At 47.2% G+C, this 244,482-nt stretch overlaps 1 protein-coding gene across 1 annotated transcript; it reads left to right on the forward strand.

Annotated features, from left to right (window-relative positions):
• The first annotated feature begins 974 nt into the window (after window positions 1-974).
• GABRG3 (gamma-aminobutyric acid type A receptor subunit gamma3) lies at window positions 975-153,752 on the forward strand. Its single transcript, XM_037053811.1, has 7 exons — window positions 975-1,201; window positions 3,489-3,571; window positions 114,556-114,693; window positions 138,372-138,524; window positions 141,834-142,030; window positions 142,485-142,544; window positions 152,216-153,752. Exons 1-7 carry the CDS (start codon window positions 1,047-1,049, stop codon window positions 152,495-152,497), a joined length of 1,068 nt encoding a protein of 355 aa, XP_036909706.1. The 5' UTR covers window positions 975-1,046; the 3' UTR covers window positions 152,498-153,752.
• The last annotated feature ends 90,730 nt before the right edge of the window (window positions 153,753-244,482 follow it).

The following is a 244,482-nucleotide window of genomic DNA, read 5'->3' on the forward strand; positions in this document are numbered from 1 at the left end:
CCCTGGGCTGGTGGGTGCATTCTGCTGGGACCCACCTGCTTCCTGGGAAGGACCTTGGGGTGCGGCCACTCCCACCCCAATATCCAATCATCACAGCAAAGTCATGCCGCGCTGTGAGCACGGAACGTGTCAGCACTGCGTCTCACACGCGCTCTGCACCTCCTGTTGGAATTAGCATTTGCCTTGGGAGTCTGTGGTTCTCTGTGGCTGCCTTTGTCTTCTGTTCTTTTTTTAAAATCCTCACTGAAGATCTTTTATTACTGACTCGAGAGAGAGAAAGAAGCAGACAGACATTTATTTGTCAGTTGCTTCCCATCTGCACCTGACTTGGGACCCAACCCACAACCTGGGTATGTGCCCTGACCAGGAATCGAACCCACAGCTGTTTGGTGTTCGGGATGACGCTCCGGCCGACTGAGCCACCTGGTCAGGGCCTTCTTGCTCTTTCTGACTTGGGTTGTGCTGTTTGAGAAGACTCCTGAGTGAAAATAATAGCCGTTGATCTATGAGCCAGTTATGGATTGCTTGTTCTATGCCCCACTGAGGGGTTGTGAGAATCATTTCCTTTCTGCTTTATAACCCAGTGGGGAGGTGGACACTGCTCTGGTACCCATTTCACAGAGGAGAGAATGGGGCTTCCGTAGGTAGCTCTGCCAGTCAGAGCTTGGCCTGGGGAATGAGCGCAGGTCTGCGTTCTTGCTCTGAATTATGTTCCACCGCCTGATGGCCCCTGGTGACACCACGTGTTTACTGCAATGTAGGAGTCCCAGAGCATGTTCACCAGTGTAATCACACTGGTTATTGCGTGTTGCATGTGGGCTGTGTTGAGTCAGGCACTGCACTAAGTACTCAGGGAAAGGAATGGGGGTGGGGTGGGGTCGGGGGTGAGAGGCACATAGGGAGGCGCGCCAACACGCAAAGGAAACTCGCAGAAAGTCCCCCGCTCCAGCCCCCGGGCCTCTCCTGTCGCTCTGTTGCAGGAATACCAGATTGATATCTTCTTCGCTCAGACCTGGACGGACAGCCGCCTCCGGTTCAACAGCACGATGAAAATCCTCACTCTGAACAGCAACATGGTGGGGCTGATCTGGATCCCGGACACCATCTTCCGCAACTCCAAGACCGCGGAGGCACACTGGATCACCACCCCGAACCAGCTCCTGCGGATCTGGAACGACGGGAAAATCCTCTACACGCTGAGGTAGGGCGCTGGGGGAGGGCAGTCCGAGGGTCTGACTTGGGCCCCTCCCTTAGGGCACTGGCGGGATGGGGCTCTATTTTCTCCGCCAAGTTCTGCCTCGTCCCCTGGTCGCGGTGCCGCAGCAGCGTGGCGCCTGGAAATGCGCCTCGATGGCACGTGGGTGAAAACAAAGGCGCGCGCACCGGCTGCGACGAATCCAACCCGTGTCTTCATCAGATTCCCTCTCTACTGCAAGTGGGCCGTGGAAATTACCTTTAATCTATTTAACCCGCGGGTCCACTTAGCTAGGAAAATAAAGATGTCTTGGCGTACTAATTAACAAATGTAATTATAGGAAATTAACAAACCCAGGAGCACAAGGGGGAAAACAGCACGCAATGCAGCCCTAATGGCAGCGGCGGCTGCGCATCACACGCGCTCCTGGAGGCACCGCTGTCCCCTCAGAAATCTGGTTAGTGGAGAGAAACTGGGTTTCCGAGGAGGGAGCTGACCTGCCCAAATCGCTAGGCGGGGTTAGTGTTCCCGGGGTTCGACCGTAGGTCTGCGTCTCTCAAAGCCTCCCCGTGCGGTGGTTTGAGCCTGCCATGCACACTGCAACGTGCCACGGCCACGCCCGCCCCCAAGCCAACCTTCCTGCCCACCCGCCCAGCGAGAGGATCCCGGCAGGACCTTCAGGGCGCTGCCTGCCCCGGGTCTGAGGCCTCCTCCGGCTCCAACAGACTCCCTGTCAGGCCTTCGCTGCAAGAGGGCTCCTGTCTGCGCCCCCTGTGCTGCCTCTTCTCTCCCTTCTGCCTCTGACGCCCCCCTCAGGTTGCTCACCTTGCCCTTTCCTGAGGGCTTAGCTCCCTCCCTCGTTCCCAGGACTGTAAAAGCCACACCCACGACGGAGATTCCCACGTGCCTGATTCCAACCCGCCACTTCTGGACTCCAGAATCTTGGGGACCCCAGCCTGTGCGATACAGTATTTTGCCATGTGTAATGTGCTCCAGTGTATAATGTGACCCATGTCTCAGTGCTAAACCCATGTATAATGCGCACCCTTGTTTTTCTCTCAAAAATGTGGGCAAAAAAGTGCGCATTATACAGGGCAAAGTAGCTCCTCCTGAAGGTCTAAAGGGCATTTCAAGTTCAGCATGCCTCAGGAGAGGTTGACTTCCCTTAATTCTTCTGACCCACGTCCCAGCATCCTCCTGGCTCCTGAGCACCACCAGCGCCCCCCACGGCCCCACAGCACCCTCTCCCTCTCCGCACCTCCCAGTATCCTGAGCCTTTACTGGCAGGTGATAGGTGGCCCTGCCGAGATAGCTGTCAGGCACAACAGTAAAGTGTCCACAGCCCAAATCGAGACACAGAGTAGCATCCAAATAAGCAGAGTAGAGAATCGCAATACTTCAGGGAAGTGCCCTAATAACCTTGCCTGGCTGGGGTCCACAACAGGAGCATTGCTGCGAGGAGCTCTGGGGTTCGTAATAGCGGTTTCCTGATCCATCTTAAAGGAGCATGACTCAGATCTGGAATGGAGGTCTCAGCAAACCAGCACGAGATGTGGCCAGTCCTGGGATCCTTTACAGAACCTCTGAGTCCCGGGCTCTGTGTTCAGGGAGCATGCGGGACAGCGGCCACCTCCCAGGCCGATGGGCAGTTACACATCCCAGCCCCACTCCACACACACACGTGGATTAGTTTTGCATCCTACCTGTTTAGACATATGTACCAGTTTCAAAGAATGGAGGACTGAATCCAGCCAAACCGATCAAAAACCAGGACTTAGAACCATCCTTCCTGCCCTGGCTGGTGTGGCTCAGTGGATTGAGTGCGGGCCTGCGAACCAGACGATCGAGGATCTCGGTTCGCTTCCCAGTCAGGGCACATGCCTGGGTTGCAGGCCAGTTCCCGGCAGGGGACACACAAGAGGCAACCATACATTGATATTTCTCTCCCTCTCTCCTTCCCTTCCCCATCTAAAGATAAATAAATAAAATCTTAAAAAAAAAAAAAGAACCAGACTTGGCTTGGGTTTCCAGACACAGGGTGGAATTTTATGAAAGTGAGAAGCGGTGCCACATTCCACAACGCAGAGCGAGCTGCCAGATGACATCGCTGAACGGCAGTGGTACCGCCCCGAGCGAGCTGTGCTGTCGTCCCACCCCACCCCCCCACACCAGTTCCCCCCCAACACCCGGCCAGGCAGCTGTGGCCCACCCCCCCGCCGGGCAGCTGTGGTAATGTGACTTTGCTGGGTTCTGGCGGGCTGTGACCTTGAGAGTGACCTTGGCTCCCCCGCAGGCTCACCATTAACGCAGAGTGCCAGCTGCAGCTGCACAACTTCCCCATGGACGAGCACTCCTGCCCGCTGATCTTCTCCAGCTGTGAGTACCTCCGCGCGGGATGCGGGTGAAGGGGTGTCTCCCCCTGGCTGCGGGTCGGCCGCTGGTTGCGGGATTCCTCACAGCCTCCCTCCGTGGACAGAGACGGGGTGGTTTTGGCCACCTGGGTGTTTGCACTCTGCACTTTATCCATGGGACCCCTGCTCCAAAAAAGGTGCTTTGGTAGAGCGGTGAGTGACGTAACCATTGATTTTAATATTAAAGGCTTCAGAAATTGCCAAACAGGTGACATACCAAATACCTTTCTGCATGTGAGCTGTCTTGTGTATTATTTGGGAGCATAAAAAATTTATTTGTGGTAATTTGGGGTTTCACGTTATTTCAAGGAAGATAATCTGTCTTCTAAATTGAAAGATTAAAAATTTATTTAAATATATTTATATTTATCTCATTTCACTGTTGTAGGACATAATTTTCAGTATTTCGTGTTTCAATATTTTACTTATGATTGATATGATAGCTAACAAGTAATTGTTTAATAATTCTTAAAGACAATATCTAACGCACACAAGGATATTTACAAAAGGAAACATCATATGTATTTGCTTATTTATAAAATAAGTTGTTTAAGTAGAGGTCAATATGGAAATACATCTGTAGCATTCATGACGGTTCATTTTAAATGTATTGATCACAGCCACGTAAGCATGACTCGTCAGAACTCACTGAATTTCATTGGTTTTTGGTATCATTGCTGATGGATCATGACCGACAAATGGGATGGCACCTGCCAGTCTGTGGCTTCCCCTCACTGGACATTATAGTGAGAAGACAAAAATAAAATAAGGGAGGAACAGATTTTACAGTTCATTTTAGGTTCAGAAATAAAGACAAGCCAGAAAGCAAAATTTCACTGATCTCCAAATCGAGTGAAAATGTTTTTAGGTGTTAGATTAGCTGAATCCATCTCCAAAAGCCATTACATATCCAGTCTCTGAAGTAGATGGCCAGCGTCCGGGACTGTCTGGTGAACTAGCCTGTAGAGAGTTTGGGCCTGATGTCATTTGATGACTTTAAAAGTTATGGGACCACTCAAATTGTCTACTTTCTTGTGAATCAGTTTGGTATATACGTGTATAATTTTTCCTAGTGATGTATTCACTTAACTCTTAATCAGTCCTCTCAGTGAACCCATTTGCCTATATTGGTCTTTCCAACGATCAGATAGGTGCTGAACTCATCTGCTGAGTTTATAATTTCATTGATTCCTTCTCATGATATTCTATCTTGTTGTTTTTAATTCTGATTTCCACACAATTTTGACAGCCTCTGATAGCTTTACCATTCTTTCAATGCCATCTTCTGTTCATTTATATTTCCTGAGCATTCTGATACAGTTGTGGGAGCAATTTGCAGAGTTTGTTGTTTCATTTTACTGCGTCTCGTAGTAATTTGTAATTTGCGCTGTTTCCTGGACTCTTTTCCGTGGGATTTCTCTGAGGCTTATATTTAATGCAGATTCACCCAGAGAGGGTCTGCTCTGCCTCCCCTTGGTGTCTCTGTCCCTTTAAATCACAGTTCAGCCTGGGTTTCTGGGCCAAGCAGGTGGTGTGAATTGTAGCCACAGGTCTTTGTCATCTCAGGCTGTGGTTTTAAATTCTTAGGAGGCGTAGTTCTTGCTTTTCTGTTCTTCCTACAGCCAAAGCTAAACAGGGACTATCCTTTTAAAATACATATATTTTTATTTATTTTATTCTTAGAGAGATGAAAGGAGGGAGAAAGAACAGGAGGCAAACATCAGTGTGGGGTTGTCTCTCATGCTCCCCCTACTGGGGACCTGGCCCACAACCCAGGCATGTGCCCTGACCAGTAATTGAACTGGCAACCCCTTGGTTCACAGGCCAGCACTCAATTCACTGAGCCACACAAGCCAGGGCTAAACAGGGACTATCCTTACAGTGAGAGAATCTCCTGAGTGCCCTCCCTTTCCTGTCGATGCAGCTCAGGTGTTTGTTGGCAAATGAATCAAAAAACAAAATGTGTATATGCATGAGATGGAATACTATTCACACTCACAAAGGAAGGAGACTGAAGCACACGCTACAACATGGATGAACCTTGAAGACATTATACTAATAAACCAATCACTAAAAGACACATACTGCATGATTCTATTTACTTGAGGTACCTAGAGTAGTCAGAATAGTAAATACGGAAAGTAGGGCCAGGGTCTGGTGGGACAGAGAAGGGGAGTTACTGTGTAATGGGGATAGAATTATACTTTCGAAAGATGAAAACTGTCCTAGAGATGGATGGTGGTGACGGGTGCCCCACAAGATTAGTGTGTTAATGTTACTGAACTATACACTTAAAACTGGTTAAGATGGTACTTAAGATGGTATTGGTTAAGATGTTATGTGTATTTTACCACAATGGAAAAATTAGAAAAAAAGTATAGTAACTGAAATAAAACATTCACTAGAGGGGATCGGCAGATCGGCGCGTGAATAACAGTGAATCAGCACACTTAAATACAGGTCCATTTTTATTATCTGGTCCAAAGAAGAGAAAGGTAAAGGATGGAGAAAGACCAACAGAACCTCAGAGAGTGGTGGGCCATCCCTACCCAACATGTGCATCGGGGGAGCCCCAGAAGGCGGGGCAGAAAGAGTATTTGAAGATAGAGTGATGTAAACTCCCCAAATTTGATGAAACACATGAATCTGCATGTCCAAGAATTCAGTGGACCTCAGCAGGATAGACTCGAAGAGATCGACATGGACATATTATGAACTATCACAAGACAAAGAGAAAATGGCAGGAAAGAGGCAAACATGAAGGGCACGTAAGTTGTCCTTAGAGAGGTTTGTAGTTAGCTCCTCATCAGAAACCCTGGAGGCTGGAAGTCTGAAAGAAACAGACTGTCTCGGAGAATTCTATTCACAGCAAGTCTGCCCCTTGGAGTGTAAGGAGAAAGACATCTATAGATAAACTGGGACAGAAAACGTATGGCTAGCAGAGATGCCTATCTTACAAAAAATGCTAAAAAAGCCCTTCATGGTAAAATAAAAGTATATTGGGGGGTGGAAATGGAGCTATATAAGAGCAAAGATGGGTGTTTTTTTACATTCTTTTGAAATCAACTTACTATTACTCCATACTAGAAGATGTTAATTATAATGCTCAGTATAAGAAAATAGCAATCAGGTATAGCAAAAGAAATGATAGAGTGCTTAACATTTTACACTATAAAATGTCTGTTTAATGCCAAAAAGGGGGGATAAAGAATAGAGGAACAAAAAAGACATGAGACATATAGAAAACAAATAGTAAAATGACAGACATAAACTCTATCTAATCAGTGAATACATTGAGTGTGAAAACATTAGACACTCCAATTGAAAGTCAGTGATTGGGCCCTGGCTGGTGTGGCTCAGTGGATTGAGCTCCCGCCTGCAAACCGAAGGGTTGCCAGTTCAGTTCCCAGTCAGGGCATTCTGATACAGTTGTGGGAGCAATTGCCCCGTGCCTGGGTTGCAGGCCAGGTCCCCAGTAGAGGGTGTGCAAGAGGCAACCACACAGTAATGCTTCTCACTCCCTCTTTCTCCCTCCCTTCTCCTTTCCCTGAGTAAATAAATAAGATCTTTAAAACAATTGGGAAAAAAAGGATGAAGTTAAACCACTATCTCATACTATATACAAAATTAACTCAAAGTAGATGAATGACATACACGTAAGGGTGAAACCATAAAACGTTTTTTAATATTTTATTTATTTATCTTTAGAGGGGAAGGGAAGAAGAGAAGGAGAGAAATATCAGTGTATGGTTGCCTCTGGTGAGTCCCCCGCTGGGAACTGGCCCGCAACCCAGGCATGTGCCCTGACTGGGAATCGAACCGAAATCATGTGGCTCACAGGCCCGCACTCAATCCACTGAGCTGCACCAGCCAGGGCCCATAAAACATTTTGAAGATGCTATGTGTATATCTTTGGGACCTCAAATTAGTCAATAGTTTCTCTTTTTTTTTTAAGATTTAATTCCTTTATTTTTGTAGAGAGAGGGAAAGGGAAAGAGAAAGACAGGGAAACATCAGTGTGTGAGAGACACATCAATCAGTTGCCTCTCAGATGCACCCAACAGGGACCTGGCCCGCAACCCAGGCATGTGCCCTGGGCCAGGAATCAAACCAGTGACCTTTTGGATCACAGGCCGGCACTCAATCCACTGAACCACACCAGCCAGGGCCAGTGAATAGTTCCTTAGATATGACACTAAAAGTGAAAGTAACAACATTTTTAGAAATAGTTAAATGAGACATTGCATCATAAAAATGCAAAATTTGGTACTTCAAAGGTCATCAAGAGAGTGAGAGAACACTCCCAGAATGGGAGGAAATATATGTAAATCATATTTCTTCCCAGCGTCTAGTATCCAGAATGTATAAATAATTCTTAGAAATCAACAACAAAGAGACAAACAGCCCAATTAAAAAACAGACAAAAATATTTCTCCAAAGACGATACACAAGTGTCTAGGAAGCACATGAAAAATCCTCCACGTAATTAGACATTAGGGACATTCAGATAGAAGCCACAATTAGACGCACAAATGTCACACTCAGTAGGTTGGCTGTAATTAAAAAAAAAAAACAGGCAAGAAGAGGGGGCTGGCAAAGAGGTAGAGAAATTGCAACCCTCGTCCATGGCTGGCGGGGATGTAAAATGGTGCAGCTGGTGCGGCAAATCACGTGGCAGCTCCTCCACCAGTTAAACAGAAAGTTAATATGTCGCCCAGCAATTCCATTCCGAGACACACGCCGAAGACAACTGAACACATCTGTCCACACAAAATCTCAAACACAATTGTTCATAGCGGCCGTGTTTACACAGCCAAACTTTGAAACAACCCAAATGTCCATGAGCTGATAGATAAACAAATTGTGGTGTAGTTAGGCAGCCAAATATCATTTTGCCTTAAATAAATGGAATCGCCCAACCTCCCGTGCAGAAGAATTCCAAATAATTTATGTCGATAGTCTTCCTTCGAGGAGACAAAGCACAGCTGCCCGTCCTTACATCAAGGGGCAGCGGACTGACCTCCTGCCAAAGACCCTAGAGCGAAAGTGGGGAAAAGAGCTTCGCTAGTGGAGAAACCCAAGAAACAGCACTGCAGCCAGGGATCAAGGTCAATGTCAGCAGGAGGACAGCATGTGGAGAGGGCGCGACCTTGACGTGGTGGAATGAGACTCATCCTTCACCTCAGCGGTCATCCTCCTAAACCCCGCTAATCCCTTCCAATCATGAAAAAAGCATCGTGCAAACTCGTGTTGATGTGTGTCATCCAGAATCTGCCTGAACACCTCAGAACTGTCCCTGTCAGCAGGACACAAAATGCGGCTGTCACAGCCAATGGGACATCCTGGATGGCACCACGGAGTGGACAAAGAGCATTCTGAGAAAACTGACAAAACCTGGAAACAATATGGACAGTAATTAATCACATACGAACATTGGTTATTAGTGGCACCTAATGTACCTACCCTATTAATGTAAAATATTAATAATAGAGGAACCTGGGTGTGGTGGACTGGGAACTCCCTGCAGTATCTTTGCAACTTTTTATGCACGTTTAAATCTATTCTAACTTGAAAATTTTATTTTTTTCTTTTTATTGAGTTTACTGTGTGATGCTGGTTAACAAAATCATACAGATTTCAGGTGCACAATTCCACAACACATCATCTGTACACTGTAGTGTGTGTGCACCACCCCAGGTCTAGTCTCCTTCCATCCCCATCTAACTCCTGTGTTCTGTTTTCTTTTTTTTTAAATTCTATTTTTATTTCTTTTTAGGGAGAGGGGAAGGGAGGGAGAAAGAGAGAGAGGGAAACATCAATGTGTGGTTGCCTCTCACGTGCCCCCTACTGGGGACCAGGCCCACAACCCAGGCATGCGCCCTGACTGGGAATCGAACTGGAGACCCTTGGGTTCACAGGCCCATGCTCAAGTCAACTGGGCCACACCAACCAGGGCCCCATGTTCTGTTTTTAAAAACAAGTAGGAGGAGTCATATTGAGCTGGCATTTTAGGCCCAATTCAGATACAAGCTGGACAAAGGTGCTGATAAAGACATCTAAGCCTTAAATGAAACAATTACTTGAAAAAATGCCTGAGTAAGAAGCCTGTGGCCTCTCCCTTTACTTTAGGGAAATTGCCCTTTGAATTTTTACATGGAAGCTTCTGGAGACCTGGGCCGGGAGGTCAGTGTAGTGACCTGAGCCACAGGTCATCTGTGCCTTGGTTCCTACTTATGTATCAGGGCCACCTGGTGCCTCCAGACACACTGAGCCACTTCCACAGGCTAATTGCATCTCCCAGCTACCCAGCCTGGAGTCCAGGCTTTGAAATCGCATCTCATCTACCTCACCTATTCTATAGTTAGGACACAGCCTTGCCATCCCGGGGTGAGGGGAAGCAGCCCTACAGATGGATCTTCTGACTTCTGGGAAATGCTTCCTCCGCCCGACCTAGCCAGCTGCTGCCGATGCTATCTGCCAAATGTGTCCATACGCCTTGTCACTGCCAGCGGTTCTCACCTGTTGGTTTTGAGGTTACTGCTCTCACCGTAAGTCCGTTATCCACATGCATCCTGGCATGGGCTTACTAAAAGCTACATCTGCCCATGTCAGTCCTGTGCTTATAACCATTCAGACGTCTTGGTTTTTCCTCCTGGGAACTGGCACCAGCTGGAATGCTCTGCTGGAGCCCACCAGACCCTGCCTCCGTTCCCAACTTCATCTGCGCCCCCTCTTCTTTCGCTTTAGTTCTTCCTTCAAAACACAGCTCTGTAGAATGCTGTGCCCTTCACGTTCTCATGTTATCACTCACGAACTAAAGACATCTTTAGTAGCTCCTGTACAGAGCAATTCAAGCATGCACTTATTTATGGATTTCACTTTTGTAATCTTAATTGAATGTTTCCAACTAAAAATAATTTGTGCTGCACAAGCAGAAGAGCACAGACAAAAGGCATAAAACACAGGAGTGTGACTAGAAGGCAGGACCCTAAAGATGGCTCTAATCATCACATATATGCCAAGATGGACCCTTAGCCTTTCAGCTAGCTCTGTACCTTCCTGTCCTGTCCACAGGGCAGAGGTGGCAAACACAGATGACAAGAGCCACATGCAGAATTTCAATGGCTGACTCTTGCTACCATAGGAACATTTGTTTCCTTGTAAGTGTATTGCAAGAAACATGACCACAGGCTTGATGGCAGTGAACAGCAGACAACATTTAATTTCAGGCTGCAGGATACAATAGGGCATAGTGGAGACTGCGGCAAACTGCATGCAGGTTCTGTGAAGTAGCTGCTCTTCGGGGCTAGCCACAGCCTGTGGACAGGACACAGGAAAGGAGTTGACAGACGCTTTTGTCCTTCAAGGAGGAAATGAGAATTTCTACATGAGAGTTTCCAGTATTTTTTAACAGTTGGCAACAAATGTACATGACATGCATAATTAAAACATTCTGAAGTTTAGTACTGGCTGATTAAAGTATGTCAATGAGCTGAATTTGACCCACAAGTGCAATCTGTATACTCATCTTCCTCTGTTTTACTCTTCTTTCAAGCTGCACAAATGTTTCCCTGAGGGTCGTTTTAGTCTCTATTTCCAAGCCTTCATTTTCTGGTTGACACTTCTTGTCCCTTCCTCACCATCCCTCTGAGGTCAGCACTGTCCCTTAGAAACATCAGACAAACCATCAAGGTGTAACTTTCCATTTTCTAGCAGTCACACGTTCAAAAGTTAAAAAGAAATGTGAAGTTTACTTTAACACTATATTGTAAAACAGTCTATAAAAAGAGTACCATGTTAGCCGTGATCAATGTGAATGCCGTTAATGAGATACTTTCATGACAGTTTCATCCCGTCTCCAACATCCAGTGAGCGTTTTCTGTGCTAACAGCGCACTTGAGTTGGGAGTGGCCACGTTTCCAGTGCCCAGGATCCACCCCCCAACCACCCCCCCTGCCCCCCGCTATTGGGCAGCGCCCAGTAATCTTCACACCAGATGCTCACCTCCTTTAAAACTGCGTGTTTGCTGAATATGAGGGATGTCCTTGCTTTCTATTTCCCCAAACTTCACTCCCTCTTTACATCCATCATGGTTTTGGGTACCTGCTCTGCATACTTGATTCTCTCAGTTCTAAACTGGAAATCCAACCATGAACTTGGTCTTGCTTCGCTTAAAAATTCATGCCATTTGTCACACTCGTCCCTGCTCTCCAACTGTGCCTCCTGGTCCATTCCGTTGGGGTTTGTGTCCCCCAGACAGGAGGGCCAGCTGAGCAGCTCGGAGCAGGACCAAGCCTCTATGCGGCTGGTCTCCCCCAGCAGCGGATGGCACTGGAACCAGCCAACCATGCGTGCGGGGGCAGAGTGTTTCTTTCTGGACCCTGTGCTGCTGTGACCTGGGGAGAAAAACCCAGCACTTCGGCCCCTGAAATGCTTCAGAGCCTGCGCGAGCTCTGAAAGCAGTGGAGACAGATGGCTTGCTTCCACCTGTCGCCCACCCACTCCCCCCCCTCCGGGAGCTGGGGGGCAGCCCTCTGCAGGGAGGGGCCGCCAAGCAGGTGGGGTGTCCTTGGCCCCAGGGGAGCCGGCCTGCTCTCTGGACGCCCGTTTGCTCTGTCGCTAGGCAGCAGGTGCTGCGAAGCGCCAGCCGTGGCCCTGCGTTCTCTGAGGCACAGGCTCAGGTGTGAGGCTCTGGAGGGAAACTGCTGTACTCTTTTCTTTTTTAATTCTAAGAATATGTTTATTGACTTGAGAGAGAGAGAAATGTTGATCAGTTGCCTCCTCTACACACCTGACCGGGGAGTGAACCTGTGACCTTCTGGTGCACAGGACAATGCTCCAACCAACCGAGCCGCCCGGCCAGGGCCAAGTCTGTATTCTTGGCTATTACTGTAACTGTTGTTTGTGTTGTTATTGGAAGAGGACACTGGAGCAAAAGGAGATTCTCGGGCTACAAATCTCAGATGTATTTTGCTGCCGCATGGCTCTCTGCCCCAGTAAAGCCTTTAGGGCAAAAAAGCACAAAGATGAACAGACAGAAACACATGGTGCTCTTTCTCAGTGGCACATGGGCCAGCTGTCCGAGTCCTGGAGCAATGGCCAGGGAAATGCCCTGCCACTGCTGTGACAGGGCACTTCAGAGAGGGCTGCCGTCAGAGAGGGCTGAGCGTGGTAGCTGCTGTTCGGAGCTGGAAAAGGCGACGCTCCCTCCGTTCAACCTCCTCTCCATCCAGTACACCCTGAATAAATAACGCATTAATTTCATCCACACATTCTAAAGTCACCCCTCCAAGAAATGTAGACTTGGGAAAGCTCTGTAATTTCTGCTCAAGTGTTCTGTGATCCTAAAACTGTTACAAGGCCCTGGCTGGTGTAGCTCAGGGGATTGAGTGCGGGCCTGTGAAGCAAAGGGTCGCCAGTTCGATTCCCAGTCAGGGCACATGCCTGGGTTGTGGGCCAGGTCCCCAGTGGGGGACACATGGGAAGCAACCACACATTGATGTTTCTCTTCCACTCTCTCTTTCCCTTCTCCTCTCTCTATAAATAAATAAATAAATAAATAAATAAATAAATAAATAACTGTTACAAGAAGGAATGAAAGGAAGAAAGAAAGAGAGAGAGAGAGAAAGAAAGAAATCTATTAAAAAACAACCTAATGCTGTCCTGGCTGGGGTTGCTCAGTTGGTTGGAGCATAATTCCAGACACCGAAATGTCGAAGGTTCAAGCCCCAGTGAGGGTGCATATGGGAGTCAACCAGTCAATCTCTCTCTCTCTCTCTCTCTCTATATATATATAGAGAGAGAGAGAGAGAGGTGTATATATATATACACCTTCCTATCTCTAAAAGCAATGAGGAAAATGTCCTAGGATTAAAAAAACAACCACCACCTAAGGCTGAGGGAGAGAATCCAAGGAAGAAATGACCAGAAACAGAACATCTTCCCAGGACTTGCCCTGGGACTTGGCTGGAGTGAGGGGCCTGCCATGTGTAGCCGTTCTGACTGGCTTTCCCCCCTGGTCACGAGCTCTGGAGGTTCCTCCAGGTCTTTTCACTCCTGTCTGAGCGCTGAATCGCAAGCCGCTGTCTGGCTGGAACGCCGTTGATCCACTCACCGGAGGCCACTCCTGGTGGTTTCCCAGTCTGGGAAAATTCTGAACAAACCTGCTATAAATATCCTCGTGCCGGTTGCTGTGCGAATGTCAGTTCTTGACGACTTCGGGTGAATACCAAGGGCTTGACTGCTGGATGGGGCCACTGGAGTAGGTTTAGTTTTGTGAGAAGATGCCAGACCGTCTTCTATCGAGGCGGTACCAGCAGGGCAACAGCTGATTCTCCCGGGATCCTTGCCCCTGTTTCTCTAATGTTGGGACCCGTCATCAAGCCTCCTCCCTCCTACAAGCCCTCTCTTGCTTTTCCCCAAATTTGTCTTTGGTTTTCTGCAGCCCAAGTGGCATCTGTCTAGGGGATGGGGTCTTTGTTTGTTTTCTAATCCTGCCTGTTATCCTGGGCCTCCTGTGTCAGAGGTTCAGCGTTTCTCGATCTTGGAAGGTCCTTAGCATCATTTCCCAGCTTCACCCATTACTTCCCCTTCCTCTCTTTCTCGTCCTTTTGGTACTGCAGTCCTGACCGTTGTGCATCTTTTGTAATTGCCCTGCTCTTCGTGGACACTACTGTCCTTCACTATGATTTCTTTCCTTCTTTTTCCTTTGCTGTAGGAGTTTCTCCTGACCCATCTGCAAGCACATTGATTGCTTCCTTGGCTGCACAGGGTTACAGAGACGTCCTTCATTCTTGTCGCAGCATTTTTGGTTCACAGCATTTCTTTCCCATCCTTTCTGAGGGTTTCCAGCTTTCTGCTTGCATAACTCAGCTGTTCCTGCCTGTTGCCTACTTTTCCCACTAGAATCCTTCACTGATTAATTGCAGGTATTTTAAACTTTTTGTCTGATACCTCCGACATCTGTGCGAGTGTTCCCAGGGGTGGTTTTGTCTCTCCAAACTGCCTTTTGCTTGTTCATTGCCTTTGGTTTGCCTTATCCTTTCTGTTGGAAGACAGGCGAGTTGAGTTGGTGAGTAGGTGTCGGTAAATAGGCCTTCAGTGAGGAACTTACATTATTACTCTGGGCAGGAGCTGGTCTGCGCATCATGTCTGCTGTAGCCCTGGGTGCCGAAGGCTGAAACTCTCACCTGCGACCTTGTGTTTGCATCCTGTCTTGATTTGGTTTCCTGAGGGCACCACCTCAGAGAGTCCGCACCTTCCAGCTCCTCGACTCTGCTCCATAATGGAGCCCGTTGCTTTGTGGGAGGAGCTTACTGCAACCTTATAGTGAAGTCTCCCGGGGATAAGTAGGCCTGCATTGCTGGCTGAGACCAGCACAGGTGTTTCTCCAGTGGTGTTCCTCTTCCCCGCCAACCACTCCTGCCCTCTGGGCTACAATGTTCCTAATCTATCGAATTTCCTTAAAGCCCTGGTCCCTGACCACTGGATCCCACCCCTCAGACGAGATAGCCTGGCAGAGCCTGGAGTGGGCGCAAAGCTGCTTCCATTAAACAGGCTGTGCTATGGCCTCTTCCACTCTCGAGGAGGCCTTTCTTCCACCAGATGCTCTGGGTATGTTTTTTAATAGCTAATCTTTTTCCAAAAATCATTTTCATTCAATTTATTGGGGTGGCATTGGTTAATAAAATTATATAGGTTTCCAGCGTACAATTCCGTGATACATCATCTGGATATTGCATTGCGAGCCCAAATACTACTTAGCCATAAAAGAGATGAAATACTGCCATTTGCGGCAACATGGATGGATCTTGAGGGTATTATGCTTAGCAAAATAAGTCAGGCAGGAAAAAGGTAAGAACCATATAATTTCACTCACATGTGGGATATAAAACTGAGAGCAATGAGTGAACAAAACAAACACACACCAGAAAAACATCTGAGTGTGTTTTACAATGAAACATACCTTCTCTTGCCAGAGAAAAGAAGGGATCTTTTTTACACCCTAACTTTGAAAACCTTATAGGGTTTCTGGAAGGAACGCTCAAGAACATGTGGGGAGGCCTCTGAGGTTGTTGGCCCCGCCCCCCAACTTCTCAGTCTCGCGAGAGTTCACAGTCCGCCTCCAGCAAAAGCCAACATGATTATTTAAACGTTCTGACCAGTTTGTGCCTTCAGCAACTTCCTCGCTGGGTCAGCAGAGCTCTACCTTGACTCTCGGTGCTCACCTGTCTCCCCAGGTTCAGGTGGTGACTGCCCCACAGCCCGAGTGCTCCGTCTGTCCGAGAAAAGCCACTGACTTCTGACTGGCCCAGTTTTCTCATTGTACAGGTGGATGTGACAACTTATGACCCCTCTTTTCCTGTTAGAGCTGGACCCGGAAGTCCTTCCTGGGCTGTGTGAGTTCCAGTTAGTGGTAAAGAGTCTGGCTTTTCAAGAACAGATGTTTCTGAAACTTGGAGCGAAATTCTGTCATACGTTCATTGTTGGAACGAGTAAGGATCTCAGGGCTGGTGCAATGCAATATTCGAGGTGCTTGGTCCTTGCTCTCAAGAGACATCGAGTGAGTCACACACCTAAAAAAAGCAATAGCTAGCGTTTAGTGAACACTTGCCATGTGTGAGATGCTGTTTTGGGAGATTCAGGCATGAATTAGTTAATTTGCCTCTTAAAACAACCCAGTGTGGTGCACACTATTGTTGCCCATGGAAATCAGGCTCTTCCACAGGATTTCGAGGAAAGCCTTCCAAGGACCCACACACGGGAGTGGGTGGTGTGGCGAGATGGTTTGTTTGGCTGGAAATCTGCCCTGGGGTTTCCAATGTTCCATCTCCCTCCATCTCCCTGTGGCCAGAGTGCAACCGTGTCCTCAGCAAGGCCAAGGCAAAGGCCAGTGTCCAGAGTTCCTGCTCATGTTGAAGTTCAGTCCTTTGGAGCCCACAGAGTCTGCCCAGGGCCCTAGTGGCTGCTAGACCCACATGGCCGTGTGCTCCTGAGCGAAAGAGAATGCGCGAACACAGCGTTGTGGGGTGGGCAAGTGAGAGAGAGAGAGAGGGAGCACAAGCCTCTTTGTTCCCCTGGAACTATGTTGGCATGGGTTTGGGATGGAGCAGGTGCTTTTTGCAAAAGAACCAATTACTTCTCAAGTCTGCATGGGCTTTTTGATGGGCTTACCTCCTCGTTAGCCTGAGAAGCTTCTGTGGCCACTCACCTCTCCCTGGGCCCCCTAAAATTCGGCACCAGAGGGGAAAGGGGTGTGAATCCCCTCAGCGGAGCAAAGCTGTGGTCTGCTGGGGTGTGAAGCTGCAGCTTCCTGGCAGAGGAAGCAGGCTCCTGCTCCCCAGTGTGTTCAACTCAACGTCTAATTCCCTTTGCTCGCTTTCCTTTATTAATAACTAGTTAGTGACCGATGGTAATACTGTTATTCTCTTTATTATTTGGATACAGACTCAGAGGCCCGAGGTGCTTACACAACCTGCCCAAGGTCACATGGGTCAGGATTCCAAACAAGCATCACAGGTTCACTGCTGCACTTCGCCTCCCTCCAGCCATCACGTGCAGATATTGCGCCAACACAGATGCATGACAATGCAGACAGTCAGTCACCGGGGAAATAAGTCTCCTCTGACATTCCTTGGGGGGGGGGATTGCTCCTGCCCCAGGAAACCAGGGAAGGCTTGGCCTTTGAGTTGTTAAAGTGAGGATTTAACAGGCAGCTGGTAGGTGGGGTTCTGGGAAGAGGGAGAGTGGTGGGTGGCGTGCGTGTGCACGAGGAAGAATGGAACGTCCGCCTGGGGGGTGGCAGCTGTTTTCTGGTGGCAACACAGCAAGAGACTCTGAATTAAGAAATGACAGGATCATCGATGTGTTTGAGAAGGGTCGATGCGGAACAATGCAGGGAGCGCTGGCAGGAAAGGGAGCAGGGCCCGAAGACCAGTGAGATGGCTGTTGACAGATGTCGTGGTAGAGGGGGGGGGGAAGAGCGAGAATGCACCAGAAAGATGAGGATTAGGGAGGGAGCCACGGGAGCGGAGTTGAGGGAGATGACGGAGTCAGAATACTCCCAGCAGAGTCTGTGGGACTGCAGGACGATGAAATCAGTTGCTGAAGACCCAGTAATATTGGCAAAATAACACTGGAGTTAAGACCGGGGCTGTTAGGGGAGAACCCCTCCTGTTCAGATCTGCAGGGGATTATTCAACTCAAATATAGGGGACACTGAAAATGACAAAGGGCATATTGCCAGCTGCCATCCCGACTAGCACATGACAAACACCCTTGAGCCTGAGGAGTACGCTCGCTGAACAGCGTCTGTCTTGTCTGTCTGTCTGTCTCTCCCCCGAGCCCCACCTGAGGGTGTGGTCTTATCACTGGGCCAGAACAACGGAAATTGCTGGCTTCCAGAGCTCTGTGAATTTCCCACAGTTCGGCGTTTATCAGACGGCCAGACACCGGGGAGACCTTTAGAACCTGTGATTAGGGGACCGGTTCTGACAGATTCTCTCTCTCTCCCAGAAACATGTTTACGGGGCTCCCCACGGAGCAGACCTTGTTGATTTTTCTGTTCACACATCACTGTATTCTTCACTGCCCTATTTTTTATTCCGTGACATTAACAGCAGCAACAAAATGCTTTCCATCAGTACTAATCTTTCTTTTTTTAGTGATAGGTTGTTTTATCCATCAGTACTTGTTTTTGGCAACTTAAACAACAGTCAAAAGTCAGTGTGTTGGAGATGCAGTTCCCCCCTTTTCAGCAAACTCTGTCAAGAAAAGTCACCAGTCTTGTCATACGTGTCTTCTTTCCTTGTCACTGTCCTGGCCCTCATTGCCCTCAGGGTTCCTCCCCCATGCACATCGGAGACTTTGAAAGGTTCCCAGCATGACTGTGTCTCACAGACTCGAGTTCCATTTGCAAGGAGCAGAGGCTCAGAGAGGTTGCCTGAGCTCCCCACAGACACAGAGCTGTCCGAAGGCTCATCTGGGCTGGGAAACTGGGTCTGCGACTTAGAGTCCAGTGCCCTTTCCACTACTCAATGTCGGGAAAACTGTAGGAGAAAACGCCCCAAATCAACTCAACCCCTGTGGTTGTCTTTCTTGAAAACGGACAAGCCGTCAATAAATGACAATAGAGACGAGGACAGGCCAGGCAGGATGCTGTTGTGAGGGGTCTGCAGTGAAGCCGCAGGTGGGCGCATCAGGTGAATCTATGAGACTGCTGACCAGGTGAACTACAAGCCCCTGTGGTCCCGGGTGCTTGGGAGCCCCGAGGGATACGGGGACTTCAGTGTGTCAACTGCCCCAGGGCCTGAGCGGGAGGACAGATGTGGGTGTGGGTGGGAGAGGCTCCAGAAGCCCTTCCGGTTGAGGGAGAGGACCCTGCAGATGCCGGGGTTTGGCCTGCGGCCAGGGCTGAGTGAGGAGACACGGGCTGGCTGCGGGGCGCCAGGACGGCACAGAAGCTCATTCCTTTGCAGCCGCACATGCAAGTCAGGGATCCTTGCTTGTGCGTTTTTATTTTTTCCATCTCAGACCCTTTAAGACTGCCTGGCACGTAGGGACGATGGCAGGCCCTCCAGCCGTTTAATCTTCATCTCGCTGTCACGCTCTGCCGCACAGATGAAGACAGACAGCGGGAGACTCACGCGAGGCCCTCAGACACTGCGACGGCGCGCGGGGGCGCTTTGCCCATTTCTCTTTTCCATCTGACTGAAAACTAGGAAAAATGACTGGGGAAATCCCACAAGGCATAAATCTAAGGCAAACCAAGCAGGCTGAGTGTCCTCAAATTAGGACCAAAAATGCTGGGGTATTGATTCTAAGGGCCAGAATGCCCAGGGCTGGGAGCACAGCCTGGGTGGGGAGCTAACTGGCTGTGTGACGTTATTTCCCACAGACCTGGCTGGCAGGTGGTCACAGCGTCGTCATGTCACACTGTGTCCGGGGAAAGCAGCTACCGGGGTCACGTGCTGAAGGCCTGGCCCACTGTCAGGGTCGGGGCTGGTCCTTGCCCACTAGCATTGAGCTTCTGAGCCAAAGGCAAGTGGTGTCCCAGCATCTTTGCCGTGTCCCACACTGGACATGGAGACAGAGCCCTGTGGTTGAAACCCCAGGGCCCCGAGGAAGAGCCGGGGGTAGTGATGCTGCCAGTGGGCGGGGTCTTGCGGGGTGTGAAGGAAGAGAATGTCCTGAGACCTGCACAGGAGAATGGGGCTCTGGGGCGTGGCTTACTGACAATGTAAACTTCAGGGGCTCCCCCTCCTGACTTCCCCATGTCCCGTCTCCATCCATCTCACTGTGGGAAAGGTCCCCTCTTGTCCTCAGGACGGCCAGGATGAAGGCCACCCCCAAGAATGTCTGCTCCATGGTTAAGTCCAGTTCAGCACCTGGTGAGCTTAGTGTGTGTTTCTGGCTGCAGTCCGAGGCTGTGCCGCGGTGTTCAGCCTCCTTTGTCGAGGTGATGGAGGGCGCAGATGCATGCACCTTGCACGTGGCCATCAGGAGGCAGAGAGAGCCTCTTTGTTCCCCTGGGGTTATAGCCAGGAGCTTGGGTTTGGGACAGACCAGGGGCTTCGTCATAATCAGCTTCATAGACTGTCTCAGGCTTTGGGTGGGTTTATACCCCGTAGCTAGACGGACAGGCCTCTACAGTCCAGCACCACCTCCTGTGTCCCCAAGGAGCTGATCAGGAGGGGGAGGGAGGAGTGTGAATCCCCTGGGAGGAGCGATGCTGTGGTCCCCTGAGGTGTGAGGCTGCAGCTTCCTGGGAAGCAAACAGGCTCCTGCTCCCCCGTGTATGAAGCTCAGTGTCTAGTCTCCTTTCACTGCCTGGCCAGTGTCTAACTGAACGTGGTCAGTACCAGGGACACCTAACTCTCAGGACTGTAGGGTTAGAATAAAGCAAACCACACACGCATTGTGCCCAGGAAGGGCCAACACATGCTCATGGAGTAGCTCATTCGTGTCCTTATCATTTTACTGAATTTTACTATTGCTGACAAAGAGCCATTGACTTTTCTGGTGGTTGGACATCCATTAGGGATGACGAGTGTAGCATCTGTGAACTGCCCCAAACGCAGCCCTTTCTGTTCTTCTCCCTGCACAATGAATGGAGACTCCATCTTCCCAGGCCTCGGTGCCGTCCTGGAGGCCCCCCTGTCCCTGACACCCCACCTGTGCGTACAGCCACTCCCCACCTCACTCGGAAGCCAGGCCCAGTCCTTATGCTTCTCTTGAGATTCCTGTGCTCCCACACCTGCGTCCCGTACAAGTCAGGCACGCCTGCCTCGGAACCAGGCTCTGGCTCCTCTCAGAGAATCGACTTGCCATAGACATGCACAGTCTGTCCCATCTGCTCCAGGTCTCAGCGGGAAGCTCACCTACTGAAGGGGGCCTCCCGAGGCTCCCCTGTGCCCTGCGGCACCATCGTGCCACCGCCCTTGTCTCATTTTCCTGTTGCCTGCTGCTCCCGCCCAGTCAGCCTGGGAGCTGGGGCTTGCTGGGCTCTGTCCAGCAACTCTGGCCCTCGGGCCGGGGCTGGCACTAAGGACTCCCAGTGCTTTGGGTGGGATCAGACTGCAGTCCTAAGGCTTTAGCTCAAATCCTGGCTTGCGCTGATAAGCTGGGTGACCTTGGGCAGTTTCTGCATCTTTCTAAGCCTAAATCTCAGTCTGAGAAGTCGAGGTAATAATAGGAGGATAAAGTCAGATAACTCGTGTAGAATGGTGCATGTAGCTCTAGGCCCCAGGGAGACCAGCAGCCAGTGTGAGTTGTCACGTGTGCATTTGTCCACCTGGGAATGAGGTGAAGGGGTGGGTCTCTGTGGAGGGTCGTGGCCACTGTCGCCTTGAATCTCCTCTGATTTACAAAAGTACGTCCTTCTATAGTATTTTGACTTTGATGAGCGTACCTTGGGCCACATCTCAGATGGGAGCAGAAACACGTCGCCCTCAGAGTACGAATCATCATAAGTCACCAGGAACCTACACAGAGCCTGGCGCATCCACTGGGAACCCAACCCAGGTCTCCCATGGGGCAGCTGAGGACCTACCACTGAACCACACAGGTTCTTGTGACCCTCCAGCCTGGACATCCAGAAAGAACACCACAAACCGATACAGAGAGGGCTCCCTCGTGCACAGGGGAGCCAGTCCCACAGGAAAGCACTCATGGGCTCCTCCCTGAAAAGTGACCGCTAGGTGTGTAGAGGCGGGCTCTGGGCGCTTGCTCAGTGTGACTAGTGTTTCTTCCTGCTTCTCGTGTCTCATTGGCAAGTTACATCTCTGCCCACGCGTGTGTTTTAGCACTTTAATGAGGTATTGCCCAGAAAGATGAGTCTTTCCTGTTAGCACTCAGGCGTGAGAGGGAGAAAACTTAAGCCCCCAGTAGACCTGTGAGCAGCAGCCTCCTTCAGCCTGGGTTGCTGACCAGCTGTGTGGACAGACAGCACGTGCTTCCGCCTGGGTGGTTGATTGGTGGTATGAACCGCATGCCATTCAGCCTGGGTCCCTGATTGGCTGTGTGGACAGGGTGTCCCTCAGCCTGGTCACTGATTGGCTGAGGGAGAAGGGATGATACCAGGGACAATTAATGGGCTCTTGACTTATGCCAAGTAGGCCCAGGGGCAGCCGGCCAGTCTCAGACCAACCAGCTGTAATGTAGGTCAGAGGTTTCCAGGACCCTGTCCTTGGGCTCCAGGAACTTGCCAGAGTGGCAGAACTCGGAGAAGCTCCACTCGCTAGTCACAGGGCCATTATACACGTGTGCTCAGGAACAGCCGGGTGGACGAGAGGCACTGGCAAGGCGGGGAAGTGGGCGGCACTTCTGTGCTCTGTCCATCAGCCCCAGGCCCCACACCTGTGCCTGCTCCCCAGTCTGCAAGCTCCCCACACCCATCTTTTCAGTTAATCTAATCAGTTACTGATTAGATCATTGGTCTTTGGTGATTGATTGAACACAACTTTCAGCCACCCTCCCCTCTCTGGAGGTCAGGGGAATGGAACTGAAAGTGCCAACCTTCAGCAGACCAGTTTGGTTCCCTTGGCAACCAGCCCCCATCTCACAGCATTGCAAAGTGTTCATTAACATAACAAAAGACCCTGCTCTCTGCCCTGGTCACACACGGGTTTTAAGAGCTCTGAGCCAGAAAGGGGACAAAGACCAAATATATATTTTCCATTACATATCACAACCTTTGAGAAGGGAAGAGCATGGCTGGTGATTACGGGAGGGAAGCAAGACTAAACTGCGCCGTGGCAGGAAGCGGGCAGGGGAGACGTCTGTCTGTGCTCGTTGCTGTCGTGAGCTTTGTTCTCCGCTGTATCTCAGTGCCTCACATTGGGCCACGGATCAGAGCGGCTCTGACCCTGCCTGGGGTCTGTTGCCCACCTGTGAACGGACAGACCACGGAGAAGGGAGACCAAGAGTGTGCACGTTTGTGCGCAGCTCAATAAAAGGACAAATCTGCCAACTACAGATGAAGAGGGGATCTGAGTAGAGATTTCTCCAAAGAAGGTGCGCGGGGAGCCGGTCGGCAGGTGAAAACACACTCAGCGCATGTGTCACGAAGGAAAGGCAAAGCCACATTGCAGTGTGGCTGCAACACAAAAGATGTCCCCAGTGTTGGTGGCCCTTGAGCACTGCTGGTGGGAAGGTAAAGTGGTGCATTTTCTCTAGGAAACAGCCTGGCAGCCCCTCAAATGGTTAAACATGGAGTTACCATGTGACCTATTATTTTTACTCCTGGGCATGTACCCAAGAGCAATGAATTTGCACATGAATATTCATAGCAGCATTATCCATAAGAGGCAAAATGAGGGCAAAACTCAAATAACTACCAACTGATGAGTAGATTAAAAAAAAGTGATATATCCATAAAATGGAATATTATTGAGCAATAGAAAGAAATGAGGTGCTGGGTTGAACTACCATATGGATGAAAGTTGAAAACTTCCATTGCGCTAAGTGAAAGAAACCAGACACAAAAGGACAAATGTTTGCATAATTCCACTCACATGAAATACCTATGAGAAGCAAATTCATAGAGAGAGAAAGAATACTAGTGGATTCCAGGGGCTGGGAGTAGGAAGGAGTGATAGCTAAAACTAATCACTAGGGTTTCTTGCAGAAGTAACAAAAATGTATGAATGTACTTAATACCACTGACTTGTCCACCTTTATTTTTTTAAAGATTTTATTTATTTATTTTTTGAGGGGAAGAGAGAGAGAGAAAGAGAGGGAGAGAAATATCAGTGTGTGGTTGCTTCTCATGTACCCCCCACCAAGGACCTGGACCACAACCCGGGCATATGCCCAGATTGGGAATCGAACCAGTGGCCCCTCGGTTTGCAGGCCAGAACTCAGTCCACTGAGCCACACCATCCAGTGCTGATTTGTCCCCTTTTAAATGATAAACTTGCCCTGGCTGGTGTAGCACAGTGGATTGAGTGCGGGCCTGTGAAGCAAAAGATCACGGTTCAATTCCCAGTCAAGGTGTCACCGAACAGAGATCCAAGGGTGGGGCAATATTTGGCCCACCCAGGGATGCCAAAAACTGCTACAGAACAACAGGGTCCCCTCCCAAGGAGGGTATACTAATACCTACTGAGCTCGTCTGTCCACCGCCAAAGGAAAGACATCTCTCAATGCCAGAGATTTGTGAAAAGGAAAGGAAAGGTTTATTTAAAGCTGTACAGACTTAAAGTAGTGACCCGATGTCCCCATAAAAATATCAAAGTACTTTAGGATGACCACAAATGCCCACAGCACTTCCTTCTCCCCCCTGCCCTAATTTGGAATTTGGGGTACCGTGTATCAGGAAAAGAAGCACAGGTCTGTGTTTCACCATCAGCTGTGTCGCCATCCAGGCAGGATCTCCAGTTAATCCAAAGTCATGTGGCACCTTCTCACGGTCCACTGGCAAGAGTTCTTTGTACCAAGTTCCAGGCAAAGTCTCTCCTGCTTCCCAGGCCACGTGGCCAAAGGGAGCACCCTAAAGCCGCATGGGCTTCTACGAGAGCTGCAGGGGTCCGCACTCTGACCAAAAGCATGTGGCTTTCTTCTTCACCTGGCTGCAGAGGTCCCCATTCTGGCTAAGCGCGTGGTTCTCTTTCACCTGGGCAAGTGGGGGTCCTAACTCTGCTCAAAACCATAGGACTCTCTCTCCTACATGACTGCAAGGGTCCTCACTCTGCCCCAAACTGCAGAGTTTCCCTGCAATGGCTGCCATGTCTGAGTTTAAATCCCAGAGCCAGTCCTCCCTTGCAGCCCCATTTCCGACTCCTCCCACAATCGGTTACACCTGCCAGGACTCCCATACCCTCCCAGCTCTGCTGGGCTGCCATAGTGAGTCTGGGCAGGTGTGGCCCCATGGTGTGGAGCCAATCAACTCCAAGCTCTCACGCAGGCGCTGTAACTCATGGGACCAGCCCCCAGTTACATCCTGGGTAGAAGTCACTCCCTTCTCCCTGGCTCAAAGCTTGGCCACAGCTATTTAACATATTTATGAAACCAGTTGAAGGTTATAGATATGTTAAATGACCACCCCAGAGGTTAGCTGTGAAACTGTTGCTATGCAAAACAGCTCTCAATGGCCCTGCTCCATTTGTCCCTTGGGGGGGGGCACATCTTAATATTTTCTGGACACCCTGAGCTCTGGACTCCATCCCAAATCCTTTTCTGGGCCCCCCCTCTTGGCTGTGCCCAGTTACAAGGGCACATACCTGGGTTGCAGGCCAGGTCCCAGCAAGAGAGGCAACCCCACATTAATGTTTCTCTCCCTCTCTCCTTCTCTTCCCCTCTAAAGATAAATAAATAAAATCTTTTTTTTAAAAAGGGGTAAACTTTATGGCATGTGAATTATGGATTGATAAAGTTGCTATTCTTAAAAAGGTAATTTAGTGTTACAAAAGATATATTACAGTTATATAATACACTATATTTCACGTTTGATTTCTGTGACAATTCATTTGAAAACAAGTTCTTAGCTGGGGAGTGGGGGAGTCTTGTGGGGGAGGGGGGGTCCCAGTGCGCAGCCAAAGCTCACCTCCCAGCAACTCACTCTCCCGACCAGAGCCTCAGAAATAAATTCCATCTCCACTGGGCTTCATCACTCAGTTATTCATAATGCTGTCTGGCGGAAACAGTGTTTTTTCATGGGATAGCAAGGAAAGCATTGCACAGTCCCACGCGCGGCAGAGTGTGCTGCGGCAATACTTGTCTGAGTGGCAACGAAAGACTGCTCTTAGCTTTCCAAGTCTCCCGTCTCCCTCTGTCCCACTAGGAGGAAATCCAGTTTTCCCTTCATCAAGGAAGGCCAAAACAAACGCCAGAGTTTGTTTCCTATTAAAGCCGGTTCCTTTAGAGCCCACCCCATCAGTCATGGGCCCCATGGGGCACCGAACCCACACGGCTGGGCTGCCGCGGGGGAAAACTGCCCACGAAGTGGCTGTTCCCTCATATTATAGTGCCTCGGGCCGGGCGAGGACCAAGTGCTTTTCAAAATGGCCAATCAACATCCCAAGCTTTTGCTGGGCCCGCCTTCTAACCAATCCATTTCTCCCCCAGGCTAGACTGACAGGCCTCTATGGTCGCCATCTTGGCTTCTATTGCGCATGTCCAGAAGTTGTGTTCCAGCAACCGGTTTCTGCTCCCTATGTGCCCAGCCGAGGGATTTCCCTCCTCTTCCCTCCGATAACCGATCATCAAAACAGGGCCACCTGCTCCCTGGGGAGGCTTTCTTCCTGCTCGGAGGGTTTTGTCTCCTATGCGGCGGGGTCTTGGATTTGTGAATGAGTCTGTAAATGCTACAGCTTCCTAGTATCTGATTCTAAGTTCCCAGTGTATTAGGCTTGATATTTGATTCCACTCCGTAGTTTATCATGGTTAATATCGGATTCCCTTTGCTCCCTTCCTTCATTAATATCTAGCTACCTACGCTAACAATGCCTTTGAAAGATGTTCATGGAAGACCTACTATGTGGCAGGAAACGTGAAAGGAGCTAGCAGGCCCCTCAGTTCTTGTCGGTTTGCAAAGGGAAACCACCTTGACAACACCTGCCACAATACACGCGAGAAACCCGGGTGAAGGGTCTGTTCATTCACTGCAGAATCCTGATTCTTAGCCTTTATCTTCCAAATTATGCATTGTCATGGAAAAACCTCTGCCTCATCATCTCTCAGATAAGTGAAGACTTGAACACCCTGAGTATTCAATAGTCTGAAATAGGTTAAATAAATCCCAGTGTGTCCACACCATCTGAACAGGGAGCTGAGTGAGAGTCTGTAGTCAGTGACACAGAAGGGCTTTCCTAATACGATATTGACTGGTAAGTGCAGTTCAGTCGAGTAAATTTGAAGATTTAATTGGCTTTACTGCGTGTTCATGAATCATTTAGGCAGCAGCCCTTCTAGTAAATAGAGGGAAGCTGAATAATGTGGAAGGCTTTTATAGACAGAAACTGGGCAGAACAAGAAAATTATTAGCAAAAGAAAGAAAAGGACTGTTTCCGGCAAGGGCACCTTCCCTACAGGGTAGCTGGGGGTCTTATCTGTCAGCTTCCTTTGTGGGGGCTGAAGGTGGAGGGGGCCCAAGTGACAGATTATCACATGGGAAAGGACCAGAGGATTTCACACTGACCCACTAAGGGCTGCGTGGCCGGGAAGGTTGAAACTACAACTGGTCAGGTGTTCAGTCTAGTGTAGTCTCCTGGGCTTTGGCACAAGCAACTCCATCTTGGATCTGTGGTTTTCTCTTTAATGGACCACAGCAGGAGGCATATAACCCCATGAACTGATTTAATAGATGCAGATAGGGAAGAAAGCAAGTAGAGGACAGTGTTCACTGCAGAATCTAGGTGCATGCATCTGTGTTCATTATACAATCCTTTCATTTCTTTGTTTGAAAATTTCATAATAAAATGTTATAAAAATAAGTGATCATGAAGGCTGGGATGTTTATACTTCTAAAAGATTCCACAGTGATTCTCACCAATGTGAAATCGCTCCTACTGAGTAACCTAAATCTCTTAAAGTCCACCAAATCTCTAATGGAACCTACATTAGCAACCACAAAGTTCAAGTACAGGAATTGGCATAGCATAACATAGAGAACAATCGGTCCACAAACATGCAAATACAGCCAAGTTCCTGTCAGTTTTATGCAAAACTCCTAAGGGTTACTGAAGACCCCCCAAAACTTTTATCAATCTGGGTTACTCTGTCAATACTCCTGGTATTAGCAATGAACACTGAGGCATTTGAATATATGCATTTATTAATTCCTTTAAAAAATACAAAGAGCCCCTATAAGTAACACATTTATATAAAAATAATTATTATCCAAACCAAAGAATGTAGCAAGAATAATGGCATTTACCTTTTTGCAAATCTTCTATAGCATCCAGCTTAATGAAAGTGAGGTGATTTTCATATGTGCTTCTGCATTCAGTCTTTTGCGATTTGTAACTTTGATTGAAGAAAACCCAGTTGAAGACAGATTCATTGGAATATGAATGAGAATTTTATTAGAGCTTTCACATAATTCTGAGTATTATTCTTTGAGATGATAAAACTCCAGGAGCAGTAATTTCTTAGAATTAAGTTGCAAGGTGGAGGACTTCCGCCAAGATGGAGGCATAGGTGGAAACACTGTGCCTTCTCCCACAACCAAGTTTGAATACAACAAAGGTCTGGAGAACTAGGACACACCCAAAGACCAGAAAATGGAATTATACAGAAGTCCGACAACTTCGAACTATTCTACAGGGACGGTAAGAGAGGCGGAGCCAGCAGCGGAGCTGGGTCAGGCAGGACAGATCCCCGACCTAGGCGCGCAGGCAGCCCGAAACCAGTCAGGGTGCGGGGCAGACTGACTGCGGTCGCACACTTCCGCACAGTGAGAAGGACCTCGCAGGCCCCAGGGGGCGAACCCAGTGGTGGAGGGCTGACGGCTGTGGCACACTCGCGTGCAGTGGAACGAAACGCGTGGGCCTGGTGACGGTGGTGGCTGCGGCGCTGGTGGGGGACGCGGCGGCAGGCGGCAGACAGGAAGCCATTGTCCCTCTTTGACCCCGCCCCCACATACAACGTCACAAGCCAGCGACTTAGTTGCCCTGCTCTAGTGAACACTTTAGGGCTCCGATCCTGCTACGGAACAGGCACGAACAGCCCAAAAGATGGTGCAAGAAGAACTCAAAGTCCCAGAGCCAATAACTCTAAGCGACCGAGAAATTGCCAGCCTCTCAGAAGCACAATTCAAGACACTATTTATCAGGATGCTCACAGAACTGGTAGATTATAGTCACAAATTAGAGGAACATAGTCACAAATTAGAGGAACATATGAAGGCTAAACTAATTGAAATGAAGGGAGATGCACAGGAAACCAATAGTGATGGAAAGGAAACTGGGACTCAAATCAATGGAATGGACCAGAAGGAAGAACAAAACATCCCACCAGAAAGGAATGAAGAAATGAGAATTCAAAAAAATGAGGAGAGGCTTAGGAACCTCCAGGACATCTTTAAACGTTCCAACATCCGGATTATAGGGGTACCAGAAGGGGGAAAGAAACAGCCACGAGTGGAAAACTTATTTGAACAAATAATAAAGGAGAACTTCCCCAGTCTGGCAAAGGAAATAGACTTCCAGGAAATCCAGGAAGCTCAGAGAGTGCCAAAGAAGTTGGACCCAAGAAGGAACACACCAAGGCACATCATAATTACATTAGCCAAGACTAAAATGAAGGAGAGAATCCTAGAAGCAGCAAGGGATAAGGGGACAGTCACCTACAAAGGAGTACCCATCAGACTGTCAGCGGATTTCTCAAAAGAGACCTTACAGGCAAGAAGGGGCTGGAAAGAAGTATTCCAAGTCATGAAATCCAAAGACCTACAGCCAAGATTGCTTTATCCAGCAAAACTTTCATTTATAATGGAAGGACAGATAAAGTGCTTCTCAGATAAAGTCAAGTTCAAGGAGTTCATCATCACTAAGCCCTTATTATATGAAATGCTAAAGGGACTTATCTAAGAAAAAGAAGATGAAAAATATGAACAGTGAAAGGACAGCAAACACACAGTTATTAACAACCACACCTAAAACAAAAGCAAACCAAGAGGACAGCTGGATCAGGAGTGGAACCATAGAAATGAAGAACACATGGAGGGTTAGAAACAGTGGGGTGGGAGGAGGAGAAGGGGGGAGAAGACACAGAAAATAGCATAGATGGTAGGTAGAAAATGGATAGGGGGGAGGGCGAGAATAGTGGGGGAAATATAGAATCTAAAGAACTTGAGACGTGGTTATAAACTAAGGGGGGGAGAATGGTGGGGGAGGGAGTGTGCGGGTAGAGGGGAATGAAGGAGGGAATAGAACAACTGTAATGGTATAATCAATAAAATATATTCAAAAAAGTTGCAAGGTGGAATCTGATACTATGTTGGTGAACTGTTTATGCTCTGGTACCTTTTGATCCACTGGTCTGTCTCTCATTTTGAACATGGCTTTTCCCTGGAAAATATTGGTCCGCAGAGTAATGTTGATCATCCAAATGTTTCACAATGTCAGTAAGATCGTGACTGTTAATATTTCTGCCAATCTCAGCATTTAAGAATTGGAAAACGACCAAGCTCCTGATGGTGATACAAGTTTTCCAAAATTTTAATTGCTCCTTGAAAGATCAAATTGTAGTATCATCAAGTACTGTCGATTATTTGCTAGAACAGATTTCATTCATTTTCAAGAAAATGCCTCCCAAACACTCAAATCTCAAAATAACCATAATTTGTCTTCTAGTTATTCTTACAGCTCAAAATGCTGTTTCATGAGGAATGTTCTGCCCCTCAGTGCCCTGGATTTGAGGTCGATTGTAGATAAAAATTTTAGATTCACTCTGAATGCTTCCCGGGAGCTGCCCCGCTGGAGGGGCATTCCTTCCAGCTCCGGGAAACGTTAATGTTACTCAGTGCAAATCAAGGGGTCAGGAGAAATGGGAAAGGAAGTGTAAATGGAAGGTCTGGGGGTGCCCCAAATCATGGGGGTACAAAATGTCTCTGCCTGGAGGTCCTGTGCCCTGGGCTCTTCCCTCTACAGTCCCCCCACGGTCCACTGAGGTCCAAACGGGAAAACAGTATGTGTGATAAACGACACACTGGATGATCATTTAAACAAAGTATTGCATTGTTTTTAAGTATTTCCAGCCTCAAACACCTGTCAGATGTAGTGGTGTGCAGTCCCCGGCGGCACCCAGAGACTCAGGAGGGAGGCTCTGGTGCAGCAGGTGTGCTCAATCTGGCAGCTCCCGAGGTCAGGTTAAGTTATAAGGGCTGCTTCCCCCGCCCCCAGCAACAGGGCTGGGGCCGGGGTACGGGTCAGAGGCCCTGGCGACCCCTGCCCTGTACTTGGGAAGGGCGGCCCCGTCTTAGCAACAGAGGCCGCAGCGACACCTTCTGGTAGCTAGGGTGAACTGCAGGCTCCTGGCGGTCCCTGAAGTTTGGAGGTGAAGTGGCAGAAGGTATCGCGGGCAGAAAGAGGTCCCAGGGCTCCGCACCCCTTTCCTCCCTTCAAGGACACCCCGGGGCCTCCTGGCCGCGGACGGACCCCACTTACAAAGGTGCCCCCTACTCTCTACAGCTAAGTCGGCCTGAGATGGAGTTGGCACGCGGGCCCCTATCTATCTGCCTGTTTCTCCTTCATCTGCCCCGCAGTCAGAGCTGCTTCGTTTAAAATGTTGCGCAAGAAAAATGTTATGCCTCCCTCTCTGCCCTATCGTATTTATTAATTTGTTGGCGTGTGGCATGTTCCACTTTAACCAGGTTTTACTCTTTTCCACAGGGGCCTGTAATTAAAACTTAATTTAATAAAAAAGGCATTATTTATTTAGTTCTTCATATTTATTTACAAATAATCAAATTAAGTACTAAACAAAAGTCGGGATAAACAATCCAATTATATATCAGCTCCAGGGCTTTTTAATATTATAAACTCTCCTCTGAAGCCAGACAACGAACATCTGCGACCTATTCCCATGGTTAAAAACATAATAAAATATAAAGAGGGACGGTCTCTTCATGGCTGGACTTCCTCTGTATAAGCGTTCCCATCCAAATTTTGTGTAACCCTTTCGGTGGAGTCGCTATAAGCCAACGGCACGTGGCGTTCTCCAGGTGTAAAATCTCCATCTCCGCACACGTTCACCTTTAGCGGCCACCCGGACCCGGCCTCCCTGTGGACAGAGCCGAAGCGAAGTCCGCAGCAAGTGGGGGGCGGGGGGGGGATGCTGCCTGGCGGCCTGGACATCTTTCTGGAACCTTCCAGCGCTCTAATTTAGTTCCAATATAAACATTTTCATGTGTTGTGCTCCTGTTTTTCTGAGGGTCTGCCTACTCCGTCCCTCAGTTTACGAGGTTGTTTTTGAGTGTCGACCACGCAGGGGACCCTGTGCAAGGCAGGGCCTGGGGACAGCGGGGACCTGCCTCCCTTCCGCAGGCGCGTGTCTGCACCATGACCTGCGGGGTCACGCCACGCGGGAGGAGCGAACGCGCGGGGGCTCAGCGCCCACTTCTAACCGAATGCAGCCTGGAGTGGAGCGGGATGGGCGAGTTTCCCGGTGACTGTGGGGTGAGAACGACGGCCAGATGCGCCTCCCCGGTACCCCGGCTCTGTCCGGGAAGGAAGTTCAATTCCAAGAGTGAACAGGAGGGAGGACTAGGGACCCGTGTCCAGTGGGGCAGGGCCCTGCTGCATCCCGAATGCCTCCCGGGTCCTGTGTCCCGAGGTTAAACTGCTCCGAACCCAGAGCGCTGTGAGTCAATCGGGAAGCGTTTGTTTGCTTCGGCGAGAATGCACCAAAATGAGATGTTGTTAACCCGAAACGCCAGTGGGCAGTCACTCCTAATAGACAAGCAGTGGCCCTCTGAGTCCCAGAGCCTCGCCCCTGTCAGCACATGACCTGGTCGGGGTGAGGGGTGGGGGGCTCTCCTGCCAGTTGAGAGCCCAGAGATTTCCCCACCAGTGGTCAGGAGACGCCAGCCTTCCGATGGGTGAGGGGCCCAGACAGTGCAGATAAGAGGGGCAGCTCTTCCTTCGAGTCTGTTCCTGCGTAAATGCCACTCCTTTGTGGTGCTCCGGGAACTCACCCTCAGCTGGAGACGTGCGGACAGGTGGTGTGTCAGTTAAGTCGGACTACAGTGGTTCCCATTCAATCTGTCATGTCAGCACTTCCGAACGGATTTGTTACCCCACGACTTTTGCAATATCGGGACTTACTTAGCTGACGTTCAGTAGCTCCTTTGAGAATACTCCAATAACTCCCATTCTACTTAGTTCTGAGAAAAGACTGTATCAAAAATGCAGTCTACATGTGCACATTCTCTCTCTCTCTCTCTCTGTCTCTGATGTCGTCTTCCTGGCTCTGGATTCCTCGTATTGAATGATGGTGACCACACATGTCACTCATGCAAGGTGACCTGCCATTTGGTCACGTGTCCCTAGTGTCAGACTGGATGCTCTTCCAGCCCATGAAATGTCCCTCCAGGAGGTTTAATTGGGTCCACTAAATGCACACACGCACAATATTTAAAAGCACAAAAGGAAAAGTGGCAAAAAGACACCTTCTACCCTCATCTTTCCATTTTGCTCTTTATTGGGAACACCTGAAGACTGGTTTCACTTCAGTGGCAGAATTAGGTTAAAATGTAAAATCTACACAGGAGTTTCCACCAAGACATACTTTTTGCACACAGCCCGAGCCCAGCGGAATTCATTTTCAAGGCTCAGTCTTGGAATAAAAGATGGTGTTGAAGTCTGAGTCAGTGTGTAAAGCTGTTCCTTGGAAGAAGTTAGGAATGGCAATAAAAAATGTTGTGACCTGCCCTGGCTGGTATGGCTCAGTGGATTGAGCACCAGAGGGTCACCTCTTGGATTCTCAGTCTATGCACATGCCTGGGTTGTAGGCCAGGTCCCCAGTAGGGGGCGCATGAGAGGCAATTGATATTTCTCTCTTCTCCCTCCCTCCTCCTCTCTAACATTAAAAAATAAATAAGTAAAATCTTTTTAAAAATGTTGTGGCCTTGTCGTTCTGCCGAAGTAGAGATTTCAAAGGACAGACTTTTGGCTTAGGAAGTTGTCAAAACTGGTTAATGCCTATTTCCATCGTTAACATTTCTTGTAGTTTTTACTTTTCAGTATACATTAACAGTCCCTTGAGGTAACATTTAGATCCAGCATTTCAAAGCATGAAAAACAGACGGGTGGTGAAAATGTTTCCCTTTTTGTGCTTTCCCCATATCACAGGAAGTGGAAATTGTACCCGGGGGACGTTGCTCTGCGAGCACTGACATTCAGTCGGAGATCTTTCTTTAATGCCAACATTACGTTCTGCTGTAAGGTATTGTCCCTGCCTCCCCCGGCTAGGGCCTGCCTGTCCATCTGGGGCTGGAGAGCCAGACACCGGTGCTGGAAATGAGCATCTTCTCCAAGACACAGCACAGCAGAAGCTGTTCAAGTGTCCATTTCAGTTCTTTGGGATTTCCAGGGACTGGAAAGTACCTAAGACTTAAACAAGTACTTTTACTGACAAGCAACACCTACGAAAATTATAGGACATGCTACAGCGCTGCAGGTTATAGAAACATTTGCGACAACTGCAGCTTTAAGAGCTTATACAGTGGGACCTCATTCACCAACAATTAGCTTTTGTAATTGTTCCTGCCACCACCAAAGGCTGCCTGCCTCCTCTTCTTCCTTCCCACTGACTCCGCATTTTGGTCGGCAAGAAGGAATCGCCCCTCCTTCCTGCCAGACGAAATCAGCAGGAGCGCCCTGAATTTCTCCTGGTATATACTTTGATAAGATGTCCACCTGGTAAGGGGTGGAAAGGTTTGGTGGAAAGGTCCCTCCCCCAGGAAGTCCCGCCCAGGGGATTCCAGGTCCAGCTGGGCGTCAGACGTCACCCCAATCTTAAAACTAGATTATAGAGCAAATAAAAGGACCTTCTCAGGATCCAAAATAGAGGCAAAACAGACGGGGGTAGAGCTGAGGGACACAGGGGAGTTAGACTGTTTGCTGGAAATAGGGCAAGAGAGGTCCGCAAGTAGGGCCATGTTTTCTAGGGTGCACCTCACAGGAGAGAGGGAGGAGGGGTTAGGAGGAGGGCGGGGTTGGAAGGAGGGAAATTCACCACCGGGAGTGGCTGCCGCTGGAAGCCCCAGAAGCCTCAGAGGGCTCCAGAGCTAAATCAAGAAGGTTGAGTCTCCGTGTCTCTCTTCACACTCACACGTGGGCACACACNTCAGGATCCAAAATAGAGGCAAAACAGACGGGGGTAGAGCTGAGGGACACAGGGGAGTTAGACTGTTTGCTGGAAATAGGGCAAGAGAGGTCCGCAAGTAGGGCCATGTTTTCTAGGGTGCGCCTCACAGGAGAGAGGGAGGAGGGGTTAGGAGGAGGGTGGGGTTTGGAGGAAGGCAGAGTTGGGTGGGGTTAGAAGGGGCGGGGTTAGGAGGAAGGCAGGGCTGGGGTGGGAGGGGTTAGGAGGAGGGCGGGGTTGGGAGGAGGGAAATTCACCACCGGGCGTGGCTGCCTCTGGAAGCCCCAGAAGCCTCAGAGGGCTCCAGAGCTAAATCAAGAAGGTTGAGTCTCCGTGTCTCTCTTCACACTCACACGTGGGCACACACACACACACACACACACATTTCCTGATCTCTTTGTTTTTGTTTTTGCTTACCTATTTGAGAGCAAGTTGCAGACATGCTGCCTTTTTACCCCTGACTACTTTAGCATGCATTTCCTAACAGCCAGGGCATCTTTTTACATAATTGGAGTATAGTTAGAGTTATCAGGGAATTGCATTGATATGTTACCAGTATCTAATCTGCAAATCTGATGTAAATTTCACCAGATGCCCTAATAATATTTATGCATAAACACATACACACACACATGCACACACAGATGTTAGCCCTCCCTCTCCCCAGCCCACGACCGTTGTGGGCTAGTACAACCCGCTGTGTTTTCCGGTTCTGTCTTTTTCATTTCCTAGTGTCTGGATGGTCCTCCAGTCTGCATGGGGCCGGGGCACTTCTGAGGTGGGTGGAGCCATGGTTTTATAGAGCGTCCTCCGTCAGGGCCTGTGCAGTGCATCGTGATCCGAGTGGGCTGATGCATTTGGGGCAGGAGCACCGCAGAGAAGACCTTGGCAGCGCCTCCCACCAGGGACACGTGATGTTCCTTGTCCCTGACTGGTCACGTTACCTTCAGTCAGTTGTTAAGGCAGGGTTGCCAATTTCCTCGCTGTGAAATTTATCTTTTTCTCCGTGATTAACTCTTCCTGTGAGGATGCAGTGACTCCTCTCCTTAAAATGAAGACTCAGGGGCTCCGAAGCCCTGTGGTGCGTCCAAGTCATATATTCTCTTGGGGCTGCAGACCTCGGCCCCAAACTTGAAGCTCTTTCCACTCCTCTGTGAAAGAATGGGGCAGAAATGAGTGTCTCTGGTGCACAAACACAGACCCTCCAGTTGGGAAGTTCTGGTCCGTAAGGATGGCCTTTCCGACGTGGGCACTGGCTGTCTTCCTGGTCCACGGCGGTCATCACTTCGTGGGTGGAGGCCGAGCAGAGTGTGTGCCCTCGGAGCCCTCACCCTGGCCACGCGTGTGTGAGCCCTGTCTGTTCCAGGGTGGGAGCAGACTGCGTCCGCCTGCAGGATGTTTGCAGCAGAGATGTTCAGTTCTCGAAAAACAAAGCCATTCTTCAAAGCGGGCCTTGAATGGGGTTTACCAGCAATGTATTGAAAACAGTAGGTGGAAGTGACACTAAATTTTTGGGAAGCCACTCAGCATCTGAGGTCCTCCGTTTCCACCTCTGTTAAGGAAAGTACAGTTGGCCCTTGAACCACGTGGGAGTTGGAGGGGCTGAACCCCCAGTGCAATTGGAAGTCTGTCTACAGCCCTGGCTGGTGTGGCTCAGTGGATTGAGTGTGGGCCTGTGGACCAAGGGTTACCAGTTCGATTCCCAATCAGGGCGCATGCCTGGGTTGCAGGCCAGGTCCCAGTAGGGGGCGCATGAGAAGCATCCATACATCGATGTTTCTCTCCCTCTCTTTCTCCCTCCCTTCCTCTCTAAAAATAAATACATAAAAAATATTTTTAAAAGTCTGCATGTAACTTTTTACTCCCCCCAAAACTGAACCTCTAATAGTCTACCCATGCCCCACACACAGCCTTGCAGATCACATAAACAGTATTAACATATATTTCGTATGTTATGTGTATTGCACACTGTATTCTTACAGTAAGTTAAGTTAGAGAAAAGAACATTTATTAAGAGAATTATAAAGACGAGAAAATGTTTATAGCACTGTAGTATTTGCTGAATAAAGATCCATGTATAAGTGGACCCATGCAGTTCAAGGGCCCACCGTGTACTGCCAGTGTGATCTTGAACTATCTTTCAGTGTGGGCCACCCTGAGGCCTTAGGCTTTCGGCAGAAACAGAGGGAGTCTAAGGAGAACGACTCAGCGCACAGGGTGCTGGGAGAGAACTGCCCACCAGAGGCGGCCGGCTGCTCGCCCTGCTCAGCTGCCGCCTGGGGGAAATGCTCACAGTGGCCCCTCGCTTTGTTTTCCTTGTCGACCTCGGGGAGCGGGGCACGCTTGCCAGTCCCTTACCTCTTTGGTTGGCGTCCACGTCACTTGGCAAAGTTTCTGTCGCTCCACTGGAGACTTGGGCGGCAGAGTCAGAGGGCCCCCCATTGTGCCCGGTCTGCAGACTGGAGGCCATGGGACGTGGGCCTGATGTGTCAGAGGACGCGCAGAAGACGAGCAGCGCATGCCTCCGGCCTCGATAGCGGCCTGTTTAAAGCCATCACAAGGTGTTTCCCTCCTCAGTGACGTTTCAGAGACGCGAGCGCGCGTGCCCTTGAATTCCACGGACTCCGAAGCGGGAAGTCTGGCATGACGCTCTGCTGCTGTGGCTATTCGGCACACGCCTGGGTTTCCCGCGCTGGGTTCCTCCGCAGTCTGAGCTCGGATAGTGGGGAAAAAAACACGCAAGCACAGGTGTGCTTGCCGCAGAGTTCTGACGTGACTCAGGTACCCTTATTCATCTGTGGATGACGCGGTCACCCCACAGTCACCAGCTTCTGTGGCCAGTGCACCAAGTCCCATCGTCAGAAACCTCTAATGGAATTGGAAACAGAGTCCTCCCTGGCTGGGTGGCTCAGTCGGGTGGAACATCTTCCCAACACCAATAGGTTGCAGGTTCGAGCCCAGTATGAGAGGCAACCCATGGCTGTTTCTCTCTCACATCAATGTTTCTCTCTCTCCCTTTCTCTCTCTAAAATCAATAAACATATCCTTGGGTGGGCGCGAAGTAAAAAGAGAGAGAGAGAGGGAGAAAAACAGTATTTGGGGAGAAAAGATATATTATTTAGACCAAATGCTTTGNACCCTTATTCATCTGTGGATGACGCGGTCACCCCACAGTCACCAGCTTCTGTGGCCAGTGCACCAAGTCCCATCGTCAGAAACCTCTAATGGAATTGGAAACAGAGTCCTCCCTGGCTGGGTGGCTCAGTCGGGTGGAACATCTTCCCGTAACACCAATAGGTTGCGGGTTCGAGCCCAGTATGAGAGGCAACCCATGGCTGTTTCTCTCTCACATCAATATTTCTCTCTCTCCCCTTCTCTCTCTAAAATCAATAAGCATATCCTTGGGTGGGCGCGAAGTAAAAAGAGAGAGAGAGAGGGAGAAAAACAATATTTGGGGAGGAAAGGTATATTATTTAGACCAAATGCTTTGAATGTGTTTGCCCAAGGGCTAGATGATTAACTACTGATAGAATATGTCTGTGTTTTCCCTGCTTCCCTCAAACAAAGAGCATTTCTGGAGTGTTTTTACATATATGTCTGCAGTTCCCTGGAGACTCATCTCTTCTCACCCAGGGAAGAGGATGGAATTGAATTCCCTCAGGCGCCTCCTGATAGGGACTGGCAGAGGGAGGTAATTGAGAAAGAGGAATGCAACCCTTTGGGGTGATAGCTGCTTAATAACAAACCACCAACGAGCGCCACTTACAGTTCCTGTTGAAGGCTGTTCCAAGCCTGTTATCACCTTCTGAAGCCCAGGCCACCTGTCAGGGCGACTTCTGTGGGTGTCTGCTGTCCTTTGTTATTTATCTGACAAGCCTGTGCACGTGTGAGACAAAGAAAAAGAACCAGAGAGAAATGATCTGTTTTTCCAAACTTAGTTCCATGAAGCTTTTTATAATGAACCTGTCATTTCACAATTATTAATATTTTGCAGTAAAAATATTTTATTTTTTAAGATTTCATTTATTTATTTTTAGACAGAGGGGAAGGGAGGGAGAGAAGCAGTGTGTTTGCCTCTCTCATGCTCCCTGCTGGGAACCTGATCTGCAACCCAGGCATGTGCCCTGACTGGGAATTGAACCGGCGATCCCTTGGTTGGCAAGCCAGCCCTCAATCCACCAAACCACACCAGCCAGGGCTATTTTGCAGTAAATTTAGGAAAAGCAAGTAATGTTAAATATATAAAAGTACAATCTTGAGCTCTTAAAAGATCCCAACAAAAATGTGACGGGGGAAATGAAGTCTCATAATGTTAAGCAATTCCGATTGGGTAACAGCAAAAGCATATTCTGGATTTCTCTCTTTTTTTTTAAATAAGAGAAAGTTTATTTAGAAAGTCACAGATACAGAAGCAAGCTATGGAAGAAATGGGCTCAGGAAACACAAAGGAAGAGTTCTTAGAGCTTGGGGGTGGGAAAGAGGGAGGAGAGGATCTGCGTTTTGGGGGTGCTGAGCCCTGGGAAAGAAGGGGTTGGGGAAAGGCAGGCATGCTCCCCCGAGAGAGCAGCAACTGGGTCTTTTTTTTTTTTTAACAGCAAAAATAGTCTTAGTAAACAGATCGGCAACGTGAGCCTTAATGGGTTTGAAGTACTTGCTGTTCAGTCTTAATTGTTTTAATTGACTTTGTTATATTTTATTAAGTTAATATCAGCCTAAAACATCCCACGAAATTATATTCGAATATTAACTCAGCTCCAAACTTCTTTTGTGTGCATTTTACAGAACACACACCATTGTGATTAGGCTTGATTTTTAGTTTAAGAGAAAGCAATTAGCTAAAACAATAACTGAATATCAGATAGGGGCTGATTTCCTGATGTTTTTCCCCCCTCTTGGTTTTATTATTAACATTCAGTTTTATTATTAACACTTTCATTATTAACTATTATTATTAGCAACAACTTCATTTTATTAAAAAGAATGAGTTCCTTCCAGCATGAATCTGCTTCTTAGAGGCAAGGACCACTGTTAAAGGCACAGAGTCACCATCATAGCTCCCATTCACGCCCATTCACACAGTCCAGCTCCAAGCCATCCCTCTGGGCTTCAGTGCTCAGCATGCTGGGCTCGCACTCCAACCTCTGTCCGGGTCCCCAAACTTGTCCCCACTATGGAAACAGGTCTGTGAATAAAGTACCCACAGACCCATGTGCCAAGAGTAAAATCCTGCCAGTCAGAGGAGAATGCACCAATTGGATGTCATGGGCCCCCACCCAAAAAGAGTTAAGGCACAAAATAGAAAACCTTGGAGTGATTAATAACCTCAGAGACACTTGAGGGGCTGTTACACCCCTAAAGCAATGGTGCATACTGTCTGTACAAAGAGAAGGAGTCAGATTTCTGGGGCATTAAATAAATGAAAGGTAAACTGGAGAATTAAGATTTGTAGAACAGTCATTATTCAACACCGTGATCTGGTCAAGAATTATTATGGACTATGGAGAAAAAAGAAACAAGCCAGAGTTAGCTGCAGAAGATAAGAACTGAAATCGCCAAGAGAGGGAGAGAGAGAGAATAGAGTTTCATAGGGAAAGAATAATTCCAAGACAAAAAAAAAAAGCTAGAGGAAATCAGCATTGAACATGACCTTTATAAATGTGCGCAGAATGCCTTTAGGGCTTTCCACTTGCTGCGCCCCCTCCCCCACCGTCCCATTCCACCCCCAAAACATACACAACAGTGACATTTATAAAATCCAAGAATAAAAGAGACTCGGCACATTTCACAGAAAAATAAGCAAGCGAGGATTGTGCAAGCGAGGATTGTTAGTGGTGACACAGATGTTAGGTGATCAAATACTGAGATGACCACTCCCTCCCGGCCCCCCAGGCTCCTGCTGGGAAGCCCGCTGACAGGCTTATTGCACAGTCCTCGCTTGTGATGAGTTACTTTTGCTGCTTTCAAGATTCTTTCTTTCTATCGGGCTTTGATGGTGGGTGGGTCTCTGCGTGGTTCCGCGTGGAGTGCCTTGACTGACGTATATCTGTATACCCACATCTCTCCTCCACATCTCTCCTCCAATTTGGAAAGTGTTCAGGTTCAGGCATTATTTCTTTTGAAAGCAAAGCTTGGACCTTTTCTCTCTGTCCCCCCTCCTTCTGCAACTCCCATGATGCCTCGTGGTTGGCTTCCTAGAGACCCATGGACCTTTTCTCTCTGTCCCCCCTCCTTCTGCAACTCCCATGATGCCTCGTGGTTGGCTTCCTAGAGACCCACAGGTACCTTGACTCTGCCCACTTTTCTTTTTTTTTTTAAAGATTTTATTTATTTATTATTTTTAGAAGGGAAGGAGAGAGGGAGAGAAACATCAATGTATGGTTGCCTTTTGTGCGAAACATCAATGTATGGTTGCCTTTTGTGCGTCCCCTGCTGGTAGTTAGCCTGCAAGGAACCGGCCTGCAACCCAGGCATGTGCCCTGACTGGGAATCGAACCACGATCGTCTGGTTCACAGGCCCGCGCTCCACTGAGCTACGCCAGCCAGGGCTCTTTTCTTTTCTTTTTCTTTCCTCCTTAGATTCAATAATTTCAAGTGGCACATCTTTGTATTCACCATTTCTTATTTCTGTTTGTCAGAGTCTGCTCTGAACCCCTATAGGTGGATTTTTCCTTCCAGTTATGTTTTTCAGCTTCAGAAGATCCTGACAGATATATATATATATAATTTCCATGATTTTCTTTACTTCTTTATGTATTATTATTATTATTATTATTATTATTATTATTATTTAGTTCTCAGAGCATATTTAAAACAGTTGTTTTACCTGGTTGGTGTGGCTCAGTGGACTAAGCACTGACCTGCAAACCAAAGGGTCACCAGTTCGATCCCCAGTCAGGACACATGCCTGGGTTGCAGGCCAGGTACCCAGTAGGGGACGCTCAAGAAGCAACCACACATTGATGTTTCTCTTTTTACCTCCCTTCCCCTCTCTCTAAAAATAAATAAATAAAACCTTTTTTAAAAACAGCAACTTTAAAAGAGTAGTGTTAAAGTCTTTAGTAAGTCTGGTGTGTGGGTTTCTGTCAGGTACTGTTTTGGGAGATTTATTTTGTTGCTGTAAATGCACCAGGGGCCGTGTTTCTCTCTTTCTTCATGTGTCCTGTGATGTTTTGTTGAAAGTTGGGCATTGGAATGAGAGCCACACCCCCCATCTTTGCAGACCTGTGTGAAAGATCTTTACTAGTAAGCAGACTTCCGAGCCTTGATATCAGTCCAGGGTAAAGGCACAAATTCATCTCAGAATTTTTAGGGGGATGTACTGCACAAGGACCTGTGCAGGGGGGCAGATGGGGTGGGGGGTATCCTTCTTCCAGTTTTCTCCAGCTGCTTTTAAATGCCTTAATTTAAAAAAAAAATTCATCTCAGTGTCTTCTAGAGAATTCGGATGTTCTCTTGGTTTCCTCTACACCTGTAATCTCTTGCCCATGCGCATCCACAAAGCCACGATCTCCCTGTGGTTTTCACACACCCCTCCGCCTGCCCCCACCTTCCTTGGCCCTCGGCATGAGATCCCCGCTGTGTTGCCATTTCTGTCTGAGCCCAAAGTTGGGGGAGACAGGCACCAGTCCCCTCGATAGCCCACAGACTGGTCAGAACAGGACAATTTCCACTGTGCCGTTTCTGGCCCCAGGGCAAGGCAGGAACCGGCTCCCTCTGGCTTTGCCACGTGCTACGGTGTGGACTGATTCCCAGTGCCGACAAGGTGGTTTTTTTGTTTTTTTTTTTCCGGCAACTGGTTTCATCCTTTTCTTAAGCCATACGTGGCTCTGACGCTGTCGGCAACGCAATGCAATAAGTTACGATTTTGTTTTTGTGACTTTGCATTTGACTTTATGACTTAGAATGGAAAGAAACCTGACGTAGAATCTCTCTCTTAAACAAAGCAGCCCCACAAATTAATAGCAGAAACATTGAAAGCCCCCAATGCAATAAGAACTTGAGCACATAATACACACAGAACACTGAGACAGAAAAAAAAATACAAGTAGATATTTAACATGAAGTAAGTTCCCAATCAGTAAAATAAAATATATAAATGCAAACAAACGATCCTGAGGTGCCATCCTCAATGATGAGATTTGCAATAGAGGAGTGCGTGTTCGGTGCGCTGCATTTGAATCTGCAGTTTCACTTCTCGGGGTGGGGATGGGGAGCGGGTGGAGAATAGTCCCCGTAGCACAGAGGACAGTTCAGATGCTCGTGTAAGTTAAAAGCTTGTTCAGCTAAGTTTCCTGCCACTGCGAGTTTCCTAGCCCATCCCAGTCTAACCCTGATTAGTAAAATATACACGGATATGCCCTGACCCGTGTGGCTCAGTGGGTGGGTGTCGCCCCGCCCAGCGAAAGGTCACAGGTTCTATTCCCAGTCAGGGCACATGTGAGGCAACCAATGAGAGGCACGTATGGGAGGCAACCAATCGATGTTTCCCTCTCACATCAATGCTTTGCCATCTTTTTTTCTCCCTCTCTTCCCCTCTCTCTAAAAAATAAATAAATCTTTAAAAAAATACCTATAGGTAACAGCAGCCCCCTCCACCACCACCCCCCCCACACACACACACATACAAAGCCAGTTGCGGCTAGTCAGAGCAAGCTATTCAAGTGATTCCTCAAACTAAAGTATCTAATTTATTTTGGTAAAATGCTTAACAAACAACTAAATATTTGGTTTCTATTTTTTGAGCAGAAAAAGAACTCTTAGGGTATAACCTCCTGGATGGTTAAATTTAAGAGCATTGTAAAACTCGGAAGCAGACACAGCCCTCAGGGAATAAAAACAGTCATGAAGTTAAGGAAATAGGCAAATCATTATTATGTTATGGCAAAGAGTGTAATCTATCTGGCCTCTTACGCTAACACTTTGTGTGGCAGAAATGTATTAAAGAATGTATAAAAACATAAACGTCAACATTAAAAACTATAAATACACATGATGCTCCAAGCGCTACTTTTTTATTGCTTTAACTACAAAAATCACACACCCACTGTGGTAAAATGAAGTAAGAAAAAAATATGGGATGAGAAATTCTTTAAGGAACCCTGGCTGGTGTGGTTCAGTGGATTGAGAGCTGGCCTGAGAACCAGAAGGTCGCCAGTTTGATTCCCAGGCAGTGCACATTCCCTGGGTTGCAAGCCAGGTCCTCAGTAGGGGGCGCACAAGAGGCAACCACACATTGATGTTTCTCTCTCTCTCTTTCTCCCTCCCTTTCCCTTTAAAAATAAATACATAAAATCTTTTTTAAAAAAGAAATTCTTCAATGAATAATACTTCACATACAATAATGCCCCAAAGAAGCAAAATCTTCCTTTTTTGATATGTGAACCCCTTGGAAACTGGGAAAACAAACTCTTCTTGTTTCTTGTTAACATTCGTTGCTCTGTAGAAATTAGATTTGTCTTCACCAGAAATAGATTATAAACTGTGAACAGCTTGCAATCATACAATATTTATAGATGTATACATTTATTGTACCCAATATATAAGAATGAACAAATCAATAAATAAAGTTTGGTGCTTTTTCTCCCTTGAAACACGAGTCTTCAAACCATTGACATGATTTTACTTGCTTTTATGTGATAAATGTGAACTTGCTCTACTAACGCTCAGCCACGTGGCATGTCCCAGGTGTCCAAGAAACCCATGGCACCAGAAATACAGTGCAGCTAGCCCTGGCTGGTGTGGCTCAGTGGATTGAGCACCAGCTTGCAAACCAAAGGGTCCCAGTTCGATTCCCAGTCAGGGCACATTCCTGGGTTGTGGGCCAGGTCCTCAGTAGAGGGCACATGAGAGGTAACCACACACTGATGTTACTCTCCTTCTCTCTCTCCCTTCCCCCTGTCTATAAATCCTTCCCTTATGTCTATAAATAAATATAATCTTCAAAATGTTTCCAGCACTGGCACTTTATCCTGGTGACCCTGGGGCACGTGTTGTCTACACCGGGTCCCTGCTCATCTTTGCTGGTGTCCCACAGTGCATCAGTCCAGATGGACAGGTTCACTCCATCTTCTGCCTCTAACCAAGCCAAGGAGAGCTAGAGGCATCCTTTGTCAGCCCTTTCAGGTGGGCAACTTGAGGAGGTTCTCACCTTCCAGCTGTAAGGTTGGGATCAGAAATCCCTCAGGTGGCAAAAGGCACGGATCCCAGGTTGAGTACCAAACATTTACCCGACTTCCCAGCAGCCTTTGAAACAGAGTAAAATGGCCCCTGTGTTCATGGCCAAAGGAATGATTTCCAAATCTTTTTCTCAAACTTTCTGATACAACCTCAGCCCCTTCAAACCACGCTTGCTAACTGCACACACCCAAAATGACTCAAGTCAACCATCGCTCTGCTACCCTGTTTCCAGGGGCCATTTCTTGCATTTCTAAGACCGATTTCAGGTCACATCCTGCGTGCCTTTCTGTGCTCCCCTGACCTCTAAGTGATATTTTTAAATTTGCAGTATTGAGGTTCACTCCTTGTGCTATAAAGTTCTATGCATTCTCATAAACATATATTGTCACATCTCCAACATACAATTTCACATAGAATAGTGTCCCCATCCTCGAAAATCACACGTGTCACTTATCACACCCCCTTGCCCATCACACAGCAATCACCGGTCTCTTTCTGTCTCTCCAGTCTGGTCTTCTTCTAGAATGTCATGTATGTGGAATCCCACAGTATGTAAGCTTTCTTATTTTATTTATTTTTTTAAAGATTTTACTTATTTATTTTTAGACAGAGGGGAAGGGAGGGAGAAAGAGAGGGAGAGAAGCATCAGTGTGTGGTTGTGTCTTGAGCACCCCCTACTGGAGTCCTGGTGCCCTGACTGGGAATCGAACCGGCAACCCTTTGGTTTGCAGGCAGGCACTCAACCCACTGAGCCACACCAACTAGGGCAGTATGTAACCTTTTTTAGATCAACTTCTTTGAGTCCTTTGAATTTGAAAACAGTAATTTGCATTTAAAATTCATCCATGTCTTTGTGAAGCTCGGTATCTCATTCTTCCTTATCACCCAGAATATTCTACTGCATGGATATACCATCATTTATGGAATTGACCTGTTGAAGGGTGTCTTGGTTGCCTCCAGTTTGGGGCATTGATGAGTAATCTGCTATAAGCATTTGCGTGCTGACTGCCTAACTGATTTATCAATTACTACCAGAGAGATGTGGAAGTCTCCAAACACAGTTGATCATTCTATTCTTTCTTTCAGCTCTATCACTCCTGGTTTCATATATTTTGATATTCCCCTTTGAGGCACACAGGTTTAGAACTATTATGTCTTCTCACATAATTCTTCTCTTTATTATTAGCTAGAGCTGCCTTGAAATTAATAAAGGTGTTCCAGCTTTTTTTTGTTCCTCTGAACATGGTATAGCTTTACCCCTTGGCTAAAAGCCTGTATGAGCATTTATATGAAAGTAAGTTTCTTGTTCTCTGGCCATCTGCATTTTATATCTGATGCACCAAGACCATTCAGTATTTCAGTGACTATTGATATAGTTGGACTGATACCTAACGAGGTATAACTGATCTCTTTTCAATGCATTTATTTCTTTGGTCCTTTCTTAGCTCCGTTTCTACCTCCTCTGGTTTGAATTCAGAAGTTGGGATGATGAATTCTGTCTGCTCTGATGATGATCCTGTCTGCTCTCTCTGTGTATCCTCATGCTTTAAAACTTTGTGATAGCCCAAGAATTTTCGATGTACATTTTTCATGAAGTGAATAAACCTTCATAGCTGATGCAGTGCTTCAGGGGAGCCCTGCGCTCTGTCCCTTTAAGACAGCTGCCAAACCTCTCATTCTCCATATGTTAGAATCCATCAGCGAGCAGATGCTGTTCTGACTTTAAACCAACTTTTCTTCTAGATTGTTAAGAATTGGAAAAATGAAAGAGTCTATGTCACTGCCACTTATTTCTACTCTGTCGCTCTTATCCGTGTTGTACGCCTTGGCGTGACACTTGATCTGGCTGGGCGCTGGGCCGAGGCTGTGTGGGGGCTATGGGTGAAGACTCTTCGCTTTGTTGAGGGGGCGCATCTCCCTCTGCACCCACTGCCCCCCACGGCAACCCTGGGCTTCCCTGACTTCTGCTCCTAGCAGGTGGGGTGGGTTTTTTGGGGTTTTTTTTGGTTTTTTTGCAGCAGTTTCAGCGAATTCTCCCGGAGTCATGTTTGGGAGGAGGTAAAATGGGAAGAGGGCCTCTCTATCACCGGACTAGATCTCAGCATTTCTCTGGGCTGTATCAAGAAGGTGACCCTCACTCCTGTCCCTGCCTGGCCACAGGGCTCCCCCTTGGTTATGAAGCGACAGGGAACAACAACCACAAGTCCATTAAACATTAATTTCATTGACTGTGTCAGTATTAAAATTTTTTAAGATTTTATTTATTTATTTTTAGAGAGGGGGAAGGGCAGGAAAAAGAGAGAGAAAGAAACATCCACATGTGGCTGCCTCTCGCGCGCCCCCTACTGGGGACCTGGCCCACAACCCAGGCATGTGCCCTGACTGGGAATTGAACTGGCGACCTTTCAGTTTGCAGGCCAGCACCCAACCCACTGAGCCACACCAGCCTTCTCATTAATTTTGAATGAAATTACACATGCAAGGGTCTGCATTGCAGGGAGAACGCCTCCCAAATCATAAATGATTAACAGGAGCAGGCACCAAGCATGCCGAAAAGCGGCTCACAATGCCTTGCTTCATCACACACCCACGGAAACAGCAGTGGTAAATATTAAGCTGTAAAAAAGAAACATGCTTTAACTAAGACACATTAATCCATTAGTTTGGTAAATTTTGTGCCAGCCTCTGAAGTCACACAATTAACCCATATTAATAAAAGTTTGGCATAAAGCATTTTAAAGACGCATCAAATATGAAAGTACATTTGAATTGGGCTATACAAAGCTACGGCCAAAATAAACATATGAAAGTGATTTCATGTGATCACGCGACCCAAACTGGGATCAGATTCAGCTTTCTGCTGGGCTCTAACCCAAACATTACCAGGGTAAAATTTGCCAGAGTCCCACCAGCAGTGGCCTAAAACTCCAAGGACTTAGGGTGCTTCACATGCCTCTAGGGGAGCCTGTATCTATCTGTAGTCAATACGCCCCGATAACCCTAAGCAACCGCTGCTAGCGCAGCCCACCTACCGCCATCTTCAGAGAACCTGTAAAAGATGCGAGACAAAGCACGGATGTAAGTGCGAAAGTGATAGGTCAAGGTGCAGCTTATGAAATGCGTAGAAAGGGCAACATTCCCTACTTTGAGTATTAAATCTTTATATGAATGTCTTTTTTATTCTTTTTCATCTTTTTTTTGTTATTCTATTACAGTTGTCCCAATTTTTCCCCTTTGCCCTCCTCTGCCCAGCGGGAGAGACTAGACAAAAGTGGTTTCTTTTTCAAAAGATATTTTAATTTACTTTAGAGAGAGGGGAAGGGAAGGAGAAAGAGGAGAGAAACATCAATGTGTGAGAGACACATCCATCCGATCAGCTGCTTCTGGTACTTGCTCTGACGGGATTGAACCCGACACCCAAGCATGTGCCCTGACCCGAATCAAACCGACTACCCTCCTGTTCATGGGGTGATGCCCAACCCACTGAGTGTTGGGGACTGACTGGTCGGTGTGGTTTCAGAGACTGTAACCCGGTGAGAGCAAGCTCTGAAAGAGGCTCGTAAGTCTCCCGGGAAAACCAGGTCATAACACAGGTGGCAGGCATGGCTCGGTTCTAACACCGAGGGTCCTGTGGGAATCAGGCGTGAAATGTGCATTTTTGTCCTCTGAAGCCGGCTCTGCTCAGAGATAAGACCTATTAGTATAACCCTGATGATCGAGTGAAACTCTCTACCTCGCAATGCATGCCTTTACAGCCATCTGGCACCTGCGTGTCTCGCAGACCCCAACCTGAAAAGTTTTCTGCGTTTCTTTAGTTGTTATCTATAGATAGTATTCGTGTTTTACGACTACAGCCTGTTGGACACTGATCGATAAGCTATGCCCATGTGCTGTGTCCCCCAGCACTTCCCAACCCTGATAAAAGCTGTGTAGGAGAGGGCTCAGGGCATTCTCCACTAGAGGGAATCACCACCCCTTTCCTGCCGGAGCAACAAGATCGCGGCTGGGATGACTCTTTATTTCCATCTATGGCACCCCCCAGGGTTCCTTGCAGGCCGAGGTCCCCCTCAACTGAGCCACAACTGGCCAGGGTTGTACAAGAGTCTGCATGACATGAAAACTAAAGGACGGTTTGGAGTAAATTAAGACTAGGGGCATAATTCAATTAGGCCATGAAGCAGGCACACATTGCCAACTCAAGTATCAAAACTTAGATGTGACTTATTTACTCTGGTTGGTGTGGCTCAGTGGACTGAGCACTGGTCTGTGAACCACAGGGTTGCTGGTTCGATTCCCAGTCAGGGCACATGCCTGGGTTGCGGGCCAGGTCCCCCAGTAGCAGGTGCATGAGAGGCAACCACACATTGATGTTCCTCTCCCTCTTTTTCTCCCTCCCTTACCCTCTCTAAAAATAAATGAAATATTTTTAAAAACTTAAATATGACTTATTTATAACTATTAAAAACAGGAGATAAGTTATAACAAGGTAAATATACTGGGAATGTCCCTGGACAGATCTTAAGTATAAGAGACACCATAGTTGGCCTAAAGGCAACCGGCAATTAAGAAACCATTAAATTACCTCATTGGGTGGCTCAGTTGGTTGCAGCGTTGTCCTGTGTACCAGAAGGTTGCAGGTTCGATCCGTAGTCAGGACATCTACAGGAGGCAATTGATTGACATCACTCACTCTCTCCCATCAATGTCTCTCTCTCTCTGCTATTAACAAAAACAAATAATACTATTAATATGAGTAACCAGAATTATTTCTCCTTACATAAACTTTTATTACAACAAGTAATCACTGATAGTTAACAATAAAATAAATTTAACTTAATATTTAACCAATTAGCAAATTGTTAACACAACATAAGTGTGTGCTTAAGGAAAGGTTTTTAAAAGTAAAAGGAACTTGGCAAACACAAACCCTGCCTCTGGATCAGAAATGTCATTGCTAGCGTTTCTAGTATGAGAGCCACTGCCTGCCATGTGACCCCTGTTTCAGGATACCCGTGTCCCAACCATGAAAAGGATGATGGTTTCCTGTCTTTTACTTTTCATCAATGAACTTGACCTTCTTGTGAAAAGGCAGAAATGACAAAATAAGAGAAGACCCTATGGAGCTATCGTTAATCATCCTGAAAATAATAAAAATTCGCCTAATTAAAGAACCACAAGTCTTTAAGTGCATTAACAAGTTTGGTTAGGGGGAATTCGGAACACCAAATAACCTCAGAGTGATTAAAATTTAGACCAACTCGTTGAATTACATTATCACTGACTGACCCAAAGCGACAATCAGCAGACCTGGTCTCCTTGGGGAGACGGTGCGGTTTCCTGGAGTTAGTGTCCACAACCGGGGTGCCACCTTGATGCTGGATCAGGACATCCCAGTGCTCTACCCTTATTAATGGTCCATTTGTTCAAAGATGCAAATCCTACATGATCTAACGTCAGGCCAGAGTAATCCAGGTCGCTTTCTCTCTAGTTTACCTTCCTCCCAGTAGGAAAGAACAAGAGAAATAAGACTTACTTTACAAAAGCACCTCCAACCTAGTCGATGATATACTCTTAATCTAATTTTCTTATATAATAACCCTGCCAAGAATAAGGTTTGCCCAGGTGACAGAGCCTGGTAATTGTTTAAAACTTAAGTCTTTACTGCCGGAGGTTCAACTTCTCTTCTTTTTTTTTTTTTTTTAGATTTTATTTATTTATTTTTAGAGAGAGGGGAAGGCAGGGAGAAAGAGAAGGAGAGAAACATCACTGTGTGGTTGCCTCTCATGCACCTGCTACTGGGGGCCTGGCCTGCAACACAGGCATGTGCCCTGGCTGGGAATCAAACCAGTGACGCTCTGGTTTGCAAGCCCACACTCAATCCACTGAGCTACACCAGCCAGGGTTCTTTTTCTGACTTTTTTTAAAGTTGTGTTTTTGTGTTTTCTTTCTGGAGATTACAGTTAGCATCTTAAACAATCTAGTTCAAATTAATAGTGGCTTAATTTTAAGTTTGTAGAAATTTGGCTCTAAAAGTTTCTGTAATACATAAAGCTTCTATTTCCCTCATTATTATTACTGTCATACAGATTATGACTTCTACATCATAAGCTCATGAATACAGTTTAAAAACTCTTCACTTATGGAGTTGTATTTCAGGTCATATGGAGGTGGAAAGCTTTGTGATAATCAACATCTTTTCACTTCATTTCACTTCATCTTTTCTTTCCATTTCTAAAGGCATTTCAGAATTTTTTGTAGGACAGATGTGCTACTCACTGGCCCTCTCAGTTTTTAAGCCTAGGAAAGTCTGAATTTCTCCTCAATTTGTGAAGGATAGTTGTGCTGCAAATAGAATTCTTGGTTGACAACCTTTCCCATGGCCTTCTCAGATATGTTATCCCACTGCCCTGTGACCACCATTAATTCTCAAGTGATATCATCTGTCTGTCTTACTGATGGTCCCTTAAACACTAGGAGACCTTTTTCTCTTATTGCTCTCAAAATTATTCTTTTTTATTTTCTTTTGTCAGTTGACTATGATATGTCTAGATATGAAAGTCACCGAGTTTATTCTACTCAGCATTTATTGAGTTTCTCAGATATGTAGATTAATGTCTTACATGCTATTTGGGGACTTCAAGGAAATCATTTTTTTCAAAATAGGTTTTGTCCCTTTCTCTCCTTTGCTTCTGGGGTCCCCTCGTCCATATGTTGATGCATTTGGTAACATCACACAGTCTCTGAGACTGTTCCTTTTTCTTCCTTCTCTTTCTTTTTCAGTTCCTCAGACTGGATCATCTCATTGACCTGTCATAAAGTTTCACAGTTCTTTCTTCTGCCGGCTCACATCTTCTGTTGAGCCCCCTTTTTGTATTTTTTTTAAGATTTTATTTATTTACCTTTAGAGGGGAAGGGAAGGAGAGAAATATCAATGTATGGTTGCCTCTCGTGAGTCCCCTGCTGGGAACTGGCCTGCAACCCAGGCATGTGCTCTGACTGGGAATCGAACCGCAATCATGTGGTTCGCAGGCCCGCACTCACTCCACTGAGCTACACCAGCCAGGGCTCCTTTTCTGTATTTTTTATTGCACTTATTATACTTTTCAATCTCAGAATGTAATTTTTATCTCTTTATTTTTATTCTGTATCTGGTGGAACTCAAGGTCTTGTAGATGTTGATAAGCTAATTCTAAAACTTGGGTGGAAAATAAAAGGAACCATAGTGTCTAAATCATTTTGGTCAAGAAGAACAATGCTTGAAGACCTACATTACCTGGTTTCATATGACTGCAAATGTCCAGCAACTGACAGTGTCAAGGTCAGCAGTATGGACACATAGCTCTATGGGACAGAAGTGAGAGTCTAGGAACCAATCCCACTACCATCGGTAACTGAACTGTGATGGAAGTGCAAGAGGAAAGAGAATCTTTTGAACAAATAGTGCTGGAAAAAATAGACATCCATAAGTGAAGGAAGGGAGGGAGGGAGGGAAGGGTAAAGAAAGACAGAGAAAGGTAGGGAGAAAGGAAGGGAGGGAGGAAGGAAGAAAAAGAAAGAAACTAAACCCACATTTAACACCTTACCCCAAATGTAACTAAAATGAATCTTTGACTTAAATGTAAAATTTCTAGAAGAAATATGGGAGACATTTCACCTTACCTAGAAGTAGCCAAATGTCTTTCTTAGATACCACATCAAAAATATAACCTATTAAAATCACAAATAGAACATATTAAATTTAAAATATTTTGTTCTACAGTTAGATACCACTGAGAGAACAAAAAGCAAAGCTACAAACTGAGTGAAAATATTTGAAAATCACATTTGAACAAAGAGCTGATGTCCAGAGTATGTATAGAAAACTGAAAAGTCAACAATAAGAAAAGAAACAACCCAATAAAAAGAGATCAAAGGTCTAAACAAACACTTCACCAAAAAGGTATATAATGTCAAATATGCATATGAAAAGATTTTCAGGATCATTAATTATTAGAAAATTTAAAATTAAAGCTACATTGAGACTGTTATATGCAAATTGCGAGTGAAAGGAATCCACAGAAACTGAGAGCAACTTGATGGTATATTTATTGGCCAAGTTTTAACCTGCGCAGGGGCGAACTTCCCAAATGAGACCGCAGTCCCGCGGCTACGCAGAGCCGCCAAAATGGAAGTCGCGCCTGGCTTACAGACTGTTGGGTTTTTATAAGAGCAGGCAAGCAAGCTGGGGATACAGAAGCAGATGTAGCGGTTAGCTATTGGCTCGATTGAACAAAGGCAGAGGTTTTGATTGGTGGGGGCTCTTGTTGGCGGGCAAACCTGAGTGGTGAGCAACTGTCATTAACGCCTTAAGATTAAGCAGGCTCTTTATCTCCATTCCCCAGTTCCTCTAACCTTCCTTGGCGCCTTAGGTTATTAGGGCAGTCTGGCAGCTCCTTCCTTGGCGCCTTAGGTTATTAGGGCAGTCTGGCAGCTCTTACAGAGACATGGATACATACATGGTAGAATGTCATCTTTAAAAATAGCATAGCGGCTGTAGCTGGTGTAGCTCTGTTGGTTGGAGCATCAACCCATAAAGAGAAAGGTCATTGGTTCGATTCCCTGTCTGGGTACATCCCTGGGTTGTGGGTTTGGTCCCTGGTTGGGGCACATAGAGAGGCAACTGATCAATGTTTCTCTCTTGCATTGATGTTTCTCTGTCTCTCCCTCCTTGCCCTTCTTTCTAAAATAAGCACGTCCTCTGGTGAGGATTTTTAAAAATTTAAAAATAAAAATAAATTTAAAATGGTGCAGCAAGTGCTAGTGGGGATGTGGAGAAAGCAGAACCCTTATCTATTTCCTTTGGAAAGCAAAATGGAAAAATATTCACACCCACACATACATGAAAATGTATGACTGCTACACTTACGATTGCCCAAATTTGAAGATAATCAGATTTCCTTCAAGCAGTTCACTGCTAAGCGAGCTGTTACACAGCCACATAATGAGATGCTACTCGGAATATTTTTTTAAAAAAGGATAAACTATTGATTCATGCATTGAGATAGATACATCTTAAAGTAAAGAAGTCAGACTAAAAAAAGGCTTCTTATCGTATGTCACTTATCACTCTGAGAATGGCAAAATTAGAAGAGGAATGGAGAGATTCGGTGGCTGTCAGGGTCAGGCATGAAGGAAGATACTGTCCACGCAGAGGTGGTCCCGGGGAAGTTTGAAAAGGGTGGAATTGTGGTGGGCACAAGCCTACGCACTTGTAAAATTCAATAGAACCGCTTTCTAAGAAGAGTGAAATTTGACTTGTACCGACACTTTCAAAAATCAGCGGGATATGGGAGGAAAGATGGAATTCATGCCCTGACAGATGAATCTGGCTGCATTACAAGTTCAAGACTTCTGAGAGGGGTGGAGGAGGGAGAGCTGGCTAGACACTAGCGTTGGACGTGATCCTGAGAGGCTACAGAGGAGAACAGCTGCCCTCTTCATTTTGACTAGCGCTTCCTCAGCCCCTAAAATTCCAACCCTGGGATGCAAGGAAGCGATGGCTTTATTTGTTGTGGCTTTCATCAGTCATTATTTTCTGGCTTTCACAAGTTCTTATTTTATGCCCGAAGGCCCCGATGGCCGGCCTTTCCTCTCCGGTACAAACCTATGCGCAGATAGGAGAGTGAATGAAACGGCTAAAAGAACGGCGTTGTCTCTGGCTGGCTGAGATCTGTTCCTGAGTACCTACCAGGGCAGGAAGCGAGTTTGGCAGTGGTGGGGTTTGCCCCGGACGTTTCTGAGTCCATTCCTATACTGAGAAGACCTTGCAAACAAGGTTGAGGGGCTTAAGGAAAAGCAGATAAGTAAAGGGGTGGTAGTTTCATCCCCTGAAACAGGACAGAAAAGGCTGTTTCCACCGGCCTCACACCTGAGTGGATTGTACTCCCTCAGGGCTTCTCTCCCCACCCCTCGTCCTCCCTCCCCACCCCCACCCACCCAGGCTTCCTGCGGTTAGTCGTTAACCTTCATCCAAGTGCCTTATTTAATTACACAGCCTTGGCTTCTTTAATCCTTCCGCTTCCCTAGATGTGCCTAGTAACCTTTGTTTGAATCATAATGTATTTTCGATTAACATATCAAAAGACAGGAGGCGAAGCTTTGATGCTTGTCCAAACCTTGGGCTTGGAAGTCTTTTTCTAAAGAGCCTCACTCCCCTGCTTGACCTCAGCACCCTGAGTGGAGGAAGGAGAGGATTTTATTTTACATTTATCTTGAGCTTCATCTGTACTTGCTATTTGAATGGTTGATTCTGAGTGTTTGGTGTGTTTTGTTAAAATGTCTCCAATTTCCTGTCTGAAGACAATTAAAATCATTTCCTCTGAGCACTGACGGCAGACCCCGATCTTCAGTCGGAGACAAAAAGGTCAGCGCTGAGTCAGAAGTGAAATATCTCTATTTAAGTCACAGGTTTTCTGGGAACTCGGGCCAACAAGAGAAGCATTTGAGTTTGTGTCTGGACCGCGTGTAAGCAGAGCTACATATTAGCATATAATAGTCTATGTAAATAACTGTTCCATAATTTCAAAGTTACAAATAAAATGTAAATCTTTTACCGCTTTGTTATCATAGATATTTTTGAAGCAAATATCTGTTTCTTAATTGTTTTCCCTTTTCTGACTAAAGCTAGATATGGAAGGGTATTTTTTTATTTTTGAATATCGACAGTTTTAATACTTATCTCTCCTTTTAACAAATGGTAGTTATTAGGACACTAAAATAAATAGTCATAATTACATTTTAAAAATACTTAGGTCTTTCTTCCCTAAACTATGTTATGGAAATAAACTTGTTTATTTGGGATTTTTCCAGTTTAAGAATTTTAACAACATTCCTCACATTTGTATTCATTTTGCCATCATTTTGCAAAACATTCTGCAATTCCTCAGGAATTTTTCAAATATTTTCTCTATTTTAAAATGCTGTCTTGCCCTGGCTGGTGAGGCTCAGTGGATTGAGTGCCAGCCTGTGAACCAAAGGGTAGCCGGTTCAATTCCCAGTTAGGGCACATGCCTGCATTGTGGGCCAGGTCTCCAGTAGGGGGCGCTCAAGAAGCAATCACACAGTAGTTACATGTGATGTTTCCCTCTCTCCTTCCCTTCCCCTCTGTCTAAAAATAAATAAATAAAGTCTTTTAAAAAAATAAAAATAAACAAAATGCTATCTTAAAGTAACTAAAATGCTGCCTTCTACACCCATTGCTAAGTAGTATTTGATGCTTTTGCAGAATAGCGGTTCATTAGTTCCTTTCACTTTTTCCTATTCATTCATACATTTGTTCACTTTACCATTTGTTTAAATGGTAATTAAGAAAGCATTTGGAGCCCTTGTTGGTGTAGCTCAGTGGATTGAGCACCCGCCTGCAAACCAGAGGATTACGGTTCGATTCCCAGTCAGGGCACATGCCTGGGTTGCAGGCCAGGTCCCAGCAGTTCCCAGCAGGGGACGCACAAGAGGCAACCATACATTGATATTTCTCTCCCTCTCTCCTTCCCTTCCCCTGTAAAGATAAAATTTTTTAAAAAAAGATGTTCCTCTAGCACATACATGTTTCTCTCCCTCTCTATCTCCTTCCCTTCCCTTCTCTCTAAAAATAAATAAATAAAATCTTTTTAAAAAAGAAAGCACTTGATTTGCTTAGAATTAAACCATGTAGAGCAAACAAATTCAAAATTTTACATGAATACATAACTTTATTTTCTACAGATTTTATTTATTTATTTTCAGATAGAGGGGTAGGGAGGAAGGGAAACATCAATGGGTGGTTGCCTCTTCTGCGCCCACTACTGGGGACCTGGCTCACAACCCAAGCATGTGCCCTGACTGGGAACTGAACAGGCAACCCTCCGTTCACAGTCCTGTGCTCGATCCACTGAGCCACACCAGTCAGGACTGGATGTATAACTTTATAACTCCATTATTTCTCATCATTACATAAGATGTTCAGATATTGTGCTCTTCCAAAATAGTTACACGTGGAGTGTTTCACATTCCAGATGAGCTTAGCAGACTCAGAAGACACCAGTCGGCTTGCCGACTGGTGTCTTCTGAGGGAAGGAGAAGGGAAGGAGATAAATGTTGTTAAAGAAAACTGTAAACGTCGTTAGTATCGCTGCCCTTTTGCTTCAGTCCGTGGATGGCTCAAAGTGCGCTCAGCGCAGAGAGCCTGCCTCATGATCGGCGAGCACAAAAGCGGGTCTTGGGCGACCTCACTCAACCCCAGGACCCACAACTGGACAGGAGGCGGTCCCTTCGTCTTTCGCGTCAGAGGCTCATCCCTGGAGAAAGCATNGATCCACTGAGCCACACCAGTCAGGACTGGATGTATAACTTTATAACTCCATTATTTCTCATCATTACATAAGATGTTCAGATATTGTGCTCTTCCAAAATAGTTACACGTGGAGTGTTTCACATTCCAGATGAGCTTAGCAGACTCAGAAGACACCAGTCGGCTTGCCGACTGGTGTCTTCTGAGGGAAGGAGAAGGGAAGGAGATAAATGTTGTTAAAGAAAACTGTAAACGTCGTTAGTATCGCTGCCCTTTTGCTTCAGTCGGTGGATGGCTCAAAGTGCGCTCAGCGCAGAGAGCCTGCCTCGTGATCGGCGAGCACAAAAGCGGGTCTTGGGCGACCTCACTCAACCCCAGGACCAACAACTGGACAGGAGGCGGTCCCTTCGTCTTTCGCGTCAGAGGCTCATCCCTGGAGAAAGCATCTTGTCCACCGGAAGTCAAACGCGTCTCCTCCAGATTTCTAGACCCGCCCAGAGGCAGACCCTGGTGTGGTTTTGTTACTGTGATGCAATCTGGAAGCCCGCACCCACCAGATTAACACAGCCCTTTTTTCCTTAAATGAGTTAGTTCGGTCCTGATGCACCCAACCGATTAACTGTTGTTATGCTTCCGGTTGGAAGTTTGCCGAGAAAATCAAGTCCCCGATGCATCTGGCTATATTCCTTTATTTATTTTTTTATTGAATTTTTGGGTGACATCGATTAATAAATTATACAGGTTTCAGGGGGTACAGTTCTGTAACACATCACCTGTATATTGTACCGTGTGCTCCCCACCCCATATACAGTGTCCTTATAGATCAACTCAAATGCTGTGGTTCCTTCTCAGAAGGTCCACCCCGCCCCGGCCACGGGACATGCCCATCAGGGGGTTGTTGAAAAAGTCCCATGAAGGGAACTGATGAGTGAAGGAGGCGTCAGTCGCAGCCAAACTGTTAGTTGGGGGGGGGGGGGAAGATTACAAATAAACAATATGGAGACTGGTCAGCCCTTTGAAAATTTAGAAACTGTGTCCACCTGGCCATGGGAGCCGCATCAATGACCTGCGCCCAAGGGCAGGCGCCATCCGCTCCCTGCGACGCGCTTGTTTGAGAGACACCTGCACATAGAAACCCTCCAAAGCAGACAGTTTTCCTGGGATTCACGTGTTCCCTCTCCCACAAGGAATCCATGGACAGAACTCAGGGGGAACTTTGCGCTTGAATGGAAAAGAAGTTTGTCTTGATTTCCTCTAACACCTGATTGAAATGGAATGCCTTTCAGTTTGGAAGGTGGGCACAAGCAATAGCAGCTCAGGAGGAGGGAGGAGGCTCGGACGTGCCCACCTGGCCTCGCGCCGACGGTGCGCGCCTCAAAGTGGCCTCTGCTCCGTAGGCATCAGCCCTGCCGCGGTGTCAGGCTCACGGCTAGGAAAGCAGCGAGGTTAGTGTTCATTGGTAAATTCGTCAATTATACCAATAGGGTTGGTTTTCCTCATATATGCGTTGTCTACGTGCATCCCTTTTAAACCCGGGGGGTGGGGGTGGGGGGCTGCCCTGGCTGGCGTAGCTCAGTGGATTGGGCGAAGGCCTGCAAACCACACAATCTGGTTCGATTCCCAGTCAGGGCACATGCCTGGGTTGCAGGCCAGTTCCCAGCAGTGGACTCATGAGAGGCAACCATACATTGATATTCCTCTCCTTCTCTTCCCCTCTAAAGATAAATAAATAAAATCTTTTAAAAAAGGGGTCCTTTGGCAACCTATTGAGATTGGCCCCTAAACCATTTCATGGACATTGAGTTTCTTGTGGTTTGCTCCAAAGCAACATGTGGAAGTATGAAGTCTCCATATCTAGGCTCTGATTCCATTCAACTTCTTTCTTTCCATTTATAGCTGTGGGTTTGCTTGAATATCTCCCCATCCCTCAGCAAAGGACCTTCTGATCTTCTCATCCCTTTGCTCTTTGTAAGTCCTGCCAGGCCCATACCCTGCCCTCCTTCCTTGTTCTGCTGGCCACTGGCCTGCTGTCTGCTGGGCCGGCAGATGAGCCACATTCTCCAAGGGGCCGTGCGATGCCACATTCCGTAAAGCTGAAGCTGAGGAAGTATGCAGTATAAAACTCACAAATATTCATCCATTACTGTGTGCTCTTCAGTGACCAACACACAAACGAGGGATAATTGAATTGGTTTTTAGCTGAGGAAGACAGTCCTGTCTTTTGCACAGATTGTATTCCTTCCCTTGAAAAAATTCCCAGCACATCCTCGCCTGCCTTAATCAAACGACTGGCCATAAGCCCAAACCCTGAAAAGGGAGAATTGCAACTGTCAGGGATTTTAAAAAATAGCTAGTAATCCCATTATTACACTGGCTATTTTATTTTAAGATAGTGGTGCAGATAAAGGGCAATACTTTAGGAAGGAAAAAAAAACTTCTTCCTAAAGCACTGGCAGGATTTCAGGCATTAATTGAAGTGCTTACTATTGAAATAATTATACAAAAACGAATTTTCCTTCCAATCTATTAGCAAGACCATCTAACCAAAGAAAAGGCATACAGATGGTGGGATTTCTAAATGTGATAATGATGGACTACAGACTTCAGATAAATTTCTCTCCCGACAAACCCCCCAAAAATTGCTTGACATTTTAGGGAGCTAACAAGACATTGGTGATTAAGGGGCCAAGCTCAGGGGAAGGGAAGTGGCCATTTGGGACTGGTCTGCTGTGTCTGTCACCTGTTTCTGAAGAAGTATCTGAGGGAGTTAGCATCGAAGGAGATGACATCCAAGTCCTATGAATCTAATGACAAAATGAGCCTAAGCCCACTTGGGGGCCTTCCTGGTGAAGGCCTGCCCTCTACTTTGGGTATCAATCCCAAAGAAACACACTCTAGAACTAAGGATGGGCTACAAATAATCTGTCCCTGCCAGAACCGGAAGCCCAGTAGCAAATCCAATCAATCCTGAAATCTTATTCAGTGGATACAAGATTGGCTGTGTCCCTAGCAATTTCCAGAATCAAATGTAAATCCCTTCCAAAGTACTCCTACCAGGTCTCAAATTATATTGAAAAGAACTTTGTATTCAAGGCCTGAAGTAAATAGAAGATGAACAGACATAGAAGGAGAAAATATAATAAATGACAAATGGGAGGAAAGCAGAAAATAGACTCAACGGCGGGGGTTAGAGACTGTAATCCAGACCGCCACAGAGCCCTCCCGATGGTGTTTGAAGCATTGGAATATCAAATATATAAATCCATCAGTGAACTGGAAACAAAAAAAATGAAATTCTGAAAGAAAAGAAAATGCTTCATAACTGAACTTTAAGAACTCTGAGGAGATCACCGTAAACTAGAAGATAGGGCAGAATGAATCTTCCAAAGAAAACATTGAAAAGCTGAAGGATGGCAAGGAAGTGTGTGAGTGACAACGAAGGAGCCAAACATGTGCATAATTGGCGCCCTGACGAAAGAGGAAGAAAATGAGACAGAGGTAATATTTGAAGTGATAAGAGCTAAGAAAATTGTAAAGCTGATGAGAGACCTCAAATCAAAAATGTAAACACCCGTATAAACTCCAGTCAGGATGAATAAGAAAGTGATTTTAAAAGTACTTAAAACACATTCAGGTAATCAGCTGAAAATCAGACCAAAGAGAAAGAAGTTTTCAGAACACCTGGGGCAAAAACACTCATTTTCTTCAAAAGGGCAATCATTAGATTGAAAGCTAGAGCTAACTTCTCAAATGAGAAGATGGGATTTAAAGGACAATGAACTCCTAAAAACACTCTTTTAAAAAATAACCGACATGCCCTGAGCAGGTAGCTCAGTTGGTTAGATTGTCATCCCAATATACCAAGGCTGTGGATTCGATTTCCAGTCAGGGCACGTACCTAGGTTGAAGGTTCGATCCTGGTCCAGGCATGCACGGGAGGCAACCAATCCATCTCTCTCTCTCTCCCCCAGCCCCAACTCCCTCACCCTCCTCTCTCTCCAAAATCAATAAAAATTTTAAAAAATAATAAGATTAAAAAATAACCAACATTAGGGTCTTATGCGTCAGGGACCCCCTTAATTTGGAGTGTCTTCCTCAAAAACTTGAACTTCCTCCCTAGTGCTTGGAATGGCCAGGGCTACCAGGTGGACCCAGCTGGGTGCCTCCAGCACAGACCAGATCCTGCATGGATCTCAGCTGCTAGAAATGTTGACCTTGAAGTTGTTTCATTTTTCCCTTTATCAACAGACAGGGGTGACTGTTGGGGCTGACCATTTGTTTGGCAAGCAAAGCCTGGGCCGCACACATCTGGCCCTTGTCCCTGTTTCTCTCTTTTGGGGTGCCTTCTGACCCCCTGTTGTACACATGAGAACCAAATACCCCACGAAGCTCTGCAGCTTGTGTCTGTGGGGACGTCCCGGTGTCTAGTTCAAGGGCTGGTGCTGGGAGGGCAGCCTGGTCAAGCGGCAGCTCCTGTGCACCGACGGGACTCGGGCCACAAGAGTGGTGCTGATGTGCTGATGTCCGCTGACTCTTGCCAAGGTCGGACTCAGTAAGAGTTCAGAGATCTGTGGGAGATAGCCACGCACTTGAGCCCCCTCTGGGTTCTAATCACAGAGCTGCAGCTAGTCCATGACAGCCAAGGGTCACCGGGACCACAGCACACTTCCTGCACTCTGCACCATGTGACAGTCGTCACCCAGGGACCACCCTGCCACACCTGTCCTTTCTGAGGGCTCCGAGACCAGTGCTCAGGAAAGGCAACCAGCTCTCCCCATCAGCATCCTGCCTCGACTCTGATGGACGAGCTGTCACTGTACTGTGGGCTCTGTGTCACCCATGTGGGCTGGGGGACCCTCATCCTTTGTGTAAATGGCTCTGCTCTTCTGGCTCGGCCCTCCCACCCTCCCCGCAGACAGTCTTCTCAGGGGTCAGGAGCGTGGTCCTCACCAGAACAGTTCACATTGTAGGAATGTAGTTATTCTGACCCTAGAAGTTCAAGAGAAGACATGGTGGGAGCATGTGTTGTTTTGTGCGTGTGATATGAAATTCCAAATAGGAGGTTAAATACCCGCTGAAACTGAATTAGCATCTTTCCTGCATGCTCAGGTTGAGACTTGGCATTTGTGATCATCAGAAATGAAATGAAATGAAATAAATAAATTTAATTTAAAAATAAAATTAAAAATTAAAATTAAATAATAAAATAAAATAAAAGCCTCCGGGAGAGTCATCAGCAAGTAGTGGGTCCAGGCAGTGCAATGGATGGAGCAGACTTGAGAGTAGTGACCTAACGCCAGCAAACCAGCAGCACCTGGGACCTGCAAGAGGCCAGGAGACAGGGACTCTCTCCACAAACAGGCTCTGGAGAGCCCGGCACCATAAGTCATCACGGCGTTCCCATAATTTTCTCCGGGTGGGAAACATGAAATTAGTTAGGAAAGGCAGATTTGACCATGAATAATTCGCCCAAACAGGAAAACTGGTGCCAAAACCCTTCAAAGAGCCTTGGAATGCATGATTGAAAAAAAGGGGAAAAACGTATAAGTCTGCCGTTGGGAAATTGCATGCTGGGAAATACTGATGCTGTCTCTTAGTTTTGCCACTGCGCCACGGTGACCCAAGGTTAGCAACAGGGGGAAAGGCCGAGAGGTGGATGAGAACTCCGTTCTGTCTTTGAAACTTCTCCATAAGCCTGAAATTATTCCAAAGTAAATGCTTATTTTAAAAAATTACGGCCTGGTAGATGTGGATGGAATTTGTAACCCCGTGGTTTTATAACTATGGCAATCATCCAAAATGACCTGGAAGACTACTGAATGCTGATTTCAGGGCCCAGTTTTAGGTATTCTTAGAGGTCAGGACCAGGGCCTTGGAGTAGGTATTTTAACAAGAGCACCAACTGAGTTTGATATTAGTGAATATAGATGAGATAGGTAAGAATGTTTAGGTAAGAATATATAGGTACGAATATAGATGAGAATGTCCCTGCTGAAAAATTCAATAGCTGTTCTGATACCTCACTGTGGTTTTAATTTGCATCTCTCTGATGATGAGTGACATTGAGCATCTTTTCACATGGCTATTGGCCACCTGTATGTCCTCTTTGGAGAAGTGTCTACTCATGTCCTCCACCCATTCTTTTAATTGGATTATTTGGGGGTTATTTTGGTGTTGAGTTTTATAAGTTCCTTATAAATTTTAAAAATTAACCCTATCATTGGTGAATATATTCTCCCATTCAGTGGGTTGTCTTGCCATTTTCTTGCTGGCTTCCTTTGCTGTGCAAAACCTTTTTAGCCTGATGTAGTACCATTAGTTTATTTTTTCTTTTGTTTCCCTTGCCCAAGGCAATATATCAGAAAAATATTGCTACAAGAAATGTCCAAGATTTTATTGCCTCTGTTTTCTTCTAGGATTTTTTACGGTTTCGAGTGTAACGTTTAAATCTTTAGTCCATTTTGAGTTTATTCTTGTGTGTGGTGTAAGAGGGAGAAAAAGGTGAGGGGATTAAGCAAGGGAAAAAAAATCCTCATAGGCACAGGCAACAGTTTGGTGATGACCAGAGGGAAGGGCGGTGGGGGAGGTAGGAGGGGGTAAAGGGGGGACAAATGGTAATGAAAGGAGACTTGATTTGGGGTGGCGAACAGACAGTTCAGATGACGTGTTGTAGAATTGTACACCTGAAACCTGTATGATTCTGCTAACCAATGGCACCCCAATGAATTCAATAAAAAGTCACCCAGACGTGTTTGAGAGTTTCTGTTTCGCTGGTTTATGTATCTACAACCTGCCCGTATCCAACCATGTCAATAGCTGTCATTATAAACCAAATATCAACATTGGGTAGAGCGCTTCCTGTGACTTCATGGTTTTTTCCCAGAATTGTTTTAGTTATTGAAGTCCCTTTGACTAGAATAAGCTTGCCTCTATCTACTATAGGGTGTTGCTGGGATTTTGATAGGAACTAGGAAGAATTGACATCTCTACCATATGGAGTCTTCCAATCCAGTAATACGCCATCCCATTTATTTAGATCTTCTGTGAGCCCTTTACTTAGAGCTTCGTAAATGTCAGTATGCAGATTCTGCACCTGCCTTGTTAGACTAATATATATGTATTTCGTTTTCTTGGAGTAATGACAGGCAGCATTGTTTTACATTTTGGCTTCCCTGTGTTCACTATAATAGGTAGAAGTAAGAATGATTTGCTGGTGTTGACTATGTGCTTGGGGAACTCACTCACCAGTTCTAGTAGGGTTTTTTATTTTTTTATTTTTGGTTCTTTGAGATTTTTATGTGTAGAAAATGAAACAGTTTTATTTCTTCCTTTTCAATATGCATGACTTTGATTCCTCTCCTCTCCTTTAAAGATTTTACTTATCTTTAGACAGAGGAAGGGAGAGAGAGAGGGAGAGAAACATTCATATGTGGTTGCCTCTCGTGCGCCCCCTACTGGGGACCTGGCCTGCAACTGAGGCATATGCCTTGGCGGAGAATCGAACCAGTGACCCTCTACCTCTCAGTCTGGTGTTCAATCCACTGAGCCACACCAGCCAGGACCCTCCCCTCTTTTCTTTCCTGGCTGTGCCGTTTAGAACTTGCAGTGCTGTGTTAGTAAGAGTGCTGAGCATGGATGTCTTCACCTCATTCTTCATATTAAGGAAAGAACATTCAGTCTTTCACCATAAAGTATGACGTCAGATGCAGGGTTCCATAGATGCCCAAGTTGAGGATATTTTCCTCTCTTCCTAATTTGTTAGGAATTTGTACCACAAATGGATGTTAAATTTTGTTTAAACTTTTTTTTTGCATTAATTGATATGATCACAGGAGCTTTCTTCTTTAACCTGTTGGCGTGGTAGAGTGCAGTAATTGATTTTCAAATGTGAGACTATTACTAGCTAAAACCCACATCATAGTGCTTTGTACTCATTTTTATAAATTGGCTCATTTTTAAAATTGTGGCAAAATTCACATAACAAAATATATCATCCTTGACAATTTGAAGGTAGACTTCGGAGATAAAGTACGTGCACATTGTCGAGCAACCAATTTCCACAACTCTTTTCATCTTGAGAAACTAAAACTTTACACCCGTTAAACAACCATCCCCCTATTTCTCATCCATGAGTAGCCATTCTCCGCTCCATCTCTATGAATCTGACTACTTTGGAGGCCTCACGTAAGTAGTGTCAGCTGGTACTTATCTTTTTGTTACTGGCTTATTTCACTTAGCATAGTCTTCAACATCTGCACATGAATGTAGCATGTGCCGGAATACCCTTCCTTTTTCATGACAGAGTAATATTTAATTCATGTATAGACCACATTTCATTTACTGTCCATCTGTCAATGGGCACTTGGACTGTATCCACCTTTTGTGAATGGTGCTGCTATGAGTCTGAGGATACAAGTATTTCTTCAAGACCCCACTTTCAATTATTTCAGGTCTATACCCAGAAGTAGAATTGCTAAGTTACATGCTACTTCAATTTTTAATTTTTTGAGAGCTTTCTATACTGTTTTCCGTAACAGCCTCACCATTGTACATTGCCACCAGCAGCGCACAGTGTTTTCATTCCTTCATGTCCTTGCTATTATTTCTAGATCCCTTTTACCCCTCGGTTCGTAAGCATGTTGGTTGTATTCTTACACTATTTTTTCTGGTTTTGGTGTCTACACGATGTTGGCCTCATAAAATCATCTGGGAACAGCTTCATCTTCATGTATCTCCTGAAAGATATCGTGTACACTTTGTATTAATATCTGGTAAAATCCTATGAAACTAGGGCATGGAGTTTACATTTTCAGGAGCTTTTGGGATTATGAATTTAAGTTCTGTAATACTTACAGTACTATTCAGATTGCCTGTTTTTTTTATTTTATTTATTTATTTTTTAGAGAGAGGGGAAGGAAGGTAGAAAAAGAAAGAAACATCAGTGTGGAAGAGATACGTCAACTAGCTGCATCTCGCATGCTCCCAGTTGGAGAACCTGGCCTATGACCTAGGCATGTGCCCTGACTGGGAATTGAACCTGTAACCTTTTGGTGTGCAGACTGGCACTCAATCCACTGAGCCACACCAGCCAAGGCAGATGGCCTATTTTGTATTGTCAGACTTCTGACAGTTTCTCTCTCTGTGGGTCTGAGTTACTGTCTAGTATTCTTTTATTTCAACCTTTATTATTTCCTAGGGCAGATTTGCTAGTGACTTGCTCTCAGTTTTAGCTTCTCTAGAAACATCTCTTAATTTCTCTTCTTCTTTTTTTTCAAGGATATTTTTGCTGGATATAGAATTCTTGGTTGGCTGTCTTTTTCCTTCAGTATTATGAATATTATCTCATGGCATCCTAGCCATCACAACATCTCATAAGGAGTCAGCTGTTAGTCATATGTCAGAGCTGTTGTTGCACATGATGGAATTCCTTCCTTCCTCCCTCCCTCCCTCCCTCCCTCTCTCTCTTTCTCTCTTTCTTTCTTTCTTTCTCTCTTTCTTTCTTTCTTCCTTTCTCTCTCTCTCTTTCTCTCTCTCTCTTTCTCTCTTTCTCTCTTTCTCCCTCTCTCTCTCTCTCCCTCTCTCTCTCTCTCTCTCTCTTTCTTTCTTTGTTTCTCTTCCAAGATTCTTTTTTGGTCCTAGCTTCACCATTTTAACAATAACGTGCATAGTAGTGAATTTCTTTGAATTTATCTCACATGACATTCATTTATCTTAATTCAACTTTATTGAGCTTCTTTGATGTGTCAATTAAGACTTTTCATCAGATTAGGGAAGTTTTGACCACTATTTCTTCGCATAACCTTACTGCCCCTTTAAAAAATCTCTTCTACTTATGGGGCTCTGATTATGCATATATTAGCATGCTTAATGGTATTTCACAGTGTCTGAGCCTGTTAACTTTTTTTCTTTTTTTTTTTCCTTGCTCTTCTTCGGATTGGATAATCCCAAAAGACCAGTCATCAGGTTCACTGGTTCTTTCTTCTGCTAGCTTGAATCTTTTCTGATGTCCATGTAGAGTTACCTTCATGACACTTTGTACTTTTCAGATCCAGAATTTCTATTTGGTTCACTCTTTCTCTCTCTCTCTTTTTTTGGAGAAAAAATTTATCTTTACTGATGCTCTCTATTTAGTGAGGCATCTTCATCATACTTTAATTGTTTAGACATGATTTTCTTCAGCATTGAATATTTGTAACAGCAGGTTGAATCTTTTTCTGGTAACATCATTGTCTGGGGTTCATCAAAGATAGTTTTTACTGACTTTTATTTCCCTGCGTAATAGGACCTTGCTTTCCTATTTCTTCACATTTTTCATATTGCTATAATTTCATGTGGCAACTCTGGAGAACAAACACCCTCTTCAGAGCTTCTTGCTGCTTCTGCTACTGTTTGCTTGTTTAATGAATTTCCTAGAGCAATTCTTCTAACATTCTGGGCAGGTCTGCTGGCATTGCATCCACTGATTTTTTTTGTTTCTCTGCAAATCTTTATTTCTCCACTCCTGCAATTGTAGCTAAATGCTTTTTTAAATTTTTGAGGTAATTATAAATCCATATGCAATTATCAGGGAAAAAACACAAAGAGTGCCCTGTCCCCTTTACCCATTTCCCTCTGGTGGCATCTCACAAGAGAACTCTCTGATACCAAACACGGATGGGGACCTTGACCCAGGGAAGACACAGAACAGTTCCATCCTCCGGAGACCCTTCATGCTGCCTTTTACAACAGTTTTTACTGCCCTCCTGTCCTTAACCCCTGGCAACTTCTAATTTGTTCTCTGTTTCTATAATTCTGTCATTTCAGAGCTATCTAAATGGTATCATACAGTGTGCACCCTTTTTAGACTGGCTTTTTTTTTCAGTTGCCATAGTTGTCTGAGACTCATCCAGGTTGTTGATGCTGCAGTCTGAGTCAATAAGCATGTCTATGCTGTAGTATCCGTTCACGTAACAGAAATCAGTGGACTGGGATCATGAGCCTGAGGAGGGTGGGAAAATGAGGAAGGAAAGTCAGGCATTATTGAACCTCTCATGCACTTGGATGTGGAAGCGAAAGGAGTGTGGGTTTAGGCCGTGGGTCCAGCACAATAATGCACTGAGACCCCGCAGCCTTGTGTGTTGTGTGTCTGTCCATGTGGGCTTCCATCTCCCCTCAAGCACCAGCTCAGGTCAGGACTAGGACACAGTGTTTATTTATTTATTTATTTATTTTTAGGGAAGGGAGGAAGAGAGGGAGAGAAACATCAATGTGTGGTTGCCTCTCATGTGTCCCTTGCTGGGGACCTGGCCTGCAACCCAGGCATGTGCCCTGACTAGGAATTAAACTGGTGATCCTTTGGTTCCCAGGCCAGCACTCAATCCACTGAGCTACACCAGCCAGGGCTATTTCTTTAAAGGAAACAGCAAATAAGACTTCTCTTTTAAAAGTAATAATTAAAGTCTCCTTTTTTCCAGTATTTATTACTCTAAATTCAATCTTGCATGTCCAGTTACAAATGACATATTTGCATTTTGGAAAAAAAAATCTCACAGTAGAATAATCATTCTTTGTTCTCTGCTTATTGCAAGTCACTGTGAAAATGAATATAATTAATTGCAAAGTTATTTTTAATGTTTTATTTAAATTTCTTTTGTATTATTCCTTTCACGTCAAAGCAGCTAAACAGGGTGAAAAGATGCATAAATCCCTTGGGAGCAAACAGCAAATGAGGCAAGAAATAGATTGTAAATCATAATTCATCCATTTTAGCAATATTTAGCAGATACTAACACTCACAGGAAATTTGTGTTTACAATGATTCATGTTTAAAGTATTGTCAGTGAAGTAATTACAAGTCGGCCCTATAATTTTATGTTAATCCATCACACCTCAAAGTTGTTTTTAATTAAGACAAAAATATATAGGGGAAAGCCTTTCTGTAACTTATTAAGGTCAGTTGGGGGACAGCCCACATTACTGCAATTTAGAGATATTATAGAGGGATATAAAATCACTATCAGAGCCCTGACTAGTGTGGCTCAGTGGACTGAGCACTGACATGTGAACCAAGGGGTCTCTGGTTCAATTCCCAGTCAGGGCACAAGCCTGGGTTGCCAGCCAGGTTCCCAGTAGGGGGTGCTCCAGACACAACCACACATTGATGCTTCTCTCCCTCTCTTTCTCCTACCCTTCTCCTCTGTCTAAAAATAAATAAATAAAATGTAAAAAATTACTATGAGAAATGGATAGTTATGAGAAAATTATACTTTTCCACAAAGCAATTAACGTGTGTGTGAACATGAGAAATGAGCTCTCACCTATGCTTAATGGGACACAATGAAATCCTTATCTTCCCATTGTGGTTAGGGTAAGCCTCATATTTCAGCAGAGGATTTAAGTGCATATTTAACTTTTGCATTTAACTGGGTCCTTATCTTTAGAAATGCATCCAGAACTGCGTCTAAGTTGTGGTGTAAGATGAGGACGGCAGAGGGGCCGAGGGTGCACGTCTCAGCTGCTGAAGCCCGCTGACAGAATGGAATTATTTCCTCATCTAGTGCTATAATTTTGCATTCGTGCCTAAATAAAGATGTCCTGTTTTCATCTTTCCCACAACTATTTTTTGCCAGGGGAAAGAATGAGATGCCGTTTTTTTCTCCCACATTCCTATTTTTCTTCTGAATATTTTCAGTTAATTAGTGTTTCTGTTCAGAAGGACCAGTTTGAATAAAGCCTCCACCGGGCATGTTGTAGGGATCTGAATAATTCTAAGAAATTGAATTTACATGGGTAAAATAGGCCAGGTGGATTCCCTTAGAAATATTATTGCTCAGCATCTTTCTTATTAATAATTGTAATGGAATGGGGGTTATTTCAGTGCTTAGTGGAATTAAGTAACTCAAAGACTGTGCAGTCTATACTGAGCTAAAGGGTCTTTTTTAATCATCGCCCAAGGATATGATTCTTGATTTAGAGAGAGATGGAAGGAGAGAGAGAGAGAGAGAGAGAAACATCCCTGGGAGAGAGAAACATCAGTCAGGTGCTTCCCATACAGGCCTCGACCAGGAATCGAACCTGCAACCTTTTGTTGTATGGGGGACAATCCTCCAACCCAGTGACTAACCCAGCCAAATTTTTATGCTCAAGCAGCTTAAAGTTTATGGAATAAGTATGTGGTGCTAAGACTTCTGACCTACAGAACCGTGAGCTAATAAATGGGTGTTGGTCCAAGCCACTAAGTTGTAGTAACTTGTTATTTGGCGATTAGAATCAACCACAAAGATCTTAGATAATTTGTATTATCATTCTATTTTTTAATCAATAGAATTAATCATAGTATTTTCATGCATTGGTTTTGAGGATTAAATAAAATAAAATATTTTAAAAGTAAACCAGTCCCGTATTTAATGCCTGACAGCTGCTACCTCATTGCATTGTTTTGAAGATTCGATGGAGTGATGCCTAAAAAGTCCTCAAAATAGTATCTGGGATTTTGTAACCTCATAACAATGTTATAAATGTATTATTGTTAGAGGTTAAAAAAGAATTTGACATGGACTCTTTTTTAACCTTTTAGCATTCTCTATATAGACATACCACTGAAATACTATAGGCTCAGTTCCAGAAGGCTGCAATAAAGTGTCTAGAGCATCATACAATTAAGAGAATCATACAATATTCTTTTGGTTTCAGTGCATGGAAAAGTTATTTACATTATGCTATAGTCTATGAAGTCTATAATAAGCTTATGCCTTAAAAACAACATACATATAATTAAAATACTTTACTGCTAAAAAAAGTATGTGTAATATTTTCAAAAAGTAAATGACCTACATGTCCCATTTCTACCTCTTCTCTTGTGTGGGATAAATTTATGTCACCATTCTGGTCCCTGAGTTTTCCTAAGTCCACGACTTCCCTCCGTTCCTGGGCCTCCTTCCATCCCCTAATCTTCTCTCCCACCTTGGTGCTCTCCACCACTCTTCACACTAGTGAGAAATGGGTTTCTGAGCAGCCTGGAAGCTTCCATCCCTTTCCAGGTCTGGAGAAGGCCAAGGCTCCATTCTGGTGATTCTCTGAGGGACAGGATCTTTATTTCTTTATTTTTTCTTTATTTTTTCAATTCTTTTTTTAAAGCATTTTATTTATTCATTTTTAGACCGAGAAGGAGGGAGGGAGAAAGACAGGGAGAGAAACATCAATGTTTGGTTGCTTCTCCTGCGCCCCCTACTGGGGACCTGGCCCCCAACCCAGACATGTGTCCTGACTGGGAACTGAACCAGTGACCCTTTGGTTCGCAAGCTGGCACTCCATCCACCGAGCCACACCAGCCAGGGCCTGCCATTTCTTTAAACAAAACAAACAATTCAAAGGAAATCTAAGGAAGAGAGAAGAGTCATCACTAAGGAAGTAGAGGACATGCTCACTTCCTCCAGGGAGTGAATACCTGGAATCTGCTGACTCGCTCTCTGTGAGGTCGCTTGCCCCAAGGCTGTGGCCCAGCTGTCACATCCCACATCAAAGACTGAGCAGCTGCTGTCACTGGGCCTCAGACATCGTCAGGCTCAGATTCCTTGGCTCTCAAATCATTGTCCTGCCTTGTGGTTTCGAATGCTCCGGCACCCTGCCCATCTGAACTCTGCTCATCTTGCTCTTTGGAAATAGGTACCCAAGTCTTAAAAAGATCAGCGATTCCCTGCCAAGAATTTACCCAAATAGCAAGAGGTAGGTAGAGTCGAGCTGCTCACCGCAGAGAAGTATTGGAAATGACTTCAGTGGGCTGTAAAAGGTGGTTGCTTAAGCCAATAATGGCTCAGCTATTTAATTCTCTGCAGCAGCAGCTGTCACCGGGAGGTGACACGGCTTTCCCAGAGAGCTCTTGGAAATATTTGCAGACTCAAATCTCAGGGGTAGACCCTCGGATGCTGCTAAACATCCTGAAATTGAGGTCTCTGGACCCGTCAGAAAACTCCTAGTTGGTATTCTCTTCCTTGAGGAGACACCTGCCACCGTATATATATTTTTCTTTTTTTATCCTCACCGGAGAACATTTTTTTTCATTTTTTAATTTAGGGAGAAAGGAAAGCAGAGGAGGAGGGAAAGCGAGAAACATCCATGTGAGAGAGGAACATTGATCAGTCACCTCCTGTAGCTTCCTGGACCGAGGATCAAACCCACAACCTGTCGCCTACCTGATGACGCTCCAACCCACTGAGCCACACCCGCCAGGGCCTTGTATTTTCAGTGATCAGCAGCTGATTGGTGGCTCTCACATCCACTCCTGCTGCTGTTCGGCCCTGAAGGGGCAAAGCTTGGCTTCATGGACAGTTCTGAGGGCGGGTTTCCTGTCTCCAAACGTCTTTCGCCACACGAGGCCCAGCCCTTTCCACCCCACAGGCTCGGGAACCCACAGGCTTTCTCCCCTCCCTTCCCCGGGCATCTGCTGACGGTCTGTCTACATCAGAAACATCAGTCTCATTCCCGGGCCCGGCCTTCCTTCCTCATTCAGAGCCGGTGCCATATCTCTGGGGCGACCACCACCATCTCCGATGTCCCTCACTGACAAGAGTGTCACCCTTGTGTTTTCTTCTTCCTCTTCCCCATGTCCTATGACCAGGAGGAGGCTCCTCTGCTGTGGGGCCCACCCGTGCTTGTCCCTACAGCCATGTGGCTGGTGGGTGCGGGTGGAGGCCCGTGTCCCCATTTCCCAGGTGTCCACTCCTGGGCGGGCTCCTCAACTCCCACTCCCGCAGCCTCAGCTTCAGCCTTGGGCCCAGGTGACCCCGTTTCCTGGGAGGCTTTGCGGGGATGAGGCGATATGGTGAGTGAGAAGGGTGCTCCCAGCTGGGGGCTCAGTTTGGCTTTGCTGCGGTGTGAGAGCCAACCCTCTGAGCCACACCCATCAGAGCTGACGTTTTTTCTTTAGAAAAAATCTGGAAGATAATCTGTTTTCCAGTCAATTTAAATACTGGGGTGTCACCATTCTGGAAGTATAGCCGAGGCTGTCCCAACTCTCAAGGGCTGTTTGCTGGCCTTGGACATTTCCATTTCCAGAGAAGAAAGAATAGGACAATATTTCAGGGCCACACTTCTACGCACGGCGGACACTTCCCTTTAGCGCCTTTTTCTGGTAAAATATTCCTCTTCTCAAGTCTTCCCTCGGCTTTCTCCTTCCAGTTAGATTACACAGATGAAGTGAAAAGATGGGACTTTTAAAACTAAAAAGAAAGCCCAAACTGGTGTGGCTCAGAGGATTAAGCTCTGGCCTGCAAACCAAAGGGTCGCTGGTTCGATTTCCAGGTAGGGAACATGCCTGGGTTGCAGGTCAGGTCCCCAGTAAGGGATGTGTGAGAAACAACCACACATTAATGATTCTCTCCCTCTCTTTCTCCCTCCTTTACCCTCTCTCTAAAAATAAATAAATACAATCCTTAAAATAAAAGATAAATCTCACTGAAAAAGGAAGACAAGAAAAAGAAGAAAATATGCTATTAAAAGCAGTGTCAAATTGCCCTGGCTGGATTTACCAGTGGGTAGGAGTGTCACCCCATACACCAAAAGGTTGCAGGTTCGATCCTTGGTCAGGGTATAATATGCATGGGAGCCAACCAATCGGTGTTTCTCTTGCACATGGATGTCTCTCTCTTTCTCTCAAATCAATAAACATACTCTTGGGTGAAGATTTTTTTGAAAAGTAGTGTCAACTAAATACATAAAAGGAGAAACAATTACATGCAGTGAGTGAGTTGCTGAGGGTCTAATTTCTGATGTTCTATCACCTTGCACTCTTGGTTCTTTCATACAAATTAAGGGGCCTCTTTTTGTTCCACCTTAACTGTTTTAAAACGTGCTTATTATGGAACAGCAAAGGAAAGCCTGCAGCTCGGCCCTCTCCTGAGCCCCTCACGAAGGGCACGCCTGAGTAGGATGGCTGCCTTCCCATGGGGCTGGCTCTCCCAGGACAACTCAGGGGTAGATGACCATCGACACCAAGCAAACTGCCTCTATTCCAGGGCTTCGTGCCAAAGAAGATGCACACATCGGATCAGCTTGGGGGGCTGGGAGGAACCCCCAAAGAGGAAACAAGGAGTCGTTACTGTTTCCGACCACCTGTCAGTCCCCATCCCATTCTGTGCCCCTCATTCGAAACATTCCAGAAGAGAGAGCTTATGTAAAGCGTGATCCCATACCATCGTTAACTGAAAAATGAAAGGTTTTTCAAAGTGAGGGGCAACAGCATTTATTTGAGATCAAAGAATACCTATTCAGGAAGGTCTGATTCAGGCAGAAGCCCAAATAGTGTCCTGATTAGGTGATGGACATATTTGGGGAATGGGAACAAGGATATTCATAGCAAGAAGGCATTTCTGTGGTGCAGAAAACATAACATAGTGACCCAATTTTAAACAATGCTTTCAATTTTAAGTCCCATCGGGCTCATAGTCATACTACCTGCTTTCTTATTACCTCTGCAAACAGCTCTTTGGGACAGAAGGTTGCCAAAGAGAGAGGAAGGGAGAGAGAGAGAGAAACATCGATTGATTGCCTCCTGTACGAGCCCTGACCAGGAATCGCAGCTGCAACCTCTTGATGCACAGGACGACACTCCATCCAGCTAAGCCACCCGACCAGGGCATAGGGTCCAGGACTTCTATGGAGGATAGGCCTTATGGCCCACCATGGTGGCCACAACTCCAGACGCCAACAGTGCAATGGGGGTGCATCATGATTCACGGGGTTTGAACAAGGCAGTTCTCCCACGCTGCTATGTCAGAGTTCACAGTTGCGGGTATGCAGAAACCAGCGGCCATTACCATACAGAATCCTCGCGGCACCACATTTCCAGGTCTTGGCAAAGGACCGGCCTTGGCTTCAGGCCTCCTTGGGGACACACAGAGAGAGGCGGCAGGAACTGCTGTGTTAATCCTCTCCTTATACTTCTGCTCCCACCCTGGGGTGATGGACCAGTTCATACACCAGTTAACAGTGGGCTCCCACATGCAGGAAAAAGCGCTGAGCTTAGGAACCCCACGTCTCATTAGCTGAGATGTGAGCAGACGCTTTTCACAGCTGCACAGCAGGGTTGACGGGGGCTCATGGGTGGAGCCTGGTGTTAAGTGGGTTAGTGCAGGCGAGGTGCCCAGCATAAACGGTCCGGGATGCACCCCCAGTGAATGCTAGAGGTGCCCATGCATCTGCCTGCAGTGAGGCCTGACTGTGGCCCAGGAGAGTGCTGACCTTGGCCCCAGCTCCTGGGGGTAATCTCTAACCCCTTGGAATATTCTGTGTGATAAGAACTGGGGGCTCTGGGCCACCCCAGGTAGTCTGTGTTAGCCGTGTGACTTATGGGGCACATCTGACTCACACCGTGTCATCTGTGCTAACAATGTGACTTACAACTGAGGGCCTTGGGCCATGCGGTATCAGCTTGACCTCTGAAGGGGCCTGACACTAAGGCCTGTCACATGCACACACAATGGTGTCCCCATGACAAAGCCCTAATAAAAACTTGGGACATCCAGGCTCAGGCAGTGGTGGGGGCAGGGGTCCTCGGGTTGGCAATACTCCATCCACCTCACCACTGAGAGAGGGAAGGGCTTTGTGGACAACACAGCTGGCGTGGGGAGGACTCCTGGACCCTGCCATTTACACGGCAGCCCTGGGCCGACTTCAGCCTGTCTGGGCCTCTTTGGTCGTGGACCCACAGTGGGGGTGGGGTGGGGGAAGGCTTGGCTGGGTTCCAGGAGCCCCAGCACATTATGAACCTGTGGATGGTCACAGGGACCCCTTGCTGTCAGTAAATAAGGTTTTGGGCACTCCCATACCTTGCCATTTCAGAAAACCTAAAAATCTATTTCTTATTGTCTGAGCAACTTTAATTGTGTTCCTCAGTCAGCACGAAGGCAGAGTTTTGAAAGGGTCTTATCTCACTGTGACCCCTGGGAGAATGTAATTATGGTTTTATGATTGGTCTGAAAATTGGAGCCTGGAATGGGCTATTTTTAGTATATTAGATATCATGTGGTTCTCAATTTTCTTTTTTTCCCCCAATGTTTGAAACTTGGATTTGCTAAACAAATAAGGAAATAGTTTCATTGTTCCTATGAGCTTAACAGAAGGTAATAGATCTGCAATGAGTAAACCCTCCGGCCACAGCAATAGTGGGGGCTATCACAGAAGCATCATCCTTTACCATAGGCTGGGTTTGCAGCCATTTGAATACTGGGTTCAAATACTCAGATAAACCCAAAGAGGTCTCTACCACAGTAAAACGTTTCTGCAAAGAACTAGGGGCGTCTGAGCTATGGTCACGATGGCAACCCATCACCCATGGCATCCTGGCCGGAGAGAGGGTGTAGATGATCACTAAAAATGAAGTTGAAGTTTCGGGGAAAAGCCAAGCCAAGCCATTTTCTCTGGCCCTGCAGATGGGCTGAGGGTGACTGGCTTGCTTTGTCCGTCCAAGTAAGTGGGCATGCGCAGTGTTATGGGCATGCGCAGTGTTCCGCACTGGAAAGAAGCAGCCTTGCAGGAGCCTGGTTTTGACCAGACTCGCGCTGGGAGAGCCCTGATGGGAAATCCAGCTGCAGCCTCTTAACTCTCATCCTGAAGTCCCAACCGTGTGGGACCTCCACTGGGGTCTTCAAAAGACAGTGAGGGAAGCCTTGCCAGGGAACCCCACTTGCTGGTCCTCTGGCTGGGTGGCCTGAGCCCCTGGAGTGTCTGGTCCCATGGATTTCCCAGGCCCCGGATGGGGCCCCACCTATCACACCGGCCTCAGAAGCATCCCATCCTCTGAGTAACTCAAATGACAGCCCCATCTGATGTCTGGGCTCCGCCAGCCAAGGGAATAAATTTCTGTTCTATCATCTCTCTTCTGGGAAATGATCCAAATATGCGATACTAAATATGTTCCTCTATAGAAGATTGATGATAGTGTTCAGCGATATCATTTTATAACTGTGCTTGCATAGTGATGTAGTTTTGGTCCCTTTATATTTAATGTGGCCTAATTTTATTATTTTTAAAGGTTTTATTTATTTATTTATTTTTAGAGAGGAGAAGGGAGAGAAACATCAGTTTGTGGTTGCCCCTTGCACACCCCCTACCGGCGCCTGGCCTGCAACCGAGGCATGTGACCTAGACCAGGAATTGAACCTGCAACCCTTTGGTTCACAGGCCAGCGCTCAATCCACTGAGCCACACCAGCCAGGGCTTATATGGTCTAATTTTAAATACTTCATCTTAACTCATCCCCATTTAACCAATCTATATATACACAGTGGTACCTGATTGTTATATAAATGTTTTGAGGCATGTAGCTCCCAATCTATTTCTCAGATAAGGAAGCTCAAGTTTAGCGAGATTAACAGTAAGCAGGGCAGCGTGGTGGCCAAGAGGTTGTTGTCAGAGAGTGGGCAGGAGGTCCTGCCTTCCCATTTAGGCCCGGCGTGTCACTCCTCTGAGCCTGTGTCCTCGTCTGCAAAGTGGGGGTGATTATAGCACCCTCTCCTTAGGGCTGTGGTGGTGTCTAAATAAGTGCAGCATATGTCAGCTTCATGCAGGCCTGGCATGAAGGACGTATGGTGTTATTTTCATTGCTGTTTTTATGTTCTAGGCAAGAGGTAAACAGCTGGCCCCGGATCTAGATACTAACAAATATAATTTACAGGGTTCAGGTTCAAAATCCTAGTTCTGTGTCCGATTCTCACTTCACTGTTGAAAAAACAACAGTAACAGCATCAAAATGTCCTTGCATGAACAAGTTGGGAAGGGACTGTGGGGTTGATTAAATTTAATTTTTGTCTTGAATCAATGGGTAAGAAATTGGAGTCTACACCCTTTGTTTTAGATTTCCTCCCTTCTTAATCTTTTTTAAAAATATTTTTTATTTACTTTTAGAGGAGGGAACAGAGGGAGAAAGAGAGGGAGAAAAACATCACTGTGTGATTGCCTCTGGAGCACCCCCTACTGGGGACCTGGTGCAACTGGGGACCAAACTGTTCCGTTGGCAGGCTGGTGCCCAATCCACTGAGCCACACCAGCCAGGCCTTTCTTAATCTTTATATACAAATATATGCCTGAATTTTTCATCAGTAAAATATTTCATCAGTAAATTTTCATAAGTAGAGATATGTCCATCCCATTTCCTGGAGTGGCTTGTTACATCCAACCTCTTAAAAATTGGGATTTAGCATGGGGAAGAGGGGCTTCCATCTGCTAACGACTACCATGGAACACGGCATGCAATCCTGTGTATCTCCCACTGAGCATGAAAGAGCAGATGAGATGTGTAATTATGGATACCGCTGTGTAATCCATGTCAGAGATTCCTGGCCCAGGCTATTGCCTGTCTGGATAATTTGACACAATCTAACTGCAGCTTCACCCCCATCTGTTCTCACAGAAATGATTAAGGAGACAAAGAAAAGGGAAGGAACTTTAACATGAAACTGTGCACGATCTTTTGCCAACCTGTTGACTCTGTTTTTTTCTTGTGGGATTTATGTAACTTTTGTGTGTATTTTTCAAAAGTAAAATATTCAAGAATAAGAATCCTTGCTGTTCATTTTTCTGTGGGTTGGCCCTACCTCGGCAGCCTACTGTTTCCTGATTGGCCCACCAGCCATGAATGACACAATCAGAGGCCAATTTAACAGGAGGAAGTCTCGCTTCATCACGTTCCTACTTACTATATAGTTCTCATTAACCACAAGGAGCGATGGCTTGTGATATTAGGTGTTGTGACTGAATAAGCAAATTAGCAAGCAAAGAATCTGAAACGGAAGAAAAATAGAGTCCATTTAAATTGTGTGAGGGTTCGCAAATGAATTTTCTAAAACTAAAATAGCTACATGCAGATGCTTTCTCTGTACCTCTCAATGTTTACAGCAATTCAGGGAGGAAAGGCACGTGTGAAGCTGTCAAGCTGAGCTTTTTGCAAAGTTCAGAAAACATTTTCATGGGAGGAAGAAAAATGATATAATTTTGCTCTCACACTTAGATAAGTTTCAACTAGATTTTGCAGTTTTCAATGACAGCTCACTAAGTCTTATGATGCATTTACTTTGGTTATTTAGAAATTGAATTCTAGAAGTAAGAATTATCTGAGCACATTAACATTTAAAACAAAACTGAACAAGGTTTGGAGATAAATCACTCATATAAACATATTGTGGAGGATTGGAAGAACTATAAACCCCTCCACCCACCCCGTCTAACCTTTCCATGTTGGAAATCATGGGCAGCCAACCTGTAGCCCACGGGCTGCATGTAGCCCAGGATGGCTGTGGATGTGGCCCAACACACACAAAATTGTAAATTTACTTAAAACCTTTTCTTGCTCATCAGCTTTCATTACTGTTTGTGGATTTAATGTGGGGCCCAAGACAACCCTTCTTCCTCCTGTGCGGCCCAGAGACGCCAAAAGGTTGGACGCCCCTGGTAGATGAAGATGATGTATCCGTGTTTGACTTTGAGTCGCTGACTTGGTGGTGAATCCTAGTTAGCAGGCCTTGAACCTGAATCCAAGTCTCCTATAACCTAGTGTTCAGATGGCTAATTTTTTTTATTTTAATTGTTGTTCAAGTACAGTTTTCTGCTTTTACTCCCATCCCAGCCCACCCACCCAGCCCTCCCACCTCCCTCCCATTTCCACCCCATAATTTTTAAATACCTTTAATGAGATATAATTCACACACCATAATTTTATTTCTTTTAAAGTATACAATTCAATAATGTTTTAGTATATTCATAGAATTGTGCAACTGTCACTACTCTGTCATTTTATAATATTTCATCACCCCCAAACTAAACCCTGTACACATCAGCGGTCACTTCCCATTTTCTCTTTTCTCAGCTCCCAGCAACTACCTTCTGTACTTGAATTTGCCTGTTCTGGATGTTTCATATAAATGGATGGTATAACACATGGCTTTTTAAAAAAAAGATTTTAATTGTTTATTTTAGAGAAAGGGAAAGGGAAGGAGAGAGAGAGAGAGAAACATCAATGTGTGTTTGCCTCTTACGTGCACCACCCACCGGGGACCTGGCCCACAACCCAGGCCTGTGCCCTGACTGGGAATCAAACCAGTGACCCTTTGGTTCACAGGCCAGTGCCTAATCCACTGAACCACACCAGCCAGGGCTCAAAATATATTCTTAATTTCTTTGTGATTTCTTCTGTGACTTTGTCATTACTTAAGAGAAATTTGCAAGTATTTGTGCATTTCCCAAATTTTTATCTCTTCAGTTCTCACTTTATTCCATTGTGGTTGAGAATGTAACTTTGGATGGTTTTAATAATTTTCAATTATTGAGGTTTGTTTTGTTGCTCATCCTGGAAAATATTCCATTCCTACTTGAGGAGAAGGCATATTCTGTTATTGTTCTATAAATGGCTATAAGTTTAATTAATATCTCAAAATAACGTAGATCAGATCAAAATTGACTTAATTTCCAAGGTTTTAGTGCACAAAACCTTTATTCCATTATAGCTTCTTTCCCTCACCCCACCTTGGGGCTACTAATTAGATCCAATTTACTTTATATATATATATATCATTAACCTATTAACACATTTATGTAATCATTGACTCATGTAGTTGTCTATTAAATTAGACAGAACAAAAGTGTTGCAAACAAATTACATTTATATTGTCCTTATGTTTAGAAATGTAGTTACTTTTTTGGGTGTTCTTAATTTCTCACATGCATCTGAATTATTGTCTACTGTCCTTTCATGTGCTGGGCTGCCTGAGTGGACCCGGGACATGGGCCCTGTGTCTTCTGTGTGGCCAAGCGGTCCACGCTCTGACCCTGGGTAGGGACGAGGGGCGGCCTCGCCACATTCTCAGCTCTTTCTTCAGAACACACTTTCCTGGCAGAAAGTATCCTAAATGTAGTGTCTTTGGCAATCTGGATAGGCTGAGAATCCCAATTCTTTTATGCTTAACAGTTTCCCTCCTCAGTTTTCTTTCTTTCTCATCACATTTTACTATCGGCAGCAAGAAGAAACCAGGTTGTACTTTCAACAGTTTGTTTGGAAATCTCTTCAACTAGATATGCAACTTATTGTTTCCAAGTTCGCATCGCACGTGATGGTAGGCCAAGGGCTGCTCAGCTTTCCGTCACGATATAACAGGGACCCCCTTTCCTCAGTTTCCAATAATGTACTCCTCACTTCCTTCCCAGCCCTCCACACCAGTGACTTTAATGTCTGCATTTCTATCCGTAGTGTGTGTATGATGTCTTACGTATTCCCAAAGTGACAAAGGTTTTCTCTGTGACAACCTCACTTCCTGAGTCCTTGCTAGCACCACCATCAATATCCACATTTGCTCTAACAATATTTTTTCCCTTTCTCTTCTTTTTTTAAAAATATTTTATTTATTTATCTTTAGAGGGGAAGGGAAAGAGAGAGGGAGAGAAATATCAATGTATGGTAGCCTCTGCCGAGGACACACAATGTATCGTGTGTCCCCTGCCAGGAACTGGCCTGCAACCCAGGCATGTGCCCTGACTGGGAATCAAACCACGATCCTCTGGTTCGCAGGCCCATGCTCAATACACTGAGCTACACCAGCCAGGGCCCTTTCTCTTCTTTTTAAGACCCTACCAAGGATGTGTTTATTGGTTTGAGAGAGAGAAAGAGAGAAACATGGATGTGAGAGAGACTTTAGTCACTTGCCTCCCATATATACCTTGCTGGGGAATCGAACCTGCAACCTTGTGGTTCATGAGACGATGCCCCAACCAGCTAAGCCACCCATCCAGGGCTGTGCTAACACTCTTTTTGAGGCAAGCTAGGCCTTTTTTTTTTTTTTTTTGATGGTTCTCATCAGGATTCTAGTGTCTGCCCACAGCCCAGAGCTGGAACCACACTTCCAAGTACCAAAATCTTACTTTCCTCTTGCTGCTCTAATAACTTACTACAAACTCAGTGGCTTCAAACAACACAGATTCGTTACCTGCAGTTCTGGTGGTCCGAAGTCTAAACTCTATGTCACAGAGCAAGAACCAAGGCGTGAGCAGATGTGTGTTCCTGCCGCTGGCTCTGGGTGACTCCATTCCTTGCCTTTCTTATCTTCTCTTGCTTCTTTTTTTTGTTAAGTTTTTATGTATTTATTTTTAGAGGGGAAGGGAGGGAGACAGAGAGGGAGAGAAACAGCAGTGTGTGGTTGCCTCTTGCACGCCCCCTGCTGGGGACCTGGCCAACAACCCAGGCAGGTGCCTTGACTGGGAATCGAACCAGCAACCCTTTGGTTCACAGGCCCGCACTTGATCCACTGAGCCACACCAGCCAGGGAATCCTCAGCTTCTTGAGGTTTCTCACACTCTCCAACCTCTGCTTCCCTCATCACATCTTGCTCTGACGCTGGCTCTCTAGCTCACTTCTTGCACAAATCGTTGTTTGCTTTGGGCTCACTGACTGAACAAGGCGAGATATTCTTCCCACGTCAGTAACCTTAACCACTCCTGTAAAGCCCGTTTGCCATGTAAAATCACATATTCCCAGATCCTGGGATTAGGATATGGGCATCTTTGAGCACCATTATCCAGTCTAAAGCCATCACCAGACAGGTTACACAGTAAAATTCTGTGGGTAACAGACTCATCAAGGGAATTCCCAACACGTTCTGACCCTTCCCGTGGCTTCTGCGCTGCCGCTTTTGAGAAGCCTGGGAGGGGTTCAAAGCCACCCCAGGTGTGGGAGACAGAAGCGAGTGAGTTCCAGCGCTACTGAGCTCTCTGTTCTGGCTGAGCTCCCAGCTTTGTCGGAATCAGCGTTTGGTCTGAATCAGCTCCCCTCTGGTCATTGTAAGACTTCAGTCAACTTCCAGAGTTCTGAAAAGGTTGATTTTTTAGTTGAATTAACTGGGGTGATGCTGGTTCACACAACCACATGGGTTTCAAATGTATGACTCAGTCCAACATTGGTTGATTGTGATATTTCCATAGTTTCATCAGTGTTCTGCTGGCATTTATGGAGGAGGGTCTTTGCAGAATCCTTAGTGTTTCCTCTCTGCTGGCTATTTTTTTAAGACTTTATTTATTTATCTTAGAGAGAAGGGAAGGGAGAGAGAAAGAGAGAGAAAGAAACATCAATACGTGGTTGCCCCTCATTCACCCCCACTGGGGACCTGGCCCACAACCCAAGCATGTGCCCTGACTGGGAATCGAACCCACGACCCTTTGCCTTCTGGCCATTTTAAAATCTAATTAATTAGTTTATCCAAATAATCTCATTAGTTATTTAGCCACTGCAAGCCAACATCAGCTGTGCAGCCCCCGTGTTGCTGCGGCTGCGCTGTGTCCTGTGTTCAGAAACAGCTGGATGGCAGCACCTCGCTCCGCCACCACTGAACCGGTCCCCGCAATGCAGGTGAGCGGCAATCCCCAGTGCCCGCCCCCCGCCCCGCTTAGGTACAGAGATGCTGGTTCAGAACTTCCTGGGAACAATGCTCATAAATCAGGGACAAAATTCTGAGACGTCCCCAAAAATGTAAATCGTGGGATGACCTTGTGTCCTTTGTACAAACTGTAAAAAGCTAAGATGAATCATTTTCCAGCAAAGATTTATTTCCCTCTGACTGTTCAGTCCTTATGGGACTTTCCACGTACCTTTCTGTTCCTGGCACTTTATTTATTGGTCTCCCACGGGGGTGGGGCTGTGCAAAGCCTTCCGTCCGACCCAGGAAACATATTTGCATAGCAGATTGCAGCCCATTGATGTGGGGCTGACTAAAGCGTTTTAATAAACACGAAGATTGCTGGTGTGACATTATAGTTCACTGGCATCGTAAGCAGCCCAGAATAATGCGTGGCATATTATGATGTTAAGAGCAGATTCATTTAGAGTGGTTTTATATTTGTGTTTGTAGCTATGAAAAAAAGGAGCCCAAGGAGCACTTATGGATAATCATTTGTCAAATAAAATGATAAGAAGTAACTTCTCCCTTGAATAACAGTCAAATTCAAGCACAGAGCGAAATACTTAAATTTTACAGGGTGATTTGTGCTACAGTAGAAGACAGACAGAAAGATAAGTGGATGAATGAATCGATCTCTCTACTGATCAGTAGGTAAGATAGATGATAGATAAATGGATTGACTGATGGATCAATAGAAAATGTAGATGACAGCTGGTTGTATAGCTAGATAAATGGATGGATGGATGGATGGATGGATGAACAGACAGACAGACAGATGGAATGATAACACAGTATATATAGAGATAGTATTTATGACCTGGGTTCCACATTATCATCCTTTTTTACCTTCCTAACATGTAGTTAACAGTGATGGGTTTTTGAAAATCTATATTTCACATGTAATAATTCAGAGAAATAATGACATACACACTGGCAAATGAAGAATGGAGAAATTATCTTATTCATGTTGAACACCTCTTAGAATGAAAACAAATGATAGACCTTACTACAGCTTCGCCCAACCAAACTGTATGTGTGTAGAAATAACAACAGTCCCCTCATATGTCATCTGAGCCAGTGTCGCTCGTCATTGAGGATGGTGGGCACCAGCCCCGGCCAGTCAGACAGGCTCCAGAGGCAACCAGAAGGCCCAGTCTCTCCCCCGGGGCCCCAGTCTGGAAGGCCTCCCAGGCCCAGGTGAAGGGCGTCCTCCAGCCCCTGCCTCCTGGGACCCCACTTCGAGGAACATCTGGAGCCCAACCCAGGGTTGGCTGAGTGTCCATTTGTGCTTTTCTGAGTTTTCTTCCTGCCCTCGTCTCTTGCCTCCCAGGTCACTCAGCCCCTGAAATCTTTGCTATTCCTCCAAATGCCAAGTTCTGTTCTGGGCTGGGTTTGTATGCTCTTCCAGCTCTGCTCAGACACTGTTCTCCTGCTTGGTCAAGGTCTGGGCCCTCGGGCTGTCAGGCTCTGCTGGGAAATTGTCACGTCTTCCGGACCCTCCCAACCATCCTGCTTAATACAGGGTTGGGCAGCAGGAGCCCCTGCCTGAGTGTGGTGGGCAGGGCAGTAACACGGGTGTGACAGTGTATAGTTTTTACTTGAACATTTCCCCTAAAATGCCCTATGGTGTGCTGGAGTGTGATGCTGTTGTGTTACAGAATGGCATGCTTATGATTGTGTAATACAAGATTTTGTAGCAGAAAAGTGGCGTTGTCTGTGCCAGGCCCTCTAGCTCGCTGTCTGGCCACCACCCCACCCCCAGAGCCGCTTTCCCCTTCACTGCCCCTTCTCCTCACTGGCAGAGTGGGGGACACCTCCCCCGTGAAGGGCAGATGGCCAGTGATGTGGGCTTTGGGGGCCCTACTACTCAACTCGCCAATATGCAAATGTGTGTGCTGCTGTGTTTCAATAAAACTTTATTTACACAAATAGATGAGGGCCAGACACTGCTCACAGGCATAAGGTGCCGCTCTGCTCCAGAGGTGGTGCTTTGGGACACCAGACAAAATGCTGTTTGTTTATTATCTCTCCCTCACCACCGGAACATGGGTGCTCAGTAAATACATGGACTCTATGAGGGGTGAGAAAAGAGTAGACTTCAAACATCCATGATCAGCATGAGTCTCTTCCCGCCTTATCTCTGTCACATAATTTAGGTTTGTGGTCTTAGAACCACCACCCACACCTACTAACGTGAAATCTCTAAACCTGGACACAGAGTCCAAAATAGTCAGAATCAGTCTGTGAACCGATTGCCCGTTAGTCATCCTTCAAGCCACTTGGCAAAGATGCCACAGTCCTGTGATGGTCCTGTTGGGTCCTATGACACCCCACCTGTCTCAGGTGTGAACTGGGGAGAGCAGGGCCCTGCTTGCCCGCCAGCTACCCTGTGACCTTGGGCTCTGGGGTCCTAGCCGTTCCCAGGCCAGGAACAGCTACGGGGCAGGGTCGGGGGTGGGGGGTGGAAGAGAAGTAATCCCGTTCAAAATGGGCACTTGGATGAGTACTCAGGACAATAGCCAACCTCAGAATGTGTGGGTTACAGAAGGGATGAAAAAATACTTGACCTTGGGTTTCAGCTTGAACACTGGGTACGTGGGATGGCCGTCCGCCGCATGAGGAATGGGCCTGGAAGAAATCGGTCGCATTTTGGATGTGGAGAGATAGGACTGTGGTTCTCGTTAAACATCCAAGTGGAGATTCTGAGTTATTGGCTTGGCAGGAGAACCAGGAGGGCAGAGGGAGCCTGGGAGAGAGAGATAAAGGCGTCCATTGTCCACATGTCCGTAGCATTTAAAATCATAGGACGGAATGCAATACCCGAGAGAGGAGAAGGGCAAATCCAATGGTGCAGGGCAGAAAGCTGGGCTCCTGGGCATACATTGGCCGAGAAAAGGATATGGGGAGCCTCTGGGGCGCAGGAGAGAGAAATCGGGGGTCTGCCACAGTCTCACTTCGTGTCCGCAGTGACATTTACTGGTTTGCGTGTTCTACTTGCTTGGCTTTGATAAAGCTGCCACCAAGCACCCTTAACGTCGGGCGAGAGCCAGGCTGTTGGCAAACCGCAGCTGCCTGGGGAGGTTGCAAAGAAACCCAGCCCCGCCAGGGGACTCTGCCAGCCTCATGCAGGTCCTTCAGGTGTCAGCTCTAGCGCCTGATTGTGTCCCTGCTGAACAAAGGGAGTACAATTAAATTGTATCTTACAGTGGATTGGGGGGAGACGCAGACATTTTCTTCATTGTCTGGGAAATAGTTTAGTTGGAGTTCTTCTTGACTTCGAATGGAAGAAAACAGCTTTTTAAGGAATCTTTTTCTACTGTCAACTCCCTCCTGCCATTCGCGGCATTTTTTAGCGGAGTGGGAAGGCATTTTCTTCCACTCACTCCCTCAATTGTAAATTTCTGTGGCGCGCTCCCCGTGTTCAGGACACAGCAAAACCTGACACGCAGGGACAATAGGCAGACCTGATGCTCTGGGGAACAGGAAGGGAGTGGGGTCCCCTCCCCCAGCCAGGGGAGCCTGGGCCCCGGAAGCCAGCTGGCTGGGTGGCCACCTGTGTAAACGATGCTGCAGCTGAGAGCACATCGGGGAGAACCGGGTGCTGAGCGCCCACATTCGGGCGGGTGGAGGAGTAGAAAGGGGAGGAGCCTGAGGTCCAAGACTGGCGGGAAGAGGGGACCCCTGGGTGAACAAGACGTCATCCAGTTACATGTGTCCAGCCAGCTGTCATCCAGGTCCTCCGGCCTGAAAATGACGATGTGTCTCCCTGGCACTCAGCTTCTCCCTTTGCTGGGAGCTGAAGCACGTTGCCGCCCCGGGTCTAGTGCGGCAGGCGGCCAAGTGTAGGGACGTGTGGCCGCTCAGGCCCCTGGTCCATATCACGGTCAGCTGCGTGGCTTGGGGTGGGTGCTGCAGAGACCCGCAGAGGTCGTCGGGACCCTCAGTGGCGCCTCAAGACGCGGCTGCAGTGGCCCAGGCCAGGCAGGGGTGGTAGCCAGAGCTGGCGGCCGGTGTGAACTCAGCTGCGGGCCGGGTGTGTGTGCCTGCGCCTCGGAGTGGCTCACACAGACACACTGGAAGGGCTGAGGGCCAGGGCCCACTGCGGGCGCGCTGGCGTCCGGCCCGGCCTCGCGTATCAGTGGGCACTCCCCTGGCTGCAGGGCTTCACTCAGGTGCACACACGATGGGGGCGGGGGAGGTGCTGGTGGCAGGGCTCGGGCTGTCCAGGTGCAGGGGCACAGCTGGAAGGGCTCGCTGTAGGTGGTCCCAGGTCTCATGGAACCCCAAATCAGCTGTGAGGGCCTTACCCATCTGGCGTGTGTGTGGCACTGGAGGTTGGTGACAGGAGTCGGCCAGGGACATGCAGGCACACAGCTTCCAGGGCTAGCCCTGAACAAGCCCTGGGTGTCCGGGGCCACTGATGGGGTCTAGGTTGTCCTTTTACACTTGGGCAGCGACAGAGGTCGAAGCTGGCTGCGGATTGGGATCCCAGGCTCCGGGGTGGGGGAGAGAACAGGAGTCATTCTGTGGCTGGCATCTGGGAACGTGAACACCTGCGACATCTACAGGGGCTCTCCAGCAGCCGTGCTGGGGACGGTGGCTTCACCCCGAAAGGTGCTCAGGCCACAGGAATGGGTCGAAGTTGCTCCTTGCCACCGGAAGCTGCATTCCCCTGTCCTCTCTCAGTTCCCGTCACAGCCCGCTCCCCCCATACGCCCAAGGTAGAAAAGGAAGATAGAGGTTTTGTTTTTTTCTCCCCCCCCAAAAAAGATCATGAATATGGAGAAACAGCAGATCCTTCTAAATTGCTTCAAGCGTTTATTCCAACAATCCATTTGCGCCACTTGGGAAATACCGCTGCACTCTCCCTTTCCATCCCTTTCCTGTGATGCCCTTTCCAAGGTCCATTTCTGAGCCCTGTGTAGACTTGCGGGGAGTGTGTTGTGTCATCCTGCATTTATTGTATTGATTTATGGACCCTCATAACCCAGATGGCAGGCGCCTCATGGTGCCGCTTTGGCTTCAGCGGGCGGAGCACCGCAGCCTGGGAGGTGGTACGTTTCTTCTCCCCCCGCAGGGAGAGCGCTCCCGGGAAGATGCCGCACCGCTCTGTGCCCCTGGACTTCCCGCACGAAGCCTTCCGCAATTCCCAACACCCTCTTTCAGGATGAGCGCGATGATAAGTCATTTCTCTTCTCCTCTCCTGGCGCCAAAAGAGAACTTCCTCTTGTGCCCGCCTTCATCTCGAAGCGCTCCGCTTCGGAAGGAAGCCTGACCGGGGAAAACTTGCAGGTTTCTCAGTGAGCCGGGTGGCAGGTGTACGTCAGAAACCCGGCGNAGATGCCGCACCGCTCTGTGCCCCTGGACTTCCCGCACGAAGCCTTCCGCAATTCCCAACACCCTCTTTCAGGATGAGCGCGATGATAAGTCATTTCTCTTCTCCTCTCCTGGCACCAAAAGAGAACTTCCTCTTGTGCCCGCCTTCATCTCGAAGCGCTCCGCTTCGGAAGGAAGCCTGACCTGGGAAAACTTGCAGGTTTCTCAGTGAGCCGGGTGGCAGGTGTACGTCAGAAACCCGGCGACCAGAGGCTATGGCCAATCCCCTTCCCTCGTGTCCTTAATTTTTTATAATGTATTTTATCGATTATGCCTTTACAGTTGTCCCCTTCCCCCCTTCACTCTCCTCCACCCTGCACACCCCCTCCTGCCCACATTTCCCCCCCTTTAGTTCATGTCAGTGTGTCATAAGTTCTTTAGCTTCTACATTTCCCATACTATTCTTGCCCTCCCCCTATCTATTTTCTACCTACTGTCTATGCTATTTTCTGTACCTTCTCCCCCCTTCTCCTCCTCCCACTCCCCTATTGCTAACCCTCCATGTGATCTCCATTTCTGTGGCTCCGCCCCTGTTTTAGCAATCCACTTAGTTTGCTTTTGTTTTAGTAAACTAAGTTGTTTGTTAATAACTTAGTTAATAACAAACACAGTTGTTGGTTAATAACTGTGAGTTTGCTGTCTTTTTACTGTTCATATTTTTATCTTCTTTTTCTTAGGTAAATCCCTTTAACATTTCACATAATAAGGGCTTGGTGATGATCAGCTCCTTGAACTTGACCTTATCTGAAAGGCACTTTATCTGCCCTTCCATTCTAAATGAAAGCTTTGCTGGATTGAGCAATCTTGGATTTAGGTCTTTGGATTTCATGACTTGGAATACTTCTTTCCAGCCCCTTCTTGCCTGTAAGGTCTCTTTTGAGAAATCCGCTGACAGTCTGATGGGTACTCCTTTGTAGGTGACTGTCCCCTTATCCCTTGCTGCTTCTAGGATTCTCTCCTTCATTTTAGTCTTGGCTAATGTAATTATGATGTGCCTTGGTGTGTTCCTCTTTGGGTCCACCTTCTTTGGGACTCTCTGAGCTGCCTGGATTTCCTGGAAGTCTATTTCCTTTGCCAGATTAAGGAAGTTCTCCTTTATTATTTGTTCAAATAAGTTTTCTACTTGTTGCTCTTCCTCTTCCCCTTCTGATACCCCTATAATTTGGGTGTTGGAATGTTTAAAGATGTCCTGGAGGTTCCTAAGCCTCCCCTCATTTTTTTGAATTCTTGTTTCTTCATTCTTTTCTGTTTGGTTGTTTCTTTCTTCCTTCTGGTCCACTCCATTGATTTGAGCCCCAGTTTCTTTCCATCACTATTGGTTTCCTGTGCATTTTCCTCCATTTCACTTAGTGTAGACTTCATTTTCTTCATCTAATTTGCAACCAGAATCAACCAGTTCTGTGAGCATCCTGATCACTGGTGTTTTGAACTGTGCATCTGATAGGTTGGCTATCTCTTGATCGCTAAAAAGTATTGGCTCTGGGGCTTTGATTTGTTCTTCTGTTTGAGCCATAATTTTCTGGTCAGGTTACATATGAGGGGCAGAGCCTTAGGTGTTCACCAGGGCAGGGCCACTGAGTTGCTGGGTTGTGATGCTGTATGTGGGGGCAGGGTCAGAGAGGGAGCCATGGCGCTTGTTCCGCTCTCTCTCGGATTTCAGTCCCCTCTGCCGTTTCCCACCAGCAATTTGGGCCCTTCTGATGCTGGTTCCCAGGTGGATGGGCTTGTGTACGTTCTAAGACCCTGTGGGTCTCTCCAATGAATTCTCCTGTGAGGCTGGGAGTCTCTTCCGACGCCTTTTCAATCAGTGCTTTTAGGTTTTATTTCCTGGTGCTGGAGCCCTGGATTGCCCAGTCTGTCTCACTGCCCGTTTTTGCCTAGTTTATCAGCATGCAAAATGTGTGACCATGGTCAGCCCCATGCCACCAGCATGCCTGGGTCTGGCAGCCACTGCCTTTTCCTGCTGTGACCCCTCTCCGTGGCCACTGACTCTGTCTCTCTTACTGGTCTGGTTGAATGGTTGTCAGACTTCCATACAGTTCAATTTTCTGTCTGTTCTGGTTGTGCTTTCGTTTCTAAATCTTTGTTGTCCTTAATTTTGGTTGTGTAAGGAGGCACAGTATTTCCACCTACACCTCCATCTTGGCCAGAAGGCTTTAATTTTTTTTCCTCATTGACTGATTCTAGAGAGAGAGAGAGAGGATCAAAATTCTGCCACCAAACCACCAGAGGATCAAAGTTCTGCCACCAAAGTTCCAAAGGGAACTTTATTCTTTTGCCTCAGTGAGAAATCTAGTAATTCTACTATTGATCTTCAAGAAGAACCTACAAGGTTGTGGTGGCTAGTGGCTCAGTTATTGGGAGTGTTGTCTTGTGCACCAAAAAGTTGCAGGTTCAAGCCCCAGTCAGGGCACATACCTAGGTTCCAGGTTTGGTCCCTGGATGGGGCACATATGGGAGACAACCAATTGAGGTTTCTGTCTTCATCAATGTTTCTCTCTCAAATCAGCAAACATATCCTCCTATGAGGGTTTAAAAAAAGAACCTGCCAAGTTTTTGATGTCATCCCATTTAATCCTTCTGCACAGCCTCTGGAGAAGACGCTGTGATCTGCTCCCCCTGAAAACAAGTCAAGGCTCAGTTTGCTTAGCGACATGGCTGTGGCTCAGGGCTAGGGAACCAGTGAGCTGCAGCCTCACTGAGATGCCCGGCAACACTCACCGGGACACTAAGCCCACAGTGACCGGCCTGATGGGCCAGCTGGGGGAGCTCCGAGGAGAGGGCTGGTCAGAGGCCGTTTGGGCAGCAGTTCTAGCAGATGGTGTGGAAGTCCCTCCCAAGAGCCAAGAGCCATGCCCTCTGTGGGGACTACTGATGACAACAGCTCTGTCTTCTGACAGCTTCTGGTGTCACCACAGGCTTCCTCAGGGGCAGCTCCTGGGGACCATGCTTCTGGCTTCTGTGAGGTTCCTCTGAAGGCAGTGCGTGCCTTCTGCACATCCCAGGGATCCCAAGCCACCCATCCCAGCGTACCTGCCCCAGGTGCGCTTTCCTTCCCATCATCCGCACACACTCGTGGCGGGTCAAGGACAGAGGGTGTGTCCTCCAAAGGTGGCCCCTTCCAAGGACAGCAGGGAATTACAAACCCAACTGACTCTTCCTCCGCCCCCTCCCTCCCCACACCTACTGCTTCAGCAGTACTCCCTCACAAGTCAGAGGCATAACGAAATTCTCTCCTCTTCTCTCTCCGTAAGATCCTATGTATTCTTTTTAAATATCTTCCATTAATTAAGTGGAAAAAATTTTCATTTGTGATTACATTGTGAATGGTACCTTTTAAGTTGTTTCCCTAATTATAGCCTGTCAACACATAAAACGATTTATGTTCTACTTTTAAATCCTCACCCAAGGATGTGTTTGATTTGAGAGAGAGAAAGAGAGAAGCATCCATTGGTTGCTCCCCCACCCCCGTAACCTTTTGATGTACAGGAGGACTCGGCAACCACTTAAGCCATTCAGCCAGGGCGGGTTGTATTTTTTTAAAGAAATGCGTTTTCTCTCTCTCTTTCTTCCTTTCCTTTCCTTTTCTTGCCTCCTTCCTTTCTTCTCAACTTCAGTTCTGTCACTACAGATTAATTCTGCCTGTTCTAGAATGTAAATTCTAGATGTAAATGAATGTAAATTCTAGAATGTAAATTCTTATGTAAATGAATCGTAAGTGTAGACTATCTTGAACTCAACTTTTTTCACGTAGTTCAGTCCTTTAAATTTGCCACGTGATTCCATGTGCAACTAACGCACTTCCTGTTTATCGGTGACCAGCGCTCAGCAGTATGGATAACCACAATTTGTTGCTGCATGTACTGGCTGACAGAGAGCAGGTGGTTTGCAGTTTTGAGCTATGAGGAATAAGGCTACAGCGAGCAGGTGTGTGCAGTTCTTCACATGGACATAATTTCATGGTTCCCTTTGGCCAGTACATGGGAGTGAAATTGTTTAGTCATATGCAAGGGGGACCCCCCCCAAAATAAAATTATCTTTTGGAGGACTAGCCCTTGTAGTTCAGGCTTCCCCAGCTAGGTGAGTGTTCTAGGAACCTATCTGTATCAGTGTACCTGCTGGCGTTGTCATGAGAGGCTGCATTTGGCTTCAGTGAAAATATTTTTGAAGACTTTCAGTGTGTTTGCCATTTCGTGATAGGTGATTTATGAGCACACCTGCTCACCCCTCGCTGAGTGTTCAGCAGTTTCTGACCAGAAACAGCCTGACTTCATGCCCCACCCTCCCTATTCACCTTATCTTGCCCCGAGTGATTTTTTGTTTGTTTGGTTGTTCCCCCCACCCCCCCGCAAAAAAGTCCTCAAAGGGAAATGTTTTGCCGATGTGGAAGAGGTGAAACAAGAGACAATGGACACACTAAAAGGCATCAAAATCAACAAACTCAAAAGTTGTTTGGAGCAGTGGAAAAAAGTCTCAACAGGTGGATTGAATCAAATGGAAGGTACTTTGAAGGTGACTGAAGTTTAAACATGTAAGAATAAATACACAATTTTTGTATATAAACTCCAGATTTTTGAGGGGTCTTCCCTCTTATTCATTTTTCATTCCCACAAGGAGTATATGCAAGTCCCAGTCACTCTGCCTGGTGTTGTTTGCTTTGAAATTTTAATCATTCAAGTAAATACATGATGGTTTTCATTCTCATTTTTTTGCTGGTGTCTTTTGAAGAGAAGATGTTCTTAACTTGTGGAAGTCCAGTTTTTCAAACTTTTCTTTGAGATTAGTGATTTTTTTCTGTTCTGTAATAAGTAATCTTGACCTATCTTAAGAAAGTGAAAATTTTCTTCTATGTTTTCTTAGAACTTTATATTTTTAGTTTTCAAATGTATACATACATTAAACAATTTCTTGTTAAGTTTTGTGTATGGTATGAGATAAAGTCTGAAGGTCACTTTTATTAAAAAGGCTATTCAGCCCTGGCTGGTGTAGCTCAGTGGATTGAGCGTGGGCCTATGAACCAAAGGGTAGCCAGGTCAATTAGCGGTCAGGACGGGAGCCTGGGTTGTGGGCCAGGTCCCCAGTAGGGGGCGCGCGAGAAGCAACCATAGATCAATGTTTTCCTGTCTTTCTCCCTTTCCCTCTCTCTAAAAANCTGTTCTGTAATAAGTAATCTTGACCTATCTTAAGAAAGTGAAAATTTTCTTCTATGTTTTCTTAGAACTTTATATTTTTAGTTTTCAAATGTATACATACATTAAACAATTTCTTGTTAAGTTTTGTGTATGGTATGAGATAAAGTCTGAAGGTCACTTTTATTAAAAAGGCTATTCAGCTCTGGCTGGTGTAGCTCAGTGGATTGAGCGTGGGCCTGTGAACCAAAGGGTAGCCAGGTCAATTAGCGGTCAGGACGGGAGCCTGGATTGTGGGCCAGGTCCCTAGTAGGGGACGCGCGAGAGGCAACCACATATCTATGTTTTCCTGTCTTTCTCCCTTTCTCTCTCTCTAAAAAAATAAATAAATAGAATCTTTTAAAAATTAAAAAAGACTACTTATTCCCAGTTGATTTATCTTCTCCACTTTTGGTAAAAACTAATTAACTAGAAATGTGTGGGTCTTTTTCTAGACTCAGTTCTGTTCCACACATCAATTTTTCTGTCCCTATTTGAATACCACATTGTCTTTATTACTGTAGATTTACAATAAGTCTTGAAATCCAACTTCGATCTTTTTCAAAATACTTTTGGCTATTTTAGGTCCATTGAATTTCCATAATTTTGGACTTAGCTTGTCAGTTTCTACAAAAATGCCTGCTGGGATTTTTATTGGGATGTGGGATGGCATTTAATTTACTCATTAGTTTGCAGACAGTTGACTTTTTAACAGCAATGAGTTCTACCAAATTGGTATATTTCCTCATTTAGTTAGGTCTACTTTAATTTCTCTGAAAAATGCTTGTACATGTACTTTACTGGACATTTTGTTGAGATTCTTTCTAAGGATCTCATATGTTAATGCAATTATCAGTGATATCACACTTTAAATTTAACTTTCAATTATTTATTGCAAATATCAAAGTACAAATTTTTGGTTTGTTGACTTTGTACATACCTGTTTGCTGAATTGACATATGAATTTGAGTAGTTTTTTGTAGATTCATTAGTATTTTCTTGATACAGGATTATGTTTTTTCTTATTTTCCAAATCATACACTTTTTACTTCCCCTTCTTGTCTGATTATACCTGCTAGAATGTCCAATAGCACACTGAATAAGAGTTGTGAGGGATTATGTGTTTCTCTCGTTCCAGATCTTAGAGGGAAAGTTGTTAGTCTTCCACCATTAAGCATGATGTTAACTGTAGGTTTTGTAGATTTCCACGATCAAGTTGAAGAAAATCCTTCTATTTAAATTTTCTGTAGGTTTAATCATTAATGCCTTTATGACAAATACACTCATTTATCATGAATTGTTGAATCTTGTCAGGTAAATACCTCATCTGTGGAAATGACCATACCGTAGTATTTTTGTCTTTTATCCTATTAACACGGAAAATTGCATTAATTCACCTTCAGATGTCAAAATAATTTTGTATTCCTGGAATTAACTGCACTTGGTCATGATACACTATCCCTTTTACATATTGCTAGATTCAAATAGCTAATAGTTTGTTGGAAGGCTCATGTAAAATGTCTCTTGTTGAAATATCTCTAGTTTTGGTATCATGGTATCAAGATAGAGCTGCCCTCATAAAATGAGTTGGGAACAATTGATTTTGCTTATAAAGGAATTTACTGTTTTTTAAAAAATTCTTAAGAGATTAGATCAACTTTGTCAACCGTGTTGCTCAAATCTCCTTTCTACTTAGTAAATTTTTAGTCTACTTATTTATTCACTTACTAGTCACAGTTTATCAGAGAAACAATCAACTATCACAAGGTATATTAAAATCTTTCAAAATGATTGAGAATTTCTCTATTTCTATCTGGTTCTGTCTATTGAGGCTTTGAACATTGGGAGACTGTACTACTAGGTTTATGAAAATTTAGAATTATAATAGGTCCTCCAAATTGAAATTTTATCACTATTAAATGTCCCTCGTTTCATCTTAAAGTCCACATTTTAATGTCAGTATGGTTACACATGCTTTATTTTGGTTAATGATTTTATGATATTTTAAATTGTGGCTTGACTTCCAATTTTATATCTCTTTATGTTTTAGATATGTTTATTGAAAATATTGTATAGTTTCCTTTTCAGGATTTCTAAAGGCCCACCTGTGCTGGCCATGGTCCTTTAGCTATAACTGTTAGTTTTTGTTTTTTTAAAGATTTTATTTATTTATTTTTAGAGAGAGGGGAAGGATGGGGGAAAGAGATGGAGAAAAACATCAGTGTGTGGTTGCCTCATGTGCCCCCTACTGGGGACCTGGCCCACAACCCAGGCATGTGCCCTGACTGGGAATTGAACCAGCAACTTTTTGGTTACAAGCTGGTGCTCAATCCACTGAGCCACATCAGTCAGGGCTATAACTGTTAGTTTTTAACATATAATTAGAGATATGTTTGGATTTAAATCTCCCCACTTACTATTTAATATTTAGTTAGCCCACCTTTGCATTGTCTCCATTTCTTCTTTTCTTCTTACCTTTTTTTGAATAAATTATATTTCATCCTTTTACTTCCACCACCTATTCTCCACAGAGTACCAGTCACTGATAAAAAAGAAAATGTGTGAATTTTATATGCAATCACATGTCAAATTAAAAAGATTGAGCAAAGTGAAAAAAATCCAAGTTCAACGTAGTCTACATTTATGATTCACTTACGTAAAATTCTAGGACAGGCAAAATTAATAGTTTTACACTATCTTTATTATTCTTGGAGGTAGCTTATGAATTACCACAAATCTCATTGGCTTGTAAGAATTCTGACCCCGGAAACACAAACAACGAATGAGACATAAACAAGCGGGAGGACATCAAACCAGGGAGTTTCTGCACAGCAGCGGACACCACCCACAACGTGAAGAGACAGCCTACAGCATGGGGGAAATATTTGCAAACCATGTATCTGACAAGGAATCAATATTCAAAATATATAAAGAACTCGTACAATAGCAAAAAATCCACAAAATAAAATAATTTAAAAATGGGCAAAAGACCTGAATAGACATGATTCCAAGAAAGACATTCCCATGGCCGACAGGTGCTTGCAAAAACTCTGGACGTCACTGTCACTGGGGAGATGCAAGTCAAGACCACAGTGGGAAAAATCGTGTCATGCCTGTTAGAACGGCTACCGCCAAAATAGCGAGAGCAAACCAATACTGGCGAGGATGTGCCTAACGAGAACCCTTGTGCACTGTTGGTGGGATTGTAAACTGGGGCAGCCACTCTGAAAAACTATAAAGGGGAACCTCAAAAGATGAAAAATAGAACTAGTATATGATCCGGGAATTCTGCTTCTGGGAATATATCCAAAGGAAATATGAACACTTAATCAGGTCCTGGCTGGGTGGCTCAGTGGATTGAGTGCTGGCCTGTGGACTGAAAGGTCACCCGTTCACTTCCAGGTCAGGGCGCAGGCCTGGGTGTGAGAGGCAACTGACTGGTGTTTCTCTTGCATGTCAATGTTTCTCTCCCACTCTTTCTGCCTCCCTCTGAAAATTAATTAATAAAATCTTCTTTAAAGCCCTCAATCAAAAAGGGTTTCCCCATCTTCAGAGACACTGTTTACAAGTTGCAAGACACAGTAACCATCTAAGTTCTGTCAGTGGATGAATGGATAACGTCATGATTCTCTCTCTCTCTCTCTCTTTATCACACACACACACACTGAAACATGACTCAGCCATAAAAAGGGGAGATTCTGCCATCTGTAATGACACGAATGAACATTGAGGGCATTACGCTGAGTGAAATCAGTCAGACGGAGACAGACAAACACGGTACGAGCTCACCTACTTGTGGAACCTAAGACAAACAGGCACCCAAACTCGCAGGAAGAGGAATCAGGTCCATAGTTACCAGGGTGGGAGGCTAGGAGCAGGGGGACCAGGAACAAGGCAGCCCCAGGCACAGACTCCTGGCTATGAGCTGAGTGGAACTGGGACGTGATGCCCGGCCCGATGCCCTCAGTTAACACTGCCAAGGGATGTGAATGAAAGCTGTGAAGAAGGCAAATCCTAAGGGTTCTCACCAGAAGGGGGAAAAATAGGGTCAATGACACCTGCTGCGCTTTCATTATTTCCAGGTGATAAACCAACCCGCAAACCCGTGACCCTCATCTACTCTGGTTCACTTCCTGTGACCTCACGGTTGAGCGGTTTCGGACCCATTGAAAGTGCCCTCGGGCATCTGTATTGCTGGGTGTGGTCAGCAGGCTGCACGCGTACACTCCAGCGTGGTCTCAGTTCCCCGCCGCCTTTTGGCACCTGCCCCCCAATGACTTGTTTCTGCTCCCCCAACAGTTTCCTGGTTCATATACAGGAAGACAGGTTTTCTTGCATTTGTTTCCCTGGAAACATGTTTACTTCGTTTTGTAGGAGACTGCTTCACACTGCCAGGTTCACAGGTCATTTTTCATCGCTGTTGAGATTTTCTATGGTAGTATTGCCGTTTTCATATTCTGGCCAAGAAGTCAGCCGGCAGACTAGTTGTTGCTGTTTTGAAAGCATTTATCGTTTTCTCGAATGGCTTCTACGGCTTCTCATTGTCATTTGCTTTCAACAGGGGCATCATGTGTCCACACATGGCATTTATATTTCTCTGTCAGCATTACTTTCGGCCACAGAGATTCTTTATTCTGCGTCTGGAGCTTTAGAGGGTCCTTAGCTGCTATTATTTTCAGTATCGATTTCCCCGCATAGTCCGCGTTCCTTCTTGGTTGCTAAATATATCCACGCGAGACGTTTTTGGTCTCTGCCATCCCTCTACTAGTTCTCTCTGTGGTGATCGGTGGTTAATTCTGGACCCACTCTTCTGAGATACCGTCTGAGACGCTGAGTTCACCTTATATTATTCAGCTGTGCGACCATCTATCACAGCCATCCCCTGAGCTATTCACTTTGGTTTTGTATTTTTTTAGTTCTAGCATTTTTGTATGTGATTTCCAGTATTTTAACAAAATCATTAAGCTTAGTATCTGTCTTCTTAAATGTGATAAAAATAAGTATTTAAGCATTTGTAGCTTAATTATCTAAATAATTCCATTATTTAGATCCTGTGATCGCTTTCTGTTGTCTGCTATGTACTTGGTTCTAATAATGTTGGTTTCTTTCTCCACATGTATCTGATCATTTTTAATAAATGTTTTGAAAGATTTCATTAATTTATTTTTAGAGAGAGGGGAAGGATGGGAGAAAGAGAGGGACAGAAACATCAGTGTGTGGTTGCCTCTCGCAAACCCCCTACTGGGGACCTGGCCCACAACCCAGGCCTGTTCCGTGACTGGGAATCGAACCAGTGACTCTTTGGTTCTCAGGCCCATGCTCAATCCACTGAGCCACCCCAGCCAGGGCTGTATCTGATAATTTTTATATAAATTTATTAGTTTACACACCCTACAATTCCCCTATAAGTGTGAGTGGTTCAGTAATTTTTAGGGTTCATGGACCTGGGCCGCCATCACCCTAAAAATTACACCATCCGTGTACAACGATGTTGACCCCCCCATTTCTTCAGCAGCAATTCCCCATCCCCCGCCCCCCCCNCTGGCTTTTTTCACTTAGTCCAGCACAGTTGGGATCTAGAGGGCCAGTGAGAAATTTTTTAAAGATTTTATCTATTTATCTTTAGAGGGGAAGGGAAGAAGAGAAGGAGAGAAATATCAATGTATGGTTGCCTCTCGTGAGTCCCCTGCTGGGAACTGGCCTGCAACCCAGGCATGTGCCCTGACTGGGAATCGAACCGTGATTGTGAGGTTCGCAGGCCTGCGCTCAATCCACTGAGCTACACCAGCCAGGGCTAAGATTTGATAGGGATCACACTGCATCTGTAAACCACTGTGGGGGGGGCTTGCCATCTTCACAGCGTTAAGTCTTCTGGTCCATGGAAACGAGGTGTCTGTTTATTTAGGTCTCTTTTAACTGCTTTCGGCAATGTTTTGTAGTTTTCAGCATATGAGTTTTGTCATTCTTTGATTAAATTTATTCCCATGTATTTTACTCTTATTGATGCTATTATAACTGGAGTTGTTTTCTTTTTCACTGTTTATTGAATTTATCAAGGTGACATTAGTTAATAAAATCATATAGGTTTCAGGTGTATAATCCTACAACACACCATCTGTACAGTGTACTGCATGCTCACCCCCCAAGTCCAGTCTCCTTCGGTCACGACTTGCCCCCCCTTTACCCTCTTCTCCCTCCGCCCCCCCTTCCCTCTGGTCATCACCATCCTGTCGTCTGCATTTGTGAGGATTTTTCTCTCACACACTCACAGTCCGTGACTGCACACACTAACAGGCACAGTCACACACACACATCTGCACATACTGATACATGCACACACTCTTGTGTTCCATGCCTGCACACACATTCACACACACTTGCATACGTACTTGCAACATTACTAGAAAACAAATAAAAACTCCTTGAAAACAGCTGCTCTCATGTCCGGTCTAAACCAGGGGCTTCCCAAACTACCTTCCTTTCGTACTTCTTCCTGACAGCTCAGAAAACCTTGAGACCCAGCGCGTCTATTCCACACGGGTCTCTGAGAGCCTCCAGTGCCTTCTGCAGTCATTGTCCCCATAGGAGAGGAGAGTGTGCATCGTGTCCAAAATGCATCTGTGACAGACACGCTGGCTGTCATCTTCCTTCCTTTTGCGCTAACCCCTCATCCTCACCCTGGCATCTTCACCCCACAGGTGAGGGCCAGGGACAAGCTGGGAACTGTGACCTTTCAAACACCTGTATTGGGATACGATGGCTCCCAGATGTCCTCAAGCCCCGATCGGGCCACCTCCTCCCACGTCTGGCACCTTTCAGCCCCAGCCCTCACCCCTGGTGACTCGGGGAGGACACAGGGAGGACACAGGGACCCACAGAGCTCAGTCAGCAAGGGCCCCTCCTGCCACACCCTCGTGCGTCACTCCAGCCAAGCCACCCCACAAGGCTTTGTTCGTGAAACATCATCTTCCAAATTTTTTTTTAAAAAAATCAATTTTGAAAAGTCAAGACAGTAATTCCCACAAAAATAGGAAAAGGTAGAAATGTTTGCATTTCCTGCTGTTAGAGGAGAAAGAAAATTGTTTTGTTATTTTGAGATTCCTACATTTTCTTACCCCAAGGTGAATCAGAGAATCCGCTTCCATGAGAGAGGAATGAAATGAGAACCATGCGGTGGCCGTGGGCTCCCAGCCCAGGAGGATGAGTCTGTGTGTGACACGTCATGCTGGGTGTCACCTGGGCTCTGGGAGTGATGGCTGACTCAGAGAATGCCTGAGCAGCTGCTCAGCAGGGCGTGCTGTACCCATGGCCAGTCTGAGGTTGGTGTGAAGTTCAAGTGTGGAAGCCAGATTCTCAGTAGAACCTGAGGTGCTTTCGAGGTGGATGAAGGCAGCGGCGGCTTTGACTTTGACTTTATTTCCTTCTATGGCTACACACATCATGTGAAATACTGAAGGCATTTGCAACGGGATTTGGCAAATGCTCCCTGCACTCTGGCACTTGGCACCGGACACGGATGCCCGGTTCACACCTGAGGCTCCGCGAAAGTCCTGCCTTCTCACGAGAACAGCGCAGCAGCTGGGAACTGGCAGGCGTACGCGTTTGGGGGCGGATTTTCATAGGCCCGAAAAACCCATGGCTTTTGCAACTTCCTCNGCAGCGGCGGCTTTGACTTTGACTTTATTTCCTTCTATGGCTACACACATCATGTGAAATACTGAAGGCATTTGCAACGGGATTTGGCAAATGCTCCCTGCACTCTGGCACTTGGCACCGGACACGGATGCCCGGTTCGCACCTGAGGCTCCGCGAAAGTCCTGCCTTCTCACGAGAGCAGCGCAGCAGCTGGGAACTGGCAGGCGTACTCGTTTGGGGGCGGATTTTCATAGGCCCGAAAAACCCATGGCTTTTGCAACTTCCTCTCCTGCTGTCATTCTTTTATTTTTAATCCACTGCATATGCTGCCTCAGAACATGAAACTGCAAGTTATTCATATGCCCAAGGGTAGAACGTGGCCATTTCATCGTGTCAGAAGCCTTTGAAATCTCACCAAATCGCTCCAACTAGTTTAAATGCACGACAGCAACCATGTTCTTCTTTTCTCCCTGCAACTTTGTAGCCTTTGACCTACATTTCCTCCACCCTCAGGCCCCTGGGCGCTGCCGATCTGCGTGGTGCTTCTATGAGCTGGGCATCTTTTGTTGTTGTTTTGTTTTAAAGATTCCACATGTAAGTGAGGTAATACAGTATTTATCTCTTTTTTTTTTAAAGATTGGGTTTATTTATTTTTAGAGAGGGGGAGGGAAAAAGGGAGAGAAACATCAATGTGTGGTTGCCCCTCCCATGGCCCCCTAATGGGGACCTGGCCCACAACCCAGGCATGTGCCCTGACTGGGAATCGAACCAGCGACCCTTTGGTTCACTGGCTGGCATTCAATCCACTGAGCCACACCAGCCAGGGCTGATAGCCTGTTTTCATTTCCTTTGGGGGAAAAAAAAACAACAACAAACCCAGACTAGAATTGCTGAATCATATGGTAATTCTATATTTAGTTAGTTAATTAATTAGTTAATTTGTTTTTGAGGAACCTCCGTCCCTTTTCCAGCAATGTGCAATCCCACCAGCAGTGCATGAGGGCTCCCCTTTCTCCACAGCCTGCCCAACATGTATCTCTTGTTTCCTGAGTGATAGCCATTCTATCCAGTGCCAGGTGGTATCTCACCGAGTTTCCAATTGGCATTTCTCTGTTGATTACTGACACCCGGCGTCTTTTCACAGGCCCGTTGGCCACTGGCAAATCTTCTTTTGAAAAACGCCCATCTTATTCAGGCCTTCCCCACCCGTCCTCTCATCCTGCATCTGCAATTGCTTGTCTTCTTCCTTGTACCCTCTCTTTCTGGACATACCCATGCACCCCTCCCCGCACGGCCCTCTGTCTCGGAGGCGCCAGAGCTCGGCAGATTTCTCACAGTCTGGATGCAGACAGGTCCGCAGAGGAGACTGCGCCAAGCACACTCGCGCAGAAGGTGGAGAGAACCCTGCCCCGCGTCAGTGCCAGGACGGGCCTTTGTTCACGCAACTCCAGCGGAACGTCTTTAAGAGGCGCTCTCGGGAATGCCCCTCGTGTTCTCACAGGAGTCTCTCACACGTTCCTCCCTGGAGGGCTTTGGAAACGCTGAGCGCGCGTAGTAGGCTCCAGCCTACCCAGATCCTGCGGCCCCCCGCCATTCCATGCGCAGAAGTGGGAAGAACCCACGCAAGCTGCATCGCGCGCATATCTTCTCTCAGGTCTCACACCTGCCAGGCGTCCTGGGCACGCTGCGTCATGGAGTCAGAATAACTTTTCTGCTTCTAAATTGACCCCACTGGTGACGATCGGCGTTACTTTCCTGCCGGCAGAACACGAAGGTGGAAGCCTCGTGGTCGACTCTGCCGCTGATCCTCGGAGCGCCCCGGGCGCAGCGACCAAGTGGCTGGGAGGTTACGACCTGCATCACGGCACTCGGGCCATAGGTGTCCGTCCTTAGCAAAACGCCCTTGTCCGCGTCTGAAAAACGCTCATTTGGCCTCTTGCATAGCAGACATTGTCTCAACGTACCCCACGTTGGCAAAGGGGAAACCGGCAAGCCTCGGCCCCCACAGGAGGCGTTAATTAGCACCCCCGCCCCCCAGTTCTGTGCTGAGTCCTGCGCGCGTCGTGGCCCGGGAATGGCACCTGCCGTCCCTGGTCCTTTCTTTCCCGTCGGGCCCTTGGCTCTGGGTGAGGGATCTTTGACCTCAACAAACCGGCTTCGGCCCGTTTGCGCAGCCTGCTGCCTTTGTTCCGGAAACATTTTCCATTTCCCCTTCCATAACGCGCTGCCTTCGTTGTCGCCCTCATCTGGGCGGCGGGGTGTGGAGCTGAGTGACAGTCCGTGGAAGTACATTAGGGTCAGCGGCCACAGGACCTTGTGATGTGTGATGGGGGGACACCGGTGAATTCCGGCAGCTTGGGCATGTTGCCACACTTCTCTCGGAGCCCCGGCTGGACGCCCGCCTGTGCGCTCACCCCGAGCCACCCCACTGTCCTTGCATATGGCTCAGGCGGCGCCCAAGGCGAGCCGGGGGAAGCCAGGTCCCACTGGTCCTTCAGATGCAACCGAGGGACTCACACCGTGATAGTGCCCGGTCCTCGGCAATCACGCGACGTCGAAGCCGTTTCCCTTCCGTGCAGTTTCGGGACATTGCCCAGCAGGGCCTTTCCGACAAGTGGCGTGTGTTTGTCCAGCCAGCGCTCCCCTGGATGGACGGGACTGAAACTGTTTCATCTCAAACAGCCTCAGTCACCCTCCTCCCCGGAAACTGTGTCCCCGCGCTCGAGCCCACCCAGTCCCGCGTGGGCTCCGCAGCTGCCTGCTCCGTGGGAACGACGCAACCCGGTCTCGTTCTCCGGCTGAGGAGCGATCGAGGCCAGGCGGCTCCTGGGATCAGACAGCCGCTGGGACCACAAGCGCCTCTCCGGGGAGCCGCCCTGAATCGAGCAGGGCTCCCTGGCTCCTTCTGCCTCTGGCAAAAAATAACCGCAAGGAAAATGACCCCGCTGATTCTTTCATTGTTTTCTGTTTCGCTTTGGACCCCCTTCACCCATTTCTCCCTGCCCCTCCACCCCACCTCGGCAGCCAGCACCCTGCTCTCCTCTGCAGCTCTGAGCTTCGGGTTTCGTTCGTTTTGTTAGATTCTACCAGTAAGAGAGATAATAAGGGATTTGACCGTCTCGGAGGTCATTTCCACGTGAGCTAAATTTTGTACGGAATCTACAGCAGTGCCCAGGGCAGTGGGGCTGTAGGCGCCTGCGGCCTCCGGGGAACCTCTCCGTTTCTATGGCAGCAGGCATGAGACCCTGTCTCTTCAAGGAGAAGTGGCAAATGTCGCCTGCCCGGGACCTCCTCCCCTTGGACTGCCCTGTCTCGAGCACGTTCCAGTCCAGCACTCGGGTCCCAGTACCCGGTCCTCCTCATCTCCACCTTGGCATGGCTGGTCCCCACCCTGTCCCCTCCTCCTGCCCCAGGCGCCTGCCGTCCCTGTGCCTTCCCCAGCGTCCAGCTCCACCCTGCACGTCCCTTGCCTTCTCTGGGGACCGTTTATAGGTGCGATATGAGACTGCCGTTCTCGACGTGAATATGTGAAAGCGAGGACTGTTATCCTGGAGAAAACGCTGTTCTCCAGGTGGAACAAAGGAGCCTTCAGCTCCTGTCAGGGCCCCACAGAGCTGGGGCTTTTTAAAACAGATCTTATTTATTTATTCTTACAGAGAGGGGAAGGGAGGGAGAAAGACAGGGAGAGAAACATCCATGTGAGTGGGAATCAGCAGTCTGTTGCCTCCCATACACGCCCCCAACAACCCAGACATGTGCCCTGACCGGGAATCCAACCGATGACCCTTCGGTTTGTGGGGTCAAAACCAAGGGCACATGAGCCGCACCAGCCACCGCCCCCCACGGTCGTGGCTTGCTCTCCTCCTGCCTGAGCCCCAGACCCTCATCTCCGCTGCAAGTCCCTGAAATACCAGCGTGAGGACCTGTGACCTGCCCACCACAGACCACTTCCTGTCACATGTCACAACCAATGAGCTTTCCAAGAGGAAGGAAAGACCCATTCAGAGCGTTGTCAACCCGGAGTGTCATCCCCCAGGAGGAGAAACTGGAAAACGGGTCACAAGAGCATAGCGAGGTGCCCACAATCGGCTGTGCGCATTGTTTCGATCCTCCCCCCCACCCCGCCCCGCCCCCCGGGGGCTGTGTTGCTCTGAGCTCGGCGTTTCGGGTTTGGTGTCTCCTTTCTCCGCACGCGTACCCAGGACTGGGGTCTGCGTTGTTGGACATCAGGGAACTCCCAGACCACCCTCCGACGTGGCTGTGCCCCGCTACGTTCCCCCGAACAGTTGAGAAGGTTCTTCCCACAGTCTCTCCAACTCTTGCCACGTTCCTTCGTTCCTTCGTTGTATTCCAGCCATCCTGGCGGGCGTGTGGTGGGGTCTCATTTTGGCTGCATTAGTGTGTGCCCATGAGGAACGATGCTGAGCATCCTTTCCTGCTCCAATTAGCCATGCGTAGATGAAAAACATCCGTTCAAACGCTTTGCCCATTCTTCCTTGGATTGTCGTCCCTGTCTGGTTGAGATGTCAAAGTTCCTTCTTACAGAGTCTGGACGAAAGTCTCTTACCAGAGGCAGGAGCTGCACGGAGTTTTTTTCCATTCGGTGCCAGCACTCTTTTAAATGCTTATTTTTAAATTTTAAAAACTGTGCTGGGTATTACAAATGTACAAAGCTATGTGCTAATGTCAAATTTATGAATGGATCATTCTTCGTGAATAGCGTGACTTTTATAACTAGTGAGGAGATGGAGCTTCAGGAGTCTTGGAACCACGCACATGCACACATGCACAACGTGCATGCACACACACATGCTTACACACATGTATGTGCATGCACTCCTAGCACATGCATACGCACGTGTGTGCAAATGGTGTGTGTGTGTGCAGGTTTGTGTGCGTGTACACAAACACATGTGCACACAAACATGCAGCTTCGTTATGCATCTGCAAAGGCCACGCTGTTCTCTCTTCTTTCTACACTTTTCTTCCTGCTTCTCAAGGCAGGTCAGAGGCACTAGATAAGGAAGCCACCACTTAACGCTCACCATTCAAAACAAACATCACTCATGTGATTCTTCTACACCAAGCCTGCCACCCTTGGTCTGTCGGGCTCTGAGCTAAAAGTCCAGAGAGAGGGACTCAGCAATGTGCAGGAGAGGGCCCCTAGAGTCACCCTGATGGTGGCACCAGTGTTACTCAGTAGCCACACCCTCCTACCCCCCCAATTTAGCAGCCAAGGCCTGGGAGCCCATCAGGGAGCCCCACCCACAGAGGGAAGGCCTTTTCAGCGCAGTGTTTTGTATTGTTTGGGTACCAAAATCAGAGTACCGTTAACATGAACTCAGCAGTCACCATGGCTTGGGACACCTCTGAGCGCCTTATAGGATGTTTCAGTCAGTGTGGGCTGCTATAACAAAATACCAGGCTGAGGGCCTGAAACAGTGAATTGACTTCTCACAGTTCTGGCTGTTCAAGTCCAAGACCAAGGTGCCGGCAGGTTGTGTGTGTGATGAGGGCTCCCTTCTTGCTCTCTCCCTTCACCTTGCTGTGCCCTCATCTGGTGGAGAGAGATCATTGCCCTCATCTGGTGGAGAGAGATCACTTGTCTCCTCTCTTCCGGGCACGGATCCTATAATGACCCGCTCACCTCCCAGAGGCGCCACCTACAGACTCCAGATGCCAACAGTTGGGGTCCAGGGCTCCCACATAAGGATTTGGTGTGTGTTCAGGGGAGGGTGGGTAGCCAGTGTGTGTGATCTTTGGTACCACCTCGCTGTTAGGAGATGGGATTCCCATCCACATTTCCTTTTTTTAAAAAAAATATTGATCTAAGAGAGACACACACATAATTTGTTGTTCCACTTATTGACCCACCCATTGGTTGATTCTTGTGTGTACCCTGACCAGGGACCAAATCCGTGACCTTGGCGTGTGGGGAGGACACTCTAACTAACTGAGCTACCCAGCCAGGACTCCCATCCTCACCCTCCATCTTTCGTTTTCATAAATCCCCGTGGGTTTCATAACAGCTCTTATACTGGCTAAGTAGAGGCTTTAGTTTGAAAACTGTGGGAACATTTCCCAAGTCTTTATTTTTTGATAGATGAAAGCATGCAAGAAAACCCCACATGCCAGGTACCCACATCAACTTCTGGCTGTGCTGGCTTCGTGGATCCCCCACTGTACTCGTCAGAGGGTCCTGCGGAGTAAATGTTACCCATCAGGAGGCTTCTCCTACAGATCCCTCACTGGGTGCCTGGCACAGGCACGCAGCTCATGGCTCCAATGTCATTATCACCCAGAGTTCGTATTGATCCCTGCAAGCATAAAATACTCAAACCACGGCCAGCGTCCCAGCTGTCTTTTTTACACTCGGCTTGTTCGCATCACTATTGATCAAAGTCTACACATCACGTTGGGCTGATATTTCTCTCAAGTCTCTTTTAATCAGTTAAAGATCCCTCTTGTTTATTCGGGCAGAAACGAGGCCATCTTGCCTGGCGAGGTTCAGAAACGGTCCCTTTGGCTGATGGTTCTGTCACAGAATCACGTATTGCCCACATTTCCTGCACATGGGTGGTTAGCTCTCAAGCCTCCGTGAGCTCCCGACAGGGACCCTTTGCAGGCAGGTAGTCCTGTGCAGCTCTGGTCACATCACGACAGAAGGGACCCAGTGTCAGCTCGTCCTGCTTCAGGGCGAAGTCAGACTCCAGGGTCATCTGAGGCTGCAGTGTCTTATTTTAATTACATCATCCCTCCTGCATGTGTGAGCTGTGATTTGTCTGTAGAAAAGAATGTGCCATTAACCGGTATATTTACCCTAAAATTTAGTCCATACAGGACAAGCAGGGGAAACGTGCATATTTGCCTTTCTCAAATTTAAGTGGAATTTTCTGATGTCTAGCATCTTGTAGTCCTTTTCCTTAGGAGTGAGGCTTGGTGCATTTTTATCAATTTGTGGCTCATTTGTTTTCTTAACTGTTTAGTCATAGTTTTTACTAGTGGATTTCTGGTCTCTTTTTCTCATTTTCGTAAGTCATTCCTAATTAGTGTAATTACCCCCTTTTCTGTGATATATGAACTGCATTTCCCCCGATTCATTATTTGTTATCTTTACTTTCCATATTGAATACTTTTTTGTCATGTTTGGTTTTTAAAAGATTTTATTTATTTATGTTTAGACAGAGGGGTAGGGAGGGAAAAAGAGAGGGAGAGAAGCATCAATGTGTGGTTGTCTCATGCACGCCCCCTACTGGGGACCTGGCCCATAACCCAGGCATGTGCCCTGACTGGGAATAGAACCAGCGACCCTTTGATTCACAGGCCAGCACTCAATCCACTGAGCCACATCAGCCAGGCTTGTCATGTTGATTTTCAAATCATTCCCTGTGTTGCCAATTTTAGAAATGTGTGGTGTCTGTGTGTGTATGTGTTATTCCTTCCAGCTTTTGACTGTTATGAAAGTTTCCCCAAATCCAAAGTTATGACAGAATTTATGCATGTTTCTTTCTTTTCCTTCCCATTTACACCTCTGACTCATTTAGAATGTGTTCTGGTGTAAGGTAGAAGAGTGGATCTAAATTTATTTCTTTTCTCATATGGCATTCACAAATCACACTCCTTCTTCCTTTGCCTAATTTGAGTGGCTGCCTTCGCCATACCTGTCCTAAGTCCAGGAAAATCTGCACCTATTCCGCTCCCTTAATCAGTCACACATCGATGCAAAATGGTGCTTAATACAGTTTTCTCATTTAATAATCTAAGAAAAACTAGCCCGGCTCACTGCACTTCTCCTGGTCCTTCTCACTTCATTATTCTACCGAGCAAAATTTATAGTCAACTTAGGAAACTAAAAAGTGATTTAGGGCTCACCTTACAGAGACCACTTGAATGTCTGCCTTGAACTTGGAAAAAATCTACTCCTCGGTGCAGCGGATGAGTCTCCTTATGCAAAATATGGCATTTTCCCCGCTCACTCAGTTTACTTCAGGTTCAGTAGTGATTTATGAACTCCGTCTTTTAGGATCTGAACCTTTTTGTTAAGTTTTTGCTAGGTATTTTGTGATAATTAAAGAATAAAGTTGTGCCCTGGCCGGGTGGCACAGTTAACTGGGCTGTTGTCCCACGCACCAAAGGTTTGATTCCTGGTCAGGGCACATACCTAGGTTGCAGGTTTGATCCTAGGTCAGGGTGCATATTGAAGGCAACAGATCAACATTTCTTTCTCTCTCTCTCTCTCTCTCACTTCTCCCCACTCTCAAATTAATAAATACATATCCTCAGTTGAGGATTAAAAATATTAATAATAAAATAAAATATAAAGTAAAGCTATATTAGTTTTTCACTGATTCCTTTGTGTCTTCCACATGCAAAGAAACATATATCTTTCTTCCTCATTTGTATGCCTGTAATTGTTTATGTATTTATTTTTCTAGAAGTATGTTGGCTAATGTACCCAATATAATAATAAATAATAGTGGAGGTAATGGGCATGGACGAGTTTGAAATTTTTTAAAGAAAATAAAGCCTCTAATGTTTTCCCATTAATTGAGTTACTGGCTTTTAGGAAAATACACACTATCTATATGAAAGACTCTTTAATTTCTAATTTATTGAATGTTTTTAACACAGATGTATTTCTGGACTTTATGAAATAGCTTTGCGGGCCTGCGAACCAGACGATCAAGGTTTGATTCCCAGTCAGGGCACATGCCTGGGTTGCAGGCCAGTTCCCGGCAGGGGACTCATGAGAAGCAACCATACATTGATGTTTCTCTTCCTCTCTCCTTCCCTTCCCCTCTAAAGATAAATAAGTAAAATATTTTTTAAAAGAAAAAAAAAAGAACTAGCTTTGCTTTCTATGGAGTGTGCATATAATGGGTTATATTCATGAACTTCCACTCTTTCATTTGTATAAATCTCACTGGATCATAATGTATTAAAATATTATGCTGATCGATTCTGCTAACTAAGAGCTTATGTGAGGTTTTGCATCAATATTTGTGAGAGATATTTACTTTTCCTGTGCCTTCGTTATTAGGTTGTACATCACTGCTATGCTTACCACATAAACATAATTAGGCAGCTTCACTTTGTTTTTTGTTGTCTAGACTTGTTTAAATAACACTGACAGTATCTGATTACCAAAGGTTTGGTAGAATTCCCTGTCTGTCCACTTGGCCTATTTTTCTTCCGTAGGACATAAATTGTTTTGAAAGAAAATTTGACACTATGAGAAAGAAAAATACCCTGCCTTAGAGAATTAGAACCTGCAGACTGAGATTTCTCACCGAGGAAAATGTTATCTGATTGTAAAATATTGTTGTTTGTTAAGTCTAATTATGCGAGAAAAACTATAACCTTCATGGTGAACTTGGCCAGCCACTGGAGTTATAAATAAATGTCTGTTCCACCAATCATTTCCATTTTACTTAATATATGAACTATTCCACATAAGAAGCTAAGTGTTCGGTTTTTACTTTTCTTACTTCACATGCCTAATGTCATTCTTAAAACACAAATGATGTTCATGGTTTCACTACAGGCAGATAAAACCAGTCAGATGAGAAATAAATGCAATTTTTCAGATTTGTTTTCCAAAAAACTGTGTGATTGTGGCTAAGACTGTGGTACTGTAGTAAATATACTCAAATGCATCATTTAAATATTAGGTTGGGTCTCACGACATGTGGGAAACAACTGATGATTAAAAGAGAAATATCTTGAAGGGGTCTGGTCAAGATGGTGGTGTGGGTAAATGCTGCTCTCGAATCGTCCCGCAGCCACATCAGAATCACAGCCAAACTACAGAACAACCATCACTGAGCACCGCCTGGAATCTCGCTGAACAGAAGTCCCACAACTAGGGATAGAAAGACAAAGACTGGCAGAAAGGGCGGGGACAGGCAACGGGCGGCTCCACACCCACGTGTGGTGGATAAAAATCGGGAGAGATATCTCGGCTGTGGGGGTCCTTTCCAAGGATGGGGGCAGGGGGTGTCCCAGCCCTATAGCAGGCCCCCCCACCCAGGGTTCCAGTGCTATGAAAAGAGGACCCCTAAGTTCTGGCTGAAAAACTAGCAGGATTGTGGCTGAGACAGAGGCTACCGGGGTCGCACGCAGTTCCTCTTAAAGGGCCAGCACATGGACTTACTCAGACTCACTAGTTCTGAGCTCAAGCGCTGGGGCAGCAGGGACATATCGGGAGGAACTGAGCTGCCTGGCACTGGATCAAGAGCTCTAGGGGCAGTTTTCTCCCGCACAGAAGTGCCGGCAGAGGCCACTGTCCCTTTTCTGAGCCCTCCCCCAACAGGGGGCCATATCTGAGACTCCATCAACCTGGCTGCCACTGTTTGCCCTGCCCTGGTGAGTCCCTGAGACCCTGCCCCAACTGGCCTGCGAACCCACCCAAGCTGTTTCCAGTGGCTTTTCCATACAAATGACCCATCTTGACTCATATTTTAGACTTTACTGAAATCTGTCAGTCTGGCCTCAGTGGGGCCCATACCTCTGGCTGGGTGGCCCCAGGCCCAGCATTAGTGACAACTGAACTTGATTCTCAGCTTGGTCTCTCCTGGGTACCTCCAAGCCCTGTACAAGCAGCAGCCACCTGCCGGAGACTTGTGGTCCATGCCATGCGGCTCCAGATAGAACACAGGTAGCAGCTGACTTGGCGTGCACCTCCCAGCAGGCCCCAGAGCCAGCACATCTGGTGGACAGCTTCCGGCCACAACAAAGCACACCTGGCCACCTCCACATGGGACGCACTCAGGGAATCAGCTCAGTGGGAACCAGAGCTCTGCTGAAGCAAGTCCAGCTGATTCCTCCACAGTGGTCGCAGCCAGTCCTCACAGCTGATTGGCCTGGTGGTAAATCCCTCCCACTGATGTGCCAATAGCAATCAAGGCTCAACTACAGCAGGAGGGCACACACAGCCCCACCTGGATGGGTGCACCTGGGGTGCCTAGCCTGGGTGAACAGGGAAGCTGTGCCCTTGGACCCCACAGGACACTTACTACATTAAGCCACTCTCCCGAGACAGGGAGTCATAGCAGCTCTACCTAATTCATAGAAACAAACTCAGGGAGACGGCCAAAACAAGGAGACAAAGAAACATGGCCCAGATGAAAGAGTAGAACAAAAGCCCAGAAACAGAACTAAACGAAATGGAGATAAGCAATCTACCAGATACAGAGTTCAAAACACTGGTTAGAAGGATGTTCAATGAACCTAGGGGAAGAGTAGATGAACTTAGAACTTCAACAGAGGTAGGAAATACACAAACTGAGACAGAACACATTTTAAAAAATAGCCATACATGAAGAATGCATTCACTGAAATGAAGAATACATTACAGGGTATCAACAGCCGACAGAATAGAGGATCAAATCAGAGATTTGGAAGATAAGAAAGCAGAAGATACCCAAGCACATCAGCCAAAAATAAATAAATACATAAAAAGAATCCAGAAAACAAAGACAGTACGAGGAGCCTCTGGGAAAATCAAGCATACCAGCATTCACATCAGAGGGTCCTGGAGGAGAAGAGAGAGAACAACATCGAGTAGTATTTGTTAATGTCACACATGCAGCCCTGGCCGCGTGGCTCAGTTGGTTGGAGCATCATCCTGTACACAAAAAGGTCTCAAGTTCGATCCCCAGTCAGGGCACGCGTGGGAGACAACCACTGATATTTCTTTCATACCGATCTCTCTCTCCCTCTACTTCCTCTCTCTAAACCTCGGGTGAGAATTAAAAATTAATAATAATAATATCACGCATGCGGACATACAGTTACTCACACTCACACACAGAAAACTGGCACAGAAGTAGAAAACCCTGGCCAAAGTAATTTCAGGATGACTAGCAAATTAAATATGAAAATAAAACCAGAAAATAATCATAGTCACATTTTGGAAATACTTATCTGGGCGTGTTTTCAGGAAGGATGACTTAAACACAAATGCAAAGGGCATCCTGCTTCCTGGGATAATAATTAACAATGTGGAAAATGGGCTCTGGAAAAGGCCAAGTTCACTGACCAGACCGGGAGACGAATGTCCAGGCAGGACCAACAGTCAGCTGACCTCTTGACTCACAGAGCGATGGCCTCATTACCTCCATCTTTCCTGAGCCAGGGCTGGTCCGATTCTGGGGAGGAGGGGAGGGGTGGCGACTGTAGGCCGGGAGGTCCGGTCACAACGTCTGTACCCTCTGGAGACCCTGGCTACAGCCTCCACCCTGCAGGTCACCTCAGCCCTGCTGCTCCAAGACGAAAGACAGCAGGGCAGCGGCCATCCTGGGCACTGTGAACACACAGATGCCGGCCGGCCCTGTGGCTGCAAACCCTTTGTGGATCCTGATGGTCTTCAGCGCCAATCCCTCAACCCACCCCCGACACTGGGTGGCCTGGCCCCGTTCACATTCGGAGTTTCTGTGTGTCCCAGGAAAACCAGGGGACCAAATAGGGCCTCAGGTTTTTAACTCCTGCTAAGCGATTAGCGTTATCATTTTGACTGTAATGTTGTGTGAACCTACATCTTGAAGTGTTGATATCCGTTCTGTGTTTTTAGATGGCTACCCCAAAGAAGAAATGATTTATAGATGGAGGAAAAACTCAGTTGAGACCGCAAACCAGAAATCCTGGCGGCTTTATCAGTTTGACTTCATGGGCCTCAGAAACACCACGGAAATCGTGACAACTTCGGCAGGTAGGAATAAACAGAGAAAAATGTAGCTCTCAATAAAAAAAAAAAAAAGCTGGCAATTTTCCCCTCGAGACCTAAGGCTGTATAGTCACAGCTTTCATGCAGAATTCCTTCATGGACATGTTCTAACTGCTTGTATTCAGGCAATCACAATCCCTAAGTGGTGTTTGGGACAAAGCAACCGATTCCAAAGTGAAAACATTTTTTAAGCCCTGGCCAGTTGGCTCAGGTAATTGGAGCATCGTCCTGCACTCCAGAAGGTTGCAGGTTCAATTCCCAGTCAGGGCACATGCCTGGGTTGCAGATTGGGTCCCATCTCGAGGTGTGCACAAGCTGCAAGTAGATGAATGAGGATACTTCAGCTCTTAAAACATTCGAATGGGTTTTTTTTGTTTGTTCGTTTTTTGTCTTGAGAGGGTTTTGCCTGTTTTTCAGCGTTAGCTTATTGCTAGGCCCCACTGCTTTGCCATTAGTTTTCTTCCTGCAGGATTTGGGGTGCAGATGGAATGATACTCAGTTTTTCTACTGATCTTGTTGTATGTCTATATGAATAATATATAAGCACTTAAAGTGCTAGAATAATGTGTTTTATTGGGGACTAGATTAAGATGTGAATTTTGCTAATTAATGCTAACTACATTTAAAGGGCAGCCTGAATTCCAGATAGATTACATTAAGAAAGGTCTGGAAAGTGAGCTGATGCACTAGTAAAAGCAAAACCTGCCCCTAAATGTCACCGCGGCAAAGGTGAGCAGCGGCATCCGAGTGTAACAATTGAATATGGATCAGGTTAAAGGACTCGAAGACTATAACTTACTTCAATGCATTGTGGCAATAACAGAAATCGAAATGTTTCCAGGCGGTTTTTTCCAACTATGAGTCACCTCCATTAATTTAATTCTGCTCCCTGGGAGGTTGAAATGAAGCGGTAGGCTTCTGGGGTATATGGCAGCCACCAAACGGGAGGGGGGTTAGGGGGGCGTTGTTCTATCATTTAGATACCAAATGTCCAAGCTGCTTTTCCTTCCTGCTGTTCTTGGTGAAGTCATGAAAAACAAGAGGAAATGCAAAGTTTTTGAAACTGTGAGGGATCACTACCCAGGGAGGTGCGGAGTCCAGCAATTGTTGTGCTAGGAGTGATGGGGGGTGAAAGAGTCTGAAGACCCCTCACTGGTCCTGGCCGGTGTGGCTCAGTTGGTTGGAGTGTTGTTGTCCTGCAACTGGAAGGCTGTGGGCGCGATTCCCACTCAAAGCGCAGGCCTGGGTTGTAGGTTTGATCCCCCAGCAGGATGGCTACAGGAGGCAACCTCTCTCCCTCCATCTTTCTAAAGGCAATGAAAAAATGTCCGTGCATAAGGAAAAAAAACCCTCACTGGTATCAGGGAGCTTTCGGTCTCCCTGGAAAACTGTGGTAGACCGTAGAGATTAATGCACTGAGAGATTGTACATCAGCGTAACAAATAGACGTCATTTCACGCTCGACTTTACACAAGACAGGAGCAACGTTTAGGGCCCTTCCTTGGGAACGGGAAGGAACTGTTCCCCAGAAGTTCTTTTTCTGACTCATGGCAAAGACGGTCCCTCTGTGAACCCAGCCAGGGTGTTGGCGTGGACAGAAGGGCCCCCCTTCATCTGCGCCTCTTATCTCACTTTGCCTGTTTATACTTGAGACTTCACGTTGCGTCACAAATCGCTATGCCTTCTTTAGAAAATAAGCCAACAGCACGTTCTCAAGAAATAACTACGTTAAAAAACCACATCCACTTGCCTCCAACTAATCGGATGCAAATTAGGGGGGAGGTGCCAACAAAGGATTTTCACGCTCTGCTTCCCAAACTCCCATGATTCCATGGTGCTCACACCCCCTCCCAGGCCTGCCGCAGCCTAGGTGCCCTCTGTCCTGGGTCCCCAGTGGAAATGACCTTGAGCGGTCATTAGGATCACGCCTTTGTCCCCTCCTTCTGTCTCTTACACGAAACCCAGCCTTTCCCCCACTCCACATCATTAACGGGCCAGACATCACTCTGGGCATTCCATTTGTGTCTAATAATATTTTCTAGGTTTAGGAGACATATGGAGTATTGAAGTGTCATAGTTGAAGACAAAAATGCAGAAAAGCCCTTCCCCAAATCAGCACACTACTCAGGAGTGAAGCCTGTTTCCTGGACAAATACTGACGATCGGCATGGTCCTCTCCCGTGTATTCAGAAACAGAGAAACAAGAATTGCATCTGCCACAGAGAAGTCTGCAGTTTTAGTTCTCATTTCAGTTTTTATCATGGAGAATAATCAGTTCCTTCAACGGAGGTGATTCATTCTTTCCCCATACTGTGGCCCAGAAAAAAATTACAAGGGATCTGAATTCACACAAGTTTTGAATAATTCTACTTGAAAGGAGAGTGTTCTTTGGATGATTAAAAAAAAAACAGGAGTGTTCTTTGGATGATTAAAAAAAAAACAGACTCCTGTGCTCATTAATTAGTAGCCTTTGCATGCACCAGTGGGCCTGAATCACCACATCGCGCAAAGGAATCAACGTGAAAACTTGAAAACAAATGTAACTCTCTTCAGCATTTCTTTATCTGCTGATCACATTCTCATGCTGTGATGTCTCCAAGACTGGACACAAAAATGACAACAACAACAAAACCTTTTTCCTGTGAGAGTTTATTTACTGATAAAAAATAATTGGTTTTTATACTCTTAAGATCAAAATCATTCTGGAGGGTTTCATGCTGTCCAGTACGCTTCCTCATCCCGTTCTCAGCTTGACGTCATCTGTGGACAATCTCCAGAATGGCCACACAAACATTATTTCAGTTGGCAGAGGTCTGAGCTGACAGCTTCTTGCTGAGGGGATTCCAGGGATCCTGTTCTTCTTCGTGTAGCGACTCAAGGTTAATGGGACTTGTTGGCCAGACCTGGCAGATCAGAGACCCTGAAGCAGTACCGCACCATGTCTGCTTTGCCCGTCCTTGAACTTCTCACAGGCCTTTTTAGTTAAACAGAGCATGTCTCCGGTAGCCATTCATTCATCCATTTCTCCAAAGCCCAGTCTGCAGGGAGAAAACGTAAGCCTCTGGTCACAATTCAGGCGTCCAGAAAGGCATAGAGAAGCTGATGAGGGAGTGCATTTCTGGTGGCTACCTGCGCGCCTTTGCTGTCCCTCAGGCAGGGGTGTGGGGTCATGGGTGCAGGGGCGAGGCTGCGGGACCCACAGAGAGGAGAAGTCCACCTCTGCCGCTCACCGTGACAAGGAAACACTTGTCAGCTACAGCTCAGCCTTGAGTTACCCGAGTCCCTGATCTTGTTGAAGTGATTAGCCCCAAATGTATTGGCCAAAAAACAAAATGATGAACTCCCTTCAAAGGATAATAAAAATTTTCATGCAATTTTCCATGCAAGTGTGTGCTATCGCCAAATGAACAAAACTCAAAAGAAAAATCGTAACAGGTAGACAGATTGACACATTGGAGTTACCCAAGACTGGCTTTAGTACAGAAATACCTAACATTTTTGAGCAAACAGAAAAAAAGAGAAAATATAAATACAAATATGAGTAGTTTCACCAGAGAACAGGAATTTATAAAGAGAGAAACAATAAAATGAAAAATTTTAACAATTCCAGAATTTTAATTATAAACACCAAAGATAAATATAATAAGAAAGTATTAAAAGGAGAGATAGGACCAGTTAACTATAACCCAGAACAATAGAAAATATCAAAACTGAAGAAAATCATTGACTGGTGTAGCTCAGTGTATTGAGCACAGGCCTGCAAACCAAAGAGTCACTGGTTCGATTCCCAGTCAGGGCACATGCCTGGGTTGTGGGCCAGGTCCCCAGTAGGGGAAACATGAGAGCAACCACACATTGATGTTTCTCTCCCTCTCCTTCTCCCTCTCTTCCCCTCTCTCTAAAAATAAATCAATAAAATCCTTTTAAAAAACAGATACTATCCAAAAAAAAAACTGAAGAAAAATTGAGAAAAATGTGATGAGGTTGAGAGCCATAAATATGTGGGATATGATATACAGTTCTTACTAAGTGTAACTGGTAAAGAAAATATTAAGAATTGAGTGTAAATGGAATCCTACAAGTATAGGCCAGAGAGAATGAGTTAGAAGCAATATCTGAAAAAGAACAGCTTAGAATTATCCCAGAGAGATGAAAGCACAAACCACACACACAAAGACGCGTGTAAACCCTGAAGTGTGATTGAAGTACTACAGACCAAAGGCAGGAAGTGTGTCTCTAAGCAGCTGGAGAAAAAAAGGGCACATCACCTTCTCAGGAGCAAAACGAACACCAGCGTTTGACTTCTCACCAGAAATCATGGTGACCAAAAGACAGTGGAATCCCAAGTGTGAAAAGAAGCAAAATTCTATATCCAGCAAAATAGCCCATAACAATAAGGGTGAAATGATGACGTTTCCAGGCTAAGCAGAGAGAGAGGGAGAATAAGAATTGCTTCATTTTGTGATCTCTGCAGCACACTGCTCTCTCTCTCCTTCATAAAGCCAAAGGCCTAACTCCATGGCATCCCTACTCGTAATAATGTCCATGGGAACCCGAGTCCCGTTGTCTAAAACCACGTGGGCAGCACTCTCTATCCTGGCTGTGAGAGTATCTGCAGCGAGCTTTGTGAAGCGGGATGAAGGATGGAAAACCCACTCCGCAGTGGGCGTGCTTTCCGCGAGCTCAAGGCGCTCAGAGCCTGCTTCCCAGTCAGGAGGCGGGGCCGAGTCGGCTGCCCCGGAGGCCCCTCCCCGGCACCTGTTTAGGACGGAGCCTCAGGTCCTTCCGGTGAGAGAGTCAAGGTGTCATTCTCAAAGGAACCGTGAGAAAGAGTCACTCGTCCATAGCTAAGGCAAAAAGCCACACAGCTGGGTGTGAATATATGATATTTTTGCCATTCGGTCAATATTGAAGCCCTGGCTGGGTGGCTCAGTTGGTTGGAGCATCGCCCACATACCAAAAGGTCACAGGTTCAATCCCTGGGCAGGGCAGGAACAGGAGGCAACTGATCAATGAATGTCTGTCTCTCTCTCTCTCTCTCCCTGTCTCTCTCCCTGTCTCTCTGTCTCTCTGTCTCTCTCCTCCAGTGAGGATTTAAAAAAACAAAAAAAGATTTAGGTTCAGCAGCTCCTGTGAGTAATTCTCCAAAGTCCAAAAACAATATTCTGTACATGAAGTTTTATATATTGTCAGTATTCATGCTCCAGCTGAAATTTTAAAAATATCTTCTGGAGCAGAGGGAGCAAGGCAGAATCAGACCACCCGCCCCTGACCTTGGCCACTTCTGTGACCTGTGTGCTCCCACCTCCTAGAAACGCCCAGGACGCTGCGGTCTCTTTATGTGGCTCTCGTGGGCGTAAGTGACCTAATGTACGCCAGTGCCCAATTGCCATCTATACATGTCACTAGCATCTGTTATTAATGCCTTCACGTACTTCCTGAGAGAGGGAATTGTGAGATTTACCTATTGGCTGTATTTATTAAATACTGCATTAAATCAGCTGGTAGCGTTGGGTTCAGTGAGACGTGTTTCACGTCAGTGACATGTGTATCTTGAACACAGGTAGAAACGCCAGTTTAAATCTGTCCCGGTACCAGGAACTCTAAAGGTGGTCTCTTCCCAGCTTTCCTTGTATTTGTCCAAGTGCTACCTGGGTCATAAATCAGTCTGGGTTTGAGAGTCAGAATTTAAAATGTAGCTGCAGCATCTGTGTTCACAAGAGCGAGCGAAAAATCTTTCAAGCCCACTGTGAGTCATCTTCCTCATCCAATTCAGAGGGGAAGCGTGGAAAAAACACGGCTGGGTTGAATGAACGGCTCACCCACTGAGAAAATTGAAATTCTGTGATACAAATCATATCCGACTGTGCCTGGTCTTTGAAAACCAGATTTTGTTCATTATTCCTTAAAGGCAAAATCTTCTTTCCGTGGGACCGGAACAAATCATAACAGTGCAGGCTGATGGTGGTATTCGTACATGTACTTTTGGGGGGGGGATGGGGGCGCGTTTACTGGCCTCCCGTCTTGCACTTTGAGGAAAGTAAGACGTGCAAATATCTTTGTTACTGAGGGGGACTGAGTCTCAGGAAGGTGGCGGGCTGGCCCACAGCAAGTCACCATTTGTGCTGCCTGCTGCTGATGCCAGACCTTCACGTGAGGCCTTCAACTCTTCCAGACCATCGCGGCTGCAGACCGTGCACGTCACTTCCTGTGGCTAACTCTCGGTTCGCAGGACGTTCTCTCCTCCAGTGTTGGATGAGGCTTCATTCTTTGCTCTCTTCCCCAGCATGGATGATAAGATATATCATTTATTTTCTACTACGGATTCTTGTTAACTGCTTTCAACCATTTGATCAGAAGAAAAGTCTTTAATCTGTGTATATCAATCTAAGGGAGTATGATCACTTAAAATTATCTATAAAATAATTATGTTCTCATTGAAGTTTAGAACTCTGGCAAGGTATGTACTAATAACTCCTTTGTTTAAAATGTCAGCAAATGCCCTGGCTGGTGTGGCTCAGTTGGTTGGAGCATTGTCCTTTAACGGACAGGTTACGGGTTTGATCCCCTGTTGGGGTACATACTGATCAGTGTTTCTCTCTCTCCCTTCCTCTCTCTAAAATCAGCAAACATAGCCGCAGGTAAGGGTTTCTCTAAAATGCCAGCTAATATTTACTGTTTATTTCCTTCACTACAACCCTTTAAGGCAGCTGTGTTATTATCCCCATCTGACAGATGGCAAACCTGAGTCGTAAAAGTATCCTCATTCATGAAAACAGGTGGCAAGCCATCCTAGGAGAGCCTCGGGGTAGCCGCCAAGTGCCCCCACTGAGAACATCACCCCAGAAACTGTTCATAGAGTCTTGCTTTGGCAGATGTCTCCCAACTCCCCAGCCCAGGGCTGAAGGCACCAGGAGGACGTGTGTCCCCAGGTACCGCCCAGCAAGCTCCGCACAGCACTTGCCTCCTCGCCCCTCCCACACCTGCCTTCTCAAGCACAGACGTCTTTCAGCCTGGGCTCCATTTGTAAGAAATCTCTCACAGACTAGGCTCAGTGGCATGGCGTGCCGACCTGGCCCCGAGGTAGCACTGAACACAGTGCATCCTGTTGTTACTGAAATCAGAGAGGAAGCAGGGGACTCAGGGGCACACAGCCTGCGGAGCCGCCTGCCTGGGTTTGCACCCCGGGCCCATCCTTACAACTGCACCGTCCTGGGCAGCCATGTGTTGGAGACTCGGTCTTCTCACCTGGAAAATGGGGCGAGCAGTGCAGCTCACAGGTAAGGTTCCAGAGACCATGGAATGAACTAAGAGCAGCCTGCGGTCTTGTCCCAGCCTTAGGTTTCTGTGTTTCCCAGCAGACTCACCTCCTCGGGTCCCAGGGAAACTAGCCAAGTCGTTAGCTCAAAGGAAGTACTCGGTAGATGCGTGAATGTTTGGAAGAGGAAAGTGTTCACCCGTTTAGCTGAGGAATGCAAAAGATAAAGCTCCGGCTTCGCAGACATTTCGCCGTCCCCTGAGAAATATTGCTCGGGAGACATGACGGTGATACGGCAGAGAGAAAATGTGTTTTGAAATTTTGGTAGAGGCCTCACGCTTGTTTATAGTTTCATGGTTGAAAATGTAATCAACAAGGAACCGTTTCATCGACTGAACTTGACAAGATCGCACGTACTTGGGGGTGTGGAGGCAAACATGTGGGCCGGGCACTCGTGAAAGTGACAAAGCACATTTGTGTAGTTAGTTCTCTGATCTGCGTGTCCGTGGCCCGCACAAGCACGCAGTTGCCCCAGTTCCTTTCGTTCTCCATGAAAACCCAGAATGCTGTGGGCAGGACTCCTGCGTAGCAAGCCCACCGCGCTGAAGGCCTGAGACCTCTCTGAGGCAGGGTGCCTAGTGGGGAATCAGTTTCTTTTCTTTTCTCTTTTTAAAGATTCTATTTATTTATCTTTAGAAGGGAAGGAAAGGACAGAAGGAAAGAAATATCAATGTGTGGTTGCCTCTCATGTGTCCCCTGCTGGGAACTGGCCTGCAACCCAGGCATGTGCACTGACTGGGAATTGAACCGGCAACACTGCTTCACAGGCCTGTGCTCAATCCACTGAGCTACACCAGCCAGGGCGGGAATTAATTTCTTAATGCGGAGTCCCCGGTGGTCAGGAGCTCACATTGTTACTGTCCATCCCAAAGATAATGCATCCAGCTCAGCTGCAGATTTTGGTCTGATTTCCATTTTCTGGGTGCGGGGGCAACTTCCGTAAGTCCCCTCGAGTGCCACAGATGAGAATGAATGTGACAGAGATATAACGTGATCTGCTTAGGGAGGAGAAGTGAGCCAGTGGTGGCCAGTTTCTCAGGGGAGACAAAGGCCAGCAGTAGCCAGTTTCTCCAAAGAGAAAAAGGCCCCGAGCGCCCTCCTACATAGCCTTCTATTGGGTTGTAATACACAGGAATACAGGGCAGCAAGGATCAAACCGTAGATAACATTTCAAAGAAATCTGAGGGCTTCAGAGTCTGAGTCAGTGTCTGTCAGGAAGAGAGTCGCAGAAACTTTGGAAGACATACTCATTTCCTCTCGGACTCTTATCATATGAATGAAAGCACTCTTAGCAGAGCAGATTTCACAGGTTTATCGGCAAGTCTTTGTGATGCCAGATTTTTCCCCAGGACACACTCTAGCAAGGCAAGGAGCTGTACCTCTCCCCATCAGGTATTCAGGCTTAAGGGGATTAGAGCCAGGAAGCGCTTCTCCCAGGAGAAGAACATGGGGACTTTCAAAGCAGGGGGGGGGGGCCATTGCTCTTTCTTTGTTGCACCCCCTGAGTCCTTCCATGAAGGCCTCCCAAGTGATCGAGTCTGGCTTCGGTTGCCCCCCACTGTTAGGGGTCTTACCCGTCATTGACTTCCGACCAAGCTTTGGAGGCAGGGAGAGGAACTGAGGCGGCTCATATTCCAGAGGTCGTCCCTCGCCCTTAGCCACAAGGGATCAGATACGATTCCTAAAACCAGGCAGAACTGTCTTCACATCCGGCTTCATCACCAAGGAATCTGGGGACATGCAGGCCTATTTCCCAAGATCATTGATGAAACATTTGCCCGCCAGGGTCGATCTTTCCACATGGGGTCGCGATGTCGTAAGCACAGCACGCCATCCGGTAGAGCGCCTGTGCAGCATGTCCTCTCTGCCCGGGGACACTCTTCTCATTGGTTCAGCTTCTGCTGGTTGTTGTGACGATCCCCGGACAGGAGGCTTTTTCCCTGAACATTTCTCCCCTTTTCCACTCTGCTCTCGGTGAGTGACTTGTGGGGGCGGCTCCTCACCTATTCCCTACCACCCCTGCCTGTGGTCCCTTCCTGTTGCTCCTGCCCCTTCCCTGCACCTGTCTCTTTGTGTCCACTGAAGAGGTCAGAGGTCAGAGTCATGCCCTTTCACACTCCTTCACCATCCTTCTGCCTTTGCTTTGCTCTAGAGCAAGAGACTTAGCTGAGCAGGGCACTTCGGTTACAACAGGTCCCTGGCGCTGCGCTTCTCACTCCTTCTTCCCTGGGCTCTGCTGCCCAGATGCCCCTGCTGGGCTAGATGGACAAACCACGTGTGAGCCCAGCCCCCTCTGCTCCCGTGACACATTGGCGCAGCCCTCACTGCGGCTCAGACCGTTCACTCACCCACAACCCTGGCTCACTCTTCTCAGAGTGCACACAACTGTTATTCTTACCCTTCCTGGGAAAGTAAAGATTGTAATTAAGAAGCCACACAGATGCCCTGGCCGGTGGCTCAGTTGGCTGCAGCATCATCCCATCCACCAAAAGGCTGCTAGTTCCATCCCCTGTCAGGACACATGCCTAGGTTTCAGGTTCGATCCCGGGTCAGGGTGCATCGGGCAGGCAATCAATTGATGTTCCTCACTCACATTGATGTTTCTCTCTGTCTCTTCCTTCCTCTCTCTCCAAAAATTAATAAACTTAACTTCAGATGAGGATCAAAAAACAACAAGAAGAAACTACACCATCTCAGGATATTGGGAAATTGCTCTCTTACTCCATGTTCTTATTTCAAACACATGGGCAATGCTGGCAATTCACACGCCCCTAAATTTCCTTCTCTGTCACCCCTCCTCGCCTTTGTCACCATTATTCCCTGTGTAATTTTGTTTATTAAAACTTTGCCATCAAAACGTCTCACAGTAATTTATCGATCCCTTTTACCAAATGCCTTTGTTTTGTTGATAAATAAAGCCCCAGAGGTTGGGATGTTCCCGAGCGCTGCACTTGGTGACTCATCGTTTTGCCAGGATTCATTATGCTGAACTTGGAACCAAGTCTCCATTAAAAAGAGGCCGGCAGGCCCACAGTTTTAATGAGGCCTTAAAGGTGCGGACTCGCCTGAGAATTTGTCATCCCTCCCCAAATGTGTCTGAAGTAACAGGACAGGGAGCATTCTCAGAGATTTTTATTTCTTTCTTAATAAAACCAAAGATAAAAAAGTTACTTTAGAAAAAATGCTCTGGTCTTGGTTTAAGTCTCACTTCAAAAGGATCCTTCAAAAGGATTAGCTTCCGCCAAGATCAAGAGGCAGCTAAGCCCACGGCCCAAGGTGACTGCCGCCCACCGGCCTCCGCTGGTGCTGGGGCGCGCTGGTGGGCTGAAGGTAAGTCTGGCGTAGACAAACCTACTGTAGTCAGATGTCCCTGCCCAGTCCCTTCCCAGCACAGGGTTGCTTTCTTTTTTCTTAATAATAAGATGTATTGCGTTGCAATGCTTAATTTTTATTAAATTTATTGAGGTGGCATTGGTTAATAGGATCTGTATGTTTCAATTGTATATGTTTTTTAAAACGCTTTCTAAAATCTTTTTTGAGAGAGAGAGAGATGCAGAGAGAGGAAGAGGAATAGCAATGTGTGGTTGCCTCTTGAGCGCCCCCTACCGGGGCAACCTGGCCCACAACCCAGGCGTGTGCCCTGACTGGGAATTGACCCGGCCACCCTTTGATTCACGGGCCAGCACTCAGCCCACTGAGCCGCACCAGCCAGGGCGGTAGTCTTGACACCGACAGATGCGGGATGTCCACGCCCTCCCTGTGATGTCAGGTCAGGTCGGGTCACACCTGAGTGTCAGGCTGCTCAGACACACTGTCCTTGTAAGATCTCCTCTCACGGATCACTGCTCAGGGCTTACACTGTGACTTCTTCATTGCTAGATTCTATACATTTCCAGCGATCTTCCAGTTGGCACTTCCCAGAGTCCTTTTGTATTAGTTCTACACTGAAGTGAGTACGATGATCACCAAGCTTCCTGGTGACATTCCCTTCCTCCGAGAGTTCCTACTGTGAGCCAGTACACAACTGGGCGGATTTTATTTTTAAGGCACTTTTTTTCATGAAGGACCAGGAGTGCCATATTCCTTGACTGCTTTTGCGTTTGGTGATGTCTGGCCACGCCTTTATTCTTTACTGTGTCTTGGCTGAGTCGCAGCATCTTCTTGTCAGAACTTGTGGATGTTGCTCTATTGCCTTCCAGCCTCAACTGTTCATTTTGGGGCAATCCAAGCCCCATCCCGCACTTCGCACTTTTCATGGGAACCACTGTGAATTTCCACTACTCTCCTCCCACGGCTCGCTGACAGGCTCACGTGACCAGCACCACCTCTGTGAGACGTCGCTGGGCTTAGGCTAGGCTTTGATTATAATTTAGGAAAATGATGTCTGCCCTTAGGGCTTCTTATCAAACAGACCCGACCGGTCACAATGACACTGCTCACAGTCCTTCTACCATTCCAGGGTCACTGACCTCGGGTGGCCTGAGATGCACATTCCCACACTTATAACTACCCATGATGACAATTCTTAGAATTTCCAGGATGTAACTCGACACAGAGATGTAAGACTAATTCTAGGATATTGAAAACCCTATTTGATGAAGTGGTTGCTTGTTCCTATTCCAAGCACTGATTGATCTTTGATAGAAAATTCCCCAAAGTGAGTCTCAGGAACAAGATACAGCCCATGGTTAGCTTTCCAATGTGCACTTTTTCATTAAAAATCATTCATTACTGAAACAGTAGCTTCAAATCTCAAGACAAATTAGGCACGATAAACAGCCCAGTTGTTGGTGAGAAGCACAATCAGGTTTTTTAAAAGTTCACCTGCAATCTGAGGATCAGCCTTACATTCGTTTTCCAAAACCAACTCCCTTTTGGTGAACAGCTATTGTTTTTATGGAAATGTTTATTTTCACGTAAGAAGCAGTCAATCTCCTGGGAGTATGTGATAAGCAGTAAGCATTGGCCTCAATTAAGGTGGCCACCCTATTCAAGAACTGAGAGACACATTGTGAGTTTCCTCCATCCTCATTCTGAGAAACAGCAAAGGTGACAGCTGGCACCCACGAGATCGGCATCCTTTAGAAATATGGATGCCAGCTTCCTTCTGCTAGGCCCTGTCCCGAGGGCTGTACATTTAGTCATTTATAAAATCCTACTTCACAGATGAAGAAAATGGAGCATAAAGAGACGAGTCACCTTAGCCAAATCCAGGCAGAACCGCATGCTATGCTGCTTCTCCACAAAGCAAGACTCAGTGATGGAATCGTAGATGCCCCAGAAATTCCTATATGTACAGAGAACTATTTCACTGAGTCTACAAAGCACATCAGGAAGTTGGCAGGTGCTGAGAATGTGACCAAAAGAAAAGAAAAGAAAAGAAAAGTGAGGCCCTGGCTGCTGTGGCTCAGTGGACTGAGCACTGGTCTGTGAACCACAGGGTCACTGGTTCGATTCCCAGTCAAGGCACATTTCTGGCTTGTGGGTCAGGCCCCCAGTAGGGGGCGTGCGAGAGGCAACCACACATTGATGTTTCCCTCCCTCTCTTTCTCCCTCCTCCCCCTCTCTCTAAAAATAAATAAAATCTAAAAAAAAATTTGGAATAAAAGAATAAAAAAAGAATGAGGAAGGCAGGGGAGGACCGGAGGCCACAGTGTTATTGCTCCCACCCCCCACCCACCTGGCCGCAGTCTAAAGCAGCAAGTCGATTCTCATTCACTCACTGGCTGAGGGTTTAGCCACCATCTGCAGGGGGTGGCCTCTCTTGCACGTAGTCATCAGGAATGAAATAGTAAAGAAAGCCAGGCCGCTCTGGCGAGTTTACAGTCAGTAGGGATGAAGGATGTTGATTAAAAATGTCACAGAGAGGTAGGTAGGAAAAGATGACTGCAATTTGTGGAGGACACACGGGCACAGTCCTCCATAAGCAGCCACCAACAGGCAGCCTCGGACCCGAGACCTGGGGCACCGGGAGGTACTGGCCAGGCACAGGGCCGTGCCGGCCGCCGTGGGAAAGACAGCCCTGGGCAGCGCGGGCCGTTGGTGTGTCTCTGCCGCTGAAAGGCCCAGGCCGGGGAGGCCCAGGTCAGAGGAACTGGGAGAAGCAAGCGCATTTCCCTCTGCACAGGAAGAGTGGGGACACGCCAGCTACGCAGGAGAGCAGCAGCGTGGCGCTGAATGCAGGGAATGTGTCAGACAAGTGATGGGAGGGGACGGCGGGACAGAGGTCAGCAAGGAGGGAAGACCCTCCCCCACCCCCCATGGGGGCGCTGGGAAAATGGAGGGGCATTTGGAGCCGCCTCACAGAAGCTGGTGACTCTGTGCCAGGTTTGTCCCCTTCTCTCCTCAGACAGCGCCCTTCCCTCTGGGCCTTGCGCAGCCACTCCCAGGAACTGAGGCACCAGCCGCAGCTGTCCCCTCCAGGAGGTGGGACGGGGGAGGCAAGGAGCAGGTCTGGAGACACCGGCCCTCGGCAAATGCAGACAAAATGAAGGAGCCCCTCAAATTCCCCCTCCTTTTCTGGGGGCATCTTCTCTGTCAAGTCCCATCTGTCCATCTGAAATCCTAAAAATGTGCCCAGTCTACTTCTCCAGGGTCTCATTTATTTTTATTGCAAGGGGCAACACTTGTTACAAGAACTTAAGGTAGTGGAGTGTGAAATCTACAGCACTCGGTACTACGGTATCACCAAGTGTCTATTACTTTTCGTAATATTCAGTCATTGTCCGTATTTGCTATAAAAAATCAACCCAAGAGCTCCGGCCGGTGGCTCAGTTGGTTGGAGCATCGCCCCATACACCAAGAGGTCACAGGTTCAATTCCCAGTCAGGACACATGCCTGGGTTTGGGGTTGGGTCCCTGGTGAGGCTCGTGTGAGAGGTTACAGAGGGTTGTTTCTCTGCCACATCAATATTTCTTACCGCCCCCTCCCCTCTCTCTAAAATCAATAACCATGTCCTCAAGTGAGGATTTTTTAAATTAACCCCAAAATCTTATAGTAAGGGGGAATAAAAAGGTAAATGATGACCTTAGATATAGCCTGGGGGTGCTGTCTGACCCAAATGAGAACCAATGTGCACCTCTAAATGTCAGGAGGGGTGGCACGTCTGCCCCTAAAGAACGCAGCTGTCAGCTGCAATGACATGGCAGACTCAGGTTCTCTTTCCCAAGGGAGCCCACCGTGTCCCTGAGACACCTCAAAGCTGTTCTCCACCCTCCTCACAGACGCAATGAGCCTCTCCCCACAGAGGCGGCTTCTCCGGGGGCTGTCTCAGTCAGGCTCCTCCCTGGCAGCTGGGCTCCGACGCGGAGCTGGAAGGGAGCCGTCAGCCGTGGGAAACCCTGAGGACCTCGGGGCGCAGGATTCAAAGAGATTTTATACAGAGTAAAATACACTCGTGAAATAGCCCAGTTCAGCTCTCTCCCCATCTGCGTTCTGCACCAGGTTCTGTCCCGAGGGGCAGGGAGAGGGCAGCTTCTCCAGCTGGGAATGAGAAACGAGGCAGTTTCGCTGTAGTTGTGGGTGTGATGTACAGTCACAGAGCCTCCTAGAAGTCGTAGGACAGAGTGGATACTGAGCAAACAGTACCGTCTAGAAGCTGACCCTTGCTTCATCCCCCACAAACTGAAGCATTCTAAGGCTTTTGCTATAAACAACCTTGACCCATAGGTGCCCAGTGACAAGGTGAGGCAGTGCTGGCTCGGGGTGCAATCGCTGGCAACAGTAAAGGAAGGGCACTCGAGGCAGTGAGAGCACACAACTTGCATTTGATAAAAATCAGATGGTCCCAGTAAATGAAGCTAATCAAATCTGGCACAAAGTCTGAGTCAGAATCACTGATATTTTTTACTAAGTGAATTGTCACTCAACGGTTACATTCAATACCATTTTCATTTACTTACAAATACTTTCAGCCCTGGCCAGGTGGCTCAGTTGGTTGGAGCATTGACCCGAACACCAAAAAGTCATGGGTTCAATTCCCAGTCAGGGAACGTAAGCAGGTTGCACTTCTATCCCATTGGGGCGGTTATGGGAGACAACTGTTCATGTTACTCATATCAATGTCTCTCACACTGTCTCTCTCACACTCTCTCTCTCTCAAATAATTTTTTAAAAAAATATATCCACCCTGGCTGGTGTGGTTCAGTGGACCTCTGAGCATTGACCTGCAGATCAAAGGGTCACCAGTTCAATTCCCAGTCTTGGTGCATGGCTGGGTTTCAGGCCAGGTCCCCAGTAGGGGGCGCACAAGAGGCAACCACACACTGATGTTTCCCTCCTCTTTCTCCCTCCTACCCCTCTCTAAAAATAAATGAATAAAAATTTTAAAAAATATTAAAGGAGCAGGGAGCTCACCAGCATGTTGCTTTTTGGGCCCCTACATCCCTAGCCTTATTTCCAAAATTTTTCATATCTGTTTTATGCACAATTTTCAGGGTTTTTAGTTGCATTGAGTGGGGAGAGTAGGAAAAAGTTCATCAACTGCATCCCCAGAAGCAGAAGCCTCCCATCACAACTGGCTTTTATTTTTTTTAATATTTTATTTATTTATCTTTAGAGGAGAAGGGAAGGAGAGAAGAGAAACATCAGTGTATGGTTGCTTCTTGTGCATCCCCTGCTGGGAACTGGCCCCTGCCGGGAACTGGCCTACAACCCAGGCATGTGCCCTGACTGGGAATCGAACCGCGATCATCTGGTTCACAGGCCCGCGCTCAATCCACTGAGCTACACCAGCCAGGGCCACAACTGGCTTTTAAAATGTGATATTTCGTTCAAAATATTTGGAAATTTTCTAGAGGTCTTTTTGTGGTTGATCTTTAATTCCATTGTGATATTAGAACATAGTTTTTTTGACTTGAATTCCTTTAAACATATTAAGACTTGACTTTTTTCCCCCTTTTTATTGAATTTATTGGGGTGGCACTGGTTAACAAAATCATACAGGTTTCAGCTGCCCAATGCCATAACACCTCATTAGTACGCTGGACTGTGTGTTCACCTCCCCCCGGTCAGGTCTCCTTCCACCACCGTCTGTCCCTCCTTTACCCTCTTCAACCTCCCCCCACCCCTCTCCCCCTGAAATCACCATACTGCTGTCCGTGTCCATGAGTTTTCTTTCTCTTTTTTTCACTTTTTGCTCAATCCCTCCAGGCAGATTATAGACTATTTTGGTAAATGGTTTGCATGCACTTGCAAAATATTTATAGCCCACTGACATTGAGTGGAGTGTTTTCCGTCAATCAACGCAGTTAGGTCAAGTTGGCTGCTACTGTTGTGCAAGCCTCTGCTACCCTCATTTATTTTCTGCCCGCACGTTGGGTCAGTTATTGAGGGAGGGAGGGAGGAAACCTCGGATTGTAAGTGTAACTTTGTTTCTCCTTGCAACTCTGTTAGTTTTTACTTTACATATTTTGGAGCTCTGTTATGAGATGCGTACGTGTTTAGAATGATGAATTCTCTTGTGTCGTTGACCCCTTTCTCATTAGGAAATGAGTTTTCTTATCTCTGGTTGTTTTCTAAGAGGTTTTTTTTACCCTAAATGAGTATTTCCTTTTATCAGATGATTTTTCTACCTTTCCTAAGGGATCAAATAATTTTTCCTGTTAAGTCTGTTAGTCTGTTGAATTGTTTTGACTGATTTCTGATGTGAACCAGCCTTGTGTTCCTGGAATGAACCCTACTTTCTGTGCTGCGTGTCTTACATATTTTGCCAAATTCAATTTTCTCTTGTTTTGTTGATGGCTTTTGTGTCAACATGTATTAGGGATATTATCCTTCATTAGTTTTCTTTTCTTTTCTTATAATACTTTGCTCTTGGTAAGGCAGGCCTCACAGAATGAGCTGGGAAAACTTACTTTTTGTTCTGTTTCCTGGAAAAATTGGAGGACAATTGGTGCTATTTCTTTCTTAGATGCTTGATAGAATTTGGTAGTGAAACTATCTGCAATTAGACTTTTAAGAATGTCTTTGAATAAAACTTAACATTTTAATAGATACAGGTTATCTAGTTCTTCATGAGTGAGTTTTGGTAGTTTGTGTCTTTCATGAAATATGTGCATTTCACCAAAGTTGCAGAATTATTGGCATAGCGTGGCTCATTTAATTCTTTTGTCATTAAGTGGTTTTGTCCCCGTTTTCATCCCTGATGTTGATCATTTGTGTGTTTTTTTCTTTTTTTGACTTAGCCAGCCTGTCTAGGGGTTTTTCTGCAATGGTAGGGTTCCTTCTAAAATGGCCCTTTTTTTCCCTGTACTCTACTTAATCATCTACACCATGAATTTGATTTATTTTCAACACTGTGATTAGGTCATGTTACAGGGCACAGTTGAATTTAAGATATGGAAATTAGGCCCTGGCTGGTGTGGCTCAGTATACTGAGTGCAGGCCTGTGAACCACAGGGTCGCCAGTTCGATTCCTAATCAAGACACATGCCTGGGTTGCAGGCCAGGTCCCCAGTAGGGGGCATGTGAGAGGCAACCACACATTGATGTTTCTCTCCCTCTCTTTTTCCCTTCCTTCCCTGCTCTCTAAAAATAAATGAATAAATAAGTCTTTTTATTTATTTATTTATTTTTAGAGGGGAAAGGAAGGAGAGAGAGAGAAATATCAATGTATGGTTGCCTCTCGTGAGTCCCCCGCTAGGAACTGGACTGCAACCCAGGCATGTGCCCTGACTGGGAATCGAACCGCAATCGTGTGGTTCGCAGGCCTGCGCTCAATCCACTGAGCTACACCAGCCAGGGCCCAATAAGTCTTTTTTTAAAAAGAAGAAATAAAAATACAGAAAAGTACACTCAGAATAACCCTTCTCATTCCATATACAACTAGAGGCTCTCAGCAGGATAAATTTAGGAGATTCCACATAGAAAATTAAAAGATAGAATCTCTATAAAATACTATTAAAATTAATAAGATGTTGAAAGGTAGCTGGATATAAGATCAGTCGCAAAAAATTCTTCTCTGTGTGCCATCAATAAAGAGTTATAAGTTGTAACTTAAATAAATGTAATTTCTATTCAAGTACAGCATTGTTCATAGCCAAGGAAATGTGCATTCATCAAGAGCGAAATCTAACAAAACACCTGCCAGGGTTTTATGGAAGACATTCAATATTTTTTGAAGGATATCAAATTGAAATAAGTAACGCTTTCTGACGGCACATTTTTTTGTCTGCCTTAGAGCTCTGAGGAGCAGCCCCAGCGAGTTAAATAATAAAAGATGCATTGATTTATTCCAATCAAAACACCCAAAGTGTTTGTTGAGGAACGTTTCTAACTGATTGGATAATTCACATGGAAACGCAGAGACTCCAGACTGGCTTACGCGTGGAGGACCCGGGGCCTGGGGACTTCCCTACTAGTAACTGATGCCGTCGTGTGAGAGTCCCATCCTCCTTCCCCAGTGTTACTGAGGTATAACTGACACGGAGCACTGCGGAGGCTTTCGGGGTGCACCGTGGGGGGCTGTACCTGTGTCTGTGGGGAAAGGAGGACCGCGGCAGGGTCAGCAAGCCCCTCTGTCACCTTATGTGAAATGACCACATGTGTCTGTGTGTGTCATGAGGACATGGCAGATCCCTCTCAGCAACTTCCAAATTTATCACAAAGTCTCGTTGACTGTAGGATTTCTTATTCTTACAACCGCAAGTTTATACGCTCTTACCGACATCCTTCCGTTTCTTCCATCTTCCCCACTGCCGCCCCTGGCAACCACCACCCATTTGGGGCCCATTTAAAGAGACCACACAGTATTTGTCTCCATCTGACTTACTTCACTCTGCACCGTGGCCTCCAGGCCCCCCCCCGCGTGGCTGCAGTGGCTGAGTGTGTCCCCTGTACGTAGTCACACGCCCCGGGCTGGACTGTGGTGGCTCTGATATCACTGATTCCTGTTATTCTCTGTAAGAGTCCACTGGAAACCTAGGTCTCTCTGGTTTACAAAGAACCGACCAATGAATATTATTATTATTATTATTATTATTATTATTATTAATTTAATCGTCTCCTGAGGGTGTTTACTGATTTTACAAAGAGAGGAAGAGAGAGAAACAGAGAGAGAAGAATCATGTGAGAGAGAAACAACGATCAGTTGCCTCTCAGACGAGCCCCGACTAGGGGTCAAATGTCCAACCTTCTGGGGTACAGGACGACCCTCCAACTAACTGAGCCACCAGGACAAGGCGGAAAATTGAAACCACTTCCGTGACCTGCATTAGGCCGGCGGTGATGGGGGCAGGAGCTAGGAGCCCCCAGAAGGGGGCCGGCCAGCCTATGAGAAGTGTGCACCTGGACTTGACCCTTCACATCCTGTGGAGCTGACCTGTCCGCGGGGCGAGACTGTCTGCGTGTCTGTGGGTGTGTGGGCAGTGCAAAGGGGAGCAGAGAGCGGGAACGCCATTTTTTTAAATGTTTTTTGCCCTTAACCAAGGACATCAATTTTAGGGAGAGGGGAAGAGAGAGAAACAGGGAGACAGAAACACCAATGTGAGAGAGAAACATCGATCCATTCCCTATTGTACTTACCCCACTGGGCACCGAACCCACAACCTAGGTGTGTGCCTGATCGGGGATTGAACCTGCGACCTTTTGGTTACGGGACCACGCCCCAACCAAGTGAGCCACGCAGCCAGGTCAGGAACAACATTTTGTATTTGGTCTCGAGTCCTAAAAATAACAGCAGTTGTAATCTAGGCAGGGCCTGGCCTGTCTGGAAAACCTCAGCTACATGTTTTCAGGAACAGGGTTGGGCACCTGCCTCCTGAGAGTGTAACCGGGTGCAGCAAAGAGGGGGACCCCAGATAGGGATTTGTAACGGGGTCCAGGAGAGCTTATCGATGATCGGCTCCACACCACAGGGCCACACCTACCGAGAACGCTGGCATCTGTGGCCAATTGTGGGAGGAGCAAGAAGTGAGGCTGCAGAGGAAGACTGGTGCTGGGGTTCAAGCCCAGGCATGGCAGCATTTGGCGTCTTTTCAGGGACCATGCGGCTTGGGCGGAGAGTTGGGACCACTGGGCTTTGGTGGAATGGGGACCACGTGGCTTGGGTGGGAGTCAGACCACTGGCTTTGAGAGTGCTCCCTTTTGCCATGTGGGAGGTGCCGGGAGCCTGAATCGCAGACTTCTACTTCTTTCCTGAGATGTGGCGACCCAGACTGGGCAGAGGGAGAAGGAAGGACTGTGTGCGTTTGTGGGTATCCTAAAGAACTTTAGTCTGCATAACTTCTAAATAAAAAATATTCCTCTCCTTTTCACCAATCTCTGGCATTGAGAGATGTCTTTCCTCTGGCGGCAGGCAAAGCAAACCTAGTATAGGGGAGGAACCCCCAGAGAAAAAAGGGGGGTCTTTTATATCGGTCAGCCCCACCCCTGTCTATTGTGCAACAAGAGGAAAGTCTGCATGAGACTCAGACAAGTAAGAAACAGGAGGCGCGTCTGAACTGGACACCCCACGGTCTGGTCCTTCCCGTTCAGGGCGAGGGCTGGCCGGCTCTGTGGGGGCCGCCCTGCGCGGTCACTGCTGCTGCTCCCGGGGGTCCGGCTCCTGTGGAGGCTGGAAACCGAGAACCAGGGGCTTGTGGTACGCCTTCTTGGGGTACATCCCAGAACCCACCAAGAGCCAGCGACGGCGTCAGGCGCTGGACTGTGGTCCCCACAGCCTGTCTTACTTCCGCCCTGACAGGGGGTCATCGGGCAGACCTCTGAGTTAGGGACAGGGGTTTGCCGGGCACAGGCAGGGCCCCAGAGGGCTTTGCTAGAAGGAATTGCGCATCCACTCTGAAACTGCCCCTGTTCCCTCATTCTGGAACCAGCACTACATCATTCAACCCCTGTGGGTGTCCCCTTGGGACTGCATTTATTACTGCTTTGGTGGTTTACTCTGTTTTGTTTTTTCTGACTACTGTTTGTTTTCTGCTGGGCTCATTATTGAAATTTTATGTAAAAATTAATAGGTTTTGAATATCACACATAATACAATAACAGGAAACGATGTCACTTGGCATTCAAATTACTTAGAAAAATATTTTGTATTCTTTGATGGCTTCAGTTTCATCTGACTTCTTTGTGCTGAAATGCTAGTTTGCTTAAAATTTTCAGTGTTTTGTAGGAAATGGTCTCAAAATTCATGTTTCTGTCAACCACTTTGAACATTTTCGAAACAGAACACCGCATCCTGGAAAAAAAAATCTGATTACTGAAAAGCATAGTTTCCGTGTGAGTTTGACTGACAGTTTCTCTGTCAGTCTTTTTAAGTAAAAAATAGAACTTTCATGGTGATGTTTACATTGAACAAATACTTATTGATTGTGTATCATTAAGCAACAATAATAAACAAGAGAAATATATTCTGTGACTCTACTGGCTAATTGGTTGGAAGACGGCAGTAAGCTGGTGATCACAGGAAGGAGTTGGTCACACTTGTCAGGAGGGGCAGAGAGGACTTCCTGGTGAACAGAGTGGTTACTAAGCTGCAATGCCAAAGTGAGCGGGACACCGGGGGGCCAGGGCCCAGCGAGCATCCTGGGGGGAAGAGGAGGAGAGGGGGCCAAGGATCCCCAGGCTTCTGAGGACCTGGGATGCCCGGGACACAAAGACTAGGAGGCAAGGACCCTTCCTTATACAAGGACAGCGAGATGCTGGTGAAGGAGTAGGAGGAGGGGATATGATGGTGCTTGTGTTTCAGAAAGGTCCTCTTGGGTGGCGGGACACGGAAGGTCAGGACCCGGGCTGGGATGGAGGTGGGGAGAAGGGAGAGGGGTGCAGGAGCTGAGGGGGTTCAGAGTGGGGGTGGGGGGGGAGTGGCATCTAGTGTCCGCGCTGAGGGAGTGAGAGAAGGAGCTGAAGGAGGAGCAGAGGTCGGGGTGCGGGGGGCACAACTCGGGGTGCTCCTGGCGAATCTCTGCACCAGAGGCTGAGTCCCGCAGGCGGAAGGGAGGCGGACCAGTGGGTGGAAGGGTGGGGACACATCTCCCCGGTCACCAGGGCACGCGGCCCCTCCCAGTCCCCAGGGAAGTTGGGGGACTCTCTAGGAATCTCTTGCTCCCAACTTTTGCTCAGCGTGGCTCTGCTTGAGCTGGAGGGAGCAGAGGGTCATAAAGGATTTTTTCTCTTAGTTTTCTGGGTCGGTGCAGCCTAAGTGCTGGAGTCGTAAGATACATACAAAATATTCAATGAAACATAACGCACACGGCCACTAAGCTAAGATTTGTGCTATAAAAATAGAAGCATAAACTAATTACACAAGCTTATGTCTGAATGTTGATGTACAGACTCTGCTGCCACTGACAAAACAAAATGACTACGGATCTGCTTGGGGGTTGTTTGTCTGCTAACCTTGATTTGCTTTGACTTTTTAACTATTCTTCATTGTTGCTCGAGAACAGTTGTCTTTACTTTCCCCCCACCCCTCCCCACCCACCCCAGCCACCCCCACTTCCGACCCTTGATCCCACCCCCCTCTGGCTTTGTCCACGTGTCGTTTATGCATGTTCCTGAAAACCCTTCCACCTTCCCCCCCATCGTGCCCTCCCACCTCCCCTCTGCTGATTTTATTTTGAAATCAGTCTATTTTTTAAATTTTATTTTTGATTTTAGAGAGAGGGAAAAGGTAGGAGAAAGAAAGGGAGAGAAATGTTGATGTGGGAAAGAAACATTGATCAGTTACACATCCCCTGACCAGGATGGAGCCCACAACCTAGGCGTGTGTCCTGACTGGGGATGGAACCCACAACCTTTTGGTTGGCAGGAATACACCCAACCCACTGAGCCACACCAACTGGGACTGTTGCCCTTGATTTTCTTTTATTTTATTTTTGAAATATTTTATTTATTTATTTTTGAAGCAAGGGGAAGGGAGGGAGAAAGAGGAGAGAACCGTCACTGTGTGGTTGCCTCTCATGCGCCCCCTACTGGCAACCTGGCCTGCAACACAGGCATGTGCCCTGACTGGGACTCGAACTTATGACCCTCTGGTTCACAGGCTGGTGCTCAATCCACTGAGCCACACTAGCCAGTGTTACCCTTGATTTTAAACATGCAGTGAATTCAATGACTTAGGCAATGAATTCAGGCAAACATAGCTCATCACACAATGGTCTGTTGTGGAATTTATGTACATATCTATCTCCTCTACCAAGTAATATGTTTGTTTTTGTGTCTTTTACAATGACCAGTAAAAATTAGATTTAACAGAACCAGCATTTTGACCCTTTTCTAAGTTGATATAGTTGAAGTTACACGCTTTTATCCAAGTCAGTCACTTAACAAAAGAAGTTAGGAATTACGTCCCCGAGTTATTTTGTTAACCCAAGAAAGCTGTCTGTACATTGGCCATCTTTCCTGCAGGCGACTATGTTGTCATGACGATCTATTTCGAACTGAGCCGACGAATGGGCTACTTCACCATTCAAACCTACATCCCCTGTATCCTGACCGTGGTTCTGTCCTGGGTGTCGTTTTGGATCAAAAGAGATGCGACGCCAGCGAGAACAACATTAGGTGAGTTTCTCACCTCTTCAGAAGAAAAAAACCTCTCCTCCCATTTTGTGTCATTTTGATACAGAAATACTAATAAGAATGCTTTCAATGCAAGGGAATTCCAGGATAACTGACCCCACGCAAGGGCCATGCTTCGCACTGTTCCCAAGTTAGATTGTTCTTCTTGACAGTAGATTCCACGGGCACCGCTTGCATGAAGTTGGGGTTAGGGAGCCAAGCTAATCGCTGGTGCCCTCTGAGATATGCGCCAAGGATGATGTCACCATCAAGACACCGTCCCCGCCCAGGATCCGCCACACTCAGAGGCCTCGTACGTCAACGTAGAGAAGTAAGCCCAGTATTGGTAAAAGAGCCTCTTAATAAAAGAAGGTCTGCTGGTGCGTAGAAACTTTACCAGCAAACAAGAAAATGGTCCAGTTTTTCCACTGTAATCTGCACACGAAAGCTCAGAGTCTTTTCGTGAATTTTCCTCTGCCTCCCGAAGTCCTCTTAATAAAACATTCCACTTTGGTCATTTTAGAATTATTCACTGTGTTCTATATATTGGTGTTCCCTGATGACAGGAATTTCATCTGACTTTCAATATTTTGATATGTGAAGACAGGGAACATGTAAGACTAAATAGAGAGGTTGTTTACTGCCTGAAAATTTCCTTCAGAAAAGAGGGCTCTGCCTGATTTTAAAAATACTTTTCGAGTCTCTCATATCACATCGTGCTTTTGCTGTGTTTGTTCTTATTCTTTGTTCAACAACAAAGTACTGTTTGAGCGAGATAATTTAGCCTGTACTGTCCTATCCGGATATTGGTTTGACACGCTTACAGGAAAGACGTGATCGACTTGGTGAGTCAGATGGAAAAGGTGTCACATAAATTGAATAGCTGTTCTAGGGGTTCTGAGCTACACATGTCAGCTGTCATAGTGAGTGGGACTTTATCGATCAGCTCTAAAACATTGTCATAAGTAGTTATATTCACACACCTGAGTCTGTGGAAGTCTCATTGAAGAGTAGTTATGGGAGCGTGAGAAAGCAGAGATACCGCAAAACCACAGCGACGGCGTATAACAGATTTACACTCCAGAAGAGTGAAAAATGCCTTTAACACCAGCATATTTAGTCGATACATCAGAAAGGCTAAGTCTAAGAAGAAAGGGGCCCTCTAGACCTTCTTTAAAGAAACTTAAACCAAGCCCTGACCATATCTAGGAGGCCCCCTGCAAATTAACTATCTGTCAGAAGAGAGGATTCAATATACTTAAGAAAAAAACATAATGTAGTCCATACTCTTTATAATGTATCTCCTACAATATTGAGTGTCCAATAAAAATTACTAGCCATTCAAAGAGGTAGGAAAATGTGACCCACATTGAAGAAAAAGTAGAGTCGATGTAAAAAGACATGAGCTTTCAAGCAGCCTTTGTAAAAATGTTTGAGGATGTAAAGAAAAACATAATCGTAATGAATGAACAGATGCACAATGTCAACATAGTCTATGAAAAAGGAAATTCTAGAATGAAATCTATGATAGCTGAATTGAAGAACTGACCAGGCTTAAGTGCAGATGGAAGATGGCAGAATAAAAGGTCATCTCTAATCAAATTCACATAAAATTTATCGAATTTGAAGAAGAGAGCTAAAAGGGTTTAAAAGAATAAACAGAGCCACACTGATCCCTGCAATGATGTGAAGACGTATTACATGGCTATGATTTGGGGTCCAAAGTGAAAGGAGAAAAAGAATGAGGTAAAGAATTCTTTGGGGGAAAAATGAAGTTAAAAATCTCCAAATTTCATGGAAAACACCTGCCTACTGATTCTGTAGACATGACATAGTCACCCCATTTGTTAAAAAGGGGAACTGGATTCTTTTCTTGATTTTTTCATAAACACGTGCCTGCCATTGGTGTAGACTTTGAAAGGGTGTGTAACATTTTTAGAGGAAGCATCGGCACTTTGCCACCGACAATCAGGAGAACCTGGCCTTCTACCTTCCATGTGTGGATTCAAAGGCGGTAATCACTTTACATCACCAGGTGCCAAGAAGGCCCAGAGCAGGGCGAGGGCTCTGAGTTCTGGGTGAGTGTCCTTTACACCTGGCAGGCTGCCCACCTGGGGCTGCGAGCTCCTTCTCCACCTGGTCCCAGGGTGTGTGGGGGCGCACCCTCGGCAGGTACAGGCAGCCAAGCAGCAGGAGCTGTGGTGCTTCAGCCAAGCTGGGAGGAAGCTCCCTCATACGTCACAGCACCTAACCCCAGACAGACATTTCATAGCATTCCCACTGAGCCGTAGGGCGGGTGAGAGTTCAAGTCCATGTGCCTGCGATGCTGGGGTCTGTGTCACCAGCCGGCTGGGCCACCAGCTCTAGCAGGTTCTGGGTCCCAGGAGCCCATCTGGAGGAGAGGCAGCCTTCGCTCGTTTCGTGTGACAGTCACCTGCTCACCTCCCTCTCCTTCGTGCTTAGTAGCCCGCATGCCTTTCTTCACTTGTTTTTCCTTCTCAACTACCCATGACACGCACATCACTTTCCTAAATCTTTCCCACAGTCTCCGATCACATCTTTAGTGTGACCCTCGCATGTGAAATGGTCAAGGTCAGAACAACACTGCATATTATGAGTCCACTGATTACTTGGATGGGTGAACGATGGACACATTCAATGCATGGCATTCATGTAAATGCCTAGAATGTGCCGGGCTCTCTGAGAAGCAAGCAAAGATGAGCAAGATACAGTTTTGCCCTTGCAGGTCAGCCAGCCTGTCGATCTGTTCAGGGAGAGAGACTGCCACGACCTGTGCGAAGTTTACTTTGATCATGGAAACCCATAAACGAGCAAGCAGGGTGCCTGGAAAGTCCAGGGGTGGTGCTGATGTGCACGGGGTCCGCTCTGTGCAGGGCGCTGCAGGTGAAGGCGCCTCAGGGGTGGCAGTTTGCAAATTCCATAGAGAGGGAGAAGTAAGAAGGAAGGTGTAGGTGGTCAGGAGGAAACTGTGAGCCGTGGATCAGAGGCAATGTTATGGCAGGCTGCACACTGTATCTTTGTTTAAAAAAATATTTAAAAGACAAAATGTCAAGCAATTGCAGAATGACTGAAAAAACAGAAAGGTGTCAACTTCATTCGGGGTTTTAACGTTCTTGCAGAGACTGCGATAGAAATTTTATGGAAGCAGGGCTTACGAAATCATAGACATTTAAGGTGTGAAAGCAATGTCACACTCACGCAATGTCAAAGAGAGTTCACGTAACAATGCAGCGTTGGAGGGGAGGGGGTCGGTGGGGCTCCTGTGACCACCTGGCGCCTGTCCCCACGCAGGGATCACCACAGTGCTGACCATGACCACACTCAGCACCATCGCCAGGAACTCCCTGCCACGCGTGTCCTACGTCACAGCGATGGACCTCTTCGTGACCGTGTGCTTCCTGTTCGTGTTCGCCGCCTTGATGGAGTACGCCACCCTCAACTACTACTCCAGCTGTCGGAAACCGACTGCCACTAAAAAGAAAACGTCGGTGAGTGTCTGATTTTTAGGGAAGGTATTGGGGAGGGTAGTTTGAAGTAAATGATGGCCGGAGGGAGGGAGAAAGAGAAGGAGAGAAACATCAATGTGTGGTTCCCTCTCGTGTGCCCCCTACTGGGGACCTGGGCCACAACCCAGGCATGTGCCCTGACTGGGAATCGAACCCATGACCCTTTGATTCCCGGGCCGGCACTCAAGCCACTGAGCCACACCAGCCAGGGCTCCTTAAGGATCTTATACAACATGATATAAACAGCTAACTGGACAACACTTTAAGGACATAGACACGTGTTCAGAAGATAGGAATGCCACCCCCTCTTGAGCTCCACCCACCAGTGACAGGGAGGAATGTCATCAGAGTTAAAAGATTGCTCATACCTGGGGGGATACATGCTTCAGATTTTCATAGCAGCTTTGTAATGATTTTTTTCTGTTTTTTTTTGCAGTTATTACCTCCAGATTCCTCAAGATGGATTCATGAGCGAATAACCCTACAAACCCCCTCCGTATGTATTAGCATTGCAGGTGCAAATGTTTCCGTGAACTCTTACTAAACTGAGACAGAAGGAGCTGTTATTTCTGATGTATGGATGAACAGTACACACCATGCCTTCAAAATGCATTTACTTTTTTAAAATTCCCAATTTAGAACATTTGAAAAATAAAGGGGCAAACTCCCTCATAATCCTTCTACCCAGGGATTCATGCGGAGCATGCGCATTTCTGTTTTGTGTGTCAAAAAGATGTTAGGAACAAGCTTCTGTGTTATATGATTTTTTAACTTCATTTTTCAATTATACTTGAGCTTCAGTATTAACTTAAATTTGTTTTGGGCGTATAGCATAGTGGTTAGACATTTATGTAATTCACAAAGTGTTTCCCCCCCATAAGTCTAGCTGCCACCTGGCCCCACACCTATACACGGTTACTACAGTATTACAGACTGTATTCCATGTGCTGTGCTTTACATTCCCATGACTGTTCTGTAACTGCCAGTCTGTCCTTCTTACTCCCTTCCTCCTTTTCACCCATCCCCCCACCCCCCTTCTAAGCATCAGAGTGTCTTCTGTAACCATGAGTCTGTTTCCATTTTGTTCTTTTTTTTAATAATATACTTTATTGATTGTACCATTACAGTTGTTCTATTCCCCCCCTTCATTCCCCTCCACCCGCACACTCCCTCCCCCACCATTCTCCCCCCTTAGTTTATAACCACGTGTCTCAAGTTCTTTAGATTCTATATTTCCCCCACTATTCTCGCCCTCCCCCCTATCTATTTTCTACCTACTGTCTATGCTATTTTCTGTGCCTTCTCCCCCCTTCTCCCCCTCCCACCGCCCTGTTTCTAACCCTCCATGTGTTCTTCATTTCTATGGTTCCACTCCCGATCGAGCTGTCCTCTTGGTTTGCTTTTGTTTTAGGTGTGGTTGTTAATAACTGTGAGTTTGCTGTCCTTTCACTGTTCATATTTTTCATCTTCTTTTTCTTATATAAGTCCCTTTAGCATTTCATATAATAAGGGCTTGGTGATGATGAACTCCTTGAACTTGACCTTATCTGAGAAGCACTTTATCTGTCCTTCCATTCTAAATGAAAGTTTTGCTGGATAAAGCAATCTTGGCTGTAGGTCTTTGGATTTCATGACTTGGAATACTTCTTTCCAGCCCCTTCTTGCCTGTAAGGTCTCTTTTGAGAAATCCGCTGACAGTCTGATGGGTACTCCTTTGTAGGTGACTGTCCCCTTATCCCTTGCTGCTTCTAGGATTCTCTCCTTCATTTTAGTCTTGGCTAATGTAATTATGATGTGCCTTGGTGTGTTCCTTCTTGGGTCCAACTTCTTTGGGACTCTCTGAGCTTCCTGGATTTCCCGGAAGTCTATTTCCTTTGCCAGACTGGGGAAGTCCTCCTTTATTATTTGTTCAAATACGTTTTCCACTCGTGGCTGTTTCTTTCCCCCTTCCGGTACCCCTATAATCCGGATGTTGGAACGTTTAAAGATGTCTTGGAGGTGCCTAAGCCTCTCCTCATTTTTTTGAATTCTCATTTCTTCCTTCCTTTCTGGTGGGATGTTTTGTTCTTCCTTCTGGTCCATTCCATTGATTTGAGTCCCAGTTTCCTTTCCATCACTATTGGTTTCCTGTGCATCTCCCTTCATTTCAATTAGTTTAGCCTTCATATGTCCCTCTAATTTGTGACTGTGCTCCTCTAATTTATGACTATATTCTACCAGTTCTGTGAGCATCCTGATAAATAGTGTCTTGAATTGTGCTTCTGAGAGGCTGGCAATTTCTCGGTTGCTTAGATTTATTGGCTCTGGGACTTTGAGTTCTTCTTGCACCATCTTTTGGGCTGTTCATGCCTGTTCCGTAACAGGATCAGAGCCCTAAAGTGGTCACTAGAACAGGGCAACTAAGTCGCTGGGTTGTGACGTTGTATGTGGAGGCGGGGTCAAAGAGGGACAATGGCTTCCTGTCTGCCGCCTGCCGCCACGGCCCGGCGCCACAGCCACCACTGTCACCAGGCCCACACATTTTGTTCCACTGCACACAAGTGTGCCACCGCCATCAGCCCTCCACCACTGGGTTCGCCCCCTGGGGCCTGTGTGGTCCGTCTCACTGTGTGCGAATGTGCGACCGAGGTCAGTCCGCCCCGCACCCCGACTGGTTCCGGGCTGCCTGCGCGCCTAGGTCGGGGGATCTGTCCTGCCCGACCAAGCTCTGCTGCTGGCTCCACCTCTCTTATCGTCCCTGTTGAACGGTTCGTAGTTGTTGGACTTCCATATAATTCCGTTTTCTGGTCTTTGGGTGTGTCCTAGTTCTCCAAACCTTTGTTGTGTTCAAACTTGGTTGTGGGAGAAGGCACAGTGTTTCCACCTATGCCTCCATCTTGGCAGAAGTCCCCCATTTTGTTCTTCATTTATTTTGTTTATCAGACTCTACATATGAGTGAAATTCTACGATATTTATTTATCTTTCTCGGGCTGTCTTATTTCACTTAGCATAACACCCTCTAGGTCTACCCATGCTGTCCCAAATGGTAAGATTGCATTCTTTTATGACTGAGTAATAATTTACTGTGTTAACAGTATTTTCTAGGGTCAGGTCATATATTCAGATGGAGAAACATACAGTCCTGGCTGGGTGCTGGGCTGATTCACACGCATTCACTTCTGTCCATATTCTTATCACTGTGGCTTTGTGCACACCTGGGACTGTCTCCTTAGTATAAATCCCTAGCAGCAGAAGGACCAGGCCAAAGTGTTTGCACAGCCTCTGCCACATCGTATGTCAGCAGCTCTGTTCACAGAATTTGCCTGCCTTAGTTTGAAGCCAAGCAGAGAAACGCCCCTGTGTACTGTTCCTACTGGCTTGTCTTTGCTTGTTGATAAAGTTTAATGTTTTTTCTTACTTATTTTTTATTTCCATTTCTAGTTTCATGACTTGCTTTTTATGTCTTTTAACTTTTGTAAGTTTTTACATAATTTCATACTTTTTTATGTCATTTGACTTTTCTAGAGTAGCAATCTGCCACTTCTTCATGCTATATACAGGATCCGGCACAAATAATGTGTCCCACCCCCCTTTTAAAGATTTTATTTATTTATTTTTAGAGAGAGGGGAAGGGAGAGAGTAAGAGAGGGAGAGAAACATCCATGTGTGGTTGCCTCTCATGCTCCCTCTGCTGGGAACCTGGCCCGCAACCCAAGCATGTGCCCTGACTGGGAATCGAACTGGTAACCCTCTGGTTTGCAGGCCAGCACTCAATCCACTAAGCTATACCAGCCAGGGCATAACATCCCTTTTTTATTACAAAATCTTTTATTACAAAATCATTCTGTCATGCATGTCATTCTGTCACATAACAATATCACACTCAAGCCTACACCATAGGACATTTTAGGTAACCTGTTCAAATTTATACTATAAATTGTTACACTCATATTATTACCCTGCCAACTACACTTATGCACGTGCTCTTGCCTGACCCTGTATTGTGTACATTGTATTTGTATGACATGAAAATGGATATAGTCACATATAGAATATATTAGGGACTGTAGTCTGTTTTTGTTCAGTTTGTACCTCAGCTTTCCTTGGCAACGTTGTCACCGTCATTTTGTGTGCCTTTTCCCATGCGCATTTTCTGAAGTCTCCTGTGGTCCGATCCATCGGCCTCTCCTTCTGGGGTCTCTGCCCCCTGTGTCCCCTCGCCTTCCTCTGAGGCTGACCCTGTGTCATAAACTATTTCATGCATCAACTCACTTTATCTTCCAACAACCCCTTCTACAGATGAGGAAACGGATGTAGGAAGAAATGAAGCCCTGTGAATAATGACCAAGATTTGTCTATTTAAAAAAAAATTACATTTAGTTATTCATGCCTCTGAATTTTCAGTTTATGGCTTGAGGTAAGAATCTATTAAAAATCTGAGAAACATGCTTTTAAACGGTGAGGCGAATACCCCTTTCATCATACCACAATTTTTATATCTGATCCCTTCCACATATGGTAAAGCAAAATTAATTTTATACTATAAGAGAGAATAAAAAGCACATATATGATCAAAGGGGGCTATGGACCAGGAGACAGCGGGGGTCACAGCCTAAGCTGGTCCTGCTGAGGCAAGACCAGGCTGCTTTTCACAGAGAAAAGTCCCACCCAGCTTCCCAGTGCAGTCCGCCGCATGCAAATGAGGTTTCCAAATTCCTTCGGTCCTGATTGGTCGGCATTAGATGTCCCACGTGTGTCAGTCACTATGCAGCAGTTCTGATTGGATGGGGCCAGTCTTGGGCATTGGTCTAAACAGGAAACCGGGGGCGTGCTCCTAACAGTTGACTCAGACGGTGGAGTCAAGTAGGAAGCCAGAAGCTCAGCCTGAGGTTCTTGCTGGTGCACAGCGTGCGTGAGGAGTCCGCCAGCAAATGGCCACCAGAGTCCTTACGTATAAAATCTGGACCCCCTGGTTGGCCATAGGGAGTCTGTCTCAGCAGGTGAATTTCTTGTCAGAGCCCGTGGTCTCACTGCCCAATTACATGAATGCTTCATGCCTATGGGAAGGAAAAAACTTTGCTCTACTCCTCCGTGTCCTTTCCACTGGTCTAAAAATTAGATCCAAATGAGATGGATGAACAAGAGAAATATTTAATTACATATGTATGTGCAGGAGAGGTTCAGGGACAGGAAGCGAAAATGAGGAATAAACAACATTCTGAGCTAAGGATGATGTAAAGCACCTTGGGGTGTCAAAGGGTCCCCAAGGACCATAAGAAGGGCAGGTGTGCAGTAATTAGCAGCTGCCTTGCCCTGTGGATAAGCGAAAAGAAATTCTCTCTCAAACTCTCTTACTAAGGGCAACATCCCTAATTCAGATTCTTCTAGAACAGCAACTTGAAACCAGTGTGTTGCAAGAATTTTTTTTTAATCCTCACTTGTGCATAGTTTTACTGATTTTAGAGGGACAGAAAGGGAGAAAGAGAGAAACATTGGTTGGCTGCCTCCCAGGCACGCTCTGAGCAGGAATCAAACCCACAACCTCTGACCAGGAATCAAACCCACAACGATCCAACCAGTTGCATCACCCTGCCAGGGCTACTGCATGAGTTTTTAAAACATGCGATACCTGACTATTTAGTCAGGGGCACTGACCTCTTTTCCCTTAGACTGTCAAATTTAAAAAAATGACAACAGTCAAAAGAACCACAGACCCTGCCATGTGAATGAATCAAAATTTTACCTCTTGTTTTTGTCAGACTGGCAACAAATATTTAAAAATTTTTGGTATGCTGTGGAATTTTAGTAATTAGTACATGCATACCATGAGGTGAAAAATATTGAGAATCTCTGTTCTAGGTAGTTAAGGGAATAGGGGGAGGAAATTTCTCTTGAGTCTGCAGGGTTTTGGATGCCTTTCACTCAAAATAATCCCTGGCTGGTGTAGCTCAGTGGATTGAGCGCGGGCCTGTGAACCAAAGGATCGCGATTCGATTCCCAGTCAGGGCACATGCCTGGGTTGCAGGCCAGGTCCCGACGGGGGACCCACAAGAGGCAACTGTACACTGATATTTCTCTCCCTCGCACCTTCCCTTCCCCTCTAAAGATAAATAAATAAAATCTTAAAATAAATAAATGAATAGTCCTGATACAAGAGAGGCACATTTTGGGGTGAATTGCTCTGAACCCCCAACTGCCCACCCAGACACCGTGGGTGGTTTTCTCATGGCTAGTCAGTCACTCATGTTTGGGGCATTTCAACCTGCCCCAAAGGAGACTGCCTGATGATGCATTCTCTGCAGGTGCGTATCAGCATGGTTCTGACTTTCCAGCCCTGTGCAGCAAACCTCTAGATGCTGCAAACAGCAAGGGCTTCCTGTGGGGAACCACAGCCCCGAACTAATGGGGAGGGGTGGGAGTGGGCGGGGCAAGTCAGGTGGAGGAGCCCGGTTCCCAGAGGGGACATCACCCCACCCACCTGGGGCTGGCAGGGGAGGAGGAAATAGTGACACCTTTGGTGTAGAAACGACACCTCGGAAAGAATCCCTTAACAAAGAAGAAAATGAACTCCCTCCCCGCCGCTGCCCCAACCAGAATTTCACCAGAAGGAAGAAAGAAACATCCACTCAGAAAAAACATCCAATGAGAATGAAGAAACAAGAATTCAAAAAAATGAGGAGAGGCTTAGGAACCTTCAGGACATCTTTAAACGTTCCAACATCCGAATTATAGGGGTTTCTCAAAGAGAAGAGGAAGAGCAACAATTGGAAAAGTTATTTGAACAAATAACAAAAGTTATTTTTCCTTTCCCCAGTCTGGCAAAGGAAATAGACTTCCAGGAAGTCCAGGAAGCTCAGAGAGTCCTAAAGAAGGTGGACCCAAAGAGGAACACACACCAAGGCACATCATAATTACATCACCCAAGATTAAAATTAAGGATGGAATCCTAAAAACAGCAAGAAATGAGGAGTTCCCATCAGACTGTCAGCGGATTTCTCAAAAGAGACCTTACAGGCAAGAAGGGGCTGGAAAGAAGTATTCCAAGTCATGAAATCCAAAGACCTACAGCCAAGATTCCTTTACCCAGCAAAGCTTTCATTTAGAATGGAAGGACAGATAAAGTGCTTCTCAGATAAGGTCAAGTTCAAGCAATTCATCATCACCAAGCCCTTATTATATGAAATGTTAAAGGGACTTATCTAAGAAAAAGAAGATAAAAAATATGAACAGTGAAAGGACAGCAAACTCATGGTTATTAACAACCACACCTAAAACAAAAGCAAACCAAGAGGACAGCTCGATCAGGAGTGGAACGATAGAAATGAAGATCACATGGAGGGTTAGCAACAGGGGAGTGGGAGGAGGAGAGGGGGAGAAGGTACAGAGAATAAGTAGCATAGATGGTAGGTAGAAAATAGACAGGGGGAGGGCAAGAATAGTAGGGGAAATATAGAATCTAATGAACTTGAGACACGTGGTCATAATCTAAAGGGGGGGAAGAGGGGAGGGGGTGTGCAGGGTGGACGGGAGTGAAGGGGTAAAATGGGACAATGGTAAGAGCATAATCAATAAAGTATATTTTTTAAAAAAGAATTTCACTTTGAAGAAAGGCAGTGGCAGGCCTTGAAGAAAGTACACAGAAAAACGTTCACAGAGAGAAAGGCGAAGAGACACAAAACCTTCCACGAGAGTCCCCACTGCGGCAGCCAAAGAAAAGGGGCCTTTAAACAGCTGTTGGTAATTGTCAGCGTCTTCAACTGGGAAGATGCACAGGCCTCAGCCGGTTGCCCGCCCGCCGCTCTCACCTACCAGCAAAAGCAGAAGCCACGGCCTCTGAGCTCAGGGACAGGCCCCAGAGACAGGCCCCGCTGACCGTCACACCTGCGCTTTGGGGCAGGTTGTTCAGACTCATCCGGGCCTTGGTTGCCCAGCCCTTGCACCCAGGAAGTGCAGCAGGTGCCCAGGGGTCGTGCAGGCACAGCTGAAGGGGTCGGGGGTCCAGCGGGTGCAGGGGGCCTGGAAAGCTCTCAGTCACGACCAACTGCTCTGTGCTAGGGGCCGGGTCTGACATCGCCATGACAGTGGCAAGGAAGGCACATAAGGAAGGGCTTGAGCAATTGGGCTGTGGCCGTGCAGGGCTCTCAACATTCCAAGTTTCATTTCAATTTTGTTAAGCAGAATTAGCTTCATTTCAACACACAAGCTGTAAATGGAGCGCTCTCCACGGCCCAAGCAGGTGTCCACGTGAAGAAAGGGGTGGCGATCTGGCCAACACCGTCCAACACGCAGGCAGTTGTCCCTCCACAAAGGCGGTGTCGCAGCGGCCACTGATCAGTGCCCTGCAGGCCCCTCCTATGCTCCGGCTCAGGGACGGGACTCAGCTGTTCCAGCAAACCCCAGACTTTACCGCCATGCAGGTTTAGGGACCACGAACCTGGAGACGTGTCTACCTTCAAACCCGAGGGGCAGCAAGGCAGCGAGGTGGCTGTCAGCGTGTGCGAAGTCCTGTCCTCGTGCAGATGCACCTGGCCACAAGGATGCCCTGAATACTACCAGCGGGAGCACCGAGTCCCTGCACCTCCACCTGCGTGTCTCTGGTGCAACTCCATGTCACTGCGGGCACACTCAGTCTGACTAACAGCCACAGGCAGAGGGGGCCAAGTTTCCTTAGAACAATAGATTTTGGTAAAAACACAAGAGGAACTCTTGGTGCCTTGTCATGAATCCCACAAGGCCTCTGTCCCAGAGTGTGGCAAAAATGTCTGGCCAGCAGCCTAGACCTGAGCTTGTGTCCACCTCTCCCAGGCCTTCGTGCCTACCATTTCCACGGGCACAACTCCAGCCTCGGCTGAGCCAGCGCAGACGGAACAAAAGCAGATGGGCGACTAGGAGTTTTAGTTCTCTGACACGGCGCAGTGGAGTTGAGAAAGGTGTCCTGCTGGCAGACTGCGTGTCAGCAGGCAATTCACAGGTGTTCGGGGGACCGCAACATTGGCAGAAGAAGTAACAGGTGCCTTTGGAGCCACTCCCCAAGGTCAAGGTGAAGAATGAGGCCTCTCAGTTGTGAGTTAGCACACGTCAGCCGCCCTGCCCCCCCCACCCTTGTCTGGCCCACATTTACTTCCCACACCAGGAGGAGAGTTAGGAAAATGAAGTAAAACATCCCCACCAGACAGATTTGGGGCAAGCCCAGCCACCATGCGCTGAAAGCTCATTTTCTACCAGAATCACATGGAACCAGAAGATGCTGTCATCAGTGTCCCTATACACTTTATTTTTTACCACTTACTAAGTGAGGTGGGGGGTGGCAGTTTTTGTCTGCACAATTCAAGGCGCAAGGGCTTCCAGACGGCCCCTGATTTCCCGTGGTTTGATTTAGGGTTTCGTGACTTCAGCGTGGTGAAAAGTGGTCCGCGTTCAGCAGGAACGGCCGGGCTGCACTGCACCCAGCCATTGAACAAGTCCGAACACCTGCCGGGTTGGCAGCAGGTGTGTTCAGTGTGCACCTGACTCATGACACTGTCGATGGGTGTGCCAGGACGTAACCCCACTGTGAGCGGAGCATCCATTTGCATAATATGATGTGTTTACCCCAAACCAATGGAAAAGCAGGCAGAACAGGGACTTGCAAAGGACAGCAGCCCTTTGAAAGCATGCCGCACCTGGGAACCTGAAGAACAGAACAAACCAAGGAGCAAAATAGAACCAGAGGCAGGGAAACGGGGAACAGACTGTCAGGGGCCAGAGGGGAGAGGGGGAGGGGGAGAAGGAGGGGAAGGGTCTAGTTAACCAACAGGTATGAATGACCCATGGACTTGGACAAGGGGGTGGGGACTGACTGTGGGGAGCAGGGGTGGAGGGCAGCGGGGAGCAGTGCGGGAGGAAACCTGGGGCAACTGTAACAGAACAACAACAAAAAATATATATATACTCCGCCTCCCACACCTATAATCCAAGAACTGTAAGTTTTGAATACTGCACTGTGTACTTCTTGCATTAGATTTGCACAGATTAAATCCTCTAAGACTGAAGTCTCCGGAGTTGGGGCGGGTGGGGAGGGGTGCAGGGGGCGGAGCCAGGGCACCGTGTGCAGTAGACAGAGGTCACCCGTGCCCGTTGTTCGCTGCCTCTGGGCCTGTTCTTAGCGTGTTTCATGGTGACTTTTGTGTCGCTCTCCTTGCCTGCAGAACTACTCGCTCCTCGACATGAGGCCACCGCCGGCCACGATGATCACGTTCAACAACTCCCTGTACTGGCAGGAGTTCGAAGACACCTGCGTGTACGAGTGTCTGGACGGCAAGGACTGCCAGAGCTTCTTCTGCTGCTACGAGGAGTGCAAGTCCGGCTCTTGGAGGAAAGGGCGCATCCACATAGACATCTTGGAGCTGGACAAGTATTCCCGCGTCTTTTTCCCCACGTCCTTCCTGCTCTTCAACCTGGTCTACTGGGTCGGGTACCTGTACCTCTGAACGCTGCAGGTGGGGAGGGCGGCGCGCGCTGGGTCCCCCAGGCGCCCCCCGCCCGTGCTCGGCCACCTGCCCCAGGCCAGCGGGGACCCAGCGGGGTACCACAAGGACTCTGCTCGGTTTGTCTGAAGTTCCGCCTTCCCTCTGAGCAGTGTGAGAGAACGTGCCAAATATTTCCATTGTGTATTTCACACTCACACACACACACACGCACGCACGCACGTGTGCGCACACTCACACAGGCTGCGTTTCCACCCCTTCCTGAATCTGTAGCTTGGTGACATTCACGAATGGTCTCTCGGTATTGGAAGCAGCTGCTGATTACTCTTGCAAAGAAATCTGTCACCAGGCGAGCAAATCTGGGGCCCTGACCTTCCGGAGCTTTCATTGGCCACTCTGGGCGGCCCCGTGCACGCACGGGTGAGAGGCACTGCTGCTTGAGACGCGCTCACACCGACCTGAGCCCCGTGCTCCCAGGCAGCCCGAGTTCAAATGTGAACAGCAATGAGTTTGGAGCCCGGCTCCTCTCTTGGTGGCCTGTTTCGTTGTGACACCCTCATCGTTAGCTCACCTTCCTTCACCTAATAACCTCACCTGGGTTGGGGAAGGGAGTACGCGCATCACCGCTAAGTTTCCAGTTGAGGAAAAAATATGATTTTCAGATGTTTTTGTGTTGCTACGGTGTTGATTCTCTCCAGACGTCAGAAGGTCATTGCTTTATCCCAAACTACCGAGAATTGGCCATATCTGAGCCTTCGGGTGGTGGACAGGTTGGGCTGGAGGTCAGCGTTTTGCCCTCGGAGGCGTGTCTGGACACCCCAAGGTCCCCACCGGAGCGTGCAGCCCACAGCTGATGGTCCGTCACAGGTCTGGCGATTATCTTCATCTTTGAAGGAACGCATACACCGTTCACAAGCCTTTGTCTCAAAAACGTTTTCCAGAGTATGAAAGAAATGGAGATGCGATTTTTAAAAAAAGTAGTGCGTATTAACTCTCAAGTCACTCTCAAATCACTTTAGACGCAAAAAAAAAAGATAACGGCTGTCATCACTGGTATATTTTGATGAACAACAACAGAAAAAGCTTTTATACTTTGAAATATGGAAACATAGCAAAATCCCAAAGAAAACATTCCCTGGAGTTATTACTTTTTTGATATTTTTATAACACAAAATTAACTTGCTTCGTGATGTTAGTTCCTTGTTACCAGAGGACATCACCACGTATGTATTTCCCAAAACACTTTGGAAGTTTCCCACCACTGGTAGCAAAAAAAAAGAGAAAAAAGCGCTACCAGCTCCTTAATAACACTTAGTCATCACTAAAATTTCCATATGAAAATTTTGGTACAGAATCTTTATGCTTCTCACACAGAAAAATGGAATTAATCTTATTGGAAACCATAGAATTTTATTGTAATTATCTGTTGGCCATATTGTCATTTCTCCGAAAAAGGGGTAAAACATGATGCAGAGAGGATTATACAGAAGCGCCGGTTTCACAGGATTTATTGGGTGCCAACCAGACACGGAAGGGGCTGGGAGTGGAAGCGGCCGGGAGCGTTGGAATGAGCGAGGCTGTTTCTTTTCATGAAGGTCACTGTGAATCACGTGAGTGTGAACTTCCGGACGTGCGGTCACCCGGCTCCCGCGGTCGGATCTGTAGCGTGGGAGAGTGCAGCCCGTGGGGCCCCCATCCCCGCCTTCTGGCCTGAAGGCTGCCACACAGCCCACGCGCCACTTGGCCCCTACTTAGCAAACGCAATTTAAAACCTAAAATGATAAATATTTGCAGGGAAACAGGTTGAATCTATTGGCCTCACTGAAATTTCTGCTGTGTTTGGAGTTTCACCGATGTTGTACAGACCACCCCCCTGCCCTCGGTGGCTGGGGGGGGGGGGTGCTGGCACTCGTCTGCAGGACCCCCAGAGCCCTGAGCCCCCAGGGCACGTAGCCCATGGTCGGCCCGCTTCAAACACGACGTCCAATTTCATGAATTTACCATTTCTCACAATAGGAAGGATTTCAGCCCATTGCATTTTAAAAGAAGTTCTGAAGGGAACTGAATTTTCTAGTGAAATTCTTCTTGGAAGGGAAGTAGCCTAAAAGCATTTTTGTGGCATAGGTTTGGCCTAATTTTATCTTTAACAAATTTTTATTGATGTCTCTCCTTTCCAAGCCACACAACACCTGGGCGTTGGTGGCTATGCTCATGAAATTACGCGCGCAGGACGTCTGCGCCAATAACCACTGCCCTCCCCCCGCCCCCCCCCCCACCGGCCTGAGCGGGTCTGCTGCTCCAAACTCCCCAGTCACGGTTCCTTTCCCACGCAGGGGGACTCTCGGTCCCGACAGACTCCAACAGACGTGCGCTCGTGGAGCGCTAGTTAGATTCCTGCACACGCAGCAATTTGCACGCTGGTCTGACTAAAAAGAACGGGGCCCACCCGCGGGGCGCACACCTCGCCTGCCCCTGCGCAGGCTGCCCCTTCTAGTCCAAGTTCTTCTCGGTCTGGGTCCCGACTCCCGGGATGGGCTTCTCAGGGCGCCGCCCAGCAGAGGCCGCGCACGGTGCGGGGCGGGTGCAGGGGAGGCTGAGGCTGTGCGTGTTCGTTCCAGCGAGCGTGAGTCTGCCTTCTGGAGGCCCGCACAGGAAGGCCGGGGCGGGGAGTGGGAAGTGAGTCACACTCACGGAAAGGCTGTCCTTCCCCGTAAGCTTGGCCAGCAGGGTACGCACGGGCGCAAGGCGGCGTGAGGCTGTTCCACGCAGATCCCACACCCTTCCCGGGCCCTCCCCCGGCTTGCTGTGCGGGGAGAGTCCGGGAACGTTTGTGGAGGCGGCTTGGGGAAGCGGCCCTGTGCCCTGCACTACCGCGTCCCTCACCGTCAGAACGACTAAACCAGGGAGGCGGCGGCTCCTCATACTCAGAGCTGGGACTGACCCCCTTTGAAGCTGTATCGGGCTGAGCGGGAGACAGAATAGGCATTTCACATTCACGGAACTGGGGCAAAGGCCTGCTCAGGGCCTAGAAAGTCTCCGTTTCTACCAGATTTCAACACCGCTGAGCAGAACACTCTCAGATACTGGACGGAGAGGGCGACACTAGCCTGACTTACTCTGCACCCAGCCAGCACTGCCCCCGATGAACACGACAGATGCCTTAAAAGAACACGCGAAACTCCAATCTTACCCATCTCGCAGACTCCCCGTGTCCCGTGAACACCCATCTCTCCCACTGGGGTTCCTCTCTCCTCTCTGAGCGGGTGGGGACGGGATTTCATTTGTTCACACGCAAACCATCTGGTCCCCTCGTGGATACCAGCCCCACAGAGAACACATTAGTTGGGGTCCTCTCATTCAGGAAATGTTTGTGCTCCGTGGTGAGGCATTTTCAGGCTCCATGTAAGACACGGGGGGACAATCTTTAGGTCAGTGGCATTGTGCTTGTCCCAGGGTGTGGGTGTTTCCCATTGCCCCTTGTCACTAAGTCCCTTTGTCCAAACTCGGCTCGCCGCGGTTAAAGCATTTGGTCACGTTTTTGGCTGCTCTGCACAATCCCCACCCCAGCAGCCAGGGGAGGCCACCGAAAATGCCACTGTGCATTGGAACACCTGCCACTAGCAAGCACCGGGACACTCCTTACCTAAAGGGCTAGGAAACAGGACAGACCTCTTCTCCCTTCGCCGTTTTTCTCTCAGCGGCCAGTAACTGAGAACGTTCTGTGATTTCCTTTGCGGACTCAAAGAATGACATCAGAGCCTCGCGCTCAGGATGAAAAGCACTTTCAGCCCCGTCCGCAGGCTTGCCATTGTCTGAGTGACCTTCCCGAGAGTTTATAAACCACACACACGTGAAATTCCATGCTCAATTTCCAATCAGGTGTAACTACCATTTTAAAAGCATTCAGAAAGGTGTCTAGAAATATGGGGAGGAAGAACCAGATCATGAATGGGAATGCGAATGTGAAATTCACCTCGTGATTGTGAAATTTACGATTTCCTGCCGAGCCCACTGCGCAGGGCCCCAAACTGAGGAAGGAGGTGACCTACCCACGTTTCTCTTCTCGAATTTGCCTGTGAGAAACGTTCAGATTCCCACAGGTTCTAGCAATACCTTTGTGTGGTGTAATCACTTCCAAAGAACCAGGAAAATCACAATTCAGGCAAAATGACAGATCCCTTTTGTGTCTTTATTGGCTTCACTTTTCTGATAAAAATTGATTTCTATCATTATGGTGGAAAAACAGTCTTATCCTTCAAACTGTTGAAATAACAGGACACTCTAACAACTCAGCCATTCATATTTCTGGGAGATTAAAACATGGCTTTTCAAAATGCCTGGTAGTTTTAAACACTAGAAACCAGGCCATTTCCACTTTTAAATTTTCCACTTTTAAAATCTCTGCTGATGATGAGTTAACGATTCCAAGGCATAAGCCTGCCCTGGTTTTATTAAGATCAAAAGAGAGAATGTTTTCTCTTTTTTTTTTCAAAATTTCCTCTAATTAACTGAGGCTTTGGTTGTTTTTTTAAATATTTTATTTATTTATTGTTAAAGAGATGAGAAAGAGGGAGAGAGAAAAAAAGAAACATTGATGTGCAAGAACTACATTGATAGGTTGCTTCTACCACGCCCCGACCTGGGGACCCGGCCACAACCCAGGCATGTGCCCTGACTGGGAATCGAACCAGTGACCCTTTGGTTCTCAGGCTGGCGCTCAATCCACTGAGCCACACCAGCCAAGGCGAGGCTTTGATTTTTAATGTTGTCAGTAAAACCTCTTAAATCTCTCACTACACTGTTCACATAAAAAAAAATTTAGACCATGTTCAATCAGTGTTTAAAAAACTGAATTGAACAGTCACTAACAAGTCTTCAATGCTTTGCAGTAACCAGGAGGGTCTTTCCCACCATCTTATACAGGAACATGAGCTAGAAAATAATCAGAAGATAAAATACATGAGCACACACGCTTGTTCACAACACACACGTGCACACACAGGCACAAAGCCAGCACCGAATACCGAGCTTGGGTAACGAGGGGTGGATAACCGCCTCCCCTCACCACTTCTCTGTCCCATGGGCAAGGAGAGCTTCCCAACCCCTCGTCTGGCCCCACGGTGTGAGGGAAGGGGGCCCCCTGTCTCTCCTGAACCGTGCCCCCTGGACAGGTGGGAAAGAATCGTCTGGATTGATTATCGACAATGAAATCTCCCCAGCTGAGAAGGTGGCTGCTGTGTTTCCCTCTTTTCTGGTTATTTGGGGTTCCTTCTTCGTTTTTCTCTCCTAATCACCTTTTCCCAAAAGGGTTAGAGCTCCTGTTTTCCATTAAAAAGTAGAGTCCCTGACTCACGGTCAGACCAATTCACAGAACAGGTGGGAAGTGCTTTGATTTGGGTAGCATTTATTACAACAGGTTTTTATCCTGTACTGGTTTTTTTTAAGATTTTATTTATTTATTTCTAGAACAGAGGGAGAAAGGGAGCGAAAAATCAACATGTGGTTGTGTCTCACACGCCCGCTACTAGGGACCTGGGCTGCAACCCAGACATGTGCCCTGACTGGGAATCGAACTGGCAACCCTTTGGTTTGCAGCCCGTGCTCAATCCACTGAGCCACATCAGCCAGGGCTCCTGTACTGATTATAACAGAAAGGTTTGGGGGCCAGTTTTGTCAATGACAGAAGCCCCCAATGCACAGAGTAGCATGTGAGTCCCTCTGATGGGGACATCAGACCCCCTGTCCTTGTCTAGCGGTGGAGTCCCGGGCCACCCACCCAGCAGTCCCCTAACCTGCCCACTAATGGAGTCCTAGCCCTGGCTGGTGCGAGGTGGCCCTAGAAGCTACAGAGGGTGAAAAAAGAAAAAGGAAAACACCTGCGTTCTGAAGTGACTTTCGTTGTCCTTAAAAAAATAAGTAATGATAGAAAATTCACACAACTTATTGACTATATTTTCAAAATGTCAGGTGGATGGGGTAATAGAATTTTAGAATTAAACTAGGCTGCATCACCGTCATCGTCACCTCCATCATCATCACCACCATCACCACCATCACCATCACCACCATCATCATCACCATCATCACCATCACCATCACCACCATCATCATCACCACCATCACCACCATCACCATCACCACCATCACCATCACCACCATCACCACCATCACCATCACCATCATCACCACCATCACCATCACCACCATCACCACCATCACCATCACCATCATCACCACCATCACCATCATCACCACCATCACCATCACCATCACCACCATCACCATCACCACCATCACCATCATCACCATCACCACCATCACCATCATCACCATCACCATCATCACCATCATCATCGCCACCATCAAGAGGCTCTTCACGGACCACACTAGTCCTTAACTGTTTATTTTAATTTAAAGAATAAATACACAAATAGCCCTGCAAAATTTTGCTTGCCTAGATACTTCCAGACGGCTCGTTGTCCCAAGGTTCTGGCCGTCTGCCCTGCCTCGGTCAGAACTGGACACTGTTCCACTGGAATGGCCCACCTAATTTTTGGTTGTTGGTTATTACTTCTGTTTTTTTGTTTGTTTCATTTGTTTGTTCTGGTTTTACCTCACTTGGCTTTTTTATTCCCTTTCATAAACCTAACATTTGAATTGGCCAAGAACTATCTATTTTTCCCTAAAATGGATGCATCTGTAAGCATCGTAAATTTCCTTATCACAAAATGACAATCGGTATGCTTCTTATTATATGATTGGAGTTTAGGTTTGATTCCTTCTAATTTATTGTGGAATTTTTCCTTGTAGATAGACGTAGATAATCTAGGCCTAATATATCGATGAAATTTACAGTGCTTATTGTTATTCTTTCTGTTTAGAATAACTATTAAAACATCTTTAAAAGATACTTTTGATCATCTTGCCCTTCAAAATGACTAACTTTGCGCTAGTGAACAACGTTTACACGCTTACGTTCCTACCACCATTCGTTCTGCTCTGCGGGCGGCTCCCAGCCCGAGCTAAGGGTTCGCTCCTCGTGACGTGTTTCTTGCTGGAAGATTCTAACAACTGTCAGGGATTGGGCCTGGGTGGTCTCGTGAGGAGGGAAGGGCCATCCTGTGTGTGTGTGTGTGTGTGTGTGTGTGTGTGCGCGTGTGTGCGGCAGTAAAAAACGTGAGCATTCCTCTCCCCCCACCCCACCTGTGGTTGAAACAAGTTCCCCGGTGATAGCAGACTAGCTGACTGAGACTTGGGTTAAAAAGAGACGGCGGGGAGAGAGTGAAAACCTTCCCATTTCCTGGAGATGTGGGGCCACACTCTCCTTTAAAACAATCCAGTTGAAATACCTGGGGGGAGGGTGGGAACTGGCCTGCAGCCCAGAGCAGACTGCCTGTTGACAGCCCCTGATGGTCGGACCTTGACTTGGGGGCACTTCTGAACCCCTGCTTTGAAGTCCGTGCATCCTGGTTTTCTCTGATAAGTCAGAAACAGTCCTCAGGATGCCGGGGGCAAATACCCATCGCCAGGCTTATCTCGAAGTCAGCTTTCACACGCGACATGAGAAAGCATCAGGTGTAGTGTGACCCATGGGCCGCGCAGGAAGCAGCCACCGCACACGGGCTGTCCTCTGTTTTCGCGAAGCTGGTGTGTGAAGCAAAACTGGGGGCGCCCAGGGGGACGGGAGTGCCGCAGGCAGGAAGGCTGGGGGAACCCTCTCAGCCTGTGAAGCCACCGAGCAGGGTGCTGAGATTCTGGAATCCGAGCGCCTTGGCACCAGTTCTGGGTGCGCCCCAGTGGCCGAGCCTGGCCCGAGAGGGGACCCGCCCCGCCCAAGTGCCTGCGCCCACGCCTCCCCAGGCCAGAGGGCCCAGGGCCAGGCTGGGGTCCCCACCCTTGCCACATGGCCTCGGCACCCCTACAGCCCGGCTACCTGCAAGGGACCGGGGCCCTGGCTCCGGGTCTTCAGGGGGTCCCAGTCGGTTTCGAGGTCCCTGTCTCACTCGCCCTGCAGCTCACGATGTAGTGAAACGAAGACGCACTTGCGCCCCACGTGCCTTGGCGACAAGGGCAGCGCTGCGCCCCGCTTCGCCGGTTCCGTCCCCTCCGCGCCCATCGGCCGCGTCCTGCCAGAGGCCAGCGGGGCCTGGTGGCTGGGCCGCCTTCTGTATTTGTATTTGGATTCCTACGTTTGTACTTCTAATACGAATAAACGCACATGTTGTCAGAAATTCGAGTGCCCGGAATGGACATCTCTCGGGGGGGGGGGGCGGGGGGGGGTGGCCGACTGGGGGGTGAAAGGCACAGGCCAGGGGTGGCCTCCCAGGCAAGAGTGTCCCAGTCGGTCTGACCCCCAGAGGGTAGGACACCAACTGCCCCTCAGAGGCCCTCTCCACCCCTTACTGCCCCTTACCCCTTTGACCCCCCCACTCCACCCCACACCCAGTCAGCTCCTTCAGAGGCAGATCCTGCAAATGGTGGGGGTCGGGGGTTAAGTGTCCCCTCTAGAAAAAATGGTTCCAAGTGTCTTTACCCAGGGGGAGGCCCCCCTTCACTCCTGCTAAGGCCCACAAACAGAGACCACCGGCCCACTCCTGGAGAGCAGGAGACCCCGCTCCAGGCCCCCGAAGGCAGCAGGTGACCCCTGGGCCTCCCACCAGCTCGGATGTGGGCAAGGTTCCCAGTGCCTGCCCCAACCCCATCGGGCACTGGGGTCTAGCCACCCCCAAGCAGGAACAGGAGCTGCTTGGGAAGGGGCTGCACCCCACACTGAAGTCGAGACACGGGGTCGCTAACACAAAGTGCCCACTGACCCAGTGGCGACCACCACTGCCCTCAGAACAGTAAATACTTGGGTCAACCCACACTGAGCACATTTTTCAATTTTTTTTTCAGTTCCAGCTGACATACGGTATGACAAGAGTTCCAGCCTCCAAGCTAGGGATTTGACATTTTTACAATTTACTAAGCGGTCACCGGGGTTGAATTAGTGCTTACCTGACACCACAGAGACCTGAGCACATTTTGCCCAAAGAACCACCCCGGGAACACTAGCTCAGCCATTGTCACGTCAGCAAGGCCGCCCCACTGCCCCTGGGTGGGAGCCACTGGTGGCTCTGGGGCAGGGCGCTGAGACGCTGCTCCCACAGCCTCCCCAGCCCCTGTGCCCAGTCTGCATCCTAAGGGCAGCCTCCCCCGTGACCTGGGGCTGCAGAAGCCAGTGGGACCACTTTGAGGGCATCACCCATGGTGGCATTTCTAGCAGTTACGTCTTGGGTGTCTTCCATCTCTGCCTGAGTGCTGTGAACAGTTCATGGTCATGAACTTGAGAGCTGCTAAGTTTTCCCCAGTCCCTGACCAAAGTCCCAGGCCCCTCCGGACATCAATCACAACAGCCACTTTTTAAGGAGGACTGACTGTGTGCAGAGAACTTCACACATGTGGAATCATTCAGTCCTTCCAGAACCCTGGGGAGGGGGGCTGGGTCTGTCACCGTTTTAATCGTAAGAAATCTGAGGCTTGGCTTCAAAGAACTTCTGTAGGATCAGAGACCCCGAAAAAGGCAGAAGAAGAATGTAAATGCTGGAAATGTGGCTTGACACACCTTCAAACTCCTCTGCCGGCCCTGGCTGGGTGGCTCAGCTGACTGGAGCATCATCCCGGAAAACAAAAGATTGAGGGTTCGATCCCCGGTCAGGTGGAAAACACCGATGTCTCTCACAATGATGGTTCTCTCCGCCCCCCCTTCCTCTCTCTCTAAACTAACATATCCCTCTCTAAATAAACATCCTTGGTCCTTGGGTGAGGATTTAAAAAAAAATAACTCTGTCCTGGCTGGTGTAGCTCAGCTGGTGTAGCTCAGTGGATTGAGCACAGGCCTGTGAAGCAAAGGGTCACCGGTTCAATTCTTAGTCAGGGCACATGCCTGGGTTGCGGGCCAGGTCCCCAGTAGGGGACACATGAGAGGCAACCACACATTGATGTTTTTCTCCCACTCTTTCTCCTTCTCTTCCCCTCTCTCTAAAAACAAACAAATAAATATTTTTTTTTTAAAACCTCCTCTGTATAGCAGCTACCCTCTGCCAGTCAGTACTGGTACGCATCTGAGAGAGTTCTCTTAATATGGCAGAGATGCGCTTTCTAATCATGTGAAACACACTTCTGTTCAGAAAAGAATATCTGAAGGCTGTGTTCATTTGCCACCGAGGTCAACTATGCGTGGTAGGGTCCCGCCAAAATCCGTAACAGTTGCTCTGAACCTAAAGGGAACATATAGAATGTCCTCTCCCGTGATCACTCCATTGGCAAATTAAGAACAGACTTCATGCCCTGGCAGCGTGGCTCCATTGGTTGGAGTGTCATCCACACACCAGCAGGTCGAGGGTCCAACCCCCCCCCCCCATCCAGGCATATATGTCGGTTGTGGGCTTGATCCCCGGTTGGGGCACGTACAGGAGACAACCGATCCATTTTTCTCTCACATAGATTTCTTTCTCCCAATCTCTCTCTTTCCCTTCCTCCCTCTCTAAAATCAATAAACATATCCTCCAGTGAAGATTTTAAAAAGAAAGAGAACAGGCATCCTGCCCAGGCCTGAATTCTCTGGCCACACAGCCACAATCCTGGGCAAAGGAGCGACTTCACTAAGCTCTCAGCTTGGGAACCCCGAGCCCGAGCCCGGGAGGCACGGGTTGAACCCCCACCCCCACACTAAACCAGCTTTTTCTATCTGAAAACCATTCAATGTCCCTCCCTGGGGCATCCACCTCACAAGGGAGGCCCCATCTTCATTGCTTCAAGCACAATGCAAATTCACATCCAAGTTCAAGCCAGATGAAGCACCTTCACAGTCTGTTACCTGGGAGGAGGCAGAGACACTCAAGAGTCTGTGGCATGGGGAATAATTCCACCAGCAGGAGCCTAGGAGGCCTGCCCGAAAATCAGCCTCCAGGGTCTCGAGGGGTCAGATTTCCTTCTGCTTTAGGGCCAAGTGGTATTCCACTGTGCACGTGCCCTCTTACCCACTCGTGTGGTGCTGGGCACTCAGGGTGCTCTCACAGCTTGGGTAAATACTGCTGCACGGATGGACCAAGAGGGTATTGCACTGAGTGAAATAAGCCGGACAGAGGAAGACAAGTGCCATACGACTTCACGTATAGGTGGAATCTAGAGAACAAAATACATGAACAAACAAAACAGAACCAGACTCACAGATACAGAGAACAGACTGGTGGTTGCCAGAGGGGAGGAGGTTTTGGGGGGGTGCTGGGGGGAAGGGAGAAGGGACTGAGAAGGACGAATTGGCAGCTACAGAACAGTCCCAGGAACGCAGAGAACAGCACGGGAAATGCATTCAGTAATAGCGTAGTAACTGTGTGGGGTCAGATGGGTACAAGGCTTCTCGGAGGAAACACTTCGTAAAGTATATGGAAGTCTAACCACTATGCCGTACACCTGAAACTAACACAAAATCACATTGACTGTAAACAGCAATTGAAAGAAATTAATTTCAAAAAATTATTTTCAGGGTATCAGAGCCAAAAAAAACCAAATGCTAGGCAGCTGCATTTGCATGTGAACCAGCAATTCACTTCAAAGGTTAACAATACACTGTAGAAGCCCAATTCACAGGGGCTGCAGCTGAAGGAATTGGGATGCAGGCATTTCCTGGGAAGACAAAGCCCGTGTCTGTGAGACGCAGAGAAACTGGGGCAGGTCCATCATGTGAAACGAATCCATCCACTATCCAACCACAAGCCGGGGCCCTCAGCCAGACCCCGCTCACCTGGAGGCTGGGAGAGGCTGAACAGGGGCTGCCGCACCGTGGAGATGCAGGGGGAGGCTGCAGATGGCAGCGGGAGAAGCCACCATGGACCTAGGGCCCCAGTGTCACTGGGAACCTGAAATCGTGAGCGAGCAGGGCCAGGTGGTGTGATTTAACCTTCAGGTAGTGGGTTCAATGTCTGGAATAGGGCCAAGGAACAGAAGAGAAATGAGAGCATCTCTTTTAAAAAATATATGTTTAATTTTTGTATTGATTTGAGAGAGGAAGAGAGATTTTTTCCATTGGTTTATGCATTCCCTGGGTGACTCTTGTATGTGCCTCCACAGGGGCTCAAACCCGCAACCTTGGTGTATCCAGACAAGGCCCTAACCATCTGAGCTACCCAGCCAGGGTCAAACCAGAGCATCTGGATCCATAAGCATCTGAGGCAGCGGCTAGTGGATCCCAAGGTCTGTGGGAACCACCTAGATGCAAAGCCCACGGAGGCACGGCTGCTGCCACATCCAGGTCCTAGGCAAGTGCGCGGAAACTCATGTCCACATAAGGCTCAGGATGAAAGCAATTCACAGTCAGGCATCTTTGTCCGGCAGGAGCTACGTCCCTTTGAAAGGGGCCCTTTATCGTGACCACAAGTACGCACTGAGACCTTCCTTCAGGCCTTCCCCAGAGGAAAGGTGGCGGTGTTTGGGGGATGGGGGGGCAGGGGAATAACCAGAATTTCCAGAGTTCCTCCATATTGAATTTTAAATTCCCCAAGGATGCAAAATGATACAAGGGCCCAAGGTCAGAGGGGACTGTGACCACTGGGACCTGAGCCGTCTCCTTACCCATGTCCGCCACCTGGAAGCCAGGAGCGCTGCAGTTCCTGGTGTCAGAAGGAAGTAGGCACATTCTAACTCTGGTGGAATCTCCACATGTGTCTTCTATGAAGACTGAGAATCAAAGGCTTCTTTTAAATATTTTTAAATTGGTTTTAGAGAGAGGGAAAGAGAGAGAAACATTGCTTTGTTGTCCCACCTACATGATGCATTCACTGGTTGACTCCTGTGCCGATGTCCTGTATCCACATTCCTGTGGATGCCCCAGGGAAGGACACTGAATGGTTTTCAGAAAAGAAAAAGCCGGTTTAGTATGGGGGCGGGGGTTCAACCCATGCCTCCCAGGCTCGGGGTCCCCAAGCTGGAAGCTTAGTGAAGTCGCTCCTTTGCCCAGGATTGCAGCTGTGTGGCCAGAGAATTCAGGCCCGTTCCACCTATTGATGCATTCACTGGTGTCCTGACTGGGGATTGAACCCGCAACCTTAGTGCCTCAGGATGACCCTCTAACCAACTGAACCACCGGACAGGGCTTCATAGATCATTCGGTGATCTGGATTCTGCCAGGGGCATCCAACCCGAGGCCCGCAGGCCACATGCAGCCCAGGATGGCTGTGAATGGGGCCCAAGACAAAATTGTAAATTTACTTAAAACATTACGAGATTTTTTTCTGTGATTACATGTCACAATGTATTTAAGATGGGGCCTAAGACAATTCTTCTTCTTGCCACGTGGCCCAGAGATGCCAAGAGGTTGGACAGCCCTGGTAGAAGCCAGTGCTTCTACTGGAGCTGAATGTTTAAGCAGCAATGGTATAATAGCAGGATCCGGCCCTGGCAGCTGCGTGTGGCTCAGTGGACTGAGTGTGGGCAGTGCGGGCCTGTGAACCAAAGGGTTCCCAGTTCGATTCCCAGTCATGGCATAAAAACACTCTCCACTCTCCAGTTAGGCCATGTTTTAAGACATTTCCAACAAAGCATTTAGGGCAGACGGGATAGAATTAACACACAAAAATAAGCGTCAGAACAGACCCGGGGTTAACACACAGGAAAAGAGGGCTGCCCCTCACACCTTCTTCAGCCACACAGAACGGGAATAAAGCATAAATGATGTCACCAGTAAACAGCATCAGGCAGATCCAAAGCAGAGGAAACCACGGCCCCTGAGTGACATGGGGACGCAGGCCAGCTGCCAGCCCCAGGCTCCTGTCCTAATTCAGGGGGAGCAGCCTGTGGAACTTCAAAGACAAGACACAAAACTGGGGCGATCATCTGGTGACAGAAAGTTAAGTTTCAAAACACTTAACTCCTACACAGTTTCCCCAGGGGGGAAATCATGGAATAAAACAAGTGAGGAAAATGCAAGGCTGGGGGGAATAATTTTCCAAAATGGAAAGCCTTTTTAAAGACGGAAAGTTAAAATAGTGAGCTATTGGCGGACCGTTTCTCCTTTGCAACCTGAAGCCCTTCCGCCCAGGTCCCCCTCTCCAAAACTTGGCAGCGGCTAAGCAGGAACCCGAGGGTGCCCACGCGCGCCCCCTAGAGGTCCTGACCTGTTGGGTCTGCAGCGCGACCCACAGTCGCAGGGCGCTTCTGTGCAAGGTCGTAGATCTAACCTGTGTGGGACTGTGGAGATAGAACTGGACGTGACGTGATACGTGAGCAAACCTCATCAATTGTCCCCTTAGAGTGGAAAAGAAGGTGCAAATTTGTAAGTTAAATATATACATGTTAATCCTCCTCACCCAAGGATATGCTTATTGATTTTTTAGAGAGGAGGAAGAGAAAGAGACAGAGAAACACCGAGGGGGCACTTCCAGTCCCACTCTCCCACTGGGGATCGAACCCGCAACCTTTGGTGCACTGGCTGAAGCTCCAACCAACCGCTCCACCTGGCCAGCGCCGAGTAGGTATACATTTGAGGCTGAGCAGTATTTTGAAACGGTATTTTTCCGCAAGCACTGTGGTTCCTGAATTCAGCAGTTGGACCTCAGAGGGCCGCTGAGGGAGGCTAAGAGGCTGCAGGGAGGCGGGCCCCACCCCACCCCCAGCCCAGGGTGCCGAGAGACTCGGGCCGCCACCAAGCAGACGGGTTTCCCTCTCGCCTACTGCGGCTTTGCCCTGCCTTTGCCCTGCCCGAGGGGATGGGGAGGAGAGAGGGAGGCTGCAAGGGAAGGAATTGATGAGCTGGCCTGGCAACGGCACAAGGTCTGCTGGGCAGAGCCCTAACCTAATGCCCAGCGGGCTGGGAAATGGCCATTTCCGTGCCTGGGAAGAGGATGGGCAACGTGGAGTTCCTGGACCCAGAGTCTCTGTCACACAGGGGAACATAAGGGGGGGTCCCCTGCAGCTCAAATAGGTATTTGAGTTTATCAGAAATGCAAAACAGGGGCCCTGGGCTGGTGACTAAGTTGGTTGTCCCATCATGCTGATACTCGAAGGTTGAGGGTTCGATCCCCGGTCAGCACACATGCAAGAATCAACAATGAACGCACCAATAAGTGGAGCAACTCAATATTTCTCTCTTTCTCTCTCAAATCAAATAAAAAATGATAAAAAGAAATAGTTCATGCCAAGGAGGCGAGAAGGCTGGGGGCATGAGGGCTGATGTCACTGACTTGCGAGCAGGGCTTGGATTGCCAAATGCCGTCCAGTCCCGGCCATCTCTGAGTTGGGGGAAGATAGTGCTGCTACCTTTGAGTTCTCCTCTATAACAAGCCAGCTAGGAGCCATCAAGCAAGCTTGTCTGGGGTTCCAAGCATCCTTTATAGCTGCTTGGCCTACAGTAAATGGCTGATGGCAATTAGCTCCAGAAGAGGCGATTAGGATGCTTATTTTTATCCTTTATTCTCTGGTCAGTTTCGTTTCCTCCTGGCAGCGCCCCAGCCAGCAAGGACGACTGCTCTGTGAGCCTCGCTCTTTCTTAACCATGGAGCCTACCAACGGGGTGTCGCCCCCGCTTTGACCCTGTCTCCACCACAGAGCATGTATGTGACAGTCACACAGAGGGGCTGGCCGCGTGAGTGCTGTGGCAGCCACCGTTCCTTCCGCCAAGCAGTTAAAGGCCTTTCTGTGTCACGAGGATGAAACAGGACTCCATTTGCCCAGGAATTCCTTTGAGAAAAATATGCAAGTTTATAAAGAGGATAGGCTTTTCTTATTACCATTTGCCATGAAGCAAGTTTCGTATGCTTGGCAATTACTGGGGATGCGGAGGGGTTTCAGCCATAGCAGGAAGTCACCAGGTAACCTCTGAGGACAATAAACTTAGAAAACAATTCCTTCTATCGCTCTGTATCCAACAGTCCACATCTTTGGGGGAGAACAGAGTCAACTCTTAAAAAAACACACAAAATAGCTCTTGCTGGTGTGGCTCAGTGGATTAAGAGCACCAGCCTGCAAGCCAAATGGTCAAGGGTTCAATTCCCAGTCAGGGCACATGCCTGGGTTGTGGGCTGGGTCCCCAGTAGGGGGCACTGGAGAGGCAACCACACACTGATGTTTCTCTCCTTCTCTTTTTCCCTCCCTCACCCTCTCTAAAAATAAATAAATAAATATTTTTTAAAAACACACAATTAACTACATAATATTTTCACTCCGTATTTTTTTTAAGATTTTATGTCTTTATCTTCAGAGGGAAAGGGAAGAAGAGAGGGAGAGAATATCAATGTGTGGTTGTCTCTCATGGATCCCCTACTGGGAACTAGCCTGCAACCCAGGCACCTGCCCTGACTAGGAATCAAACCGCAATCCTCTGGTTCTCAGGCCCATGCTCCATCCACTGAGCCACACCAGCCAGGACTCCACTCTCTGTTTTCTGAAGACACACTTGCCTTTGCCTCAGATGCTTGGATGAAATGTTTGCCCAACACCCAGAGATGCTCAAAGCCGGTGTTGTTCTCCCAGCATTCCCCTGGGGTGCCTCTGCCTTCACCCCATGGACCCACAGTTGTGGGAATGATCCACCCAGAGAGGAGGCAGCGTGTGAATCCTTTATAATCACTCAGTTATATTGAGGTTTTTGTCCAAGTACTTGAACTCTGAAGCTAGTGTTTTCTTTTCCTTGGCTTTTTTTCTAAATTAGTAGCATTCATTCTCTTTTTAATTATATTTTCTTGTTTATACTGTTACCGTTGCTCCCACTTTCCCCGTTTTGTCTGCCTCTACCCAGCTTCCTCCCCCTCAGAGTTGTCCTTAGTTTACTTTCAGTGCTGGGAATATGTCTTAAACCACTCAGCTCACAGACCATATTTCACCATGTAAAAAGCACACTTTCTGGCCCTGGCTGGTGTAGCTCAGTGGATTGAGTGCAGGCCTGTGAACCAAAGGATCTTGGTTCAATTCCCAGTAAGGGCACATGCCTGGGTTGCAGGCCAGTTCCCAGCAGGGAACACTTGAGAGGCAATCATACATTGATATTTCTCTCCCTCTCTCCTTTCCTTCCCCCTCTAAAGATAAATAAATAAAATCTTTAAAAATAATAATAATAAAAGCCACACTTTTCTGCCCCAATTTTTTAGGGAAAAATAAGGGCGAGCATTGTACATGGGCAGTACTGAGATACCTTGTATCTGTTCCTGTGTTTTATAATTATTTATTACATACAATTTCCTGCCCCATAATCTGTTCAAAGATAAGTACTAAAATTCCTTTCTCATACAAAAACGAGTATCTAAATATAAGTAAGTTAAACATTGAATTTAAATGTTAAAATGCAAAATTTTTTTTCTGAAAGTGCAGGCCAAAAAACGTGGGTGCGAGTATACGCAGCACATCACCACAAGCTGTGTGCGCAGTCTGGGTCAGTACAGGTCGGTCCAGCTCAGCCATCGCCATGCGAGGCACATGAACAGGCAGACCCAGGCAAGTGGGACTCAGCCCTGTCACCTGCCTGACACTGGTTCCAGTCGCTGTCCTGCCTTCTGGGGAATTGTCACTGGAATTTGTACTTTCAGCAAAGCCCCTGGGAGCTCCCCGCTCCTGCCCCAGGGCTTTCCCAGAACGAGGGCCTGCTGAGACAGCTCACAGCCCAGGAATGAAGGTTTTCCTATTTTTGGCAGCAATTCTCTTTTCTCTGAGTCCCTAAGGAACATGCAGTGGGGCTCTTGAGTATAAGAGAGCTTTCATCGAAGAGTTGGACCAAGAAAGGAGTTTATGTTGCAGTAACTCAACCACCTAATGTTAGATATTAGTCTTGGCCTTGGGCTTCCCCCCACACACCCAGCACAAGCCCAGGTCTTGCAGCTCCTCCCCTCCCCCTTCCTCCATCTCCACGCCCCTCTCTCTCTTTTTTCCCCTTCCCCTCCCCACACTCTCCCTTCTGTCCCATCCCAGATTCCTTCTTTAAAAAAATATTTATTTATTTTTACACAGAAGGGAAGGAGAAAGAGAGGAAGAGAAATATCAATGTGCGGTTGCCTCTCATGCACCCCCCTACTGGGGACCGGGCCCACAACCCAGGCCTATGCCCTGACTGGGAATGGAACCGGTAACCCTTTGGTTCTCAGGTCAGCAGTCATTCAGCTGAGCCACACCAGCCAGGTTACTCTGTGATTTATTTTTATGTATTGATTTTAGAGAGAGAGAGTTTTGTTGCACCACTTATTCATGGATTCACTAGTTGGTTCTTGCATGTGCCCTGACTAGGGCTCAAACCCAAAACACGGGAGTATCTGGATGATGCTCTAACCACTGAACTACCTGGCCAGGCCCCATGCCCCCTTTTACAGTCAGAAGGATTTAGCTTTGGTCAGCCTCTTTGTCACTCTGCAATCTGATGTCACTGCCCCTCTTGGCTTCTTTCCCTGTTATTTTGTCCCTCCACGGGGTGTCCCTGTCGGTGACCCTCTAAGCATCCCTGAGACCTTAAGAGACAGACTCATAGACAGAGAGCGCGTTATGCTCTTTTATCCGGACATTTGGTAGCATTTGTTCAGGCTTGTATCTACATTCCCGAGGGAGTTTGGACTCCTGTTTTCTTTGTAGCGATGCTGCCCCGTCACTACATGGTTGTCAAATGCACAACCGTACCGTCAGACAGCATCTCCGTGTCACCGGCAATCCCACCCTGAAAGCAGCTTCACTTCCCTCGGTATCGTTCCTCCAGGTTCCTCTGAGTTCATATTCGAATTGCTTATCTTTCTCTGTTTTTAACTATGCCTTTCCATTTAAGGTGAGTTTTTTGTAGAAAGCCTGTGGGTGCGTCTTGTTTATATTCTCAAAATCTATTTCTACTCCTGTGATTAGAACATTCCTGACTATTGAGACAGATAATTGTTATCAACTACCATCTTGATAACAATTTTATATTAGGTTCATATTTTTTTGGTCACAGAAATCTCTGCCTTGCCTTGACCAATGTGGCTCAGCCGGCTGCAGCACTGTCCTGTGAACCGAAAGGCTGTGGGTTCAATTCCCGGTCAGGGCACATGCCTGGGTTGTGGGTTCAGCCCCAGCTGGGGCTCATACAGGAGGCAACTGATCAAAGTTTCTCCCTCACATCAATGTCTGTCTGTCTGTCTGTCTGTCTCTCTGCCTCTTTCTTCCCCCTACCCCACCATCCTTTCTTTCTGGAATAAGAAAAAATTCTGCCTTATGGTATTTAACTCTAATTTTTAGAATTCCATTTTATATTCTATATTGAGTGATGATTTAAAAAGTTTTACTTTTAGTGGTTGTCCACAGATTTACATAGCTCCTTTTTCCCGAATATAACTTGAAATTGTATTATGCAAATTCCATGTAATTTAAAGAATTTATAACAGTACATTCCGAGTCTTTCTCTCTAGTTCTTTATTTTATTTTTATCGTATATTCTGCTCTTACATGTGCTATAAACATGAGATGCATTGCTACTGTATTTAAATAGTAGTCTTTTAGATCAATTAGAAATAATAATAATTTCAACTTTATTCCATTTTCAGTGTTCTTCGTGTATTTGTGTAGATCTAAATTTTAGCCTGATATTTATTGCTTCTGCCTGGAAATGTCCTTTATTATTATTATTATTTTAATCCTTGCCTGAGGACATTTTTTTCATTGCCTCGAGAGAGAGAGGAAGGGGGAGGGGCAGGGAGGGAAACATGGAAGCCAGAGAGAGGCTGCGGGCGCGGGCCTCCCATACGCCCCCCAGCTTCGGGTTGACTCCAGCCGCTGAGCCCCACGGGCCAGGGCCGAAAAATTCCCTTGAGTCCCTTAGGAAGTGACTGCTGCAATGAAGTCTCGCAATTTTTGTTCGTCTGAGAGAGCCCTTATTTCTCTTTTATTTTTGAAAGGTATTTCTGCAGCCTGTAGAATGCTGGCCTGGCAATTTTTACTTTAATCGGTTTCGACTTGTGAGTCCATCGTCTCCTGGTTTGCGTCATCATTATCAGGAAGTCCCCTAAATTCTTCGCCGGATCCCTCTGCAGGCCATGCACACAATGAGGCCTCCTTTCCTACGGCCTCTGTTTTCATGGATTTCGTCTAAGTGCGCTCCTTTCAAGCACGTCTTGAACCCCATAGAACGCCTTTCAGTTTCTCGGGGTTGCGGCGTTCACAGCCCCTTCCTTTCTGTTTACAAGTAGCAGCTATTCCCCATTCTGTTTACCAGACATACGGATATTTTAAAGACATACAGACATTTTCCCCCAGGTTTCAACTATCACAAATAAAGCAGCTACGAATACCCACGGGCAGGCTTCGGTCGCTTCTCTACCCAGGTACAGGGCTGTGAGACTACAGAGGAAGTGGGAGATTCGGTTTATAGGAAACGAACACACTTCTCCAGAGTGACCGTTTTCACGCCCAGCAGCAACGTGTCAAAGTCCCTCGTCCCCCAGAGCGTCCCAGCTGCGCGCGCAGCCCCTGTATTCTCGCCACTGTAGCTGCGCGGTGCATGCCCGTTTCCCATACAGTCTCCGTCTGCTTCTCCGCTGGCCCCGAGCTGTTTGCCACAGTTTCACCCTCTTTGGGGAAATGTCTATTCAAGCCCTTTGCCCATTTTTTTTAATTGGGTTGTTTTGATACGGTAGAGATTTGAGAGTTTTTTAAAATATATTTGCACACAAATTCTTTGCCGGATATATGGTAGGCAAATATTTTTTCCTAGGTGTGGCTCCGATTTTCATTCTTTTTTTTAAAGGCTTTATTTATTTTTAGACAGAGGGGAAGGGAGGGAGAGAAACATCAGTGTGGGGTTACCTCTGTGCGCCCCCAACTGGGGACCTGGCAGGCAACCCGGCATGTGTCCTGACCAGGAATGGATCCAGCAACCTTTTGGTTCACAGGCCGGTGTTCAATCCACTGAACCACATGAGCCTCACTTTTCATTCTTTTAAAATGTTTTACAAAGAGCAGATGTTCCTACCTTTGGTATAATCCAGTTCATCAGTTTTTCTTTTATCGATCATATTTTTGGTGTATCTGAGAAAACTTTAGTAAGTGATCTATTTCCTTTAAAAGTTGGATAGTTTGGGGTCTACATGTTCATCTTCGATCCATTTTTTGTGAATTTTCTACATGGATTTCTGACGGTCCCAGTGCTGCCTGTTTAACTCATGGTGTCAAACACCTGTTGAGGCGTCTGACGACGGTATTATTGCTGGTTTCTTTTTTTCTTTAAGATTTTATTTATTTATTTTTAGAGAGAGAGGAAGGGAAGGAGGAGAGCAACATCAATATGTGGTTGCCTCTCATGCGCCCCAATCTGGAGACCTGGCCCACTGCCCAGGCATGTGCCCTGACTGGGAATTGAACTGGCGACGCTTTGGTTTGCAGGTCGGCGCTCAATCCTCTGAGCCACACCAGCCAGGATGCTATTGTCGGTCTCTTAAAGGTAAATGTTTGTGGGGGTTTCTTTAAACTTTTTTTCGCTGTTTTAATTTTGATCCTCTATGTGTGGTTTTCACCAGTTTAACTCACACCTGGTGTAGCTTGCCTTTCTTTGCATTTATCTTGGTTGCCTTTCTTAGAATTCTTGAATCTAGAGCTTGATGTCATTCCTGGGATTCGAAAACCCTCTGCCAGTATTTCTTCAGTTGCCTTTTTTTCTGCTACATCGTCTTTCCCATTTACTGTCAGGCCTTCAGTTATGTATAATTTAGATTGTGGCTTTGTATGTTTCCCAGAGTTCCAGTTCTCTCCTTTGTGATTCAGTATGACCATTTTCTCTCGGCCCCATCTTCTGTTGCTCCGATTACCTCTTCTAGCTTCTCACAGCGGATTCTTTGTCAAAGTACATGCTCTTAATTTGCGTTCTAGAAATCCCATTTTCTTCTTCTTGACAGATTGTATAATAGCTTTCCGCTAAAAGTCCCCTCCTGTCATCTCTATTCTTGGTGTTGGCAATGAGAATGACTTCCCAGGCCACGTCTAATCATTCCGATACCTACATCACCTGGGGGCCTCTCCTGTCACCTGTTTCGTCATCTTGTCCTGCTTCTCCACGCGCCTATGAAATGCAGGTTCAATGGCAGAAGTTCTGCAGGGAGGGTGATAGAGCCTGTGGGTCTCCCTGTGTTTCCAAGTAAGTATTTTCCCTGTCAGAGGACCCACACATCTCTCCAACTTAACCAGGTATGACCTGCCTGATTCATAACCCAGGCCACGCTTCCACCTTTTTAAAAAATTATTTATTGATTATAGAGAGGGGGAAAGGAAGAGAGAAAAAGAGGGAGAGAAACATCAGTGTGTGGTTGCGTCTTGAGCGCCCCCTACTGGGGACCTGGCCCACAACCCAGGCATGTGCCCTGCCTGGGAATTGAACTGGCGACCCCCTTGGTTCGCAGGGTGACACTCAATCCACTGAGCCACACCAGCCAGGGCCTCAGTTCATATTTTTAAAAGCCTTACCTGAGGATATATTTTTATTAATTTCAGAGAGAGGAAGGAGCAGGGAGAGAGAAGCATCAATTGGTTTCTTCTTGTATGTGGGCTGATCAAGAAGCGAAATGGCGACATTTTGCTTTCTGGAAGGATGCCCAGCCCACCGGTCAGGATGTACTTCCAACTCTAATGCTTCATATACATTTGTTTTATTCTTACTTCCAAGGTGCAGCTTCAGGGGTTCCCACACAAGCCTTAGGTGTTCACCGGGGACCCTTCCTCTTAGAAGATCCACAACTCCGTGTTTTTCTCCTCCCACCACCAGGAGGCTGATGGAAGCGCCACTCGGCTTTTAACATGATTCCTCCTCTGTCTTTGGCCTCTTGCCTCAGCAAATGCCTTTAAATAGAGCCGAGAGCAAAGTGCTTATTTCATCGGTGCTCTTCTCCACGCTGCCTTGGCGGCCCCAGACTCTGAGGTCTTGTCCCCACAGTCCCCAGCAGTCACCAAAAGGCGCTGGCTTTCTGCCTTCTGTAAGCTATTCCTTCCCCTCCTCTCGCATTCTCACTCCAATAATGTTTTCTTCTCCGAAGAGGCATGGGACCTCAATCCGGCTGCCCAGCACCTCTCTGACATCTTCATTTACATTTTTTTTTAATTCTCACCTGAGGACATAGTTTCATTGCTTTTAGAGAAAAAGAGAGAGAGAGAGAGAGAGAGATGTGAAAGAGAAACATTGGTCAGCTGCCTGGTAAAGGCAGCTACCCTGACCAGGAATTGAACCCACAACTTAGGCATGTACCCGGACCAGGAATTGAACCTGAGACCTTTCAGTACGGTATGATGCTCCAACCAACTGAGCCACACTGGCCAGGCTGATACCTCCCACTACACACTTTTTCAAGGTCACTGCTGCTATGAACCAGATATTTTGGAAATAGTACCTTGCCCTGGCTGGGTGGCTCAGTTGGTTGGAGCATTATCTTGTACACCAACAGGTTGTGGGTTTGATCCCCGGTCAGGGAGCCTATGAGATGCAGCCAGTCAATGCTTCTCTCTCACATCCATGTTTCTCTCTGCCCCCTGTCCTCTCTCTCTAAAAGCGATCCCAAAAATATAGTATCTGATTTGACATGTGCTCAGAAAACCAAGGCCCAGCTAGGCTGCAGTCCCTTTGGGATTCAACTGTCTGCCCTTTCCCAAGGGGAGTGGTCTGTCCTACATGAGCTGACATTAGAGTCACTTCCCCTCCTTAGTGGTGAGAACACGTGGAACCAAAGGGCTGAGCTGCTCAGGGACCAAGGAGTCAGTAGGTGGACGGTTCTCTGTGATGGGAGCTGAGGAAGCCAGGAGTCATCGGGTGTCATCACAGGGCTGGCGCTCTGGGAATGAAGAGCGTGTTTGACTGATTCATCTCTGTGTATGCAGACTCACCTGGCCTGGTGCTAATTATTAAGTTCCATAAACATGCAAAAAATATTTAAAATATTTAGAGTACTGATTTTCAGTCTTGACTGGGTGGCTCAGTTGGTAGGAGCATCGTCCCCTGCACCAAAAGTTCATGGGTTCAATCCCAGGTCAGGGCAGCTAGGGGAGGCAACCCATCAATCTCTCTCTCTCTTCTCTTCCTGAAAATTAATAAACGTACCCTTGGGTGAGGATTAAATATATACATATATTTAATATATATATATAATAAAGTGTGCTTCAAAGCCATGATCTATTAAACAGTATGCAAAAAGTATGCAAAGTGTTTGCTGCTCAGTATGTTCGCAGTAAATCATCAGTTAGTTCGACTTCCTCTTCCTCCTCCTGCAGCTCCACCATCTGTCCCCTGATGTGGGGCCTCCCTCCACTACCAAGTGCGGGGCTCAGAGCCTCCCTGCACAGGAGCTTGTGTGGAGGTGCGTTCCTGAACTAGAGCTCATTGCATGGGCACGGAGGCGGGGAGCCCCGGATGCTTTAGTTCTTGCTGGAGCAGCCAGGGAGCCCCGAAGTTCAAAGGCCCGTTGGGCAGCAGCTGGCTCCCTCCTTCCGCGCCCCCACCCCGCCCCCACACTCCGGAAGGCTCGGAAAGCTGGAGTGGGAAACGAGAAAGGAATCTCGCCCAGGGAGCCTGTGTCTGCAATTGTAATAAAGACTCATTTTGTGCCTCAGCTTTCACATTATTTGCAGAAATGTATTTTTATCTGCTTCACAGTCTTCTTAGATTCTTTTAATTTCTCATGGGAAGAGCCGGCTGGCGGTTTAGGGTTACAGAGAAATTGAGATTTCCTGCAGTGCATTTCTCAGAACTCATGAAGATGGTTTTCCCAGCAGCTAAAATTAGAGAGGAGATGTCTGCACCCAACTCGGGCCGAATGCAGCCGGGAACCCGTGCCGGGGCATCCCGCACCCGGGCCAGCTGAGCCCGGGGCATCCCACACCTGGGACAGGTGAACAATAGGACGCTATGTGATTTGAGTCCTCCTGTCGTTTGCAAGACAGATACTCTTGGATTCTTTTTTAATCCCCACCTGAGGATATGTTTGTTGTTAATTGTTATTATTATTATTGATTTGAGAGACAAACACGGATCAGTTGCCTCCCTTTAGACCCTGACCAGAGATCAAACCCACAAGAGGTCCCTGGCCAGGTGCTCAGCTGGTGGGAGCCCCGGCCCCATATGCTAAGGTTGCGGGTTTGACTTCCTCATTAGAAAGTGTCATTCATTCAGGTGGGAACATTTTAATATATTTCTCCATCTGTGCTTCGCACCTCTACTCATCACCATCCCGTGCACAATCACAGACTCTGAAATCTCAGAACCCCATAAGGACAACGAAGCAGCTAGGAGAGACGGAGGACTTTCCAAGCTCTTTCTGCTGGACAATGTGTTTGCCTTTCTTCTCCTTAGTCCTCCTACTGCTACATAAGTGGCAACACAAACAACAGAGGGACAACAGGTGCAGGTGCTGAGGGAGATAATGGTCATACATGCAGAAATGTTAGCCCTGGCTGGGTTGCACAGTTGGTTGGAGCATTGTCCCATACACCAAGAGATTGCGGGTTCGATTCCCAGTCAGGGCATGTTCATGGATTGTGGGCCAGGTCTCTAGTAGGGGGTGCACGAGAGGCAACCACACATGGATGTTTCTCTCCCTCTCTTTCTCCCTCCATTCCTCTCTGTCTAAAAATAAATAAAATCTCACCCTGGCTGGTGTAGCTCAGTGGATTGAGCATGAGCCTGCGAACCAGAGGATCGCAGTTCAATTCCCAGTCAGGGCACATGCCTGGGTTGCAGGCCAGTTCCCAGCAGGGGATGCACAAGAGGCAACCATACATTAATGTTTCTCTACCTCTCCTTCTCTTCCCCTCTAAAGATAAATAAATAAAATCTTTAAAAAATAAATAAATAAATGAATAAATAAAAATGAATAAAATCTCTTAAAAATATATACAGATCTTGTATCATAGAAACATCCACTCTAAAGCTATATGATCCTATTAACCAATGTCACCCCAATAATTTAATTTTAAAAAACTGAAAAAAATATATGGACCTGTTCCGGTCCAGTCCTCAGCCCTCAGGGGTGGTCTAGTTCTGATGGGACAATAACGACAGAGACCAGGGGCTGAGGCTGGGCACCACCAGCTGGCGGGCACTGCCTGGCGGGGAACTTCCCATGTGGACAGCAACCCCAAGAAAAGGAGCTAAAATATGAGCATAGCTTTAAGGAGAAAGTATGCTTGTATTTTTTTTCTGTTTTTTATTCATTTTTATTTTGTATTAAATTCATTGAATTGATTGAGGCAACATTGATTAATAAAATTGTATAGGCTTCAATTCTGTATTGTGTGCAATTATCTAGTGTGTAATTATGTAAAACATCATCCGCGTAGCACGCTCGTATTTTACTAGAAGTTCTTAGGAAGAATCAGGGGGTCAGAGGCATCTTTCATGAGTAGTCCAAAAGGCTCCCCCCAGTGGGAATGTCGTTGTTATGGCTCCCGGTTCACAACATGATAAAACACACATACATACAGTAAAAAAGGAATAAAGTCTGATCCTGCTAAAGGTAAAGAAGAACAGGTCAGTAGGGCGGGCACTGAGCATGCTCAGTCCCCTGGCTCCTGCCACCCCCCCTCCCCCTCCTAGATTTTTTTTTTGTAGGGCGGGCACTGAGCATGCTCAGTCCCCTGGCTCCTGCCACCCCCCCTCCCCCTCCTAGATTTTTTTTTTTACTTGATTGACTTGAGAGAAAGAAACATCGATTTGTTGTTCCACTTACTGATGCATTTGGTTGATTCTTGCATGTGCCCTGACCAGAGATCGAACCCACAACCTTGGTGTTTTGGTACAATGCTCTGGCCAACTGAACTACCCGGCCAGGGCCAGCTCTTGGATTCCTGAGCCATCGGGACGGTGCTCTGTCCTGCCACCCAGGCATCCCCAAAACCTGCAATGGTGAGAATAATCCTTACATCTCACTGATTTTCGCGGTCCTGTCGCTACCCGAATTCTTCCTGATGCTTTGCTCACTTGTAAGAGAAAAGGTCACTGTCCTACTTGGGAAAGAGGTAGTGAGACATATAACAAGTTACATGAACCTGGTGCCATTCCCACGAGCCTGTCTTTAAAAGGGCAAACCTAACAAAACACGGGCACTGAATGGCGTTCACGCCCGTCAGAGCTGACTGATTTTTCACATCGAGTAACGTCTGAGCCTTCCTCTCTGCGGGGACACGGGAGGCCACCCTTTAGCTCTCTGGTGGGTTACTCATCCCACACCCTCTGCAAACCAGCTCTCCCATCCCATTTATTGATGTGACATCTCCCCTCATTTGGAATTGATTTCAGATACGTCACCAAAATCAGCTGAGTTGATTTAGGAATACATTAACTTTCATTTACCCAATCAGAAACAAGTGAGTTTTCAAAATCTAGTGTATGCCCTGGCGGGTGTGGCTCAGTTGGCTGGAGTATCAGCCCATAACATAAGGTTGTGGGTTTGATCCCCAGTCGGGGTGCATACAGGAGGCAACCAGTGAATGTTTCTCTCTCACATCAATGTCTGTCTGTCTGTCTCTATCTCTCTCTCTCCCCCCTCTCTCCCTCCCTCTCTCTCTGAAATCAATAAGCATATCCTTGGGTAAGGATTTAAAAAAAACAATAGAAACTAGGAGTTCAAACAGAAATTTGTACCGAAAATCAGTCAAGGGGGTTGAGTGTGTTGCTCTTAACTGTATTTTTACGGATGTTTTGGTCTATTGATTCTCTAAATTACTGAGAAGTGTTAAATCTCTAATATAAATTTAAATTTGTGAATTTCCCCTTTAATTTCTATCAGTTTTTCTCTGTGGATCCTTTTATCAAAAATAAAGACATTTCATAATGATAAAAGGATCAGTTTATCAAGAAGATACAGCCAAGCCTAATTTCTTCAACTTTTTTGTTTGCTCGACATTGCTTTTGTTGAACCATTTAAATGTAAAATAATAGATGGGTTGGAAGCAAATAGAATTAGGACAGAAATAGCTTTGGAGGGAAGACTATGAGCCAGGAGATGAAATTTACAAAGAACTCTGAGAGCCGCTGTTCCAGAAATAATGAGGAACAGGGGAGCCCAAACTGGGGAATCTTAGGAAAGAAGGGGAATACAGGTCCAGAAAAATCAATGAAAGGAGACAAGGTCACCTGCGACCCCCCCGACTAGGGGTCCTGACATGTGGGAGAAGAATAGTCACCATCTTTTTTAATCCTCACCCAAGGACATGTTTATTGATTCTAGAGAGAGAGGAAAGGAAAGAGAGAGAGAAAAAAAACATAGATGTGAGAGAGATTCATCAATAGGTTGCCTCCCATTCTTACTCGACCAGGGATGGAGGGAAACTTAGGTACATGCCCTGACCGGGAATCGAACCCATAACCACTGGCACACAAGATGATGCTCCAACCAAGTGAGTGGCCCAGCCAGGGCAAACAGTGACCATTTCATAATTGCCACATTCCTTTGTGACCAACCAGGATGAGGGGCAGAACCCTCTGCACCGAGGGGCTGGTGGGATGTCATGATCAGGCAGATGTGGGGGGACCCTCTTGGCTTCTGCTGAGAGAGGCCGAGGCCGGCAGAGGCAATGACCCCATTCTGAGCTCTTCCTACACTGAGCTCTGCCTACTGGCACTTTTGTAGGGTGGTTTGTCCCATTTTCGTGTTTCTCAGTAGCTCGCGGGCACCCAGAAAGCAGGCCCTGTATGTATGGTTGCCATGACCACATCATGCTCGCTGGCCTGGTGTCTGGCATGGCGGAGATGTGCAAATACTCCCGGGACAGGTGTTAAAAGAATTCTGGGGCCCACTTGGAAGTGGTCTGGGGATTTGCACCCACTTCTGTAAAATATTGGTATAATNTAGAGAGAGAGGAAAGGAAAGAGAGAGAGAAAAAAAACATAGATGTGAGAGAGATTCATCAATAGGTTGCCTCCCATTCTTACTCGACCAGGGATGGAGGGAAACTTAGGTACATGCCCTGACCGGGAATCGAACCCATAACCACTGGCACACAAGATGATGCTCCAACCAAGTGAGTGGCCCAGCCAGGGCAAACAGTGACCATTTCATAATTGCCACATTCCTTTGTGACCAACCAGGATGAGGGGCAGAACCCTCTGCACGGAGGGGCTGGTGGGATATCATGATCAGGCAGATGTGGGGGGACCCTCTTGGCTTCTGCTGAGAGAGGCCGAGGCCGGCAGAGGCAGTGACCCCATTCTGAGCTCTTCCTACACTGAGCTCTGCCTACTAGCACTTTTGTAGGATGGTTTGTCCCATTTTCGTGTTTCTCAGTAGCTCTCGGGCACCCAGAAAGCAGGCCCTGTTTGTATGGTTGCCATGACCACATCATGCTCGCTGGCCTGGTGTCTGGCACGGCAGAGACATGCAAATACTCCCGGGACAGGTGTTAAAAGAATTCTGGGGCCCACTTGGAAGTGGTCTGGTGATTTGTACCCACTTCTGTAAAATATTGGTATAATTGAGACCCATTGGTTCACCTCTGAAAATCTGCCCTAAAAAATACTAAGTCCTTAATATCATTAAAGCGTTATTTAAAAAAATGCCTATGCTCCCAGTTTCCGGCAGGGGCCAGTTCTCTGCAGGGGATGCACAAGAAGCAACCATACATTGATGTTTCCTTCCTCTCTCCTTCCCTTCCCCTCTAAAGATAAATAAAATATTTTTTTAAATGCCTATGCTCATTTAAAAACCCTCCCCAAAAAACAGGACCTGGCTGGTGTGGTTCAGTGGATTGATTGCCGGCCAGCAAACCAAAGGGTCGCAGGTTCGATTCCCAGTCAGGGCACATGCCTGGGTCAGGGGCCAGGTCCCCCGCAAGGGGGCATGTGAGAGGAAACCACACATTGATATTTCTCTCCCTCTCTTTCTTCCTTCCTATCTCTCTAAAAATAAATAAATTAAACCTTTTAAAGATATATAAATAAATAAATAAAAATAAAAGTCCTCCCAAAAAGGAAAATAACTTCATAAATTATGAGAAAGCCATAGATGGAATATAATATGGTTAGAAAATTTTTGCTTAAAATTCATAGTCATGTCTTATAAAGCTCAGTAAAATGTCATTTTATGAGGCTATCATTAAAAATATGGATTCAGAATTACAAGGAAAATATAGGATGTGAATGAATGTATAAATAATAGGACGTATTAGCAGAATGCCAATGTCTACGTGTGAACCCATGGAACCATGAAAATTTTCACTTTCTTCATTAAACTCTGTGCATTTAATATTTTTAATCCGCTGCTTTCCTTTGTCGTCAGAAAGGACACCCTTAGACAACGGAAGGCTGTGGGGAGTTCGGGGAAAATGGAAATGGAACTCTTTTCTTTTCATGTTTACCAAGTTCCCTGCCGGCCGACGTTTCTTCCCCTGGGTGCCAGGAAAAGCGCTTTGTCGAGCAGAAACCTGGGCTCATTATTAACCTTTCCTAAGCCTTAAGTGCTTTCATTCCTCGTCTTTTCCTTCCACCTTTCAGTGGCTTGTGTTCCCTTGGCCTCTCGGATGCCCCACCTCCCCCACCCGCCAGCTCCGCCCAGGTTCAGGGCCAGGGGGAGGGGCCCCAGCCCCGCACCTGGCCCTCTGGGCCACACCTGACGGTGCAGCCCCGCCAGGTTTCCAGGTGGGTGCGGGAGGGACGGCAGACAGACTGGGCAGGGTCCCACCAGTCCGATGGCCGAGCCCCCGCCGGATCAGCCTGGCTCTGAGGCAGAAACTCGACGGCAGAGAAGGAACAGGTGTGTTCTTCCTTTTATTTTCGAAACAACTTTAATCGCTTGTTAAGATTATACACATATTGCCCTCTCAAGCAGCAAATCCATACTAACCCTCAAAACCCATCACCGGACCTGGAGACTGTGTGCCCAGTGCATAAGCCAGTCAGAGAGGGACGAACACCCTGTGACCTCACGTTTGTGTGGGGTCTAGTGAGCGAAATAAACAGGCAAAATGCAGACGGGCTCAAGGACAGACTGACTGACAGCTGGAGGGGGAGAGGGACTGGGGGGCAGGGTGAAAAAGAGGTTATGCGAAAAAACAAACAGAAGAAAACCCTCCTAGGCACAGAAAATAGCACAGTAATTACCAGAGGGAAAGGGGGTGTGGGGGAGGCAGTAGGGGGTACAGGGGGCACAATCGATGATGGAAGGACACCTGACTTGGGGTGGTGACCAGACAGTACAACATTCAGATGATGTATTGTAGAACCATACAACTGAAACCTATATAATTTTATCAACTAATGTGACCCCAATAGATTCAATAAACATTTTTAAAATTAATTTTAAGAACGTATTACTGGTGCTGGGTATTCTTCCAGATGTGTATATGTGCACACACATGTACACTCAGACACTGGCTTACATTCTTCATGCGACGTTGTATTAGCACACAGCATTTTTTCCCTTGTCAGGAAATGCAGGCAGAGGTCGTTCAGCTTTGCTAAGATTTTATTTATTTATTTTTAGACAGAGGAGAAGGGAGGGGGAAAGAAAGAGAAACATCAAATGTGGTTGCCTCTCGTGCGCCCCCTACTGGGGGACCTTTCCCGAAAGCCAGGCATATGCCCTCACTGGAAATCCAACTGGTGACTCTTTGACTCAAAGGCTGGCACTCAATCCACTGAGCCACACCAGCCAGGGCCAAATCTCCTCTTCTGAAGACAAATCATATTGCTTCTCCAGAGGACCTGAAATTTTCCTGGCATTAATATGCTCTATTCTCATGCTACAAGTTTCTTTTAAAATATAGCGATTCATAAATACTTGGATTTTGAAACAGAAATGCTAGTTCAATATTGAAAAAATAACATCATAATATTTTAACACGTTCATTACAATTGTGTTTTCCAAGTTCACTTGGCTTTCCTTGGATATTTATTCTTCTTCATAATGTTACTGTGTTTTCGGTTTCTCGAGAAATGCAATTGGAATAAAATTTTTAGAATAATTAGGGAGAGAAATAACGTTTTTATGACATGCAGTAAAAGCTCAGGCCTCTAAGTGGCTCATGTCTTATGGACCCAGCAACAATTAACAAGAATTATAGGTCTTATGGGAACAGAAAACACATTCCCAAATGTGCAGGTTTACATTAGAAAGCCCACAGAGGTCAGGCCTCTCAGTAAAGATTTAGAGCTCATTAAAAGAGAAGGCCACGGCTGCCCAGTGTAGCTCAGTTAGTTGGAGCACTGCCTCATCACCGAAAGGTTGTGGGTTTGATCCCCACCCCTGGCAGGTACGGGAGTCAGCCTGTGGATGTTTCTCTCTCACATCAGAAATCAATAACCTGCCCTCTGTGTTCTTATCATCTAGATAGTCTAGACTTCTGTGGGTCGTCTCAGCCCTGGCCTTGCCTCCATCAGCACTGGCCAGCGGCCCTGAGCCCAGCGGCCAGTGCCACTTCTGCCAGTAGGGTGGGGACTCGGGTCTGAAACAGCCTGTGTCTGAGGCCCTGAAACCCCTCACCTGAGACAGAAAGAGGGGAAGAGAGGAAGGAGAGAGAGATGTGGGAGAGAAACACCCACTGGCTGTCTCCCCGGGACACTCTGATGGAGGACCCAACTTGCAGCCGAGGTGCGTGCCCTGCCCAGGGATTGAACCCACGGGAGGACATTCAAACCGACTGCACCACCCGGCCAGGGCTGTGATATCACACCTTTTGAAAGGTGTCCTTTGTATGTGCCCAAAAGATGAGAAACTGTATTTATTGAAAGCAATCTGGATCGCTTAAACTGTGGGAATAGGGAGCCATTCGGAAGTCCTTTTTGAAGGCATTAAGATAAATCTCTCCTTTTATTCCTGCATGAAACAGTGATGCGGGGTGCTATTACAGAGGCGTTTAGTCAGGGTGCCCCCCATACAGCAGAATTTTGTCCTCATCTACTCCCTGGGGACAAAGGCAGAGAGGGCCAGCAAGACAGGAGAGCCAGGCCATCCTCCAAAGCCTTGACCCCGAGTCTCTTTTACCTTCTTAGCCCGAAGGCGTCGGGTGCTCCTGTGCGCCCTGGGGACCTGCCTCAGCATCACACAGCCTTTCCCCCTTATTACCCCTCAGGGACACCCGGAGCTACTCCGCCTAGAACAGATTCTTGTTTTCCTTCATCTTCTTGGCTGCCAACGGAAAGGAAGATTGAAGTCCCTTCTTTTGACTGTTTGCCGAAGGCAGGGTGCTGGCTGTTCCTTCCCTCGTCTTTGCTTTTCTCCCACAGTCGCCTACTCCTTGCTTTAAGGGAAGCTGACATCCAAATCCGCAGCAGGCGGGTGCGACAAAGGAGGGAGTGGGGTGGGGCCTGGTGGAGGGGCGGGGCCTTGTGGAGGGGCGGGGTCAGTGGGGAGGGGTCTGATTGGGGCGGAGCCTGGCTGGGGCAGGGCCTGGCTGGGGCTTAGCCTGGCAGGTGGGTGGGGCCTGGTGGGGGCGGGGCCTGGCCGAGGGCGTGGAGAAGGTGGAGCCCAGCTCCTACAGAACTAAAGGGGTCCCTGAGCCTGCGCTCATCACAGCCCACTCACATGCAAACAGGAGTTTGCAGCAAAGAAGGGAAAGGTTTGAGAGTTAAGGAAATGGCGCCAAGCTGGGAGTCACAGGTGAGCCATTTGGGCTTGCTGACGGCTTCTGGGACTCGGATTGTACACAGCCCCACAGAAGGAACGCCTACTTGAGTGTGATTGGTAAGGTAGTAGCATGGATGTAGTAATGTATAGTTTTAATTTGAACATTTTACCTAAAATGTCCTATGGTGTGCTTAAGTGTGATAGTGTTGTGTTACAGAATGACATGCTTGTGATTTTGTAATAAAAGATTTTGCAATAAAAGAAGGGGCATTACTTGTGCTGGACCGTGTGTGTGTATGTGTGTGTGTGTGTGTAAGTAAATGTATACAAAGACAATATACAAGTGCAATACAATATTAGGGAGTACCCAGGGTGGGGCAAGTAGGACTCAGGAATGAAAAGCAAGTGTATAAAACAAAATAAAACAACACCAAGTAAAACGAGAGGAGACTGTGCCAGGAACGGCGATGAGCCAGCACCACGAAGTGCAGAGGGCTGACCTCTGCTCAGCCCTCTCCTGAAGCTGAAGTTTCCCCCAGAATTCCCTTAGAGAAATGACAGGGAGACACCCCAGACCCCCTCTGGGTTTGGACCAGAGGAGACAGGTCCGTCCTCATCCTCTCCCTGCAGGCTCATCCTGGGAGCCTGAGAGCCGTGCATGTGAGGTTCTGCCTGGCGTTTCACTCCAGCTTAGATGTAGGTTTATCTGCCGCTTTTACACATGACAACGGAAGCAGTTCAGAAACGTAGTGACCCTGAGGTGATCAGTGGAAGTGGCACTTGACCCAGTGTGGAGGTTCAGCAATGACTTGTCCGTATCTGACCATCACTGAAGGTTTCGTATACTTCTTGGGCCACACACCCTAAGTAAGAGAAGACACTGTGTGATATTAATTCCTTTAAAACTTAAAGTAGTGTGCCGTGGCTGGTGTGGCTCAGTGAAGTGAGCAGTGGTCTGTGAACCAAAGGGTGGCCAGTTCGATTCCCAGTCAGGGCACAAGCCTGGGTTGCAGGCCAGGTCCCCACTAGGGGCATAGGAGAGGTAACCACACATTGATGTTTCTCTCCCTCTCTTTCTTTCTCCCTTCCCCTCTGTCTAAATATAAATAAATTAAATTAAATTTAAAAACCTTATAGCAGTGCATCAGTTTAGGGGGACCCATTTTTAATAACCAAAGTCTCTCACCCAGGCTTATGGCCCAGTCAGGACGGGTTTACACCTTCCCACTGGGTAGAGAACACAGCTGAACCTCATAGTAACACAGGTGTCTGGACCCATTTTCTTCCAAGAGTTCAGAGCACTTCCCACCACACTGAGCTTCCTCTGCCTGTGCATCCAAATGGAACCGACCTCCTTCCCAGACGTCTGGGTGCATTGGTGGTTGTCCCCTGGGGGGTGGGTTGGCCCCTACTGTGCAGTCAACAATGACTGGAGACAATTTTGGTTTCCACCACTGGACGCACGCTCCTTGCATTGAGTGGTTAGAGGCCTGAGGTGCTACCAAACACCCACAACACACAGGACACCCCACAACCAAGAAATACACAATCCAAAAATGGAAGCAGAGTCAAGATGGAGAGACTGATCGGGTAAAGGAGATTCGGGGCATATATGCAAAGGAAGACCACTCAGCCCTGAGAAAAGATGAAACACTGCCATTCACAACAATGTGGCAGGACCTTGAGGATAATGTGCTAAGTGAAATGAGTCAGACAGAAAAAGTTAAGAACCATGTGATTTCACTCATATGTGGGACATAAAACTGAAAGCAACAAATGAACAAAGAAGAAAAACAAACAAAAACTCGTAGACAATATAGTGGTGGCCAGAGGGAAGTGGGGGGGGGGATGGTACAGGGTAAAGGGAGCCAAGTGTATGGGGAGAAAAGATTTGACCTTGGGCAGTGGGCACACAGTGCAATGGACAGATAAGGTGTCATAGAATTGTACATTTGAAACCTGTATGATTTTATTAACCAATGACACCCTGATAAATTTAATTTACAAAAAGATGGAGAAACTGATACATATAAATCCCTAGGAACTCATTCATAAGGACTACCCCAAAAGATATGCTACACCACATCTGGAAACATTTCCACTGATGTTTCTGGAACACTGGTCCTTCCCCAGCCTCCCAAAGAGGGGGAGTGTAGTCAGACGAGTTTGGGGGACACTCCAAAATAGAACCCCTCTGGGAGATTTGCCATGCTTGTGGGCGGTTAGAGACGTGTACAAGTTCTCTAAACCAAGAGATAGTTTTGAAAAGAGAGACACATGTGTTCAGCATCATAGTCAGATTATCAACAGCACGGGTGCAAAGCAACAACAACAAAAAAACCCTACATTTTCCACAGAACAGAAACTAAAATAACCTGTTATACAATTAGCCACAAATACAGTCCTTGAGATTTTTGCCCACACGCATGCGTATTGTCTAAAACATGTCTTCCTGCCCTGACCAGTGTGGTTCAGTGGGGTGGGCATCACCCTGCAAATGGAAAAGTTACCGGTTCGATTCCCAGTCAGGGCACATGCCTGGGTTGCAGATTTGGTTGTTTCTCTCAGATCAATGTTTCTCTCCCTCTCTTTCTCCTCTTTCTAAAAATAAATAAGTAAATCTTTTTTTTTAATGATTAAAACATGCCTTCTTTATGGCAGTTAGGCCCTGCCACCGCTGCGTGAGGCTGACTTTTATTTGCCGAGCACAGCACAGCGGTTCCCGAGCTAGAGTGCCCCCAGACTCCGCCCACTTTTGTTCTGAGTAACGCAAATTAGCATTCGAAAGGCCCTTAGGCAATGCCTTAGTTAACACCCTGTTCATTTTTGTTTCAGCAATTTTTTCCCGTGAATCAATTGCTTTCTGGCTCAGAATAGGAAGTTTTTGTGTTTTAATATATAGTTCTACGTAATTATCAGACAACTTCACAATCTGCCAATGTGTGTTAAAAATTTCCTGTCGTCCTGATGAATAAAAACTAGTATCCAACTGCTTTTGCCTTTTTCTGAGTAGCAATAAGTGCCAACATTAAGTGCCAATATTTTCACGGAAAGTAATTATTTAAAGCCTCTGCTGGTACCTCATATGGGCTCTCTCACAAAGGCCGCAGTATATGCCTACCTAGTTCCTTTTTTTAAATGCACAAAGTATTTTAGTAACACATTTTCTGGAAGAGACAACATAGCAAAGATTAGTATCCGAAGCACAAGATTTCAAGACAAATTTTCTTCAGCTCTGAAAAGAGTAAGAATGTGGACACGCTCCACCTTCGTAAACTTAGAAGGAAATGCCATTTTTCATACTTGGATGTTTTATTTTGAATCACTTATTCACGGTATAGTCTCTTTAAAGTTGTACATACATCGTAGACTGACTTTTACCCCTAGTTTTCAGAAATATACAACTTTTCTTTCCAGTGTCTGTAGAGTGTAGACTTCAGCTACATGGGTAACTGTCAAGCTGCTTTAAATGATATTTTTTAATCCTCGACTGAGGATATGCTTGTTGATTTTTTTTTTGGAGAGAGTGGAAGGGAGAGATAAACATCAGTCAGTCACCTCCTGTAGGCGCCCTGCCCGTGGATCGAACCCAGAACCTTGGTGTGTCAGGTGGACACTACAACCAACTGAACCACCCGGCCAGGGCTCAGTATTTTTCTCTATTTAAAGCGTTTGGACCAAACACGAGTTGTCACAGATGCTATGAATATGATTTGATGTTTGCTTTCTTCGTGAAGTCTGCTTTTAATTAACATTCTGCTTTTAATTCACTCTGAGAAGGTGGGTATGATCGCCAAATAGGATTTCATAGCCTAAATTTAATTAAATAACTGGAAATTAAACTGATTTTTTGGTATGAGTGCCAGCGAACTAAACATTTGTAAAGAACTAGTAGAATTGTGATAAATATGAGCTCCATTATTTTGCCTTTATTTATTTCCTACATTTTTATTTTGTTTTGCTGTAATTAAAGGTGGATGTAATTAGTTTTGGCTGGTGTGACTCAGTGGATTAAGCACTGGACTGTGAACCAAAGGGTCACCAGTTCCATTCCCACTCAAGGCACATGTCTGGGTTGTGGGCTAGGTCCCCTGTAGGGGGTGTGCAAGAGGCAACCACACATTGATGTTTCTCTCCCTCTCTTTCTTCCTCCCTCTCCTTCTCTAAAAGTAAATAAATAAAATGTTTTTTAAAAACCTGATATGATTAGAAACCTATTAGTGGGCAAAGTAATTGTGGTTGCCTAAAGCTAAGGCTCTCCACACAGCCTCCAAAAAACTACGCAGATCACCAAAGAGAAAGACTGAACCATTCACACCTCATATTTTCATCACGAGTTGAAGAGAGACCTCTACAGATTTAGAATTTCCTAGAAAAACAAACACCAATGTCCGGCAGAGCTTCCTGGTACTATTTCTACACTTTTCTGTGTGTTTAAAATTATATTTGAATAAAGACAAACAAAATATAAATAAAAGAATTGGCAAATGTATTTTAAGCTAATGAAGATAAAAGCAGAGGCCCCAGCTGGTTAGAACATTATCCTGATACGCTAAGGCTGCGGGTTCGATCCCCAGTCAGGGCACATACAAGATGCAACCAGTGCATGCATCAGTGAATCAGTGAGGGGGACAACAAATCGATCTCTCTCTCTCTCTTCCTCTCTCTCTCTAGAATCAATAAATAAAAAATTAAAAAGTAAAAAAAGAGTAGAGGTTGCAGGAACGAAGTGGAAAAAGTAGAATACAAGACAAAAGCATTGGCTATAAAAATAATAACATGCTTAAATGTTAAAAAGCTATAACTCACAATGACAATATAATAATTATGAATCCTCATGCACCTAGTAACACAGCTCCCAACACCAAGCTGAAACTGTAGGAGATGCCAACACAGAAATGGAGTAACAGTGGGCTATACCCTACCTCTCTCAGAATACAATGTAAACGACATAATTTCATGTCAAATTTTACTCCAATGCTAGGAAATACTTATTCCTCTTAAACACCTATAACATCCCCCAAATTGATTACATATTACAGGAGTCAGCAAACTTTTTCTATAAAAGCCCAGACAGTAAACATTTTCAGCTCTGGAGGCCATAGAATGCAACAACCCTGCCGTTGTCATTCAAAAGCAGCCACAGACAATAATACAGAAATGAACACACCTGTAGTCCACTGAAATTTCCTTTATGAACAATCAAATCTGAATTTCACGTAATTGTCACAGGCTATAAAATACTATTATTTTAAAATGTTTCTTTAATTATTTAAAAATGTACAGATCATGTCTAGATTACAGTGTGTATAAAACAGGTCACAGGTGTGCCCTGACCAAGTGGCTCAGTTAGTTGGAGCATCGTCCGTAAACCAAAAGGTTGTAAGTTCGATCCCTGGTCAGGGTACTTATGGGAGACAACCAACCAATGTTTCTCTCTCACATCAATGTTTCACTCTCTCTCTCCCTCTCTTCTCCCTCTCTCTCTCAAATCAATAAAAACATATCCTTGTGTGAAGATTAAAAGAAAAAATAGGCAGTGGGCTTGACTTGGCCTGAGACCTGTAGTTTCATAGACCCAGGACAAATGAAGTAGCAAAGAAAGGATCAGCACGTTCCACAGAGTAGGAACTGTGCAAACACCACCACTCTGACCAGGATGCGCGCAAAAGAGAAACGAATAACAAAATTTTAAAGGGTCATCCACATGGGGAAATTGGGGGAAAAACTTTAATTAAACAACATTTGGAATAAACTGGAAATGCAAGCTGAAATTACAAAGGTTATTTAAAATAATGATAATAAAACCACTAGATCAGATGGTAGGATAAATTTAAAGCATTGATTTATAGCAATAAAAATAAAGCTAAGTAACAAATTCCCCTGATTAAAAAAAAACCTAGAAAAAGAAGAACAAAATAGTGCAAAAGAAAACAAAAGGGAAGCTTTGGTAAGAAGAAAGGTTGAAACTAATGAGCTAGAGAATGTGTAACAGATGTAATTTTTAAAGTAATTTTTAAAAAATTAGTAAAGTAAGAGAGAAAAGCCATTTGATGACTTAATAAAAAGCTAAAGAGAAGACTGGAGATCTAACGCAACAAATTAAAGGTGGAGATAATCCCCAATACAGAAAAAAAATTAACTGTAAGAAGTGACATTGCTGAATTCTTTTTTTTTAAGTAAATTTTTAAATATATTTTATTTATTTATCTTTAGAGGGGAAGGAAAGGAGAGAGGAAGAGAAAAATCAATGTATGGTTGCTTCTCCTGCATCCCTTGCTGGGAACTGGCCCCTGCCGGGTACTGGCCTGCAACCCAGCCATGTGCCCTGACTGGGAATCGAACTGCGATAGTCTGGTTTGCAGGCCCGCGCTCAATCCACTGAGCTACACCAGCCAGGGCACACTGCTGAATTCTGCAAATGAATTTGGAAGCTAATTGAAATGGATAATTCTGCTAAGTTAGAAAAACTAGCTTACAACAATTGACCCTATTAGCCACAGAAATCTTAGATGCAGCAATTTCTGTAGAAAAAAGTAGAGAAAGGTATCATGGAGCTACTTCCAAAATGCACCAGACTCAGGTAATTTCAAAAAGAAGTTATAGCACACTTTCAAAGAACCAATAGTCTCAATGTTAGATAAAATTTTTCAGAAAAGAGTTGATGAAAAAATATCCAATTGAAAAAGTATAACATCAATCAATAACCTTTTAAATATAGTATGCTAAAAACTTAGAGAACAGTGTCATATGAATATCAGCAAAAAACCCCAAACATTAAATAAGCCATCAGTCAATGAAACCCAACACCATGTTAAGAAAATAATACACAATGTGACCACATGGATTTGAATGGAGAATATAAGGCTTTTAACATTAAATATATTGGGGTAAATTGGTTCATGTGGTCTTATAAGTTTAAGGTATGCATTTCTATTCGCATTATATTGCACTGTGTGCCCACCATCCAAAGTCAAATCATCTTTTGTCACCATACATTCGACCCTAAGATTGTTTTTTTCAGAGGGGATGAGGAGGAGAAAGAGAGGGAAACACCCGCGTGAGGAGAAACATTGAATGGTTGCGTCTCTCACACGCCCTGACCGGGGACTGAACCCACAACCCAGGCACGTGCCCTGATCACGGATGTTTTCACTGGTAAATTTTAACCAAATATTAAGGAAGAAATAGTACTAATTATTCACAATCTCTGTCAAAAAATAAAAGAAGGAACAAGTTGTCTATTAATTTTTTGAAGACTGTACTATCCTAATGACAAAAGCAAATAAAATCTTAACAAAAAAATAAAACATCTATGGACCAATCTCTAATAAACAGACACACAGAATCCTTAACAAAATATTAGCAAAACAAATCAAGAAATATATAAAAAGGGTAACACATCACAACCAAAGGAGTTTATTCCAGGCATACAAGGTAATTCAATATTTATAAATCAATTGTTGTAACTCATTTCATTATCAGACCATATTTTTAAAAATCATGTGATCATATTAATAAATCCATTAAGAAGCATTCAACAACTGGACACCTTTTAAACAATGGCCAGAAGGGCATTTCCTTCACCCAGTGAAAAGTACTTACAAAAAACCTATAGCGAATATCATTCGCATTGGTGAGAAACTGAGCACTTTCCAAATTTGAAACTAATAAATATATACAATAGCATAAAAAGAAAAATAGTTAAGTATGCATCTAACGAAATATGGACAACATGCACACACAGAAAATTACAAAACCCTGGTGGCGTTTATCAAAGGAGACCCAGATACATGGAGAGCTATTCCGTAGTTTACACACAATACATTAACATGGCAGTTCTCCCGAGTTGGACCTGAGCCCCCGATCCTAAGCTAAGACCCAACACATGTGTTGTGTGGATATTAACAGTTATATCCACAAACTTTGTGGACTGCCAAGTTATGGGGAGAAACAGGGGGCTGATACTCAAAGCCCAAGGACTCACGCAGCCTGATTGAGACGGACGGACTGGGCCGAGAAACAGAAGAGGCTGGGAAGTGATGCGCACAAACATAGGCATGGTTTTTGACAGGCACAAGGGGGTAACTCAATAGAGAAAAAATGCTCATTTCAATAAAGTCTCTCTGCACAATCGGATGCCTTGGCCCAGGGCTGAATCTAGACACTGATTTAACATCCTACACAAAAATTAACTCAAAGTGGGTTAGACCTAAATAGAAAATGGAAAACTACAAAAGTTCTAGAAGCAAATGGGCTTGAGGCAATTCATGTGACCTTAGCTTTTGGAATGAGATTTTTTTTTGTCTTTCATCACCATATATTCAGAACACCGGAAGTGCTATTGGTGAAGGTAGAATTAATTCCTAAGTTGGACTTTAAGGTAATCAAAAACTTTTGCTCTTTGAAAGACACTGTTAAGAGAATGAAAAGACAAGCCACAGACTGGAACACAACTCTCAAAGCAAGCACACATCTGACTTTTATCCACAATATACAAAGACTTTATAAAACTCAACTAGGAATAAGCAAGCCATGTACATCGGGCCAAAAATTTGAACATCCAAGATATACAGATGGCAAACAAGCAGATGAAGAGCAACTTGTCATCATTAGTCATTAGAGAAATGCAAATTAAAATAGCAGAGGATTACTTGTGCACATTTATTATAATAATTAAAAAGCAATAAAACTGACATTACTAATTGCTGATGAGGATATAGAACAAGAGGGTCCCCCACGCATTGCTCGTAGGATTGCAAAATGTCCCAGCTACTTGCAAAGGAGTTGAACAGTGTCTTACAAAGGTAAACAAAAGTTTTACATGTAATTCAGCAGCTGCACCCTTATGGCTCAGGGGTTTGGCCCATCATCCCACACCAAAAGGCCACAGGTTCGATCCCCGGTCCAGGTGCAGACAGGAAGCAATGAATTGACACTTCTCTCTCCCAGAAATGCTTCTCTCCCTCCCTTCCTCTATCTCTAGGAGCAGTGAAAAAGGGTCCTGAGGTGAAAATTTAAAAAAAAAATTAAACTTATGTCACAGAAATCTGCACCCTAATATTTATAGCACCTTTATTTGCAATTGCGAAACTTGAAAGCTACCATAGTGCCCTTGGATAGATGAAACCCACGTACAACGGAAAAATAGTATTCGGTGATTTTAAAAAGAGCCACCAGTTTTTGCAGTAGAAATGCATAAACAGTAAATGCATATTGTTAAGTAAGAGAGGCCAATTTGAAAATGCTAATACTATATGACTACATTTCTATGACATTTAGGGGGGTTGTTTTCTATTTGTGTTTGTTTAATCTTCACCCAAGGGTACTTTTTCATTGATTTTAGAGAGAGCAGAAGGGAGAGGGAGAAACATCAGTCACCTGCCTCCCAAAGGCACCAGGACTGGGCTCGAACCTGGTATGTGCTTGGACCAGGAATCCAACCTGCAACCCTTCGGATATGGGATGACGCTCCAACCAACTGAGCCACCCAGGCCCGGGCTGTTTGTGTGACATTTTGGGAAAAGCACACCTACAGAGGCAGAAGGAGATCACCGTGGCCAGGCTTGCAGCAAGGGGAGGAGGGACCAATAACGCACCGAGGACGCTGGGGACTGTGAGCCTGTTGCAAACGGGGCTGTGGGGTTGGGTGGCTGGCGCCACCAATCAGTCAAAGCCCCAAGAATTTTCCAGCACCAAGAGTCAACGCTTATCGATGCGAATCAAAACGAAGCCAACTCGACTTCGAGCAGAGGACACCAGACCGAAATGCACACTGGCCTGGAAGAATTTAACTCTACTTGCGGGGCAGGACGAGCGTGTGGAGGAGGGCTGCCAGCCTGAGTAACCTCGGGAATGAGCGGCAGCTGTGGACCAGAGGCAACGAGGACCGCCTAGCGCGGGGCTGCGGCTGGTCGCGTGGCTTCTCATCCGCGTCTGGGTCATAATTCCAAAACCGTGGCACTCATGTACTGGATTTGAACTAATCTGTGCCGTGTTTTGCCGTGTATAATACGCTCCCGTGTATAAAGCACACACACGTTTTTGGCCCAAACTTTTGGGAAACAAAAACCTCTCGTTTCAATTGTTTAATTCAGGTTTTTATTTACTTACGTTTAGAAACAGAACCGATTATCCTATTCCAGGGTATTATTTTGCATATGGATATCGCTATTGCTTTCTAGAGTTACACCTTTAATGCACAAACATAAGCAAAAGAATTAAAGACATTTGTATAGATAACGAGTTAGTACTACTTGTGTATAATGCACATCCTTATTTTCCCCTCAAAATTGTGGGCAGAAAAAAGTGTGCATTACACACAGCAAAACACCAGTATGGGGATGGTTCGTGGTCAGAGTGGAGGTGCTCAACGGCAGTGTGAGAAGTCGCAGAGCTGCGAGGAGAAAGCCCACAGGCGCTGGGGTGAGAGCTGGCGAGTGAACCAAAGAAATGACAAAGCGGAGTGCGCGGTTCAGTGATTTTATCCCAGAACGGGTCTCCCTGGGCCCTGCCTGCCCCTGACACCGCGGGCACCACCGTGTAACAAACACGCCTCGGCCCTGCCCACAGCGCCCTCTGCTGTTCGATTTTCAGTTTCGCCTTTCCCTGTCCCCTCCGATGCTGTCCCCCGCGGTGAGTTCAAGTGAACTTGGCATGCCCACTCCCAATTCCAGCCCCCCCAAAGTCAGTTTCTGGAGCCTTGCTGGGTCCCCCAGCAGGGAAGAACAAGACAGAGAAGGGAAACCTGTGTTCCTTCTGGTGACCACATCCAAGGATCTCCCTGACATTTTTCCTTTTTACATCTGAAAGGTGGGACGTGTCTGTTTTTATTTTACAGACTGCAGTTGTGAGTCAGCAGGGACCACGTCTGCGAGCGATGAGGACACGAGTCCGGAGGGACCATCAGCTGGCACAGTTGGTCACTTTTCTCATTGAGGATCTGCACTTAGCTGGTCTAGCTGAGTGCAGACCTGCTCAGCTGAGGCTGAGTCTCCCCCTAGGGTGTTCCTCGCCCTCCCCAGGGCGGGGTGCACTCACTCTGACACTGCAGACCTGCAGAAAGGCCTTCGGTGCCTGACACCCCCGCGTGCAGCTTTGGGTAGGCCTGGGGCCCCCTGAACCACAGAGGGTGGTGGAAATACCACGGTCACTGGCAGTCAAACTGTCTCCTTTCACGGATTTTTTAAATTCCAAAAGATTTTCTAAAATATTTTACTAAAACAGTTAAATAAAAAAGCAGACAATATTGTACTTAATATCAGTACCTAAAAACCAAAGAGTTGCCAGTTCGATTCCCAGTCAGGGCACGTGCCTGGGTTGTGGGCTGGGTCCCCAGCTGGGGGCACATGAGAGGCAACCATGTATTTCTCTGTTTCTCTCTTTCTCCTTCTCTTCCCCTCTGTCTAAAAGTAAATAAATTTTTTAAAAACGTAAAAGAACCATGGATCATGCTCATTAAATCATGAACCGTATTAGACAACGAACCTTTACACGGTTGACTAGTGTGGAGAGTAAAATCTTATGAAAACTACTGGTTTGCTAGAGAGATGGCTGTTCTTTAATTTATCTTTTATTTTTTAAATTGTATTTATTGATTTTTTTTTAGAGAGAGAGAGGCATGGTGGAGGAGAGAGAGAGAAAGAAACGTGGATTTGTTGTTCCACTTACCCACCCATTCACTGGTTGATCCTTGTATGTGCCCTGACTGGGGATCGAACCCACAACCCTGGCACATGCCGATGACAATCTACCCCATTGAGCTACTTGGCCAGGGCTGCTTTAACTTGTACGCAGCACTTTCACTTGCACTCCTTCATTACATTATATAAAAATGCAGCCTGTGCTAAACATTATTAAGTGAATAAAGAGATAACAAAGAAGCTCCTGACAAGGTGTCTGCCTTTAAATAACAAGTGTGGAAAGACAGATACATAAAGATTCAGAGAAACACAATATAACCAGGGCAACAGCAAAGGAGGGCATACCTCCAGTTTCTTTGGTGGATCCTAATAAAATATTTATTCCTTCTAACAAAAACTCTAAGCCTCCTGAAACTTCCCAAAGGATTCCAGGCAGGTTCAAAGAGCAAGAACAAGATTCCAGCACTTCGGAAAACACCCCTTTGGTTGAATAACATTTCTGCTTGGAAAGCAAACCACCTCGGGAGAAAAAAAACACCTGATTAATAGATAAGCTTGCTTTCCGTTTACATCTGTGAAACAGGAGTTGAGTTCTAATTCATTATATGGAATGCCAGGCAAGTGTTGGGTCAAGGTCACACAAGAACCATCAAAAGAAACCCCTCCCTTCCAAGATGGCGCATCACGTGACTTCCTGGTTAAGCCAACAATCCCTGTTCTCCCCAGGCACCTCCTTCCCATTCGGTTGCTTCAGCGCCCACTTTTAAATAAGTCCCTGGAGAGATAAGCCGGGACTTCCAGGCCCTGGTTCATCCCTAAAGGGTCTCGTTCTCCATCTGTGAAGACAGAAAAGCGTAATGAGTTGCAGAATGTATTTTCTTTCCCTCTGTGCATCCCCTCGTTCCAGAAGGAACATCAGATGTTCTCAAGCTCCCGAGTGGGCCTGTCTTGGGTGACAACCCAGTACAAAGACAACGGAGGTGGTGAAGGTCGTCAGAGCCACTAAAACCCACTCCACCTCATCCTCTAATTTCTCTGTGATAATGTTGAAGCAGAGACAAAGTGAACAAACTGCTTTTCTTTTTTCCTACTTCTTCAGACACAAAAAATACAGTACAATTGTTTTTTTTTAATCTTCAGTGAAGACATGTTTTAACTGACTTTAGAGAGAGAGGAAGGGATAGAGAGAGAAACATGGATGTGAGAGAGACATTGATTTGTTGCATTCCATTATGAGCCCTGATTGGGGATCAAACCCACAACCTTTTGCTGCACAGGACAACGCACCAACCAACCAAGTCATCTGGCCAGGGCAGCAAACTAGGTTTTCATGCTGGTAGAAGTGAGACAAGAGAAAAAGAAAGAGATGTAAAGTTACCTAGTCTTGAGAATTGGCCCTGGCTTGTGTGGTTCAGTGGACTGAGTGCAGGCCTGTGAACCAAAAGGCGGCCAGTTCGATTCCCAGTCAGGGCACATGCCTGGGTTGCAGGCCAGGTCCCCAGTGGGGGCATGAGAGAGGCAACCACACATTGATGTTTCCCTCTCTTTCTCCCTCCCTTTCCACCTGTCTAAAAATAAATAAATTTTAAAAAAAGAAAAAATGCAGTGGACAGATATATGCCCACTGTGGTAGCCTTGTGCCTGAGGATGGATGGGGTGATTACACATTTTTTAATCTGCAGAAACTGAATTGCTGTGGTTTCAGACCATAAGGCGCATACACCTGCGAAATCCTCTAAAGACACACTACTTACAAAAAGTTGCTCCTGAGTAATTAGCCTTTGCTTTGACTTGTGTAAATGTATTTGCCATTGACTTCCTTAGCGGTAGCAAAATGTAACCGGGGAAAAAAAATTCTCCTTACCCTTTCGCTATAAGAGTCCTGAGCAACTGGTCTGGAATAAGAGTCCCAGAGACAAGAGTAATCAACATGTTTCCCCGGGGGGTGGCAGGGTGGGGGCTGGTGTTGGTGAGGAGGAAGAAGCAGAAAGAAAATGGAATTGCAGATGTTCTAGAAGCAGTTTAACTGTAGTTCTGTTTTAGAAACAATCTCTCCTTCCCCTTGCTTTTCCTAGTACTGTGAGCAAAACCTCCCAGAACGAGACATTTCATAAGGAGCAATCTCAAAGGAAACTGGAAATTCCACAGCTAACAGTCTAGAAAACCAAAGGAAGGCTTTCCTCTGGACTGGAGGAAAAAATTAAGCAATAAATTTAATGCTAAATCTACAAGGAATATTAGGCTCAGATTTATAGTACTTGTGGTGTACAAGAATTACAAAGGGAGAAATTGACATAAAAACGGAAACGCAACCATCTAGAGTTTCTGGCCAAATCACATCAAAACCGCTCTATAGGGAAACCTGCCCAATTCAGGAAGAACGAGAGCTCCCAGGATGAATGAGTTGGACACGACCCACTTCCAGCCATCCTGGGATGTGCAACAGACACCCATAGCTGGAGAAGCCACACTCCCAGGAGAAGAGGACAGAACAATCTGTAGAAAATAATAATGGGAGTTGGGTTAAAATAGCTGGGGAGCGTTTCAGATTGAAGATGGCAGCATAAAACACTTTTTCTTTTTCCTTTTTCTGTGACTTGCTCAAACGCAATAAGGAGCCCTGGCTGGTGTGGCTCAGTTGGTCAGAGCATCGTCCTGTACATTGAAAGGTTGCAGATTTGATCCCCAATTGGGGTGGGTACGAGTGGCAACCAATTGATGTTTCTCATGTTGATGTTTCTCTCTCCCTCCCTCCCTCTCTGTCTCTCAAAAAAGAAAAGCAAAAGCCCTGGCTGGTGTGACTCAGTGGATCAAGCACGGGCCTTCAAACCAAAGGGTTGCTGGTTCGATTCCCAGTCAGAGCACATGGCTGGGTTGTGGGCCAGGTCCCCAGTTTGGGGAACTCTTAGGAACTGCTCTGCCTGGTTTCAGGAATTTTAAACCGTCTCCCATGTCTAAGGCTGTGAGTGACCTCCAGAATGTGAGCCACTGAGGAGACAAGGCTTGTCTCTGGCAGCAAATGCTGCCCCTGCTTCATCTCCTGCCCCCAAAGCATGGTCTGGTGGTCAGAGACAGGTGAGACCCCTCCGAGGAGGGGCCAGACACAATCACTTGGGAGGCCATCATGGAAGGTCTCAGGGGGTGCAACACAGAGGGAGTGATGGACCCTTGGCCCCCTGTGACAAAGCCCAAGTCCCCATGTCCTCTGGGAGAAGTGCTGCCTAGTTGTAATCCACTTAAGCCTAAAAGTCTATGATGGGGAAGGCGGTGCAGCGCTGTGCTGGAAAGGGCAGGTTCCCGGGGTGATCTGGCAAAGGAAAGAATTTCTAACAATCCTGCGAAACCTGCTTTGCTGAGAATGTTTTTAGTTAAATGATAAAGGCACGAGTAGAAAATAAGTTTATGTTCCCAAAGTTCTGTAGCCTTTTAGCTGACAGACCCTGACTTAGAAGAAGCCCTAATGGTTCTTTGTATACTATCTACTGTTTACTGCCTGACAATGATTAATAAGTTGTACCTGAGCTCCTGTGCAAAATAAAAATTAAAAATAAATAAAAGGCTGTCTAAGCAGGGGTCAGTGCATTCTCCCCCTGAGAGGGTGGCCAGGCTGTTCTGAGGCTCTCCCCTCTTGAGGGCTGGGCCATGCCGGCCCTTTTCCTCCACAGGACTCAGTAGTCCTGTGAATTTGTCTCATGTCTCATCCATGATGCCACGGACACTGCTGGTTAGTGCACACGTCGGGGCATGTGAGAAATAGCCACACAGTGATGTTTCTCTCCTTCTTTTTCTCTCTCCCTCCCTCTCTCTCTAAAAACAAATAAACAAATTTTTTTTAAAAAAGGAAAAGCAAAAGTAATGAAGAAATGTCCTCAAATGAGTATTTTAAGAAAATAATAGAATGAGAAGCAAAATCTCAAAGTCTACATTCAACGAAGGAGCAAAGCCTGCACTAGGGGATGTTGGCACGTGATTGTCTCTATAACAGAAGCAAAATCTCAAAGTCTACATTCAACGAAGGAGCAAAGCCTGCACTAGGGGATGTTGGCACGTGATTGTCTCTATAACGAATGTCAGATGCCCAAAGTCACCTGTGCCCATTGGGATGGGGGCACAGGCTGCCCCTAAACCTGTCCTGGGCCCGGTTTGGTGCCAGAAAGCCAAGGAGGGGCTAAGTGGGGAAGCACAGAGAAAACCTGTCGGTAGCCTGGCTCATTGGAGTCTGGGAGAGAACTCTCATCTAGTCTGTGTCCACGTTGTCAGCATCTGTCCACCAGGAGGGAATAAAGGTGACCCCAATGCACATGCGCAGAGAAACAAACACAGGCAGATTCCTAGAACACATTTCCCTGTGATACCCTTTGAAGAGTCTGGAAATGCACACCTTCCTTATATCTACACAGGCCCAGGGGGGCCAGAAATAACCTGCACATGGAGCTTCTATGAGAAAAAGAAGAGCGGGAGCCCTGGTCGGGTAGCTAAGTGGTTAGAGCATTGTCCGGCCACATCAAGTCCGCAGGTTCGATCCCTGGTTGGGGCACATGCAGGAAGCAACCAACAAATGTGTGAATATGTGGGATAACAAAGCAATGTGTGTCTCTCTGTCTCCCTTTCTCTCTCTCTCTCTCTAAAAATCAATAAAGAAAAAAAAGGTAGAGAAGGGGGCCTAGGCCCATCAATGGAACTGAAAATCTCCAGAAAAATGTTTCCATCCAGACGGCTGATGAGATTATGAAAACTGTTCTCCTTCAAATCTAAAAATAGAGTGAACTAATCACCTTGTTGCAAAAGCACAAAAGCACAAAACAAAGATTTTTTTTTAAGTTCAGAGAAGATGTGGCAGAAAAATAGAAGATGAAATGCAAATTGACACAGGTCGTTAAGAAAGTTCACCTGAAAACGGTGTAGCTGGTAGGGGTGAGGGGGCCAGCTTTGTTCAACTCATGGCAATAATTGCCTTTTTTTTATTAGTTTTCCTGCTTATTCATTATTTTTATCCCCTTCCCATTATTTTTTAATTTTTATTTATTTTTAGAGAGAGGGGAAGGGAGGGAGAAAGAGAGGAAGAGAAACATCAATGTGTGGTTGCCTCTTGTGCGCCCCCTACTGGGGACCTGGCCTGCAGCCCAGGCCTGTGCCCTGAATGGGAATCGAACCAGCAACCTTTTGGTTCACAGACCTACACTCAGTCCACTGAGCCACACCTTCCAGGGCTCCCCTTCCCATCATTACTTAGCATTTTCTAAAAACCACCCAAACATGGCACTTCCACAAACGTTGAAAATGTATTGAGGAGGGGAGAATGCAGAAGATCACTCACAGGAGGCTGAGGGAGGTCGTGGGGAAGGAAAGAGAATTAACTAGGAAGAAAAACTGGAGGAGACGACACGCATTTTGGCTGTTCAGCTTCTCTGCTTCACTGTCATGCCTTTGTCGCTTTCAAGATAAATGGTGAGGGATAACGATGCAGGTGACAGGAATATGAGGCGGGTCACCCAGCAGGAAAATCCAAGGCACAGCAACACGAAGATGGGAACTTGGGGTCTGGTCTTGGTGGTGATGCCGCTAGAGAGAACCAGTCCAATGGGATGGCTCTGCGTGATGCAGTTTACAAACGCCACACGTGCGAAATGAACCAGGTTCATTCACTGCACCCTGAGCTCTTCCTCGAGTGGCAGCTGCATTGGAACGCGCACCAGAGGACAGAGCTGGCTCAGCCGGAGCTGGCACTGGTGTTTGTCCTGGTCCCCACCCTGGGCGCCCTGCCCTGGCAGCAGATGTCATAGCAAGCTTGTGTCCGTTCCAAAAGAAGAAGGACTTGGATGTCACGCTTGCCTGTCTTGTCATCTGGCTCTGTGTGAATGAGGGTGTGGAGCACTGCCCTGTCCCTGGTCTGAGTTCTTCAGTGCCCTGGGGATTCCCCAAAACACAGTCTTTGTCATTGCCACGTGCAGCCTGGGTGAGGAGAGGCAGACCACCAGACTACCGCGTGGGTACGCAGCTGTCTTGGGAACTGGACGTCGCTGACAGAGTTCGTGACACATCATCTTTCCCATGAGTTCCAAGCTGACAACCGTGAATATGCTTCTTCCATCCTGGTTCCCCGATGACTTTCCAGCCTTTGAGGAGCAAGTGTGTGCTCCTAGAATTCAGACCACTGGCTGTGGTGTGTTCCATTCACATAGTTGAACCCAGACTGCGACCAGAAGTCGCTGTGTCCATTTCTGCCTGTCCTTGACCCTCCTTTTTCTGCTCAGTGTCCTTCCAGCCCGCATTTTGCTTGCTCTGAGGTTACCTCTGTTAATATGGAGTCAACATCGTGTTATATGAAAATGATACAGGCTCTCATAGCTCACAGCTTTTTCCCTTCCTTGCTTTAAAGCTCTGCGTGCATCCATTATGCAGGTTTACAAATGCACGGACCTGCAGTCAGCCCTCATGACCTGCAGCAAGGCGGGCAGCGGACTACTTCGGGAAGAGGAAATCGAAGCATGCCCTTGAGCATTAGCGCTCTACTTCTGGCCCTGGCCTGGTGGCTCAGGTGGCTGCAGTATCTTCCCGTGCACCACAAGGTCACAGGTTTGATTCTCAGTCAGGGTGCGTACAGAAGGTAAACCAAAGATGTTTCTCTCTCACAGCTATACCTCTCTCTTTCTGTCTCTCTCTCCTGCTCTCTCTCTCTCATCAATAAAAGCTTATCCTTCACCCTGGCTGGTGTGGCTCAGTGGATTGAGTGTGGGCCTAAGAACCAAAGGATCACAGGTTCGATTCCCAGTCAGGGCACATGCAGACCGGGTCCCCAGTGGGGGGCGCACAACAGGCAACCACACATGGATGTTTCTCTCCCTCTCTTTCTCCTTCCCTTCCCCTCTCTCTGAAAATAAATAAATAAAACATTAGTTAATTAATTAATTAATTAAAAGCATATCCTTCAGTGAGGATTAAAGAACTAAATTGCTGCCTAGAAAACAGTCAACCCTGAGAGAGACCATTAAATCGAATGGATTTCAAAGGTAAGAATCCTCTGAACAGAAAAGAATAGAAAAGGAAAGGAAAAAAAAAAAGAAAAAGGAGCAAAGAAAACCTTGGGTTCCCTAGCAACACTAGAAGAGAGTGAAATAACACCTACGGAATTTCCATGGAAAATACAACCCACTCCTTATATCTGGAAAATGCTTTCAAATACAAATATAAAATATTTGTGCCAGGAAATGTTTCCTTAAGTACTTGCTGAATATTCTAACTAGAGGGTAAATGGACCAAACCAAGAGATAACTTGGCAGAAAGACAACAACTTTGATTTTTTAAATATGTAATCTTTATTATATATTTTTCATTACTATGTAGTCCCCTTACACCCCCTCCCCACCCCACCTCCTAGCAATCACACACTGTGGTTCGCGCCCATGAGATGTTTTTCCTTCCTGCTCCATCCCTCCTCCCCCTCCTCCTCCTCCCCCCCAATGGTTGTCATCTGCTCTCCATCTCTGAGTCTGTCTCTGTTTTGCCTATTAGTTCAGTTTGTTCCTTAGATTCCACACATCAATGAAAGCATATGGTATTTGTATTTCTCTGACTGGCTTATTTCACTCAGCATAATGTTCTCCAGGTCCATCCATGATGTTGCAAAGGGTAAAATTTTCTTCTTTGTTACATCCAAGTAGAATTCCATTGTGTAAATGTCCCATAGTTGTTTTATCCACTCATCTCCTGATGGACACATGGGCTGCTCCTTGAACTTGTTTATTTATATATTGAAGATAAAAACCAACATAAGGACTGTGGTTAGAGAACAGGAAGCTCTAAGCTTCCATCATATAGAAATAATGTAACTGATAAAAGTTATGAGGAAGTGTGGCAACGAGTGCCGGACATAGCCCTGGCTGGTGTGGCTCAGTGGATTGAGTGTGGGCCTGCAAAGCAAAGGGTTGCAGGTTCTATTCCCAAACAAAGCACGTGGCTGGGTTGCGGGCTAGGTCCCGGTTGGGGGCGCACACAAGAAGCATCCACACACTAATGTTTCTCTCCCTTTCTTTCTCCTTCCCTTCTCCTCTCTCTAAAAATAAAATAAATAAAATCTTTTTTTAAAAAAGAGTGTAGGACATAATCTAAGTACAATGATTTCCTCACTTTCAATAGCGGTAATTCAGTAGCTAATGAATGAATAATACAGGCATAATTAGAGTTAAGAATAAACAGTAATAAAGATTTTTTTAAAACCAACACATTTTACATGGTGTGGTGAAGAAAGAGATTGGTATATAATTTCTAAAATAGTGTCCCTCACCGAGGAAGAGTATCACCTACTAAAAGATATGTGCTAGAAGAGGAGATATACTTGACAATCGCAAGAACTAGGTTCATTAGGGGCACAGATGGGCGGAGCCAGAAATGCAAACTGTCCCGTGAAGCCCGTGACAGCTCCGCCCACTGACAGGATACCCCTCCACAAACGCGGTAGGACTCCCGCTGAGAGACACCAGACTAAAGGAATAATTCTGTAGTTACTCTCTACAATGGAAATACAAGACTTCTAGTGATCAGAAGTAGGGCACACATACACAGAAGAAAAAATAAACTTTTAAAAAACACATTATCCCTGGCTGGTGTAGCTCAGTGGATTGAGCGTGGGCCTGCAAAGCAGAGGGTTGGGGTTTGATTCCCAGTCAGGGCACATGCCTGGGTTGTGGGCCAGTTCCCAGCAGGGGACTCACGAGAGGCAACCATACATTGATGTTTCTCTCCCTCTCTCCTTCCCTTCTCCTCTAAAGATAAATAAATAAAATATTTTAATAAAATAAAAAACACATTAAAAGAGAAAGTGTAGAGTGAAATAATTGGGCAAAACAATACTAGGCACATACAAAGAAGGGAAGAGGTAGGGGATTTTTTTATTTTAATGTTTTAGTCATTTGAATTCAGTGAAAAAAACACTCAAAAGAAACAAATGCAATACTTAATAAAACTCAACTTTGCAATTTACAGTGAAGATTTAAGTCATGTCACAAAAATATTAATTACTATTCATAATTCAAAAATATAAGAGAGATTAACAGCAGTTGAAAAAGCACATTAGGAACAGGAGACTGCGTTTTGGCTCTCTCAACTGACAGCAGTCTTAGTAGGCAAAAAAAAAGGTGATTATGGAAGGCCTAAATAAGAAAATTAATGAGGGAATTGCTCTGAGATGAATGTGTCATTCTGCAAACACAAAATAAAACTTTTCTTCAAGTGCTCACGAAATTGTCACAGAAAATATGGAAATAGGTCACATAAACAACCTCAATGAATTCCAAAAGTAGAAATAGCAAAGACAACATTTCCTGATCAAACACAGTAAAAAGAAAATGGAATAACAACCCCTTCCTCAAAAAAAAAAAAAAAAGACCCTGGCTGGTGTAGCCAGTGGATTGAACCCTGACCTGTGAATCAAAGGGTTGCTGGTTCGATTCCCAGTGAGGGCACAGTGAGGCCACAGTGAGGCCTGGGCTGCGGGCCAGGTCCCCAGGAGGGGGCGCATGAGAGGCAACCACACACTGATGTTCCTCTCTCCCCTTTTCTCCCTCCCTTCCCCTCTGCCTAAAAATAAATACATAAGTAATCTTAAAAAGAAAATATCCTCAAGTACTTGGAAACTAGAATACATACATGCCCTGGCTCTTGTAGCTCCTTATATTTATATTTCTTTAATTACCTTTTGATAAATCGTCCATTGGATTCTTAGTCATCTTATTGATTCCTCAGGGACTTTCTATATTAGAGATGAGAGCACTTTGTGAGATCCATTGCAAATATTTTTCTTGCTTTCTTAATTTTTAAAACGGTGATTATCTTATTTTTTGCCTGCAGTCATTTTTTAGTTCTTTGTATTCCAGTTACAACATTTTTGTCAGTTTGAAATTATAACCAAATGCCAAGTTACAAGAAGCAATAAAGAAATATAATTAGGCATACGAAAAGCTGAGATATGTCGCCATTCCAAGAAAGTAGAAAAATACTTCAGGGATTCAGGGAGAGGAGATACCAGACTTTAAAATAACTCTGATTAGAATATGAAAAGAACGTTAATGGATTCATACTGGAGCACAAAATTTCAAACTATAAAAAGAATAAAATGTAAATTCAGAGAGGGCGCAATAATAATCACTAAACAGAGGATATGAGAGAACTGCCGGAGAGCCTCGGAAAAAGAAACATCAGGGTACAGGCTGTCCAGGCTGAGGGACAAGCACAGGGGCTGCTGGAGCAGCTGAGGCTGAGAGACAGAGGAGGGACAGGGGTGTCCGGGTAGGGGGTGCCCAGGCCGGTGATGAATGAGGGACAGTGGCACAGGCAGGCTCCCGCAGGTGAGGCTGAGGGGCAAATGCCCAGGAGGGCGCAGGCCTGGGAGGCCTGCCTGCCCCACCCAGGACGTCACCTTGATAGGGCCACCCTGAAGAGGTCACAGGCCTCGACGCAGCATCTCTTGCGAACAAGTGCGCAAGAGCCAAAGCGGCCCTGTGCTGCAAGGAGTTTACCCGCTGCCGGGGCTCGGGCCCCTGCCTCCGCGCTCGCTCCTGCGCGCCCCCTGCAGGCGACGGAGGGTGATTTGGGGCAATTTGGAGCCCACGGAGACCCTGTGCAACCAGCCGCACAGCCCCTCTGGCTTCTGTCGGTCCCAGTCGAAAAGTGAATTCGGCTTTTTTTGGATCCTCACTTTCTTAGGAGCCCCATCTGGTGTCTGTTTGGCAGGGGACCCTCTCCCGCGGAATCGGCTTTCCTCAAACCTCTGGGGGTAGTGCCTTCTTCTCCGTTTCATTCTGTTTTTAAAGCTCATATTGGCTGTGGGGAACCTGTCTCTTAACACCCTGGTGGTCAGTGGGGCGGAGGTTGGGGGGCTCCTCACAGGTGTCCCCGACCCTATGCCCCTCCACCATGCACAGCCTGAGGCCGGGGTCTCCTCTGCTCCTTCACTGCCCTTGGACTTGGAGGGGCCCATGCTGCACCAACATCTTCACTCTCCTCTGTGGCTGGCCTTGGGGCCTTTCTTACCTCCACTTTAAATTTAATTATTTAATTTAAATATTTCATTGTTTATGACATTGCAGTTGCCCTAATTTCCCTCTTCACCCTCCTCCAACCAGCATGGCCCCCACTCCCACAGCCAATCCTCACACCGTTGTCCATGTACATATGTGTTCTCAGACTGATTCCTTCATCTCCTTTCAGTCAGTCCCTGCCTCCCCCTCCCCTGCAATAGCTGTCGGTCTCTTTCAAGTGTCCAGGCCTCTGGTTCTATCTTACTCATTAGTTTATTTTGTCCATTAGATTCCTCTTATAGGTGAGATCATAGGGTATTTGTCTTTCTCTGACTGGCTTCTTTCACTGAGCATAATGCTCTCCAGGTCCATCCATGCTGTCGCAAAAGGTAGGAATTCCTCCTTTTGACAGCAGCATAGTATTCAACTGCGTAAACGTACCACAGCTTTTTTATCCACTCATCTACTGATGGGCACTTGGGCTGTTTCTAGATCTTGGCTATTGTAAATAATGCTGCAGTGAACATAGGAGTACACATATTCTTTCAAAGGGTCTGTTGGGATTCTTAGGATATATTCCCAGCAGCAGAATCACTGGGTCAAAAATAAAAATGGAAAATGGAACTACCTTTATTTTTTTTTAAGTCCTTTTCTTCTTTTGAGATTTCCTGTAAACCTGGACCTGGGTTAAGTGCCGGGATTCCCTTTCCCCCCAATACTTGTGTTTCCACGTGGAATCAATTTCAGGCATCTCACTTTGTTTTAGGGTCTCCTGCGAGCCATGATTTGAAGGCCCCAAGTTCAGCTGTGCCTTGAAGGCACTGAAGGAGAAGAGACTGGGGGACCCTTTGGAGAGATGGCCAGGTGTGAAGGCAAAGGCCCTGCTGAATGGCGAGGCTCAGGAGCAGGGGCAGTGACAGAGAACGGGGCTGCTCTCTGCTGGGGACATGCTGGGGACACACAGTCTGACACTCATTCTTGGATCATCTGTCCCAGATGTGTGTGGAATTTTTCATGTCATTTTAAAACATTTCTTCAATACTGGAGAGTGATGCTCCCTCAGACGCAGCCAGAAATGGAGATTTCATTTCCCGTTTTTGCACACATGTAAATTCAGTTGGCTTTGCCTTCCCGCTAACGCTTTTGTTTTAATTAGCGCCATCCCTTATTTTTACATCAAAGCCTAAACCACGTTTACATTTGTGTGACAAACGCCGAACTGGATCTGGAGCCCGGAGCTCTCTCAGCTCCCGCTGCAGCCCGGGGCTCATCGTCGTCTCTGTTCCGGACCTGTTAGGACCTGCCTGTGTCTCCCTGCGGCAGCTATTTTTAGACCTTTGCCAATTTCCAGAGCTTTCCTTCCCTCCCTTCCCACCCCCCTCCCCCCACACACACACATCGCTTTAATCTTTAGGTCAAAAGTCATTCTCACAACCCTGGCCTGAGTGGCTCAGTGTGTTGCCCGTCCTTCTGCAAACCCGAAGGTCTCTGGTTTGATTCCCGGTCCGGACCCATGCCTGGGTTGTGGGTTCGGTCCCCGGTTGGGGCTGATCCCTTTGGGGGGACACCTGTGAGAACAGGGACCCAGCTTCCAATCTTAAGGACAGAAGTGAAGGCCATGGACCTGCAGTTAACCCAGCTCTGGGGGCCCGCTGCTGACCCCAGGGTCGGACTCGGGCATCCGCGTGGATGCTTGGCCAAACCAAAACCTGACAAGGTCTCTCCAACCATTTCTGACTTCTGCGTTATTATCACCCTGAAACCCCCAAACATATTTAATTGTGGTTACAGAGGATTGAAGGCGAACAGAAAAAATTCAATCAGAACTTGATCAATCAAATGTGTTTATCTGATAAGTTTCAACAGGGTATTATCGGCTCCCAAACACTTATATAAATACTCTGGGTGTGCCAGGAAACCCATTAAGAGAATGCACAATCCCATTAAGAGAATATTAGCTTTTTCTCATTTAGAGCCCAGTCTTTCTTGCACAAATAAAAGGCGAAAATCTAATTCCTGCTTTAAAACGACTGCGAGGCTAATCGCAGGTGCCGCAGAACAGCCGCCTGAGTTTGTTCATAAGCAAACTCACTGTAGGGGTGGCTCGGTGCTGTGAGCTCCCGCAGGATTCGCTGAAAGCCCGACAGCTTGTGGAACTGAGCAGCCCCTTCCTCTCACTCTCCCTCCCCTCTGGCCTTGGGCGGAGAGAGCCCTGGCTTCCTGAGGCTCGCCTTCCCTCCCAGACTGAAGGTTAAGGCCACCTTCCCTTTACACTGTAAACTTCCCTGCAGGAGGCAAGGCCTTGACTTTCAACTTGAGAATCTCTTACATTTATCACAAGTCGCATTCCAGGCTGCTGTCCTGGGTCATCTGGGAAGCCCCAGGCCCACCCTCCCGAGATGATATCCTCCTGCTTCAGTTACAGACAAAGGCTGAGAAGGCTTCTGGACTCATTTATGATGGCAAAGATGTGTGTGGGAGCCTCAGCCAGGTAGCTCAGTTGGTTAGAGCATCGTCCTGATATGCCAAGGTTGACGGTTCAATCCCTGGTCAGGGAGTATACAAGAATTAATCAATGAATGCATCAGTAAGTGGAATAACAAATCTCTCTCTCTCTCTCTCTCTCTCTCTCTCTCGCTCTCGCTCTCTCTCTCTCGGCCTGGACCAGAATCCAGGGCTTCATACTCATGTTTGCTCACTAAACTCTGCATCTATTTAACTGCATCTCTTCATTCAGATCAGTAACTCAGTCTTTTCAAAGTCATCCCTAATAGAAATTATAGCTCATGGCTGGATGGATTTCTTGGTATTAGAAACAGGCCTTTGAAGACACAAACAAAAATATTAAAGCACTTCACCTCCTCTCTTCCTGTAACTCTTACAAAACTAGACACACATTAATCCAAAAAGTATTTACTACGCAGCCAGCGTCCAGGTCCACGGGAGATGCCTCAGACCCCGGCCTCACCCTCCCCCTGGCGAGCAGCTGGGGGAGGAGGAACACAACGGATTCAGGGCTCCAAGCCATGGTTGTCACCAAAGTCACATGGGACACCTAAGGAGGGCCTGGCCTGCCCGGGTCAGCCAGTGCGTGCTGTCCTGTGCACCCACCGTGGGATCCATATGCCCACAGAGGTCTGGGGACAAAAGGGGTCCAGGAGGGTTGCAGAGAGAGGACAGCAAGCCAGGCAGGAAGGAGGCCAGGAAGCCAGGGCCTCGGTGAGAATCCTGCCCGAGGGTGGCTGGCCTCAGCGGCTATGGGAAGACCCAGGGTTTGCTGTGCCCCAGATGGGGGGACAGCCCCTGCCCACTCTCCCTGGGACTTTGAATGCTGTCCCTGTTTTACCATTGAGGAAACGGAGGTGAGTTTGTGGGTGGTACAGACCACCGTCTAAGTCAGGTCTGCATCTGAGGGCTGGCGTGGACTGGGCTGGCCCACGACGGGGAGGGCTCCTGAAGACAGGGGTTCAGGCCCCACCATCCCTGATGGGGGAGCAGGAGTTGTTCATGGGTTCGTTTCATTACCTCTCTCCCTTTCTAAGACCAAGTAAAAGGCAGAAACACGCTCCAGTATTGCCTAGGTAATCCACATTGCTTTCTAATATTGCATACTTGTATTACTGTGAAAAACAGACTTTTTCAATAGAAGCTGCAATGAATACCTAAGAGTCCAAACCGTAGCCCCACCCCCCATTCTGCCTGCTGCACAGCCCAGGTGCTGAGGGGGTGGGGCTTCGGGCTTCTTCCCGACATCCCCACCCCTGCCCCCAGGATAGTGACAGCAGAGAAGTCCCGTGGGCCCTGCGGGTTCAGAACAGCTGCAATCTCCCTGGTGACATTTTTGATTGCCATTTCAAGAAAACTGTGTTGGCCATGGCACCTCTGTGATTATTTCTGGTGCTTTTATTTTTTGAAATCATAACCCAGAACCAGCACCTGGAATAAGGCCTAAATACTGCTGGGTGGTTCTTTCTTTCAACATTCTGCCATTCACTTCTGATAACTGAGAATGGACAAAATAACCCGTGGAACTCAGGACTTGGCGGACACTGGAAGCCCAGGCGGTAATTCATGCCTGTTTCTATACAAATCTGGGACATACAGCAACTTGATTTGGTCCTGAAGCTCGGAGCCTTCAGAATTACACAGGCCACGTGGTCAACAGCTGTCTGTTTATTAATTCAAGGATCAGTCTGTTTACCTTAAAACATATAGGTTCACAAGCCCATTTGGGTTGGGTTTTTTTTTTTAATCATCCTAGAATATGTTCACTGCTGTAAGAGAGAAAGAGAGAGAGAGAGACATCGATCAGTTGCTTCCCATCCACACCCCAATGAGAGACCAAACCCACAACGTAGGTATGTGCCCTGATTGGGAATCGAACTTGCAACATTTCAGTGTACAGGACAACGGTCCAACCAAGTTGCCCAGCCAGGGCTGGTTGTTTTTTTAAATGAATTACATTATAACCTCTTTCTGGCCACAGTGACAGACCAGCACATTGTCCCCTTTCATGGGTTGAAGAAAACCTCTGCAGATTCACGCTCCCGTGGTATCTTTTCCGGAACTGGGCACTGCCCTAATCACCTGGTCGCTGTGTCAAAGACACTGACCATAACCCTGAGGTCTTAAACAGCACTTTGATTAATAACAGGGATGACAGCCTAAGCGAACAAGAGAATTCCAGGCTATTACTGAGAAACAAGCTTATTATGGTGAAAGACACTACCAAACCATTTTCTGTAGTATTCCTAACAGTGTTTGTCATACAGGAAATTATAAATGATGTGAAGTAACATATCCCACAAAAACACAGGGAGGTACTACGTCACACCCATTACAATAGCTGCTATCAAAAAGCAGAAATAAGAAGTGTTGGCAGGGATGTGGGAAAATTGGAATGTGTATCGCCAGTGGGTATGTAAAATGCAGCTTCTATGGAAAACAGAATGGCGATTTTCACAAAATTAAATGGTCATTCTTCACAAAATTAAACCACATGATCCAGCAATTTCTCTTCTGAGTACACACCCCAAAGAATTTAAAGTAGGAACTCAGAGAGATATTTACACACCTGTGATCACCTCAGTCTTGTCCACAACAGCCAAAAGGTGGGAGCAACCCAGAAGTCCACCATTGGAGGAACAGAGCAATGAAACGGGGCCTATATCATCAATGGAACGTTAGCCTCCAAAAGGACAGAGCCCTGGCTGATGTGGCTCAGTTGGCTGGAGTGTCATCCTGTAGACTGAAAGGTCTCGGGTTCGATTCCCCATCAGGGCACAAGCCCAGGTTGCAAGTTCGGCCCCCATCGGGGCTCGAACAAGAGGCAACTGGTCGATGCTTCTCTCCTCCTCCTTCCCCCTCTCTAAAATCAATGAGCATGTCCTTGGGTGAGGGTAAAAATAAAGGAAGGAAATTCGGCCAGTCGGGACAGGACAAACACTGTCCGATGCCACTTCCAGGAGGTCCCGAGGGTGGTCACAGTCACTGACAGGAAACAGAACAATGGTCGCAGGGCCCCAGTGGGAGGGTGAAGAAGGAAGAGATGTTTATGGGGTGCCCCGCTCAGTTTTGCAAGATGAAAATAATTCTCTGGATGGACAGTATTGATATTTTTACTATATGTCAATAATATTATCTTATGAAAATATTAAAAATTGATTGGTAATTTTTAATAAACGTTGATGGCACATATTAGTAATGGCTAAAATGATGTCATATATCCAGAAATATTAGTTTATAGGATGAACTGTGTACATATATTTAGAGGCCCCAAACATGGGTTTTCAATGCTCTGTGATTGACAAACTTTGTCAATCATGATCGCCTTTAAGAGATGATAAAAACTCATGTGTAGCCCTGGCTGGTGTAGCTCAGTGGATTGAGTGCAGGCCTGCGAACTGAAGGATTGCAGTTCGATTCCCAGTCAGGGCACATGCCTAGGTTGCAGGCCAGTTCCCGGCAGGGGACGAATGAGAGGCAACCATACATTGATATTTCTCTCCTTCTCTCCTTCCCTTCCCCTCTAAAGATAAATAAATAAAATTAAAAACAAAAAAAACCTCATGTGTAAAGAATACTCTTTCCACCCTGGCCAGGTGGCTCAACTGGTTGGAGCACTGTCCTGTGCTCCAAAAGATTGCAGGTTCAAGTCCCAGTCAGGGTGCGTACAGAAGGCAACTGATTGATGTTTCTCTCTCATATCGATGCTTCTCTCCCTTCGTCTCTCTCTAAAACCAATAAACATATCCTCTACTGATGATTTTAAAAATAAAGAATACCCTTTCAAACATCAAACACAGACGGTAAATAAATTTAATAAGAGAAAAATAGCAAAAATCATTTCATTGACTTTTTGGCTTTTATATTTTTTGTAATATCTTAAATATGTTCAAATACCTTCTCTACACTGAAAATCCCTTTCAAAGTTTTCCTTAGTTTCCCATATTATGACAGTTTTGACCATTTCCCTTAATTAATCTTTCGGTTAGGCATTTTTTAGAATTGATTTGAGACAGAGAGAGAGAGAGAGATCAATTTGTTGTCCCACTTACTGAGGCCCTCACTGGTTGCTTCTTATATGTGCCCTGACTGGGGATCGAACCTGCAACCTTAACATAAGACAATGTTCTAACCAACTGAGCTACCTGGCCAGGGCCACTTTGGCATTTTTAATACTTGTAATTTATCAGCACGTGTTGTTTGTACTTTTCTTATTTTTGTGTTTATCTCATTCCTTCTTAAAACATCCTTCATCTACAGCAGGGGTGTCAAACTCATTTTCACCAGGCGCCACATTAGCCTTTCAGTTGCCTTCAACGGGCCGCATGTAATTTCAACTCCTTAACAGTTAAGGAGTAGTTACATTTATACAGTCCTAAAATTATTTCGGCCCTTTGAAGGCAACTGCAAAGCTGACATGGCCCCCAGTGAAAATGAGCTTGACCCCCACTGACAGGAAAGACAAACAGATAACACATTACCTTCCTTGGACTTGGGCAAGTATTTAAACTTTGTTTTACATTCTTTTCCTTTTCTTTGTTAAGATTTTATTTATTTATCTTTAGAGGGGAAGGGAAGGAGAGAGGGAGAGAAATAGCAATGTGTGGTTGCTTTTCATGTGTCCCCTGACTGGGAACTGGCCTGCAATCCAGGCATGTGCCCCGACTGGGAATCAAACCTCCACCCTTTGGTTCGCAGGCTGGGGCTTAATTCACTGAGCTACACCAGCCAGGGCACAATCTTTTTCTTTTTACAATGTCTTTCAACTACAGTGCACATTTAATATTATTTTGCAGTAGTTTCAGGTGTACAGCGCAGTGGTTAGACAATCCTGTGTTTCACAAAGTGTTTCCCCCGACATTCCCAGCGCCCACCTGGCACTGTGCGCAGTTACTACAACACTCTTGGCCGTGTTCCCCACGCTGTTGAAACTGCATCCCAAGCACATACCCTTGGCTGCAGAGCCAAGAGGCCAGATTGGATCAATGGCTTGATCCTTTCTAGATTTAAAATTCTGAGATCCTGAATATAGTTTTCTCTTCTACAAACTGAAAAGGAATGCTTGCCCCGACCCGTGTGGCTCAGCGGGTCCTGCAGACCCCAAGTCCCGGTGCGATTCCAGGGCAGGGCGCACTCCTGGGTTGTGGGATGGGTCCTGGGTCGGCGCGCCTAGGACATGTTTCTCCCTCCCGCCGAGGTTTCTCTCCCTCTCTTTCTCCTTCCCTTCCCCGTCTCTAAAAATAAATAAGTAAAAACTTTAAAAAAGGGAATTGGGGGGCCTTTCTATCTGCCCCTCTCCGATCTCAGGGAAGTAGGGCGCAGTCTCTGAGCTGGAAAGGGGGACAGCCCCTGGGCGCAGAGGCTCGCCTGCGCGCTGCTACCTGCTGGACCTGCCCGGAGCAGTTCGGTCACCCCCACTCCCACACACCGCCCCTCCCCCGCCTCAGCTGCCTCACTTGACAAATGAACACAATAAAAGCAGGAGCCTCCCAGGGCTGTGTCAAGGATCAAATGAGTCCGCGTTTGTAGAATGTGCTTACATGTTTATTAGGGAAAGTCTCACTGACGGGAACCTGACCTCGTGGGAAGATTCCACAGGGAATCACACTCTTCGGAAGGAAAGAAAGTGCCTGGAACCGCTCTTCCAAACACACAGGTGGTAGGAAAATGCACGTGATGTGTTCTTTTTAGATTCCGAGTGAATGGAAATTAGCCCGAGGGAAACCTGTTCTTGGGAAGGCTTGCTGTCTTAGGTGAACCTGCAGAACTCTTGTCAGAGGGAAGATATTAGGTGACATGTTATAAATGACCAAATTGCTTTACTCCTAAGGTGAAGGTGAATTGTCCTTCAAGAAAGACCCGCTAATCCAGAGCATTACCCTTCACTTCTTTGAATTAGCAAAGCCAAGTACCTCGAGGTATTTGTCTGTGTACTTAGGTGGTACACAAAAACATATCTTATTAGTGACTCCTTAAGCATTTGTCACTCCGTCCCCCCAAGATGCCGGCAACCTGGTGCCTGGGACTTGATGAGAAAATCTAACGTTAGTAAGACACACCTGCGAATAACTGAGAAGCAGCAGGGGACATTCCTGGTCAGGAAGAGGCAACGGAGCGATGCCGTTTCTCCCCAAACTAATCTGCAGGCTCGATACCATTCAATTTGAATCCCTCCAGGAGCTTCAGCAGAAATTGACAAACTAATTCCAAAGCCTGTGCCGATAGCGATGTGGCTCAAACACAGATGAAAATTGAAACAAAGGTGGCAACTTAACTTCCTACATAAAAACCTATTACAGAGCCACGGGGACAGAACGATACAGTATCGCAGAGACTGGAGGCCAGAGGAATGGGATGAGGTCAGACACCGTTATGGTCAATACAGCTACTTGGTGTATTTACGTGGCAAAGAAGTCATTTAAAATCACAGGGGAAAAAATTTAATGAAAAAATAAAAAAGAGGCCCTATCCAGGTAGCTCTCTGGTTGGAGCGTCGTACCGAGACACCAAGGTTGTGGGTTCGATTCCCAGTCAGGGCACTTATAGGAATCAACCAATGAGTGCATTAGCAAGTGGGACAACCAGTTGATCTTCCTCTCCCTTCCTCTCTCTCTCTCTCTCTCAAATCAATTTTAAGAAATGAAGGACCACTAAGCCAACAGTATGGGGAACTTTCCACAACGGGCAATTTTCAAAAAGGTGTCATTGTAACCAGCAAGGCTAGTGCAGTGACGTGTGAGTCGCCGCATCTGGAAGAGTCCCCTTCCCCTTCGTTTTCTCCCAAATCACAGTTTGGGGGGAGCCCCAGACCCCACGCTTTGCCCGACCGTCGATGTAAACCCTCTGCGCTTTGTCCTGTCGCTCACTCCATTCCTTTTTGTGATCTTTTCTTTTTTGAGTGTGAACAACTCTCAAATGCAGTACGACAAATGCAGGAAGAAATAACGAATGTAGAAAATAGTTTCCTAAAGAACTAATAATAAAGGAATAACACCTCTCTAGTGTTGAAAGGGGCAGTCTCGTTACGTGTAACAGCAAGCCAAAAGTATCAGTCCTGATCTGGTAAATGCCAGAACCTTCTAGGCCACAGATTCAGGGAGCACCATCTACCAGTAAGGCTTAAGACATTTTTACTGAAAATGTAGTAAAATTATAGTTTTTTCTTTAAGATTTTATATATTTATTTTTAGAGAGGGCAAGGGAGGGAGAAAGAGAGGAAGAGAAACATCAATGTGTGGTTGCCTCTTGCACGCCCTGTACTGGGGACCTGACCTGGCCTGAAACCCAAGTGTGTGCCCTGACTGGGAATCGAACCAGCGACCCTTTGGTTCACAGGCCTGCGCTCAATCCACTGAGCCACACCAGCCAGGCTTCAAGTTGGTTATTTTTTGATGTTGAGTTTTAGAGTTCTTTATATTAATATTTTATTGAGCTTTCGTGGAGGGGAGGGAGAGAGAAGGAGAGAGAGGGAGAGAGAAACACCAATTTGTTGTTCCACTTACTGATGCATTCGCTGGTTGATTCTCATACGTGCCCTGACTGGGGATCGAACCAGCAAACTTGGTGTACCAGGATGATGCTCTAACCAACTGAGCTGCCAGGGCAGGAGTTCTTTATATATTCTGAATATCCATCCCTTCTTAGATAGATATATGATTTCCAAATATTTTCTAGGAGAAACCAGGAAGAGATTCTGGAGGACAAATGACTTCAACTTGAAAAGTAACAAGTGCTTTCTAGCTGAGAAGCAAATAAGTGAGACAGCTTAAGAACAACAGGGGGAGATTATTAGGGTATTTGGGGACCAGATACTGTGAGAACCTGGAAGAGAGCCCACGCCTTCGGGCTGTGGGAGCGCGCCCAAATCAGGCGGCCCGCCGCACAGCTCATCTGCTCCACAGCCTCCTGGGGCGGAACCGTGAGCCCAGACAATGAGTTCAACCCCACTTAGGAGATGACAATAAAACCAGTCCGTTTCTCTCCTTCTGGTGGGGAAAGTTCGCAGTTTGCTCACTACTCCAGGAATTGCCTGTGAGTATAAACGGATAGAAACCTTTGAAGCCCTTCACATGGGGGTGAATCACCGACTCTTCAGGGTTCATATAGAGACCATGGCACGCCAGGCCCAGGGTCAGCGTGACGGTTACAACAGTGACCCCACCTCATGGACTTCCCAGGCTGGAGGAGCCAACGATGAAGCAGGAGACTGAGACTGAGACTGAGAACCGTGGTGGATGTTGTGTGCAACGGTGCATCTGCCCTGGCCAGGTGGCTCGGGGGGTGAGAGCATCATCCCGTACACCGAAAGGTCACAGGATCAATTCCCGGTCAGGTCACATACCTTGCTTGTGGGTTCAATCGCTGGTTGGGGCGCATATGGGAGGCAACTGATTCTCTCTCATGTTAGTGTCTCTCTCTCTCTAAAATCAGTGGACATGTTCTTGGATGGGGATGTCCTTTTATAAAAAAGAAGGATGGGGCGGGCATTTGGGAGGGCTTCATTCAGACCATAGACTCCTCTGACAGTTCACGAAGAAAAGACATGTGCAAAGGACGTTAGGAGGACCAAGCACTGGAGACGGGGCCACCGCGGCCCCAGAGCAGCAGGCGCCTGGTGAGACAGGTGGCTGGGACCTGTCCCTGGCTGCCCTTCACCCGCCCGTCTGCCTTGCTCACCTCTACCTGAGAGCATCCAGTGACACACTGAGGGGTAACTCACCAACAGAGGACAGAGGGGAACATGTGTGTGGCCAGAAAGCAGGCTGCACAAGCCTGGGGGTGTCTGGGCATCATGGAAGGAACTGCACATGACAGGCCCGGTGACCGGACAGGACAAGGATGCAGGGCAGCTTCTGGGAGTGTCCACGATGCTGGGTGGCTGGAGAGCCACAGGACCAGCCTGCGGGCTCCCTCTCAGGGACCTGGGGTCTCAAGAGATGTTTAAAGTTTGAGGGAGGAGAAGAGGTGGGTGTGGGACAAGCATGAGGAGTCTGAGAACAGGACGTGCAACATACTCTGCGAGTGTGGTGGGGGGACTTGGGGCACACTTAGGGGGCAGTATCTGCTGCAGGGCCTGCCCTGGGGTGAGGCCGTCCATTCGGTTTCCCCGTGAGTCCCGGGGGCCTGCAGGAGTGGCCGGCACATGGCCGGCTTTCCCCGACGTCCAGAATGAAGGGCATCTTCGGAAAGCTTGGTGGGCCCACGGGCTGGGCTGTGGGGTCCCCGGAGGTGATGGGCTGGAGGGGACAGGGTGGTTAGGAGGAGAAAGGAGCCAGGGTCCAACCGAGGTTGCATTCTCAGAACTGAGGGACGTAGAGACTGCATGTCCTCAAGCCCAGAGAAAGTGTGATTCGGCTCAGTGAACTCTAAATTTGGGGGTCATGCCCCCTAACAGTAAACTGTTTAGACGTGGACCCTTCACACCAACATACATGTTCTGAATTGTTACCTATGGATTCTGCACTAGTGAGGCCAAGCTCACAAGTGCCCTCCCATATCTCCCCAGGTGGGGGTCCTACCTCCCCACCCCCACTGCTGATCCACACACCCCACTGTGGACGGTGCTGCCCCCAGGGTGCCCCGCCCAAGTCCGTGCTGTTCAGATGAAGCGGAGGGACGTGGTCTGCGTGGAATGCCCGGGAGGTGCACACGCCAGAATCTGCCTCTGCGATTCCTGGGCTGGCGGAGAAAAGAAGGAAGGAGAACCAAATGGTCAGTGACGGCCAAAGAGCAGAGTGCGGGACACGGATGGGGCTGGGGACCGCTCTCCTGGACTCGTGGGAATATCATCGGGGCCAGGATGTGCGCTGAGGGGAAGACCAGGCAGGTGGGCGGCAAGATGCCATCCCAGGTCTTCCCAGCAAAACACCTCTGTGCTGTCTTTCTGCATTTGGTTTTGTTGAAGGAGAATGATCCCCGGCTAAATCCTGGGGAGACCCCGCTGCCCAGCCCTGTGCCCCTGCCTAGTCTCTCCCATCTTTGCGAGTCACTCACAGCTCATGAATCATTTTGAGAGCAAGAGAGAGACAGAGAGAAACATCGATGTGAGAGAGAAACATCAGCCGGTTGCCTCCTGTACATATCCGGACTGGGAATCGAACTGCAACCTAGTCATGTGCCCTGANAATCCTGGGGAGACCCCGCTGCCCAGCCCTGTGCCCCTGCCTAGTCTCTCCCATCTTTGCGAGTCACTCACAGCTCATGAATCATTTTGAGAGCAAGAGAGAGAGAGAGAGAAACATCGATGTGAGAGAGAAACATCAGCTGGTTGCCTCCTGTACATATCCGGACTGGGAATCGAACTGCAACCTAGTCATGTGCCCTGACCTGGGATGGAACCTGCAGCTTTTTGGTGCACAGGACGACGTTGTAACCAATTGAGCCACACGGTTTACTGATTCGGAGCCCAAAGCCTGGGGCACGGTCTTCCAACCTTGGATGGGAGAGGTGGACACAAGCCCAGCATCGTCCAGCCCTGACATTCCCTCAGGGAGACCAGGGCTCCAATGTGAGTCTGATCTCCCCCCACCCCCGCACCAGCTTCCTCCACCCCGCCCCTCGCAAGACAGCTGAGCTCAGCGCAGAGCTCGCACGCAGAGCTCAGCGGCACCCCATGTCCTGGAAATCCATCTTAGAACACACCCCAGCTGTGCTTCTAAATGACTCGTTTGCATTTCACAGTTTGCAGCTGGCTAAGTCCAGCATCTGAAAACACTTGATATATATATGCATGAGGGCCCCAATGTGCTGTGAGTGGACACTCCGCTTGGTGGCCTCACTGGGTGGCCGTCTCGATGTCCCTGCGGGAAGGCAGGAGAAACTCAGAGCCCTGCACCCCATTCCAGCTACCTTTCCCCCCAAATGAAGTATTTCTTATAGAGAACTGGCACATAGCATATCTGTCCATTTGACAGCTGGGTAATTTCGCATTGGAATTTCAGATGGGCTGCACTTGTTCTTTCCTTTGAAATCCCCGCTGAATTTCCCAGACAGTTATTGAGTCCACTTGTCAGCCTGGGGTAAAAATAGCTCATCAACTTCACTTTCTGAGCCTCTGGCTCCGAGAGGGCTGGATGCTGCAAATGACGGATTAGTGGAAAACACTGAGGGGTGAGCAGCTGGCTGGCGGTCAGCAAAGTGAGCCCCGGTGTAAATCAGCCCCCCGAGTCCGACCGCTGGGTAAACACTGGCGGGAGGCCAGAGCGGGCCGGACTTATGCCCAGTCGACGTTCGAATTGCCTTCTATAAACGCTGCTGTCTCTCCCTTCACTCCCTCCGCCAACACCTGTAGCTTACGTTTCCTTTTCCGGCCTCCGTAATATTGCTTTTCCCCTTTCTGATGAGCAGGAGCCCAAAGGAATGTGCAGTTTTTAATGCCTGGGTGTCGCTCAAGTCTTTGGAGCAAATGCTAAGCATGTCGGGAGCACTCGTAAATACAAAGAATCAAAAACATATTGGCCATTATTTGTCACATCTCATGTGACAACATGTTCTCCTGCGGTAAGAGGGCCTGGGCCTGGCCTGGATGGGACCACCAGCAGGCACGGGGTGGGGGACGGGGATGGGGGTGGGCATGGTCCTGGGAGACCCACTGGGACAAAGAGCACGAGAAGTGGGGGAGAACGGGATGGAAATAGACACCAGCAAAAAGACAGGCAGGGAGCGCTTTACAAATGCATCTTAAACCAAGGGGGGGTGGGGGAGGCGCTGGTGAGCTTCCTGCTGGGGCGTTTCATAGCATCACAGCAGGCAGGTGGGGACGCAGGTGGGCAAGGGGGCTTTTTAATCTGAATCTGATTTCCCTGTAAGTTACTTTGTTAGGTAGGACAAGGGTCTTAAGGTCTGGGCCATTCTTACTAAATGCTATTCTTGCACAATGTTAAAATATAGCGCAGCATTTTGCAGACACAGCTGTACACAGGATGAGGTTGACAAGAACCCAATTGGATATGAGTAGCCAACTACAAAGAGAACTCAATGTGTAATTGACCAAATAGTGTGTTACAGGGACCAGCAGCAGTAAGGCCGCTCGAGTGTGGTTGGTAGGGTAATAATATCGGCGTAATAAGTGATAGTTTTAACTTGAACGTTTCATTTAAAACATCACATGGTATGCTTAAGTGTTGTATTATTATGCTACAGAATTCCGTGCAAGCTTCCGCAGGGCGCATTTCTCCTCTCTTCTCCCCTGGGTCCACCTGCTGTCATTTGCCAAATCACGTTTAAGGCATCAACATGACAGCGGCGCATCGTTTCAAGGTGGTTTTGCATATTTTTAATCTGCTCACTTTCCAAGCGTCTGCACTTCTCTCTGAGGCCTCCCTGTCACCCAGGCAAACAAGCTGGCTTAGTACTTGGGAAGTAACCTTGTGGTTTCTTTGAAATTCACGAAGCAGCGAGGTCAGTTTACAAAAGAAAGACCCCCACCCCGGCCTGCTGGGCAGTGGATTCAGATTCTTGGATTCTCCCTGGCTGTTACTCGTTCTGTGAGTAACCGTACTCCCTGGAACCGTACTTTCGTGGGCCCTAAACCCGCACCTCTCGGAGACATGCAGCATAATAAGGTCCCTGCGGCCCTCGGTCGCGTGCTCATCGGCCAGGCAACGCGCACCCTTGTTCGACGTGCGCTCCTGTTCGAAGGCACCGTATCTCGCGGGTGTGTTGACTCATCAGCACTAGCCCCAGCCCGCAGCGCTGTCACTCACGCCTGAACGCAGCTTAGGCGACACGAGTGCGATGCTCTTGGGGACACCAGACAGCACTTCCCTGCGCATGGGGGCCATTCTGACACAGGGAGCTCACTGACAAGCACAAAAACGTGAGGAATGAGCCCCAAGTGAGCCGTGAACTCCTGTTAACGGTGGGAAGCAGAAGGCGGAGCTCGGGTCTCGGGTCTCGCTGGTGCTTGCAGGGAACGCGCATGTGCACCAAGGCCACTGGGCGTGGCTCAGTGTGAAGGACGCGGGAAGTGACTTAGGGCTTCGAGGGTCATGCAAGTCAGGGATTGGGAATGGTGAGCATCGACTGTATGATGTTCATTATTACTGACAACTTGCAACAAAGAATTCCAAGAAAATTAATGCTGTACGTGAACTCAAGGTCACACTTCGCTCTGGGGTAGGGCGGAGGGTGGCAGGAAGGCTATTTTCCCCTTTTTCAGAAAACCAAATTCATTGTAATTATCATAATTGTCACCCAGCCGTCATTAAAAAGATTCTAACCTTTCTCAATGTCTAAGCTATGTGACAAGCTATGCTTGCTTACAGGAACAGAAAAGGGTGCCTGACCACACAGGCCAGGGTGCAAAACCCAAGATGGGGGTGGAACACGGCGTGCAAAGGGGGCCCGTGTGCAAAAGGGGGGGTGCGGTGAGCAAAGGGGGCGGTGTGCAAAAGGGGGCGCGGTGAGCAAAGGGGGCGGTGTGCAAAAGGGGGCGCGGTGAGCAAAGGGGACGGTGTGCAAAAGGGGGCGCGGTGAGCAAAGGGGACGGTGTGCAAAAGGGGGCGCGGTGAGCAAAGGGGGCGGTGTGCAAAGGGGGCGGTGTGCAAAGGGTACCCCGTGCAACAGGACCGAGTGCAAAAGGTCCAACAAGGGAATAACTAGGAAAGCCTAAACTGTCTCCGCACAGCCTATAAATACAGAAGCTCCGTGGATGCGTGCGCGTAGAGGAGCAGTGGCTTGATCGTTCGTGGGAGAGTCAAGTCTCTGATCTGCTTTACGAAACTCAGCCTCAGGCGTGAACAGCGCTGGACAGACGGTCCCGGTCCTTGACCGGGAAGTGTTGATGACAATACTTTTGAAGCAGAAGAAGGCACAGGAAGCACTCTGAGACTGCAGTGCTATTACTGGCCAGCACTTAGCTCCATGGTTGCCAGGAAACACCTTTTACCGATTAGGTAGAAGGAAAGTATACCGAGGCAGGGAGGAGGAAGGAGACAGGTCTCACATGCTAACTCAGCAGTCCTGAGCCTGGTCCGATCATATTGCCAGGTGTTCCTACATCACAAAAAACACTGTGTTAGCAAGAAGGAAGGGAAGTCCTTGAAATTCTATGTAGCATTTCCACTGTCTGGGGAAGAAAGCCTTGAAACTGCGCTTTCATCCCAAGGCTTGAGTGTGAGTGTGGGAGAGGGTCCCCGTGCCCAAAGAAAGAGCCCATAAAACAACTTTGGCTAATTGCCTACCTCTGGTCACTGTCTGTTTTACAAGGGAGTCCCTGGTGCTTACAGAAAGAGCCCATAAATAACTTTGGAAAGTGCCCCAATTTTAATAACTGCCTCCTGTCACGTATTTGTTTGACAACAAGATGAACAAATGGGGTCTGGAGCAAGACAAGCATTCAGGCTAACAGACCCCCACACATACCTACATTTGGGTAGTCACGTTCCCCCAGGAAAGCTGGCACCGCATTTACCCGTTAATCGACATACAACTTTTTCCCTGCTATGCCACCAACTATGTAAGTCCTGAGAACAAAGGACTCACTCATTCTCTCTCTCTCTCTGTCTCTCTCTCTCTGGCTCAGGGTGCTCTTGGCTCTCCGGCCACAGGGCCTCTGGCCATCCGGCCTCAGGCTGCCCGGGGGCTTGCCACCCTGCTCTTCAGCCGTTCATACTTTTGCTGCCCTACTTCACCCTGACACTTTGCCTTTCACCCCCTACTCTACCGAGTCTCATTCTCTTCCATGGGAACAAGTCACTACAAAACTGATTACACACTGATAGCTGGGCAGATCTGTCATTCTCTACATACATCAGCAAGAAGAACCAGGTCTCTCCCGTCAACACTTTGAATAGCTTCATTCGATTTCTCCTGATGCCTCCTGTTTCAGGATCTGCAATCCCGTTGTGGGTGAGGCGGCACAGACTCTGAAACGCTGGGCTCAGACTGATGGATACAGCGGATGCAATGCGCACACCTGGAGCGTGCAGCTGTGCAGCCTGGGGCTCTGGCGCTGGCAGTGTGCCCTGGTGTGCAAGTCACGGTCCTCAGTTCGCCCTGCATCTTCCCTCTGCGTCAGTCCATTCACCTGTAAGTGGGAAGCGATATCCCTGCAGATCCCAGAGCCTGGATTGAGGAAGAGAGACATTTCATCATGAACGGTTATTCCATTTAGGCTAGGAGGCTGCTTGCAATACGAGCAACGCTCTGTGAGATCTGCTGGCTTCTCAACCTTCCCGCGCTGCTCTGCCTACCCTGGGGGGCTAGAGGGAGCCCAGGAAGAAATCCATTGTGTGGCTAGCAGCTTACATGGTGCTCAAACAGGCGGGTTTTGAAGCCCAGAGGACCTGCTCCCAAGTGCCGAGTGGCCTTCCCTACACCTCAGCTTCCCTGAGCCATCACGCGGGATCCGGGGTCCTGCCATGGGGCGAGGGCCCAACGAGCGAGCAGGTAGACGGACCGGGGCCGTGTTGTAAGACGCTGAGAACACGTTCATGATAATACGAAAACCGATGCCCTAGGGACGGACTGTGCTAGACAAGCCTTGCCTATTAGAATATCGCCGCATCCACTGCAATTTGCTGACTGCTGTCTCCTTATTGTTTTTCTCAAACCGCCTGCGCCCTCCTGTTCAGTGGGCCTGCGTAAGATGCGTGGGGGAAGCGGGTAATAGGTAGCAGTTTGGTGAGGATAGCTACAAATCATCTTTATCATTAAAGCTCACTTAAAGGATTTATTGTGTGAGTCAAGAATACATTTCAGGCTCAGACTGAAGAAGAGAGTGCTGAGAACCCGCTATGCATTTTTCTCAGAAGGTTCATTTTGGTGGATAATGGACTGAGTGCCTAGAATTCCCAATCAGCCTTGAAGAACAGACCACAAAAACGCTGTGTTCAGAGCAGACGTGATTTTGGTTGGAGTTGGACTAGCCTATTGGAGTTCTTGAGCTCTGAACTGGAAAAAAAAAGCATTTTATCCATTTAGTTCNGCATTTTTCTCAGAAGGTTCATTTTGGTGGATAATGGACTGAGTGCCTAGAATTCCCAATCAGCCTTGAAGAACAGACCACAAAAACGCTGTGTTCAGAGCAGACGTGATTTTGGTTGGAGTTGGACTAGCCTATTGGAGTTCTTGAGCTCTGAACTGGAAAAAAAAAAAGCATTTTATCCATTTAGTTCTACGAAAGCATTAGTGTGATCTATTCATTTCTTGAGGGGTAGGCATTTTGAGGCCCATAAAGTCCCATTTCTTCCGCGGATACTTGTTGAATACCTGGTGGCCAGACGGTCTTCCCTGTTCCGCTCCTTCTGGTGCCGCGTTCAAGTGCTGAACCATCCACACTCGAGACAGCTCCATCCTGACGGAGGCCTCCAGGGGCCTTAGAAAGCCGAAGCTCTGGGCATGCGCACACCCCGCTGCTAACAGTGCTCCTTGGAGAATCCCAAGGATACTCTTAGTATGAAAAAAAATGGTGTGGTTTTTGCTTAGGTAACAGCCTTCTTGAGCCAAAGATCCTTTTCAGACATATGGTTAAGGGGAAGTTTTAGAAAATAGACGGAGCTAAAACCCCGCAGCTTCCAAATCCTTGAATCTTTGGTGACCAAATGACCCGTCATTTCGGCAATTTGCAGGCCGGGGCTTTGATCTCCGAAGGGCCTGCTGGTCCCGCTCTTGCCCTGATTTTGCAAGGGCAGAGCGGCTGGATGGTGGTGGGGTTGGCTCCATGACATCTGCTTTGTCATTGCGCTTTTTAAAAAGATTTTATTTATTTATTTATTTTAGACGGCGAGGCAAGGAAGGAGAAAGAGAGGGAGGGAAACATCAATGTGTGGTTGCCTCTTGCACATCCCCCACTGGGGACCTGACCTAACCCACAACTGGGACTCTAACCCATGACCCCCTGGCTTGCAGGCCAGCCCTCAGTCCATGGAGCCACACCAGTCAGGGATGTTATTGTGCTTTTATAAATAATTAGCGAATAAGATGCCCACCAGGCCCGGTCCCCAGAGTGAGGAAGATGGGGGTGGGGGTGGGGGATTGGCAGGCCAGGGGCTGCCTCAACTCCAGATAGTAGAATGCAGCTCCCAGGGGGCTTCGGGACTTGGACCTTTCGACAAGCCATCTGCAATTGACGCAGGCAGATACTTAGAAATGAGGAAGTTCTGAAGGCATCTGTGGCAAAGGCAAAATCTGCTAAACAAAACTAAGCCTGCCCTGGCTGGTGTAGCTCAGTGGATTGAGCACGGGCCTGCGAACCAAAAAATCGCGGTTCAATTCCCAGTCAGGGCACATGCCTAGGTTGCCTAGGCCAGTTCCCAGCAGGGGACACACGAGAGGCAACCATACATTGATGTTTCTCTCCCTCTCTCCTTCCCTTCCTCTCTAAAGATAAATGAATAAAATCTTAAAAAGAAAAAAAGAAAGCTAAGCCTGACATTCCAGTTCCTGAAATAGTTACTTCACTCCCCAGGAGTAGCTGGACTTGAGGCAGTAGATGAAATAAAAATGAAGTCCCAGGAGGCTGACATCAAAGGAAGTAACTGACATGACACTAACCAACATCCTCCATTCTGAAAATTGCCTCCTAAGAGCATAGTAATACTTAAAACCACAGCTGGGCTTGCACACTCTGATACTGATCGACCTATAGTCCACCTTAGCCTTGTTATAAGATGATTGTAATAAATTAGCATTGTGGTTTCCACACCCCAAGTGGGCAATCCAGGATTACTATGGGTAATCGCGTGCAAAGTAGCAGCGTAGCAGAAAAATGATATAATTTCTAACACAAGCGCAGTAGAAAGTAAATTAAGCATAGGGAAGTGAAAGTTGTAAAATTATAACCCCTCAGACAATAGGGGATCTTTTCCCCATTCAGGGGAATCGCCCACTCCCATCCTGGAGTGTACTGTCCTTAATAAAGCTCGCTTGCTTCACTTCACTTTGTTCATGTGATTCATTCAATTTTTCGTTCGTGATCACCAAGAACCTGGTTATCCGTGCACACCTGTGACACCTTGAGAGTCAGTGCTCATGTCCTTCCGGTGGGGTGCTGGCCACCTTTCCAGTCAGGGACATCCAGTACCACACCAGGAGCACTCGGGGTGCCCATTGCCCCCAGCCAGCTCGACTGTGAAGGGGTCCCGCCACAGGGAGACAGTAGGGGCTTTGGACTCTGTTCTCAATGTCAAGGGGAATTCTTCTGTAGCCCAGCAGGGGTCCCGTCGACAACGGAAGGCAAAAGGACCTAACTGCTTGTAGCGCCTGTTTCCAAAGACGTCGGAGGAGTGGGAACTGAGAGCCCTGGAGTGGCCTGACCGACTGCCTCCCTCTCTGGTTTAGGAGCTTACTCAGAAATCATGTTTGTTCATGTATTTTGTTCTTGAGAGCTCACAAGGAAGTGAAATCGTATGCTACTTGGCTTTCTCTGACTGACTTATTTCACTTAGCATAATACCCTCTGGGTCCATCCATGCTGTCGCAAATGGTAAGCTTTCCCTTTTTATGGCCGAGTAATATTCCAATATTCTGAATAATACTCCATGTACTACATCGTTATCCACTTGTCTATTGGTGGGCGCTTAGGTTGCTTCCATATTTTGGCTTTTGGAAATAACGCATACAGCTGGAACCCATATAAGATAATATTGAAAGTAAGCCACAATAAAATATTTTTTTAATTATGTTTGGAACAGCTTTCGTCAATGCATAGGACGTGGGAGAATAATTAAAATGATGACATCAGGCTAAAGGAAAATGAAAAAGGAAAACCAAGAAGATTCCAGGGAGTGCTGCCGCGCCCGGCCCACAACAGGGGCGCTTCACCTGGGCTACAGCGCATGCGTGCGGGCGCCTCCCAGCTCACTGAGCCTATTAAGCAGAAGCAGGTGGGGACATCAGTCAGCATGCAGTTAGGCAATGCTGAGCAGCGCAGGCCCACCACAGGCCCCGCCCCCATTAATTAGAAGGTGGGAGTCACGGAAGGAGCCGAATCCCCCCAAGTCCATCAGCAGCTGTCTGCCCAGGCGTAATTGCTTAATAGGTGTCTTCAGGCTTGCTCCATGCGCCGCCCTGTAAGTGCAGAGGACTTCTCAGAGCAGAGTGCCGTCCGGGTCCCGGGCATCTCAGGGGTGATGGGACCTGGAGTGACGGTGGACTCTGGACCACAGTTGCTGGAAGACCCAGCTCAGGGACGTCGGAACACCACAGGAGGGCAACCCAAGTCACAAACAGCCCACGGGTGTCCTTGAATGTCCCGACTTCCAGAAGACAAAAGGGCTACTCCTTAATTCTGCAGGACCATCAAGTGACAGGGATAGTCCTGTGTAGCATCCCTGTTCCCTGGGAGCATGGCCAGCTTAGTGTCCAGGCCTCTGGGAACAGCCGGGAGTACACACTCAGTCTCTGCCCATCACCGGGTCTCAGTACCCTGTGGGAGGGATGAGAGGAGGTGGTGAGATTGGCGTGAGGTCCTGCGTTCTGAGCTCTGAGAATATAGCCCAGCTCTGGCATGGAGCATGGCGAGTGAGCACTCCTGGGTGTGTGTGAGGGTGCTTGCGGTTAAGGTTGACACTTGAGTCAGTGGACAGAGTAAAGCAGATTGCACTCCTCGGCATGGGTGGGCCTCACCCAATCAGGTGAAGGCCTGAACAGCACTTAAACATTGCCTGACTGTGATGAGCTAGCCATCCATCTTTTCCTGTCTTTGGACTTGAACTCAGACAGTGGCTCTTTGGGGAGCTTCCTGGCTTCCAGACTAGCACTTATACCCTCAGCACTCTGGGTTCTTGGGTCTTCGGATCAGCACTGGAACTAAATGAGCAGCTCTCCCAGCTTACCCTGCAGATCTTGGGAGGCCTTCAGCCTCCATAACCAATGAGCCAACTGCTTTCTATACAGCTTTTTTTATCTACATATGCACCACATTGGTTCTGATTCTCTGGACAATGCTAACATCTTTTGGCCTCACCGACTCTCTAAGCAGGGTGTCCAACCCGCGACCCGCGGGCTACGTGCGGCCCAGGATGACTGTGAATGCGGCCCAATACAAAATCATACATTTACTTAAAACACGATGAGCTTTTTGGTTTTGTGATTACATATCGCAATGGATTTAATGTGGGGCCCAAGACAACTCTTCTTCTTTCAGTGTGGCCCAGAGACGCCAAAAGGTTGGACGCCCCAGATCCTTCTTCTCCTCACTCACCCACAGTCAGCCACCCAACCCAGCCCTAGCCATCTCTTCATCCTGGCACCAGCCAGTAGATTAAAAAGCAGCTGTCGGTCCCTGATCACGCCAATCCGCTTAACCTGTTCTCATTCTCCAGTGTCCCACTGAGCCCAGTCTTATTAGGACCTTAGTAAAGGGCACATTTCAAAGGCTCTTCTGAAATAAACAAGGAGGCCCTGGCTGGTGTGGCTCAGAGGGTTGAGCACCAGCCTGCAAACCATTCAGTGGGTTGAGCACCAGCTTGCAAACCAAAGGGTCACTGGTTCAACTCCCAGTCAGGGCACATGCCTGGGTTGCAGGCCAGGTCCCCAGTAGGGGGTGCATGAGAGGCATCCACACACTGATGTTTCTCTCCCTCTCTTTCTCCCTCCCTTTCTCCCTTTCTCTCTCTCAAATTTAAAAATAAAATGAATAAGGAGGCATGGTCCCCTCTGGACAGACCCCTGTGGGACATCCTCCCTGAGAGGGCTCAGAACCTGGGAACTCTGACAGCACCAGGAAGTCCTGTCTGAGAGCAACACGCCCAGTTCTGACTCACTCTGCATTTCCCAGCAGGCTTTGCCCACAGAGCACTTTCAGCCCCAGAGACATGCATGCAATTGCCATTGTGTGGGTGTGAGTGCCCCTCAGCCCCTGGGCTGCCAAGTGAAGGTTAGTCTGCACCTTGACCTGTGCTGTGAAAGTCTCCTGTCTAAAGTATTCTCTCTTCTGCCCTGGGTGGTGTGGCTCAGGTCATTAGAGTGTCGTCTCATAACCAAAATAACCAAAAGTTTTCGGGGTTCGATCCCCAGTCAGGGAATAAGCAGGAAGCAACTGATCAATGTTTCTCTCTCACATCGAGGTTTCTCTTTCACCCTTCTTCGCTCTCTCAAAGCAATTTTTAAATGATCTTGAATGAGGATTTAAAAAAATAAAGTATTCTTCCTTTTAGGCTTGGTTGGTAAGGTCCACACCCTTCCTCTCAAAACTCGTATCAAGCCTCCAGCTCCATGAGTGATGCTCCCGCACTCCCGGGAACCTTTGCCCAGATGTCTGTGACCAGGTGCAGCCATGCCCTTGGCAATGACCTGCAGGGCTGCCATAGTCGGCAGAGTGGGAACTCGCAGACCCTGTGGCTGAGCAGCGAGAGCCACCGTAGCTCTGGGCAAGTTTCCTGACTGGTACCAGAGGGACAGTGACAAAGAAGAATGAAAGGGAAGGTGTCCTTGAACAGATTGAAGAGGAAAGCTGACGGGGTGACAGGTGGAGCATGATTCCCCAGGGGTCCCTTCTCAGAGACCCCTGACCCCTTTCTGGCCCATGGGGGACTGAGTCCATCTGTGACCCAGGTGCAGGTGTGGGTCTTGCCAATGAGGCCTGTATTTCCAGTGTGACATCAGAGGCTCATTTTCTCCTGGGCCATCGAGGGGAATGGGACCATGCCACGTGTGACCCCCTGAACTGCCAACCCAGCAGCATATAGCAGGGCGCCCTCAGATCTGACGAGGATGGGGGTGCTGGGCCCGTGGCCGAATCCGAGGCTTCTAAGCAGACCAGCACGTGTGGGCTGTCGGCTCACACAGTACAGACCCTTAAGGTACCAAGAAACATCTTGCAGACACCGGGACATCAAAGGGACCAGAAAATCAAAGCTGTTCTCTGTGTTTCCTATGCAATTATGCGAGGAGATTTTCAAAAAGAGTTTCTTGCAAACAGTGCGGCTATTCTCCCCCAGGAAACACCAGCTGTCTGCACAGCCTGGTGGCCCCAGGCATCACCATGGCAATGAAGATTGCCACGCCAGGGGAGGGGTACCTCCAGGGCCTGTCAGGGCTCCCCAAGCTCACCCTAGGGGTGATGCTGCCCTACAGGGCAGTCAAGAAACTCACCCAAGAGAAGCTGTGAGGGGAGAGAAACAGCAGGGACAAAGGGGCTGAAAATGACCACAGTTGCAGTCGTTAATCATTTCCAAAGAGCTCGTACTCCTTTTGCTGTGCCTGAGGTTCGAATTTCTTTTCTTTCTTTTTTTTAAAGATTTTATTTACTTACTTTTAGAGAGGGGAGACAGGAGAGAGAAAGAGAGGGAGAGAAACATCAGTGTGTGGTTGCCTCTTACATGCCCCCTACTGGGGACCTGGCCCACAACCCAGACATGTGCCCTGACTGGGAATTGAACTGGCGACGCTTTGGTTCGCAGGCTCAATCCACTGAGCCACACCAGCCAGGGCAGGGCCCAGAAATCTTTAGCTGGGGGTGGGAAGGCATTATGCTGCCTGCCACATGGCAAATGGAAAAATTCATGAAGCTGTGAGCTGAAGAGTGCGGTGCTTCGCTCTTTGGTGATTCATCCCCCAATAAAAATGCCTTTTAAGAACAGGCAGCACAGGGGCTCCCAGAACTGAACAGATGGGCAACAAGAGAGACAACCCACACCCAAAGCGTATGCAGCGGAGACCCGCACAGGGGTGGAGTGCAGAGTGAGTCCCCTGGTCCAGCCAACTCAAAAGCCCACCTGTTCCCAAATTTCCCTGACATGAGTCAAGGAACTCCCTTGTTTTTGAAGCCAGTAGAAGTCACATTTTCTATTTTTGCCAGCCCAAGTCATCCCAAGTGAATCCACTTATTAAGTAGAATGGCCATTCCGGCTTTGATCATTTGACCCTGAGTTGCAAGACTGAGCTGCTGGCGATAAGGTCATTTTAAACACTTTGAATGTGCATGTTTTTAATTGACTTTGAGAGAGAGAGAGAGAGATTCATTGTTCCATTCATTTATGTATTCATTGGTGCATTCTTGTAAGAGCCCTGACCGGGGATCGAACCCACAACCTTGGCGTATTGAGACAACGCTGTAACCAAGAGAGCTACCAGGCCAGGACTAAAATTTCAATTGATTTGGCATTTGATCATAATATTTACCTGCAAACTGAAAAAGCAAATGATGGCTTTGTATGCAATATCTTCAAAAGGGGCCTCCTAAAACTCATATACTTTGCCATAAAGTTATATTGAGTCTCTAAAGTCTCTATAAAGTCTCTAAAGTCTTTATAAAGTCTCTAAATTTACAGTACCTATTAGTTTGTTGGGATGAGGAAAACACTCGTGTAAAATATTATTAAGCATGAAGTGTTATTTCATCTCTGACATGTCTATCACTTTTAATTACATTTCTTTTTTGGAGAAAAAACTGGTGATGGTATTTTACCTTGTGGCTGATGAAGAGATTCCTCCTCTGTGGGACTGGGCCTCAGCCTTCACATAAAAAAAGAAAAAGAACTCAAAGGAAATGAATGTAGTTGCATTGTTATACTAATGTGAAGCTCTCTCTGGTCTATGACTGGGCAACATTCACTCCCATGCTCCTGTCTGCCACATGCCGTGGGGACAGAGCTTTCTCTTTTTCCAATTATGTCCCCTCTCATGAGTTTCAGTAAAGCAGAGCTCATTGATAACTTTTGGAGATAATCAGTTGCCAAAATAGAGTATGAGAAAATTGTCATGCATTGCTTTGGTTTTGCACAATGGGAAGAAATAAATTAGATTGGCATTTACGTATATTCTCCAATTGACCGTACGCAGCCTTTTCCTGCCCATTACAGAAAGAAACGGGTCAAAGGATAATTGCAACTATGTATAAAAAAGCAGCAATAGGACAGAAAAGTCACTGTCAGCAGCAGAACCCTGGTCACCCTGGACTTAATACTGCTTGTCTCTGACGGGCGACCGGTAGCTTCTTGTCTGCTGCTCGAATCCTGAACCTTTCCTGAGGGTGGGGCCTGAGGACTAGCTGCCTACATCCCAGAATGCACCTCTTTATATAGGAGCCTGTTACCTAATGGCCTCTGAATGCCCTGGGGCACCTACCACTTCACAAATCCCATCAATACACTTTTTAGGGAATCTGATTGTGATCAAGAAATTATGGTCTTTCCTGAACCCGTGAAGATGGGGAGCATGTTCCTACCTGTGGTGAGACCCTCCCCCACCCCAGGAAATGTCCTGATCTGGTGAAGACACAGCAGTTCACAGCCAGCAGCATATTCAACCGTGAAATATTGAAAGCTTCATCTCTGGATTCTAGAATGAGACAGAGGTGCCTAGTCTGGACCAATGTGACGGTGCAGGAAACAGAAGAAACAAATGAGGATTGGAAAGGAGGAAATGCAAGTGCCATTATTTCTGAGTGGCATAATTATTGTGTAGAAAATACAAGAGCTCGTTGAGGTACATTACTGGAATTACAAAATGGTATTAGCAAGGTTGCTAGGTAAAGGCACAACACACAGAAATCAGTTACTTCTCTCTCTATCAGCAATAATTAATGAGCAAAGGAAATTTTAAATGGACACTATTTCCAGTGGCCTCAGAGAACATCAAATTATTTAGAAATAAATGGAGTAAAAGATAGGCAAGACCTGTCTGCAAAAATGCTACAGATCATCCTAGCCAGGTAATTCAGTTAGATGGAGCATCACCCTGTACACCAAAAAGTTGAGGGTTTGATTCCCACTCAGGCCACATACCTAGGTTGTGAGTTCAATTCCCAGTCAGGGTGTATATGGGAGGCAACCAATCAATGTTGCTCTCTCACTTTGATGTCTCTCTTTCTCTAAAATCAATTTAAGCCCTGGCTGGTATAGCTCAGTGGGTTGAGCATAGGTTGCAAACTAAAGGGGTGCGGTTCGATTCCCAGTCAGGCCACATACCTGGGTTGCAGGCCAGGTCCCCAGTGGGGGTTATGTGAGAGGCAACCACACACTGATGTTTCTTTCCCTCTCTTTCTCCCTTCCCCTCTCTCTAAAAATAAATAGATAAAATCTTTAAAATAGAAAAACAAAGATAAAATCAATTTTAAAAGATGTCCTTGGGTGAGGATTAAAAAACAAATACTGCAGATCACACCTTAGAGAAACTAAAGAAAGTCCAAATAAATGGAGGGATTTACATAATGCACATGAGTTTGAGTCTTCCCAAATTTATCCCTAGATTTTGGACAATGCCAATCAAACTCACAGCAGGTATTTTTTTTGTGGAAATTAAAGAGCAATGAATAAAATTTATATAAAAATGAAGGTGCCCTGATTGGTGTGGCTCAGTGGACTGAGCCCGGGCTTCGAACCAAAGCGTCGCTGGTTTGATCCCCAGTCAGGGCACATGCCTGGGTTGCAGGCAAGGTCCCCAGTAGGGGGCGCACAAGAAGCAACCACAGATTGATGTTTCTCTCCTTTCTCCCTCCCTTCCCCTCTGTCTAAAAATGAAATAAATAGACTCTTTAAAAAATTTTAATGAGGAAGGCAAATGGTCAAGACAAAATTGAGAGAAAATGAATTGGGAGATTTTGGCTTCAGCACACCTACGCTCCTTCAGGTACAGTCCTTACAATAGGAAATGATGATTCAGGGACAGCAAATTATATCACCAGAACAAAATATTCCAGAAACAGAGAGACATAAGACAGCCTGTCCATAAAAAGAGCTTTGTCAGCTGAATACCCAAGCAGAAAATAAATGTCTTGACTGGTTCTCGCACCATGTGTGACAACTCCACCCCAGATGGAGTGTACAGCTAAATCCCAAAGGGACAAGAATACAATTTCTAGAAGATAGTATGAGAAAACATGTTTTGGGAGTTGGCAAGCATGACTTGGGTGGGTCACAGAAGGCACTATGGATAAGGGCCCAGAAGTCAGACTGCATTAAAATGAGGAACTTGTGTGACGTTCAAATCTTCCATTAAAGAAAGGGACAGGTCCGTCGTGGGGGTCAAGGCAACCTCAAGCCGTGAACCCACACAGGCCTCCCATCCAGAAATCATAAAGAATTCCTACGAATCCGCACACACACAAAAGATGACCTCATAAGAGGTAGACAAAAGGAAGACAAACTCAACATCATTAGTCATCAGAAAATGCAAATGAAAACCACAGGGAAGCACCAATACACATCCACCAGAATGTCAGAAAGTCAGATTTAAAAAAGCCCTGACAATAACTCTTACTGCTGAGGAGGGGGAGCAAGCGGAATAGAATATTTTGCTGGTGGGCGTGTAAAGGAACATAATTGTCCTGGCAGGGTGGCTGGGTTGGAGCGTCCTCCTGTACACCAAAAGGCTGTAGGTTCGATTCCTGGTCAGGGCACACACCCGGGTCGCGGGTTCAACCTCAGGTCAGGGCACTTTGGGAGGCAACTGATCAATGCTTCTCTCTCTCTCTCTCTCTTCCCCCCTCTCTCCCCCTTCCTCTCTCAAATCAATAAATGCATCCTCAGATGAGGATTTTAAAAAGGAACATAAAAAAAGGGACACAATCACTGTAAAACACTACCTACTGATGTGGAATGGACTCCCACCCTAGGACTGGCATTCCCAGGTGTGTGCCAACCAGAGATATGCACACAGCTACACCAGAAACAAAGCAGAACACGGTGTACAAGAATATCCTGGTGCCGTGCCTAATAACAGCTCAAAACAGGAAGCAATGCAAACAGCCACCAGTTGGTGGAACAGGGACACGACCTACAGCACCAACACAGGATGGAATCTGCTGCTGCCTGCCACTCAGTGGACGGGTGACACAAAATTCACGTAGTGTGCTTTCCCCTAAGAAAAGTTCAAACACAGACAAACTAAGCTCTGGTGTTAAAAGTGGCTGCCATGGCCCTAGCCAGGTATCGTCTGTTTAGAGCGTTATCCTGATATGCCAAGGTCACATGTTCAATCCCCCATCAGGGCGCGTCTAACTAATGAATGTGTCAATAGGTGGAACAGCAAATCAATGTTTCTCTCTCTCCCTCTCTCCTCCCTCCCTTCCTCTTTCTCTCTAAAACAAAAATCAGTAAATTTTAAAACAAACAAACAAAAAACAGCTCACTGGCTTCCAGAGGTCATGGGGTTAGGGGGTGGTGTCTTGAAGGCTGGACTTCTGCATAGAGAAGTTTTTAAAAAATGCATCAGCCTCTGTATTTATGATTTCCTATATGTGTGTTACATGTCTATGTAAATGTTTATTTAAAAACATTAAGTAGCCAGGCTTAAATATGTAATATTTAGGGTCTGGAAGAAAAGTCATTTATGGAAATGACTGAAGGAGAACCCTCTCCATCCACTCAGGCCCCGCCCCCGGTGTGGCCGTCTGTTGTTGTGAGTTCATACACCCATGGAGTCACCAGCAGGGTGGACAAATCACTTCCGGCTGAAATGGTCTCCTGCGGGAGCAGTGAGGATGTAGCTGTCACCAACATAACATTAATCATTTCTAGGTGTTACCACGGAGATGCAAGCCCGGGAACTCCCCCTCCTTGGTTCTTGTCTTGCTCACAAGGGATGAATTCAGGCAAGAGACAACAGGTATGGTGGGAATGAGACAGTCAGTTATTTATGAAATACAGCCAAGCATGAAGCTGCAAGCTGGCACCAAGCTGGTCTGAGTTCCCCAACTATCGGGGTGTTAGGGGGTTTATGCTTCTACCACCGTCTAGGTTCCCCCTCCCCTCTCCAGACCTTGGGATGAATGTGCACTCTCACAGGCTTTCTTTCCTGGGTAGTGGGAACGATACCCACAGATTTCCAAGGGCTCCCCTCCTGCACTATCGTGGTCTCTCTCGTGATCTTCGGAACGCCTGGCAATCTTATCCGACCAGGCTTGGGACTGCTGAGTTAGTGGGTGAGACACAGCCCACTCCCTGCCTCGTTTTGCTCTCTATCCTACCTAACAGTTTCCAATTGCTTTTATTCAACACAAACTGAGCAGCCTTTTCATTATTGCTACATGATAAGCGTTTCTCTTCACGTGTAACAAGCAGCTCATAGTAGCCGAGCTGCGTTTTCCCAGGGACTGGACATTTTGACTGGGATGTGGATGTCGCCTTCCTGATGGATTCTTTGCTGAAAATGACGATTTTCATAAACCCGCATTAAAGCCCTCTCTGGGCTGTTGGAGATACACCTTTTCTTGTAGGCAGGTGATGCTGAATTTCACCAGGGCCTACCATGCTCAGAGCTCAGCTCGGGGAAGATGGGAGGATAGAAGGCATCTCCTGCCGCCCCGCGGAGCTCAGGCCGGTGGAGGTTGGAGCTGGGCTTTGCAGAAGCCAAGAAGAAAGGGTGCCCCTCCTTTCTGGCCGAAGATTGCTACTTCGATGGCACTGTCAGCTGTCCTCTTGCCTGATGTGACAAATGTCCAGGGCAGCTGAGAAGCTGTGAAACGAACACACCCAGGAAAGGGTCAGCCTTCGAAACGTTTGTCCCAGAGTGAGACGACATGACGGCGCTTGCAGAGGCAGGGTCATGTGGGAGGGGACAGGAGCTGGTCCCTTCTCGCCCGAGGGTTCCGGATGCCACTTTCAAAGGCCAGGCCCTGAGAGGAGGGGGTGAGTGCGATGGGGTGGCTGAGAAGAAAGCTTCCATGCAGTGGATGTCACAGAGCTGGGCCAATTTAAGACTCGGAGCACACGGCCTGCTAAGGAGCTAGGCAGAGACACCCCGCAGGACCTGCAGCGAACGCAGGGCAGGGAGCATTTTATCTCCAAGAACCGTTTAGGCATCGAGCCTCTTCTTCTCGGTACGATGGCCTCTGCAATGATGTATGAATCCACAAACCCTGTTACTAAGGTTGGGCCACGTGCAAGCCCCTCTGAGGAGTCTGTCTGCGTGAACGTGAACGAGCATGCGGGTTGGTGGGCACGGACCAGGCAGGGATTGCGCGGGGAAGCCAGATGACGAAATGTGGAACACTTGGTGACGGGGCCTGAGGGCAGAGCGGCGGAATCGTGTTCCTGGGGGCTGTGGGTTGGATTCATCAGAAAGTGTTTTGAATTCATCTGCAGTGCACACGGTCATGCAGGCGGACATTGCAAAAAAGAGAAGCTGGCATTCTGCCCCGCTTCCAGGAAAGGGGCGGGGACAGTTTTGATGGCGCTGCCTGCAGGCCGAAGCGGAGCGCCCCCTGGCGGCTGAGCTCAGGGCTTTCGCTCTCGGCCCGAGTTTCCACGAAGCTCGTTCCAGCTCCGCTGCAACAGGTCTGGACTCCCGCGTGGTCTGCGCTGGTCGGCGCGCGTCCGCCCGACGGGGAGGCCCGGGGCTAGGAGTCAGTGAGCTCCGCAGCTCAAACCAGTGTCCATAGCGCGGAGGAGACCCATCACCGTAGGCAAGAGCAGCCCAATCACAGACCCTGGACGGTGAGACGCGGGTTAGATCCTGGCAGAGCCTGGCGATGAACCGCAGCGGCCCCTGCAGGGCAGGAGGCTTCACGCGCGCCCCGTCGCTGCTGCCTTTTACTCGCCGCCTCCCCCTGCACAGACGCAGCCCCGACGTTCGTCCGCTTGTGCCATTGTCCGCTGCATTCCTCCCGCGGCGGGATCCGTAAAAGTGGGAGAAGTAGACCGAAGGGCATGGCAAGGCCGGTCCCCGGCCCCTGGCTGAGCCTGTTCTCCGGTCTGTGCTTTTCCCGCAACGGGGACAAGAATGAAACGCACGGACACCGGGGTGTCTTAACCCTGTCCCCACCTCACCCCGAGCAGCTGAGGCTGTTGGCAGCTCGGAGAGGGGCCGCGGGAGGGAGACGGGGGTCGGGCGGGGCCGGGTGCGCGCGCGCCGGGCCAGCCCGGGAAGAACCGCGGGGAGAAACGCGATCTGCGCTGTGCTGTGGGCGTGGCACTGTTTTGTTGTCGTTGTTGTTTTTGGGGGGGTTCTCTTAAGATGTCTTTTGGGGGAGCAGCCCCAGCGCCCAGGCCCCGGGAAAGGCCCGCGCCGCGTCCCCCGCGAGGCCCAGGCCCGGAATGTACAGTGGGAAGCGGATGTACAGCGGGAAGCGGCCGGGTCCCCAGCGCCCTGCTCCCAGCGCCCAGCGCCCTCCTCAGCCAGAGAAACGGCTCCCTCTTCCGGGGTGAGCTTCCTGCGGGGGAGATTCGCGGCGAACGCCCTGTTCTGTTGGAAGCGTGTCCCTGCCGGGCGGGACCCGGGTCTGTGCCCGCAGCGGGACATGGCGCGTGCGGACGCGGTGGCCGCGCGGAGGGACCCACCGGCCCGGGACGCGCGCGCCCCGCCGGCGCGGATCCCGCCTTCGCGCCCCGGGAGTGAGGACGGTTCCACCCGGCGCCTGCGGTGCGCGTGCGGTTCTCCGTGCGGACTCCGACCTGCAATGACCACGCGGCAGGCAGGTGGAGGCTCTGCGCACAGCGACGGTCGCCAGGGTTTGGGGGCCCGAGCTCCCTGCTCCCCGGCGCAGCTGAAGATTCCCATCGCGTCTTCAGTTACTCGCAGTCCCGGCGCGAGCTTTGCCCGTTGGAAACTGCGCGTGGGTCCCCGAGGTCGCACAACTGTAGCTGTCAGTGCCAAACAAGGCCCCGCGGCCCCTGTCCTGCGCCTCCCGGTGAGTTCGCGAGGGCTCGCCCTCCTTCCCCGCGGGGCCCAGACGAGACCCGTCCCCGAAACGAGCCGACGGCCGAGGAAACTGGCTCAGAGGTTCCCTTTCGCGGGGCAGCCCCGTGTGCGCGCCCCTCCGCGGAAAAGCCGCGCGCGCCCCCTGGGCCGCGGGTCGCCGGGCCTTGTGTCTCCTCCCGGGGCGGGAACACTGCTCTCCTCACCTGCCCGACCTCTGTCCTCGACACGACCGAGGATGGGACCGCTCCCGTCAGCGTCTCCGCTCACTCACCGAGCTCCTTTCCCAACGAACAAAAATATCTGATATACCAAAAATAACCGGGCCTGACCCGGTTCCTCTCCCCGCTGCCCTCGCTCGGTGACCAGGCGGGCCAGGCCGCCTTCTTCTCCGAGTCCCTCCACTGGTCTCCGGCTCCGGGGACCGGCCCAGGACCCCCCCCCCACTAGCCCCCCTGAAACTGCCATCCGTGTTTTCTCCCCGAACTCACCGCTGCAGGTCGACAAACTGATTTAATTCGCTGTCCCCTCCACTTGAAGACAGACACTGTCAGGGCAGGTGCCTAGAAAACCGGCACAAAGGCCAGATTTAGCCCTGGCAGAGACGTCTTGTACACCAAAAGGTTGCAGGTTCGATCCCTGCTCAGAGCACATGCCTGGATTGTGGGTTCGATCCCCACCAATCAATGTTTTTCTCTCACATCAATGTCTGTCTCTCTTTCTCTCTCCCTCTTCCTCTCTCCCTCTTCCTCTTTCTCTCTTTAAAATAAACATCCTCAGGTGAGGATTTACAAAAGAAAAAAATGACAGATTCAGCAGGCGCCCCTGAGGAGGCCCCCAGTACAGCTCATGCACCCACACAAGTGGGTGACCTTGACCCAGGGCCCAGGACGCCAGGACCGCAGGACCCCTGCTGGGGAGCAGTGACATGGGAGACTTTTATGTAGAAAGAAGAACAAAAACATCAGGACTACGTTTATAGTTACCTCTGGTGGAGGAAGGTGGGAAGGTTCTTGGGGAAGATCTGTATTTTTCCCAAGACCGGTTTGTACGAGTCTTGCGTTATAGTTCGTCTTTTTTTCAGGGAGCTGGGTAGTGCTTTCGTGTGTGCGCATGCAAATTACTTAGAGTAATAAAAAGTATATTGGAGAAGAGAATGTAGAAAGGGCAGAGAAGAAAACTAAAAGTTTTAGAAATGAGGCGGTAGCTGGAGGTAAATGTTGATTCTGTAGGTGGGATTGAATGTATGTTACACAAAATTAGAAGTTTTATTTACTTTTTTTTTAATGTCCATCACCAGCATCAGGAAAATTCAGAGACAGGTGTGCGGGATCATTCGGGTGGATTCACCTTTTGTTTTTTACCTCTCACCCAAGCACGTGTCTTAGTGTGAGAAAGCAACATCAACAGGTTGCCTTCTGTACACGCCCTAACTGGGAATCGAACCCGCAGCCTTTTGATGTACGGGATGATGCTCCGATCAACTGAGCCACCCGGCCAGGGCTGGAGTTGCCTTTTTGGAGTGGGAATCATGAATCTAAGATCCACAAGGCGCACCTGGGAAGGCCCTGTTGCGCAGCAGATGGGCTGGGAAAGAATTCTTACAGAGTTGCTTCTTCCCGGACAAAAAGCTTCCTGGCTGACTTCCGGAGCTGGGAGACCACTGCCCTGTCCCCATCGCCCATCCTTTCCGGAAGGAAATCCGCGGCCATTGGACAAATACCAATTCTAAACTAGAAAGAGCACACCCTCCCTGAGGGTGCCGGAGACAGATTTGGGACAAGAAAAGGTCTCCCACTTTCCAGTTCGCGGTGCCCTGGGGTTCTTAAACCTATTGAAATCTAATGCTTTTTTACAGCCACCACTTCCAGCAGAGTTCCCGGGACATGTGTACATCTCTGAGGACTTTGTGTGTCGACTGGAAACTGAGGAAGAGGCCCAGCGTCCAGGCAGAGCCGCAGCCCTGACTATGCAGAGGCAGGAGGCCTTAGTGGACACTCAGCGCACCCTCCTGCCCTTGCTGTTTCCTGACGCACCTCGAATGCTCCACAAATGGCAGCATTTTTTAATTGATTGGAGAGAGAGGGGGTAACATGGATTTGTTGTTCCACTTATTGACACATTCATTGGTTAATCTTTGTATGCACTCTGACTGTGGATCAAACTCACAACTTTGGTGTATCGGGACGATGCTCTGACCAACTGAGCTACTGAGCCAGGGCCAAAAACAACAGCATTTAATAAATGTGTGCCAAATAATAAAATTTTAAAAGAGCCTTGGCCCAGGAGTTCAGTTGGTTAGAGCAGCACCCCAGTATGTCAAGGTTGCAGGTTCAATCCCCAGTCAGGACATACCTAGGTTTGGAGTTTCATCTCTGGTCAGCGTGCCTATGAGAGGCAACCTGTCCATGGTTCTCTCTCACACTGATGTCTCTCCCTCTCTCTCTTCCTCTCTCTTATCTTGCCTCTCTAAAAGCAATTTAAAAATATTTCTTCGGGTGAAGGTTAAAAAAGATAAATGAAACAACAAATTGATGTCTCTCTCTCTTTCTAAAATCAACCAATAATTTTTTAATGTTTTAGATAAATGTTTACCAGAGACTGCGGGGTGCATGAGCTGAGTACCGACCACACATTTGTGTGCCTGGCAGACATCGCCGGCACCACCATCAGAACTGAAGTTTATTACTCTAGGCTGTGAACCACGTGAAGTATTTTTTAAGTATTGATGACTTTCTTTAAGTCAAGTTTCTAGACTTGTAATCAGTGACTTAAAAACTCTCAAGAAAAGCCTTGGC

The sequence above is a fragment of the Sturnira hondurensis genome, unplaced genomic scaffold, assembly GCF_014824575.4.
Source record: "Sturnira hondurensis isolate 20B ecotype Veracruz unplaced genomic scaffold, ASM1482457v3 Scaffold0007865, whole genome shotgun sequence".
NCBI lineage: Eukaryota > Metazoa > Chordata > Mammalia > Chiroptera > Phyllostomidae > Sturnira > Sturnira hondurensis.

Coding starts and splice junctions, on each gene's coding strand:
- GABRG3 (XM_037053811.1), top strand. CDS start 1,047: ATGAAAATCCTCACTCTGAACAGCAACATGGTGGGGCTGATCTGGATC. Junction 114,694..138,371: donor AATCGTGACAACTTCGGCAG/GTAGGAATAAAC, acceptor TCTTTCCTGCAG/GCGACTATGTTGTCATGACG. Junction 142,031..142,484: donor CCACTAAAAAGAAAACGTCG/GTGAGTGTCTGA, acceptor TTTTTTTTGCAG/TTATTACCTCCAGATTCCTC.